This window comes from Watersipora subatra, chromosome 5 (genome assembly GCF_963576615.1).
Source record: "Watersipora subatra chromosome 5, tzWatSuba1.1, whole genome shotgun sequence".
NCBI lineage: Eukaryota > Metazoa > Bryozoa > Gymnolaemata > Cheilostomatida > Watersiporidae > Watersipora > Watersipora subatra.
Window position 1 is genome coordinate 14,275,172 of NC_088712.1, and position 288,358 is coordinate 14,563,529.

The 288,358-nt window shown below is 34.4% G+C and overlaps 5 protein-coding genes and 2 long non-coding RNA genes across 9 annotated transcripts; 4 read left to right on the forward strand and 3 right to left on the reverse strand.

The window, feature by feature from the left end:
- Nucleotides 1-5,235: 5,235 nt before the first annotated feature.
- On the forward strand, nt 5,236-121,361 carry LOC137396509 (alpha-(1,6)-fucosyltransferase-like). 2 transcript variants are annotated; one of them, XM_068082813.1, is made up of 14 exons: nt 5,236-5,449; nt 6,729-6,843; nt 10,320-10,419; nt 11,179-11,326; nt 14,028-14,142; nt 17,696-17,836; nt 111,001-111,100; nt 112,432-112,546; nt 112,750-112,881; nt 114,364-114,543; nt 116,804-116,954; nt 118,907-119,051; nt 120,211-120,408; nt 120,890-121,361. In XM_068082813.1, the coding sequence occupies exons 1-13, from the start codon at nt 5,259-5,261 to the stop codon at nt 120,390-120,392; spliced, it is 1,815 nt and encodes a 604-aa protein (XP_067938914.1). In that variant the 5' UTR covers nt 5,236-5,258; the 3' UTR covers nt 120,393-120,408; nt 120,890-121,361. The 2 variants fall into 2 exon arrangements, with proteins under 2 accessions (XP_067938914.1, XP_067938915.1); XM_068082814.1 differs by lacking the exons at nt 111,001-111,100; nt 112,432-112,546; nt 112,750-112,881; ... (3 more) ...; nt 120,211-120,408; nt 120,890-121,361 and adding exons at nt 21,827-21,926; nt 23,421-23,535; nt 23,723-23,854; ... (3 more) ...; nt 31,161-31,358; nt 32,418-32,893.
- On the reverse strand, nt 82,244-87,289 carry LOC137396132 (uncharacterized). The gene is made up of 3 exons (XR_010978479.1): nt 87,206-87,289; nt 86,152-86,317; nt 82,244-82,385 (listed from the first exon to the last, which is right to left on the reverse strand). It is a non-coding gene; the product is annotated as an uncharacterized lncRNA (long non-coding RNA).
- Nucleotides 95,204-97,532, forward strand: LOC137396974 (uncharacterized). Its single transcript, XM_068083255.1, has 5 exons — nt 95,204-95,319; nt 95,468-95,590; nt 95,899-95,979; nt 96,833-96,970; nt 97,160-97,532. Exons 2-5 carry the CDS (start codon nt 95,473-95,475, stop codon nt 97,258-97,260), a joined length of 438 nt encoding a protein of 145 aa, XP_067939356.1. The 5' UTR covers nt 95,204-95,319; nt 95,468-95,472; the 3' UTR covers nt 97,261-97,532.
- Nucleotides 97,874-104,775, forward strand: LOC137396759 (uncharacterized). The gene is made up of 9 exons (XM_068083069.1): nt 97,874-97,955; nt 98,465-98,640; nt 98,745-98,850; nt 99,485-99,658; nt 99,873-100,019; nt 100,392-100,509; nt 101,175-101,274; nt 101,574-101,688; nt 104,764-104,775. The coding sequence occupies exons 1-8, from the start codon at nt 97,878-97,880 to the stop codon at nt 101,575-101,577; spliced, it is 903 nt and encodes a 300-aa protein (XP_067939170.1). The 5' UTR covers nt 97,874-97,877; the 3' UTR covers nt 101,578-101,688; nt 104,764-104,775.
- A 3,318-nt stretch (nt 121,362-124,679) lies between the features above and the next one.
- LOC137397134 (uncharacterized) lies at nt 124,680-125,234 on the forward strand. Its single transcript, XM_068083421.1, has one exon. It carries the CDS (start codon nt 124,680-124,682, stop codon nt 125,232-125,234), a length of 555 nt encoding a protein of 184 aa, XP_067939522.1.
- A 19,785-nt stretch (nt 125,235-145,019) lies between these two features.
- LOC137396510 (uncharacterized) lies at nt 145,020-184,155 on the reverse strand. 2 transcript variants are annotated; one of them, XM_068082815.1, is made up of 14 exons: nt 184,036-184,155; nt 179,497-179,617; nt 176,811-176,993; nt 170,829-170,907; nt 169,998-170,108; nt 163,514-163,838; nt 162,993-163,123; nt 158,838-158,951; nt 153,216-153,329; nt 149,736-149,903; nt 147,382-147,501; nt 146,886-147,208; nt 145,604-145,867; nt 145,020-145,478 (listed from the first exon to the last, which is right to left on the reverse strand). In XM_068082815.1, exons 4-14 carry the CDS (start codon nt 170,850-170,852, stop codon nt 145,451-145,453), a joined length of 1,722 nt encoding a protein of 573 aa, XP_067938916.1. In that variant the 5' UTR covers nt 170,853-170,907; nt 176,811-176,993; nt 179,497-179,617; nt 184,036-184,155; the 3' UTR covers nt 145,020-145,450. The 2 variants fall into 2 exon arrangements, with proteins under 2 accessions (XP_067938916.1, XP_067938917.1); XM_068082816.1 differs by lacking the exon at nt 184,036-184,155 and having other exon boundaries at nt 179,497-179,703.
- Nucleotides 184,156-191,683: 7,528 nt separating this feature from the next.
- LOC137396513 (uncharacterized) lies at nt 191,684-193,627 on the reverse strand. Its single transcript, XR_010978565.1, has 4 exons — nt 193,547-193,627; nt 192,246-192,410; nt 192,004-192,120; nt 191,684-191,880 (listed from the first exon to the last, which is right to left on the reverse strand). It is a non-coding gene; the product is annotated as an uncharacterized lncRNA (long non-coding RNA).
- Between the last annotated feature and the right edge of the window lie 94,731 nt (nt 193,628-288,358).

The following is a 288,358-nucleotide window of genomic DNA, read 5'->3' on the forward strand; positions in this document are numbered from 1 at the left end:
AAGTTTGTCATTTTAAAAGTTATGTTAAAAGTGTGCTTGACATTAATTAATATAAGACCTACATATTGCCAAACCCATTAACAGACACTGAAATGTTGTACAAAGAGCCCAGTTCCTTGGAAGCATCTGAAAAACACATCGGTGTCCATTATTTTCCCCAAAAATAAATTAAGGAACTCAAGCTAGAAAATGAACTTGACAATTTTTATTTTAAAGCTCTAATAGCTAGTAGGATGATGAAAGATAGCTCTCACTACAGCCAACTAACTGGTTTTCATTATTCTTCTCATAAATTTTAGAAATGTGCATATCTGTTTCTGGCAATGTTCTTTGACATTCAAAAATTTTGATACCAATGTTACATAGATCACTTTTTGTCATACAAAGGGCCAATTTAATGTAACATATGGTGCCACAGTTCACTGATTTTTTGTTCACTCTAAAAGCAGATATTTATTGCTGGATTTTTGTTAGTACCCATTATAGCTTTGGGCAGCTACAACCTTGGTCTGAAGTATATAGATGCGCGGAAACCTGGATATGGAAAGCTTACCTAAAGTTGAGCAACAAATTTTATAACTACTAGAACAAGTTTGACCAGTTGAAACGCTTGACATATTTAGAGTTCGGTTTGCGTTAAGACATCCACAGTCTACCTGATTGTAATGCTCCAATTTCGGTGAATGTCACAACTGCATGTATGATGTTTGAAATGAAATGCGTGCATTTCATCTTTGAGTTGAGTACAAACATAACATTTGTGTCTTATCAAATTCTCTAGATGTGTTACTACAAGTTGTTTGTTTTTGGTCACAAATCGGAGAAAAGTGTATGAACTTTAGTTTCCTTGCATAAACTGTGACTGAAAGAAGAAGTAACCTTCTTCAAGGTCACTGATAAGTAAGAGTAAGGAGGCACCAGTTTCTGCTTCATGTTATGATTACTTAATACAGTCGAAGGGTTATCACAATAATAATTCAGTTATTCAATTCATGTCTGATTTTGACTAATGGTGAAATATAGAACACTGCATAAAAGAGTTCTATTGACCGTTGCCCTTTTGGCAAGACCAGGATGAGCTCCAGCTCATACTGCTTTTACACTATCAGTTATTTCATATTGACCGAGTTTGTTGCTAAGGAGTCCTAATTTAAGGCAGTTCAGGCAAGTTTTGATTTGATTAGGCACATCATTTGGGGGTTTAGAGGAGTGAAATTAGAAAACTGTTTGCATTACATTACATCTTGAAGAAAACTTGCATTTCGCTTTTTCATACTGATGCGGGTCTCGTCGTGCTAGCTAAACATTATTTTAACCTGAAAAAGTTGTAGATTTTGCAGTTTGATTTAGCTTTACATAATGGCATAAAACAACTTGTTCAAGTAACTTCCAACCAGCATATACTGTGATGGCATTTTCACTAGGCAGTAGGATAACCTATCATTTTTTAAGCAGCGTAGGTCACATAATTGTTTATGCTTACAAACTGATCAAAGATTCAAAGTAGACTTTTGAGAAATAATAGTGGTAAACAGATTTAATTATTGCTAAATGTTTGCTGTACCAGCTTTGTGATTTTTAATTGGTATTTTTTTGATTTTAATGCCAAATAACTCTGAATATCCTTTAATTTTATACAATTCCTGATAATGAATATTATCAGGAAAGTATAACAAAGAAATGCGTTTTTTTAGTTACATGGCTTGTCTTGCCATGATTTGTCTGGGTTTTGAATAAGTAAAGTCCATGTGATATGCAGAAGTTAAGTAAGCAACTATATTGGGCAAGTATTTGAACTTATTATTGTAAACGCATTATACAGTACGTATAATGCGTATCAGTGAACCGATACTGAAGTTGTTGCAATTAATGTCAAATTTTGTAGTTGAAAAAGATAAATTATAATGTTCTCTGAAAGATAATCAAAGTACAGAAGCTGGGACAATACATCATGGGGTAATAGAAACATGGAAAACATGTTGAGATACTAAAATGTGTGCTAGCGATAATTACTGGAATGAGCAGTTATTAGCTTGCGGTGTTTCATTCACGGTTTTGGTGATTTTGGTTATTACAAGTACAGTATATTCATTGATTTTTGTAATCTATGTAGAGGCTATCAAAAAGGAAAAAAATTGCGGGTTGATTAACTATTGTCGCTGAAAGACGACTATGGATTTTAACCACTATTGTTTATATAACATTTATAAGCTACAGTACGCGCTCGTACAACGTAAATACTCCATTCAAGTAACGTTTACGTTATAAGGGATTTTACATTATAAGAACAGTAAAATACATGTAAATTGTCTAATCCGTTCCAAAATCTTTCGAAGCTCACCTCTTTGGGCATACAAAAAGGAAAAACTTGACTTAACTTTTTTAATTTGTAGGCTGTACTGTAACTGCACAGAATAGCAAATGTTTGTCATATATGTAAAAGGATAAATACATATATTCAAGGAATAGTTTGCACAGGTTTATGAAACCTGCAACAAAGAGCAGAACTAAGCTTAGGATAAGACCATATGTTCAAAGATTTTGTGATGTGAAGGGTGGAAATGTGATAAGCTGGATTACGCGATCGGTAGTACACAAGTCTTAGTATAGATTTCTGTAAGAGGAATATCCTTTTTATGCTGTTGGTATGGAGAGACAGGGTAATATATATCAACACCACTGATTAGATGAAAATGCATAAATTGGAAGTAAAACGACAGCGACATCGTTTTGTTTATGAAACAACTGCATAGCCTCAAAATTTGCCTCCAACAAAAATTGAATCTTTGTCAGCATGCCTGTGTTGGCAGTTGGCCAAAGCTCTGATACAAGTTGATCACCTTGTCGTCACTGTTACGTGATGTGAAGGCATGGCATCCGAAACTAAAGGCATTGTGTGTTTAACCACTGTTGAAACTTAACGCTACCTAGTTAATAGGGAAGTCTTCAACATCGTGACTTGCCAATCAAATTATTCACATACTTTGAATAGGTTTGGAATTCTAGGCATTTTTTCAGTTCAGTTTCGAAGGGTTTGGACCTAATCACTACATTTCACAATTTTTGCTTCGCAACCAATTTAGAGGTTTTGGTACTTGAATATTGTATTGGAGGATTGTCATTCTTTCATAACTTCAAGTAAAAGGTATACACCTTGTATCTGATGAATTTTCAGTCGGTGTCTATCAGCTGAACTTTGTAGTACCAGGTTTCGAAGAGAGCCAATGAAACAGTTTGAGTTTATTGTACACTTCTAGACCATTTTAATTATTAATGTTTTACTCTTTCCTGTTAACCAATTCCGCCATTAATGATTGATAAATACTGATGTCATTTGTTTTGCTGGATTAACAACGTTGGTAGTTTATAGTAGCAATCTGCTACAATATATTTTTTCAATTTGTTGTGCCATTCCAGTCACAAAGTTGCAATTTTCCCAGGAAAATTTCGGTATTTTTTGGATGGCCGGGAAAATTAGGTATTTACCGAAAAAATTGGGATTTACTATGAAAATTAGCAAAAACTATTTAATAAAAATTCTTTTTTTATCAAGTAAAATAAAATTAATCTTTCACAGTGTGTTGAACTTATTTTATTTATATTATATATATAAATTGTGTATGTATTATATAAATAAATTATATATTAAGCAGCCATGATTGAAGTTAAATTTTTGAGCTGGTTAAAATCACTTTTTGGTTTTTGGCCAAAAACTAAATATTTGCTGTGTTGACAACCACTCAGTCTGAAAACAGGCTAACGCTTTGCAGACTAAAATTCACAACCTGGAATAGATACGTTTACAAAGTTGGTATTGTGTGCCACACACCTACTTTAGGAGCATCTTTTTATAAATTACCAATTTATAAAAAGATGCTCGAATATAATTTGCTACAATATAATTAGAATATTATGCTAACATATAATTTGACTGAAGAATCTAACAACAGGAGAAATATTGTTAACTTCTGTTGCCAATTTCATACTTTTGCTGTTTGCCACAATATCATGTACATGTATTGCTCTTTTTGAAGATAGTTTAGCTGTGTAATGTTTACACAGCTATAAGCTGTTGGATGTCATTAAATGTCACACAAATGAATCGTAATATTCTACGTTGTATGACTCATTTGTAATATCACAACTTTGCCAATGAAGGTTACAAACTACATTTTATATCAGTTAAAATATCAATTTCTTTATTTTATTGTAGTTCAAGACTGAAGTAAACAGGTTCCAGTGCATGAAAATTAAATTTAGAAATGTTTTGAAATTTTTTTAAAAAAGGTTAAGCTGCAACAAAATTCACATTACAGTTATTTCATATCAAAAGATTCACCATGTCTTGATGTAGGTGCAAAATATGTGGGAATGTGATTACAAGCTCTTAAAAGCTAAACAACGAACAGTTAAACGCAGCCACACGAGACCGCCGTAGTTTGGATTCTCTTTCCAAAACGGCTGAAATATTTTCACAATTATACTTCACGTATTCAATAAAACCATGTCTATTGTTCTTACGCGTCTATTTTATCTTCATTGTAATGCTGTCACTTTTAACACTGATATCTTATAACTTACCATAAAAATTCGTTTAATTTTTTAACCTTAGCTCGAAGGGGTACATATTATTGTCTGATAAACATGACGAGCCTGTTGATCACCTGTGATAATCGAAAAAGCTGCAAAACATTAATCACAAAGTATGGGTCACATGATCAGATTACAACTAGACGATTAGACCAAGCCGAAACAACACTGTAAAGTAGCGAGTATCTATATTTGATACGGGGTCTTCGGTAAAACCCGAAGTGTTTTTCATTAACTAGTGCTACGAGAAGTTTTATATTGAGCCTTTTATCGGCCTTTCCATTCACGTGAGAACATCCCGTGACAAGACAATAATTAAACTGTCATGACTACGTCAGATAAATAAACTGGTTCCAATCTACGGCGGCTTTTTCTTTTTTGAGCTTTTAAGAGCTTGTAATCACATTTCCACATATTTTGCACCTACAACACAACAGAGTGAGACATGGTGAATCTTTTGATACCAACTAACTGTAATGTGAATTTTGTTGCAAGTCAACCTTTAATTTTTTTCCACTACATTTTTCTCTACTCTGTTTTTACAGGGATTTTCCCAGTAGTATTTACTGGTGTGGGAATCAACTGATTAATAACTAGTTGGTAAATATTTCCCAATCCTGTTTATTGCTCACCATTTCAGGAGCTAACATCTGCCTGGCTGCTGCAGCATGCTCAAGAGGTCAAGACTTTGTGCTGGATTTTTTTTCTTGTGGGCCATACTTGTCATCTGCTATTACCAGTTCAACAGCCCATCTGATGGCTCAAATGACATGGATGATGATCTCAGGGTGATGAGGGCTAAACTGAAAGCTCTTGCTCGAGAAAATGCCAAATTAAAAAAGGAAGCCCAGGAAATCAGGTAAGGAAAATGGTGAGGACAACTCCAGCAAGGCTAGCTCACTAGCATTGTGCAATTGAGCTGGCCCTGCTGTTAGTAATTTTTTATATGGGTGTAATACATTTTGCAGATGATTCTAATTCTATTGGCTGCAATGATTGGTGTTGTCTAACTTAGAATGTTTGTTTGTCATTTTCGTTAAAGCTTCGATATTTGTTTAAAGTTAAAAAACAATTTAAGATACTGTTTAATTTGGATTTTTTGGCAAAAATGGACTAGGAGTCAATTTTTCAGTTCTACCGAATGTCACAAAAGTTGACTTAAGTTTCTACATTTTCCCTGACTCTTTTTAAGCAATGCAAAATTTTTGCAGAATCTACATGTAGTATTAGCTTGAGTTTTGCATCATTCATTTGTTCCATCGATTAAAATGGTGACACCTAAGGCGCTTGGGGCAATCCTATTGGTTATTTCTAGAACGCTTGCTCATTAGGCATACTGTTACGATCATTAAGCTGGTTTCACGCACGGCTCTTATTATAGTAAAGATTTTGACTAGTTAAGAATTACTAGCTAAAAAAACTTGCTTACCAGGTAAGTTACTCAAATCCATTCGGTAATTATTTTATTACCCGCGCAACAGCGGACATTCATCTAGTTATTTTTAAACAATTTTACTGTTTGGTTTACGTATTTGAGATCAGAACAAAATGATTAAATATATAATTTATGGCTTTTGACTGAATTCCCAATTAGCAACAATGTTGAAAATGAAAATAAGTAAAGGCTTAATATTATATGTTTGATATTTAAATTATAAACATGTTGGCTGTCAGATCCCCTCAAACATAAAAATATTCATAATTGATAGAAACAAACTGATAGTTTCTAATAAAATTTGGTGAGTCATCTTAAAGAAACACTTCATTCTTTGACAGTAATTAAAGTATATAACAGAACGTAGCGTAATATTTATATGAATGAATGTTTTAGTTAGATTAGTAATCATGGAGTAATTCTATTAATCATGGAGTAATTCTATTAATCATGGAGTAGTTCTATTAATCATAGAGTAATTCTATTAAATGTGGAGAAATTCTATTAATCATAGTCATTCTATTAATCATAGAATAATTCTAATAACCATAGAATGCTTCTATTAATCATAGAGTAATTCAGTAGATTTCAGCCAGTCTAATATCTTTCTTTTCCATGGCATTATATATTGATTAGAGACTAGGAGCAGATAATTCCATAATCATTTTGTGTCGCTTGTTTAAGCTTGTTATACTGTCACCAGGCAAAAAATGCAAGACCAGGTTAACTCTCAACTTGATGAGTTGAACAAAGAGCTTGAGCAGGCGAAAGAGGCAATGAATGCCGCCGAGATGAGTGAAGGAGAGTGTCAGAAAAAGGTCAGTGCAATTTGAAATGTTGCATGTTATGCAAGATTGCTCAACTTATTCTAGGGAAGGTCTTTTGCTCTTTGAAAAAAGAGAATAATAAAATTCGAATTTTTGGTGCATATGATTAAAGTAGTGTCAGTTGAGAATTTAAAAAATTAATATTTGCTTCTGAATACCTACAATAAAACACAACTATACGAAGAGTTGTCTGCTTTTCTTACTGTTGATTTGAATGTAAGAACAAATGTTCCTAATTAGGTAGGCCTGTAGAGGTGACTAAAGGCCAACTTTAGTTACCTCTATTATAGTCCTACTAAAGAGGTGAAACTACTATTTATAAAAAATTCAGTCATATCTCGACGTACGAGTGCCCCAACATACGATAAAATGGATATATACGCGAAATTTCGACTAAGTTTCTGCCTTGAGAGATGAGAACTCTTTGAGCGTATGAGCCAGGTCTGGATGGCCATTAAATAGCCAAAAACATCATCAGGCGGTATTTGTCATCGAACCAGTTTGAAATAATTTTTAGGAATGTTAGTATGGAAACGGATCAATTTGTATTTAGTTATTTTATATAGGAAATATTGCATTGAGACATGAGTACATTGACATACAAGATTGATTGCAGAACGCATTAAGCTCGTATGTTGAGGTATGACTATCAAAATAACTTGTTCATCAATTAGCGTTTTCATTTCTAGTTCTGCAGATGCATCATTCATTTTTAGTTCTATCCCACGACTAAACACGAGCTAAGCGAGTGTTTGGGAGCTTTATGATAAATGCATATGTGCACACAACTCTTGAAAAGTATCTACCAATGGCCATACCCAAACCCTTGTACCGAAATCCCATCAAAAAAGTTAATTATTCTTTTGTGGAGTCGTGTATGTACATGTATAATCATGATACAAAACACATATATACCTATTAAAATATGTTACCAAGTCTTTGACAATTGTTGACAATATCCTAAAACTTACCGGATGATACATAACTTCATCATCTGATCGGATGATACATAACTAGAAAAATTAATTTGGCCTAAAATCGCCATTAAAACCTGACAAGCCTTTTTAATCAAAATTAAGACCGGCCAACAAAACGCCTACAAAGCCTTGTGACAGATAGTAGAACTATAAAGTCGTGCGCATTTCACAAGAAAAACATGCTCATTTCACCAGTCTATGGTATTGTCCAATTGCCGAAGGTTTCTGTAATAAACGTAGACCGTTTGAGGCGTAGACCGATTTACAGGTACGAAAATGTGGTACGCAGTTTATTAGCTTGTGTTTTTTTTGTCCAATTACCGAAGGTTTCATTAAATTATCTAGAACATTAGCCAAATTTCTTTACATCTTATGTACAAGCTAGGGCCGAACTACAATGCCCCTTTTATGACAATAACATTTGTTTATTTTGCTCCAGTTTGCAGAAAACTTCCAGACACACGTGAATGCTAATGCTTGCTTTCTGTTACAGATCGCTCTCAAAACCATTCTACATTCAACACAACCAACTTTCAAACTGTGTATATTACACAACAGCTTGCCATTTTACTTCTAATATTGCATTTCTCCTATTGCAGGGGAGAGATATAAACATATAATCTTTTCCTTTCATTATTGCTGTTTATTGTACATAATAACACCCAGTACATTACAGCTACTATTGCAGCTACCATTGCCGTTCTCTTATTGCACTGCAGTGCCATTTGACTGCTAATATTAGAGATGCCCCGATTCTAAATTCACCAGCCGATTCAGATACCGATCTGATATACCGATCCTAATTGAAAAATAATCCGATTCAGATACCGATTCAGATCTTTTGTGTTGCATAGATAGTAGCTCATTTTATTATGCAAATACAAACATAATGCAAAGAAAACATGAATATTATTGTATTTATTTGTTTGCATTTATGGAAAAAAATATATACATATTCACATACTGACATACCGTGCATGTAGTAACAAAACAGTCCATGTTTCTTGTAATTTGTAAATAAAGGTAATTACTGTTAGTGGTACAGTTCTATCTGTGATAACGAAGTCCTTCTTCTATTGTTAGATGAACTGCTGTGCCTGTACAAGTTTAGAGCAAATCAATGTTTCTTTTAAAAACCGTTAGTGATTCAATTATCTCAGTAAGACGTCTTTTTTCTTCCATCATTATCAATGTAGCCAAGCGTCCTGAAGGGGGATTCCCTTGCAACAGATGTTGGAGGACAGGCTACATACCGATACGCCACTGGGGTTACCGTTTTTTGTACAATACAAACGATCCATTGTATCGTCAGGATCAAGAGAGTGATAGATAACTTTATGCATCGACTGTTTAAATTACTTTCGTAATGCTAGTAAATAGAAATATTACACTGTGTTCTTGTTTCCCATTTTTGTTATCTTGTTCGTGATTGCTTGCAATAAAACCTATCGCTGTAATTGGGAAATACCACACTTTTTGTTTACGTTCTGGCTAAAAAGTTTCCTTCGCTGTGTTGATCAGGCTATAGACATGAAATAAATTGTGTGGCAGGCCTGAAATTCATTAAGTAAAAGTAAGAAGCTTACAGCTGATGATTTTTTATTAGTATAGCAGGCTGAAATACAGTTTTCTGCTAAATGGTTGATCTGTAAAAAGTATCGGAAGGTTCAGATTTTTTAAGAAAAGATCGGCCGATACCGATTCAGATACTTGACACTCATATCGGCACCGATACCGATTCCGATACCAAAATCGGGGCAACTCTAGCTAATATTGCATTTCTCAATCAGCAGTACCCTTTCTTTTTTCCAATATCACTTTGGTCATGGGCTGTATGACAGGAATTTTTAGTTCTATTTATATTTAATTACACTATGGTAGTATGGATTTAAATACATTGATGCTACATTAAATTCATGATGCTCCATATGAAGTAAAAAGTTTCCAACACATTCTGTTTCATGCTGATTCATGACGAATAATTGTTTACAGATCTGCTACATATACACATCAAAATGTGATTGTTTGTCAAGAAACACAGGTTTTTGCAAAATTATGACAAAATTCGTGATTTTTTTTCCAAAAAAATCATTATTCAACTCTTTCATCACCAAATCAGATTGTTCATCTGGCCATAATTACATTTGGTAAAATCTAATATTTGACAAGGGCATGCATAAATTGTCTAGCTTTTAAACAACACAGTCTGTAAAAATGTTTTGATACCAAATTATTCAGCATAAAATTTCACATCAACTGCTATTAAAATGCCACTAATATGTTACGGAATGAATAAGCCTCGACACTTTTTCAGCCATTTGCGCTGTGACTGCGAGCAAGTTATCAATAGCCATTAACGACAATAGGATAGCAGTATGATATTATATTGCCTTATTAAATTGTTGCTTTTATTAAATTTTTTGTTACAATAAATGTTGCCTAGTTCACTAGATAATTAAACTTTTGGTATATCTATTCCTTTATTTCTAGATGTCAACTCTACAAACTCATATAGAGAATCTGAGAGATCTACAAGCCCAGGGACATGATTATGTGCAGGGAGGCAAGCATGGCCTCATTGACACACCAGGTATGTACTACCTGTGTGTGCGCGAGATTGTGTGTTTCATTTTATCAAATAGTAGAAATATAACATTAAGCAAAATGAAGAAATGGTTATAACATTGATCAAGTTAAACAAAATAGTTTGTTCCTACTCGTTGAATCATGATGAGGCTCACATGCACAGTAGCACTGCAGCTAGTTGAGGCGCTGGGCCGGCCCACAGGAATTGGCACACTCAAACAACAGGTCTGGATTAATCTAGGTTTAAGAAATGGCTTTTAACGTTAACTGTAAAACCAGTAAATGTAGAGGTGTTGCGCAAGTCTCTTGGAAGACTGTTTCATTGTGATGGTACGCTGTATTTGATCGTTTTTTTACCTGAAGCAGTATAAAATAATGGTAAAGGTAGATCTGGTATGTGTAACACAATTGATCTCAGTAGTAACAAGGCAGACAGAATTTGCAAGCTGTTCATCAATTTTTTGAACCAATTAACTTTCAGCTTATGCCTTTGGACAAGTGATCACACTAGTTGAATAACTGTTATAAAGTGACTGTGATAGCAAAGGAGTTGTCTGCTTTTTCTTAATGTTAACAAGAATGTAAGAGAAGGCAATTTTCCATATTATGTTCCTTGGTTGGCAATGACAAACGCTTCATAATGCATTTGCCTGCCATTTCCTTACTTGTTACTTGTACTTGCTGAAAAATTATTCATTATGTTGAAGTTTGGATTGAAAAGGTATATCTAATGCTCCGGTCATTTGATGTTATTTTGCTGTAGGAGAAGGTCCTAGTCTGGAGCATGAGACAGCTCGTTTTAAACTTTCTAACAATATTCAAGAACTCTGGTACTATGTGAAGTCAAGTCTTGGCAGTGTAAAGTCTGACGAGACCAAGCGAGTGCTTGAAAATGTGGCACAGCGTTACAGGTGAGTCCAAATATTGGATACAGAGTGCCTTCAGTTATTGTACTTACGAAGGGCTTGTAGTTTATGTATTGCTCAAAATGTTCTGTTTATTTGGTTAACCAACGGTTTGTATGTCTGATGACTTTGAATAAAGATGGCAGCTGAAGCTGTTTTAGACTTCAGCGGCAGCATTAAGCCCTGCGATTAAGCCCTGAGATTTCTGTCATTCTGAATCAGATAGCCCTGCAAGTGGGTGCTTAAAAGGATAGTTTACAGGAACCAAACATACCGTAAAACCTCTAATTGAACCCCATGGCGCTCTATTTTCAACCATTCCTCTATAGTGGCGGTCAATTGGAGGCGGCGGTCAAATAGAGGTTTAATGGTAGTTTTAAAATCAAATATTGTTAGCGACTTGGCATAAGGCATGGAGTATGTATGTAGGAAGTTTCGATAAACTTGGCTGAAATGTGGACAGGTATAGCGTTTGCAGTAGTGCTGGGTACGAGTACTTTTTGGTCAATGGGTTTTTCGAGTATCGGGTAGATGGTAGTGCTGGGCACGAGTACTTCTTGGCCAATGGATTGTTCAGGTATCGGATTTGTTGATACGGGTTTTATGTCTGAAATTTCTAAACATCAGACATATCTTAAAATTTACAATGCAATTATAATTCTATTCAATTTATTTATTGTTTTTTTACTATTTTCCATCGACTGATATTCGTGCTCACAGCGTTAACAGGCGGGTTGTTAAACAATGCTTAGAGCGCAGGGAGCAATAGACCGAGTTTTTGTCTATTCTACTCGATGGATCCGTGTACCAAAACTTGAACTTGCAAGTCAAAACCCGAGCCCGCAAGATCGAAATGCTCAAAATTTCTATTACCCGAGACTCGAGAGAAGATAAACCTGCGATTTCAAAGAGTTTTATTACCCGTGGCCAGCACTAGTTTACACACTAACGGACACTCAAACAATGAAAAAGTGAGATTTATTAAAAATTAATTAATTAAAAATAAAGGAAGACAAAGGTGGCTAAAAGCTAAGTTGAAAGCGAACATCACATGTCATAGGTTATATTCATGTTTTAGCAGTGCTATAGACATGTAAGTTCACAAGCTACATCTACTGTTAGCTTACTCAAGACAAGTGAGTGTTGAAGTTGAACTCACACAAAACCTTTGTAGATTTTATCAGAAAGTATCGGTATGTTTCCCTATCATTTGCGATTGTTTTTGATGTTTGAGGTGATCTAACTGCCAGGATGTTTCAAGATTAAAATCGACAAGTCTTGATCAGGGTTAAAATCCTCGAAAGAAAAATACTTGGTCTCTTTTGCAAAGTGCAACTATAGACGTCATGACCGTGCTTTCAGCATGAATACGGGGTTTTGAACCATGAATTACTCGAGGCATTACCCAATTTAGGACGCAGGGCTCATAGCTACCGCACTTGAAATGAATGCTACTTAGCCAGCTGATACTTAAGGCTAAGGTGGAGTGTCGCCGATACTAAAGGCAGTGCATATTCTGCAGAAAGTCCCTGTCACTTGTCACCCATCGCCTGTCACCCATCGCCTGTCACCTATCGCCTGTCACCCATCGCCTGTCACCCATCGCCTGTTACCCATCGCTTATCACCCATCGCTTATCACCCATCGCCTATCACCCATCACCTGTCTCCCATCGCCTGTCTCCCATCGCCTGTCACCCATCGCCTGTCACCCATCGCCTGTCACCCATCGCCTGTCACCCATCGCCTGTCACTCATCGCCTGTCACCCATCGCCTGTCACCCATCGCCTCTCACCCATCGCCTGTCACTCATCGCCTGTCACTCATCGCCCGTCACTCATCGCCCGTCGTCCATCATCTGTCGTCGTCCATCACCTGTCCACATTTTGGCCGAGTTCATTCAAACTTCCAATGTATATACTACACTGTGCGTGCCTTCTCCCAAATGCCTAACAATATTTGATTTCAAAACTCCTCGCTTTATATTCTTATCTTCGATTGGATTAGCATCTCTTTTGTTCTCCGATGGTCGATATTCTGGCCTTCTGACTGGTTGTAAACTGTAAGTGGCTGCACTACTCACGTTTTTCTGTTGCACAAAAATAATGATATAGAAACTACCGCAGAAATATATGAGTGTTTCTGATCAAGATAAATAAATGTTCATATTGTCCTTGTCATCTTTTAACATCTGTCGTTGGGGTTTGTCACTGGTATTTATTCCTTCAGTATTGTTGGGTGTACAGAAACTACAGAAACTGCCTCTTACTCGAGATTTCTAAGTTACAATACAGATTTGCCTCTTACAAAAGTTTTTCTTTAACCAGATTTTGATTCAGGATGGCCACTGCGGGGAGATCAAACTAAAGTATCCTACAAACTTTGGTCATCATTCCTTCCAATCGCAGTGCAGAGAGGCCGTCTAGGGTTCTCTTTGTCTTGACTTGCTATTCTGAAAGAAAGCCTTTTAAACTCCTGTGAATAAAAGCTTGTTTCTCCAAAATTTGAAAAAATATTCCATGTGAACTAAAATTACGTATAGTCAATAACCCTTACAAATGCCAGGATAGATTTTTGTGTTTAGCAAAGAGATGAGCAGGAAGAATGGATGATTTCACATCGAATTTGAAAATTATGCGAAATATGTGTTTGTTACAAAAAGCCAGCAACTTCTAGCGGTTTGCTCTATGGAAGCATGATTTTGTAGATCTATGAAAGTAGACCTAGTAAATCTGGCCCATGTAGATAACAATCAAGCATGGAGGGAACAGGAGCATGCAGAGCTGCAGAGTCTTATGCAAAGGCGTCTCCATTATCTTCAGGTTGGTATTTTTGAGCTGTATAGGAAAGATTGTTTAGAGGTAAGATTGGTCGAGGTTAAGGTATTCATGAGAGAGAACTGGCAGTAAAGGTGGGTGTAGTTAAGCTGTACATGAGGGGAGGATCAGCAGTAAGGGTGAGTATAGTTAAGCTGTATTTGAGGGCAGGAATAGCAGTAATGGTGGGTGTGGTTAAACTGTAAATGAGGACACAATCAACAATAAGGGTGGTTGTGGTTAAGCTGTACACAAGGGCAGGTTCAGCAATAAGGGTGGATGTGGTTAAACTGCACATGAGGGCATAACCACTAATAAGGGTGGGTGTGGTCCAACATTTTAAGCAAATACTTTGAGATAAGAACGCACACTTGAGCAGTAAGTGCTGGTATGGTAAAACATTTTAAAGCCTGGTTTCCCTATCGATTGCGAGACTCTGGCGGTAATATTGTGCAGCAAAACGCTTGCAATGCTAGGCTCGGCGGCTATGCTCACATAAAGCTGTATCGTTGATAACGGCATAAAAACTTTTGCTCGCTGTGCCGTTTCTATAATGCTGACCTTCACCTGTACAGTGCATTTCGGGAAGGGTTTGCCTGCGGCTCTTCGCGAAATTTAAACAGCGCTAAACTCTTGTGTTGCCGCCGGCAACTACCGGCGGTACCCGGCGCGTAGGTTCCCAGTTTACCGCTAATAGCCTGCGGTGCTGTCGCAGGTGCTTTGCGACGTTTATAAAAACCAGGCTTAAGCAAATACTTTTTGTTTTTGCTGTTCTAAGTTCTACTAAAGTTTACCGCAGAGACTGGTCTCTAGTTAAACGTTTGCATCTTATTTTTTTCTACGTAAATTTTTGCACTAAATTTGTTATGATTACCATTGGAGTGACCGACATAACACCGCAGCCAAGTTGCGTAGACGGAAGAGAACAACTCCCTTTCAGTGCCGCTGATGCATCAGGTGCAGTGCGTATTGTGACAAACTGTTGTTTTGCTCACCCCGCTCGACAGGGGACAACTCCGCAAAAACAATGGTTTGTCAAGACAGGCTAACACTAGCCATACATAATGTATTGTTCTCTGATACCAAGTGCAGGTTTCTTCGCACAACTCTATGGTAGTAGCTAGGAGTGTGTCCAGGGTTGGCTAGTAATGAAATGGTACTAGCATTAGAGCAGACAAATTGATAGCCAAGCCATGGTGCCTCCTAGGTAGCAGTTGTGGTGTTGTGGTTATCGCTCCGGAGTATCAAGCAGAAGGTCGGTGGTTCAACGCCTGTGAGTGAAAGGGCATTTGCTCTTTTTCCTTATGTACTCATGCGTGAAAGGGTTATTTGGTGACTGCTGCACTTGAAATTATCTTCAGAAAAAGTACTGAGGAGAATTCCTTTGTCTTTCCTTCTGACATTTAAGGTGAACGAAACCTTTTGTCAATACTAGGACCACCCATAGCAGCTTAAAGATGGACTTTCATAAAAGCTTAGTAGATTTTATCAGAAGGTATGTTGTTCTATCATGTTTGATTGTTTTTGATGTTTGATGTGATCTGACTGCCAGGGTGTTTTAAGATTAAAATCAACAAAACTTGACCACGGTTAAAACGCTCAGAAGAAATGACTCACTAGTTGTTATCACTGCTATACTTCATATCGGCTTTTGCGTTTAAGTTACAGCGATACCTGTCTCTAGTCTATCAGTGCGGTCTCTTTGCAACTATTCTTCGTTTTTTCGTGATGTCATTTTATAGTTGTCAGCCATCTTGATAGACAATTTTATCATTAGAAACACGAAGCTTTTGCAATGATAATTTGAAAATGATGTTTTTGTTTGCAATTTTTTTATTAAAGTATCAAAACAACACTTAAAAGTACTAATAAATCAAAGAAAAACGAACTTTTTCTACAAATATGGCGGCTTTTTCGTGAACGAACGCATGTGCAAACGACTTGATGACGTAAAAAAAAACGATGGATTGATGTCATGATCACTTTCGATTTTAAACTTGAAACTTCCTGGCAGTCAGATCACCTCAAACGTAAAAAAGCTGCAGAGTCTTATGCAAAGGCATCTCCATTATCTTCAGGTTGGTATTTTTGAGCTGTATAGGAGAGATTGTTTAGAGGTAAGATTGGTCGAGGTTAAGGTATTCATGATAGAGAACTGGCAGTAGGTGGGTGTAGTTAAGCTGTACATGAGGGGAGGTTCGGCAGTGAGGGTGGGTGTGGTTAAGCTGTACATGAGGGCAGGCTCAGCTATAACGATGGGTGTGGTTAAGCTGTACATGAGGGCAGAATCAGCAGTAAGGGTGGGTGTGGTTAAACTGTAAATGAGGACACGATCAGCAATAAGGGTGGGTGCGGTTAAGCTGTACAGGAGGGCAGTATCAGCAGTGAGGGTGGATGTGGTTAAACTGCGCATGAGGGCATAACCAGCAATAAGGGTGGGTGTGGTCCAACATTTTAAGCAAATACTCTGAGATAAGAACGCACACTTGAAGCTGGACTTAGAAAATCTTTTGGCCGGTCTTGTTTTTGCTACAAGCCTACTTGGACAAGCGTGGACAAGTTTTCAAGCAGTTGGCGGCTAACCCTAGTTCATTAGGGTGGTTATTGATGCTTAATACACACACTAGCCAATCGTAATGTTTTGTTTTCTTATGCCAAGGTCAGTTTGTTAGCACAGTTCTGTGATAGTAGCTTTTAGAGTGTGGTAAGAGTTGGCTAGTAATCAGGTGGTACTAACCATTAGAGCAGACAAATTGTCAACTAAGCCATGATTTCTGGAAGGTAGCAGTTGTGGTGTTGTGTTTATCACTCTGGACTGTCAACCAGAAGGCCAGTGGTTCAACGCCTGTGAGTGAAAGGGTACTTGCTCTTTTTCCTTATGTACTCATGCGTGAAAGGGTTATTTGGTGACTGCTGCACTTGAAATTATCTTCAGAAAAAGTACTGAGGAGAATTCCTTTGTCTTTCCTTCTGACATTTAAGGTGAAAGAAGCCTTTTGTCAATACTAGGACCACCCATGGCAGCTTAAAGATGAACTTTCACAAAAGTTTAATAGATTGTGTATGTTTTTCGATCATGTTTGATTGTTTTTTGTTTGATGTGATCTGACTGCCAGAGAGTTTTAAGATAAAAATCAACAAAACTTGATCACGGTTAAAATGCTCAGAAGAGAAATACATGCCGAAATGACGTCACTAGTTGTTATCACTGCTATACTTCATATCGGCTTTTTCGTTCAAGTAGCAGCGATACGTGTCTCTAGTCTGTCAGTGCGGTCTCTTTGCAACTATAGATGTCATAATCACACTTTTTCGATTTTAAACTGGAAACTTTCTGGCAGTCAGATCACCTCAAACATAAAAAGAACAATCATAAATGATAAAAAATATCGATACTTTCTGATAAAAATAAACTTACACAAAATTTTAATAGGTTTTAAGTAGTTCTGGCAGTTTATTTCAAGGATGTGAAACTATCCAAGCACTGTCAGTTATGACAGGAGCATGGCACACCTGCATGTGTTACTCTCTATCCAAGTCAGAATATTGCTCATTTTAGAACCCAAAGGACTGCTCCACTGCCAAGAAGTTAGTCTGTGATCTGAACAAAAGTTGTGGATTTGGATGTCAACTCCACCACGCGATCTATTGTTTTATGATAGCCTATGGTACAGAGAGGACTATGATTCTCAAGTCACACGTAGGCACCCAGTCTATATTCCTTGCCTTTGTTATGGTACAAGCTTTCTTTCATAGTTTCATTTTTGTGGATGACAAGCTAATTCAGGTGGAAAGTGGGATATTCTTTGAAGTTTGTTAGCTTTTTACTCTGCTATGTTTTTGCTACAAAGAGATTGTTTGAGTTTAGTTTTATTCAAAATTTCAGTTTAGACTATAAACACCAAATGCTTCTTGGGTTCACCTTGACAAATTAATTAAGTTTCAAAATAAAATCTTGCGTAATATACCGTCCTTTTCGGACTATAAACCGCACCCTTATATAAGCCACATCTGCTTTATTTAAAAAAAAACGATAATAAAACAATACATAGGCCGCACCTTTGTATAGGCCGCAGAACTCAGGACGGTGCTTTTTAAAACGGCAGCAATTTTCCGGTTTAAAACAGAACAGTGCCTAACAGCACTGTTTCGTATTAACCGACGCTTTTTAACCTAGTGCCTAATGGAACAGTACTGTTAGGCATTGTTTCGCATTTTCTTTCACCGCGAGAGGCGCACTAACCGGAGATTCTGGTTAATGCCCCTAGCGATGAAAAAAAAAGCCACGGAATAGCTGCACCCCTATATAAGCCGCATGGCTCAAATCATCAGAAAAAAGTAGCGGCTAATAGTCCGAAAAGTACGGTATATAAAAAGCCTTTTGGTTACCCAACTTTTGATTTATTTCACGACTCTAAGATTTTAACTGCTGATAGAATGTATAATTACAAATCACTTAGTAGAGCACTCAAACTGTATCATCCACAAACATTTCAAAAACCTTCACATTATAACACCCGATTTCAATCACCCTCACTTCCTACTCCTTTTTATTCTTCATCTGCTGGTCAACGAACACCTAACTTTGTGGTGTCTGCACTGTGGAATAAATTGCCAGCGTCGTTGAAATTAATGAAACCTATTGGTGAGTTTAAAACGGAGATAGAGCTCCACCTTAGCTCTGCTTGGTGAGCGTTGGTGTCTACGCCTTATGCTGTCGACTTGGGTCTGCGACCGGTTTAGCTCTGCTATTTCGCACTGGCCCCATCATCTCTACTTTTGTTTGATCGTTGATACACAATTGTTTGAAACTTTTCCTTGTTTTCTTGTTCGTATGTATGCAATTGTATGTACTATGTATTTGATGAAATAAATCACACGCACGCACAAACACCTAATACAGTAGACGCTCCTACAACGGTAATAATTCGTTGCCAGAATGTTCACCTTATTGGGATTTTATGCTGTACAAACAGTAAATTAGCTTAATGCATTCCAAGATCTTTCCAAATTCAACTCTTTTGGCCTTTCAAAGGTAAAAAACTAAACCTAACTTTTTAATTAAATGACTGTACAGTAAATGCAGTATTATTGGTTTGTGGTAACAAGTTTTCCTTTTTCTCAATACTTCCACTCGGTTTACTGTTCATGATTACGGGAATTTTACAATATGTTGAGGGGAGCGCACACCTTCAATGTCAATTTAAATTGATTTTTCTCACTATATATTTAGCAAGGTCTAGGCTGCGAATCAAAAAAATTGTATATGTCTAAAATTAAGCGCTGTGTACCATCAGGTTCTGATGTCCCTGTTTTACTGTTTTTTGCCTTACGATGTGGATCACGACGTTTTTTTGCATACAACGTGAACAAAAATGTCTCTCGCAATTCAAATTTCGGCGGTCGGTGTGCTGAATACGTCGGAATAACAAAGATGCCGTTATGCTATTTGCCGAAATCCGAAAAGATGTTAATTTGCTATTTGCCAAAATCCCTCCCATAACGCCTGAAAGAGATACGATGCTCGTTCTCTCAGCTAGTTCAGCATTCTTCGTGTTTCGTAAATGCTTGATATTGCGTGAGTGAATTGAAAATTAGTGAAACGTAAGCAAAAGGGAAAATATATCATACATTTTAGCTTTAAATATAATATTTACTGTAAACCTTAATTCATTATACATATGTAACTATAGACCTAAATATACAACTTTAATTTGTTAGCCGTGGGCCGTAAGATTGAGAACGACGTTAAAGGAGGAAGTAAGAATCGTCGTAAGCCGTAAGCAGATCATAAACAACAAATATTTCAAACAGATAATAAACAACAAATATAGAAAAACATTTCTATTTGTGAAATGAAATTATTGCCAATAAAGTACTATATATATATAAATACACTAAATACATTAGAGTTACTGTAGTTAGCTATAATTACTAAAGCTGATATACTATTTTTTACTAATTTTTAATATGTACTGTACGTATATAAAATTTTCATGTTTTTTTCCGTGGCTGTTTGCATTCTATAATTACTATAGGTTTCTATACCCTCTATACGACATTTTCGCCTTACAATTCCAGTACCAGAATGAATCAATGTCTCATGGCGGGGTCCACAAAAATATATCTTTACTGTAATAGAATCGGTGTCTGTCTGTCCGAAGCCAGGCTGAAAGCTATAATAAACCATCTGCTTCTAACAAGACTCTATTCAGCTTGGTTGAGAGACACGCCAACACCTTCAACGATTGACTGTCTTTCTGTATTTTTGAATACTTTTGCAGCATTTACTCCGTGATGATAGCAAGAGTAATAACTACCAGTAGGTAGTGAACAATAATATGTTAATATATAATAATATGTTAATATATAATAATATATTAATATATAATAATAATATGTTAATATATACTGATAATATGTTAATATATAATAATAATATGTTAATATATAATAATAATATGTTAATATATACTAATAATATGTTAATATATAATAACAATATGTTAATATATAATAATATGTTAATATATAATAATAATAATATGTTAATATATACTGATAATATGTTAATATATAATAATAATATGTTAATATATAATAATAATATGTTAATGTATAATAATAATATGTTAATATATACTAATAATATGTTAATATATAATAACAATATGTTAATATATAATAATATGTTAATATATAATAATAATATGTTAATATATACTGATAATATGTTAATATATAATAATAATATGTTAATATATAATAATAATATGTTAATATATAATAATAATATGTTAATATATACTAATAATATGTTAATATATAATAACAATATGTTAATATATAATAATATGTTAATATATAATAATAATATGTTAATATATACTGATAATATGTTAATATATAATAATAATATGTTAATATATAATAATAATATGTTAATATATAATAATAATATGTTAATATATACTAATAATATGTTAATATATAATAACAATATGTTAATATATAATAATATGTTAATATATAATAATAATATGTTAATATATACTGATAATATGTTAATATATAATAATAATATGTTAATATATAATAATAATATGTTAATATATACTAATAATATGTTAATATATAATAATAATATGTTAATATATACTGATAATATGTTAATATATAATAATATGTTAATATATACTGATAATATGTTAATATATAATAATATGTTAATATATAATAATAATATGTTAATATATACTGATAATATGTTAATATATAATAATAATATGTTAATATATAATAATAATATGTTAATATATAATAATAATATGTTAATATATACTAATAATATGTTAATATATAATAATAATATGTTAATATATAATAATATGTTAATATATAATAATAATATGTTAATATATAATAATAATATGTTAATATATAATAATAATATGTTAATATATAATAATAATATGTTAATATATAATAATACGTTTATAATAGTATAATAATGGTCGTGAATAGTTTTTATTATTTTAATTGACGGAATATGGAATGAAAAACTAAAGTTTTCAGCTACTGATCAGAACATTTTTGTTGGAACTGGTGAAAATTACTTATAACACAAATATCTGGACCTGTGGCTATTACTAGTCCTTTTTAGCTGTAGATGTTTGTATTTATTTTGTAGGGGTGGAGATATGATGCTAGGGGTTGGGAGCAAGTTTTTTTACCTATGAGCGAAACTTGCACAGATGTAGCTCCTGGGCAACTAGCTGCTCCATGGAGTGGTAAGTTTAAAAATAAGTAAAAGTTCTAAAAATTAAAAGTAAAGTATCTAAAAATTTCTATAGTGATTACATGCGAATGAGTCAGAACACGCTCTTTTGTGAATTTGTTTGCTCTTTACATTGGGCTGACAACTCCAATATCGAGTCATATATTCCGTCACATTACTATTTAATTACACTTTTCATATATAGAGACTCCTTAGAAACTGCTTTTTAATGATTGGCAATCGGTTCAAACCTCTTTTCAATAATAATTCAATGAAAACCTTTTCAGTATTTATATAGTGAATTGTTGGAGTGATTTTAAGTACAGCTTTTTTTATGTATATAAATCTCAATTTTTGTCCGTAGTCTGTCTGCCCGGTTATTGTGATAAAGTTTCAGCAACGAAAATTTACCTTTGTACTGGATTTCAACTCATTCAAATCAAATTGCAAGTCTACTAACAAGCACTTGTAACCACACAGCTGAACCGTTCTTATGATTTCCATTGCTCTCATCATATCCAGTCATACTTCGACTTACGAGCTTAATGCGTTCCGAGACTGAACTCGTATGTTAATTTACTCGCATCTCGGTGCAATTTATTTATATATAGAACAATTAAATATATATTTATTGGTTTCCCTACTCTAAAAAAAGCAAATAAAACACTCAAAACAAGATATTGTAACAGAAAGAACATGTTGGTTATTGTCCTAACTTACCACTTGCTTTCAAAGAGCAACAAATAAAAAATAATGCAAGGAAATGTGTTGAAGTATTACTGTACTGCATAATCCTTTTTGGGTTGCCACGCTAAATGTGCACTTTTTGCTCATGGGTTATGGTGACCGTCGTAACATAATTTTTTATGGCCTTGCAATATGGAACACGATGTTTTTCTCGCCATGCAATAAAATTTAGGCAATGTATAAGTACGTGTTTACTAAGCTAAATTCAATAAAGTTAACTTAAACGTTTATGTTATGCGTCTGTCTCAAAGGTAATAACTCTCTACGGTACATACTGCACAAAGTGTATTGTATTGTTGTAGTTTGTTTCAGATCATAACGACAAAATACACTAAATTCATTAAACCTATTGTAAGTAACTATGATTACTAAAACAAACATATTATTTTGTTACTAATTTTTAATATGTACACTGCACATATAAATTTTTTGATGATTTTACCAGGGGTGTTTGCATTAAATAATTGCTATTGGTTTGTACACCACATTGTATGACTTTTTTTGTTGCAACTTTGTCGATTTTAATCGTGAAACGTCTTGACAGCCAGAGCACCCCAAACATCAAAAACAATTGTAAATGATAGAAAAATACTGATATTTTCTGATAGAATTATCTAGAATTTTGTGTAAGATCATCTTCAACCGTTTACAATACCGGCTTTTCCCACATCGCTCCAAGAGATAGTCAACATTAGTCAGGTTCTCTGCTGTGTACACACTATCGTAGGTATAGTTATTATATAGACTGGGTTGTTTGTAGGGGAGAAGGCAGCTCAAGGAATGAAAGTTGTTTCTATGCCTATTGTGGATGCCCTGCATGCTCGCCCTCCATACATGCCTCTATCTTTTCCAGAAGATTTATCTCAGAGGCTAATGTAAGCACTCTAGTTGCTTGTATCAATTATTTAGGAGTTGTGCTATCTTGTTATAAATGTTTTAAAGATGAATGCATGTTTTGTGCTATAACTATATGCTTAATATGACCTAGTAAAGCGTTGGTACATTGATATCATTCCTTATAGCTTTTGCATCTGTTGTCAGTTATGTTTGACCTTTGAATAGGACGCTCCATGGAGACCCTTCAGTCTGGTTCATCTCGCAGTTTGTCAAATATATGATGAGAATGCAGCCCCATACGGAACAGGACTTCAATGAAGTCAAGTCTAAGATGGGTTTTAAGACACCTATAGTTGGGTAAGGTCTTCAAGCTCTCTTCCCTCTTTGACACAAGAGGCTGAATTACTTACATTCTAGAATCAGTGATGCTATCTGAGCGACATTAAGTAACCAACCAGCTTTACTAGGAAGCTAATAAGGACAACTTCATTTTATCTTCATGATACAGTCTACCTTCGTAGAATAAAACTTGCTCGTATAAAAATAATATCAGTTTGATGGAAAAATGTATTAGTTACAAATTCAAAAATTAATTCGTTTGTCGAAGTTAGCTGGACATAAATGTCTTATTAGATGGCATACAAAATAATTTATTGTGGACGTGTTGCTAGTGTTTATCAGTAATTCTAGTGATGTCTGTAAATTTTCACATGTCTGTAAAACAACTTATAACTAGCCTGGGTATAGCTCTTTTGGGGGGACTGGGAGAGAGAGCCTGGGACACAGCAACACCCGGGGAAGACAACTCTCAAAGTCGACTTCTGCAGTTGCTAATATCACAATCGTTGTTTCCGAAGGAGTTTCATGTGACGGTCTATCTCGAAGGGGCATTCTGGGAAATGGTAGGAAGTGGCAATAGAACAACATGGAACGCACACTGCTAGTAAAGAAAAGTTTATCTAATAATCTAAGTTTTGTTTTATTTATTTATGATCTACACGAGTACTATGTATTATTTTTAATCTGAATTGGCAGCTAACAAACGCTGGTTGGTAAGTATGGAATATTGGTCGCATAATGAATCATGCCATCTGATAGCAAATACTCTTTCCAAAGCCAGTAGGAAGAACTATAAATTGGTCAAAACCTGCGATAATATGTTGTAAAGCTTAAAACTGTTCTGGTCTCAGTGTGACTATGCCTAGCTTTGATAGATGATTTTGAATCGCTCCATTTTTTTATCAGAGAATTGAAATAAAACTGCAAACGTATAAACGCGAGAGAATAGGAACCTCTGGTTCTTATCGTTTTGTAATCAAACGGGGTATTACGTAACCACCAGCCTATTAAAAACATAGGAACTTTTTACTAGATAAAGTCACGTGACCGTGACGATAGGCTTTAAAAGGCTCCACATCTAATACATCATGAGATCTGAATCTAACGACACGTTTTATTAGTATCAGTCTGAGCGTCATATGTAACATATGTTGCTCGTTTTGCAGAAGTTATCTTACCTTTTTTTTGCTATGTGTCCCAGGTTCTCTCTCCCCCTCCCCCCACTACCCCTTCTCACCCCCACCCCGCAAGATAGCCATGCCCAGGCTAACTTATAGCATGCATCATCCGATTCAGTGTAGCTAATAGCAATAATGTTGTTATTAAATATTTTATCATTTTTCTTTATCATAAATAGACAAGCACACTATCCCCACAAGTTACTAAAACTTAATGACCAGTCAGGTGAGTCTTGGTATCCAATGAGCTGCCGTAAAGTAAATCAACAGTGGATGAGTGGCTGAATGAATGTTAATCATCCGATGAAATGGTAAGCATCTATAGCTACTTTGACACAGGATACACGTGCGGCGGACAGACAAGGTGGGTACAGAGGCAGCTTACCACGGTATAGACGAGTACATGGAACACGTGGCTGAGTGGTTCCTCATACAGGAAAGAATTCCTGGTCGTATCGACAAGCGGAGAGTTTACATTGCATCAGATGACCCATCTGTCCTTCCCAATGCCAGAGAAAAGTAGGTCACTATGTTTCTTCTTCGCCATGCTAGGACTTTGGTTTTGGAATCTCGCGAACACTTCTTTTTGGGAATGAAAAAAAAAGCGATTTTCATTACTTTTTTAAATGTTTTAATATTTTAATTGACTCTCCCAGTTATTTTACTTACTAGTAACATGTGGCTGCATCAACAAAATGTATGTGTAAAAATTCTTAGATCTTCCGTTGCTGAGGCTTCCATCCGGCCTCCTTTGTTGAGTCATTTTATCAAACTTTTCATACAAAAAAACGCAATTATTTATATTTATAGACAGTGTATTGGTGGCAGTCGCTACATTAATGTCGAACACGACTAACGCATACTGGTTCTGATTCCATTATGAATTGATTCAAGTTGAAGCAGCTAAAAACTGTCTCTGCTGACTTCATGGACTGCAGTAAAATTTCCTTGTATTGTTACTATTAAGCAGTTTTATTGTATCATATTATTTATTGTCATAATGTTTTAAGGCTGATATATATATATTCAGAGGCTGTTAGTTATGTTTACATGATTTTATCGCTCACTCTGAAAACAGTCGGGCGATTTTCGAATCTTTCACCTTTACAATTGCCACCAAACAATTAAATTGCCAAGTCACGAAGCTCTAATATATTCAGGCATCCATAAGTCCTCCTTTTCTGAGTCATCTATAATATGGTTTGCAGAATCATTCTATCATAAATTTCACAATAAACCGTAATTATTTATAATTAAACATAATATCTTGGCGGCAGCCGGTACATTAATATCGAACACTAATCAAACATATCGAACCATATTCTTTCCATTATAGATTAATTCAAATGAAGGCAGCTTTACGGACTTGATTGACTGCGTTAATGTTTCCTTGTAGTTGTATCAGACAATTTCGTTATCATATTATTTATTGACGCTGCCAATAATATGTTGAAGTATAACAATATAATGATTTGATGCAGTAAACAGACAGGCTGTTAGTTAGGTTTACATGATTTTATCCTGCAGGTACCCTGACTATGAGTTCATTGGAGACGTATCAATCGCTCAGTCAGCTGGTATGGGCAGTCGCTATAGCGACAACTCTCTGCGGGGCGTCATCATAGACATACATATGCTCTCACTTACCAACTACCTCGTCTGCACCTTCTCTTCTCAGGTTTGCTCCGTTTAATATACAACAAGAGGGATTTTTCTTAGTTTCATTTTAGTGTTGACCTGGTATTAAAGAGGTACTTACATAAAATTTTAATAAGCTTTTCCGATAAAATCCACCCAGTAGATTTTATCGGAAAGTATGGGCATTTTTCTATCATTTGCGGTTGTTTTTGATGTTTGAGGTGATCTGACTGCCAGGATTTTTTAAGGTTACAATCGATAAAATTTGTTAAGTGCGATTGTGACGTCTATAGTTGCAACGAGACTGGCAGAATATAATGCGTAATGCTACAACTTGAATGCATTAGCCGATAGCAACTGATGATGTCATTTTAAGACATGTTTCTTCTCAGCGTTGAAATTTTGATGAAGTGTCGTCGATTTTAATCTTGAAACATCCTAGCAATCAGATCTTCGCAAACATAAAACAAGTCGCAAATTATAGAAAAATACTGATACTTTCTGAAAAATCTACTAAAATTTTGTTAAGTTTATTTTTTACTAATGACACAAAAGCTTTTATTTTTATACTTGAATTGTCATTCTCAAAGCCAGTGCTTTTAGCTAGAGGAGCGCTGGTCTTAATTGATATATTATCACTCGTAGAGGCTTCTCGTATTCTTTGCAGTTCACCTGTCACTAATCATTGATATATTATCACTCGTAGAGGCTTCTCATATTCTTTGCAGTTCACCTGTCACTAATCATTGATTGATTATCACTCGTAGAGGCTTCTCATATTCTTTGCAGTTCACCTGTCACTAATCATTGATATATGATCACTCGTAGAGGCTTCTCGTATTCTTTGCAGTTCACCTGTCACTAATCATTGATATATTATCACTCGTAGAGGCTTCTCATATTCTTTGCAGTTCACCTGTCACTAATCATTGATAGATTATCACTCGTAGAGGCTTCTCATATTCTTTGCAGTTCACCTGTCACTAACCATTGATAGATTATCACTCGTAGAGGCTTCTCATATTCTTTGCAGTTCACCTGTCACTAATCATTGATATATTATCACTCGTAGAGGCTTCTCATATTCTTTGCAGTTCGCCTGTCACTAATCATTGATATATTATCACTCGTAGAGGCTTCTCATATTCTTTGCAGTTCACCTGTCACTAATCATTGATAGATTATCACTCGTAGAGGCTTCTCATATTCTTTGCAGTTCACCTGTCACTAATCATTGATATATTATCACTCGTAGAGGCTTCTCATATTCTTTGCAGTTCACCTGTCACTAATCATTGATTGGTTATCACTCGTAGAGGCTTCTCATATTCTTTGCAGTTCACCTGTCACTAATCATTGATTGATTATCACTCGTAGAGGCTTCTCATATTCTTCGCAGTTCACCTGTCACTAATCAGTGGTAGATTATTAACCTAGCATCATGTATAACTCGTGTTTCCCTCTCATTTTCGCTCACAAGTAAATTTTTGATGACATCATAGGATTGTTTTATCCCTCAAATGCGAAGAGTTGGGTCTGCTACAAACATCGATGGTCGAGTACAAGTACAAGAGTATGACAAAAGGCATTTTACTATTCTATATGATTGAGTTTATTCAGAGTGTATTTTGATAGCAGATATCTTCAATGTAGCCAATTTTTTTTTGGTGCTTGAGACCTTCTTATTTTATTAAGAAAATTGCTTCCGCTATTATAGCTTGAACCAGTGAATACTGCGCACATTATATTTTGCAAACTAGATTACCAAAACAGAAATGTCATTTGCCAGCTGAAAATCGGTTATGGTCTAGGAAATAACGACTTTGTTTTACCTTATGCTCATATGAGCCAAAGAGTTAAAATTATTGCTGTTTGCTGATGAAATATACTTTATTTTTACTTTTTTAGGGTATAATAACTTTCAAAAGCTAAGAATCTTTTTGCTTTTCAATATTTACACTTTTTACAGTTATTAGCTTATTATTTCATCACCTAAAAACTTCACATACGGTGTAATTACTTACTGTAGCACTTCAAGTTTGACCTAATACTGCTTGAAATATTTTTTCATTCTAGCACTACCGGGATTTCACCCTCATGATATACTGAAACTTTGGTTGTGATACTGTCACTACTAATATAGTACTGAAATTAAACACTACAGTAACATCCCAACTAGGCATAAACACGGCAATACTCCAATTATGTGTAGCTACTGTAATACTCCAACTAAGCATACCTATTATAATACATGTATATCATCTATGTGTGCACAGCTACTACATTATTGCATTCCTTGCCAGTTACTGTAACACTAAAACTATACGCAGCTCCTGTAATACGACATTTATAGGAAACTACTGCCGTACTCTGACCAGGTACAACTACCACAATTCTTTGAGTATGCACAGCTACAATAATGTGGTAGCTATGTGCAACTACTGCAATAATTTATCCATGTATAATTACTGTAATACCCCAACTAGGCGCTGTTACTATAATGCTCCGATCACACTTTGCTACTGTGTTACTACAGTTGTGCCGTTATATCAAAGATGATGCATAGCTACTGCAACACCCAACTAAGCCAAACTAATGTAATATTTCAACTATGCTCTGCTTCTGTGGTACTTATGTTATGCACAGATACTGTAATGCTGCAACTATGCACAGCTTATACTGTAACTAAGTTATAGTACTAATTTAACACCATGATATTGTTCTGCTGTCAACTTATCACTTCCTGTCACTATGGTAGTCATTGTAAGCTATGTGTTATTCAGGTATGCAGAGTGGCCTATGAAATCATGCAGACCCTACATCCAGATGCCTCTCAATGGTTTCACTCATTAGATGATATTTACTACTTTGGAGGTCAAGGTGGACATGAAGAAACCGCACTTTACTCCCATGATCCTGAAAATAGGGGTATGACTGCTTTGATAGTGTTTCACTAAGCATGAATATATGTTAAGCTGTGTGCATGCAAATATGAATACTTTTTGTGAGCACATCAAAATGTTTCATCAGCTCATAAATTTAAAAACTCATATTTTTGGTGGGCTAAAATGTCGTAAAGATCAGGTGAAATGCAGTATGAACCAATCAGATGCAGTTGAATGCAGATCTACTTTTTGATACCAAACAATAACCAACAAGAAAGATGAACACATTTCGGGGTGTAAAATCAATCGGCAAAAAAGATTAGTCATATCGATGTGCTCATTTGTTAAGTGGAATGATTAGTCATAAAATTTGCCAAAAGCTAGCAACAAAATTATCTGCTAATGTACATGTAAATTGTACATGTAGGTGTCTATATTAACCATCAGTTCATTTTAGGAGTTGCAACCCCTGTACACTCTGCTGAGACTCCTAGAACTCAACTCTTTGTTTCATATTTTCTAGTGTTTTTATATAAATGAAATGATACTGGCACTCTGTCGATCCAGAGTTGATGCTGGCAAACTTCAGATTAACCTAGCGTGCATAGTGTTGCTCTGCAAAAAAGCGAGGCTGGTATTGGCTCTTTACAAAAAAGCAGTGTTGATACTGACACTCTGCAGAGAAACCAGGGTTGATACTGACACTCTGCAGACAAACCAGGGTTGATACTGACACTCTGCAGAGAAACCAGGGTTGATACTGACACTCTGTAGAGAAACCAAGGTTGATGCTGGGACTCTGCAGAGAAGCCAGGGCTGATACTGACACTCTGCAGAGAAACCAAGGTTGATAGTGGCACGCTGCAGAGAGACCAGGGTTGATACTGACACTCTGCAGAAAAACCAGGGTTCATACTGGTGCTCTGCAAAGACACCAATGTTCATACTGACATTCTGCAGAGAAACCAGGGCTGATACTGACACTCTGCAGAGAAACCAAGGTTGATACTGGCACGCTGCAGAGAAACCAGGGTTGATACTGACACTCTGCAGAGAAACCAGGGTCAATACAGACACTTTGCAAAGAAACCAGGGTTGATACTGGTGCTCCGCAGAAAAGTCAGGGTGGATACTGTCAGAACCGTATAGCTTCACAGAGTCCCGCCGCCAAAACCGAAAACAAAAACGCTTGTTTTCAAACAAACCCGGTCGACATACAGATCTCTAATGGAATATTCTTACTTCGCTCTCAATACCTCTCTCTTTTGCATTTACTGCACACCTTTACAAAAGATTATTGGTAGTTTCTTGTAAGAAATTTTGTTTTATAAAAGGTGTATAATACAACAATCAATTTCAGAACAACTGCCAATGGGGGTAATTTTTGTTGGTTAATGTTGCAGCCTCTCTGTTATAACCTAAATAAACAAATAGTAGGCGGGGCTTGTTTGTTTGGAACTGAGTGAGCTCCACTATTATATGCTTCCGTTAGTTGCGAGACTCTGTGAAGCTATACAGCTCTGGATACTGTTGCTCTGCAGAGAAACCAGGGTTGTGTTTAATTTGCTTGTAGTGTGTAGCTTCTTTAGATACAAAGCAGAAAGTATACTTTTTTATTTGCAGAGGAAATAGCCTTGGAACCTGGGGACATAATAGGAATAGCTGGAAACCATTGGGATGGTTATAGCAAAGGTCAAAACAGAAGGACGGGTGGGATCGGTCTCTACCCTTCTTATAAAACAGAAGACAAAAAAGTGATAGTCAAATATCCTATATATCCAGAAGTTTCATTGACAGAAACATAATAGTGGATGCTTATTGGTGAGCTACTTCAATGATCTCATTTGGCTGGTTATGTTCTTTCAGCATAGCTATATCTGATATATATATATATATATATATATATATATATATATATATATATATATATATATATATATATATATATATATAAGTATAGTTGTGATTGCTTTTCTGTCCATCATATCCAGGACTGCATTTTCAGCTACCGTACTTTTCGGACTATTAGCCGCTACTTTTTTCTGATGATTTGAGCCATGCGGCTTATATAAGGGTGTGGCTAATCTGTGGCTTTTTCTTTCATCGCTAGGGCGCATTAACGGGAATCTCCAATTAGTGTGCTTCTAACAGTGAAAGAAAATACGAAACAATGCCTCACGGCACTGTTCCGTTAGGCACTAAGTTAAAGAGCGTCGGATAATACGAAACTGTACCGTTCGGCACTGTTCCGTTCGGCACTGTTCCGTTCGGCACTGTTCCGTTCGGCACTGTTCCGTTCGGCACTGTTCCGTTCGGCACTGTTCCGTTCGGCACTGTTCCGTTCGACACTGTTCCGTTCGACACTGTTCCGTTTTAAACAGGAAAGTTGCTGCCGCGTTAAAAAGCACAGTCCTGAGTTCTGCGGCCTATACAAAGGTGCGGCTTATGTATTGTTCTATTATCGTTTTTTGGAAAATACAGCAGATGCGGCTTATATAGGGGTGCGGTTTATAGTCCGAAAAGTACGGTAATTGTTAATCTTTTGAAGAATGCTTAATGTGATTTAAGAATTCGACTTTTCAAAAAGCTGCAACAAAGTTCGTATGACAACCTATCAAGCTGTTTTTGTGATCAATCATATTTGTTTCCTTAACTTTTTCACTATGGGATTTTTTGCTTGTTTTGGCAGAACTAATTTCTGCCGAAAGATTTTGTATTATGACTCAGAATCTCTTGCTTTACTTCAAAATACTATCATAGAGCTTCTATTAAGTTGTTTGTAATCAGCAGTGCATTTGGTCACCAGATGACGTGTGGACTAGGTAGGAATTGCTTTCTCTTTCTTTGTATTTATAACCTTGGTTTTACCTAATCTGTTAGGTGTCTGGGAAGACTTGGTACCGCCCGCCTTCTATTCTAAGAGGATCTCTAGAGCTAGTCTGCTGGTGCCATCAGCTGTTATCTCCATGGTCGTTTTCAAGGCATTTATATTAATTTCTGCATGGAACTAACTAGTGTATGGCACATCCTCAACTTCTATACTAATAGAATACTTAATAACTTTTTGAACTGTTTTTCAAATCAGCTAGTAAGCAATTACGGCTTGTTCACAAGTTGTTAATGCAATTATTTATTATGGTTAAATAAAGTTACATTGTTTGCCTGTTTCATTTTATTGGTATAGGTATACTTAAGGGCTGTTGGAATGATGCAATAGTTATATTACATCAGCATTTCAAATTGTGGACATTGACCCATGTGCATTTTAATCAACTAATATTGTTTTATTATATTTTGGAAAGTACTCCTTTTTGCTTTTGTTGGTCAGACATTTAAACAAATACAGCTTGCCATGACAAGAATATAATTTTATTAATTTTGAAGCTTTCTATATTTTCACCAAAAAAAGCATGTACGTTCGCAATAGCAACATTACTAACTCGGGAGTAATCTTTTGTAAATGCTAAGTAGCAAAGTAGAGACCTCCCAGAAATTCGAATCATGAGACCACCCAGTAGTTCGAATCATGAGACCACCCAGTAGTTCGAATCATGAGACCAAGTAGTTCGAATCATGAGACCAAGTAGTTCGATTCATGAGACCACCCAGTAGTTCGATTCATGAGACCACCCAGTAGTTCGAATCATGAGACCACCCAGTATTTGGAATATGAGACCCAAGTAATTTGAATCATGAGACCTCCCAGAAATTCGAATCATGAGACCACCCAGTAGTTCGAATCATGAGACCAAGTAGTTCGAATCATGAGACCAAGTAGTTCGATTCATGAGACCACCCAGTAGTTCGATTCATGAGACCACCCAGTAGTTCGAATCATGAGACCACCCAGTATTTGGAATATGAGACCCAAGTAATTTGAATCATGAGACCTCCCAGAAATTCGAATCATGAGACCACCCAGTAGTTCGAATCATGAGACCACCCAGTAGTTCGAATCATGAGACCAAGTAGTTCGAATCATGAGACCAAGTAGTTCGATTCATGAGACCACCCAGTAGTTCGATTCATGAGACCACCCAGTAGTTCGAATCATGAGACCACCCAGTATTTGGAATATGAGACCCAAGTAATTTGAATCATGAGACCTCCCAGAAATTCGAATCATGAGACCACCCAGTAGTTCGAATCATGAGACCACCCAGTAGTTCGAATCATGAGACCAAGTAGTTCGAATCATGAGACCAAGTAGTTCGATTCATGAGACCACCCAGTAGTTCGATTCATGAGACCACCCAGTAGTTCGAATCATGAGACCACCCAGTATTTGGAATATGAGACCCAAGTAATTTGAATCATGAGACCACCCAGTAATTCGAATCATGAGACCACCCAGTAGTTCGAATCATGAGACCACCCAGTAATTCGTGTCTTTGTTAATCTTGACGCCCTTGCCTATGCCATGGTAATCCCTTTAATTGCCGCTTACTGCACATCATTAGATGCAGAAATTTCTACCTCTCGGGAAACAAAGTAAAATAACTTTAGTGTCAATTTATAGCAGAGTTGAGGAAATTAGTGTCGTGTCTACTAAGTATTATTGATAATCCAGCCACGTAACAGACCCAAATGTCCCTTTTCAGGGCCACCAATTATTATAAAAGTTGTTTAAATTACGTTTCAATAGTATTACAAAATCAATTAGTTGAGAATAAAGCAAGCAAATATCTAGGATACCTTTTGATTAAGGCCAAGGCCAGTTGTTTACGGATTTTCATTAAAAAAATTTGTTTGCCATTTGCTGTTCCATTTGCTGTTCATATTACTGACCGGACTACATCACAGCACGTATAGCTGCATCTGAAACCGGATTGTAAAGGATGAAGCTGGTTGGAGTCTGGCAGATAATTCTGTAGCTTTCATTTAAATGTTTCTCAAATATTTTGATTAAATTGGCAACATTGATATAGGATGATAGCTGCAAAGATTTTCATGATTTCCTGATTTGAATATAGGCAGAACCCTTGTTAGTTTTCAGCAGTTTGGAAGTATCCATCTATTACGATCCTGTTGAATATATCTGTAATAATATTACTAATATAAGGGAAAGTATCTTTCAGCATTGTTCTAGACATGCCATCTAGGCGCGTAGCTTTTCTCTCGGACACGGAGTAAAGATAGTAGAGGTATGTCTCACACGCGAATGCAGGAAACATTTTTTGAGTAAAGTCTGTATTAAATGCAAGCATCTCATAACACCTGTCATAAGGCACTGAGCATAGTTTTGATGTAACTGGTATAAAGTGACAGTTCAAATTTTCTGCTGCTATACTTTTAATGTTGCTACAATCCTTTCCCAGCTTCACACCTAAAAATTCTGTACCTGTCTTTTATCACCTGGTTTGGGTTGTCGAATGCCATCATCTATGTTGTTCTTTTTCCTAGAACTTATCAAACTTGTGGCAGGATTTTTTAACGCATAATATACCCAATCGCCATCGCACTTTAAGGGATTTTGCTCCTTAATATATACCATTGTACTTCCTTTTTCATACATGGAGGTACTATTTCACTTTTTACATATCGTGTTTGTTTGCAAACTATCTTTGAGATCAGGTCTTTGTATTTCAAATTAAAGTGTTCAAACATGGCATTGACATCTCTTCATATAGCAGAGGTAGTCCAAGACACATTTATAAACACATTGCTAATGTTTCTGCAGCAAATGATAAATAATCCAGATACGACTTCTGCCCTTCTGCTTTAGTATGCGACTCCCCAAATTTCTTGTTGCAGAGATTAAATAGTCACTCATAGATATATTAAATATTGGATATAGGAAATATTAAATTGTCACTCATGGATATAATGTGAATCTTCTGATCATGGTAATGTTGAGGCCTGCTAGTGTACACATGACCTATAAGGGTGAAGGAGGTATCGTTAACACGAGTAGCACCAGAAATCATAATAGTTAACCCGAGTGAGTATATGAGATCTTTTTCCCACCCTTTTAAATTGCTAGAGCGGTTAAGGTCAATGCTGAAGTCTCCAACAACTAGTATTTCTTTGCATATAAAATTGCAGGTCTAGACATAATATTTGAACTTATTATTCCAAAAAGAAACAGAGTTTGGGGGTGTTAGCCTATACACATGAGATAATGAAACTACTTGCATGACTGTGTTTGATCTTAACAGCAGGATCACCTAGATGAGGATTGTCTATATGTTCATAATTGATAAAATTGTCAATGTAGCAGACCACGCTTCAACCTTTTCTCCTATTTTATTCTTATTTATTAAGTTACATCGGAAAAAAGAAGAAAGCTGCTGATGGATTCAGACCCAAAAAATGTTTCAAACTGATAGAGTATTTTAAATTTGTGTCTAAATAGTGAACCTCGCACTTGATCAATCTAACCAGTTAATCCACAGACATTGAAATGCATGATTTTAAATAAGTTGGTATTGTGTGACAAGTTATCCACTTTGGTTTATTTCTTCACGCTGGTGGATGGTCAATAGGAAAACAGCTTCATCATTTAGGACAAAATTGAATCATTTTTTTTCAAACTCTATCCTAAACGTGCGAAAATTGTGTCCATCTTCAATATACCTAGCTGTTTTTGCACCTAGATATGATTTCAGAATATTCAGATATACCAATGATATACAACCCCCTAAAGAAAGGCAACGGCAATCATATGGGCGGGGTTTAATGATCGAGGTCTGTTGGGATTGTGCTAGCCTGGGTTTCGGAGCTAACACAATTCTCGCGGGGCGATTGCGTTGCCTTGTTAGGTTTTGGAAAACACGACTCGCTGTTATCGTGTCATTAGCTCATTCAGTCAGTAGACCCCGCGGTTCACAATAGCAACCTTGAATTTTTACAGTGTAGTGGTAATACCTAACCAAAATAATGGATCCATGCAAAATAAGACATTTCAAATTGTTTACTTTTACTAATTTTGAAATTGGTAAAAGTCGTAGTATGTGCTTAAAGTTGAATATAATTTACCCAAAAATACCTGAACAACGGCCTTTTTTCCCTAGATTTTGATTAATATTTTGCCACCCCTAATATAAAATGACAGTCTTTCATCATTGTCACATTGTTTACCTGGCCAATAGGATGGGACAGCAGGCAAAGCTGTGCAGTGTAGTTTTCATACTCAAAATCTAAATATAAATCCGAATTTGGGTTGGTTTACGATTGTGACTATTAATATCACGAATGCTTGTGAATGGCAACTGACTGATCATAATGGTGACAATATTTGGATACTTTATTTATTTGACAACAAAATGAATTCAACAAATCAGTAAAATAACCACTATAGTTCATAATATTTGTAAATTTACAATGGGCTTTATTCAGCATATTTGTTTGTTTGGGTGCCGTGTTTGGGTTCATCCTAGCCTGGGCATGGCTGTCGTGGGGGATTGGGCGAGATCCCAATCCCCCACGAGAGCCATGTCCAGGCTAGGTTCATCCCAACAGAGCTTGATCATTAAGCCCCTCCCACATGATAGCCGTCAGCTATCCTTGGGGGGCTGTATATCATTGGATATACTTGTAAATCATCACAGTTGAGCGGTGTGCCTGCCATCATGACAGTTTTTCTATTTACAGCTTCGGTATCTATAGCGAGTCTTGCTGATGAACCGCCATATAGAGTACCAGACCAGTTTTGCACCACATTATCTGTGCTGGGCTTGTTGCCTTTAGCTGGATATTAATACATGAGTTTAATGATTTTGATTGGTAAAGTGTTATTTTTTCCATTATTGTTGTTTCAAAATGACTGTTGATAGCTTTTTTACTGCTTGGGTATGCATTATTCATAAAAAAATGAATGAAATGTTTTAAACAATTACACTTATAACATTTCAATCAATTTCAATTTCAATCAATTTCAAAATTGATTAATTTTCTAATGTAGCACACCAGACTTCGACAATTCTTTTATTTTACCTTTATTTACACGTTATATCTGAGAAGGTAAAGAAACTGTTGTTGGATTTAGTCCGAGAAAACGTTTCAAAATGATACACTATTTTCAATTTGTGTCTAGATAGTGAACCTCACACTTGATCAACCTTATCAGTAAATCCACTGACATTGAAATGCATGATCTTAAATGAGCTGGTGACCAGTTATAGCTCCATCATTTAAGACTTTGATCCGATCATTTTTTTTCAAACTTTATCATAAATGTGCAATTTTTTTACCATCTTCTATGAACCTAGCTGTTCTTTCACCTAGATATGATTTCAGAATATTCAGATATGTCTGTAAATCATTAGACATTAGTTCAGTGGTGTGCTTTTCATCATGACAAGGTTTCTATCGACAGTTTCAGGATCTATAGCGAGTTTTCCTGATGAACCGCCAAATAGAGCACCAGACCAGTTTTTAGCTGAATGCTAAGGCATAAATTTAATGGTTTTAATTAGTAGTGTTAATTTTTTGTTATTGTTGATTCAAAATGACCATTGATAGGTTTTCTGATTGCATCTGGATTGAAGTCATTAGCGAGTGTTTCGTATCAGTTAGTAGGACTGATGAGGATGATGATGCACTGTTCTGGTTTAAAAGTTCTTTCTTGCTTATTTATTATGTTAATTCCTTCTGGGTTTGGTAGAATAGTTTTTATCTGAGGGCCTGATAATGTGGTATCATAGTATGTGTCACCTTATCTGAGTATGCACTGCTTAGTGTTTGAGCTGTGGGATGCTGAACCTTATGAAATTTCATTGTTGAGTTCTTTGCCATTAGTTTAATCAGGTTGTTCTTAGACTGCAATAAATTTGTGACAACATTCTAAAGGCTGGATACAGTCTTTGATTGATTTTATATTAAATCTTCCACTGATAAATCTTTTTAGACTGTAGCGGCAGCCCTAGCCATGATCAGCACACTTGTATTTTGAAGGGTTACATGGTGCTGCCATGATTCATTTATTTGGGTTGGCTGTCTATTTTCCTGTTTGCTCTTTATTTGACCTGGTGGATGATTAATTAGTAGGCTGCCTGAACTGGTCATCATTGCGCAATGCACTAACTTTCAATGATGAAAGTGTAATGACAACGCTGTCATCTTTAATAAAAGCAACAAATGAATCGGCGAAACCCTATTGCTTACCAATTGCAAAAGTTATTTCAGTGATTTATAAGTTCTAATTTTATACTTAGCAGTAGTTGTTTACTTACATATTGACAAGATTGCCACTGTATAAAAGCCAGATATCGTTTCAAGACAGCAGTACAGCACGAACAGTAAATAGGTGCGCTCAAAGGTACAAGTGACACTTTCAACTGTATCTCTCAAGCAGATTGTAGTATTAGCTAGTTTCGTGACAGAAAGTACAATGTATGTAATTTCTCATTTTATATAGCCACTATATATTCCTCAACTGCGATTTTATAGTTTTAGCAGAATGGCTATAGCTTAACATTTTAATGATTTACATCTGTTTGTTGCTGTGACAATACTGAATTTATATCTCAGTATACGCTATTTTTACCAATGCTATCTTTTAACAACTGCTTAAAGAGTGATGTAAAACTTTTATATATCATGAAACTGGTATAAATTTTGACTGAATGCAAAATCTTGTCTATCGATGCTTTTTATAATATGCATAATTCTATTGTAGTTTTAATATTGTAAACTGGCCAATAAAGTTTGCATCGGTCACAAACCCCTCTCATATCTATACGGAACATAGCTACAAGACCGCTGTCACTAAACGGTTCAGCGGTTTCTACTGGTAAATACTGTCACATACTAAAGTTGTTGCCAATTGGATGCCTATGGTCAAAGAATTCATCAAAAGGCCATCTAACTCTTCAAAGGTTTCTGTTCCTAAAAACTCCTCTGGTTTATGACGGTTAGATACTAAGCTACTTACCCAATTAACAATCAATTTTGCTAGTTAAACCATTTTCTTTTGAGAAAGTTTGGCGGCTAGTGGAAAAGAGGGCAGAGAAGAAGAGCTGAGTTAGTAGAAGAAAAGTAGGTTTTGATCTACACCAACTTTTCGATTTGTGGGTCTAAATCATGTGCAGTCAGATATGACTTAGGAAAAGCGTTTTCATGGGTTGCCTTTCATCCACTTCCATTGATGAGAGTGAAGTTAATTAAGGCAGAGAGACAATAGCTGAGGTTGAGAAAACATTATTGACTCAATCAATAGGCTCCATGCTAGTCAATTATAGTGACAATGTTGGTAGCGACGATGTTTATTGCAGCGATATTGGCACTGACAGTTGTTACAGTTGTCATAGTGATAATGATGGGAGATGATAGATGGGAGATGATAGATGGGAGAGCACTTGTTACAGTGGTACAGGGTTAGACAAACCAGAGGCACGGAATATGAAAATTGATTTAATTGAGTCAGGTCACGCCATCACAAGTAAGGGGAGTTATTATATATGTTCATTGAAACTTCTGGTGTAGCCCCAAGAAAGAGCATGTTGTAGGATATAATTTATGGGACTTTGTTTTGACAAAAAATCTCGAGATATACGAGAAGCATGAAAATATTTGGCTGAAATCTATAAAATTGTGAAAGGCTTGTAATTGGCTGAGACAAATTATCAACGAATGTGACTAGCCTATATTGTGATTGGTATCGACCGAGACTCATATAACAACACACAAGTGAAAAACCAATGCAATTTGTCATAGTAAATACAATGCCACTGATTAGATTGCGCTAAAGAATGTACCCCTTTCCAATCAATTGCATTATATTTACCATGTTGAAATGCAATGGTATTTTTCTTGTAAGTTGTTATATGCGTATCGTGCTATATTGATCACAAAATAGACTAAATCGCACTTACTAACCATTTGTTTCCGCTAATTACAAACGCTTCCTAGACGAATTTGGTGTGCACTCCGTGATATAAGAATAATATAATGAAACTATGGGATAACAGAGCTCATTGTTCTAGTGAGTATATGAATCTACCTATTGTGTTTACCTGCATCTATAAATTTCAAAGTTTTTTGTCGTCTGGATGTCTGCCTTTCCAGCTATAGATATTCAATTCTTGAAAATAAAAGCTCACTGCGCACTGGATTTGAACTCTTGTTTATTGCAACCACAAGTTATAAAACCACGAATGTGATAACTGACCTATACAGTCCCTAGAAATTGAATACTCTTATCATATAGGGTGTATGTTATGCACACACATATGCTGCAAACGTGCACGCCAAATGTGCACTTTTGATTATTAACTAATATTATCTTTTGTGTTTTTTAATTTTCAAAATCATTATCATTATTAGTCGTTAAATAATCGTTATTATTATCTTGAGTAGAAATAGTTTCTGCATTCTCTCTCTCCACTCATTCAGATATCTCATTTATACAGTTGTACCAGTACCGTCAGGTATCAGTATTGTTGTATTTAAAATTTTGATGGATAGCTTCTGCTGGAACAGATACTCTTACACGCACACCCGCACACACACACGCACGCACTCACGCACACACACGCACACACACACTCACACCCGCACACACACACACACACGCACTCACACACGCACTCACTCACTCACACGCACACACACACACTTCTATGCGCGAACCATTACTATTAATTCAACATATTCAGGACGATTACATTGTTTTCTCAATTTACATTGATTGTATCATTACCAAATCATCTTTTATTGTTATTGTAGAAAAACAAACTTGATGTAGCTATTACTTGCTCATTATTTCACATTTACAATTAAACAGTATTCTAGTTGTTTATTTTGTTTCTTAATTTATATGCCTGCCCAAAGCATTTTCCTCGTAATATAAAGTTTGAAAGTTACAGATGCTTGACAAAATTTAAAAATGTTTACAGATGTTTTATTTGTTCTCTTAATTTATTTAAACTGCACAAAGCACTTTTCTCATGATACAAAGTTTAAAAGTTAGAATGTTAACTGTTATTATAAGTTAAATAAAATTAAATTTTTTCGTGCAATAGCTTTTATTACCCAGGCAAAGCAGGGCCTTTTCAGAAAGTTTTTATATTGTCACATTTATAGTATGTTAACATGCACTCCACGGGTAGCCTGTCTTGACTGTTGAGGTAGCCATGAATCAATGGTAGGTCACTGACTGGTAGTAGAGTGTGGAATTGATGTTCAATGACTAATAGTTTCTATTTGGAAAGAACCCACCTGATAAATTCGTCATGGTTTCTTGACTATATTTTGAGAACATAAAACGTGAAACGCAATATATGAATACACGAGATCGTTAGGAGATAATACGAGAGAAAAGATAATTGACCAATCAGATCATAACATGAAATAAACATTAGTCGATTAGTGTTTACTGAGGCATCATGCATTGTTTCTCAACACGCCCCCGCAATGTTTATGCCGATGTTTTGTGTCAGGTGCTGGTGTTGTACCTTCCCCAATGGCTTTGTCAGGATGTCGGCTAGATTATCGCTACTTGGTATGTACTGATATTCAGCATCGTCACGCTCGCGGATGAAATGATATCGTACATCTATATGCTTTGTGCGGTTCATCTGACCTGGACGTTTTGTTGTGAGTGCTATAGCACCTTGATTGTCACAGTGAATGAGTGTTTTTGGTGGTTGAGCAATAGAATGTCCTAGTGATACGCAGAATTCACGTAAATAAATCATCTCCTTCACAGCTTCAGCGAGAGCAATGTACTCAGCCTCACACGATGACAGTGCGACAGTCGGTTGTTTCCTGGTTCTCCAACTAATTGCAGCACTGCCGAGTGTGAACATATATCCAATGGTTGATCTTCGGGACTCTTGGTCTCCGGCCCAGTCTGAGTCACAATAGCCAGTTAAATTACCATGACTTTGTGTAAACGTCAGTTTATAGTGTTTGGTTGCTTGGATATATCGAAACAAGCGTTTCAGTGCCTCGAATTGAGGCTTCCCAGGATTGTTCAGATATTGGGATAACTTGGAAACTGTCCAACAGATATCTGGTCGAGTGGATGTCATGAGGTATAAAAGACCACCTATGGCTTCTCTATAGGGAAAGTTCTTCGTGTCATCCGTTTCTGTGTTATTATTAGATAGTAGCTGGATTCCCTTTTCAGCGGGTGTTGCTGCCGGTTTGCAGTTTTCCATTTTAAACTTGCGCAAGATCTCGGTTGTGTACCTCTCTTGGCTCATGTGGTAATTTCCCTTCTCATCAAATGAAAAGTCAATGCCGAGGAACCATTTGAGTCTCCCTCGGTCATCCACGTGAAATCTCTTGTTCAGAAGCTTCTTTGTATAGTCAATCATTGTTGGTTTGTTGCTCGCAATGATGATGTCGTCGACCCAGAACAGGATCAGAATTTGGTTTCTGAGATCAGCTTTTGTGTAGATGCACGGGTCACTTAAGTTTGGAGTGAATCCATTTGATGTCAAGAATTCTGTCAGAGTCTGATACCAGTTACGCCCACTTTGTTTCAGGCCGTAGATAGATTTTTTTAAATGACAACTGAGGTTTGTGCCATCTTGTGTTTTTTCTTTATAGCCTTGTGGTTGCTCAAGATAAATCTCTTTGTTTATGGGTGCATTAAGATATGCTCCCTTGACATCCATTTGATGGAGTTCCAGACTTTCATTAGTAGCTTTTTGCAGTAAGGTTCGGATTGATGTGAGTCTTGTGGTAGGTGAGAAAGTTTCTTCATAGTCTATCCCCTGAGTCTGGGAATAGCCTTTGGCCACATATCTGGCCTTATATTTCACTTGGCCAGGGGCTTCACCTTGCTTCAGGGCATAAACCCAACGTCCTTTGGTTTCATTTCTGTTTGTAGGTAAGGTTTTGACTTCCCAGGTTTCGTTTAATTTCAGAGTGTTTACTTCAATGTCCATTGCTTCCTGCCATTTGTCTCTCTCATCAGATGTTATGGCTTCTTCATAAGTGTGGGGGACATTGTATATCGCCCTGTATGCATAGTCAACATTGACTGTTTTGTGAACATAGTCGGATAAATATTTTGGTTCGTTTCTTTGTCTGTTGGGACGTGTTTTGGTATTTGTAAGGTTTTCAGCAGGTTCTTGTGGTATGGCATCCTCCCATGGTGTGTCATTTCTGCTCTTGTTAGTTTGTTTTGTAACAGGTTCTTGTGGTATAACATCACTTCTTGGTGTGTCATTTCTGCTTTTTGTTTTTCTGTCAGCAGGTCCTTGTGGCAAGACATCACCTGTCGGTGTGCCATTTATACTGGAATTTGTTTGTTCTTCAGGTTCTTGTGATATGAAATCACTTAGTGTGTCTTTTCCGCTGATATTTGTTGGTTCTTCTATTAAATCGTCATCCATATCCGAGGCTCCAGTTTTATGGATCTGAAGATTTCTTGAGGTTATGATTGTGGTTCTCTCTGTCAACACTATGTAACTCTGACTTCTTGTGTGTATACCTAAGTAGGTACCAGGTTGGCCTCGGTCCTGTAACTTCGTTTTGTGACCCTCTGAATAATAGGTGCATGATGAGCCAAATAGATGAAGCTTCCTCATGTCTGGTTTCATACCAGTCATCAGTTGAAAAGCAGTTGACCCGGTTCGTCTCTGATAACTTCTGTTGCGGATGTATTGGGCATGACGAAGGGCATAGGGCCACAAGTTCTTAGAAAGGTTTGCATCTTTAATCATCGCTCTTGTGGTTTCCATGAGTGGTCGCCAGGATCTTTCTACTTTACCATTCTGGTAAGATGAGTACGGGGCTGTGGTAGTGTGTTTGATTCCATGTTCCCTTAATACGGCTGTGAAAGATGCACCAATGTATTCTCCTCCTCCATCTGAATGGAGCTCTTGGATTTTTCCAACTGCTGCAACATCTGTGATGAACTGCTTCGGGGCTGTTGTGGCATCATCTTTGTGACGAAGTGGGTATGTGTGTATCGTGCTTGAGAATTCATCCATGAAGTTGATAGCAAATCTGTGGCCTTCCTTAGATGTCGGAGATATCGGTCCACAGAGATCTGAATGTACTCTTTGGAGAGGCTTTGTAGCAAGGATCTGTTGTTCATCTTGTTTGTGTGGTTGTTATGTTATTTTTGTTTCTAGGCAGGTGATGCAGGTCTTACGACCTTTTGTGAGATCAGCAATTCTCATGCCATCGGTCACCTCCTGTAGTTTGATTATGTCTTCACGATTGGCATGTCCCAAAGTTTTATGCCATTCATCAAGTGACTTGGTTACATAGGCAGAACTCTGTTTCTCGCTGTTGTTTGTTTGTAGGATGAACAGTCTACCTTTGCTTATGATAGGGTACTCCGTGTTTCTTGCAACTAGGATGTTTCTTTCTGGTGAGAATGAGATTTTGGCTCCGCATGCAGTGGCTGCACGTACTGAGAATAAGCTTTGAGGAAAGCTTGGAGCGTAGAGTGCATCTTCGAGGAACATGGTTCTCCCCTGATTCTGTTTGTCTATGATTGTGTATTTGGCGGTTCCACGAGCCTTGATGATCTCATTTGATGAGTGGCCATCGGCCATCTCAATAAAATGCTTTGTTGGCTGGAAAGTGTGGTCAAAGTCAATGAAAGCTTCTTTGGTGTTTATTACATGGCTTGTTGCGCCACAGTCTACCATGAGTTGGAATGACTCGGAATCCTGGGATGAAGGGTTTGTGGGGTTGAATGCATCTATTTTGAATGCAAATGAATCGTCGTCATCATGTGTTGCGTAGGCAGTATTTGACATAAACTGTTGTTCTCTTTTCTTTCTGCGGCAAACTATCTCCACATGTCCTTTTAGGTGGCAGTGCCCACATTTCAGTTTATCTCTGGAGTAGCATTGAGATGCGTTATGATTTTTTCGTCCACATGCTTGACAAACTTGGCATGGAATATTGTGAAATTTTGTTGGTTTCTGATTAGAGAATGTTCTGGAAAGATTTTGGTTCCTTGTCGGCCTTTGTGTGCTAACAGTCATAGCAGTTGCGGGTTGACTTCTTTGCTGTCGATCAAAATTTGTGAGTTTGGCTTTGAATTCAGCGAAAGTTTCAGTTTTATCAAGTTGTGTATGTACAACAATGAATGATTGATAAGAAGATGGGAGGCCTTTCAAAATCATGGCTTTTATCAGATTGTCACTGATTGTTTCATTAGCTGCTTTCAAACCAGTTGCATAATTTTCAGCGCGAATTAGATATCCTGTGATGTCTTCAGCTTCATTCATCTCGATGGTAGTGAGTTGTTCATACAGTGTTAATACTCTTGGTTTTTCAGTGGATATGTAGTGATTACGTAGGATTTGTAATGTTTTACGTCCGTCATTACTAGCATCTCGCATGATAAGTTGTAAAGAACGTTCGTCTATGTATTGAACTAACTCAGCGTAGGCTCGTTTATTGTGCTTTTTAAAATCTGTATGATTATCTACATCTTCTTCTTTTGGCAAAATTGACTGATGAACAAGTTCATTTTGAGTGTACAAGTGAGCAAGGAATCTAGTTTCCCAAATGTCGTAGCAATTCATGTCACCATTGAAATACAATCTCTGCAGTAGTTCATTTTTACTGGCCCTGGGCCCATAACCTGTTGAGGTAGCCATGAATCAATGGTAGGTCACTGACTGGTAGTAGAGTGTGGAATTGATGTTCGATGACTAATAGTTTCTATTTGGAAAGAACCCACCTGATAAATTCGTCATGATTTCTTGACTATATTTTGAGAACATAAAACGTGAAACGCAATATATGAATACACGAGATCGTTAGGAGATAATACGAGAGAAAAGATAATTGACCAATCAGATCATAACATGAAATAAACATTAGTCGATTAGTGTTTACTGAGGCATCATGCATTGTTTCTCAACATTGACAAGCTGTTGTTTTTGCGTAGTTGTCCCCCCCCCCCCCGTCGAGCAACAACAGCTTGTCACAAGACGTACTGCACCTGATGCATCAGCTGCACTTATAGGGAGTTGTTCTCTTCCATTTACGCGGCTTGGCCGCGATGTTATGTTGGTCGCTCTATTAGGAATCATAACAGATTTCACGCAAAAATTTATGTAGAAAAATTAAGACGGGGGGGGGGGGGGGGGGGGGGGACAACTACGCAAAACAACAGCTTGTCAAAACAGGCTAACTCCACGGGATATGATTACTACAAAACTAGGAAACAACAAAGTCAATCGTCCGAGTTAACAAATGAGATAATTATTGCATTTAATCGCATTAATGTCAAAAAGCAAAAAAAGCCATCAATTAATCTTGTGCAGTGTCCACAACCGTGTTCCCATCATCATACGACATCTGGCTAAAATAGAAATACACATGAGTTGTTACTGGTTCTAATAACAAGCATGGCTCCAATAAAATCATGATAACATCTTGATAGAAGGGAGTGTTGTAGCTGATGTAAATATGATTATAACTCACATTTCGCTCCCATTTCCTACAAGGTGATCATCGGTATCTTCTTCTATGCTAATAGAAATCTTCGGAATAAGTTGTACTGGAGGTTTATTTTGAGGCTGACATTGCCCACGGCTTGTATTGACATGAGTACGGCGATAGCGTTGGCTTTTTGGCCGCTGCTGTTTTCTTTGGCGTTCCCGCTTTCGTTTTATCCGTAGCTTTTCCCTCTTTTGTTTTTCGCCATCATGAAGAACCTGTCAAAAATGAATTATGGTTAAGTTGTCAATGGTTCTAATAGCAAGCATGATAACATCTTGAAGAGTGGTACTGTTGAATCTAATGTAAAAATGATTATATTTAACTAAGAATCTGTTTCTAATTGGTCGATTTTCATAAGTTGTCCAATATTGTCAAATATCTTGTGAAATTAAAATATTGCAAAGCATTATATTTTAGCAGTTTAATACATCTTATCTTTGAAGCTCCGTTCTAAAACTCACTGGGAAACATAGCAACAAAATGTTTGCTAAAACTAAATCAACTTTTACGGAGTAATTTACCACCTTTAGCCATGATTTATTATCTATTATTTATTGTTAACTTATCATTCTAATCATTGAGTAGACAACCGTAACAAAACAAAAATAAATAATTCATAAAGCTTTTAGCTAAAATTGCATTTAATTATATTTTGCATTTATTTTATGTGCTCTGTTGAATATACCAATTGACTAAAGATTCTCAAAAAACGAAATCTTTCTTATTCCATTGTTTTAATGCCAAAAAACTAACTTTTATAAAGGTTTTAAGATGTAAAAGTAATAGCTCTTTCTGAAAAAAATTACAGTTTGCTGATGAAAGCTTGTGAGTGTGAAAGGGAATTTTGGCTAAATCAATAAATTTATAGCTGAAAATGACGGTTAACTATTTTATTCATTGCAATTTTCTTTTAAGTAAATTTTACATAAAATTTTACATAACACTAAATAGTTCAAACATCGGAAAGAAAAGTATACATTTTGGAGTTAGAAACTCCAAACAAAGAATAAATATTGCTTTGCAAACTTAGGCTAATTTTATAGAGAAATCTTCGGATAACACCGCAATACTAAAAAGTACTAAAGATTGTCGGTAATGTTTTCAAGAACAATAAAATTAAATTATACACAGTTGTAGTCCCTATAGATTTTGCATAAATGCGCAGATGACAATGAAAGGGTTAATCAGTTGGCTATACCACCAAACATCGAGGATTTCATGCAAAAGATTATTTTTTTAAACTGTCACAGTGTGAGTCTGTAAAACAATGACACCTGCTTACTGCTATATATGATGAAATACATGTACTTATATTAGTATTTTTATAATTTGACATTGTTGGTATTACACAGTGATTCATGACTGTTGAAACGATAAGTCTATCAGTGAGTTTTATCATGCTATTTTTAAACTTGGTTTTTGCTGGTTTTTATTCCGCACGTTCGTTGCTTTTTTATCACGTAACTGTAAATCTCCTGACTGACACATTGCATGTACCCAAACAGTTATGGTGTCCCTGCCACCTATTCTGTGTCTAGCAGTGTCAAAAACAACCTTTGAGAAAATTTGATTGATGTGGCTGGCTCACATTCTACCAGCTGGTTCAAAACGTTGTGTCAGTGTTAATCACACAATAATTTGTAGATTGTCTGTGATAACAGTGTTCATTCTATCATCAATCCACCTGAGTTTAAATTAATAAAATGTCATGGAATAGCGGTCACATTATACAATGCAGTCCTGAAGTCTATTAAGTATTAGCCCTGTAACTACTGTCACTAAAGAAAATATAGATTGAGCGATCCGCAATAGCCCCTTGCCCTCACCAATTGGTATACAATTCCTAAGCTATCGTAGATGCTTGGCTAACTTTTGGAAAACTTTGACAGCAGCAATCTTTTTCAAAGTTCATGAGTGCTTTGACGATACTTTTAGTTTATGGTGCACATAATCACTAAATGATCCTCAAAGTACAACGCTGACACATAATGTGAACCAGTTTCTAGATGCCAAAATAGAAATAGGTGCGGTAACAGGAACACTTGTTGAAAATCTGTACAAACCTAAACTCTAATCAGTCCTAAAATCATTGATGATACAAAAACTGCACCCATTTGTGACACAGCACATGCCACTGCGACACGGATATATGAGATTTGCTTCTGGACTACCACAACAATTGGAAAGGCTGCTCACTAAGAAATGATAAATTGGTAATAGGTTTTGATAAACCTGTTACAAACAAGAAACTATAATTTTGTAGAAGCTATAGAAAATGAAAGAGTGCCTAGTAAACCATTTCAGAAGGTAAATTAAAGCACTAACCTCGTCCTCTTTTTTTGTGCTACTAGTGGTACCACCTTGCCCTATGGCATCTTTAACCTTAAATCTTTTAGCTTCAACCTTTTCCTCATGTCTCCCAACATCCCTCCGGTGGTTTTCCTAAGGCACAATTGATAAATAGTCATGTTTGTAAACATAAGTACATGTAAAGTGAAACGCTAATCGAAAGTAACCAACATGGTAGGTAGCTAACATACTATTACATTTATGTCTTTTTGGTCATTTCTATCATGAACCCAGTGGCACTAAAGACAACCTTGCAGAAACTTTAGTAGATTTTATTAAAAGGTATCAGTAAGTTTTATTATTCTCTATTATTTTTGATGTTTGGGGTATTCTGGCTGTCAGGATATTTTAAGATTGAAATATCCTGACAGTCATATACCTGATTAAAATATTTTGATACTTCTTGATAAAATCTTCCAAATCTTTGTGCACTTTCATCTTTGATAATTCTGTAAAAACACACTAACGAGATAATAGAACTTAACATTGTTGATTATTAAAAGTATCATTATCGTAGTTGGTGAATTTTTTTACTAATCCCAAAAAATTTGGTATTCGAGATATCTGTGTTTAGTAGCAATATTAGGATATTAGAAAAAAGCTAGCTCATAAAAACACTGGCACACATCAACATAATAAGGTTTTACGCAACAGTATAAAATGTGCTCACAATTGTGCCAAAGAATAATAGGTCATCTCTGTTATTTGTTAGATTTAAAGTTAGCAAACATTAGATTGAAAGCATTTAGGGAATTTTTTTACTTGACATGGAGTTTTTCATTTCTCTATATTGATAAAAAGCAAGATAGACTGATGTAGAAAATAGCATATCTTTATTGCATCATGCAATTTCACAATATTTATACCATAGAATGAGTAGTAGACATTTTGCATACTAGCTGCCAACTGGCAACAGGCGCTTTCAAAAAACGTGATAAGCTCACTTGCATATTTTATGGCACTAGATATTATGAAAACAAGTTTGTTTAAACAAGTTACAGCTGAAATTAACTTAATGTTTCAAATCTTTTAAACAGATGAAAGTTTTTAAAATTTAATCAAGTGTACAACTGGTCAAAAGCAATTTTCAATGATACTTTACAAATTGATGAAGACACCACAAATGTGCAGTCGGGAACCAATGATGTTGAGTCTAGTTTCAGTTTGTAAACACAAGTGTGATGCAGGCCTATTCACACTCCAACATATTGTAAATGATTTTGCACAGATAAGCTGTCATCAGCAATAAAATTTTTCTGACAGACATACTATCCGAGAGAGAAGTGCTATAGATGATCGAACGGGTAGAATTGAAGCTCAAAATCAACTCAATAGGAAAAGAAGTAGCAAATCAAAGGCATTGGATTTACATGTAGTACTCTACTAGCTTCTTAGATAATGGCCTCTAGGAACCTAGTAGCTTCTACATACTAAAGCGGGTGATCAACGTAATTTCCAAGCGGACACACCAGTGATTGTAGATGATAAAACTAACTTAGCTGTAACTAACTATAACTTAGCTGCCAACCTTTACGTGCATATGATAAATTTACCTGTTATGATGTGACTTGCTATAAAGAACCAATTAAACATAAAATTTATACCTAGATAGAAAAAACATTGATCAATAATGAGATTAGACTAATTCCATCAGATTTTTTTTGATGAATGAATCTAAAGATTGCATACCTCAATTGCTGCCATTCTTTGGGTAGTTGATGTCTAAAAGTAACACAAAATTCAACTCAGATTAACTGTGCTAAGACCCATTATTGCAAGGTAGGAAAATGCTAGTTACAAACAAAATTTTAGTATTTAGAAATTCTTCTGAGCAACTCAAATCTTATCTAAATCTTAAATTTATTCTTATAAAATAAATTAATCAAGTAATTGTTAAACGATTGCAGAAACTTTTCTTTTTTTATTAAACAGTCATGCAAGAAATGCAATATTTTCTTTGGCTTACCAACGCTTCGACAGGAGCATTTTTGTTAGTAAGCCTTGCGATGCCAGATTTTTTTGAGTTTCATTGAAATAGTCAGCAAGGTTGGTGTTTAACAGATTGATTCTCAAAAATGAGATAATTATTTGAAACCAAAAATAAATTTTTTCTTTGGCGCAGGTAATGAATTAATAAATCAGAATATAAGCTGAAAAAAATAAATACCAGGCCAGTATGTTAAGAACAGTTTTAATGTTTTGTAAATTAGTATTTAGGTCAAATAGAATGTTAAGAACATAAAAGAAAAAATACCAATGAAAATGCAAGAATGGTGTTAGGCTAGAGTTTGCGACAATTTTGAAAATAATGATCATGAGACAAAAAATTGTCCTATTGTTAAATGTCCTTTTTATCGAAAGTAAGATCATTTATCTCATAGTTGCAAGAGTATAGATCATGATGTGAGTTGCAATAAAGAACATGGAAATAAGGTAGTAGCAGACACAACAAAAATTATTAACAGGAAGGTGGAAAGAAATGATACAATTGGCTACAAGATCAAGCATATTATGCATAAATATAAGAGCCACAGTATTACTAGCAAGATCATTGCCAGATGGAGGAGATTGGCACCCTTGACTGAGCAACCTAATAAAGCCTAATGTTTCACAGCACCACCTCGCTAGCGTGTCTTTTCCTATTATTATTTTTCATATGAACTGGCATTCTGGATGCTTGAGACCCTACCAGGTTTCCAGCACGGTACAGCTAACCATTACTTAGTAGTCCATCAGTTCAGGGAGACCACTACCTCTGCCTCAAGAGCAGCATTTGTATCTTGGATGCTACCCTCGATTTGTTGCTCTATGGGTACACGGTACAACAGTCAACACCCATTGGCTCCTTTACTTACACACCTTATTTCAACCAGACATGAACTTGTGCCTAGCGCAATTAGAGAGCTTGGTACTCGACAACACTTGTCATAACTAAAAAAGCAATTTTCATGTATCCAAAACCGCAACCCACAAAATCCAGAAGCAATACGAATAGCTCAACCTCTCTGCCGCTCCTTCATGGTCATACAGCTGTGAAAAGGCTTCTTTTCAGACTAATGTAATCGGACCAAATTATGTTATACAGAGCCTGGAAGAAGAAATGCTGTAACTACTGCGTATCTTATGCTACCGAAAATTTAGTAAATTGGAGCTATCAGGCTGCCACCAGCAATTAAAAGCCTTGTTTGAAAAACTGTGTTGAAAAGTCGGATAAAATTAGGTTTTCAACAACTGATATGACCTATCATTGAGCTCATTTGACAACAGACCATACTAAACACATGTGTCATATTTAATTGTTACAGCCAAAATTTCATTTAAATCTAAATATGTAATAAGTAATTGGATTGCCAGAATTGGAGGAAAATAGATGATATGCCATTGAAGCTGACAAAAATCCCTGATAGAGTATACTTGTCAGAAAGCATAATTTGATGCCAGCAAAGTTCTACGTGTAGTTCTAGCAAAAATGGCTATAGCCAGAGTATACAAACCAATTTATGCAACCCGTATGAACGTGCCAGACATGGCAGCATTTCGAGAAAATAAGAAGCATGCTATGATGGTAGGAAAAAAACTGTCTGCCTCCAAATATATTACATCCTGTGGAGGTACCTAGTCACACTAATAGTCAATACATTTAGGATCTAGTGGCTATACTTTGACCAAAATGCATGGTGTACAATTATTTTATCTATATTTCTGAAGATGAATTGATGCCACTGGAAACAATGACTATGGTTGACATATTTCCCCAATCGTATACAGATGACCTGGCTCTCGGACTCATCACTGGCATTCCCGATGACTTGGATGAACTTTTTCACCGACCTTCCCACAAGTAGAGAAATGACTCGAGTATGTCCAACAATCTTATCGCAATGTTAGTGAATTTGACAGAGAACCTAAGCCAGTGGCTCAGACTCTACTAAAAAGATCCGAACAAACCCAGCAACACCTCGAGCAATAAGGTGATCATATGACCCTTTCTACCAGCCATCTGCATCAACTCTGAAGACTCGCTGTATGTGGAAGAAGAGTAATGAAATAAAACGCGACAATTCTAAATGGTTGTCTCTCACAAAGACTGTGAGATAATAGTAGTATGTAGAGAGCAGATCTACACACGTTTGCACTTAAAGTGAGATTTTGGGTACATTTTAGCCCGAGAACCTCGGAGAATGGTGTTGTCTGATGGAAAGTTTGGGGGGGTAGGTGTGTGAGTGTTGGGAGCTAAGGTTATGAAGTTTGAGAGGAATTGTGGGAAGGATGCGGTGCTGGTCGAGAGGAATTGTGGGAAGGATGAGGTGAAGAGGGCGATGGTTTCGGGTTTCGATGCGATGGTTTGGGGTTCGGGTGTCGACGAGTTGAGCGATCGATCGTCGAATGGTTGGGGTTGGGTTGGCGACCGGTGGGGTGAACGGTGTTATGTCGTTTCGGTTGAATGAACGCTGATGTTGGACGAGTTCGGGCGTGTCTATTCGTGGAATCGGTTAAGTCTCCCTTCGTTATAAAACTCTTTAAAGATGAGTAATAAGAAAGGGGAAAGTCGAATGATTTATTCATTATGAAAAAATTCTTTTGAGAAGACATGAAGAGTCTTTATAGAAAACTAGATGATATAATTCAAATTTCTCCAATACTATTTATTAGTTTTGGATTTTTTTCGGTTAACGGTGAATTTTTACGAAATATAATTCAATTAGAACATAACCCCTCGGATTGTACTTATGGTATAGCTAGTTATGAAATTATTCAAAGGTTGGGAATTACTGAACGACTTGTTCAATGGGCTAATCCATCTTCACGGTTAGCGAGATATTGTGTAGGCAACTCAGCTCGTTCAAGGTTTTGTGGAAGGAGAGCATTGCCTATTAAGTTTGTTTGTCATCATCCACTTTTCGAAGAAAATAATGGTAGATTTACAGCACCAATTAATACTTCCACTACTCGATCCACCATCAGAACTACACACACATCCAGAATTCCTACCACCACCACAACTACACTCGCTAGTACAATTCCTACTACCACCACAACTACACTCGATACCATCATTCTAGCAAGTGGAATCACAACTCTTCCATCATCTGAAAATCTTAAGGAAAATATAACTAATATCCCATTTGTACCAACAACCTCAAGATTATATAATCCGAATAATGAAGAAAGAGAATATGGAAATGAAAGTTTTTCTGTAGAAAGATCCACCATCAGAACTACACACATTTCCACAATTCCTACCAACATTGCAACTACGGACGTTACCACTATTCCAGTGAGCAGAATGACAACTCAGACATCATCTGAAAATCTTAAGGAAAATATAACTGATATCTTATTCATACCAAGAGCCTTAAGATTATATAATCCAAGTAATAAAGAAAGAGAGTATGGAAATGAAAGTTTTTCTGTAGACAAATTACAGGATGTCGAAATTTTTTATCATAATCACATGCTGCTGCTAAAGTTGTAATCTAATTTTCATGCTTTTTCTAAATTTTTATTCCACAATGAAAATGATATGTGAATATTGTATTGATTTTATTTTAATAATAGTATCTTAAAATATACAATAAAATATAAATTCTCCATCTTTGGAGATGAAGATTTTATTTCTAAAGGTTCTATTGATTTGCATATATATATTCATTCAAAAAAAAAAAAATTCTTTCTTATAAATACTAATTGCCAGTTTTCTGTGGAGTTGAAGAGCTTGTCACTTCAGAATATTGTAATTCTTTCTTATCGAGATAGAAGTATGTGATGCTTGACTCGCTTTTCTCATCAACTTCTTTTTGTTTTGCATCATCACTGTTTAAATATATAAAACATTGAGGATTGAGAAAGGATGAAATAAATGGATAACTATATATCTTTGGATTTAAAATTCTCAAAATCTACTTACCAAAATATACATTGAGCTAAGCCATCGTATACGTCTTGTCCACATTTACAGGAAGGTAATCCATCTACAGGATAATCCAATGGTAAATCCAATTGCAACTCCGTTTCACTATTTTGAGAGTTTGTTTCTTTCGAGTCGTTTTTTTCATCAGTTTCCTTACCATCTTCTTGATACCTGTTTAATATTTTTTGAAAATCCATTGAAAATTGAGAAAAGATGATGTATATAAAATGAATAATTATATATTCATATAAAACTTTAGAATTTAAAATTTCAAAAATGTACTTACCAATGTACACATTGTGCTAATCCATCATATACATATCCACATGTACAGGAAAGTAGTCCGTGTGTACAATATTCCCATGGTGTAGCCCAAATTTGAAGACAACTATCTGTACATTTCCATTCTGACATTTTACCCTTCTCAGAATTCTGTTAGCTTATGAAGAGTGTTATGATAATAATGTTTTGTTCTTGATTGCTTTATATAGTTGAACGTCTGTAAAACGCTTGAGTGAGTTTAATGAAAATTTATAAATAGATTACAAAACATTCCTCTATGCTTACATTTTCGCGAAATTGGATTTCGCGAAATTTCACATTATATATATTATATAGTCAACTTTCGCGAAATTGAATTTCGCGAAAGTGAATTTCGCGAAATTGGATTTCGCGAAATTTCACATCATATATATTATATAGTCAACTTTCGCGAAATTGAATTTCGCGAAAGTGAATTTCGCAAATTTGGATTTCGCGAAATTTCACATCATATATATTATATAGTCAACTTTCGCGAAATTGAATTTCGCGAAAGTGAATTTCGCGAAATTGGATTTCGCGAAATTTCACATCATATATATTATATAGTCAACTTTCGCGAAATTGAATTTCGCGAAAAGTGAATTTCGCGAAATTGGATTTCGCGAAATTTCACATCATATATTATATAGTCAACTTTCGCGAAATTGAATTTCGCGAAAGTGACTTTCGCGAAATTGGATTTCGCGAAATTTCACATCATATATATTATATAGTCAACTTTCGCGAAATTCAATTTCGCGAAAATCTGTTTGCTATTTTCGCCTCATTAATTCCTTTGGACACACCCATCATTCTTCAATTCACTATATAAGCATTGCATGATCTGATGGAATATTCTGCCTCATTAACCATCTCTTGATGCCTACTTATATTTGAGAATTTGGGTCGATCGAGCGTTGATACCATAAGGCTTGTATGCTTCAGCTAGAATTCTGTTAGTCGGCTACTCGCGATTAAGTTCGTTGAGTGTCGCTGTTTTCAGGGGCTGTTGTGTGGACAAGCGCCTTGGCATTCGACCTGATTGTTTTCCTAGGTTTACCTATGGAATTCTCCTGTTTGGTTTGGCTTAACCATTCCATAACAGCCTCTCGACCAGTAAATAGATGAAGATGATGAACTAGTAAAGAGGCATACATGGATTAATATGTGGATTATTTTGAGGATAACTCCAACTCAGCGTGAGTATATCAATATATAAAACTTATATCAAAAAAGTAAATAACATTCGGTTGTATTTTTTACCAAGTTTATTTCGATATAAAGTATATATGTATATTCAATTGTAAAATATAGAAAAAATTTTTTATGTCAGTTCTTCTAGTAATTTAACAATTTGGGAAGTTCCTTGAATATGTACATTGTCAATACCTTCATTTTCTTCGTTATTAAGACTTTTACTAATTTTTCCATTCCAATCATATCTATCTAGTATAGTTTTTCGAACTACATGATCTCGTGTATCTGTTTCAGAAATTTTTAGCATAACTGTTAGAAAATCTTCTATTGAAAATCCTCTGCTCCAAAATATTGCAAAGAGAAGACAGTAATCTCCACATGTTGTTGAAAGAAAACCTTGGAGTAGAACATCATTCCATTTAATTAACTTTATTCCAGAAAGTTTTAAGATTTGAGCGACATCTGGATATGTTGAAGGATCTCGTCCTGTTGAATCGAAATAATTAATTTCGGATTTTGTTCGAATAACTCCTATCCAGTGTTCTCCTGGTTGATAAGAATAGTGTGTGTTAAAAATATATATTCCTTCATTCGATAAAAATTGTTCTATAAGTTCATTTCTTGCACAGACAGCAAAAAAATGATTATTAGTCATGTGATCTTGGGAAAGAACATCGAAAATATTTGCTGTATTCATCCTTAGAATATGCTTCCACCACTGAGTCGAACGCTAAAGTCAGAAGCGATTTCCATCATTCCATCTTTTTGTATATATGTATTAAGATAGACATTTTCTGGTGTTGCAGTCCGAAAACCGATATCGATTGTTAGTGAAACATGTCTCATTAAATGAAATCCTTCGGATGAGAGATCTCCTGTCAAATCGAAAGCGTATATTGCAAGTCCAGTTTCATATTCAGTCAGTCCAATTCCACTTCCTTCAGAAGAAAGATCTTTTCCCATTGCATTTAGAAGTTGTACATATGGTCGAGTATACATTCTATTTTCAAAATTTGGAGTATATCGTTTTCCAAAAGGTAGTCCATCAATTTGTAGTTCTACATGACTCACATCGTAATGACCAAATTTGAAAGGATTACGATTGTATGATCCATTTTCTCCATCGTGTGATGAAAGTGAAACAAGTATTAAATTTGGTCTAAGTGTGTTATCAGCAATTTTAATTTGAGTATGGGTTAATCCAGTATTCACATTATAAGATCTGGTGTATACCCGAGAAAGAGGATACTTTGCATTAACACCATTAAGTAGTTTTTCGTTATGTAAAAGCTGAATTGTTTGGTTGATTTTTAATTTTCGAAGATGAAGTACACATTTCGTCAACTTTACTTTTCCCCCTCCTCCAGGAGCAGCTCCTGTTGCCATCAAACAATAACTTGGTTTACTTCGGTCTAGTTCTAATTTACAATTCAATCCTGGAATGAGATATCTTTCCTGTTGAAAAATGCTAAGATGGAGTCGTCCAAAAAACTCAAATGTGTTTGATCCTCTAATAAGATTCTTTCTTGCTGTAGACGCAGTATTATCGAAATCCGCACCATCTTTTGCAAGATTATCATCTTGAAACCATCCTTCTGCTTTTAATTGGTATTGTTTTGCTTCTCTGCTATTATTGAGAAGGGTTTCTATGAACGATCTCATAGGATAATCACTTGAATGTTCAACAACGGATCCATTAATTTTGAATGTTGCTGTTTGTGTTGTTGGGCTGATGAATTAGGATTAAGATGAGGCAGATGCTTTTTGTATAACTGGTTTTAATGGCTACCGGAAACGAACCCCCAGATAACCTCGAACTAATGATTAATTATATAAACTCAATTAAAGTATCTTTGAGATTATACCACATCCCCCGTTCCAGATGGATGTTTGCAAACAAAGCATACATAACCAAATAAGAAAACATATGTAACTCAAATATCTTTGGTAATAAACAAGGAGTGTTTAACAAGTGATTGTCCGATTGCAATGTTTATATGACTAGTATTGTCCGAGTCCATTTAGGGTGTTTAACATCTCTCTTGACTAGTAAAGCTCATAATCCTGGGTAAGATATCCTGGTACCCTCTTCGACCTCTGCGGTCTACTAAACCTGTGGTCTGAGTCAACGTGCCTGGCCTGTGGGCTCTCTCGTATCGCCCTGCCCTCTGCGACAGTCGACTCAGACCTCCGACATCCACCTGGACTGGCCTGTGGGCTCTTTCGTATCGCCCTGCCCTCTGCGCCTCTGGTGGAGCCAGGAGAATAGACATCCTGACTACGTTTGGGTGTAGTCTGTAGTTCCTCCTCTTTTGTATTATTTGCAGATTGTTCCATGTCTACCAATGCACTCCGGTTTCTTCTGACTATCCCAGTATCTGTTTGGATCTGGTAGGACCTTGGTGCTACTTTCTTCACTACCATACCATCTTTCTGACTGTCCCGAATATAAACCATTTTATCCGGTTTGAGTTCTGGTAGCTCCTTGGCCCTGAAGTGCTTATCATGATTCAGCTTTGTAGCCTGTCTCCTGGCCCCCTCGCTCTCAACAATGTGACTTCTATCAGTCTTGTGAGGCATCAAGTTAGCCTGGAGAACAGGAAGGTTTGTTTGTATCTGCCTTCCCATCAGCAACTCTGATGGGGTATAGCCATTATCTAGAGGTGTGGCTCTATAAGTAAGCAAGCTCAGATGTGGGTCTTTGGGGTTTGATCTCCAAAGTCCCTTCACAGTTCCAACTGCTCGTTCAGCCTCTCCATTAGCTTTTGGGTAGCGTGGTGAACTCGTGACGTGAGTAAATCCATATTCTTCTGTAAATTTAAGGAACTCCTCTGAGGCAAATTGAGGGCCATTGTCTGAAATGACCATCTCAAAAATTCCATGCACTGAGAAGATAGACTTCATTGCCTCAATGGTGTCTCTCGAAAGTAATGAGCAAAGTTTCCGGACTTCAATCCAACGGCTGTAGTAGTCTACTAAGAGTAAATAGTGACACTTTTGGAACTCCAACAAATCCGCCCCAAGACGTTGCCAAGCTCTCTCGGGGAGTGATGAAGGAAGAAGAGGTTCCGTAGGAGGTTTTGAATTGACTTTACAGACTCTACAGTTCTGTACCATCTCCTGAATTTCTGTTGAAATCCTGGGCCACCACACAGACTGTCTTGCTCTCAATCTGCATTTAACTATTCCTTGGTGGGCTTGGTGAATAATGTCAAGCATTCTCAACCTCTCACTCGAGGGAACCACAATACGATCATCATAGAGGAGTAGATCATCAATAACTGTAAGATGCTGCTGCACTTCCCAGTAAGGTTGAACACTTAAGTAAGCATCTGTCTTGTAGACTGGCCACCCCTCTCGACAACATCGGATAACTTCCAGACATTATTCGTCTTTGTGTTGAGCCTCTTTCAGTCTGTCAACAGCTACATTTGAAGGAATAACACTCTGTGCGTATTCTTCAACTGCCTCGATCAACATGTGATCCTTTGTGCTTGGAGATTCTACTGGCGCTCTGGATAAGGCATCTGCTAAGCAATGAAGTTTCCCTTGCACATATTGAAACCTAGGCGCATACCTCATTATTCTTAGCCTCATCCGTAAGATTCTTGATGGCACCCGGTCTAACTCCTTAGACATCATCAATGGCACTAGAGGCTTGTGGTCTGTCTCTATAGTGAAAGCCATCCCTCGGACAAACTGATCGAACCTCTCGCATGCCCAAACGGTCCCCAAAGCTTCTTTCTCAATAGCAGCATAGTTCTTCTCCGTCTCAGTGAGAGATCGTGAAGCATACATCACTGGCCGTCTGTTTCCATCTGGCTGAACTTGCATCAGAGTGGCTCCCAAACCAATATTGCTAGCATCTGTGCTGACAATAGTAACTAACTTCGGGTCATAATGTGCCATAGTCTCAGCAGATGTCAGAGTATCTCTAACTTTGGCAAAAGCATCCTCCTGTGCTGGTCCCCATATCTACTCTCTCTTCTCTTTCAGCAGCTCTCTCATAGGAGCGTTGAGAATAGCAAGATTTGGAATGAACTTTGCCATCTGATTCAACAGACCATTAATGCGTCTCAGATCTGTCTTACTGGTAGGAGTGGGGAAATCCTGAATAGCTGCCACCTTAGTGGGGTCAGGTCTCACTCCCTCCTGACTAATAATATGACCTAGAAAAGTTAAAGAGGATCTCCTGAACTCGCACTTCTGAGCATTGAGCGTAAGTCCAGAGTCCTGGAGAATTCTAAGCACCTCTCTGAGTCTCTCATCATGTGTTTGTAAATCTTTGCCATGGACCAGAATATCATCCATGTGGCAGACAACTCCTGGTACACCTTCTAATAGTCTGGACATAGCTCTTTGGAAGATCTCTGGAGCACTAGACACTCCAAAGGGAAGTCTGTTAAAACAATAACGTCCAAATGGTGATAGAAACGTAGTTAGTCTCCTAGATTCTTCTTCAAGATTGATCTGCCAAAACCCGCTGTTGGCATCGAGTTTACTGAACACAGAACTCTTCCCCAATTTAGACAAACTCTCCTCCATTGTCGCCATAGGGTGGATCTCCCTTTTGACTGCTGCGTTTAAGCCAGTCAGGTCCACACACAAGCGTACGGCTCCGGAAGCTTTGGGGATGGTGACTAGTCCACTGCACCAGTCAGTCGCTTCAGTCACTGGTGATATCACCCCAGAGGTGACCATCTCCTGTAACTGTAGCTTAGCCTTCTCTCTAAGTGGGTGAGGTATTTTCCGTGGTGTATATATACATGTGGGTGTTATATTGTCTCTTAAGGAAATCTTATAGGTATATCCCTTGAGCAATCCTAACCCCTTAAACAACTTGGGAAATTCTGAACAAATGTCATTGAGTTTCAGAGTTTCATTTACATGACAAGTTACCAGATTTAATGCGACACAAGCATTTCTACTCAAGAGCGAGGTATTTTGGTTTTTAATAACATAAGCTTTCTCGCTATGTTTTAGGCCTTTATAGGACATTTTAGCCTCAAATACTCCCAATACCTCTAACTCTTTTCCACCAGGACCATGTAGTATGGTATCAGGTGGAGATAACTTCATCTGGTTGACCCAAGGTTCTGCATGACTGACAACCGTTCCATCAGCTCCGGTATCCAGTTTGAAGATAGTTTGAAATCCATTGACATCTACTTTAGCTTGCCAACACTCAACTTCTCCAACAACTAGTTCGCCTGTAAACAGGAAGTTGTCATCATTTTCTTCCTTGACCTCATTGATGCGTTTAGAACGACATACTCTCGAGTAATGTCCTTTCTCTCCACAGTTTCTGCACTCTGCTTCCTTAGCTGGACACTGATCTTTAGCGTGACTTGGAGTTTTCCCACACCAACTACATTTTTGTGCTTGACTGTTTGGAAATTTATCACTTGGTTTATTCTGCTCTCCACTGCTAGCTCTCGAGTGCGATTTCCCTTTAGTAGCCGGTTTTGACTGCTCAGAGCGCTTTCTAGCTCTGACAGCATTGACTGCCAGCTGACTGGACCCTCCACTCATAGACCGCATTGTAGTAGATGTAACCTCATGTGACCTGCATAACCGTACAGCTGTTGCCAGTGTAAGATTGTTGCCCTGAGAAATCAACCTTTTTCGCAGTTCATCTTCTCTTAGGCCTAACACTATCCTATCACGTAACATTTCATCTATAGGACTTTCAGCTTCTGCTGGTGCCCCCTCCGCAGCACAATAGTTAAATAGACAACTACTTGCTAACGTTCTTAACTCAGTGTAGAAAGCATCAAAGGACTCTCCAGGGAGTTGTGTACGTGTGTTAAACTTATATCGTTCATGGATTGTATTCCTTTCACCTATACAATATTGTTCCAATATCTCTAAAACCAAGTCACAAGTCTTATCCACATCCCCTGTACCTGCATACCTAGCTGAGTTATCAATTATCTTGCTAGCTTCAGTACCAGCTGTATATAACAATAACTCCCGTTGGTATTCCAGTTCCTCCCCTCCCAACCTGGACAAGACATAATAAGAGCGCCACTTAGCTTTAAAAGTCCTGAAATTGGCCTCTTTGTTACTGTCTAATATTAATTCAGCTGGAGGGTCAATCCTTGGCATCGACCTTGGAATAACAACATTCGGAGCGGCTTCAGCCTCCTCATCACCCATATTTACTACTATTTCGCTGCCACCATGTGTTGTTGGGCTGATGAATTAGGATTAAGATGAGGCAGATGCTTTTTGTATAACTGGTTTTAATGGCTACCGGAAACGAACCCCCAGATAACCTCGAACTAATGATTAATTATATAAACTCAATTAAAGTATCTTTGAGATTATACCACACTGTTTTGATTAGCGAATGAAAAAACGCATCCCCTGGTACAACATTTACGTTACCAACAGTATTGTCTAAATTGGAACCATCGTCCTTGACTACTTTTCCTTCGATTTGCAAATATGAATTACTTAAATCGATATAGTGATCTACATCTCCAGGTATTTCAATTTCAATTGGTCCATATTCACTGAGTCGTGACGGACCTAATTCACTATAATATCCGTGCTCCACCGAACTATGTGTGCCCGGAACATCAAATATACCCAAACTTTCGTTTATCGTAAAAGGAGAACCCGTTATTTTTAAACCTGTTGAACCAATCTCTCCAGAACTCATCTTTCACTATTGATGTATGTCAATGAAATGAACTAAAAATATTGAGATAATAATATATAAAACATTTCAAATTTTAAAAAATATTTGGAGTGGCTTTTCTCCGTCGTTTTGCAGGTTTGCTACGGTTATTTAATTTTCTTTTCCCAGGTTTTCTAACTCTTGGAATTACTACTTCATCTGTTTCTTCTTCTTCTTCTTCTTTTGGTCTCTCTACCATGTTATTAAGATAATTGGATGCAGCATCTAACCCTTTTTTCCCTAATGAGATAGCCGTTTTTTTTGCTAGAGGCGCAACAGCTTTTGCTAATTTTTTAAATATTCCTGATAGTCGTCCATTTCCCATCACTCTTTTTCCTTTATATGGTGTCAATCCGCCATTTCCTGTTTGATTAAACGTGTAATATTGAATGTAAAAGTTTTTTGAGTTTTCTGGAGTATATGGAATTAATATGGAATTCATTGTTTCTTTCTGAAATGAACCGTTAGTATAACCTTCCCTCCATCAAATGGTACTTTTTCTCCATCATCACTTGTTATAAGGGTCTCTATCACATCAGTAGAAATTTTATCTACTTCAACGTAATGCGCTTGACTGAATTCTGTATAAACTCGAGAGAACTTCTTTCCACTTACTGGGACAACTCGTAACAATCGTACATTTGCATCTCCAATGAGTCTGTTACTTACAATTGATGAATATACGTATAATGATGTAAATCCATAGTTGATATCCGGAGATGTGATGTTTCCGTGTTTTCCCACATTATAAGTTATCTTCGGATCTAATCCTAAGATATTTCCGAAATCTTGTGAAAACGAAACCTGAACACTCGAATCTCTTACATACAACATAGATTTGTTGGATATTTTGTCGTATTCGAATTCTATAGTTGGATGGAAATTGAAGGATTTTAGAACATCATGAGCTCGTTGAATTACTTCATCTATATCTTCGTATCTTCCATTTCCAATTTTTATGTCGAAACGACGAAATCTCCCATTAAGTTCCGCTTTTGTGATGCTTATTATCCCTTCTACTACATTTGGCCAATTATTTAAAAACGATATATCTTTTAGAGCAACTTCCCATTGTCCTTCTGTAAAATCTACATATCTGGCTAGTCTAACTGTAAAGTTTGAATTAGTATTTTTAGGAAAGTCACTAAAACTAGCATCAGAAGGAAGAGTTACGAACTCCGACATTTTCAATTCTTTCAATGAAGTTCAATTCCTTATCATCCTCTTTTATTTAACAAAATCTCTTTCATTGACCCAGCTATTGAATGAATCAGGATATCCCATCCATTTAACGAGTATTTCCTTTGTTCTTCCTCGTTTCCGAGATTTGAGAATTTTCTCGATTCGAAAAAATGTGGGTTTTTTTACTTTCTGTAGTTCATCTTCATAAAAAGTTCCATCAACCGGTTCGTTTGCCAAATCACGTAATTTATAGATAATCGGTCTTTCAAAATCAAGTACTTCTGTAATTTGAAAAACTTCAACCGTCCAATTTATTGTGAAACCTCTTTCGAAAGCTGTTCTAGCTTTACTAATACGAACGTAATCATCAATATTGAATTTGGGAGTACTGTCAGAACTATATTCTCCATTTTCATAAATCCTATTCCAGATTCTTTCTTGATTTTCATAATTTACATCATTCGGTTTTATTCCTAATGTTGTGTGAATAGTATTGTTATATGCTTTTACCATTTGTGGTAAAACATCAATATATCTTCGTTCATCCGAATATGTCATGAATCTATACATCTTCATCCGTAATGTTTTGTTGAATCGTTCTATGATGGAAGCTTTAATTGTCTCATTCTCAGATGTAAACCATTTTACTTTATTTTCTTTCAAAACTTTTTTGACATCTCGATTATTAAACTCTTTTCCTTTGTCTGTTTGAAAAACTCTATAATTAGTTCCATCCAATACTTTTTTTAAGGCTTTTGCTACCAATATACCTGATTTGTTAACAAGAGGTTCTACCCATGCTTTTCTTGAAAAAACATCAATCAATGTAAGTAAAAATGTAATTCCATCATTTTCAGCTCGATGAGATTTAACATCCATTAAATCAGCCTGTAATTGTTCACCAACTCCTGCAACAATTGTAGGTCTTCTTCTAAATTTCGTTTTTATTTGTTTGTGTAACGTATAAGCATCTTCACCACTTAACCATTCTCTAACTTCTTGTTCGCTTTCTTTTCTCCGAAGTGCTTCAATCAGTTTTCGTGCTCCACCTAATGAAGATGTTAGATCCGGGGTATAATATAATTCATTTAGTAAGTCGTCCATTTTCCTCTTGTTCCTACATAAGGTTTTCGTGAAGACGATCTATTCGAATTGGATTTTGATTTATTTGATAAATTCGAGTTCGACTCCTTGATAATTTTTTCAAATAGGTTAAATTGTTTCTCAAATGAACTTGGAGAAAAGGGAGAAGATACAATTGATCTATCTTTATCACGAAACTTTCTTTCAAGAAGATTTCGTAAGTTCTCAGGTTTAATCTCTCCTGTAGATCCTGTTATTTTCCCGGTTAAAGAATCATAATTTCCAGACTTTTCCAATTTTTCCAGAAGTTTTTTCGCTTTAGTTTGATCTTGTTTCGAACCGAAGTCTTCAACTATTGAAGAAATGGAATAAGATCTAGAAGATTTTGACGATGGTTCTTCTTCGTTTAACTTCGGTGGTGATAATGTGTCTTCTTTTTTTGGCGATTCTTTTAAAACTGTAGAGTCTTGAGACGAATTATCTTCGGGTAATTCAGGTGTGTCTTTCTTTAGAGTTTCTTTTGAATTTTGAGGTGCTGAAGGTGTTTGTGACATCATTGAAATCGGTTTTCGAATAGTCGGAGACTGTTGAATTGGATAACTCCGAATTGATTTCATTTCATCTAAAAAATTTTGAAGTTCAGCTGCATACAAATTAACTTTGTTATAGTCTGAAATAGTGTTATCGTTATTAATTTGACGCATCCTATCTCTGGTCTCCTTAACCTTACTTACTCTTGGATTTTCTATTGGATTAAAACGAAGTGACGAACTATAGCCATCATTGATAATTTTTGAATCCTGTTGACTTTTAAATTGGTTTCTTTTGTAGTCGTCTTCAGAAACCAAAAAAAATTTTTTTGTGTACTTAGGAAAGCTCATCTTCCTGCTGAATGATTAATACAAGTTGAGGGATGGCTTTATAATCCGTTTCAATAATCCTCTTCCGTTTTGCAAAATCTTTCGTTTATATTTAAGAGGTTTGTTTTCATCGATAATATTCATCAACTCCTTTTTATGTTGACTCAGAGAATGGTATTGATTTTTCGTTAAAGGTACATTCCCATATATAATATTTTTAACAATTTCAAGTAATGTTCTAATTACTTCTTCTTTCATATGAGGTAAAGCAGAACTTGCAAGTTCATCTGTAAGACTGTTCAGTATTTGCAGAATTACTCTGTTTTTTTTTCATTCTCTTAGAAAGTGGAGAATTATCCATGATAACTTAATTATCTTCTTTTTCGTTGTTTAAACAATCCTCCGAGCAATGGTTCAACTAATCCTGGGAGTATAGCACCCGCGATCGGACCTAGTAAAGCCGATAAAAACCCTCCTTTTTGCAAAAGTTGTTTCTTTTCCAAATTCGATGTTTTAGGACTAATCAGTCGAGCGATGTTCGTACTTTGTCGATTCAAAGCTTTATACTGAGCAGCAGTTAGTCGTTCTTTTCTTTTAATGAGTAATTTCACACAATCAATAATTGCTAAAATTAAATCCGTTTTAGCATTTTTAATAATTGAATGTTGAGAAGAAATAGAATCACCAACTAGAGTTAATAAAGTTAGTAAATTTCGTTGAATTCTTTTTGTTTCAGCCATATCTATGTGATAATTTTAGTGATGTTATAGTAATCACTCAGAAGAAGATACAGAAGTAGTATGGTGAATATTTAAAGAGAACTTGGAATATATACTTGTTTTATTTAATTATGGAATTCCAATCAAAATCGATTGCTTAATTAGGCTTATAAATAATCATAGGTGTAGAGTCAACAGGAGGGAAATTTCCCATAATTCTCATTGTATCATCGGTTTCTTGTCGGAGGTCCAGTCGCATGAAGGAATATGGTGAAGATGTTGCATCTCGGTAGGATTCCTGAAAATATTTAACTTGTCCAGGAAAAACTTGTTTTCCTAAAAATGTGATTGATGTAGAATCCCTGGGGTTTTTTCCTATAAAAAAATAGTGACTATTCAACGAAATTGTTCTAAGTTTACCAAAGAATAAGTTTTGTGTAATAGTAAAAATACTAATATTTAGATGGTGACTTTCTCGAGTATACAAATTGTTAGCCATCTTGATATTTGATGATAATTCCTCCATTAGATCATCAATGATCATCCATCTATTTTCTCCATCTTTGGGAAAAGTACTCGGATCTTTCAATCCTTCATGAAATTCCACTCCTTTCATATCCTCAAAAGCTTCCTGCCATATTCCATAGCAATATATAATTTCGATTGGAGAAGGGGTAGATATTAATTGAGATTGTTCAATCAACCGTTTAACGAGTTGAGTTTTTCCTGATCCTGTTGGTCCTGTTATCATAGATGTGAAAGGAGAATGTAACCTCACATCAATTGATTGTAGTCCGTCTTTCTCCATGTTTTGATAATTACTAACATTGAAGTTTTCATTTCAACTAATTATAATGATGAGGAGATGTTTTCAAAAATCACACTTTCATTATTCATAAGATTTTGAAAAAATACTTCTACATAGTTCACAGTAGCATTCATCTTTTCTCCTGTAATCCGAATAAAAAAATATTCAATCAAAGATGAAGCTACAGTTATTGCAAGTAATATTAAAACCGGTCCAAAAAATTGAAGCAAACTTTGTCGAAGCGGTTTTGATGTAGATTTAGTGATGTTATCAAAATGTTTATGTAATAATACAGCATCTTCAACTAATCCATCTGTATTATCTTTTTCTTCTTCACAAGATTTGTAAACTTTAGAATTATCCTTATGAATAGTTTCCATAATTTTATATATTTTTATATTCCTTCTAGTTGAACAAAATTTTTCATAATGAATAAATCATTCGACTTTCCCCTTTCTTATTACTCATCTTTAAAGAGTTTTATAACGAAGGGAGACTTAACCGATTCCACGAATAGACACGCCCGAACTCGTCCAACATCAGCGTTCATTCAACCGAAACGACATAACACCGTTCACCCCACCGGTCGCCAACCCAACCCCAACCATTCGACGATCGATCGCTCAACTCGTCGACACCCGAACCCCAAACCCATCGCATCGAAACCCGAAACTATCGCCCTCTTCACCTCATCCTTCCCACAATTCCTCTCGACCAGCACCGCATCCTTCCCACAATTCCTCTCAAACTTCATAACCTTAGCTCCCAACACTCACACACCTACCCCCCCAAACTTTCCATCAGACAACACCATTCTCCGAGGTTCTCGGGCTAAAATGTACCCAAAATCTCACTTTAAGTGCAAACGTGTGTAGATCTGCTCTCTACATACTACTGATAATGCTGGATATTCTGCAGAGAAGCTATTTATACCGGAAAGCATAAGAAAAGCGATTGACATATTAACGGTGCACAACAGAAAAGAAACCGCAAACGCTCACAGATCGTTTATTATCTTTTAGGCTTAAATGCATTATGCTTAAGGTCTCTGAAATTTGTACAAGATTTTAGCTGTTATAAATCTTAGTAGCTAATTTATAAAACTTGATTAGAAAACTTGGTTATATTTCACATGCTTACAGTGTGCACCAATGAGATTGCCAAAAATTGAACTAGCTGAAGACGAACACACATGTAGCTGCCTTGCGCATGTCACTTCTGAATGTTTATGAACTATTAACTTCTTGGTTACATATCAGATAACAAATTGAAAAAGCTTTTAACGTTCTGGACCATGGCACATTCATTCCAAAGTCAATTACAGATATAATTGAATAAAACAAAACTAAACTATAAGGTATGTGAATAACGTATTAACAAGCTGTTTTTTAGCATAATTGGTTATTAAGCAGTTATGCTCCCTTGAAACATTCTTTAAAGCTGTAAAATGTCAGAGATGAAGTGTTTGAGTTTTAAGCGCTGAAATTGCTTTTTCTAATAAATTAAAACAAAGATCAATGCTGTTATATATGAGTGTGTCTGCTGGATGGTAAACTGTATTGCAGAAATTTAGAATAAAAATGAACTTGCAGAAAATCTTAGTTGATTTGATCAAATTAAGGTATTGGTAATTTTTATGATTAGACTTTATTGTGGTATTTTAAGTGGTCTGACTGCCAGGATGATTTAGAAGTAAAATAGACAAAACTTGATTGCGGTTAAACTGCCAATAACGCTATATGTATTAGACCTATATTTATAAAATAGAAAACAAGTTCGGTTAATGCAAATGCATTTAAATCTTTTAAAAAAAACTTGTTTAAACTTGTTTGATCTACACGATAAGTGCCAAAACCGAATTTGATCGCATACTCCTTTATTAGTTTGTTTGCATGAAAGCAGTTAGGGCATAAATAGTCGATAGTACTTTATCTGCAAACGACAGATTAGATTCTTAAATAATGCCAGCAGTAAAGTTGAAACTTATCGATTGGTGAAAACAATGCTTTTAAAGTATGTGTAGCCCTCGTTTGCGGTGTGCCAAGATGTCAGCCAACCTTTGTGACTATTTCCGCTTTCTAGATCTTTCTTCTCACCCAAAAACTAATCCACTCAAAAATACCTCTTGCAAAAAACTATGTAATAAAATGTTTGCCAACATTAATAAAATTATTACTAAACAATGACAATTTTTTTTGAGTTGATGCCCATGCCTTACTAATTGCGAATAACGTAAATATTATTTTGGTCTTTCGGAAGTGGTAAGAGAAATCGCCGCAAACATCGATCTAAGCAATTATCTAAACTCCTTTATGTGATGGTATAGTAAAAGTATAAACAACCCAATGTTTGAGCTGCTTTATCTTTGACATATTGATTAGAAGCTAGCCTGTCTACTTACAACTTGTACTTACAACTTGCAACTATGTTTACTTACAACTTGCTTGTAGTAGTAGAAAACAGTGGGGCAGGGTTTGTTATTCAAAGTTTCGCTACCAACATATACAATGGCAACATCAAGCACTTACCGACCTGTTGATTTATATTTAACAACAAAATAATGAAGTTTATTTGTACAAAGATGCAAGTAATTTATACAGAATAGAATTACATGTTTAAAGATAATTTAAGGTTTTTATAACTAGAAAAATGTTTTGAAAGTTTCAAAAAAATTTAACCCTCATTTGATTTGGTGCTTTTAGCTTGTATATCAGGTTGTATATCACAGAAAACTGAGAATTATAAAAGACTAGCTTTAATCTGATATGTAGGTTATTAATACTCAACAATAAGATCAAGTACTCGAGTGTTTTTAGCTTACCTAAGGCTTACTTATAGTGGTGAAAAGATACAGAAAAACTTATTTTTTTTTACCACAAAGAATTACCAGAAAGATGTACTCAAGCAATCTCAAAAACTTTCACATGCGTTTGTTTCTTTTCAAAAGCTGAATTATATAACCTACGCAAGTGAATACGCTGTTACAACATGGCGCTGAACGTCATGCTACACTCCTTACGGTTTCAGATTGTTTCTATGAGCTGTGAATTCATGAGAAGCTTTACATCAACAACTCCAGTTAAAAGAGTTTAAAACCAGAAGATGGTGGTTTTTTGTGTTGCGGTTTTAGCAATCTATAGTTTGTTTTCAATTTTCTGTAATTATCAGGTGTTAGTGAATCTCTGTTTATGTAAGAATTCTTGTGGTGGTAGAATACTATGAACATGGTTTGTTACTGAAATCTGCATAAAATATGCACCAGCAACATCAGACACTTAAGCATGCACTGATTTTAATTAAAGAGCAGAATTATGCAGTTTATGTTTGCAAAAACCATGTAATTTATACAGAATGGACGTAAACATTCAAATATCATTTAAGCTTTCCATAAGTAGCAAATATGTTTTGAATATTCTTGCTTCAAGAAAATTTCAAAACAATTTATTCGATTTGGAGCTTTTAGCTGGGAAACATGTCAATTACATTACATTCATTTGCATGTCTGCTATGATGTTACAAGAAAAAACCAAACTATCACTCCTAAAAGCTGTTTCCTTTGTAAAATGAGCTAGCCATGCTACCCGGCGTTACCGGGCAATAAAAAAGTATTTGGATAGAAAATTTATTTGTATACAACCTATAAAAGCATTTGCCTTTCTTAATTTCAAACTACATACCATGAGAGAAGTGTTTTGTGTAAACGAAATAAATTAAGAGAGAAAATAAGAAAAGCTGCAAAGGTTTTCAAACTTTTTCAAACAACCGTAACTTTTTAACTTCATATCGTAAGAAAATGGTTTTGTGCAAGACAAGTAAATTGAAAATAAATAAAACCACTGTAAAGGTTTTCAAACAACTGTACATGTAAGTTTAGAATTTCATAACTTGAAAGAAGTGTTTTTGCTGAAATAAGTTACACGGAAAAACATAAATATAAAGGTGTTTAAATGTAAATGTGAAATCATTAAAGAGTAATGGCTGAATATATTTTATTTCGCTACGATTACAATCTAAATTTATTTGGTATACAATTATATGATTTCAGCTCATTGCAGTGTTGGCATGTGAAAATATCGTAGGCTATTATAGGTGTACATAGACTGGTATAGAAACCCATAGTCATTGTCTAATGCAATCACTTCCTGGTAAAACCATCATCATTAAAAATAGTACCAAAATATTATGTTAACCTCAGTAACTATAGGTATACCTACAATGACTTTAGAGCTAGCTGTACTATCCAGCGTTACCCGGGTAATCAAAAATTCTTTGCACAGAAAAGTGATTTGTGCTTAACATATATAACAACATTTGCCATTCTAACTTTCAAACTACATATCATGATAAAAATGTTTTGTGTAATGGAAATAAATTAAAAGAGAAAGCAAAAACAACTGTCAAGGTTTTAAAACCTTGACAAACACATTTGAAAATTCATGAGAAAAATGATTTTGTGCAGGTCAAGTAATTTAAAAAAATAAGATGACCACATAAATGTCTAGATGTAAATGTGAGATAATTAGCAAGTAATAGCTCAATTAAGCTGGTTTTTCTACGATTACAATAAAAGATGATTTGGTAATGATACAAATAATTTGAACATACACACATACACATACAGACACACCAACTTTGAGAAATATAAATATATAGATTAACACTTGGTCTTTATTCTAACTAATCTAATATGAGCTAAAACATAAATTGCTGTGATATGGCTGATACCTCCAGCTGTTAATCATGTTCACTACAAGTACATGTCTTACTAGTAGGCACGTGGATTGCTATAAAAAACTGTTTGAATCCATTGTTGTACACATAATAAAATTTTTGTTATGATTTTTTCAAGGAAATATCAGTGCTCAATCTCTTAAAAACTAGAAAAGGTAACACATGGAGTTTATGTATGCAAAGAACCAAAATAAATGCAAAATATACGTAAAGGTTTGAATATTATATAGGTTTTCCATAAGTAGAAAAATGTTTTGAGCATTGTCGCTTTTTGAAAATTTGAAGCCATACCTTACTTGGTGCTTTTAGCTAGTATACATGCATAAGTTATAATATCATGTTCTACATGTTCTATATCATTGAAAGCAAGAAGCTGAATGTTTTTTAAAAGTCAAGGATGTTATATAAAGTATAATTTTTTTAAATAAACATTTCCAACTTTTTTCTTTGTTAGGAGACCTGATATTAGTTAGAGCGTTGTTAAGGATATCAGGATTGTGATAATATTAATAATAACCTGATATTAGTTAGAGCGTTGTTAAGGATATCAGGATTGTGATAATATTAATAATAGCCTGATACTAGTTAGAGCGTTGTTAAGGATATCAGGATTGTGATAATATTAATAATAACCTGATATTAGTTAGAGCGTTGTTAAGGATATCAGGATTGTGATAATATTAATAATAACCTGATATTAGTTAGAGCGTTGTTAAGGATATCAGGATTGTGATAATATTAATAATAACCTGATACTAGTTAGAGCGTTGTTAAGGATATCAGGATTGTGATAATATTAATAATAACCTGATATTAGTTAGAGCGTTGTGAAGGATATCAGGATTGTGATAATATTAATAATAACCTGATATTAGTTAGAGCGTTGTTAAGGATATCAGGATTGTGATAATATTAATAATAACCTGATATTAGTTAGAGCGTTGTTAAGGATATCAGGATTGTGATAATATTAATAATAACCTGATATTAGTTAGAGCGTTGTGAAGGATATCAGGATTGTGATAATATTAATAATAACCTGATATTAGTTAGAGCGTTGTTAAGGATATCAGGATTGTGATAATATTAATAATAACCTGATATTAGTTAGAGCGTTGTTAAGGATATCAGGATTGTGATAATATTAATAATAACCTGATATTAGTTAGAGCGTTGTTAAAGATATCAGGATTGTGATAATATTAATAATAACCTGATATTAGTTAGAGCGTTGTTAAGGATATCAGGATTGTGATAATATTAATAATAACCTGATATTAGTTAGAGCGTTGTTAAGGATATCAGGATTGTGATAATATTAATAATAACCTGATATTAGTTAGAGCGTTGTTAAGGATATCAGGATTGTGATAATATTAATAATAACCTGATATTAGTTAGAGCGTTGTTAAGGATATCAGGATTGTGATAATATTAATAATAACCTGATATTAGTTAGAGCGTTGTTAAGGATATCAGGATTGTGATAATATTAATAATAACCTGATATTAGTTAGAGCGTTGTGAAGGATATCAGGATTGTGATAATATTAATAATAACCTGATATTAGTTAGAGCGTTGTTAAGGATATCAGGATTGTGATAATATTAATAATAACCTGATATTAGTTAGAGCGTTGTTAAGGATATCAGGATTGTGATAATATTAATAATAACATGATATTAGTTAGAGCGTTGTTAAGGATATCAGGATTGTGATAATATTAATAATAACCTGATACTAGTTAGAGCGCTGTTAAGGATATCAGGATTGTGATAATATTAATAATAACCTGATATTAGTTAGAGCGTTGTTAAGTATATCAGGAGTGTGATAATATTAATAATGTTAATAATAATAATTAATAGTAATAGATAAAACAACAGGTTTTAAAATAGAAGAAAACTCCGCTCTGTTGGGATATGCAAGGATGTTACGGAAAGTACCAGATATCTTAGAGAAGAGGGAACTTATACAGAATACCAGTTAACTACCAGAGAGAGAACTGAGAATAATCAACAATAATTATTATAATGTTAATGATAATAACATATTGAGTTAATGATTAGATGGCACTACTTAAAGTTGATGTGAAAGAATACCCCTTAGTACAACAGACAGCCTTTTGAGAATTGGCTAAAATCATAACAACCGATTATACTTTTAAAATCATTGTCAAAATAATCCTCTAGTCTATGTTAGTAGACCATCATTGTAGAACCCCAACACTAAGATATTGTTTTATGAGATGTGAAGTCATGTGAAACTTTTCATGATATCAAAAACCTTTGCAAAGATAGTTAGAAATCAGAAAATGGTAGCTTGTCAATCCGGGGTTTGATTAATCTATACATAGTCCTTGAATAGTCTGTAAACCTATCTGTCAAACTTTTTGTATTCAAAACCTCTAATACAGAGTTACTGCCTTAGAGCTCTGGTTATAACCCGTTCTGAGCACCCTAACCTCAAGAAAAGCATTGGCTCAGCCTATAAAGTGCTGAAATGAGGATTCGTCAAGTTTACCAAGGTTCCGTACTATAACTAAAATGGGTTTGCTATATTGGTAGTAAAATTATGAAATAGAGAAAGTATCTGGAAGGCTTGGAGATCTGACTGATAAATTTGAACATAATCTAGAAAAAGAGTTTGTTGCGAGGTGATTGGTGATTAATAACTAGTTTTTTTATGAAATGCAAAAGATCTTCAACTTTCCCTCACAATTTCCACCAAAAATCTCTAACTTTTAAAAAAACGTCTCATGTCTTGTTTGATAATCATGACATTAACCCTTTGATCAGGTATAAGCCCTCAAAACATCCGAAATTTGTGTAATTTATTTTCGAAAATTCAATAAAATCAATATTTTATGAACATGCATAGCTCAAATCTTAAATTTATTTCTATGAACAAAAATTTTTGTACAGAAACATTAATTTATATATCGACTACTAAAAAAACAACCATGTACAATTGACCCTGTATGAAATGTTTGGAAGCATTTTTTTCAGTAGAGTCAAACGCTATAACATAGCCGTGCGAGATACCATAACAATCGTTTTCTCTGCATATTCCAAGTACAGTCAAACATGGATAACTCGAACTTCACGAGACGGAGCGAAAGTGTTCGAATTATCAGAGCGTTCAAGCTATCAGAGCACTGTCACAAGTCCATGTATTTACTTATTTATTAGTAGATACATGTACATATACAAACTATAATATAAATCAAAAGCAAAAATGGCTTGTTTCAAATTAAATGCTTCTAATGTAAAGTTTAAAACGTTTTCATCAAAAGGTATAGAGATTTTTCAATCACTTGAGATTGGTTTGTTGTTTGAGGTGATGTTATTGCCAGGACGTTTTTTAGATTGACATTGGCAAAACTTGATCGTTGTTGAAATGCTCAAAAGAAAAGACATATTTTTCTTCTGAGCGTTTTACCCACGATCAATTTTGCCGATTTTTCTTGAAGTTTATGCAAAGATTACCTCACTTTACCTCGCTTCCAAAGGGCAATCGCTAAGCGGATGTTTGGTATAAATTAAATTTCACCAAACCTTTAGAAAAGTCTTTGACAAAAACATTTTGCCGGTGATGGTAATAACGACGCTTATGAATTACGAAAAGTCGAGGTTTACCTCTATGGCTTGGAATAATCACTATGTTTCCATGGTGCGCAGTACTGCGAAGCAGCCTCCTTCAAAATCGAGGGGATTGTACGTTTCCATGCTGCGCAGTGGTTTTCTGCAAATTAGCCAAAAAGGAGAAATTGTATAAATTGAGTCGCTGGATGAATACATGGAATCGATCATGCGTATCGAACGTCAGAAAAGGTCTTTTTATGCTTTTGTCATCATTATAATTTTATTTACAATACACATTCACAATGTTTTACAAACCTCAACACAATTTTTACAAATAATATATTTTTAATAAATATTCATATAAGTAATAGTTTATTGAAATGTTACTTTAGGGCTTGCCACCTATTTTTCGAAAAGTGTTGGTATCGATAACAAAGTCCAGGAATGTAATCACTTCATCATCTTCGTAGGAGCAGACCATAATTAAATTTAAGTGAAAGAAGATCGAAAGAATAGAAAAACAAAGATAAGCAGGATAACTTTTGTACTAGTTTATGGCGCTCGAAGAATCTGTTTCCACGGCATGAGAGCTATGCGCAGACACTGCGCAATTGGTGTCTCCTTGCTGCAAATTTGCACTGGCTTCACACTGACCAGTGCGCAGTGATTTCAGTGCGAAGACGCCGTTTCCATGATTTGGAGAGGGCGCGACTCCGAAGCACTGCGCATCATGGAAACATAGTGAAAGTGATTTTCTAAAGCGATAACAACCGTTTCGGTAGCCGTTGGGCAAAAAACAGTTCGAGTTAACAGTGTTGAGTTCGTGTTATCAATAGCAATTTATCATTGCTATCATTTAGAATATTTCAAGATTAAAATGGACAAATCTTGATTGCAGTTAGAGCACTCAGATCAAGCAAAAGTGTGATTATGACATAAGGATTAATAGAATGATTACTAAAGATTTACTAGTAAATACTCATAATAATTTAGTTTGCAGAGAAAGGCATCTATCTGCGTTTTATCTTTAATGTTACAAAATGAAACCAAACAACGCCTCCTAAAAACTGCTTCCTTTGTAGAATGAATTAAAACCTAGTCTTTATCATAGTTGCCTTTATATAAGCACAAACGAGAAAGGCAATGATATGGCTGATATGTTCAGCTATCAATCACATTGACTACTAGTAGGCTGGTGGTACTCCTATAGTAGCCTACTACTATGGGTGGTAAGTTACCAAGGCTGATGAAAGCCATTGGTGCACACATAATAAAGCATTATTTTGTTATCAGCTTCAGACATATCAGTGCTAAATCACATGAAAACTAGACAAGGTAAGGCATTACGTAGTGTATCAGTTATTAAGCCGCCATTGCCTAGCGAAACTTTTTATTTTGCTGGTAAGTTTTTAATGTACTAATGTAATACGAGTGTGATTACCATAAATTCAATTTAACAATTTATTTATAACAATTTATTTTCTGCCGGCGCGATCAATTCTTCCTTAGGAAGCTCGATTGCGATACACCACTAGTACCGAAACCAATTTTAATCTTTTATCTGCCTTTTCGTCAATTTTTTGTTTGCTTATAGCATCTGTGGCATCCTCAACTATAGTGCTCAATCTACAAACAACCATTTGTGGTTCAATTATCAAAAAATCCTACCGGTAGTAATATGAACGGTATTAACCGGTAGCATCAATGCGATTGAAAAGACATGGCCTCCGCTTCCGGTCTTCTAATACGCTAAAACATCCCGATCTTTAACAGAACCTAGATAGGTCTTTAAGATAACCTATTTTCCTATTTGGTGTTACTCAAGGCCTTGATCTTATCCTTTATCAAAGTAACTATTTTACTAACTAGCATATAAATTACGTATTTAATTTACTTATCTGATAATAAAGTAAATAGTTTTATCTAATTCATTTAAAGTGTATAAATAAATATTGTAAGTAAATAAAGACTAAGAGTTTTTATCAAGGGAAATTAATAGACGAACCATAAAACTAACAGATTCTCCCAACCTTTTTAGGTGACTGCATAAGAAAAATATAAATGATTCAAAGGTTTAGCTGCTTTATACATATTTACCAGATACCAGTGCATCTTTGTTAAGGTTTGCTTGTAGTGATACACTGCGTTTCCATGACCCGCATAATTCGCAAATTAGAGCCGATCCGCAAGTTATCCGCGTCATGGAAACGGCATAAATCCGCAAGCTATTCGCATAAATTCGCAAGCTAAGCGAGTTTTGCGATCCGCGAAACTTTATCGAATCCATCGTGCTTGCGAATCATGGAAACAGTACTTGCGATTAATGCGCATTTGATTATCGTTAGCTATTACATTAAAAAACATTTTCACGCTTCAGTCGTTTTTATTTCGATTTCAGCAGTCTCAATGCGCCAACGTTCCGAACGATCGCTGCTAAGCTAAGCGTGACAAGACTGCTTAGCTACATATAGAGTCATTAATTAGGCTAATACTTGACCTATGGGGTCAAGTACTGGTGTTAAATCCGCATCGCCAGGTGTTCATTGAAACGCTCGATTGCTAAGTAATTCAACTTGCGGATTGTTCGAATTATCACTGCGTTTCCATGACCCGCATAATTCGCAAATTAGAGCCAATCCGCAAGTTATCCGCGTCATGGAAACGGCATAAATCCGCAAGCTATCCACATAAATGCGCAAGCTAAGCGAGTTTTGCGATCCGCAAAACTTTATCGAGTCCATCGTGCTTGCGACTCATGGAAACGGTACTTGCTATTAATGCGCATTTGATTATCGTTGGCTATTACATTCAAAACATTTTCACGCTTCAGTCGTTTTTATTTCGATTTCAGCAGTCTCAATGCGCCAACGTTCCGAACGATCGCTGCTAAGCTAAGCGTGACAAGACTGCTTAGCTATTTATAGAGTCATTAATTAGGCTAATACTTGACCTACGGGGTCAAGTACTAGTGTTAAATCCGCATCGCCAGGTGTTCATTGAAACGCTCGATTGCTAAGTAACTCAACTTGCGGATCGTTCGAATTATGGGAATCATGCGGATTAAGCGAGTCATGGAAACATAGTGATTGAAGAGAGTTTGCAGGGTTTGTTAATAAATGTTTTGTCATGAAAATATGCTCCTGCAACCCTAGGCGCTTATCCACATGTTGATTCCTATTCAATAGCTTAATTATGAAATTTATGTATGCAAAGAAGGAAGTGACCTGTACAAAATAAATGTAAAAGTTTTAATATAATTTCAGTTTTCTACAAATAGAAAAATGTTTTGAACATCTTAGCTTCAAGAAAATTTTAAGCCAAATTTGATTTGATGCTTTTTGCGAGTAAGTTATTATATCATGTTTTAGCGAGTAAGTTACTTGTTGACATGTTGTGATTAGGACGAACACAGTGTCGTCACAAATGGTTAGTGCCTGACCCCTAGCCAACTTGTCTAAATGTTTATAGTTTTGATAGATAGCACCGGCCTTTTCACATAGCATCGTTCAGTTACGCTGTCACAGGCCAATTGTTTATCTTTTATCCAATGCCTGGCCAGTCTCTCCTATCAGCGGTCGTGAAGATCGCTGCGTCGTTTAGAAACTATGGTTAGTCCTTTTGCGAACTAAATAAATGCCCTGAATATAATCCTTCCGTTTGATAATTGTGGATGTATTTCTGTCATATTGCTAAGCTAGCTCAATCACGCATACACATTTCGCATATTTTTCAATAATTTTCCGTTTAATATCAATTGTTATCATTTGCTTTTTCTTTGCATTTCATCTTTCATTTTACTGGCAAACTTTCAGTCTACGCACAGTACTTTTAATTCACATAATTCTGCACTGAAAATCGCGCACAAAAAACACGGTAGAAAAATATAACCTGAGCACTTGAAAAATACAGGTTGATGCTGTTCTCATAAAACACCTCCGGCATACTTGGCAACTGACTCACGTGCTCGTATCTCAAACATGGCTCGTATGTTAGTGCTAAATCTTGCTTAAAAGCTGGCTCGTATCTCAAGTTTCTCGTACGTTAGAGCACTTGTAAGTTGAAGTATTACTGTATGGCATATGAAAATCATAAAAAGAGCAGATTTTGATAAATTAAAAATAAATGGTGTGAATTATGTTTGAAACTCCTTTTCCTGTTAAGCGACCTGATATTAAGTAGGTCATTGTTAAATGATATCATGATTATATAAATAATATTATTAATAATGATAGTAATATTATCGATATTGTAATTATTCTTATTCACAGTAACAGATCAGACAGCAGATGTCAACAGAGCAGAATTTTCTATGACGTTAGGATCAGCGAAAACTCTAAAGAAATTAACAGATATTTACGAAAAAAGAACCTTTACAGGAAACCAGTATAGTACCAGACAAAAAACTGAGAAAAAATAACAATAACGATAAGAATGATAATCATAATAATATATCAAGTTAATTATTAGATGGCTCTACTGAAAGTTGGTGTAGATAAATATCCATTAGTATAACAGACAGCCTTTTCAGTCGTGGCTGACATTCATAACTACCAATAATATTTTTAGAATCATCGCCTTATTAATCCTGTAATCAACATCAGTAGACCATCATCATAAAACTTCAACAGTAACATATTGTTTATGAGAACTGAAACTATATAAACCCTTTTATTATATCAAAAACCTTTGTAAAAAAAGTTAAGAGTCAGAAAATGGTGGCTCCTTAATCCGAGGTTTGAGTAATCTATTAGCAGTCCTCAAATCTGCCATAATCCTATCTGCCAAACTTGTGTCTTTTTGTATTGACCACCTCAACTACAGAGTTACTGCCTTGGAGTTCTTGTTATAATTTATTTTGAGCCCCCCAGTCTCAAGAAAAGCATTAGCTCAGTCTATAATGTGTTAAGATGAGAATTCCTAAAACTTGCAAAGTTCCCATAATACCAAGAAAGTGAAATTGCTATCTGGGCAGTAAAACTATAAAATAGAAGACATTTCTGGAGAACTTAGGAATCTGACTGATTAATTTGAGCATACTCTGGGAATTTTTTTTATATGGGATTAGTATTTAAGATCTAGTTTTGTGAAATGCAAAAACCCTTCAGCTTTTTCTCCACGTTTTCAACCATAAAACTATAACATTTTTAAAAAATTCCCATTCCCTGTTTGAGTAAAGCTATAACTTTGACAAAAAGGTCTCACGCCCTATTTGATGTTTATGACATTGAGTACTTTCGGAAAACTGTGGGTGGTTCGGTGAATTTTGTAGCTTTAGTTTTTTGTCATTTTCTAATACGACACAGGTAATGCTGATGCTGCCTATTAGTTTCCAGTTTGCAGCATAAATCAGGCATGAGCATAAGGGACAATTAATGTATAATTAATCATACTTAGAAATAGAATTTAGCAATTTAATTGATATATTTCCTGAAGAGCGGTTGTGGTTATAGTAAAAATAGCTACATAATAAATATAAAAAATAAAATCAGTAGGGTGTTCATGACATACACTAACAAACGAAGAATAATATTTATTTTACGATGAGAATTTAGCTCTCATAGGAAATGCTAAAGTTAGACCATATCAAAATTGGCATAAACCTGTAGAAGCGTCTCATACAGTGTAGTGTTTGCAGAGTATTTGTAGCAATTGTGCAAATATTTAGTTTTTTTCAAAAGTGTTAATTTTAACATGCTGCCGATGAATATGATGGGGCAAGTTTGAAGTTTTGACTTATTTGTACTTTCGGGCAGTCTAAATAAGTCAATGACTCATTCTGCTACAGTGGTTTCACTTATAAAAATACTTTGGCGTTCTTAAGACGTCGGTATTTTTTATGATGTTAGCCAATTTTTTGTTTTAATAAACGGGCTCAGAACATAGAATGAAGTAATAGCAGGCTTGAGCTACTTACTGTTTAGTACATTGTCAACAATAGAAGTTTCCAGAACTTCAGAACATCATTTAACCATTATCTTTTGTCAAGCTTCTCCGCAGTGAGCTGTCCATCTTTTGATGTGGTTCAGCTTGCTTTTCATTATTTCTCTTGGTTGGTAAGAATGTTTCTACAGCCATGCAATTGATCTATAGGTTATTATGTTGGTCAATACAATATGTCTAAAAGTTATTGTAAAACTAAAAATTGGCATAAAGTGCGTCAGTATTGTAGCTATGACATCATTATTAGTTAGAAACAAAAAAGGAATCAGGTCGAAAACACCAAAGAAAGTTTGGGTATCTACCCTCCTTGATAACAGGAATTCTAGACAAGCTTTGGGTAGTATTATTCTGTTGTAGTATTAGATGCAGAATTTACACTTCTGCATCTAATGCCAGAATGAAAGGAACTTTTGCAAGTTATTTTAAGAATAATGAGCGTTGTTTTAAAGCGTTACTTTGAGTGTTTTCTTCTTTTAATATTCAGTATGAAACAGTGATGCCACAGGACATCCTCCACAGCACAGACGTACTGTAAAGAGTGATTTCATTAGCTGATCACAATGAAAGTCAGGCTAAAGTCAAGCACTGATTAGGTCCACTGACTCAGTCTCGGTCTCAGACTCAGACTAAATCGGTCTCAGACTCATTTGTTTTTTTTTCACACGAAGCAACCTTTGGCGAGTAAGCCAAATTGTCCAAGCAATATGCATAAACTTAGTTGGTATGCACGCAGCTTGAGAGTGCAGATCACCTCAACTAATATTCCAAGCAGCATTGTGTAACTGCAGCTTCAGAACTGAGCTCAAGCTGCTCACATCAGCAGCACTTTTTGATATCCATAAACCTGTTTTACTATCAATTTTTGTCAAACAGGCTAATAAAACTTCTCAAAAATCTCTAAAATTGTGGAAAAACCCCAGATTTTCCAAACAGGGAAACTATAGGCTATAAAACTTTTGCTATTTTGCAATGTTTAACTGCGTTTTTAGAGCTTGGTAAGTTTACAGTGTTAAAAGTGTGATATTTTGTAACATTTTCGATGATATGATTTCTATAGATAGAAAAGAGTTGGTCCAATGACACTTTCTTCTCTTTAATAACCAATATTTGGTGCATGACAAGATTTCACCTCTTTCACTAAAGTAATAGGGATTCAGCTAACCATTGATCAACTATTTTAGGTCAACTTAACAGTAATTTGCTGGCTGGTGAGTATTTTTAAACGACTATCAACACACTAGATAGTTAAACATGAAACTAACCGCGCCTAATGCCTTAAAAATAATCTCAGAGTAGTTAATAACCTTGTTCAATAGATTTCTTTCAACCTTAACTACGTGGTGTCTACCTGAACTCCAAATAAGGTTTAAAGCTAACCAATGCAAACATGTGGACTGAAGCTTTTTTATACCTCTCTTCTTCTATTAACACCACTTAAAGTAGTATGCATTGCAAGTTGGAAGTGATTTATTTTTTCACAGGCTGTTGAGATGCTACAGAACTGAGCTCAAATTGCATATTGTGGCAGAGCTCTTTGCTGCTCATAAAACTGCATTACCCTCAACTTGGTTTAATTAAGCCAGGATAGTAAAGTTAAGTAAGGTTAAGTAGATTTCAAAACCAAGAATACCCACAGTTATGGAGCATTTTACTATAAATGCTTTTACTTTTGTCTACTAAATTCAAATTGCCTAAAATAGAAGATTTGATTTATTTTTTTGTGGTTTCTAAAAATAAAAACAAGTTAGTGGTAAGACGTTTTACTCTCTTTATTAAGGTTTGTGGCATAAACAGTTTTCACCTATCTCTCTCTTGAGTAATGAATATACAATTAGATATTGATAAAGCAGTCTAGCTTATCTTCATGTAAGTTTAGTGGCTGGTGGGTGTTTTCCTAAAGTTCTCAGCACACGTAGCTCAAAACTAACTGTTCTTATCAACATGACAAAATTTCAAAGTGATTAACAACCTTGGCCAATTTAAATGAAAATGAGTTGTTTCATGTACAGAATTCATAATAGGCTACCTGAAGTTCTAATAAACTCCCAATACGCACATGTTAATTGGATGTTTCTGGTATTCTGTTTTATAGTAACATTATTTAAGGCAGTTTCTATTGCAAGTAGAAGGCATATATTTTTACGGGCATTCAATTGTCTGATAACAACGCAAGACAATGGCATTTGGTCGTTGTCTATCCAGTAGTTAAACACATGGATAAAGTAATACATTACCGAAAGCTTTTGATTGACACAATTGCGAGCAAACATTTGTGTGTAGCCTAAAATGCAGACTTTATTATAACATCAGTTTCAATGTTTGCAGTCTTTGTTTTTAAAAGATAGTGATCAGTGTGCTGGTATACTGATTGCATGCTAGCACACTAAAAATAGTACTGAACACCGGAATGCTATTATTTTAGCATGTATCTTTTTGCTGAGCGTTCTAACCGCAATCAAGTTTTATCGATTTTAGTCTTGAAACGTCTAAGACGTCAAATCACATTAAACATAAAAAACAATCACAAATGATTGAAAATTATTGATACTGTTTTGATGAAGTCCACCAAAGTTTAGGTCTGTTCACTGAGCCACAATAAGTCATAATTCAGTGGTTAGTACGCTAGCATGCAATCAGCATGTCAGTGGTTTAAAATAAAAAAGGACAATTGGGGATATTAGGAAGGACATTGAGTGGTGAGTGCTCCTATGGCAAATACCATGAGCAGAGGGTCATCTTACATGTTAAGGCTGCACCAGGCTACAAAATTTGCAGTGGCAACCCCTAAATACAAAATATAAAAACAATGTTTGTTATATGTGTGAAAGAGGAATTGAAATACCTAATAATATATGGGGCAATAGTGAAATAAATGCACAACAGCCCTTATAGCTCGTTACAAGAAAATACGAAATCGTACAGTGTCAAAAGCATGACTCAACAATGTTGATAACCAACCCTTTCAACTACTACTTCAGAGCCCTTCACTTTATTCACTGATAAAGAAAGAAAGAACCGGTAAAGTCTTTGTTCAGAATGCAGAGAAGTTTGAGTGGATCACAAGTTGATAAGCAAACCGCAAATAATGATTAGGTTGGGATGAGTGGCTACACAAACATTAAACTGAAATGAAGAATTTAAATGTCACTAGGTACTAAACTAGCAGTGTTTCTCCATTTATACTAGTTGAATGACCTGGCAATGCACTGCTAATAAAAAAATTTTTAACAGACAACTTATTTTTAACCAACATATTTAATTACTATTATAATTTTGAAACAAAGATGGTTGTTTATTTCTGTGTGTCTATCCAATTCATAATTAAAATACTTGAAAGACTAAAGCATAGCTAAAACATTCTTTTTTCCTTCTGACGTTACATACTCATCCACGATGTAAAACAGCTTATGGGCAGTGGTAGGTAATGTAGTAGCTTGCAGCTAAGTTTCTTTATCCAAACGATTGAGTGACTTAAACTAGCACTTTACTGTAATATGAGTAGTTTCCTTCCTTCCGTACAAATCAGCATTCAGCTTGCCACAACTTGAACTAATTGTTACATGTTATGTTCAATAGCATCATGATCTCTCACGCAATCATGATCTCTCACGCAATCATGATCTTCAAACGTAGTAAAGGTTTAGCATACTTAGTTATGCGTCATTATTCTATAGCAGATCAATCAGGCCTTGTGATAGCACGACTGTCTGCGAAACTGAAGTCTCGTAGTCCAGTGTGAAGCGGTTTTTAATTACATACTAATTTTTATCACTATAAATAGACAAAATAACAAAGGATGACAAAAATCTGATATTTATATATACATAAATCAATAATCAATTTTTTTCTAGGTAACAAATAATACTTGTAAATAAGTTATCATTTGCTTACACAGTGCAGAAACTCTCTTCGACGCTAACAAAGTGAGGAGTCCTCTAAAGTTAGCCCTCCTTGGCTTTTTGCTCACCATCATGTATGAAGAATTACAAGCATACGGAGGAAGATTTTAGCCTTGCTTCCCTTTGGTTAGCTGTTGTCAAATGTGTGATCAGTTGGCCTTTTAAAAATAAACGAAAACATAAATTTCAGGAGAGATCATCGAAAGGTTCAATATTTTTTATCTCTTGCCATTGTTTTCATTGTTTGACATAATTTGACAACTAAGGTGTTTTAATGTTAATATTGATAAAAGTTGATTGAGGTTACAATGCTCAAAAGAAATATACCCGCTAAAATTATGTCACCAGTTGCTCTTCTTAACAGCGTATAGGGATAACTAAATGAAGAAATGATGGCACAGCTTAGCATAGCATTTATTTCCAAAACTGGTTTTTGACCTTCTTTTTTTATATTCATTGCTGAAAGCAAAATATCATTACTATGCTGCTTTCAAAAGATGTAAGCTTACAATTGTTTTAGCACAACTTTGAAATCTATTATAAAGTGTTCTAAAACTGAAAGCTTGATTCTTTGAATCCAAGTTGAATAAGCTTCGTGTTTATTGCTTTTTTATCTAGGCATGTACTTGCTAAACACCGTGGTTTTTTGCAGAAAAAAAGAAATAACTTTAAGCACTTTTATTAAAATCCGATTGAACCCTGTAATAATAGCAGCAAGAACTGAAATGTTGAAATGCAGTTTCCCTTTTAAATTTCATGAGAGATTCTGTAAAGCTTGAGCAAGGGAGCAATAACAAACATAATGCTAATCATGCCAGTACAGGCTAGTTTGTGTATTTCAATGAATACTACATCATAATTTTGTAGCAATTTTTCAATTTTTAGTTAAATAGAGGTATCAATGCTTCCCTCAGTACTGTATATTATTACATAGCACACCTTGATAATATTATAATATTATGATAAGGAGGTATTCAGTGAGTTGACAATTTAATACAAAACATTGATGTACTCGCTACATTAGAAACATGATGACAGAGACTTACATTTTAAGGCAGAGTTTATATAGAAGCACTGTCCCACCATACTGCTTAAAGTTCCACAACTGCTTAATGCCCATCGTAAGTTATGAGAGGTAAGAAACACTTGTGTTTGCAGCAAGTATATTGAAAAAGGCGCATTTTGTTTTAAGCCAATGATAGCAGTAGTATGTAGAGAGCAGATCTACACAAAAAAGTGACGGATCCAGCGGGGGGATAGAAAAAGGGGGTTGCGAATTAAATTGGCTAGGGGTGTAGATTGAATTGGGTGGAGTTGAATGAGATGTTGGGGTTTGAGGGCAAATTGTGGTGTAGAGTAGGGGGTTGAATTCGAGGGGGTACGGATCCGCTCCCGGCGTAATCGGCGGATTATCTGTGGATGAGTCATCCGATTAGTGGGGGATGAGTCATCCGATTAAACGTGGATTATCGCGGGATTAGTCGGGGGAATCGTTGCGGATTAGTCGGCCGAATCGTCGCGGATTATCGGTGGATTAGTGGGGGGTGAATATCTGGGACATCGAGGGCTGGTTGGTTTTCCGGAGTGGATCTCGCGGATTATCGAGGAGAGCGAGAGATTACCGGATGAGTGAGGGGGTTAATATCTGGGACACCGAGGGGTTGATTTTCCGGAGATTGTTATATATTTGAAACATTGAATATATATGAGAAAGTGTTTATGTACAAAGTTATTTTTTGAAGAAGGGATGATTTTGTAATGTTGAAGCTCTTGAATGGTTAAGAATTTTAAGGAATTTTATTTTTCGAATTTTTTTGTATTTTTTTGTATGTAAGATTGAAATTTGTTGGAGAAATTAATATGTTGAATGAAAGATCAGTTTTATTACAAAATTATTCACTTTAAAAGATATATTTATACTACATCGTAGTATTCGCGAGTATTGTGAGATGTTACTAGCCCCTTGTATATAATGATACCCGGATAATTCTCTTTCAACGAAAGGGCATATCTCGAAGGCATCGTCTTCATAAATTCTGAAATTATCCATCACTGTTATGGATCCACTACTTTTTTAAAGATAATGTATAAATTGATGAAGTATTATTAGTTAGTGTTGATTGTTACTGAAGCTTCTGAGGAGTCAACTTCCAATAGTATGAATATCGACAATATTTCTGAAAGAACTCCCCAATTGAATATGAAACAAAGACAGTGTAGAAGACTAACCAAGTCTAGATTGAACAGAACTACGTCATTACGAAGATCATCAAGAAAAAGTTCGGTAGTAAAACGGTTATTCGAATCCAAGGAAAATTATATGGAAGGAGATGAGAAAATTACGTCACCTATTGCAACAGTTTTTAAATCCGAGGAAATGCAAGAACCATGGAAATGGATTGATCTAAAAGTTTTGGATATTCCAGCTTCGTTAGAAGTAATACAAGCAAATAAGTCTGAAGAAAATGACAATTGTGAGATTGCGTTGCAATTCTTCGTTGAACGTAAGGGAGAGCATGTGGCATTATGTTCGATCATCGAACCTCAAAAGTATAACATTCCCTCATCATTTCAATGGTTGACACCAGCTCTCATGATATTGGATCGAAGTGAGATTTACATGAACTCTAAGTCTTCATCAGGATTAAAACTTTTCACGATTGACGGAGCGTGCAATCTGAAGGAATTCAGAGAGAAATTAAACAAAGATTATAAACTCTGTATATCAAGACAGTAATTAGTTAAGGAAATGTTATTATGATTAAATTTTATATAGTTTATTTGATGATATATCATAGGAATTTAAACTTACTATCAATGGATATATTATTGAATAAAAGTTTTGTATATAAAAATGCTAAAACATAATATAAAAAAAGACTATTGAATATTGAATATCATTCAACCCCAATTTTCTTCTTCTTTCATTGACGAAAGAGAATGAACTGTCTACAATCAAAACATACATTATTTTTAGTGAGATATAGTAAAAGTAAGACATACAGACAGATTAGATCATTCATTCAAACTAAAAAACAAATATAATGTAATACTTACTGAAGAAGAAGATCCATCCTTTTTCTGAATGGAATCTTCCTGTTGAGATACGGGAGCCTGCAATTGCAATGATTACAGTCAGGATGGTTTACTATAACCTTGTTGAGATAGTAGACTCTACATTCACAATGGACTCCAACTTAAATTGTAAATTTCAATTGCATTACTCATCGAATCATAGAATGATATGCAAGATGTAATGCAGACAGAATAGGATATGCAATCAGCTAGAGTAGGACATACAGACAATAAGAAAAACAAATATGTTACATCACATAGTCAGACTAGGACACACAGACAGAGGAGGATATTCAGTTAAAACAAAGAAATAAATATAATGTGCTACTTACTGAAGATTCAAATTTATAAACCCTTCTCCGAAAAGGTCTATATTTAGTTCGCTGATACCCAGGATCCTACAATTGCAATGATTATAGTCAGAGTAGAATACGCAGACAAATTAAAACACAGTCAGGTCTTACTTTGAATTTCAATTCCAACACCTTTTGTTTTAAAGTGAAGTTATACAAATATTAATTACTGTTTTCACAGACTGTTACTCATTTTAAAATTCCTACATACCAATTGGAGTGAATTTTGTTGAATGTATTTGATCTTTAGTTACATGTTTTATCATTATACAACGATATTAGACGAAATAAATATAATGTAATACTTACTTTTAAAGTCAATGTAACATCGAAGTTACAAAATAATTCTTCTCTTTGTCGCTGCATGACCAATGATTTCTACAATAATTTCCAAATTACTTTGTATAATTTAATTGTTTCATTTAAGCAAACCCTATAATTCGAAATATATTTAATATGTAGTTTATATTCTCAAGTTTCCTTTAATCAAAAATATAATTTAGTAAAATATTATAATGTAATACTTACTTTCTTTTGAAGCTTGATCTTGTTTCGAAAAGCCTTCTGTTTTTCAGGATCTACCTCTCTACCCCAAGGGCAGTAGCCCCATATCTCCACACACGTGTCGATGCAATTTGTCTGAGTTAGGAGTCTATCCACGTTTTTGTCTCGAACACACATTGTAAACTATTATAAATAAAATGAGATGAAAAACTTATTCTTTCTCGTTGCTTATATAGTAAGTAGAAGCAATGTTATGGTTCATTAAATTTGTGTAATTTATGTTCACGAAATTGTAAAATCAGCTAAACAGTTTTCGCGAAATTCACTTTCGCGAAATTCAATTTCGCGAAAGTTGACTATATAATATATATGTGTAATTTCGCGAAATCCAATTTCGCGAAATCCAATTTCGCGAAATTCACTTTCGCGAAATTCAATTTCGCGAAAGTTGACTATATAATATATATGTGTAATTTCGCGAAATCCAATTTCGCGAAATCCAATTTCGCGAAATCCAATTTCGCGAAATTCACTTTCGCGAAATTCAATTTCGCGAAAGTTGACTATATAATATATATAATGTGTAATTTTGCGAAATTCACTTTCGCGAAATTCAATTTCGCGAAAGTTGACTATATAATATATATATAATGTGTAATTTCGCGAAATCCAATTTCGCGAAATTCACTTTCGCGAAATTCAGTTTCGCGAAAGTTGACTATATAATATATATAATGTGTAATTTCGCGAAATCCAATTTCGCGAATTTCACTTTCGCGAAATTCAATTTCGCGAAAGTTGACTATATAATATATATAATGTGTAATTTCGCGAAATTCACTTTCGCGAAATTCAATTTCGCGAAAGATGACTATATAATATATATATAATGTGTAATTTCGCGAAATTCACTTTCGGGAAATTCAATTTCGCGAAAATCTGTTTACTATTTTCGCTTCATTGATTCTGTTGGATACGCCACTATTCTTCAATACTCTGTATAAGAAGCTTGCTCAGTGTAATTTTCCTTTTCATCACTTAGTCCTGCTCCTGATGCCTACTTATATACAGATTGAGATTTTGGGGCAATCGAGCGTTGATACCATAAGGCTTGTATGCTTCAGCTAGAATTCTGTTAGCCGGCTACTCGCGATTAAGTTCGTTGAGTGTCGCTGTGTTCAGGCTGTCGTGTGGACAAGCGCCTTGGCAATCGACCTGAGTGTTTTCCTAGGCTTGCCTATGGAATTCTCCTGTTTGGTTTGGCTTAACCATTCCATAACAGTCTCTTGCCCAGTAAATAGAGGGATGAGCAAAAAAGAAGAAGGCCCAATGGACAGATGGAGGAATTGTACTAAGGTAGGTATAGGTAAGTATTCGTTTTGAAGAGAATATAAAGAAAATGAATATATGTATTGTTTTGAATAAATGTAGTATGTATCATTTATTCTCTCAAAGATTGATGAATGATAACAGGGTTCTCTTTACCAAAAGTATTTTGTCATGATTTTATCGAAAGATTGTGTATTATATATCACTTCACAGTCTTTTCCATATTTTGAAGATATCAGTTAGAATGTGATGCTAGCAAGTCTACTAGTTTAATTTAATTAAAGGATCCATGGGTGCTTTACCGCTTCATGGAATAATTCTCAATATACTGATTACTCATGATGATCTCTCACAGTGCAATCAGGAGTGTTAATAAAGTACTGAGAATAAGTATATGTACAATTATTATAAAGTGTAGTAAGAGATCATCAGGTGTGTTAATAAAGTACAGAGAATAAGTATGTGTACAATTATTATAAAGTGCTATAAGAGTTCATCAAGAGTGTTAATAAAGTACAGATATTAAGTATATGTACAATTATTATAAAGTGCTGTAAGAGATCATCAAGAGTGTTAATAAAGTACAGATATTAAGTATATGTACAATTATTATAAAGTGCTGTAAGAGATCATCAAGAGTGTTAATAAAGTACAGATATTAAGTATATGTACAATTATTATAAAGTGCTGTAAGAGATCACCAGGTGTGTTAACAAAGTACAGATAATAAGTATGTGTACAATTATTATAAAGGGTAGTAAGAGATCATCAAGAGTGTTAATAAAGTACAGAGAATAAGTATGTGTACAATTATTATAAAGTGCTGTAAGAGATCACCAGGTGTGTTAACAAAGTACAGATAATAAGTATGTGTACAATTATTATAAAGTGTAGTAAGAGATCATCAGGTGTGTTAATAAAGTACTGAGAATAAGTATATGTACAATTATTATAAAGTGCTGTAAGAGATCATCAGGTGTGTTAATAAAGTACAGATAATAAGTATATGTACAATTATTATAAAGTACTGATAAAGATTGTACATGAACATTTTCTTATGTATATATTCAATGTTTCATTTATACTATATTATCTTTATTGTGTCCTATCTACTTGAATATTTTCATATATTTCAAGTTAAACATAAACTATTTTATTTTTATTGAAACAAAATGATGATGGAAATAATGAATAATACATATAAATATATCTTTTAAAGTGAATAATTTTGTAATAAAACTGATCTTTCATTCAACATATTAATTTCTCCAACAAATTTCAATCTTACATACAAAAAAATACAAAAAAAAACCGAAAATAACTTCCTTAAAATTCTTAACCATTCAAGAGCTTCAACATTACAAAATCATCAAATCTTCAAAAAATAACTTTGTACATAAACACTTTCTCATATATATTCAATGTTTCAAATATATAACAATCTCCGGAAAATCAACCCCTCGGTGTCCCAGATATTAACCCCCTCACTCATCCGGTAATCTCTCGCTCTCCTCGATAATCCGCGAGATCCACTCCGGAAAACCAACCAGCCCTCGATGTCCCAGATATTCACCCCCCACTAATCCACCGATAATCCGCGACGATTCGGCCGACTAATCCGCAACGATTCCCCCGACTAATCCCGCGATAATCCACGTTTAATCGGATGACTCATCCCCCACTAATCGGATGACTCATCCACAGATAATCCGCCGATTACGCCGGGAGCGGATCCGTACCCCCTCGAATTCAACCCCCTACTCTACACCACAATTTCCCCCCAAACCCCAACATCTCATTCAACTCCACCCAATTCAATCTACACCCCTAGCCAATTTAATTCGCAACCCCCTTTTTCTATCCCCCCGCTGGATCCGTCACTTTTTTGTGTAGATCTGCTCTCTACATACTACTGATAGCAAACGAATGTTTGCGACAAGCCAATTACATTTGCTTCTATTGTTACAATACCAGAGAAAGACTTAGTGCATCGAGCCGGTTGTCTTAGAATTAGGAAAGCGTGAAGTTAGAATTTCCTACATGCAGCTCTTGACGCCATTTTTTTTATTCTAATCAAACTGTATATCAACCTCAATTGGTTAGCCATGTCCTCCACATGACTAAAATATTGGTTCTCTTGATATCATTTAGATTTGCCAAACACAAGCTGCGACAAACCTGTAAAAACCTGAAAAACCTGGAACTTATAAAACCTGTAACATATAAAACCTGTAACTTATAAAACCTGTAACTTATAAAACCTGTAACTTATAAAACATGTAACCTATAAAACCTGTAACTTATAAAACCTGTAACTTATAAACCTGTAACTTATAAAACCTGCAAAAAATGACCCGTCGTGAAACCATTAGTATCTTACTGCTATTATTGCCTTTGAAGGTTCTGCATATAATTCAGCCCATACAGCAGCTTTTACTACCTATGTGGCCTATGTCGTAGTTTTGAATACTACCAATGCGGTAATATTCAATCGCTGATACTACCGTGGCCGTAGTAATGAGAACTGAATACTACTTCATACGTAATATCGAATCATCGCTGAAACCAGTTAGTTGTTAATGAGAGTCATCTTCTCTTTCTCACATTTTTGCCAATTTTGTTTCTATGGTATTTTGCTGTTCATGCTGTTTTGTTTCTATTCTAGCGAGTTGCATTCAATCTTTTTATAGTAATTGAATTGACGCTGGACATGTGAGGTAGTGAATTGTAACAAAGGAATAATTATTTTTAACTTTTGCACATCACATTTGAGCTGGACATCGGAACTACAACATTCAAAGGTAGAGATTCAACCGTGAAGTTGTTCATAAAATAAATTCTACTGAAAGATTTAAATTTCTGTTCTAATTAATTAAAAATATTCATAAATGTAAATGTAACAAATCAATCAAGGGACAGCCTTGGGCAGGCAGGCTTGTGTTGAATGAAGTGATGTATCGTAACGGTTTTTTTTTCATTTTAGTAATTAATCAGTAATTAATTTTTCATACGAACTTGTACTGTATGTTAATAACAGAATTCGTTTTTATTAATTGATAAACAAACAAATTTGATGTAAAGTTTAGTAGTAGTTAGTTAGGGATATTAACATAACTAACTCATTTTACTTGTTCGGTGTCTGATAAAGAAAACAAAATGGTTAAACAAAGAAAGGTTATTTATGAGTAAAGTTAGTAATATACAGTAGAGTATCAGTAAGTATGAATAAATGAATTATAAATATAACTTTCCCAAGCTCAGGCCAGTGATTATATATAGATAATCCTCAAATGAAATATCAAATGAATACTGTAAATTAAAAATATAAAAAATAGTTAGAAAAATAATCCAATAATTGTAGATAATCAATATTCTAAAATAATAATGATAACTATTTCACTACATGTTACTCTATGCATTCACTTACGCAATCCCCTACTCTTAATGTGTTAGTTTCTAAAGGAGTGCTTACATGTTCTGCACTATATCTAGTTGATATCCTTCAACCAGAAAATGTATTTATTTGAAGCTCATACATGTATATTTGTGTAGTCTAAGCCTCAGACGTAAAACGTGTGGAGTTGATGGTGCCCACTATCCAACTCCAAAATGAGCCAAAGGGTCATCATACAGCTGGCCTGTGTTGGGTAGTCAATGGGGGTAAAGGCACGATTTGTGTATTTATTGTGTGTATTTTGATTGTTTTAGCATAGCTAACTATGACCGGTATCTTGATGCCTGTCTTAAAGAGCAGGCGACTAAACGTCCGGCTGCAGACTATCAGGGCTATTTGAAAACATGCATTGCTGAGCAAGAGTCATAGCGTAGCAAAGATAATACAGGATATTTCGATTATCTGGCGACAGTACAGCAAGAACTAGGCAAGGCAACTGAAAATGGTAAGTGCTGTTTTAGTTCATAAAGGTGTAAATCAGCCGGATAGAGTTCTAAGATGCTTTAGGAAAAGTGCAAGATTTTCAATGGCGATATTCGGCTTTTCACTTACCACAATGTTTTCTCTTTTTACCCACTTGTTTCATGTTTCAGCACATATGGATGGTGTCAATATAGAGAGTGCCACAAGCCAAAAGAACACGTGTATCGATATTGAGGCCACCCAGAAAGCTCCTAGCTCTTCGCACTCCTTGAAAAACAAGCAAGATCCTTGTGGTAAACTCAATAATTAAGTCATACTCAGTTATCATTGTTTTTATTCAAGCAATTCAGACATCGGAAAAGTTGGGGGATTGGAAACCTTTTTACTGCAACTCAGTAACAATAAAAAATGCAGCATGGTTGCATTCACAATTTATAATGGCTCATTGCTATGCTCTGATATTCATAACCAAATGTGACTGTTGACTCAGGGTATTGAATGAGTTGCTCCGCTTTCCTTATCAATGGTGCAGTATATGAGGCAATTCTATGTAACTAATCATGCACTGGTGCAATCATACCACTCTGTGACCATATTTTAGAATACCTTCACAGACCAGCAGGCAGACAAGTATCCACGGAAGTATGTGTAGACTACTCACAATATGTCAGCTTAGTGTCTGGTTAGTATTAGTAGCATGGTTAAAGGCATGCATGTTGTTAACTCTATTAGATGTAAATAGTGTGATTGGTAGGCATAGGTATATCCTGACATTCACTTTATAACACCGCAACCCCACAAGAAAAATATAACTGCACACAACAGTAACTATTGTGCCATGCACATACTGAGTAGGGTACTTACAACTTTCATGTTCATTACAATTAAACGACTTCCATGGATCATGGCTTGAACAGCAATGTCTTCACTCAACCCATTGGAAGTCATCAGTATGGCATAAATAGTCACCAATGCCCAAAGCAAAGGCCTTTTGTTAATTTCAATACGATCATTAAGTTTACTGAATGACTTAAGGTGGATAGGCTTATTTTCCTAGCCACCCTCTCTGGCTAAGAATCCAAAACCTACTTGTAAAATTCATTATATGGCAACTTCCTCAAAGGCCTAGATGTGCATTATTATAATATAGGTGGTGATTAACTAGCTGAGCTCTATATAAACAGAGTTATTAAACTGCAAGACCAGTTAACAACAAGGTATGAGATATGTTTGCTTACCAGGATAGTAAAGAACTGTAGTTGACTGATGGCAATAATATACCCTCACTCACATTGAAGCTACACAGCAATCAGCAAGTGAATCTCTTTATGATTGAAATCCTGTTTCTAATATCAAGCAGCCAATGTTGTATTTTCCTGAATTCATCAGCAGCATGATTATTGCCTGAGCCTTGCCTGGCTACTATAGCACCTTAGCTACCACCGTAGCCAAATGAGTTTGCGTGATAATATGATGTGTGCCTCAATGGTATTTTGACTCCTTTGAGTTCAATGTGAAATTGTTTTCCTTTTCAGAGAATATAGAATCTGAGCCAAGAATAACAAGAAGGACATTTATAGAAACTAGTGAGGAGGAATGGGGCTTGGTCAGAGATAGATTGTTCAGTTTGTTTCAAGAAGGAATGGCTATAATAACTGCAGTACATGATTTAGGTAGCATTTTTGTTATTTGTCAGAACTTGCCAGAACATTGATTTGGATGCTTAAAATTGTCTCTCCTAGGACTTCTTAACACAACATTTGGCGGCTTAAGATCAAGAGCTCAAGCCATTATGATAGTTCGCCAACAACTGACAGTTGTATTTATTGTGCTTTAATTTACTTAATAATTGCTTTTCCTAGGTCAAAGATCGGCGCATTATTCAAGCACCGAGTGCCGGGATTGTCTAGGGACAGAGAGTGAATCATATGAACAAGAAATATACATAATTAATCAGGGTTAGTTGAGTGTATACTGGTGATGCAGGACAATGGCTTGTTGCAGTTGGCTGCGGCGTGACAAAACCCAAACTGCATAATCGAATGTGTTAACAAACATCTTTGTAAAGTGTGTGGTTTGAAGTATGGACCATCAGGGCTTTATTATCTTGCTGGCCGACAGGCATAAACAATAATGATAGTGAGGGTTAGACTCCCCTCTATGCCACAGCCTCTTGTGGATACATAGTATAAAGCCAGGTGTCTCATGATTGTGGTTAACGACCTAGTCAATCCACATACCAGAGTTTTTGATGCTCCTAGAGTCACAAGGCTTAAAGTATGATGTTTGTTTAGTCGTGTCATGTTTTACCACACAGTTTTTGTTCCTTTCATTGCTTTTTTTCATCAATTGAATGACGGTTCCTGTGTATAATTGTGACCATTCAAATAATATCAAAGTCTTCCTTCTAAAAATAGGCAATACATTCTGATTTTAGGTTTCAGGCATCTATCCTGTTATGTTTGTCTGACATGCGGAATCAGGGAAGACCCAATACAGTTAATGCGCCTCGGATTGTTTCCTTTATCTCCTGATAAATTTGTTTTCTTCTCATGTGAAGTTTTGAATATGTTGTCTGCTATGACTAACTTCAATGCTTTAGTGAGTTATGCAACTATAGCCAGCACAGTTAACTTCAACACGAAGAAGAGTTTTCAGGTATGTGAGTAATGTGCTGGTTCATGGATCTTTTTTGTGTGTAGGTGTGTAGTAAACTTCGCATGCTAATTAAACTCATGACATGATCTCAAACAACCTCCCCCCTCATTTTCCAAGTGTGTATAGTTTTGAAAATGAATGTCTGTTTACTTATCAGTTAAAAATCTCTAACCAAGTGCATGATGCCAGTATTCGCAAGGGTTGTACCTCAAAACGCTTTCAATTGGGAAGGGGAGCATTTTCACATTTGGCACACAAGCTAATATGAACCCTCAATAACTTGTACAGCTTTTTTTCAAAATATCAGATGAGGAGTTTATCTCACAGCTTCTGATTCTTAGTAAATGATGCAAAGCAAATGATGTATAACTCATCTAAATACTACCTAAACTATGCTATTATTACACTTCTGGCAATTTCTGAGCTAATTGGGGTAGTCTTCAAGCTTCAAACTAATATTAACATCGGGAATGATCACAATGTATTTTGCACTTCATATTTATTTACAGATGTACAACGTAAGGCCTGAAGTTATCAATTGTGTCATAAGGGAGTGGAAGAGGTTGGAGGAACTAGCAATGAGTGAGGAACATAATCTTCTACAGTGTCCAGCCTGTAGCACAAAGCCACACACAATTAACGTTGATGGTAACTCTAAGCTATACCGCTATAAGAAAGCAGGAGGGTAAGTACTCCTATACTGCCCGAATTTCCAAAGAGTATTGATGTATGGCGCTTGTGATTGTCTTTCAAATAGCACCTATAAGCAGTGTTATCTATAATTTTTAGGGTGACTGAGGTTGATTATAAGTCTGAGCTCATATTAGACTCTACTGATGCTGACAAAGAGGTTGATGAACTCAGAGGCAGTAAATCAAGCACAGCTATTCAAGAGGTGAATTAAAATTTGATAGCTCCATTTGGTTCACACTTAGCACTAACTTTCCGTCTCATGAGTACCATAAAATATAGTTCATCCCAATTGCAACAGTCAAATCACATCCTCGATGTGTTAGACTATTTGGTTGCACAAATATTTAGCTGTTAGTTGGATTAAATAGCAAAAGACTTGTGGTGTAGCATTGGTATAGATGTTATGCATAAACTGCTAGCAGCTTACCCAATATTTACAGCAATAATTTGTTGAGTTTTGAATCTCCCTCCCAAAATAAGTTAAAGCTCTACTGGTATGTTGTGTTTCAATTGAACTTTAACAATGTATTATATTACTGGTCACCATTGCCGGATGTTTCAGCAAGGCTATAGATGAATGAGCTCGCCTACAAATTCTTAGCACCACTGAAGATGCAAATTGCATATTGAAATTTGAGTTGATTGTATCTTTCATATGAAGGTACAACACAAGACATTAGGATTTGTTCTAAAATTGGTAATAGATTGTGAAAGAGCACACAGTTCTTCCTAATTTTGATACAATCATTGTCAGATACCAAAGATTTTAATAATCGGTGTGTTCCTTCCAGGCCTCCTACTGTATATAAGCACATCAATCACGTTTTTCTTCAAAGGTTGTTGACGATTCATGTGAGAACACAAAGTTGAAAAATGCTAAAGTCGGTGGAAAGGCCCATTATTCTAAAGATGAGACCGGTCTCATGCTAGCAACATGTCGACACGTGTTTATCCTGAAAGGACGGGACATGAAGAGAGGAGAGATATTCCAGTATCCATATATACTTCAGGTATCAGTTTTTATTTCATCTATTTGTAAACAGAACTCTCTCCTAACGCTGCAAATCATAAATTTGACATACCATGATCATAAAAAAAACATTTTTGTTGTGAAATCTAAGCCAGGCGTACTTGAAGGAACTGTCATTTTCCTAACCTTTTGCTTTAAACATTCAATATCATATGGTTCATGGTGCAATTCATTGTCTTTACTTTGTTCTCTAGAAACCGTTTCCAACAGCACAGTTCTTTGCCTATGATGTTGCGTGTAGGTATTACCCTTGGCTCCAGAAGTCTGATGGGGAAACAGCCAAAAAGCAAACTCCAATGTTATCCGTAATGCATGCTAAATCACACAAGTCGTCTTGTCAGGTGATTATTGTTGTTATACGGTATAATATAGCAATAATTTATCAAGTTTTGCCAAAGCCCTTGTTGGCATAATTTTAAGTTTACCCTCAAGTAGGAAATCCTGATTTCTAAATTTAGTAGATAATTTAGAAAAAAATATTCAGACAGTTGTACAGTGCTTCCAAAAACCTGCATGAAAAAAGTTCTTTTTTGCTTAGTCATAAATAAACTACCGATGTAAGATTTTGGCACAGGCAAAGCGGAAAACCACTTTCACTTCAACAAATGTTGCAATGCCACCAGACTCTCTTCCACCCCCCCCCCACAGTGGTTGGCTCCGGCCTTAGCGATGTCAGTTAGTGAATTACATTTTTATAACAATTGTTTTTTCAGATGAAATGGAGTGGTAAGGTGGTAAAGGGAGCTGGTCACTCAACTGGAGAAACCTGTGAACAAGCTAATAGTTACCTTTCACGTTTAGGTCCTGTCACTCGAAACTCTCATTCTGCAGGTGCGTTTTGTAGCATTCCATGACTGACCATTTCATGAATTCCGCATAAGTTATTTAAACAGTTGGCATTGCTAGCACTGACCATTGTCCAACATGAGTTTCACCAACCATTCACTCACTCAACATTCCCAGACAAGCTATATTATCAGGCAAGGGACTTCATATTGTCTAACCCGACCCATAATATAAGTGACAAATTCAGGCAACTCAAATGTCAAACTAACAATTACTGCCCTAAGCACCAGATGTGTTCACCTTTTCTCTGTCACACATTTGAGAAATGCCATTTTGGTTGACTCAAAGTGAGGAGGGTGTTGTTTTGGCATAAGATTATGGTTAATTCTGGATGATGGTTGACCTGAAGCTTACCAATGTGAGAGTAAGCATCATGTCATTTTGATAGCAGATTCTCATGTGTCTATGAATTGTATCTGGTCAGGTGTCTGGGACTTTTGTGATTACCAATTTTGACCTACACTGATGTATAACATTGACTGCAGGTGTGACTTGAATAGGGGGAAGGAGGCCAGCAACTTCTCTCAATAGACCGAGTAATTAGACAATGAACTGCTTGACCTCTCAATACATGCAAACTGAGACCCATTTCTGTTGTTATGATGTTGTGGTGTATGTTTGGATACCTATCTTTTCATTGTCTGCAATAGTGCGTATGGAGAGGATAACACAGAGTGATAAGTTCTGGAATAGCCGCAAGCTTTTAGAACTTCCAGTGTGGATTGCAACACAGTTCAGCAAGATAACAAGGTGTATTTCATTTGAGACTTAGTAATTTGGTAAACAGAATTTGTGGTATGAGCTTTGCTTCCAAGGAAGAGTATCGGTTACTAACACTTCTATTTCATGTCTAGAAAAGGATAAATTGAAGAAGTTCCGTATCTGGCTTTGTTACTGATTGAAATAATTGCTGTGAACCATATCTTCATCCGGGGTAAACAGAACTAATTAACTTGATGCCAGGCATGATGGGCAGAAGCTTGCATCAGGACTCATACCTCAATCAGGCTAACCAATGGGAAGGTTCAACAAATTCTTGTATTTTGTAGATGAAGAGAGAAATTAAGGAAATAGAGGAGCAGTTTGTGGTGATGTGTGGAGACTTGAAGAAGAGTGAGGCTCAGATTGAACAGCTAGGAGAGGAATATTCAAAGATTGGAGAAGGTAATAACTATGTTGGCGTTTGCAATACGATTCAATTGGTTGCATTCGTTCAGGGTTTACAGTACAGAAAACCAACAAATCCAGTGTCCAGTCCCAGTACAGCAAAAAAGTTATTTTGCTTTTTTGTAGTTTTCCCACCGGTGGAAATGTAAATTAGTTTATTTTTAGTATTCTTTTCTAGGCGATATAACACCACAGGAGCGGAAGATGGAGGAGCTTGCCTGTCGCTACAAAAGATTAGCATCAAGTATATTGAGTGACCCAGTTAATAATGTACTTTTTGACAGAAGTTTTAATCCATCGAAATTAGTGGTACACATGCAAACTTATATCCAACATTTTTCATAAGTTACCGTAAAACCTCTAATTGAACGCTGCCTCTATTTGAACGCCACCTCCAATTGACCGTCACCCTGAGAGAAAGATTGAAAAATAGACCGCCACTCTCCAATTGAACGCCACCTCCATTTGACCACCACTTTGACCTTTTTGATCATAACGAGCCAATAATATCAACTGATCAGTAGAAAAGTGTCCACAAAAATGTATTAATAACGAATCATTTATATCAATAACAAATACAGTGAAACTCGGATAACTCAAACTTCAAGGGACCGAGTAAAAGTGTTCGAGTTATCAGAGCGTTCAAGTTATCAGAGCACTGTCACAAGTCCATATATTTACTTATTTATTAGTAGATACATGTACATATACAAACTATAATATAAATCAAAAGCACAAATGGCTTGTTTCAAATTAAATGCTTCTAATGTAAAGCTTAAAACGTTTTCATCCAAAAGTATAGAGATTTTTCTATCACTTGAGATTGGTTTGTTGTTTGAGGTGATGTTATTGCCAGGACGTTTTTTAGATTGACATTGGCAAAACTTGATCGTTGCTGAAATGCTCAAAAGAAAAGACATCTTTTTCTTTTGAGCGTTTTACCCACGATCGATTTTGCTGATTTTTCTTGAAGTTTATGCAAAGATTACCTTACTTTACCTGGGATTCGTTAAGAGCAACACTCCGAGGCAGTTCAATTAAAAGTTTTACGAGGTTGTACGGTACATTGTATATCACTCACGCTTTTTGAATGGATACTTATTGAATGTACACACGTATTCTGTGTTTAGGTCAAACGATGAATAGTTTTTTTAGCTAAGACAACGTATGCGTTTAATTACAACAATTTTTAAGACGTTTTAAACATTCAACATTTCGACGTTGATTCAACACAGAATCAACGTCGTAAAACTATTCATCACGGGCTAGCCGGGTCACACACTCAAGGATTTTCGCCACGCAAATACAAAACAAAAACAACATGCTGTTTTTGTTTTGTATGTGCGGGGCGAAAGTCCTTGCGCCTGTGACCCGGCAAGCCCGTGCTATTCATCGTATAGCAGGATAAATCAAATTTCACCAAACCTATAGAAAAGTCGTTGACAAAAATATTTTGCCGATGGAGGTAATAACGACGCTTATGAATTACGAAAAGTTGAGGTTTACCTCTATGGCTTGGAATAAAGTGATTTTCTACAGCGATAGCAACCGTTTCGGTAGCGGTTGGGCAAAAACTGTTCGTTATAACAGTGTTGAATTCGAGTTATATAGAGCCATTTATCATTGCGTGGGAACGGACCAAGCAAATCCATTCGAATTAACCATGTGTTCGCTATATCCGAGGGTGAGTTATCCATGTTTCACTGTAATTCTCTTGTTATTCAATTTCAAAGCTTTTCGTTATGTTTTTCGTTAAAACTTTGAAAGCGGCACCATAGAAATAATCAATAACGATCTCAGGCTAGAAGTAGTTATCTATTTAATGTGTTCTTTCTATTTCGAAGAAGCCTACATGTAAAAATGGCTTAAATTTACGATAGTAGATGAACTTTCAAAGCAACGCTATAGAAATAATTACTGTCACAAGCTAATAGTGGTTCCTTGTGTGTTGCGGTCGAGCTACTTCGATCTAAGGTTACGTTTACTAAGCAAATTTCACGCGTTGTGTTCGTGCTAAATGCAGCGTGTTAAAAGTATGATAAGAAATTTGTTTGGATGTTAGTATCGGCTAGTTCAGCAGTGCAAAAGAAGAGTTGAGGTCAGAAGATATTGTGGAAGGTATTGGACAACTAAAAGACGTTCGTTCCATCGAAAGCAACAATCAGAACGCAGCTATCCGTGCAAACGATGGAAATATTTTTGTGTTAAAAACGTTAATTTTTGTTTCTGCATGTAATATAAGTATAATTCGTTTATGTCACTTGTTCATAGATATTTGTATCATTTGATAGATTGTTATTGAATAATTTATAAATATGCAGATCTATAGCATGTTATTTAATTAATTGCGTCCATGCAGCTATTTTAACACCGCTTACGATAGATCGATGCTCGTAACTCCACTTCTATTGCACATAAAAAGTTGGTTTTGTATGTTCTCGAAGTACATTTATTAAGCGATCTTGGACAAGTTAGAGGCAAGTTAGCAGATTTATTGCATCCAAAAGGTTTAATATCGCTACACTGAAAAAAGAGAGCAAAATATAGGCGACATTTGTTTCGCCCGTAATAGTGCTAAATTTGCCTTCCGAAAATTTTGACGAGCCATTTGAAAAATACACCGCTAGCCTCTATTTGAACGCCGCCTCTAATTGACCGCCACCTTAAAAAGGTTTTGGGGTTATTAGAGGTTTTGAGTATGTTGAGCTGCCTACCCTTGACTGTGAGGGTAGGTCCCAAGCCATGTTTTGTTCAAAAAGTTAGCCAATAATTCCACTTTCTCAAAAGACTAGACCTCAGTCAAGTGCAGCAATGAATCTACAAAAAAGAATTTTTGTCCTAAACATTTACTTTAAAGCCTGGAACAACGGCAGAAACAAATTCCTTGGCCAAAGAACACCTGACCCAAGCAACTTCTCAATGTTTTACTAAAGATTATTATTATGAGGAGCTGAAATATAACCTTGGCTTCCCCGGTCAAAGCTTCTGCTGGATCTTCAGACAACTCTAATGGCTGCATTGAAAAACTGTTTTTACTCTCAACTTAAGCTATGGATATTGTTATTGTTTCAGATTCGTCCAAGACCAGAAACAAACACCGCGACATGTTGACCAAAGTCAAAGGGCAGTTTGAAAGTGAGGTGGACAAGTATCTGTCAGGTAATCATTGTGGTAAATTTTATATCAAAATGTTTGAGTTTTAAGAAAAATTAGCTAGTTAGTACAACAGACTTATATTTATATATGATGGGCCAGAATGATTATGATCGTAGTTGTTGAAATATCATCATTTTGAACAGGTAGAAAAAAAGGGAAGAAAGTAAGCAAGAAGGAACTTATCCAAGTCAAGGACACCCTATATTTTCCTTGGAGGGTTTCAATACCCGAAATCAGTCCAGGCTTGCTAGCAGCAGTGGATCTTCACCATCGGTGAGTTTGAAAAGTGCATAATTTTGGAAGGAACAGAGGGTGGCCAGCAGTTCACATAGAAAATAAACTTCATACAACTTGAAAGTCATTCCCTTCCCTAAAAAGTTGTACATTTTACAACAGGAGAGATGAGGTGTTCTATTGCAGTTTCCTCCATTGTTTTTTCTCCATATTGCTTTGGCAACCGGCTTATTCTTCTCTATTAGTTTGTATTTATTATTGTAGGATCAATAGATGTTATGAAGAAGTAGAAGTACTACTTACAGAGAGAGACAACCTCATTGAATACATCAATGATAAGTTAGAAACAAGGCAAGATAAGTCTTGGTTGACTAAGGAGCTTGTTTCCAAAATCAGAGATTGCTTGCTAATTCAGATTGGCCAGCCAGATGTAGATGATAATGTAGAGTTTGAGGAGCCAGAATTAGAGAGTGATGTCGATGACGATTGATCACAAATAACGAAGGCATGATAGGATAGAACAAAGTACAATATGTTGCTAGTGCACAATTGCCAACATTGATACAGCAAGCTTTCACATACCATTGTCAGCTTTTGTAATGTACATGTATAGATAGTCGCAGTCACCTCTTGTCTGCTTTGCAATAAACCTTCAAATTTTTAATTTCAACATTTGGTATGATTGTAGTGTAAATCGGCAGACTGTTATCATAAAAATATTGTTATTGTAAAATACATGTATCAATATTGTATAAAAGAAAAGTTGATCTCGAACATTGACCATCTCGAGTTGACCATTGATCTCGATATAGTTGATAGCACGATAAAATACTTTTATCTCACAAATAATTTCAGTGCTCAAAAGTATACGATTTTGTCCAAGGCTATTGTTTTAGTTCTTTTTAACTTGTGAATTCTCTGACTTTGCAGAAGCAGCCCGGTGCCCAACCAAATATGATTTTGTTTAAATACCACCATTAATCAGAGCCAGAAAAAGATCACCAATGTCTTCTGTTGTGCTTCTATCAATCATCTTGACAGAATACCGAAACCAATGATAAAACTATCCTCACATTTGCGGTTGGCTAGTTACATGTCAATTTGTCTGGGATCAAATTAGGCAGTGTGGAGACGATCATTGGGGAGACGATTACGATATTCGACAGTTACTTAAGCTAAACTATTACACGCACACAAACTATGAGAGCATATTTGAAATCAGCATGTCTGATATGTGTATGACTGATAGTTTTGAGTTCACGGCTCTATGATTGGGTTTGTTGAATTCTCTGACTTTGCAGAAGAAGCCTGGTGCCCAACCAAATATGATTTTGTTTAAATACCACCATTAATCAGAGCCAGAAAAAGATCACCAATGTCTTCTGTTGTGCTTCCATCAATCATCTTGACAGAATACCAAAACCAATGATCAAACTATCCTCATAGTTGCGGCTGGCTAGTTACGTGTCAATTTGTCCGGGATCAAATTAAGCAGTGGGGAGACGATCATTGGGGAGACGATGACGATATTCGACAGTTACTCAGGCTAAACTATTACACGCACACAAACTATGAGAGCATATTTGAAATCAGCATGTCTGATATGTGTATGACTGATAGTTTCGAGTTCACGGCTCTATGATTGGGTTTGTTGAATTCTCTGACTTTGCAGAAGCAGCCCGGTGCCCAAACAAATATGATTTTGTTTAAATATCATCAATAATCAGAGGCAATGCAAGTATATATTTATCAGTAAATATATAATGATACAGTTAAATATGCGACAAACGTAGAACTGCATGGGGTTAAACTTCCAGGTGCTATTGTTGGTTTTGCTCATTTCTTCCTTTATATATGCTTTAAGCTCGGCCTCCTTTAACCTCGGCTGGTCATGCGTATGTAACTCAGATTCTGTATATAAGCAATAACTCGTCTGGTTTCAGCGGAGCCGAGTATAGCCTTAATAATCGAGCATACTTTGTCATTAATAGCCAAAACAGTGTCAACTGTGCCAAATTTGATCATGTTAGCCGAGCTGGCTATAGCCGTGCCAATTGTACTCAGTCAGTTGGCTAATTCCGATCGCTCCGTTGATAGCGAACACAACTAGTCTAGTTGTTAAACCTGCAAACATAATGTATGATGTATAATATGTGAATGTCAGGCCAATGTATTACACAGGTAGGTAGATGTAGCATTGTCTTCAAGTTTTTTCGTTCAACTCAGTCTACTTACAGATATAACAAAATCAGCAGACAAATAGTAGCATAGATGATGTAATAGATCAAAACTTCATAACATACTCTGTGAGGTTGTCGTCAGGGAAGTGGCGGACTCTGACTGAGTAGCGTGTAAGTTGTTCTACTACAAAATTGTTATGTGGAGTATGAAACAGAGATGAACATCCTTCCAAGCAACTTTATCCAAACAAGCATAAGATAAAAATAGATAGAATTTTGTTATCCCACCAAAATCTGTTACATTATCCAACATGATCCAAAACGAAATAGTCATCTTAGCTTATTTTAGAGGTACTCATTACAATACAGAGCTGGGGCCACTTGTAATGCAAGTGGATTTCGCACTGCATTTTAACTTCCACTAGTGGAATGCTAAGTGAAATGCATCAATACATACAATGGCATTCAGCAAATCCTTAGAATGATTCATATTTTACATAAAGTACACCTTCCCCATTCCCTACTAGGGCTTCAAAGTTCTAAACTCACTTCCTTGTTCATTGTCAGCAGACATTTTGGTCCTCTTGCTTTCTCTGCTGCTCCATTTCTTTCTCTGCTCCTTTCCACTGCTTTGCTTTGGTTTATCAACTATAACAAGAACTTTAAATTTGAGGTACAGGCCTTCTGTTTTTAAACGATCAGGTGATAAGAGAAAACCAAGCAACAATTTTACCAAGGGGTGGGTAGATAAAATAATATTAACAAAACTTCAAGCTGTCCCTGCCGTATAACATGCTTGTCACTTCTTGGTAAAAAACAATTCCTCATGTTTTGGGACTTTCTCACCCTTCTAAATTTTGACTGTTCCACAATCACCTTGTTTTTCATGGTTTTCTGCGTTTGTTCGCTTACGCTTCTCTCTCGTGCCTTCATCTCCTTGGTCAAGCTTTTGTTCTTCACCTAAGAATATAATTTAAACCACAGTTAACAGTAAAATCACATGACTTTTTTTCCCAGGAGACCTGCTTTGGTAGACAAGTTTTTGCAAACCATTGTTCCTAGGATAGCTTTGGTAAAATTAGGAATTATTCTCACCCCTGTCAAAAGTTTCTCCTGTTGGCTCTTCTGTCATATCTGTGTCTTCTTCTGCCATCTGCCTGTAATCTGCAACTTACAAAATAAAAAGTATAGACAAATTATAACAAATTGATCTAATATATACATAAATGTAATACTGATCATAAGAAAGTTGCGTAGTGACACGCAGATCTTATCAGTTGACTCTTGGGCTGAATGTATTTTGAAAGTATAATCATACTACAAATGGAACTGCTTTGAAAACATTAGGTCTCATCATTTCCTCTAACAGCAACATGGTAGTAAACTAATAATTGGAGGTAAATGGACTAATACATGCCATGAAACATCAAAGTTGACCTACAGACTAAGTTGGTGTCTACGCCTTATGCTGTCGACTTGGGTCTGCGACCGGTTTAGCTCTGCTATTTCGCACTGGCCCCATCATCTCTACTTTTGTTTGATCGTTGATACACAATTGTTTGAAACTTTTCCTTGTTTTCTTGTTCGTATGTATGCAATTGTATGTACTATGTATTTGATGAAATAAATCACACGCACGCACAAACACCTAATACAGTAGACGCTCCTACAACGGTAATAATTCGTTGCCAGAATGTTCACCTTATTGGGATTGTATGCTGTACAAACAGTAAATTAGCTTAATGCATTCCAAGATCTTTCCAAATTCAACCCTTTTGGCCTTTCAAAGGTAAAAAACTAAACCTAACTTTTTAATTTAATGACTGTACTGTAACTGTGTTATTGTTGGTTTGTGGTGACAAGCTTTCCTTTTTCTCATCACTTCCACTCGGTTTACTGTTCATGATTACAGGAATTTTACAATATGTTAAGGGGAGCGCACACCTTCAATGTCAATTTAAATTGATTTTTCTCACTATATATACAGCAAGGTCTACGCTGCGAACCAAAAAAATTGTATATGTCTAAAATTAAGCGCTGTGTACCATCAGGTTCTGATGTCCCTGTTTTACGGTTTTTTGCCTTACGATGTGGAACACGACGTTTTTTTGCATACAGCATGAACAAAAATGTCTCTCGCAATTCAAATTTCGGCGGTCGGTGTGCTGAATACGTCGGAATAACAAAGATGCCGTTATGCTATTCGCCGAAATCCGAAAAGATGTTAATTTGCTATTTGCCAAAATCCCTCCCATAACGCCTGAAAGAGATACGATGCTCGTTCTCTCAGCTAGTTTAGCATTCTTCGTGTTTCGTAAATGCTTGATATTGCGTGATTGAATTGAAAATTAGTGAAACGTAAGCAAAAGGGAAAATATATCATACATTTTAGCTTTGAATATAATATTTACTGTAAACCTTAATTCATTATACATATGTAACCATAGACCTAAATATACAACTTTAATTTGTTAGCCGTGGGCCGTAAGATTGAGAACGACGTTAAAGGAGGAAGTAAGAATCGTCGTAAGCCGTAAGCAGATCATAAACAACAAATATTTCAAACAGATAATAAACAACAAATATAGAAAAACATTTCTATTTGTGAAATGAAATTATTGCCAATAAAGTACTATATATATATATAAATACACTAAATACACCAGAGTTACTGTAGTTAGCTATAATTACATGTACTAAAGCTAATATACTATTTTTTACTAATTTTTAATATGTACTGTACGTATATAAAATTTTCATGTTTTTTTCCGTGGCTGTTTGCATTCTATAATTACTATAGGTTTCTATACCCTCTATACGACATTTTCGCCTTACAATTCCAGTACCAGAATGAATCAATGTCTCATGGAGGGGTCCACAAAAATATATCTTTACTGTAATAGAATCGGTGTCTGTCTGTCCGAAGCCAGGCTGAAAGCTATAATAAACCATCTGCTTCCAACAAGACTCCACTTTGTGGGCGGCTTGGTTGAGAGACACGCCAACACCTTCAACGATTGACTGTCTTTCAGTATTTTTGAATTATTTTGCAGCCTTTACTCCGTGATGATAGCATTTACTCCGTGATGATAGCAAGAGTAATAACTACCAGTAGGTAGTGAATAATAATATGCTAATATATAACAATATGTTAATATGTAATAATATGTTAATATATAATAATATTATGTTAATTAATAATAATAATATGTTAATATATAATAATAATATGTTAATTAATAATAATATGTTAATATATAATAATAATATGGTAATATATAATAATAAAATGTTAATATATAGTAATAATATGTTAATATATAATAATAATATGTTAATATATACTAATAATATGTTAATATATAATAATAATATGTTAATATATACTAATAACATGTTAATATATAATAATGATATGTTAATATATAATAATAATATGTTAATATATAATAATAATATGTTAATTAATAATAATAATATGTTAATATATAATAATAATATGTTAATATATAATAATAATATGTTTATAATAGTATAATATTATAGTAATAATATAATTATGGTCGTGAATAGTTTTTATTATTTTAATTGACGGAATATGGAATGAAAAACTAAAGTTTTCAGCTACTGATCAGAACATTTTGGTTGGAACTGGTGAAAATTACTTATAACACAAATATCTGTACCTGTGGCTATTACCAGTCCTTTTTAGCTGTAGATGTTTGTATTTATTTGGCAGGGGTGGAGATACGATGCTAGGGGTTGGGAGCAAGTATTTTTACCTATGAGCGAAACTTGCCCAGATGTAGCTCCTGGGCAAGTGGCTACTCCATGGAGTGGTAAGTTTAAGAATAAGTAAAAGTTCAATCTAAAAATTTCTATAATGATCACATGCAAATGAGTCAGAATACGCTCTTTTGTTAATTTGTTAGCTCTTTACATTGGGCTGACAACTCCAATATCAAGTCATATATTCCGTCACATTACTATTTAATCACTCTTTTCATATATAGAGACTCCTTAGAAACTGCTTTTTAATGATTGGCAATCGGTTCAAACCTCTTTTCAATAATAATTCAATGAAAACCTTTAAAATAAAAGTAATGAAAATTGGAGCCGACAGCTTAGAAATTCTTGACCTTTTTGTTATTTATATAATGAATTGTTGGAGTGATTTTCAGTAACGCTTTTTATCTATCTATATAAATCTCAATGTTTGTCCGTTGTCTGTCTGTCCGGTTATTTTGATAAAGTTTCAGCAACGAAAATTTACCTTTGTACTGGATTTCAACTCATTCAAATCACAAGTCTACTAACAAGCACTTGTAACCACACGGCTGTACCGTTCTTATGATTTCCATTGCTCTTACCATAAACTGCATATCATTTTTGGGTTGCCACGCTAAATGTGCACTTTTTGCTCATGGGTTATGGTGACCGTTGTAACATGATTTTTTTGGCCTTGCGATGTGGAACACGATGTTTTTCTCTCTCGCCATACGACTTTTTTTTTGCCATGCGATAAAATTTAGGTATAAGTACGTGTTTAGTTAGCTAAACTCAATAAATTTAACTTCAATGTTTATGTTATGCCTCTGTCTCGAAGGTAATAACTCTCTACGGTACATACAGTACATTGTATTATTGCATTTTGTTGCAGATCATAACCGCAAAATACGCTAAATTCATTAAACTTACCGTAGGTAACTATGATTACTAAAACCAACATAATATTTTGTTACTAATCTTTAATATGTACATAGTGCATATAAATTTTTTGATGATTTTACCAGGGGTGTTTGCATTAGATAATTACTACGGGTTTGTACACCACATTGAATGACATTTTTTGCCTTAGGATGCTAACACTGAAACGAATTAAAATCGTATGGTGAGAAACCATGGTATTAAGCAGTGTCGTAACCGCGATGGTGTTTTGTCAATTTTAATTGTGAGACATCCTGGCAGTCAGACCACATCAAAAACAACTGTAAATGATAGAAAGATCTGATACTTTTAAATAAAGTCTACTGAAATTTTGTGTAAGTGCATATTTTATCGTTAAAAAACCGGCTTTTTCCACATCTTTCTTACAATAGTGCCAGTCAGGTTCTCTGCTGTGTGTGTACCAATGTATGTATAGTTATTATATAGACTGGGTTGTTTGTAGGGGAGAAGGCAGCTCAAGGAGTGAAAGTTGTTTCTATGCCTATTGTGGATGCCCTGCATGCTCGCCCTCCATACATGCCTCTATCTTTTCCGGAGGATTTATCTCAAAGGCTAATGTAAGCACTCTAGTTGCTTGTAATGACTTATCAGTTATTTAGGAGTTGTGCTATCTTGTTATAAATGTTTTAGAAATGAATGCATGTTTTGTGCTATAACTATATGCTTAATATGACCTAGCAAAGCGTTGGTACATTGATATCATGCTTTATAGCTTTTACATCTGTTGTCAGTTATGTTTGACCTTTGAACCTTTGAATAGGACGCTCCATGGAGACCCTTCAGTCTGGTTCATCTCGCAGTTTGTCAAATACATGATGAGAATGCAGCCTCATACGGAACAGGACTTCAATGAAGTCAAGTCTAAGATGGGTTTTAAGACACCTATAGTTGGGTAAGGTCTTCAAGCTCTTCCCTCTTTGACACAAAAGGCTGAATTACTTACATTCTAGAATCAGTGATGCTGTCTGAGAGACATTAAGTGACAAGCCAGCTCTACTAGGATGCTAATATGGACTACTTCATTTTATCTTCATGACACACAGTCTACCTTCGTAGAATAAAACAGGCTTGTATAAATTTGACATCAGTTTCATGGAAAAATTTATTAGTTAAAAATTCAAAAATTAATTTGTTTGTCGAAGTTAGCTGGACATAAATGTCTTATCAGATGGCATACAAAAGAATTTATTGTGGACGTGTTGCTAGTGTTTGTCAGCAATTTTACTCTAACTTTTCACATGTCTGTGAAACAACTTATAGTTAGCCTGGGTGTGGCTCTTGGGGGTGGGGGAGACGGGGAGAGAGAGCCTGGGACACATAGCAACACTCGGGGAAGACAACTCTAAAAATCGACTTCTGCAGTTGCTAATATCACAATTGTTATTTCCAAAGGAGTATCATGTGATGGTCTATCTCGAAGAGGCATTCTGGGAAATGGTGGGAAGTGGCAATAGAACAACATGGAACACACACTGCTAGTAAAGAAAAGTTTATCTAATAATCTAAGTTTTGTTTTATTTATGATCTACGCGAGTATTATGTATTATTTTTAATCTGGATTGGCAGCAAAAAAATGCTGATTGTTAAGTATGAAATGTTGGTTGCATAATAAATCATGCCATCTGATAGTAAATACTCTTTCCAAAGCCAGTAGGAAAAACTATAAATTGGTCAAAACCTGCGATAATATGTTGTAGCGCTTGAGACTGCTCTGGTCTCAGTGTGACTATGCCTAGCTTTGATAGATGATTTTTGAATCGCTCCATTTTCTTATCAGAGAAATGAAATAAAACTGCAAATGTATAACCGCAAGAGAATAGGAACCTCTGGTTCTTATTGTTTTGTAATCAAACGGGGTATTACGTAACCACCCAGCCTATTAAAAACAGGACTTTTTTACTAGATCAAGTCACGTGACCGTGACGATAGGCTTTAAAACGCTCCACATCTAATACATTGTGAGATCTGAAGCTAACGACACGTTTTTATTAGTGTCAGTCTGAGCGTCATATGTAGCATATGTCACTCGTTTTGCAGAAGTTATCTTACCTTTTTTCGCTATGTGTCCCAGGCTCTCTCTCCCCCTCCCCCCACCCCCCAGCCCCCAAGAAAGCTATGCCCAGGCTAACTTATAGCATGCATCATCCGATTCAGTATAGCTAATAGCAATAATGTTGTTATTAAATATTTTATCATTTCTCTTTATCATAAATAGACACGCACACTATCCCCACTAGTTACTAAAACTTGATGACCAGTCAGGTGAGTCTTGATATCCAATGAGCTGCCGTAAAGTACATCACAATCGATGAGTGGCTGAATGAATGTTAATCACCCGATGAAATGGTAAGCATCTATAGTCACTTTGATACAGGATACACGTGCGGCGGACAGACAAGGTGGGTACAGAGGCAGCTTACCACGGTATAGACGAGTACATGGAACACGTGGCTGAGTGGTTCCTCATACAGGAAAGAATTCCTGGCCGTATCGACAAGCGGAGAGTTTACATTGCATCAGATGACCCATCTGTCCTTCCCAATGCCAGAGAAAAGTAGGTCACTATGTTTCTTCTTCGCCATGCTAGGACTTTGGTTTTGGAATCTCGCGAACACTTCTTTTTGGGAATGAAAAAAAAAGCGATTTTCATTACTTTTTTAAATGTTTTAATATTTTAATTGACTCTCCCAGTTATTTTACTTACCAGTAATGTGTGGCTGCATCAAAAAAATGTATGTGTGAAAATTCTTAGATCTTCCATTGCTGAGTCTTCCATCTGGCCTCCTTTGCGGAGTCATTTTATCAAACTTCACAAAAAAACGAAATTATTTATATTTATAAACAGTGTATTGGTGGCAGTCGCTACATTAATGTCGAACACGAATAAAACGTAGTGGCACTGATTCCATTATGAATTGATTCAAGTTGAAGCAGCTAAAAGCCGTCTCTGCTGACTTCATTGACTGCAGTAAAATTTTCTTGTATTGTTGCTATTAAAGAATAGAGAAAGCATAATATTTTTATGCTTTATTATTTATCTTGAGGTGTTGACTGATGTTCTAATAAAAGAATCAAGAAGATTGACCAACCAGAAGCTGAGATATAGCCAGCCAAACACAGGTCTACCAAAAAACATAAGTTTTTTTTGTAGTCATCAATATATGACGTATGAAATCGACTCGTGTGCCATTGGTCAATTAAGCCAACTAATGCGCTCTCCTATAACAATCACGGCGTTTTAATTGGTCTAATCCCTGGAAGTATAGAACAATCAAATTGGGCCTAACAATCGTTGCTCTGAGAATTCCGAACCAGTCCCTCTGACGTGTAGATTAGTTTTAGAATAAAATAATTACACGCATCTATTATTTCGCAACATTCTGCTATCAATTTCTACAAATTATATTAGTTACATCATTTATTCTATACGCAGTTATATTATTATTTTGTATAATATGCATTGTGATTATAATATTAATCATAAAAAATAATCATAGATAAGATAATAGATCAATAGAAAAATCAAATCAAAAGTTATCGTTTTCTTTTTTTACAGCAAGAGCAGCACGGTCAAGTTATTCTTTTTAAGATTATGGCTGTAGTGAACTTACAGTCTGTTAATAGTGACGATAATCATGAAAATCAACTAAATGCTGCGGTAGATACACAATAGAAAAATGATGAATGAACAAAAATTCACATTCTCATTTCTTATTCTAAACGACTTGCAATCGCGGATGTCGCATATAGACTATACACGCGCCGTTCGTTGAACAAAGGATCTTCGGAGCATATCCGTGGAGATCGAGTTAAAATTTGAAGCACAATAGTCAAAATATGCTCTTCTGTTTTGACAAATCACGTCGAGGGGTTATGGGCAAATGCCTTTACCACATAATGTTTGCTTGATTTTCCTGAGAAACCAGAGCTAGTCTGTAAATTATTTACTATCGCGAGTAGCTTTTCACATCTCGTAGCCAAAACAATCATTATACGTAACGGCGGTAAGGGTGCACAACTCCGGCACATGAACATTAAGTCGATTTTATACGTCACAGTTTTCGGGATTTTCGAAGGGTTTTCCTTTGATTCTTTATTAGGTAGACCTGTGTTTGGCTGGCTATATCTCGGCTTCTAGTGGGTCAATCTCCTTGAATCTTTTTTTAGAACATCAGTCAACACCTCAAGATAACTAATAAAGCATAATAATATTATGCTTTCTCTATTCTTTAAGCAGTTTTATTGTATCATATTATTTATGGATGTGGCAGTAAAATACACTGGAGTATAATTTTTTAATGCTGAATTATATATTCAGAGGCTGTTAGTTATGTTAACGTGATTTTATCGCTCACTCTGAAAATAGTCGGGCGTTTTTTAATCTTTCACCTTTACAATTGCCACCAAATAATTAAATTGCCAAGTCGTAAAGCTCTAATATATTGAGGCATCCATAAGTCCTCATTTTCTGAGTCATCTATAATATGGTTTGCAGAATCATTCTATCATAAATTTCACAATAAACCGTAATTATTTATAGTTAAACATAATATCTTGGCGGCAGCCAGTACATTAATATCGAACACTAATCAAACATATCGAACCATATTCTATCCATTATGGATTAATTCAAATAAAGGCAGCTTTATGGACTTGATTGACTGTGTTAATGTTTCCTTGTAGTTGTATCAGACAATTTCGTTATCATATTATTTATTGATGCTGCCAATAATATGTTGAAATATAACAGTATAATGAATTGATGCAGTAAACAGACAGGTTGTTAGTTAGGTTTACATGATTTTATCCTGCAGGTACCCTGACTATGAGTTCATTGGAGACGTGTCAATCGCTCAGTCAGCTGGTATGGGCAGTCGCTATAGCGACAACTCTCTGCGGGGCGTCATCATAGACATACATATGCTCTCACTTACCAACTATCTCGTCTGCACCTTCTCTTCTCAGGTTTGCTCTATTTAGCATACAAGAAGAGGAATTTTTCTTAGTTTCATTTTAGTGTTGACCTGGTATTAAAGAGGTAATTACGTAAAATTTGATTAGATTTTGTAGGTAAGTAAGGGCATTTTTCTATCATTTGCGGTGGTTTGTGATGTTTGATGTGATCTGACTGCCAGGATGTTTCAAAATAAAAATCAATACAATATTTTAAGTCCAATTATGTCGTCTGTAGTTGCAAAGAGACTGGCAGCATAGAGATGCGTAACACTGCAACTTGAATGCAATAGCCAATAGCAGCTGATGACATCATTTTAAGACATGTTTCTTTTCATTTCGATGAAGTGTCGTTGATTTTAATCTCAAAACATCCTGGCAGTCAGATCTTCGCAAACATAAAAAAAGTCGCAAATTATAGAAAAATACTGATACTTTCTGAAAAAATCTACTAAAATATTGTTAAGTTTATTTTTTACTAATGACACAAGAGCTTTTATTTCTATTCTTGAATTGTCGTTCTCAAATCCGATGCTTTTAGCTCGAGGAGCGCTGGTCTTAATTGATATATTATCACTCGTAGAGGCTTCTCATATTCTCTGCAGCTCACCTGTCACTAATCAGTGATAGATTATTAACCTAGCATCATGTATAACTCGTGTTTCCCTCACATTTTCGCTCACAAGTACATTTTTGATGACATCATAGGATTTTTTTATCCTTCAAATGCGAAGAGTTGGGTCTGCTACAAAAATCGATGGTCGAGTACAAGTACAAGAGTATGACAAAAGGCATTTTACTATTCTATATGATTGAGTTTATTCAGAGTGTATTTTGATAGCAGATATCTTCAATGTAGCCAATTTTCTTTTGGTGCTTGAGACCTTAATTTATCAAGAAAATGGCTGCCGCTATTACAGCTTGAACCAGTGAATACTGCGCACATTATAGTTTGCAAATTAGATTACCAAAACATAAATGTCGTTTGCTAACTGAAAATTGGATATGCTCTAAGAAATCACGACTTTATTTTACCTTATGCTTATGTGAGCCAAAGAGTTATAGCTATTGATGTTTGCTGACGAAATAGACTTTATTTTTACCTTTTTATTTTTATTTCATAACCTAAAAACTTTTTAGGTTGTGAAATTATAAACCAATAACAGTAATAAATGTAAATATTGAACCGCAAAAAAGGCTTTAGTTTTTCAATATTCTTATACCCTAAAAAAGTAAAAATAAATTATATTTCGCAAAAAAACAATTAATTATTGTGGTACTTCAAATTTGACCAAATACTGATGGGATATACTGAACTTTAGTTGTGATACTGTTACTACTAGTATTATAGTACAGAAACTAAGCACTACAGTAACATCCCAACTAGGCACAGCCACCCTTATACTCCAACTATGTGCAGATACCGTAATACTGCAACTAAGCACGCCTATCATAATATTTCATCTATGCACAGCTACTGTATTATTGCATTCATTGACAGTTACTGTAACACTAAAACTATGTGCAGCTCCTGTATTACAACATTTATAGGAAACTACTTTCATACTCTGACCAGACACAACTACCATAATTCTCTGAGTATACATGGCTACAATAAGGTAGTAGCTATATGCTGCTAGTGCAATAATTTATATATGTACAACTACTGTAATACCCCAGCTAGGCACTGTTAGTATAATACTCCGATTATGCTTTGCTGCTGTATCACTACAGTTATACCGTTATATCAAAGATGAAGCATAGCTACTGCAACACCTCAACTAAACCAAACTAATGTAATAATTCAACTATGCTCTGTTTCTGTGGTACTTCGGTTATGTACAGATACTGTAAAGCTGCATCTATGCACAGCTTATACTGTAACTCAAGTTATAGTACAAATTTAATACCTTAATATTGTTCTGCTGTCAACTTATCACTTCCTGTCATTATGTGTTATTCAGGTATGCAGAGTGGCCTATGAAATCATGCAGACCCTACACCCAGATGCCTCTCAATGGTTTCACTCATTAGACGATATCTACTACTTCGGAGGTCAAGGTGGACATGAAGAAACTGCACTTTACTCCCATGATCCTGAAAATAGGGGTATGATTGGTTTGATTGTTTTACTGAGCACAAATATATGTTAAGTTGTGGGCATGCGAGGCAAAAATCAAGCAGATTGTTCTTAAATTTGGATCAGCTCATAAATTTAAAAACTCATATGTTTAGTTGACTAAAATGTTGTAAAAATCAACTGAAATGCGGCATGAACCAATTAGGGCAGATTGATTGCAGATCTACTGTTTGATACCGAACAATAACCAATAGGAGAGATGATCACATTTTTGGGCGTAATATCAATCAGCAACAAAGATTGGTCGATGGGCTCACCTGGGAAACAAATTGAGTCATAAAATTTGGCAAAAGTTTGCAACAAATTATCTGCTCATGTGCATGTAGACTTTAGGTGTTCCTATTAACCGCCAGTTAATTTTAGGAGTTGCAATCTCTGCTGAGACTCCTAGAACTCAACTCCTTGCTTCGTACTCTCTAGTGTTTTTTCTATTTATGAAATGATACTGGTGTTCTGCAGAAAAACCAAGGTTGATATCGGTGCTCTACAGAGAAATCAGGGTTGGTATTGGTATTCTGCAGAGAAATCAAGGTTGATACTGGTGCTCTGCAGTGAAACCAGGTTTGATACTGGTGCTCTGCAGAAAAACCAGAGTTGGTATTGGTACTCTGCAGAGAAACCAGGGTCGGCATTGGTACTCTGCAGAGAAACCAGGGTCGGTATTGGTACTCTGCAGAAAAACCAGGGTTGATACTGACACTCTGCAGAGAAACCAGGGTTGATACTGACACTCTGCAGAAAACCAGGGTTGATACTGGTACTCTGTAGAGAAACCAGGGTTGATACTGGTGCGTTGCAGAAAAACCAGGTTCGGTATTGGTACTCTGCAGAGAAATCAGGGTGAGCACTGGTGCTCTGCAGAAAAACCAGGGTTGATATTGACACACTGCAGAGAAACCAGGTTTGATACTGACACTCTGCAGGGAAACCAGGGTTGATACTGACACTCTGCAGAGAAACCAGGGTTTATACTGACACTCTGCAGAAAAGCCAGGGTGGATACTGGCACTCTGCAGAGAAACCAGGGTTGATATTGACACTCTGCAGTGAAACCAGGGTTGTGTTTAACTTCACTGTAGTGTTTAGCTTCTTTAGTTACAATTCAGAAATGTGATTTTTTATTTGCAGAGGAAATAGCTTTGGAACCTGGGGACATAATAGGAATAGCTGGAAACCATTGGGATGGTTATAGCAAAGGTCAGAACAGAAGGACGGGTGGGATCGGTCTCTACCCTTCTTATAAAACAGAAGACAAAAAAGTGATAGTCAAATATCCTATATATCCAGAAGTTTCATTGACAGAAACATAATAGTGGATGCTTAATGGTGAGCTACTTGAATGATCTCATTTGGCTGGTTATGTTCTTTCAGCATAGCTCTATCTGATATATAGGTACAGTTGTGATCGCTTTTCTGTGTCTATCATATCCATGACTGCATTTTCAGCTAATTGTTAATCTTTTGAAGAAAGCTTAATGTGATTTAAGAATTCGACTTTTCAAAAAGCTACAACAAGGTTTTTATGACAGCCTATCAAGCTGTTTTTGCGATGAATCGTATTTTTTTTCTTAACTTTTTCACTATAGGACTTTTTTGCTTGTTCTAGCAGAACTAATTTTTACATAAAGATTTTAGCTACTGTACACTCAGTACTTTTTACGAAAAGCAAGAGTTTCCATGATAGAGCTCCTACTAAAAGCTTTTTTGTAATCAGCTGTGCATTTGGTCACCAGATAATGCATGGACTAGGTAGGAAATGCTTTCTCTTTTTTCGTATTCATAACCTTGGTTTTACCTAATCTGTTAGGTGTCTGGGAAGACTTGGTATCGCCCGCCTTCTATTCTAAGAGGATCTCTAGAGCTAGTCTGCTGGTGCCATCAGCTGTTATCTCCATGGTCATTTTCAAGGCATTTATATTAATTTTTGCATGGAACTAACTAGTGTATGACACACCCTCAACTTCTATACTAATAGAATACTTAATAACTTTTTGAACTGTTTTTCAAATCAGCTAGTAAGCAATATTAGTGCTAGTCCAGAAGTTGTTAATGCAGTTATTTATTATGGCTAAATAAAGTTAAATTGTTTGCCCGTTTCATTTTATTGGTATACTTAAGGGCTGTTGGAATGATGCATTAGTTATATTACATCAGCATTTCAAATTGTGGACATTGACCCATGTGCATTTTAATCCACTAATATTGTTTTATTATATTTTGGGAAGTACTCCTTTTTGCTCTTGTTAGTCAGACATTTAAACAAATACAGCTTGCCATGACAAAAATATAATTTTATTAATTTTGAAGCTTTCTATATTTTCATCAAAGAAAAGCATGTACATTTGCAATAGCAGCATTACTAACTCGGGAGTAATCTCTTGTAAATGCGAAGTAGCAAAGTAAAGTAGAGACCACCCAGTAATTCGAATCATGAGACCACCCAGTAATTCAAATCATGAGACCACCCAGTAATTCGAATCATGAGACCAAGTAGTTTGAATCATGAGACCACCCAGTAATTCGAATCATGAGACCACCCAGTAATTCGAATCATGAGACCACCCAGTAGTTTGAATCATGAGACCACCCAGTAATTCATGTCTTTGTTAATCTTGACGCCCTTGCTGAAACCATGGTAATCCCTTTAATTGCCGCATACTGCACATCATTAGATGCAGAAATTTCTACCTCTCGCAAAACAAAGTAAAATAATTTCAGCGTCAATTAATAGCAGAGTTGATGAAATTAGTGTCATGTCTACTGAGTATTATTGGTAATCCAGCCACATAACAGACCCAAATGTCCCTTTTCAGGGCCACCAATTATTATAAAAAGTGTTGAAATTACATTTTAATAGTATTAAAAAACCAATTAGTTGAGAATGCAACAAGCAAATATCTAGGATACTTTTTGATTAAGGTCAAGGCCAGTTATTTACCGATTTTCATTAAAAAACATTATTTGCCATTTGCTGTTCATTGGAGCTCACTCTATATATATATAGTTGAAATTTTTACATATAATGGTATATGGTTTGTTGATATGTATAAATGTTTATAATATTATCAAAATTAATATATAATATAATTTAGAAAATATTTTAAAATTTAATATATAATATAAAGTTTATTGGCATTGGTAATCATCTACAAAATGTTGTATTTTGTTACAGGCCAGAAGAGAGAAGAAATAGATAACAGAATTTGGTAATTTTTGAGTGAGTTGAACAAATGTGTTTTAAAATTTGGTAATCTAATAGTATTGCAGAAGAGTCGGGATAGTAAATTGAAGGTTATATTAATAGAAAGCTCTTAAACTGAAACAGATAGTGAATGCAGTGTGTTGTCATATGTTTTTCATATGTGTGGAAGAATAAATAAAAGTCTGGGCATAGTTTACACGAAATATTGAAACTTGTTATACAAATACAGAAACCAACAGATTTGGAATAAGGCAATATGCTCATAGATTTTGTGATGTGATTGGTAGTAGTGTGGTAAGTTGGATTACGTGATTGGTAGTACGCAAGTCTTAGTATAGGTTTCTGTAAGAGAATTATTCTTTTCTGCTCTCTGTATGGTGAGACAGGGAAATATATTAATCAATGCTATTGTTCAGATGTACTAATTGAAAGTAAAAAACCGAGCTTTCTTTCTGTTGATGAGATATCTGAAGACCACAATGGAAAAACCAGTGATGTCACACTTTTGCAGTTTCGAGAAAATCAATTTTTAAGATTTGAGACTGGATCACGCAATCCAAATACAGCTTATGACCAATATATGTAGGTTTATTGACAGATACATAGTTTGGTGCTGATAAAATAACATTTTTAGCTCAGAATATTGGTTCTTTGTAATTCAGTGGTCAAAAATGAACATGCATGTTGGCAACAGACATCACCTATTTCTTTTTTCATTTAAATGCATTTAAAAGGTTTTGCTCAATTAAACATTATATTTTTTCCATTTCAAACTATATTTAACTATAATATAAGTACTGCAACACAACCAGCAATTAATAGCAGTTTAAAGTTTCACTACAATGTCTAATTTTTATCATTATTTGCTGTCACAACATCACTGGTTGTAAAATTGTCAAAATATGGTTGATTCTCTAGTTTGCAAAATTATTTAAGGACCTGCCAATCTTGGTATTTTGCTTTGCTGACTGGCAATCGGCTGATGGTAATGATAGTTGATTGAGTTCAATGAGGAAGCTTAGACGGTTTTTTAATAGCACTCTCAATGTAACTGCCATTTCACGATTCTCTATAAAACGCCATGAGCTTGCTTTCCGTGTTCGCAGCTTTCGCTTGACGTATATGTAATATCCTAGACATTGGAATCGTCTTCCCTATTGCTGGGTTTTGTAAACAAGTTAATTGTCATAGATATGACAGGATTCAAGCCTCGTTTTGAATTGAAAGTCAGCACATTAGGCTGTCTTGTTATGTAAGCTTTTTTTTGAATTGCCGCTGCTGAGCTTTACAGTCGTGTATTTATAATCTGATTATTGTGTGAATACATCTGAGACTTATATAATTACAACGATGTTATAGTATAAGCCTAGTTTTTATTGGGCAAGTTGTCTGGTACATCTGTTTAAGATATTCTGTGTTATTAAAAAACTTTGAGCTGTTAAGATAAATTGTATTAAAGGGTTCAGGATGTTTGCGAGCATTTTAAAACAACTTTACCCAATTAGACGGTAGATCTACATCTTGTAAGGTAATACCGCACAGGAGTTACGATCTGTATTTACGGCATCACGGGCGGAGGAGATCAAGGACAAAGGAAGGAAAGGGATGTTTCCGGTGGAGGGAGATCGGCTGGAGAAAAGGGAGGACCGGAGGCTTCGACGAGAGGGGGACTATTCTGGGCGCGGTTCACGGAGGAGAAGCAACTGACGTACGCATAATCAAGTAAGATCATATAGCTTCATATGGTGTCAGAATATATCGAACCTACAGGCGTAATCGTGTAAAACGTTGCTGTTTGTGTGACGGTATTTTACAACAGTGAGCTCAAAAAGGCACAGATTCTCTAGAAGCTGTTGCGTTGAGGCAAAGGATCGGATATTTGCTGAGATATCGCAGGAGAAGGCTTACTTTGTGTGGAACAAAATTTTGCTACCCTGACTCTTAAAGACAATATAGTGAATTATACTGTCACTCTCATATATTTTGGTGTTATCTAACTTGTTTCCTGTTAATCACGATCCATAGTATCTTCTTGATTGTGGTGAGCTGCCAATAAAACAGTATAGAGTATGTCTGCTAGTGGTGAAACCAAGCCTGAAAAGTTTGTAAAGCCCTTGGATTTTTCCTCGGGCAACCTGGCTACCGCCTGGAAAGTTTTTAAAGAGCAGTTTAATATATATGTGATTGTGAAGAAACTACGAGAACTTACTGTAAACGAACAGATCGGTCACATGCTTATGGCCATGGGTAGTGCCTCGGTACCAGTTTACAATCAGTTCACCTTCGTGCCATCTGACGAAAACAAAAAGAAAACACTGGCCAACTGCATCAAATTTTTGATGCGTATTTTGAGCCTGTTAAAAATGTTATTTTTGAGCGCTCAGTGTTTAATAAGATGACTCAGCAACCTGGCCAATCTCTTCACCAGTTTATAGTTAAACTCCAAGTTCAGAGTGAGAATTGTGACTACGGCGATTTGCGAGATGACTTGGTAAGGGATAGAATAGTGGTGGGGGTGCGTGACATCGAGCTTCGCAAGTACCTGATTGATGTGCCTGATCTCACACTCAGGTTATGCATTCAAAAGGCGAAGCAATATGTATTAAATCAGGAGCATGTAGCTGCGATGGCGTTTACGTCTGGGGCTCTGGGTCCCAGTAAAGAAAAGTATGCTGGGAATGTAGACTTGGTACAGCGATATAAACCTAAATCGTCTAAACAAATGACTGACACTGAGGAAAACAGGAGCAGTAACGCAAAGGACCAGCCATGCTCAAAATGTGGAAAGTGGAAGCATTTTGGTGGTCGTTGCCCGGCAGAAAGGTCAAGCTGCAACAAATGCAAGAGAAAAGGTCACTGGGCAAAAATGTGCAAAGGAGCCCAGCAAGTATCTGCACTGGAGGAAAATGACGATGGAGTAGATAGCTTGTTTTTAGGAAATTACCAATGACTAAGCCGCATAAACTACATTGACACCATTGACACCATCTCGGAAACAGAAAATGCCTGGTACGTAGAGTTACAGATGAACTCAAAAAATGTGAGATTTAAAGTAGCCTCGGGTGCTGCAGTTTCGGCTATTCCAGTTAGTGTCTGCGATGCTCTTGGGTTGAAACTGACACCTACTACTCGAGAATTGTTCGGCGCGGGAAACATCCCCTTCCTTCCTTTGTCCTTGATCTCCTCCGCCCGTGCTGTCGTAAATACAGATCGTAACTCCTGTGCGGTATTACCTTACACATCTGACTTGCAACTCACTGCAGTCATGTCTCAATCACATTTTATGCAAGAATTTTCACGCATTGAATAGCTTATTGTGATCTTGTTAAAAAAGGCTTTCTCATGCACAAGCTAATGAAAATAGTGAAATTTTTAGTGAGTGTGTAGTTTTTGTTCTGTCTAGCGTATCCATCTCAGAAGGAATCTAACTGAACTACTTTGGGACATATGTAACTTTCAATGAAGCCTTCTTCTCTCTACTTTACACACAGTTACTAGCAAAGATAAATAATCGTTTTGTATTCTTTGTAGTGTAAAATTGATTAAAATCGGTAAACAACTTCTGCCTGTCATCTTCACGCAATTACATGGCATGTTTACCATTTGCATTGGCAATTTTCTCCTGTTGTGTAGCTAGAAACCTTTTGCTTTATAACTTGCTTTTGTGCACTACCATCTTTTTGTTTTCTAGGTTTCTCAGTTTACTTTGAAGACTCGATCTATATCCAGATGCCATCATTATTAATAATAATTTAACGAACAAGCAAGCGTTACGCATCGATCGCTTCCGCTAGCTAAGCAACGCTAAACAATGCAAGACCGCGTTAACGAGCAAAACGCTCTTTGATTGGTTGGCTATTGGACTTAGCCGATTTTTTTCGGAACATCTGTTTATTCATTTGAAAATAGAATTTAAACATTTTTTCATAAGATAACACTGGTTTTTCCAAATTTTTAATTCACCATACAATTCTACAGTGCCAAGACTACAGCAATACCTCCAAAAAACCAAAAGGTGACATAACTGGTTTCTCCATTGTGGTCTTCATCTGCATAGCCTCAAATTTGATGAAAGCTTGCTGCAAACATGATCACTATGTGCAGACCATGTGAGATCACCACGTATAATGAAGCCAAGTAGTTTTGTTGATCTCCTCGGTGACAGAATGTTATTTACCGCACATTAATTGAAAGAGTATCCATATTTAAATGACTAATCAACAAAAAATGTCACTCAGGCGTATTGACCTTCATTCAAATGTTGGGACATCGCTGAAAATTTTTTTTGATACCAGAATCACACTCTTTTTTTAGCAAGGCAATGTTGTTGCTCCTTTGCACTAAAACAGTTTCATCAGCAGTATGGGCATCGTATGCTAGTCATTTATGTATATTAGAAATAATTTAAGAGCAAGAATAGATCCTTGTGTTGTTCTAACTGAGATTGGTCAACTTCAGGGTTTGAATAATTTTAATACTTAAAATTGTTCATAGTCTGATAGAAAAAAAGCAAGTAATTTGACTAGAGTTTCTGTGATTCCAATCACATTTAGCTTTAACATGAAAATTAGTCGCGCCGTCGGCGACTAATTCAGCTCCCCATCTGCGCTCCAGTGGGGAGATAAAGACCCGTACACACTATCGCTCAAATCGACGATTAGCTGTGGGATGGATCGCAACGATGAACTGCTATGACGTCATTTTGTGATGAGCCGCCAACATAGTCAATGTTAGCAACAATGCGATGGACTTTTAACACATTGAACCTTGACACCTATGATCACCACCGTTAGCATTATGATTGGCTGTTTGTTGACAGCATCGGATCCAATTGGACATTTGTCAAGAAAGATGGCAATTCATATTTACAAGCATCGGAAGGAACTACACTGGTGATGAACTATGTAACCAGATAATTAAAAATCAACAAAATGACCTGCGATATCATGAATGCAATTTCATAATTTTTATTGGTTGTTGGTTAGAAGTCTCCTACAGCTAATCGCTCATAATTTGTACACCCTATCGTTGGTGATGATGTGAAAACAGCTAATCATTGCAGTTCATCACACAGCTAAACTTTGATTTGAGCGATAGTGTGCATGGGCTTTTAGGGTGCTACTCTCAACTTTCTCGTTGCAAAGGTTAAGTACCATAATTTTCGAATTATTAGCCGCTACTTTTTTTAGACGTTTTGAGCCATGCGGCTTATTTAGAGGCGTGGTTATTCTATGGTTTTTCTTTCATTGCTAGGGCCGCGCTAACTAAAATCTTTGGTTAGCGTGCCCTTAGCGGTAAAGAAAAAATGAAACAGTGCCTGACCAGTACTGTTCTATTAGGCACTTAGTTAAACAGCGGCGAATAATACGGAACAGTGCCTAACGGCACTGTTCCATTTTAACCAGCAAATATGTTGCCGTGTTAAAAAGCACTGTTATGAGTTCTGGGATCTATCCAAAAGGTGCGGCCTATGTATTGTTTTAGTATCGGTTGTTCAAAAATAGAGCTGATGCGGCTCATATAGGGGTGCGGTAATAGTCCGGAAAATACAATAGTGGTAGCTCATGGATATAACGTGAATCTTCTGATCATTGTAATTTAGTGCCTGGTATTATGAGCATGATCTACAAGGGTAAAGTAAGTATCGTTAAGATGCATAGCACCAGAAACCATCTGAGTTAACAGGAGCGGATATATGAGATCTTTTTTCATCCTTTTGAATTGCTAGACTGGTTAAGGTCAATGTTGAAGCCGTCTACAACTAATATTTCTCTGCATATGGAATAGCAGGTATCGAAATAACGTTTGACCTTATCATTCCAAAAGGAAACAGAGTTTGCAGGTGGTAGTCTATAAACATTAGATAATGGAGCTACTTGCATGACTGCGTTTGATCTTAACAGCAGGATCACCTAGAGGAGGATTGTCTATATGTTCATATTTGATAAATTTGCTGATGTAGCAGACCACACTTCAGCCTTTTATTCTATCCTATCCTTATTTTTACGGTAAAAAGTTAAAAAACTGAGATAGAAAAAATATGATTTTTTCTGAGAAAGTAAAAATCTGCTGATGGATTTAGTCCGTTAAAACATTTCAAAATGATAGAGTATTCTAAATTTGTATCTAAATAGTGAACTTCGCACTTGATCAATCTTACCAGTAAATCCAGAGACATTGAAATGCACGATCTTAAATGAGTTGGTACCATTGGTGTATATATATGTATGTATATATATATATATATATATATATATATATATATATATATATATATATATATATATATACATACATATATATAGATATATATATATATAGATATATATATATATATATATCTATATATCTATATATATATATCTATATATATATACTCCCAAACATGGATAACTCGCCCACGGATAGCTCGAACACATGGTTAACTCGAACGGTTTCTTTGGTCTGTTCCCACATAATGATAAATTGCGATAGATAACTCGAACTCAACACTGTCAACTCGAACTGATTTTTGCCCAGCGGCTATCGAAACGGTTGTTATCGATTTGGAAAATCACTTTATTCCAAGCCATAGAGGTAAACCTCATCTTTTCATAATTCATAAGCGTCGTTATTACCACCATCGGCAAAATATTTTTGTCAACGACTTTTCTAAAGGTTTGGTGAAATTTGATTATTACCAAACATCCGCTTAGTGATCGCCCCTCGGAGCAAGGTAAAGTGAGGTAATCTTTGCATAAACTTCAAGAAAAATCAGCAAAATTGATCGTGGGTAAAACGCACAAAATAAAAAAAGATGTCTTTTCTTTTGAGCATTTCAACAACGATCAAGTTTTGCCAATGTCAATCTAAAAAACGTCCTGGCAATAACATCACCTCAAACAACAAACCAATCTCAAGTGATAGAAAAATCTCAATACTTTTTGATAAAAACGTTTTTAACTTTTAAACTACATTAGAAGTATTTAATTTGAAACAAGCCATTTGTGCTTTTGATTTATATTATAGTTTGTATATGTACATGTATCTACTAATAAATAAGTAAATACATGGACTTGTGACAGTGCTCTGATAACTTGAACGCTCTGATAACTCGAACACTTTCACTCGGTCCCGTGAAGTTCGAGTTATCCATGTTTGACTGTATATATATATATATATATATATATATATTTTGCATGTGTGAGATAGGTAGACTATATTGACTAAGCTCCTTTAGATACTCTCACTATTGCGAGGGACAGTGGAGTTTACTGCATTTTTGATTTTGCCAAAACCAACCTCTAATTCTTGTTCATGCAGCGAATGATGTCTGTTGGTGTGAAAATGTGACACCGCTACATAAGACAGCTTCTGATTCCGATTCCAAAGCTTATCATTTTTTTGGTTAAAACAACAACAAAAAGTTTTGTTTGGAAAGCAACACCATAGAAGTAATCAATAACGGTCTCAAATTACTGGTAGCTCTCTGTCTATAGCGGTCTTTCTACTTCGAAGTAGCCTACATATATAAAAAACGGCTTAAATTTACGATGGTAGACAAACTTTCAGAGCAAAGCTATAGAAATAATTGTTGTGTAATCCCATGACTACACAAGAAGCGAAGCGATTGTTTGGAAGCTTTATGATAAATGCATATGCGCACACAAACCCTGAAAAATTATCCATCAACGGCCGTTACCAAACCCTTGTATCAATATCCAATCAAGAAATTTAACCATTTTTGTACAGAGTCATTAAGTATAATAATGATACAAAACACATATAAACATATTTAAGTATGTTACAGAGTCTTTGAAAGGTTGACCCAATATCCTAAAACTAAACCATCTGATCGGATTATACATAAGTGGACAGATTAATTTGACCTAAAATCGCCGTAAAAACTTGACAAGCCTTGTTAAATCAAAATTAGGATCGGCCAACAAAACGCCGATAAGGCCATGCAACAAAGAGTAGAACCATTAAGTCGTGCGCATTTCATGAGAAAAACGTGCAAATTTCACCAGTCTATCACATTGTCCAATTGCCGAAGGTTTCTGCAATTAACGTAGAAGTACTGAAAAGTAATCGTTTCTTTTTTGCCGATTTTACCGGATTCTTACAATTTAGACACTTATAATGAGTACTTTGGTATTCCAACTGATGCCCAAAGCAGTGAAGGTAAAGGAAATGATGATGGTATTTTTCTAACAATTCTTATAAGATTATTACAATATTTATTTGTAAGAAAAACTATTCGGTTTTATATGATTATTATAAAATTTAGTTATATATATATAAGTATATAGTGACCGACGGTGTTCCCACATGTTACTGTTATTATTTTTCTAAAGATTTTGTTGATGATACTGCGGCTGTACCCAATATCGCGGTACTGTCAAGCCCTTTTTAATATCTGCAAAATTAAGTAGTAGGCATACATTTTTTTATAGATATACATGTACATCTATTTCTATGACAACCAGCTAAAATCTGTTTAGATTTCTAAATTCAGCATAATCTTTTAAATATAAATACAGAAATCTAGATAAATTTCACAACTTCTTAATATTGGTTGCTATGACCAATGATATACAGCCTCCCAGCCTGTGTATATTACACAGCAGCTTGCCATTTTACTTCTAATATTGCATTTCTCCTATTGCAGGGAAGAGATATAAACATATAATCTTTTTCCATTCATTATTGCTGTTTGTTGTACATAATGACACCCAGTACATTACAGCTACCATTGCAGCTACCATTGCAGTTCTCCTATTGCACTGCAGTGCCATTTGACTGCTAATATTGCATTTCTCAACCGGCAGTACCCTTTCTTTTTCCATTATCACTTTGTTCATGGGCTGTATGACAGGGGAATTTCTAGTCATAATGCTCTTGTGGAGGTCAATACTTATGTAGTATTGTTTCCTAATTCTTGGAATCCTATTATATAGACGTATTATTATGTCAGTCAGTTTTTTGGTTAAATAATTGCTTCCTAGGACAATAGTTAAAAGTCACCAAAGTATTCCCGAGTTACATCATTTGCATCAGTGTGCTAAAACACAACATAGTGGCCAGTACATGCTAAATCTAGATGCATAAACATTTATTGCATATACTTAGATATGTTCTCAAACATACAACGACAAAATTCAATTCTCCAAAGGAGTTTGACTTTGACCCAGCAAACTGAACGAAATGGTTTGCTCGTTGGGACCCCTACTATACAGTAGCAAAGCTCAATGAAGATTACGACTAGTCAAAAATAGACAGTTTCTTATACTGCCTAGGAAGTAAGAGTGAAAGCATATTTAATGGCCTAGTTCTGTCAGCGGGTGATGCAAAAAGCTACAAACATAGGTACTGAAGCTTTTCAGAAACACTCCATGCAACAGACGTGGATATTTGATGCGTACAAGAGGAACAAAGTGTTAGCCAAAGTTGTTAGCTGTAAATCTTGTAAAAAGTTCAGTCACTACGCTAACATTTGCAGATCTAAATCAGAACTCAATATCAGCCAAGTAAAAGAAGAACGCATATTCCTCGGTGATATAACCGACATCAGTGTGGGTGTATGGACAAAAACCATCTCTGTCAACAAGCTCGATGCGCCCGTTCAGTTCAAGTTGGATACTGGTACAGGCGTCTCTATACTACCTAGTACACTCTGCACACTTGTAGTCATCGAAGAAACTAAGAAACAGTTCGTAGGCCGGGTAATATTAGGATACCAGTACTAGGATCATTTAGGGCCATACATTTTGTCAATAACATTAATCATAGTGAAACAATGTATGTTGTAAATCGAACTAAAGCAATTCTTAGTCGCAGTGCATGTGTTAAACTAGATTTGATAATTTGCGAATATGATGTAGATTCTGTTTATGATACCACTGAATCTTATGCATTTTGTCGTGAACTTCCTAAACTTTTTCAAGGCTTAGGTAAGATGAAACAGGAAGTAGGCATAGAATTACGCCCTTACTGCAAACCATTTGCTATCAACGACCCACAGTCTGCGCCCTATCCGCTGTTGCCTAATGGCAAGCAAAGGTTGGCTGATATGGTTGCTAAAGGTGTCTTGTCCCCTGTCAGTGAACCTACCGATTGGCGCGCCCTTATGGTTGTTGTTGCCAAAGTCAAGAAAAAAGTCCAAACTTTTGTCTACTACACAGAATTAAACAAAGTTGTCCGTCGAGAGGTTCACCCAATGGCTCACACTGAGACAAGTCTTGCCAAACCCAAAAATGGTAGTTTTTACTGTCCTTGATGCCATTTCAGGTTTCTACCAAATTCCCCTTTCCCCTAAAGCAAAATTGTTACCCACGTCCGTCTCTTCATTTGGTAGTTTTGCCTTTAATCGGCTGCCTTTTGGTCTGTCAACTAGCCCAGAGTCAGGTTCAAAGATTTTGTCTCAAGTTCTTGATGACCTCGAAAGCATAATAGTCTATATGGAAGATGTGTGCATATGGGAAGAATCAACTGCTGAGCATAATGCCAGAGTTTGTGCTGTGTTGAGTAGGATGATTGAGGCTGCTATGACTCTAAATGTTGGTAAGAGCAAGTTCTCTCGCAGCAGCATAAAAAGTTCTCGGTCATGTCATATCTGCTTTCGGTATTTGCGCTAACCCTGAGGCTATTCAAGGCATAGAAAGTTTTGCCACACCAACCTGTGTTAAGGATGTCCCTAGTTTTCTAGGTATGGTATAAAAATTGGTGAAATTGCTTGATGAAATCAGTGCTCCGTCGCGAGAGTTAATTCACAAAAAAATATGTGTGGATTTGTAATAGAGCTCAGGAGCAAGCGTTCAATCATGTCAATGGAGAGTAAAGCATTCATTGAAACTTGCACCATATAGCTCCCAAAGTGTAACAGTTATACACACAGACACCTGTTAAGGTGGCATGGGTGCTGCCTTGTTTCAAGTGCGAGATGATGGGGAGTTGTGATTAGTCAGTGCAGCTTCTCGAGCACTGAGTGAAACTGGGAAACCGTATGCCACTTTTGAACAGAAAACTGTAGGTGTTGTTTGGTCATGCGAAAAGTTTCGAGATTATATTATAGCTCTGAAAGTCATGATAAAAACTGATCACAAGCCCTTGGTCCCACTACTAAACGACACAGAGCTAGACAAAAACCCAGCCCGTATCCAGAGGTTTCGAATGCGTCTCATGAGGTTTCACTATAGTTTTGAACACATCTAAGGAAAGAATAATGTTATTGCTAAAGCATTGTCACATTCTCTTGGTTCTATCAGTAAAGATGATGTTATGTTAATGAAGGAAGTTGAATTGTTTGCTGTGTCAGCAATTTATCGAACTGCCTCATCACCTCGTTTACAGGAGTTGAAAGTTCAACATGAGCATGATGAGGTCGTCTCCTGCGTTCTCAGTTATGTGAGGTCTAGCTGACCTACATACCGCCCTTCTCATGAGATTTTGCTACATCCCTATTTGAGCGCCAATCTAGGCTTTCTATAGTTGATTGTGTCCTGGTTTTTGATGACGGTATAGTAATCCCCCAAGTTGAGCGTCTCTCAGTCCTGTAAAAAATTCACAGTGGCCATTTTGGTATTGTAAAGTGAAGAGCTGCTCACTCAGTGTGGTGGCCTAGTATGTTCCAACAGATAGCTGAAACGGTGTGTAGGTTTGAATTGTGCAAGAAGGAGGCTAATGTTCATCAAGCTCCTCTTCTCCATTTGGAATTCCCGAGCTGCTCTTGGAAAAAAACTAGGCAGTGATTTGCTTTTTTGACAGCAAATGGTATTTGCTGGTAGTGGATTATCATTCTTGACTCATCGAAGTTGAAATGTTAGGAAAGACCATAGAGTTATCTCCCCCTAGAGTGATAACAGCACGAGCTTTTCCGGTGCCAACAAGGAGCGTTTAGGCCACACCCTTTTTTGTGCTAGTCAATCATAGTGATTGACTAGATCACTAACATCAGCTATGAGAATGGCTAAACAATGATCATGAATTTCCACAGTTACGATAGAAATTATTGCTCATATTAAAGAAATGATGATTATAGTTTATTACTCTAATATATACCTATTTTTTAAAGCAATTCAATACCTTCATGACTTGCAAAGGCACTGAATACATAGTGTTAAGTATGTGAGTTAATTAAATCCGTTACTCATAGATAAGATAGATAGTCATACTGGGTTGTATTACATTGGTGTGATGGGAAGCTAATCGACTGCCATCAACTGAAAGTATTGACATTGCATGGTCATAGAGTGATTTATTGACATCACAGTCCACAAATAGCCCTTGCATGTAATATTAAATTTCAATGCGTATCAATCAAATACATAGACTAGCTTGAAGCAAAGATGTCCACTAGTTAGTGGACATCCTTGCTTGATGTAAGCAAGCAAAAAGTTTGAAAGTTAAAGTGGCAAATATTGTTATATGTTAAATAAAAATAAAGTATACTTAATTATACTAAATTATAATTATATAAAAATAAAATAGACTTTTTTATTACTTTATTTATTAAATAATTTTTTATTTTAATCATAGCTAAACAGATATATTTAGCCATTATTTGCTAATTATTTCACTTTTACATTTAACATAACTGCATAATAATGCAGTTCTAGAGACAAGCGGGCTAACCCATTAAGCCACGCCGCTTATTTGCGATATATTGTAATAAGTGTACACATATAAATGTACTTATTACACCCATAAACATGCATAAATGCATTGTGGGACATGTAATGTTACATGAGCTATCTTCATGGCTTTGCTGCCTCACAGCTCTTATTAGATTAAGTTCAGCAATAAAAGCAGGCTTAAATTACTAACTTAAGTTACTCAAATTAACCAGCTTGCTAATTTTGTCATTTGCTAATTAATCAACTTAGCCAGTGATAACTACATTATTAGCAACTGTTTATATGCTGTTTTTCATTACCCGTGCAATGCCGAACAGTCAGTTAGTATTATTATATTACACATTTTAATAGTTTAGTAAAAAGGTATTCAGTAACTTTACAATTTGATATGAAATATTACTTGTTACATTAAAACATGATGAAGTAGACCTACATTTTAATTTAGAATCTATATGGAAGCAGTTTCCTGCGCCACTGATTTCAGCTCATTATCGTCATTTTCAAACTCCTGCTTCAGCAGCAAGCCAGTCAATAAAGGCACATTATGTTTATAAGCTGTTATTATCTACATGGGTTCTAAAGGGGAATTTATAAACACATTATTTTTAGCTAAAGCATACCTTGAATCATCTTTCTTTTGTCTCACTGACTAAACATTCTGTCAAACTTTTAAATGCCCAAATAAGTCTATTTCGGTCATAATTACCTATGAAAATTTGTTGCAAATGCAATGCATTTTACATCTGGGCATCAGTGAGTGCTTATTAACTGTTTGTTCTATAATGTGTACTGCACAGTAGTAAAAGTATGTAATACAATTATTATTATTGCATAATACAAGGATATGGCATGTTTGCTCCTGTGATTGCATTGCTAATGCAACTACAAATATACCTAGACACAAATTTTTGCAATCAAATACAGTTTTATATATGAGCATCAGTGAGTCCCTTTTAATGTGCAGTTATGACCTTTTTCTAAAGGTCACGACCCTGTACTGTTCAATGATCGGTTTTCGTCAATATACTTACTTATGATATGTTCACCTCTTAAGCTGGCTTCTGGCTGTTACTAGTTGTTATGCAAATGACGTTATACATTGTTCTACCCGTCCTTAACATTAAAATAATTGTCTTTCTAAACCATATCCACTGGGCTAAAGCACATAACTAGGGAGGTCATGTACAATGAGGTTGAATTCTTAAAAATACTTTGGATGGTAACATGAAGGTCATATAGTGGTAAACCATTTTTTCCAGTCAAATCAATGTTGGGTTCTGAGTCTTTGGTAACTTTCATATACTTAAATGCGTAGAAAAAGAGTTAGTCCACAATCAATCTCAAAAACTGCCTAATGGCAGACAGCAAAAGGGTCAGTGACAAAAGAGGAAAAACTCCCATTATATTAGTATGGATTCAGCTCCTAAAATAACTTCAATCTTTTTTATGCTTCAGGAGTGAAAAATGCTGTACATACATGTAAGTGTAAAAATATATCTGAGCTTCAAAGATAAATGGTAGCTAATGATCATCAATATCGCGCATCTACGTACATGTATATACTGTAAAACTTCTATTTGAACGCCGAAGTGTTGTTCCTTTTAAAAAAATTTCTATAGGGAAATTTTATTAGAGATGACATTCAGATAAAGGATGGCGCTGTATTTTTCGGCTAGTTAGTCAGAATTTTTTGAAGATAGATTTAACCCTTTTACAGTTTAAGTGATGCTGATGCCACCTATAATTTGAAATTTTCTTTCAATAGAGCAACAGAAATGCTGCTAGCTTCAGCTCTTTTGCTAAACCTGTTTTCATCCAAAGTATCAAACTGACTTAAACAACAAACTATTTTGATTAAAACATATTAGCCAGATACAGTTAGTAACGATTTCGATAGTATTGCTTTCAAAGTGTTAAAGAGGAAACCGTAAGGCTTTGGAGTTAGAAAGCAATGTGAACAACCAAGTATGAAAATATTGAACTGTTCATCAATCCCAACTTTCAAGTAAAATAAATATGATACCAAATGATCATCAACAAAGCTGCTGTCATTTGTCACCATAGATCTGTATGAGTCAAAGTTCTCCAGTTTTTTACTCTTCACTATAATAAGAGTCCTGTCTGTCTGTTTATCTGTCTGTTTATCTGACTATCTAAAGGCCAACTAAAAGCTTTAGGAAAAATATCACCACACATAGAATTTGAACCAGATCCCGGCCGAGTTCTCTACCAACTGCACCACTCCATCAGCATATTCAAGAATAATTATGCACATAGTTATTACAAATGATGATCTTTGACAGCAACAGGACTGTTTGCATACTTTTATAAAGGTACGGCCACACATGCCAAAATTTTCGAAAGTTTAGGCCTAAGTCAAATGAATTATATGAAAAGCTTGAAAACATTCAGCTAAAACTCCCAGAAGTGTCACAGTTGTACAGGCGCACTTATTTTATGAATAAAGGTTTTTATTTGGCTGAAAGAAGTTATTAGCAAGTAGAGATTATACCATACCAATGAACATACTACCACAATTCAACATAGTATATACAGTGCAACTGAGTAGATTGCGCTGAAGACGGTACCCCTTTCTAATCAGTTATATCGTTTTTATTACGTTGAACGGTTTTGGTTTTTTAAATGTTATTAAATGTGTATCGGAATATAACAATAACAACGAGCTACTATAATTGTGCTCCCTGATAATTTGCTTGAGCCAATTGAAAGTGCATCTTCAACAATTTTGCTAAACATCTTTGACAATTTAGAGAGATTCAGCCAAACGACCTTGTACTTTTAATATATTTCTGAGTTCTGATAAAACCAGTCAATATTTTGGTATCTTTAGCTGGTCCTTTAAAGTTTGTGATGTACTAATGGTGTAAAATGATCCAAAAAAAGCCAAACTAAACAGTAACCAATGTCCTTATTGTTGTATTTGTTAGATGCGACCAGCTTTACAAGCTTTAGACTTTCACAAGCTTTCCTACTTAGTAATGGTGTCGCTTGCTTATCTACTACATAAATTTCTTCAGAAATAGTTTCTTTTCCAGCACTCATTTTGCATGACATTACTCCTAAGCACTGTAGGGGTGTATGCCCAGGTTTATACAACTTCTTAGTAGTTTTGTTGAGACTACCAACACAGTGCCTAGGTCTACAAACACTGAGTGAGGCTCCAGTGTCTAATTTAAATCTGATTAACTGACTCCTTTTTGTATCAGAATGGACTTTGATATTAGCTAACCAAGAACCTGTTTGCACATTATCAACCTGAAAAATCTCTTCAAAGTAATTCTCAGCTGTATCATTAGAACTACCCTCTGAATGTGTGTCCTGCAACTTGTGAACAGTTTACTTACTTTTAGAGCGACTCGCACTAGCCCAATGATTCCTAAGGTTACGTTTATTGCATTTTGTTCCAAATGCTGGAAATTTACTTTTTCCATGCACTTTTCCACACTTGGAACATTTGACACTATCTCCAAAGGATGATATATGACTATAACTGTCATAAGTGGGCCTGGCACGGACAGCGTTTATTTCAGATATGTCTGATTTCATTGCGGTAGTTCCAGCTTTGGAGACATCGTTTACTCTTGCAGCCTTGATAACATAATCTAAGGTTAAGGTTCTATCGGATTCTCGCATAAGCCTTTCTCTCACCTTGGTATCCCCCAGACCAAAAAGAAGTTTATCTCTGATAAGTGAATCTCGTTGAATACCAAATTCGCATCCCTCTGAAAGGCGTCAAAGTTTTATCAAGTAAGCATCTATAGTTGTACCATCTTGCTCACATTTATGAAACTCAAATCTGCTGACCACAATACTAGACCTAGGGTTACAGTATTCCTGAAACTTGGCCAGAACATCATTTAATTCCCGACTTGTTTTACCCTCATCTATTTCAGTAGGTTGATATTCCCCATCAATCAAAGCCATGAACTCCATCAGACCATAAAGTTCACGAACATCTTCACCCCCATGCCTAAACAATGCTAATTTACGTCTTTCGGCACCCTCTGCAGCATCAACCAAGTTTATTGCTAGCAGATAGTGAACGCCCTCTTCTAGCGACGCCATTCCGAAGACAAGTCACTAGATCAAAGATTAACTAGTGATGGTGGTAAGATTCCCTCCATAATAACTAAGGCATGAGTAACAACGTTGCCACCATGTTGTATTCGTTAGATGCGACCCTAATCACAAGCTATCATCGGATTGTCATTAGGACTGAATATATTACCGTTTTAGAGAAGCAAGTAGAACCCAGAAGAGTGCTTTATTACCCATAATATTCACGTTATCTCCAGCAAAGAAAGCGACAACACACATAAACAATATTGATGTCTATGCATATTTGATCCGAATTAAGGCCAACTCAAACTAAGTAAATTAAGCAACACTTATGACAATCACGGAGTAAAATGCGGTCGAAAAATCACATCATATTGTTATGTTTGGATATGCACAATAAAATCTGAGTTATAATTTGTATTAGCAGTCTTTCAGTCATATTGTTTTAAAGTACATAAAACGAATTTAAACTTCTGAAAAGACGTGAAGGGAAGACTAAGTGGCAGATGTTGAAAAGCCTTATAGGCTAGGATTATAGGTTAGGTTGACAAGCTCATGAGCAAACTGCATGATGCATACAATGATGAATGTAGCTATCAGTACTATCCGAATGAGAATGCAACTCTCTATGTTTGCAACACAACTGTTAGATCACTCTATCTGAACGGTTGTCTAAAGGTCAAGATTACAGTTGTAGCATTGTAGATTACTATTGTAGCAGCCTCTATAGATACAGAAGGTTGTGAAATTGAGATTAAAGATGCTATGGGAACTGATAATGGTAGTAAAAAGCTCTTTAGTCATACTAATAATGATTGGGAAACTCTTTTGCAATTGCTCAGTGATGAGAAGTCAAAGTTTTATACAGGTAAATATAGGTTGACCTTTTGCAATGGGTTAATAATGTATGACTCGCGTATTTTTATCCTGGAATGCTTGCGGAAGTTGTATCTAGCAAAGTGCCCTGAAGGTCACCAGGGTATCTCGAAATGTAGACACCGTGCGCAGGCATACATTTGGTGGCCTGGTGTCGGTAATGACATTGAGAATTTTGTGACAAGCTGCGATACTTGCACCTGTCACAGTGGTATTAGACACCAACCGATGGTAGAAAGTGAATTGCCTTCCTGCCCTTGGGAGGTAATAGGCTCTGACATATTTTGTCTTTGAAAGCAAATTGTATGTAGTGATCATTGATTACTACTCTAAGTGGATTGAGGCGTTACCTGTACACGCCCAGACATCTGGTGCAGTAATATCTGTTATGAAAAGCGCATTTTCCCGTTTTGGTGTACCTAAAACTGTACGCTCGGACAATGGCAGGTGCTATGATAGGGATGAATTTAGAATCTTTGCCGCTAACTTTGGTTTTCAGTTGGTTACGTGTAGCCCTTGCTATCCTCAATCTAATGGATTAGCCGAAGGTACTGTCAAAATAGTCAAAATGTTGTGGTTGAAAAATGAGGATAAGATCGAAGCCTTGTCAGTCTATAGAACTACTCCGCTGTCAACTGGGTAATTGCTGAGCGAACTCATGTTTGGCAAGGCAGTAAGGTTTATGTTGCGACTGCCCAGGTCTCATCAGGTAGATTACGAGAAATTTGCACAAAAAGACGAAAACAGGAAAACAGAGATAAAGCGTAACTTTGATAAAAAGTATAGAGTTTCAGAATTGCCTAAATTGAATATCAATGATAAAGTTTAGGTCAAATCATCATGTGATGCCGGGGCTGAGGATATTGTAGTCCACAAGGATCTTTTACTAGAAAGTTATTGGGTGAAAATAGGAGACAGAGAGCTCCGTAGAAACAGAAAACAATTGCTTTTGCTACACGAAAACGAGTTTGATAGCTTGTTTGAAAATGATCTGGGTAGCTGTCTAGTAGACACTAAGGGTCCAATAGTATATGGCCTTTTGCTTAACGACAGCGGTGAAGAGGCCCCAGCAACTGTGCTGGAGGCTGCATCTGCGGCTGAGCCAAATGAGACGCTTGTTACCACTACCAGAAGTGGCAGGCTTGTTCGGCCTGACAGATATTCTGATATGGTTTACTCGTTACTGCTTCTGTTATAGATTATAGAAGATACAAACTCTCATGACCGAGCCTAATGGATCAGCGAAAGGTGATGACCCAAATAGAGGGAAGAGCTCCGGTGACAGGAGAAGTGATGACACCAACGCCACTAAAGTTTTCGGTAAAAATGGTAAACTGTACTCTATGATCTGCAGGTGCAACCGCGATCACATATCTAGCGAATGTCCAGGGTTTACTTGTAATAGGTGCCAAGTTTTGGCCATTTTGTCAGAAACTGTAAGGTGCCAAAATTTGGATTTTGTCACAAATCGGGCCATGAGGTCGCTGAATGTGATAAAGGGGGGGGGGGGGCACATGGTCTAGTGGTAAAAGAAAGATTAAAGTTCCCAGTAAAAATGAGCCTGATGTTAAGGTTAAAGGTTATGCAGCAGCAACAGCTGGTACTAGTAGGCCTACACAGCCTAATGCGCCTCTAATGGGTGCAGTTAATGATTTTATGTCAAATGTTATTAGTAGGGGACCACCTGGTGAGAAGGTCCATCAGGGAAAAATGTTAGAGTTTGAGAGACGAAAAGAACAAACTAAGCTTCGGTATAAGAGAAAAAAGCAGGCTATTAATGAGGAAGAGCAGAATTTTGAATATGAATTTCATTTGTCACAAGCTATTCAGAAATCTGTTAACGAGTTGCTTAACGTGAAGGCCCAATTTCGGGGATCACGTACGCCTGCAGATTTATCTGCGGAAAGTTCCAGCGGTCCCTGGGAAGGTGCGCACAGCGCAACCTCTGTTTCTCCTTAGAACAGCTCATTGTCAACTGTTATATCAAAGGTTACTGTACCTGAGGTTTTTCCCAATGCTGTTTCTGGTGCTGAGGCTTCGGCTAAGGCAAGTGATGCCGAGGCTCCGGCTGAAGCAATTGATGCCGATGCTCCGGGTGAGGCAAGTGATGCCGAGGCTTCAGCCAAGGCAAGCGGTGGTGAGGCTTCGGCTGAAGCAAATGATCGCGAGGCTTTGGCTGGGTTAAAGAGAGAAGGTGAGGGAGAGAGTGAGCCACACGAGGCTACTGCCTCCAACAATGATGAAGAGTTACATGATAGGCTCCTTGGGAATGATGTTGAATTGAAGGGCGAGACTGACTGCTAAACTGTTACCAATAGTTAACTGCAACAGTATGAGAGTTCTGAAGTCAGCTACATGTATATATACATAAATGCAACCGCAACATCTTCGTGACTATTGTAGCTGGTTAATAGGTATGTATGCCTATTATGCTATTATCTATGCTATTATTAATATCAGTTTTGATTGCTCCTTGATGCCAAGCTTGTCGTAATTTCATCTAATGCTAGCTTCGCTGATTTCTCTCAAAACACTCTTGACTTGGTAAAATTGTTTTGGTTTCCCACCTTGTTGTGCTCTGTCTAGCTTGTGTGTTAATGCTACACTGGTAATAACTGCTTCTGCAATAATCGCTTTCTGTAACCCACCACTTGCAAACTGTTTCCTATTTCCTCTAAGGGAAGGGGCATGTTGGAAAACTCTCTTTGAATGATTGTCTAAAGGTCAAGATTACAGTTTAAGTTATGTCAAGGTCAAGACCGGTTTTATGCTAACCGTAAATGCTAACGACATTCTACAAGAATCCCAAAGAATAACTAACAGACCATATACAGTTAGACAGTGCCGGCACTTCTTGTTCTGAATCTGACGCGCTAAATCACATTTCAACAACAACATTATCTTATTGTGAAGATTAGAGTTATGGCAATATGTCATCAAATGCATAAATGTTGCTCAACAGTTTTGCAATCAGTTTTTTGTATGAACTCTGTATAAAAGTATATTTAGGGGGTAATGTGCAAAAGCTAAGTGTAGTCAGTGTGTGTAGAAGATACACATATGTGTCATGCATTACTTGTCAATTGTGAACAGAACTGCATTAGGCTGCATACAAATAGCTATTTACTAAAGATGTAAAAAATAATATCGAAGGATATTGTTTTAGACCAGACATGCTCAAAGTCTGGCCCGCGGGCTGCGAAACTTATTTTCCTAAACAGGTTTACACATGGCAGTAAAATTTTGGCTCACGACTGGCTTTAGTAATTGAGTTTCAGCAAACAAAACCTACATCATTACATTAAAAGTCAATAGTTATAGTTAGAGAGGAACACAAAATTCCAAAATTTTCTTCAAAATGGCTTAAATTAATGAGTTTTAAGTAAGCGCCTTTTACTTTTTAACAGCACTTTTTGAAAGATAACATCAGTTTTACTACGTTATTTAGAATCTTGTTTTCCTTTCTAATTATAGCTATTGATTTCTAATGTAATGATGTAGGTTTTGGTTACTAAAACTCGATTACTAAAACCAATCAGGAGTCAAGATTTTACTGCCGTATGTAAACCTGTTAGGGAAAAAATATTTGCCCGCGGGCCAAATGCGGCCCAGGGTAAATTTTCATACGGCCTGCAGCCTCTGTCATAAAATCAATAATGTCTGATCCATCTGTAGAATTAACCCTTTGAACCCTAAGAGCTGATTTTCCAGCATTAAGTATGGCGTGTCTAAATCATTAACGGCTGGAATTATGGGATTCAAACGGCTTTATTGACAAAAGCAGTTTCTAAGTAACAGCATAAACCAATCTGATTGATTCTTGCGCAGGATGTTTGACCAGAAATGTCTCATCCATTTGTGACAGTTTTTAAATATCTTCCCTTCCTTCGATTTAGTAGCAGATTTTATTAGAGGGGTATCATACAAAAATTGAAACCACTCGTTTGTTGGTAGGTCATAAACTATTGTGATACAAATAAAAAATTGTATGATACTAACTATAATTTACCACTATATTTTGAGTCATAAAAGGATGATGAGCATGTGCTCAATGGATATTTTACTAGTGAGAATATTTTTACGAGTTTTTTAAAATCAAACAAACTTTTATAGTTTGGCCTAAATAATAGTGACACCCCTTTTTTCTGTTTGATGATATTTGCTGTGGGTTGCTCGACCTTTTTACTTATGTTTTACCAAATACAATTGTATTATGAGCATGTTTAATTATATTTAATAGAAGTTTAAATGCTTAGGATTGTTGGACAGATTGCTTAGGGTTACTGGCACCAATGACTAAAATAGCAAGGGTTCAAAGGGTTAATAAATTAGGTAGAAGCGCTGTTACCTGCAGGTCAAACATTTAAAAATCCAATCAAAATTCATAGTTACTGTCAAATTTTAAATGAGCCCTGCATTGTTTATATGCCTATTACTTGTTAGGTTTTCTGTAATTGTGTGTAAAAATACTATAAATATTAAACTACCACAGTGAGATATTGTTTCTTGTTTCAAATGAAACTTGTACCCAAGTGTACAATTACTTCTGTTCAACTGTGACAAATAAGTTAGGGTTAAAAAGTGAAGTGAAGTGATTATTAAACTTCAATTATAATGCCAATGTAATTTTGATATGTGTTTCAAATATTGTTTACCAAAACAAAACAATGCTTATGATAGCTGAAATTTAAATAAAAGAGCAAATATGAAAAACAGGTTGGCTTGGTAAAACTTGTTTATATTAACTGCTGCTATATGTAAAAAATGTCTACCAAGGTTGGCTCCCTAAATTTTTAATACGCCAATCTGGTTCTTTCGCAAAAAGTTTGAACACCCCTGTTTTGGACTATTACATTTGTAACATTCTAATTTGAACTCCGTGATACAAAAACAATATTATGTCATCCAGAAGATTTATTGTCAAGATTAACAAAGTTTGTTTTCCAGGTTAACAAATTAAGCTAATTATTGCACCTGTGTACGTTGGTCAATATGCGGGGGATGTCAAAGAGCCAAAGAGGAATCGATCAAGTTTAAGCAGTGTCAATCATCGTCATGATGTTTAAAAATATGTTTTGGAACCTAAAAAACACAAGGGGCCTGCCAGTGCATTCACATGCCAAAGTTTTATGGAACAGTTCATCAAATTGCTATGTGACAGTGTGTCAAGCAAATGACTATTTATGAAGTTTTGTAGAGAAATTGGTTCTTGAATATATACGTAAAACTGAAAAAGAAATTTTTTACCAAGCTTCTACATTCATAATAGTTCAATATGCATTTCATATTATAGCAGTTATATTTTGAAACTGAAGGATAACAAAGTCTGCCTTCTAAGTAAACAAATGTTGCTAATTAAAAGACACAGTAATTTTAATTAATTGATTTACCACACCCAGTGCTCATAGATGAATATGTGAGAAATCTACTGTGTAATTTAATCTGCACTCCATGATGAAGGGCAGATATCATGAAACTGAAATACCATAGTCCGCCATCGTGGTGACCATATGAAGCGAAGAATTGTGTTGATGTGTAGATGTGCGTAAAGGGTGCGAAGGGATATCAAAGAGGAATCGATCAAGTTTAAGCAGCGTCAATCATCATCGTCATGAGGATTCTGCCTAAAATAGAAGTACTTTCGAGTCATCACTGGTTCTCATAACTATCATAGTTATAATAAAATCATAAAAACATCTTGAAAAAAGGAATTTTAAAACTGGTGTAAATATGATCATATCTAACTCACACTCTGCTTCTAATTGGTCGATCTTCGCGGACTTCAGTGTGAACAAAATGATGATCATCTGTGTCTGAGCCTTGTTCTTGGACACCAAATTCATTCACTTGAACAGGTTCAAACGCACCATTATTTACAATATTTATTGCTTGGTTAGGTTGTTCTCCAGCCTTGCCATTCTGTTCCTCTACATCAACATTGCCCTCATGTTCTACTGCAGCAGCAGCACCTTCTTCTTCACCATGTGGTAATGACCATTGGTCATGCCTTGCTCTTTGTAATTGAAATATTGTAAAGCGTTACACTTCAGTAGTTTAGCAGATTTCATGTAGGATTTGCTAGGAGACATAGCAATAACAAATTTGCAAAACTTAAATATTTTTTTATCAAGTTATTTATCACTTTGAGCCTTGATTTTGTATTTATTGGTTACTTTCTCGCTCTAACTATTGAGCAGAAAACTATAGATAAACAACAATGAGCAATGGTCACTACCACTGAATAAAATAATCTATTTTCTTTAAATATCTTGAATTTTAAATGAAAAATTTTGCTTTATAAAGTACTGAAGCATGACAACTGAACCAAGAAGTAGTGAAGAATTGCTGTACCACAAAACAGACATATGTCAATATTATATTTTAATTGACTTGAGTAAATGAGTTGGAACATATTTTTTTGTAACTGCTGGATATCGTTTGTTAATACATTTTTTCTAGTCTTTTTATCACTATAAAATATGTACCTAGTTATTTCTTGTTTTTGTTTTAATAATGTAGTTATATTTTTTTTTAATGCAACTGATATTTAAATTAACATGGCGGTGACAACAAAGTGCCTTTTAAATGACAAAGCAGGACAAGAAATCACTTTTCACATGACCCATTTAGTACACAGGATAGCTGAATCACTTTATAAGAATTATACCAACAATGTCTTTTTACTTGGCAGACCAAATGATAGGTGCGGCTCTAGCTCATTCTTGTATTAACAAAACATATTGACAGATCTCTAAGAGCATTTCAATTTATGACTCATACTAAATACAATAATTGACTAATAATTCCTAAAATACTAAAAAACATATTTTATTCCACATTTCGCATGTTAAAGAATTAACTTTTACTAAGATTTTAAGATGCAAAAGTAGTAGTTTTGTTTGATAAGAAATACAATTTTCTAACTCAAGCACGTAAGTGTAAAAGTGAATTTTTGTTCATTCGATTAGTTTATAGCTAGAAAAAGACTGTTTAACATTATATTAATAGCAATTTTCTTTTATGTAACAAACCTGTTAGGACTACGAAAATTTTCTAGAGCTTCCAGATTGTGATTTGTCTGATTGGTTCGCTCATTAGTTCTGTTGCCTTTAAACCGGCCATCATCTCTACCTCTTCTGGAGCCACCACCATCATCCCCATCTCCATCATCACCACCTCCATCATTGCCGGTAGCTCCAGCACCACTATTAGATGGTGAAGGAGTATCGCCACTTTCTCCGTAGGTATCCTGTTCTTGCTCCGCAGCAGGCTCGTTTGGATTATCCACACTCTGATTGCTATCCGTGTTATCAGAGCCATTTTTGCGGCTAGAAGGTCGCTCTTTTGGAATTTCCTACAACGGTTCAACCGCTGATTAAAAGCAAATTATTTTTACACATGATTACTTTCACATATATTGGTAAAACATATCTGAAGTTCAAAATTGCAATTTTTGTAAAATCTTTTGTTGACTCTTTCAACTCGAGCAAATAACTAGCTAAATCAATGATAAATATTGCTACTTACATGTGTTCTTGGTTTGCCACCACCTAGAAACTCCAACATAGGTTTGATCTCTTGGCCGAACCACGAAACATCAAGGCGTTCATCCAGAAGATTGGTTCTTTGAACTGTCACAGCGAGAGTCTGCAATCAATAGCATCTGCTTATTGCTATATATTATAGAGCATTTATATTAGTATTTTTGTAATTCCACATTTCTGGTATTACAAATTGTTTTACGACTAGTGCAACGATCAGATCGCTAAGTCGTTTATCGTATGCTATTCGTAAGCTTGTTTTGCTGTTTTTCTACTCATACTATTTGATAACCGCTGACTCTAAAAACTCTATGCTGACTGTTTTGTTGTATGTACCCAAACTATCTTGATACCTGTTCTCTGCCTAATGTGCTCTGAAGAAAACCATTATAGCTCAATTCGGTTGCACCAGCTGTAGATGGAAAAAAGATTGCTAACACTATATCATCGTAAGCCGGTGTTAATCTCACAATACCTTAATGATTGTTTATAGTGACGATGTTCTCTATGTCCATCACCTATCCACGCTTACATCTGCTAACTTTCGCGGCGTAGCATTCTCATTATTCAATGCAGTGGCGAAAACGACCTAATACTAGTCGTTTTATCCAGCAACTGTTATGAAGAAAACATGTATCATGCATGACGGCCAATCATCGTCATCTACAGCTGCAAGCCTTCCCAAAGTATTTGTGTCGCCTGTACGGTGAGTTCAGTTTATGGTGCGCATAATCGCCGAATCATTGCTGAGAGGACAATGTCGATATATGGTGACAGTGATACCCAGCTTAAAATGTCAAAATAAACAACTGTGTAGTATAGGATCTCTCTTGACAAACTGTATAAGTTTAATGGTAGGCCACAACCTAAACTCACTAGTGAAGCAAACAATGCACCTGTTTGTGACACTGAACATGTCACTGTGACATAGGTATATGGACATTTTCCTCTATAATATCTCAATGACTATCAATGATGCTCACTGATAAATGATAAATAAGTAATATTTTGTGATAAATCGTTGACAAACAAACCACATCACTCTATAAAAATGAAAAAAAACCTGTAAGCCATTCTCAAAGTCAAATGAAAGTTCAACTAATCATAAGTTACAATTAATATGTAGTGATGTTTGCGAACCTACGCATAATCAATCGCGATGTGGAAGTAGATATTTGTAGCATTTATTAACGCTTACTGAAGCAAAACTATGAAGTATAACAGAAAGTCAAAGAATTTTAAGCAACCACCAGAAATAGCTCAGGTGAAAGCATGGCGGAGCTACATAGCTCAACAGTTTGAAAGGGTACGTTTTTGATATTTTTCTATTCATGCTGTTCATTGCAACTTTTTATCAGTCGTGTAAATAATGGTTCTGTAGCTGTTAATACATAAAAAACCAACGACTCATGTTACTTGGATAAGTAACACTGACATACATGTATAACTAAATGATAAGCATTTTTGGCTATTCTAATCATGGACACAGCAGTGGCGTTAATAATAAATTGACACAGTTCTTTTGTAGATTTTATCAGACAGTATCAGCACTTTGTATCATTTGTAATTTTGTTTTGGTTTGCTGTGATCTGATTGCCAGAAAGCTTCTAAATAAAAATCAACAAAATTTTAGTGTAATTAAGCACTAAAAGCACGCATACTAACATTAAAAACATACCTGCACCTTTTTTATAGTACAAGCCGCTAGGAAGAAACAATTAGACATGGATTAATGTATCAACAATTTTTAAGCTACTTCCTTTCACATAGAAGGTTTGATGCTACAACTGTCTTGTACAACCTGGAAAAATGTTAGTTCAGTACTTACGGATAAATTTAGCAAAAACATGTTTACAAGTTTAAAGTTTACAAATGATTAATATGTTTAGACCAAATCACAGAAAAGTCTGTTTTATTTGGTTAAAATATATCTGAGAACTGGTGAAATTCAGTTTAAAGCGGATTTTTGTCTGTGCTTTAAACTGTGTTTAGCTGCCTTATATTGTCAACATGCCTATTATGTTTACCTGCAGCGTATAATTGTCACCACATTGTGTTTACCTGTAGTATACTGCCAACACTATATTTAGCAGCAGGGTATTGTTAACCAATCGTGTTTTCGCAGATAACATTGTCAACACAAATTGCATTTACCTGCAGTACGTTGTCAACACATTGTGTTTCTCTGCATTATATTTTCCACACATTGCATTTACCGGCAGCATGTTGTCAACACATTGCATTTACCTGCAATATATTGTCAACTCCTTGGGTCTACCTGCGTTATTTTGTCAAGACTTTATATTCAAATGCGGAACATTATCAACACGTTATATTTACCTGCAGCATAATGTCGCTAATCGCATGCTCTTTTCTTACAACGAAATCTGGTAGAGAAGCTGGACATTGTGTTTCAGTAATCTCAGGAAAAATATTACAAACTGGTTTCCAGGAGTTGAAAGTTGATGGCTGCTCAGAATCAAGACAAACAGGCTTAATTTGAGAGACCTACAACAAAATTAGTTGCCTAAAATTGAGAAAATCCTGGTAAAATTAGAGCAAAGGACCATTTACAGGGAATGATGGCTCTAAAAACCAGAGCTTAACTATAAAGTCAGACTCAGGTCAGACTCAGAATAAGGCTAAACTAATGAATATGCTAGTTTAATAATATTTGAGTCAATTCAAAATTATTAGCTTAACATTTAAGACCAATAATAATACTAGAAATTCCACTGTCATACAGCCCACGACCAAAGTGAGAATGGAAAAAAAATGGTACTGTTGGTTGTTGAAAAAGTAGTTCTCAGCAAAAATTGACAGAGTATAGTGTAAATGAGACTTGTTTGAAAAAGAATTGTTCTAGACAGAGATTGAAAAGCTTGGTTTAACACAATAATAAATTACACCTAATCACACAAACAATCACACCTGATCTACTACTACCTCAAACTTGTTTTACAGCGATAAAAAAATATCAATTCAAGCTGTAGGCCTAACCTACTGTAATGTATGTATTTTACTAACAACGATAAGGAAATATGTTTACTATAATTATTATAATTCTGAAATGCAAAAGTAGAAGTCAAATGGCAAGCTACGGTGTACTATACACAGTTTGAAAGTTGGTTGTGTTAAATGCAGAATAGTATTGATAGCGATCTTTAACAGAACGCAAGTATGAGCGTTCACGCGTCTGGAAGATTTCTGCAAACTGCAGCAAAATAAAAGCTGTTATAAAGTTTTATAAAGCTGTAGGCCTAATCTACTGTAATGTATGTAATTCAACAACAATAAGGAAATATGTTTATTATAACTCTGAAATGCAAAATTAGAAGTAAAATGGCAAGCTACTGTGTACTATACGCAGTTTGAAAGTTGGTTGCGTTGAATGTAGAATGGTTTTGATAGCAATCCTTAACAGAAAGCAAGTATGAGCGTTCACGCGTCTGAAATTTTTTTGCAAACTGCAGCAACTAAAATAAAAATTGTTCCTGGCATGAAGGGGCGGTGTAGTTCAGCCCTAGCTTGTACATAAGTTGTAAATATTTTCGGCTAACGTTTTAAATAATGAAACCTTCAGTGATTGGAAAAAACATAGGCTGATAAACTGTGTACCACGATTTTGTACCTGTAATTCGGCCTATGTCTCAAACGTTCTACGTTTATGACAGAAACCTTCGAATAACTTCGATTACAAGTAAACAATGCTCTAGACTGGTAAAATAAGCACGGGTTTCTCGTGAAATGCGCACTGCTAAATAGATCTACTATCTGTCGCACCGCTTTATTGGTGTATCGTAGGCCAGTCTTAACTTTTATGAAACCAAGCTTTTCAAGCGTTTTGTAGCAATTTTCGTCTAAATTAATCTGTCTATTTGTGTATAATCCGATCAGATGGGTAAGTTTTAAGATAATGCCGATGGTTTATGAAGACTTGGTAACATATTTAAATAGGTTTAAATGTTGTTATTATATTTTAACAACTTTACAAAACGATGGTTAAATTTGTTGATGAGATTTCAAAACAAGGGTTTGTCTTATTGTTGATGAATAATTTTCGTAAGTTGTGTGCACATGCATTTATCATAAAAACTCCCACACTTCGCTTCCGCTCGTTTGGTCGTGGGACTAAGGCTATTGGCAAGTTCTAAGGCGCAGTGCATTATCAACATAGGCTATATATGCATACATAATTTATTGTGGCATATGATCTAGTAAACCACATTTTCCCAAATCATTTCTGTCGATTTATTCAACTGGTCAATCAATATTTACCTGTTACGCAAATTATTGCATTTAATCATATTATTTCCTACAGTTGTTATTATTATGATAATATATAGCCATAAATAAAATATAATTAAATTATTTTGTTCACATTAATCTATATACATTTCTCAAAGTCGTTGGCTATTGTAAATGTCTACCTGTAGCTATTAAAATCTCGGAAAGAATAGTCCGTATTTCCGAAGATTTGATCTCGGAACCTCCCGTTTACCAGACTGACACCTGACCAATATAGCCACATGATTGATATGTTTGCTAGGCGATGTATGTTGTTATATGGGAGCAAATACCCTTCGCTTTCAGTCACGACCCAAAGTCATGACGTAACATCGTGACATATCGTCATGAAAAGCCGTAGCTCTTATTAGCAAGCTTACTCAAATTGTCCATTGACAATCTGCTAGGCTAATAACAAGTGGCTGGCAACTATAATTACCTCTCAATGTTTATAAGCTAGTTTAAACACCTAGGCTACGCTCGGTAGTATTTTATAAAACTAAAAACGAACGAGATGCGATTAACATTGCTACTCTTTCCACAGTATTTATTGTTTATCTTACAAAATTTTCAATTGAAGTGTTCAGCTTCAGCAGTTATTTTAGTATGAAATGCACACTATGCAAGATGATAACATTAAAAGGCAGCCATTCACAACTGAGCTAACTAAATACAATTTATAATAAGGTTATTTTAGTACAAGTTACAAACTCAATAGACGTTTTCAAAACCTCACACTCAAATCTGCTGTTCGCAACTTTTACTAGTTTTAGGTCGTAAGCAACAACTTTATCATTAAACTCTATTTTTTATGTAACCACAATTATTTTAAATTAGCTACAACTAAGAGTCATATATATTCACATAACCAGTTTCACATATTCAAATTAGTTTATAATTATATCTTCAAGCAGGAAACGTAACGTTAATGCAGAAAGTTTGTTTCCGTTGTGCTCTTGGAAGTACAAAGCATTTGCAGCATCAATTTTATGTCCTTTTAGTAGCATTACTAGTACTGTTACCAACTTTTACAATGTTTGCTATTATTAACAGCATTATTAATATTGTTGCCAAGGTAATTTAATTACCACCATAACGTCACAGGCTTTACATCTGTTAGTATTATAATTTTAATTAACAACATTATCGTTATCATTGTGGATATTATTATTAAGAATATTATTATTGTTTTCCATATTTTTACCCTTACCATCAGTAATATCATTTTAATGAACTTTGTTAAAAATATTCTTATAGAAGAACTGCTCAAGGAAGTTTAAAATAGCGCAAAATTTCGTAGTAAGTGATAACTTCTTCCACCAATTGACTGGCTTTTAAAAACGAACAGAAAATTAGAGTTGTCTGTTCATTTTATTTAGCATACTTTGCTAAGTTTTTTTTTCAGTACTAAGGAAATTTTGAAGCAATATGATAAGTTTTGTACATAAATCTTAGGCATAAAAAATTATCTATAAAGAAATTGAGCCGATTTCAATACAATTTTTGTTGATAGAGATTTTAGGAATTACATACCTCTAGCGCTACCAATTTTTCTGGGCTATTTATCGAGGCAGCTTGAAGAGTGCACAAAAGTTTTATCTGTAATCCTGTCCAAGCCAAGGCAATGTTTGAACCCGGAAGAGCTGTCTAAAATTATTATAAAAATCAACTCAGATTACAAGGACATGGCTACTTATTAGGTAAAACCTAATAAACTTTTACAGCTTAGATCATCGCTAAAAGAAATCGACATAAAAAACAAAGTTTTTTCAAAAAAGAAACTACACTCATGGTGAGCTGCAAACATGGTTTCTATTAGGATGACACATGGAGCAAAATTTTCTTTCATTCAAGTACACATATGGTAGGCTAATGAATTACCTACTCACTAATCAGAAAGGATTTGTTTGAAACCTTCTAAAGCTACACAACAGGGCTCTTGGTCATATGCCAATGCTGTGGCAAGTCAGACTCTTTGTGCACCAGCAGCAGTAGCGGTAGGCCAGAGTTAGAAATAATTTAATAATTAGTCATTTACCAAAAAATTACACAAGTCCTTAGAAGTTTAGATTTTTTTCTAATGCATTTTGTACTTTCTTTCCTATTGACAGATCCAGTAAGTAAAATTATGTATGGATCTGAGGGTGACATGCATATCGTTTTTGTATAAAAAAAAATTGAAACGGTTTTACTGGTACCCCGTAGCAATAGGCTTTTTGGAGAGTTATGAATAAAATGCATTATCCCTTTTGGCAGACCAAAATTTCGATTCAAGCATTTTATTAGTACAAATGACATATTAGAACATGTTAATTACGACCGTCAAAAGCTGTGAAACAGCAATTAGTTTATATAGTGTTTTATGTAAAATATTGAAATACTGCTAAAATTTTAGGCATGATGATCGCCAGCCAAAAACTCAACTTGCTAGTTGTTAGTTTTGTTAAAGATAAAGTCATTTATCTCAAAATTGCAAGGATAACCATTAAGATGTAAGTTACAATAAAAACATGGAAATTGGTACAAACATGGTAACCAAAACATGAGTTCACAAGAAGGGAGTGAGAAATTATAGTACAATAGATTGCAAGAAAATATTATGTCTAATGTTAGATTAGTGGCAAGTCTATGAGAAGAATTTCATGAAAAAATGTAAATGAGATAAAATGAGATAAAAGATGCAAGGAATACAAAAAGTGTTAGGAATGCAATTTCCTAACTTTAGTTACAAAAATATTGTAATCACACAGTCTTAGTAGCAGATTTTTAGTTCCAGAAATAAATATGCTAAAATTTTGTGATGAGACAAAAAATAAAACTCTTTAATCGTTTTATCTTAAATAAAAGTTTTACATCGTTGCTTAAAAATTATTGGAGGACATATGCAATGTATGTGTGATGCTAGAGCAAAAGTTCTGAGAGTAAAATTCAAGCACACCAAGCAGGTTACACTTGTGGATGAAAGAGTCATGGATTAGTTTAACATGTATTAGTAAGAGATAAAGGTCGATGGCAAAGCATACTTCAATTGAAGTCAAATTTATAAAAAAATAAAACAAAACATTTACACAGTGAAAAGAACAAAAAATTGGTTGGATTTGAGTTGAGAGGATTGAAGTTTTTAAAGGATTATTTGCAACAAAATTTAATTACAGTTATTTTGTATCAAAAACTTCACCATGTCTTACTCTGCTGTGTTGTAGGTGCAAAATGCGTGGAAATGTGATTACAAGCTTTTAAAAGCTCAAAAACGAACAGTTGATCGCAGCCATCACAAAACCACCGTGGATCGGAATCAGTTTATTTCTCTGACGTGGTCATTACATTTGGTTATTGTTTTGTCACGTGGTGTTCTCACGTAAATTGAAAGGCCAATAAAAAGCTCAATATAAAGCTTCTCGTAGCACTAGTTTATGACAAACACTTCGCGTTTTACCGAAGACCCTGCATCAAATATACATGCTCGCTACTTTACAGTTTTGTTTCAGCTTGGTCTAATCACCTAGTTATAATCTGATCATGTGACCCATACATTGGATTAATTTCTGCAGCATTTTTTGATTATCACAAGTGACCAACAGACTTGGCATGTTTATCAGACAATGATATGTACTCTTTCGAGCTAAGGTTGAAAAATTAAACAAATTTCATGGTAGGTTATAAGATATCTGTGCTGAAAGTAACAGCATTACAATGACCACTAGAAATTCCCCTGTCATACAGTCCATGACCAAAGTGATTTTGAAAAAATGAAAGATTACTGATGGTTGAGAAATGCAATATTAGCAGTCAAATGGCACTGCAGTGCAATAGGATAACTGCAATCATTGGTAGCTGTAATGTAGTGGGTGCGGGTGTTATTATGTACAACAAACAGCAATAATGAAAGGAAAATATTATATCTTTAGATCTCTGCTCCTGCAAGAGGAGAAATGCAATATTACAAGTAAAATGCACTGATATTCTTAGAATAACAAATATTATTAATATAGTAATACAGTAATAATAGAAAACCAATGCACAGTTTTGTTTACATTTCAAAACGTCATAGCTAACAACATCAAGAAGTTTAATAATTATACAGATTTTTAGAAAATATATTTAACAAAACTATTTAGAAAAAAAAATAACAGTAACATATTGCTCATCATCGATGTTGTTAGTGTGTCTATAACATTTCAGTAGTCATCCAAACTTATAATTAAATATGGTAATAATCTCATAAGAATCGTTAGAAAAAAATATCATTGTAATTTCCTTTACTTTCACTGCTTTGGACATCAGTTAGAATACCAAAGTACTCAAAAGTGTCCAAAATGTCAGTTACTTTGAAATTGACACAAAAGAAACGATTATATTTCAGTACTTCTACGTTAATTACAAAAACCTTCGGCAATTCGACAATGCTCTGCTTTTTGTGCAATGCGCACGACTTAATGGTTCTGTTCTCTGTCACCCAGTGTTTTGTTTGCCGGTCTTAATTTTGATAAAACTAAGGCTTGGCAAGTTTTAATAACGATTTTCGGCCAAATTAATCTGTTTATTTGTGTATAATCCGATCAGATAGGTGAGTTTTAAGTTATTGTCGACAATTTACAAAGACTTGGTAACATATTTAAATAGATTTTTATGTGTTTAGTATTGCTATTATACTTAAACGACTCTATTGAAAAATGGTTAAATTTGTTGATGAGATTTCGGTACAAGGGTTTGCGATGTTGTTGATGAATAATTTTCGTGAGTTGTGTGCACATGCATTTATCATAAAACTCTCAAACATTCTCTCTGCTCGTGTTGGGTCAAGGGATAAAATAGACGCGTAAGAACTATAGACATGGTTTTATCGAATGCCTGAAGTATATCTGTAAAAATATTTCCACAAATAGGGTTGCATGAAAATGTAAAGGAAAACCATCTTCTACAACTACGTCCTAATTGAGCCGTTTTGGAAAGATATTCTAATCTATGGTGGCGTTGTTAAGGCTGCAATTAACTGTTCTTTTTTGAGCTTTTAAGAGCTTGTAATCACATTTTCGCATATTTCGCACCTACAACACAACAGAGTAACACATGGTGAATCTTTTGGTATCAAATAATTGTTATGCGAATTTTGTTGCAAGTCAATCTGTAACTCTTTAAAAATTGCCTTGAAACCAACTTGAGTATGTCAAAAGCTCAAGGGGGAATTATGATAGTTATTTGGGTTTCAGAGAAAATAAGTAGAGCCAGCTACATTTTTTATTGATGATTCACTGCTGTTGAGTTATTTTCTATGCTAATATGCTTTTAAAAAACGTTCATGGTGTTTAACAGAAAATTAGTTTCAGTGCACGTTTTATAAAGTTAGGTGTAACCATGAGTCAGTGACATGTAATTGTTCTTTGAATGCATATAAATAGATTTATAAAATAGCAGCAAGGTACCTTTCTGTGATGGTTATGTTCAAGCAATAAGCAGTCATGGTTTTAGGAATACAAAAACATAGCAATTAAACATAAACCAAATAAAAGAGTTAAAACCAAAAGCAAAGCAAATAAATGAAAAATAGTTTTGTTCATTTATTGTTGTTTTTTTCCTTACAGTAGGAAAGGATTCTAACAAGGAAATCTTAAACGAAAACATAGTGAAATCAAAATACTATAATTATATTTGAAAAAAATGAAAGGAAATGATTTTCAAGAAAGTTTAATCTCAACATCCAACAATGATTTCATTGTCACAAGTAATGCCACAATTCACTGCAATGCCACAAATATGAAATTTTTTTTGAACACGATATAAGAAAGACGCAAAAAATATTTGCCTAGTTAAATAAAATGAGCTCAATGAAATAGAAACTAGAAAAGTCTGTTGCGAAAACTCGGCATTCATGGTAACCAAATTGATTTGCATACACAATGTGTTTGATTACTTTTTGGAGTTTTTTTAAGTTACAATTGCTGTCGTTTGATCTGTGTTTAGTGTTCAAGCATATTAGCACTATATTTAGAATTTAGGTAAAATCTCACATTATGCAACAGAATGTTTTTTGTTTCGCAAGCACATGAGATGCCTTTGGCTCTAGACCTTGATATTATCAACACACAATTACATAGAACTATGAAACTATTGTCCTTAGAAACTCTTAGACATCTTTATAATTTATTATAACTGATGTCTCATATTCGGTCATAAAACTTTCATGTCAGAAGTAAAAACACTGCAAGGAAAACATTTGATGAGCCCATTTAGAGAGCTTTTGAAAGTTATCAATTCTAAGAGTTTTTTGGAAATATGTAATGGTTTTCTTACAGCATGATCAGCTTAATATGAAATGAACCAACAGGGTTGAATCTGACAGACTACCAACAGTGTTATTTTTTTGAAAACACATAAAAACTTGTCAGTTATGCACAACTGAGCTGATTCAATCCAATTTGAAAAATGAGGAAGCAATTTCAAGACCAATTTTAAATTCAACTGAATAAAAAATTTTGACAAGTGTTTGGTCGTAAGCCATGATTTTATAATTACACTCCACTTTTCATGTAGCGAAAACTAATACAAATAATTTTTCAACCTTTCAGAATTTTAGGCATTTACATACCCCTCTTTTACTCATTTAGTTAGTTTAAAATTTTATTTTCGAGAAAACATTTGAATTACAGTTAGCTTCTGTAGCTTAGTTGCAGTTAGAAAGTGTTTGCAGTACAGACTTTAAGGCCTTTTAGTAGCATTATTATTGTTATTGCTGTTTTGTTTTACATTTTATTTAAGGTTTTTGTTATTACCAATATTATTAATAATTTAACTCTTATAATTAGCAGCAAAATTTTAGATGACTTGTAACCGTTACTATTATCATTACCAATATTCTCGACATTATCATTGATATTATTATAAATATTACTGTGATTTTTTATCTTTACACTTGCTACCACTATCATCATTTCTGCTACTTTTTTGCTCAAAATATTTTAGGGAAGAATTGTTTAAAGAGATTTAGGATAGTATAAAAGTATGCTAGCAAGTGATGACACGCGACCAGCCGATTGATTTGACCATCTGTACCATGCTAAATTATATACATTAAATATAAGCAAAGAAAATTTATTAAAAAAAGATTGAATGTTTTTCATCCTACATTCACGATAAAGGAATTCAGAAATAGCATACCTCAGATGGCGCCATTCTTTCCGGGCTTTCTAGTAGGACAACTTGAGGAGTGCGCCAAAGTTCCATCTGTAGTCCTGTGAAACCTAAGATGATGTTTGAAGCAGGAAAAGCTCTCTGAAATTAACCCCAATTTCAATCAAAATTAGTTGCACTATACCCCACCTATGCACAAACAATGTTAGATGCAAACAAAACTTCAAACAACTCAAATTTTTGTGAGAGTTGTTTCACTTTGATTCTATAGCGTAATCTAGTTAAAACATTATACACAATCAAACTCTATAGGTTTTAAGCAATTACACGAATATTCCTATTTTTATTAAAGAGTTATGAAAAAAATGCATTATTTTTTTCGTTTACCTACATTTTGGTTAGAAAATTGTGAGTAGTAAGCCTGGCGATGCCAAAAGTTCTTTAATTTTTAGATGGTCAGCAGGTGGATTTTTAAAATGCTTATAATCAAGAACCAGATAAAGTCTTGAAACCGGAAAAATAATTTTTTTACTTGCTGCAGGTAATGACTTCAGTAGTAACAAAATAAGTTGAAAAAGATAAATAAAAGTTTAGCACTTTAACAACAAAATTAAAGTTTGGTGAAATTAAAATATTAGCTACTATAACGTTCTAAATGCAACAAATATTGAAACACTAAAGAAAAAGTAAAGAATGTTGTAGGGCTTGAGTCTGCTTCAATTGTAAGTGTAATGGTCATCAGACAAAAACTGGTCCTATTATTGAATGTCCTCTTTGTAAAAAGTAAGGTCAATTATGTCACAATTGCAATACTATGAATAATACTAATAATATTATACATGTATAATAATACTATGAATCATGATGTGAGTTACAATAAAAAAACATAGAAATAAGTAGAAGTAGAAAAAGTGGTAGCTACTGCAGAAGTTATAAACAGGAAGGCGGGGAGAAATGATACAGTTGGGTACAAGATAATATTAAGCGTAAATATAAAAGTCACAGAATTACTAGCAAGAAAATTGTTTTCAGCAGAAAATATAGGTAGATATAATAGGAGATGAAAGGACTATAAAAATTAAATGTCCTTTTTGTCAAAGGTAAGGTCATTTATCTTATAATTGCAAGAGTGTAAGATAATGATATCAGTTACAATAAAGAGCAAGGAATTAAGTAGAAGAAGACCAAGTGGTAGCTACAGCAGAAGTTATAAACAGGAAAGCAGAGAGAAGTGATACAGCTGGCTACAACAGTTGATACAGAAATGATACAGTTGGCTACCACATATCAAAGTCAATTTCTCAACCTCAAAGGTTATCAGCTTTTTGTTACGGCATTGAAAGCAACACTATAGAAATAATTAACAACTGTATCTGACTAATAGTAGCTCCTCATTTAACGTGGTTTTAATACTTTGACACATGTGACAAATGGCTTTCATTTATGATGGAATCTGTACTGATAGTTTTAGGTTAAAAGTTGGGATTTAGTGTGCGAATGAAGATTTTACATTATTTTTTGCAAAAGCGAAACGTAAAAGTTTTGCTCGGCTAAAAACTGTAAGGACACTAATAATGACTAGCTTAACAGTGCAGAAAAATAGCTTAAGTTAAAAACATTGTGAAAGGCATTGAACAGCCAGAAGAAGATGACAGGGTGTTAAAAGATCCGGCATTCAGAATGGAAATCGCCCAGCAGGTGATGTAAATATTTTCTTTCAAAGTGTTAATTTCTGTTTCTGCATCTATTATAAGTATGGTTTGCTTACGTCACTTTTTTTGAATATGAACTGATAGAATTTAATAGATTTTTTTAGAGATTAAATATCTTTTATAAATTAAAATTATGCAGATTCATAGCTTGTAATTTCATAACGTCATTTTGATTATTAATCGGCTTACAATGAATCAAAGCTCACAAGTCCTTTTTTATTGCACATAAAAAGCCAGTAAAACTGCAAACTGTACTGAACATATCAATGAGTGCAATGAGCTTTCATACAACGTTGTTGAATATAGCAATAAAATAAAAATATGCTTTCAAGTTTAGAATAAAGTAAATGGTTGAAAGTTTCAACAAGTTGCAACACATGGCGCAAGCTATTTAATCTTCACAGGTTGAATGCAAACAATAAATAGCATCTGCTAAATATATTTTTCCAGCTTCCCAATGTATATTTATTAATAGATCTCTGGCGAATGAAAGTAAGTTGGCATATTTATTGCATCCAAAAGGGTTAATACTCTTTTGCCCAAAGCTGAGGGCAACGTATAGGCAGAATTTTCTTTAACTGTACAATTGTTAAATTTATTGTTCCTCAAATTCTGACAAACCAACCAAATTCTTTAAAAAATAAAACACCACCATCTAATTGAATGCCGCATCTAATAAAACACCACCCTCTATTTGAATGTCACATCTAATAAAGCATCACTCTGAAAAATGGTTGTAAAAAAGAGTGCCATCACGTTCAAATAGAGGTTTTACACTAGCTAGATGTGATGAGAGATTCAAGGACTATAAAATGCATTTCTTCGCAGATAAATAATAATAAATAAATAAACTATAGTAATAGTCAATATGGTACTTACAATCAAAGTGATAGTTTACGGTTCTAGAAAAACAAACGTTGAAGATTAAACAGCAAATGGTTAAATGTTTTAAAATTGTTTTCAAGCATATTTAATGTACAATTGATAAATATAAACTTTTTCACCGATAAATGCTGCCTAGAGCAAATAAAACCTTGAGAAAAAAAGTCAAGTGAAGTAAATTATGTGCATTTGAAAAAAAGCTCTTTTTGCATAACACTGTTCTGCAATATAAATATAAATAAGCAAAATGGAGATATCTGGTCCTGATGACTGATATCTATGGTTTTGTAACTTTTTTTGAGGAAGTAGCAATGCAGTTGATGGTTAAGCAGATTGAAGATACGATTAGAGTATTTTAAACTGCAAATATCTAAAAATATTGTTTGATGTGAGCTCAAAACTGAAGAGATTAAAAATAAGGACAATGTATGAGCCAAGTATTATTAAAATATGAAAGATAAAAAACATTGGCAAAGCCGTGTTTATTTAAAAATTGAACACACATTTATAGAAACCAAAAATAACATGTATGCAGTGAAGAGATTAAAGTAAAGCTTGTTGAATAGAAGTGACCTAAAGAGGTTCAAATTTATGGCTGTTGCAACCTCATGTTTTAATAAATTTGAGCTTGTCAAGGAATGCAATGAGATTAGGATAGTTGCTTAATGTTATGTTAAAACAGATGAGCCAGCTGAAGCTTCTTCTTCAAGATTCATTGGTGATGAGTTGTTGTCACATTCGGTATGCTGTCATAAAAAGGCTATGCTGAACGGCAAAAACTAAAATTTAGCAATTGAGGAGTTCAATAAAAAAGGAAAATAATAGAGCTAGAGCCACATGAAATTAACCCTACAAAACCTAGTTACTGAAATTATCCTGATTTTACCTTTAGTGTATAAAAACAAATTCAAGACATCGCGCATTGTGGACAAGTTTGGTTCATTTAATGATTCATGTAACGATTTCTAATAAGATCTTTAAGAATGATGATATTGAAGTTTAAATTTCTTGAAGATAAAATGCAAAAGAACATGTCGAGGGAAAATTTACACATAACTTAGCAACACTGCAATCATCTAGTTCAAAACTGCTGAAGAATTTAGGGCTGTGATTCATTTGGCTCCAACAATGAATCAAATGTGTGAACATGCACCAATGTTTAAAGAGGCTGATATACATAGGCTGGGCTTTTATAGAAATTTGGACAACAATCCAGACAATGTGACAACAACCCATCTAAGCATTAGTTAGCAAATGCCTCTTCATGACATGCCTCCTATATCAGTATCTCCAAATAAAACATAAAAGCAGGAAAGCTCCATCGGGGCTGAAAAGCTCTCCCTGGAACCAACCTTTCAGTTTTGAGCCTCACAGCCATAGTAGGAACACCAATGACAGGAGGGGGGAGCACAATATGTTTACCAAAATGGAGGTTTACACAACCAAATCATATTATGACTAGTTAGTTTATCAGAGAAATATTATTATGTCAGATTATCATGATCAACCAGATCATGAGGCAAGGTATTTACCATCTACTGTGAATTTAGCAAAAAACTAAAATATAAAATAAATCGAAGAGATCTACCTTCAATGCTGCCTCTGGCACTTTGCAGAGTTTGGTTGAGAACAATGGCTGCTCAGAGATGCTTTCTTTATATGCAATTAATGCATGCAGCACATAGAAAAGAGCATAACTTTTGTACCACCAGTTGGTTCCTACAATATGACCTACTGAGCATGATAAAAGACAAATGCAAGAAACAATACAAAGAAGCATGGCACCTTCTACCGATAGTGAAAAAAAAACTAGGTGTAAACTAGTTTATTCAAATAGAGTCATAGCTGAAGCTTTAGTATACAATGTGAACTAGGCCACTGTTTATTTTATCACTACAATGTATTAGATTTGTTTGTAACAACGGTCTTTATAAAAACAACTGCTGTCAAAAATGATAACGCTTTCTCAGTCTCATCATTTCATTGCTTGTAGTTGATGACCTTGCTTAACAATTCATCAATAAAACTAAGCAATCTAAAGTTAAACAAAAAGTAAACAAGTTGTTGACAATTCTGTTTAAATTTAAAAAGTAAGCAATACCGATTTACCGATTTGTTGGTTCTTGGCTTTAATGAGACTTTCCTCTTCCAGTGGTAGTGTTGAACCAGTTGTCTTCTCAAAAGATCTTTCAACTAAATCGGGTGAATCCAATTTCTTCAAGTACTCCTTTTTATCATCAGGCAGTTGGAAATGGAGACATGGATCAGACTTGGCACTTGGGTGTGATCTCTTTGAAGTCAAAAGTTCTTGAAAGACACTGACTTCTTCCAGTCTGTCCCCCTCATCATTTCCATCAGAAACCACATCTGTATTCGTAGATTCTTCTTCTTCATCGGCATCAGATGGTTGAAATGTGATACAATCCGGTTTGAGCTGATAAAGTAGAAAAACTGAGTTGTATTATATTATACATAATAGTTCTTGCAAAACCTCACATTGCATTTGAATTGCACCAAAAAATATACCGGCTATTAGTAAGAATACTAACTTTAGAGACAACAGTTCTGTTGCAAAACAATTCTTTAGGTTTTTTGCAAGCTAGTTTCTAGCTTGCAGAAAACCTAAAGATTAGTTTTGGAGCAGAACATACAAAAATAGTAATAATTCAAATCATTTTTGATTAAAATGTGTTTTAACTAATTAGAGAAAGCTGTTATATAATGCTAGTTTCAATATGGCTATTAAATCTTATGGCCATTCTTTTGTGAGGCTTTGTTTGCTCTTTTTTACTACAACGAAAAACTGGGTGGATGCGTTTATATTTGCAGAACCCACCTCACGGATCCGGCAACAGGCTGTACAATTAAAGGCCATGAAAAAGAAAATTTACTACAAGCCCACATTTATTACCATAAACTAAAAATGCCACTTATGATGTAGAAAAAAAGAGCAATTTTCTCAGAAAAAATGACGTAAATTTTCAAAAGTAATTTCTCACAAAAAAAACATTGCACAGAATTTCTTGTGAAAAAAGATAAGAAAAGCAAAAAGTATCAAGATGACACAAAAAAAACTATAAAGAAGCAAAATGCTAATAACATTGAATTCCAAATAAGTATTGCAAAGATCTGTGCTTCAAGAACAGTTCAATGAACTAGGCTGGATAAGTTTGGAACTAGGTATTTACCCAGAAGCAGATCAGCATATAGAGTTTCTTACTAATTTCATTTATAAAAAAGTATTAATTAAATACGTGTCTCATTTTATTGGTTCAAGCTTTACAAAAACTTAGCTCACGGAATGTGAAGCAAATGATCAAAAAACACAAAAGCAACCCAACCAATCATGGACAAGAATTATGAAAGATATTTTAGCATTTTAAGTGTTTGTCGGATTATTTGTCGTACAAGGCCAACTGTATGAGGCATTTGGCCAAAGCAGTTAAGTAATGAATTAAGCTGGTAGGCCTCCAATAATAAAGCTACGCTTTCATGGGGTTTTTACCTACAATTGATCTTACTGTCCATTAAAACAAACAAGTTGCAAAAACTGTTCTGCTGTAGCTCTTGATCAAATATCATTTGATACAGTTTACTGACTCACCATAATCAGGCATCGTGTTTCTACTTGTACATTGTTTATTAATCTGTTGTGACTCTCAATAAAAAACGATTACAATAACAAACAATTTATTCTTTTTTATCTTGACCACAAATGGTCAATTGGTGAATTGAAATACATAACAGAATACTAAACCAAGTCTTGCTAAAGTACCACATGAGCTTACGCGCGAGCCTCCTTTATCATGGGCATAATTTATCAATAAATGAAATTGATTGCTAATAGTTTTACTCGGTAAATGCACAGATGTTCAATATTTTGAATTTATCACAAAATGAAAAAATCGCATTTTACCTTGCATGATTTAAATATATGTCACGGATGTATATTTAAATAACAAAATAAAGCTATAAATAAAAGGCCATAAAGTAATATAAGAATATTATATATTTTAGACAGGGAGTAAAATGAATTTTTTTTATATGTCATAGATTGAGGAAAAGTCCAAAAGAACATCATTAAATGCAGACATCAAATAATATGGTATTAGAAGTATGTAGCCAATGGTTGTATCTTAGCGCCACATCCAATTGACCGCCACCCTGAGAGAAGGGTCGAAAACTAGACCGCCACTCTTCAATTGAACGCCACCTCCATTAATACTGACTACCAATGTTACATTATTTGATCTTTATGAGCCCATAATATCAACTGATCTCTGGAAAAGCGTCCACAAAATTGCACTAATAATGAATCGTTTATATCAATAACAATTAATTCTCTCGTTATCCAGTTCCAAAGTTTTTTGTTAAAACTCTAAAAGTGACACCATAGAAATAATCAATAACAGTCTCAGGCTAGTAGTATAGTTCTCTGTTTAACGCAGTAATTCTACTTCACGGAAGTCTAGACCCCCATATAAAAAACTGCGAAAATTACTATGGAACTTTCAAAGCAAGGCTATGGAAATAATTAATGTCTCAAGCTAATAGTGGTTCCTTGTTTAACGCGGTCGCGCTACTTCGAAGTACAAATACAAAAAAACCGTCCAAATTTACGGCAGAAGATGAAACTTTGAAAGCAATGCCATAGAAATAACTACTAACTGACTCAAGCTAATGTCAGATTCTGGTTTAATGCAGTCCTAATACTTCGAAGGACATGCGTATAAAAACCGGTTTGGAAGTTTTGGAGCAAAGGTTACGTTTACTAAGCAAACTTTTACGCATTGCATTCGTGCTAAATGCAGCGCGTGAAAGCTATGCTAAAAACTGCTTGAAGACTAATGCTGACTAGTTCAGCACAGCAGTGCAAAAGAAGAGTTGAGGTCAGAAGATATTTTGGAAGGTATTAGACAACTGAAAGATGTTTGTTTCATTGAAAGCAACAGTCAGAATGTAGCTATCCGAGCAAATGATGGAAATATTTTTCTGTTAAAAACGTTAATTTTTGTTTGTGCATGTAATATAAATATGATTCGTTCATGTCATTTGTTCGTAAATATAAAGGTTTGTATCATTTGATAAATTATTATTGTATAATTTATAAATATGCAAATTTATAGCATGTAATTTAATTAATAGTGTCTTTGCAACTATCTTAACACAGCTTACCATGGATCGATGCTAATAACTCCATTTATATTGCACATAAAATGCTAGTTTTGGCTGCAAATTGTAGCAACATATCAAAAAGTGCCATGAGCCTTTATTCAACAATGTCAAATGCAGACATAAAATAAACATATGTCTTCAAATTTAGAAGGAAATAAAAATTGAAAACTCAAGCAAACTGCAAAGAAGAACACACGCTATAATATCATCGCAGGTCAATTGCAAGCAATAGATATCAACTAATAGAGATATTCTCGGTTTCTCGATGCGCATTCATTAAGAGATCTTTGACAAGTTGAAGGTAAGTTAGCAGATTTATTGAATCCACAACGTTTACTATCACTCCACTAAAAAAAGAAAGCCAAATATAAGTGAAATTCGTTTCGCCCGTAATAGTGCTAAATTTGCCTTCCGAAAATTCTGATGAGCCATTTGAAAAATACAATGCCAGTCTCTAATTGTCATTCCAGCTATATGCATATATATAACTGGAATGACATATATAGCTGTATGTATATATATATATATATATATATATATATATATATATATATATATATATATATATATATATATATATATATATATATATACTAGCTGCATTACCCGCCTACAGTAACAGATTCACGTGCAGCATAAGGTTTATTGAGAGTTGGCTTTCATACTGTAAAACAACTCCAAATATGCAGTCTACTGAAATTGTTGCCCTGAATATGCATACACATATTATGATGTCAATAATGATTGGGGAAAACAATAAAAATCTACAATGTGTTTTACAGCTAGATGCTTGTAAAATCTAGCAAATATTCTAGATTCATGTGTCTAGATTCATGCATCCGTTCATACCGGTCTATGGCCTGGCCCGTCATACCCGTCCATGGCCCGTCTACCCGCCTTGGCTGACCAGTCTATACCCGCCTCGCAGTTGACTATCGCGTTTTTGCACTCGCCTCGCCATCAACCGCCTCGCAATCATCCGGCCCGCATCCCCCTCGCAATCAATAGCCTCGCACTCAATCGCTTTGCAGTCAATCGCTTCGCACTCAATCGCTTCGCAATTAATCGCCTCGCACTCGCAACCAATCGCCTCGCAATAATCGCCTCGCACTCGCAATCAATCGCCTCACACTCGCAATCAATTGCCTCGCACTCGCAATCAATCGCCTTGCAATCAATCACCTCGCAATCAATCGCCTAGCACTCAATCGCTTCGCAATCAATCGCCTCGCACTCGCCAACTCATCCGGAAAGCCGCACCTGGATACACTCGCTGCACTCGGGGCGAAAAAGGTCTCCCACGCGTTCCCGAGTGACGCCACGGCTCCAAACCGCTAGCTGCATAACCCGTCCACAGGAACAGATTCATGCACAGCAAGAGGTTTATTGAGAGTTGTCTTTTATACTGTAAAACAACTCCAAATATGCAGTTTACTGAATTTTTTTGCCCTGATCACACTATGCATACACATATGCAGTCATATAGGTCAATAATGTAGGGGAGAACAATGTAAATCTGCCATACATTTTACAGCTAGTCTACAATGCATCAGTCTCAAACCACTCAAATCGGAGTTGCCCTATTTGTGTACAGAGAACTGATAATGAAATTGACATTGCTAGGCAAACTGAAGTTCTTCAAACTGGCAGTATTGAAAAGTTTTGCATCTTTTAAAAAATTATGCAAAATATTTTGCTATCGCCAGCATTTATTGAATGGAGATTTCTACATTCTTAAAACACTAATCATAGCTCACCAGTTTTTCGTCTATAGCCTGTGTTTTGACATGGTATATACAAACAGTAATGAGGTTGTGTCAATAAAATTTATAAGTATAACAGCACAGACACTATGATGTCAAGGCAGATACAGCATTAGCATTTTATTACAATAGTAGAACAAAGCGCCGACATGATAGCCTTTGTATGAGATACAATAAGGAAAAGAAATGCATGAAAAGATATATATACTGAAAAATATGTTAGAAAATGCTGCATGTGGTATAGCAGAAAATGAAAGACATAAAACAATAACACAATGTTAGTTCAATGCAACACTTGCGGATAGACAACATTTTTGGTTTTTCTGTCAGGCGTATGAAGAAACAGTTTTCGGCGTGTGCCTACTTTTGAGCAGGCGACGTATAGCTGGTCGTGGCTGATGCAGGGTGACAGTAAGTCGATAGCAGCTGCTCTCTTTCTTTTCACAATAGCGTATCGCAACCCTCGGAGTACTCGTGAAAGTTCTGTAATAGTAAGTTACAGTAGGCCTACTCGTAGCTGGAAAAAAATTAGTAACTCGGCTGCTGAAGGAAATGAACATGACCCACTATCACGAACAGCGGCAAATCTAACGTTATTAAGTAGTGGAGATGTGGCAATTCATAGACAATACAACATTGTATAAGAAACACTTACCTTTTTGATGTGGAAAGTTAGTAGGTGAGAAATGCATTTTTCCAGTGGCTCCAAGAAACAATCGTTTACGTGACCTTCTCGGTACATGTTGGCAGTAAATATTAATTGCATGTAAATAACTACTTGTTAATTTATTTTATTTAATTAATAGTACATTTGTATAGCTGTATAGACACTTTTGTATAGGTCGCAGAACTCAGGAAGGTGCTTTTTAACACGGCAGAAAATTTGCTGTTTAAAAAGCGTGCTAACCGGGGATTTCGGTTAATGCGCCCGAGCAGTGAAAGAAAATCAAAAGAATCGCCACACCTTTATATAAGCCGCTTGGCTCAAATCGTCAGAGAAATGTAGCGGCTATTAGTCCATATTACGAAATTACGATATTTAGTATTCATATTAGTTCGGTTGGCTTTGTTCGACAGAATGGAAAAAGAAAGACCGCTCTATAATTTATTTACTGTTACTACACATATTAATTCAGTTTGCTTCGTACGACCGAAATTCATACGACGATGAAAGGAAAGACTGCTCTATACCGCGGACACTCAATCACACACACACACGCACACACACACAACGATTGCCGTTTATATAGTTGATATATGTATATATATATATATATATATATATATATATATAGCTGGAATGACAAACCAGTATACATGTCGGTATATGAGTTTGGCAACGACTTTCCGTTACTGACCGTAACGTTACGCCATCACCCTTTCTGTTACAGGGAGGTGGCGTAACATCACGAGAAATTGGCAGCTCTTATTAGTAAACTTACTCAAATTATATATTGACAATTTGCCAGGCTAATAGCTAGTGGCAGGCAACTCCCATTACCTCTTTTTGTTTATGCTGATTTTTAAATTTTTAATACCCATGCAACACCGGGTAGCACAGCTAGTATACATATATACATAGATAGGAACCCACATTTGCAAGAAAAATTAAGTTAGTTAAGTCATACCTTAATTAAGTTATTCTTAAGTCATACCTCACTCAAAGATGGTTTGTTTCTTTTTTCAGACAGCCATGCACTCTGCAGAAGGTACCCAGACAGACTAGAAAGCAGTGTCAGTGCTGACCTGAACCACCAATATTGACCCTGAGTGAATACAAACATATTTTTTTTATTAAATGCTGAATACAGAATCAGTCTCACAACTAACAAATGCCTAACAAATTGTTTTCATACTGAATCGAATAATATAAAGTTTTCTGGTTGACAATACATATACATGTTCACTAAAGTTTACAGATTTCGTTCAGCTCAAGTTGAAATGTCATATACTGTTGAAAAACAATCAGGTGTGGTTTTGCATCTTTTACTGAGAAGATGCAAAACACTTTGTGAAATACTTAGTCTTTTGTTGAAAGTTTTAGGAATGGAGTGTGCCAGCAGTGATTTAAACCTCTTATTGGCCTTTGTTTCAGTATAAATGGGTGTACTCTTTACTTTATGTTTACTTCCACCAAAGACCACCATAATGCAGTGCACCCTAATGATACAATTACTCTGATATACCCTTTTTCAGTTGGCGCAGTGAAACGTGACTTTTTCACTTCACCATACAAATGCCATGTCACCATAGAAGGTCAACAAAATTTTCCCCTGAGTTCACATTTGGTCGTTGATGTGCTTATTATGTATGTCAAAATGGCAAAGACGCTGAAATGCTGTTTTGTTACAAACTATCCTTTGTAACATTAAATACATGTAGAAGATAAATTCAATAATATCTGTCAATTGTAATAACATGTAATGTAATAAAATAGCATTGTTATGATATTTAACTCTCAGGTAGCAATAATGGGCTATGCATACCTGAGATCCTTGCATGCTTCCCATTATGACTTCGGTTACAAACAACTTGGAATAGAACTCTTAAAGTCTTCTTGGAGATCTAAGAATAGATTGCGTGATGTTACTAATATTGAAGAATATTTTATTTGCAAATTGATGCATTCATTCCAGTTTAATTCTTTTCTTTTACAGATCTTTTTGTATCCACAACTAAAATATTTATCAAGCGAAATAGCGTTTTCAGGAATTAGTTGCTGTTTTTCAACAATGCTGAAAAGCTTTATTCAATACTTTCTTTTACATTTAGTGGAAAATGTGCTAAGTGATTATACAACACTGTGCACTTGGCAAAAGTGTTTCTGCATGCTAGTTCACTTGTCCAACTTATGCTACTGTAATTTGGGTCCATCAATAACTATTTGTGCTGTTTATTCGATGCTGTAAAACGAGTTCTGACAATTTTTGGACTCTTCCCCCTACTACCACGAGAAACAAGTCAATTATATTCTGAGTTATCTATGGTGCCTTACAGTGCCTTCCGTCCCGTGTTCTCAAGCTGAGTTTTTGAACTCGGGTTACACAACTCGAGTTGTGTAACTCGAGCTGTGTAACTCGAGGTACACTTATTTACAAACTCGATTTGGTAAAAATAGGTGCAATATACTGGTATTACGGTAGCATAACCATAGATCTGGTTATATTAACAATGGTACCTCAATAGGCACCCATTAGCTAATACAAATTAAACTATGTATGTATGTACTGTAAAACTAAACCTCATTGCTTTACCCCGAACTCGAGTTTACAACGCATAAGTTATAAACCAATTTTGAAGAGCTCGACTTCTGCAAACCGGGAGAATCTGCTCGAATATGGCAGATTACTGTAAGGCTCCATACCTGAGGCACTGCAAGGCTCTATAAAAAAGGATATCCGAGGGGAAGTCATTGGCTGCACTGAATAAGTATATATGCTTGTGAACTTTGTATTTTTGTTATAGAATAATAGGTAAACAAATATACAAGAATACCGTAAAATAATAGGTAAATATACATATGCATGTATATTTATTTACCTATTATTCTATAACAAAAATTCTGAATCCACAAGCGTATACATTTATTCAGCGCGACCTACGACCTCCCCTTGGATATCCCTTATTACGGAGCCTTGCAGTGCCTTGGGTATGGAGCCTTTCACAGAGTATTAGATGACTGGTATTTGCAAAACAGAAGTTGCCATGAAAACATAGTTTTTTTGCTGAAAAACAAGCTTAAAAGTTGACTTGCAACAAAATCACATTACAGTTATTTGGTATCAAAAGATTCACCTCGTCTTACTCTGTTGTGTTGTAGGTGCCAAATATGAGGAAATGTGATTACAAGCTCTTAAAAGCTCAAAAACAAAAAGCCGCCGTAGATTGGAATCTCTTTATTTCTCTGACGTATTCATTACAGTTTGGTTATTGTCTTGTCACATGATGTTCTCACGTGAATTGAAAGGCCAATAAAATGCTCAATATAAAACTTATTGTAGCATTAGTTTATGACAAACACTTCGGGTTTTACCGAAGACCCCGTATCAAATATAGATGCTCGCTACTTTACAGTCTTGCTCCGGCTTGGTCTAATCGGCAAGTCGTAATCTGATCATGTGACCTAATACTCCGCAAATAATTTCAGCAGCACTTTTTGATTATCACAGGTGACCAACAGGCTCGTCATAATTATTAGACAATTACAGGTACTCCTTCAAGCTAAGGTTAAAAAATTAAACAAATTTTTACGGTAAGTTATAAGAGATCAGTGCTAAAAATGACAGCATTACAACGACGATAAAACAGGCGCGTAAGAACAGTAGACATAGTTTTATTGAATGCGTGAAGTATAGTTGCGAAAATGTTTCGACGAATAAGGTTGCCTGAAAGTGTTAGAAGAAACCATCTACCACAGCTGCGTCACAATTGAGCCGTCTTGGAAAGAGAATCCATAATATGGCTGTCTCGTGTGTCTGCCTCGTGTGGCTGCGGTTAACTGTTTGTTTGTTAGCTTTTAAGAGCTTGTATTCACTTTTCCACATATTTTGCACCTACAACACAACAGAGTAAGACACGTTAATCTTTTGATAACTAATAACTGCAATGGTAGTTTTGTTGCAAGTCAACTTTTAACTATTTGTGGTTTAGCGGTTTTTACAGATCCAAACCATATAAATGATTTTTTATTCAAGTGCATCTCCTTTATTTAATTGCAGACACGGATAGGCTAATTAATTAACTGTTCACTAGACCAACTAGACCATTACGAAAGCTGCACCATTACCCTGTTGGCAATGCCCAAACGCTGTGCTGAACAACATTATGCAGCTTGTACACACAAGTAATCTGGTTTGTAGCACAAAATGAATAAAAATACTACAAAAAAACAAACTATGAGCTTCGCCTAAAACCATTAAAATTGCTTTTTTTTTGCTTTTTAAACATTCCTAAGCAAAACTGTGCAAAACCATGTGGATTCAAAAACACATATATGTTTATTGTAACCAATCTGCTTCAAATTGACAGCATTTTTAACAGCAGCATTAACATGCTGAATGCTTGATTTTGTCTTGTTAACATTTTTTTCTCTTTAATGTTCCACCAATACTGTTTTAATTCAAGTTCTTCCTTAAGCCAATAGCTTTTTAATTGGCTGCATTTTGCGTAGACAGTTAGGTAGGCAGTAACTAAACATGTTTTAGACAAAACGTTATATTGCATAGATTAAGTTGATAAAGCTTCAATATAAAGGAAAGTTTATACGCGCATAAATGCCTTTCCTCAAATTGATACAAAAGGCAAACTGTGAGACTCATTATCCACAACATTATGGCTATTCAAAATAGTGAAAAGTATTTTGTATCAATTTGCATAAACACAATCATGAAAGGCTGTAATACGACTGGCATATCTAGCTGCTAATCAGTCAAACAAATCAAGATGGCACTGATGGCATCCGTAGGTTGCAAAATACGCAATAGCCTTTAGTTGAACAAGTAGTAGAGCTTCTGTTATAGCATTCATTTAAGCAATGAGTCAAAAAGGAAGCACATTCCATAGCTTAATAGTTGGCTAAAAGCCCGTACTTGCTGAACTAAATTCTTTATTTAACGTTTCCCCGTCAGCGCGGCAAAACACGAGGATAAAAAAGAACTGGCATTGGTTGCTATTAATAATAGTTACAGTTCAGAGATTGACATAAACTCATTGATGCGACAATCTAGCGAAACTAGCATTATGCGTATTGAATAGATTTATGGCTTTGCACACAATCGCAAAAAATTTTTGGTAAGGTCAAGGCTATGCAAATACAAGGAACTATAAAGGTTAACGTACAGTCTGATAAGTAGCGCCACTACATATACTACAGTAAGCATATATAAGTCAATCAGCCAGCGGAAAGATAGAGATTTTGTCAGTTGCCAAGGGAAAGCAGATAAACGCAAGACTTGTAGGCTGTCTAAACTATTTTATGTTATTGTATACTAAAAGTATAAACAGCCTAAAGTTCCAGTTAGTTGATTTATTTTCAACACTATTTGCTGCTGGATTTAAGTTCTTTTGGCTTGCCTGTCACGATAGAAGATAGTTAGAAAAAAATTTCTATTCATAGCTTTGCCACAAAAATCTGACCAACAACCTCAAGCATTTTCACATGCGGGTTGTTTCTCTTTAATTATTAGCTGAATCATGTGGAAGTGAATAAGCAGTCAGTATATCACCATAGTAAAATCCTCACAGTAACAGATTGTTTTTATTAGATATGAATTCACGAAATATTTTTATGATATGAACAACTTTGTAAAAATTGCTAAAAAACAAAAGAGAGTTGCTTTTTAAAAGATAGTGGTTTGAGTAATCTGTGTGTGTTTTTGAAGCTTTTGTAATTATCTGAAACTGTTGGGTCTTTTGTTTACTGATGGCCTATTACAGTGATAGAAGAGTGTGGGCAGCTTTTGCTATTAAAGGTTTTGCCACAAAAATATGCAAAGACAACCTCAGACACTTGTAATGATTGATATTCAAGAGCAGGTTTACCACTGCAAAAAAGCAGATAATTTATACAAAAATTGACATAAAAGTCTAAATACAATTTACTCTTTATGAAGATAAGTAGACAAATGTTTCGAACAATATCTTTTGCAACAAACCTCAAGTCGTATATGACTTGATGCGTTTAGCGACGCATACATCTGTAGATGACCATGTCATGTTATATGTCATTAGAAGCTGTATGCTGAAGGCTTTTTTAAATTAGAAACATGTCGATTTTACTACTATGCAATAAGGAAAGTTTAAAGGTTGATGTTCAACAAAATTCACATTACAGTTATTTGATATCAAAAGACTCACTATGTCTTACTCTGTTGTGTTGTAGGTACAAAATATGTGGAAATGTGATTACAAGCTCTTAAAAGCTAAAAAATGAACAATTAATCGCCGCCATCACAAAAAAGCCGTCGGTTGGAATCGCTCTCCAAAACGGCTCAATGGGACGCAGTTGAAGACGATGTGCTTCTGTTTACACTTTTAAGCAACTTCATTCATCAAAATATTTTCACAAATATACTTCATGCATTCAATAAAAGCATGTCTATTGTTCTTACGCACCTATTTCATCAGCATTGTAATGCTGTCATTTTGAGAGCTGATATCTCAAAACCTAGCCTAAAAATTAGTTGAATTTTTTAACCTTAGTTCGAAGGAGTGCATGGCATTCTCAAATAAACATGAGGAGTCTGTTGGTCACCAGTGATAGTCGAAAAATGATGAGGAAATTGTTCAAGCCATTTGGCAGGAAGTTTGGGTTACATAATCAGATTACGACTAGATGATTAGACCAAGCTGAAACAAAACTGTGAAGTAGCGAGCATCTATATTTGATAAAGTATTCTCAGTAGATCGTCGCTTTAAGGTCCGGCCACACGTAACGAATTATTCGTTCAATCTGACCGAATTCGCGAATTTCACAGAATTCACAGATTTATTTGACCGAATATCACATAATCGTTGAAGTTGTGCATGCACACCGAATTCGTCAACGAAACGCTTTTAATTGGCTTACCAATTTTTTTAGTGAGCACGATTCTAGTAGCTTTGACAAGTGGTATAGTCCAAGACATGTACGACGACACACAATAAAAGCATCGCCGCGATATGACTTGATACATACGATGCAATTGCCTATATGCGCTATTGTTGATTTTCTCTCGGTGGTTAATCATGGTAGAAACTTCTCATCGTGAATCCAGTATTTTCTTTTAGATGTTTTAAAAGTTATAAATTGTTTCTTTTTCAATAATAATAATTTCTTTTTATGCAGCAAAAGCTCCGTCACAAAAACAGTCGCTATCTCTAGCGTATATAGGCAGTTGCATCGTATGTATAAAGTCATATCGCGGCGATACTTTTATTGTGTGTCGTCGTACCTGTCTTGGACTATACCACTTGTCAAAGCTACAAGAATCGTGCTTGCTAAAAAAATTGGTAAGCCAATTAAAAGCGTTTCGTTGATGAATTTGTTGTGCATGCACAGCTCCGACGATTCTGTGATATTCGGCTGAATAAATCTGTGAATTCTGTGAAATTCGTGACTTCGGTCAGATTGAACGAATAATTTGTTACAAGTGGCCAGACCTTTAACTTGTAAAATCTGCAGAGTATTTGCAAAACAAATGTAGCAAATGTGCGAATATTTGGTGTCTCTTTAAAGATGATAATGTTAACGGGCTGCTGGTAGCCAGGCTCTTGCAAGCCTGAGGTAGTATCTAACTTTCACAGCCTATAGGTTAATGGTACTCATTCTGCTATAGAAATTTAACTTCTTAAAGGATTTTGGTGTTCAGAAAATGGCTGTAGTGTTGGAATGTAACAATTCATATATTTCTTATGCTGTGAGCATGTTTCTATTTCATGGGAACACTCTCAGAATGTAAAAAGTGTATTAGCAGATTTTAACTACTTACCGTTCAGTTATAATATCGTTCAGTATATCGGCAGCAGTAGAAGTTTCCAGAACACCGGAACATCATTTAACCATTATCTTTGGTCAGGCTTCTTAGCAGTGAGTGGTCCATCATCTTTATGGGGTTCAGGTCATTTTCATGGGGTTCAGGTTGCTTCTCATCATTCCTCTTGTAGATTGTTTCCTATGAAGTTTATACTGAATGTTTTGGCAAATTTAATAATTATTTCGCACAGTTCAATACTCATAATAAATATTTATAGGAAGTACAACCTTTTGCTAACATCTGTGTGAATTATTATAGCAACGACGTCCTTACTAATCACTAACAGGCTAACAGGGACTCTAGAAGAGCTTGGTGTAGCAGTATTCCTAAATTACAGTCTCTATCTGGTGTCGAGTAAAATGAATTTTTGCAAACTACTTCAGGATGAATAAATGTAGTTTTGAAGTGCGACTTCATAGGTTTCTTTTTCTATTATTTTAAGTAATACAGTGATTCCATAAGTGGTCTTTCACAGCTGCCATCTGCTGTGAAAAATTAATTCACATTGCTCAAAAATGGTCTAGAATCATCTACTGGTCGGGCAAAGCCCACTAAAATTTATGGACAAAATTGATCTCAGACTCAGTTGCTCTTTTCACGATTCTCGGGCCAGCGACTTGAAATATTTTGCCAGTCGGCATGAAGTTGGCTGGTGTGAATGCAGCTTGAAGTTGAATATAGGTCAAGCAAGAATTTCAAGCATTAATTACCAAGAAACATCATATAACTGTAGCTTCAGAACTGAGCTCAAACTGCCCATTGCAACCGCTCAGTTAGCTGCTTGTAAAACTGTGTTAGTGCCAGCTTGCTTTCAACCATTCACTATGTTTCTATGACTTGCATGATACACATTTTGAGTGAACGTGCTCGCCTACTACAAGCAAATTAAGCGAAGCTGTATCGGCTGTGGCATCAAACAAATGTCGCCTCAAAGCATACTGGATGCGATAAAATTCGCGTCCATCAGAGCGAATTTATCATAATGTACAACTGTGTTCTGAATTTGCAATACAAGTGTTATAAATACATGTATTTATATTATTATTATTATAAAAACAAATACAGTACACAGTTTTGATTAATAAAGTGATGTTATTAGTGATGTAGTGGTTGTGATATAGCGATGTTACTCGTATCAATTTAAATTTGAATTAAAATATTATAATTATTATGATTTATTTACTTACCAGTTAGCTTTAACTTTTTTAACTCTAGCTTTAACTAACTCTTTTGCAATTTCTCGCCAGTTATTCCTCTTGATACCTTCTATTTTATAACTTTGGTGTCTTTGATTATAGAGGCATGGCCTCTTTTATACTAGGGCAATGAGTTGCTCTTTCATATCTGGTCACATTACTATTATTAATTAATTAATCAATTTATCATTATTAAAAACAGTGTTTGGTATGAACACGCTTGCAGTTTTTGCGGTCTATGACCTTGGTACAGTCAATAGCGTGCAATAGGTCACACCCAAAGTCAAACTTGTTTGAATGCACTGAAAACGCCACAATTTTGCCGCTGCGGCTTTGTTGCATTGACCCCATAGGTCAAGTACTAACCTAGTTAATGACGCTATAAAGAGCTACCCAGTCTTTTCACGCTAAGCTTAGCTGCAATCGTTTGAAACATTGGCGCGTTGAGACTGCTGAAATCAAAGTAAAAACAACTGAAGCGTGAAGATGTTTAGAATGAAATAGCCAGTGATGCCAGCCAGATGCTGTTTCCATCATTTACAAGCATGATGGATCTGATAGTTTTGCAAAACTCGCTAAGCTTGCGGATTTATGCCGTTTTCATAATGGGATTAACTAGCTGGTTGGCTCAAATTTGGGCATCACACGCACCATAGAAACATAGTGATTGTAATAAAGTTATGTAACATAAACCAAGATTGTAGAAAATGAACCAAATTTTCTAGCTAGTATTACATACAGCTATAGAGTGTACTACAGCTATAGGAATACTCACAGCTATAGAGTGTACTACAGCTATAAGAATACTCACAGCTATAGAGTGTACTACAGCTATAAGAATACTCACAGCTATAGAGTGTACTACAGCTATAGGAATACTCACAGCTATAGAGTGTACTACAGCTATACGAATACGCACAGCTATAGAGTGTACTACAGCTATAGGAATACTCACAGCTATAGAGTGTACTACAGCTATATGAACACTCACAGCTAAAGGGTATTTTTACTCTACGAGCTTTCACTTTTGTTTCTTAAATTTACAATATCTAAAAACTAAGATTTTTCCAATTTTGACTATTAAGAATCTTAAAAGCAAAACCATGCTTTTGCTATGAGGCTAATTTTAGTAGGTAAGGTTTCGATATAAACATACTTTACCTCTTTTCCTCTGAAGTGCTGAGTATACAGTTAAACATTGATCAGCCAGCTTCGCAAAACAAAATGCAAATTTAGTTGATGAAGTTTTTTGCAGGTTTATGCAAATTTAGTGACTGGTGAGTAATTTTAAACAAGTCTCAACACACCAGTTTGGTTAGTGTGAAACTAACAAGACAAACAAACATGACAGAATTTAAAAATGATTAATTACCTTTATCAATTATACTTCTGTAACTAAAACTACAAGGTGTCTACCTGAATTCTTAATAAGCATCAAAGCTTACCAAAGCAGACATGTTGGCCTGAGCTTTTTCTTGTACTTCTGTTTTATAGTAACACTAGTTAAAGCAGTAGGCCTATGTCTTGCACACAGGAGGCATCTCTTTTCATGAGCAGTCGAGTTACCTGATAACAAAGTAGGATAAAGATTCTTTGGGTGGCATGCCGCTCAATCTTGTTTTTTTCAAAACAAGATTGTTTTGAGAAAAACTCTTTCTATGACAGAAACATGATAGTCTCTTTTGAAATTGAATACGAAAAATCTGGCCGTATTTAAGCATCGGTTTTGCTACTCAAAGTATTGCGAGGGTGTAGAACTTGAACCTTAACCTAGCTTCATGTGCTTGAGCACTTTATGTACCAATATGATGTCTCTTATTATCATGATATGGACAGCTACACAATTAGGCAGAGTTCTTTTGTATTTCGTTTTAACTAATCATAACTACTTCATGTGGCACAACTTTTTACACCGTCTGGTCGTATACCTTTAGCTACAATTTTAACAATTCATAATTATTAATGATATATTTTAATTTTAACAAATAAGAAAACGATCTTGTTCTTATTAAAGTACTCATGAAATAAAAATTTGAATATTTTAAGTTATGTTGCTTGGTAAAGGTTTTTAAACTTTTGCTCCTTACTAAAAAATTCGTAGAGCTTCTTTTTTTTGTTTTGGGATTTTTCAACCCAAAAATCAAATATGCAGAAAAGAGGGCTATTTTGTCAATATGCTGTAAGCTAAAATGTTCTTCTGGATAAAACATGCTTGATTCATGCAGACATTTAACAATTCAAAGAAAAGTTTCACAGAATAAATTTTTCAAGTGTACAAACAGGCGATGTGAGGAAGTACACCTAGTATAGTAGTGATCTTGAATATGAACTTACATAAGATTTTGGTAGATTTCCTTGAAAAGCGTCAGTATTTCCCTATTGTTTGTGATTGTTTTTAATGTTTGAGGTAATCTAACAGCCAAGATGGTTCACAATAAAAATCGACAAAATTTGAACACGATTAAAACACTCAGAAGGAAAATAGGTACAAAATTATGTCACTCGTTGCTATTGTTGCCATAGTTGATATCAGCTATTGTGGTCAAGTTGCAGCTTCCTGCTTCTTTATTCTTTCAGGTTTTTGCAACTATAGACGCCATAATCACACTTTCACTTGATCTGAGCTTTTTATTCGAGTGAATTGAAGGTTGTAGTAACAAAAAGTTCATGAACCTAAACATTAGATGGTGAATGTAGTATGTTGTTGTCACAAAATAGAAAAACTATGTTGGTCATATGTGCGAAGTTTAATATAAATACTGGAGAAATTATAGAACAATTTTGGAATGACCACACTTGTCAGCATGAGCCAATAGTTGGCTAGACAATAAAAAACTTACAGCGTCAAAGGGATGAGCTCAATGGCTGTCATACACAGCCCTTACACCTCTTACTTTAAAGCATTTTTTTCTTTCACTGATTGAGCTTTTGTGAAGTCTTTGTGTAGATTTCTAATAAGTTTGAATAGACCACAAGTTAATAAGCAGACAACAAAGCATGATTTGGCAAAGACTAGAGCGATATTGACTAAAAGTATGGCCGCAGGTAACAAGTTCTTTGTTCAATCTGACCGAAGTCACAAATTAAACGAAACACAAAATAATTTGCCAAACAACAGAATTATCCGAGCTGTGCATGCACAGCAAATTTGTCAATGAAATGCTTTTAATTGGCTAACTAAGTAGTTAGCGAGCACGATTCTAACAGATTTTGCAATTAGTTTCCGCTATTGTTGGTATTTATCCTTTGGATTCTATGGCTGCAAATCGTTTCTTTTAATAATAACAATTTTCTATTTAGCAGCAAAGGTTTTGTGATAGAAAAAGTTGCCATCTTTGGCGCAGTCAAGTCAGTTACATCGTATTTACTATGGTGAATTGCCGTAATATCTTTCTTGCTTTGTTTTGCGTTATGGGCTTAGGACTACATAAATTTCTAAAGTTGCTAGAGTCATGCTTGTAGTGCTTATGTGTTAATGTCATTGCAAAATGTTTAGACATCAACCACATTATGACATTATTCACCTATTAAATGCCTATTATATTGCTGTCATATTATGCTGTCATGAGAATACAAATCAGTTCACGCAAAATCACCAAGCTATGTGTTAGGGCATGCAGTAATTTACAGTGTTCGGTAACCATCAATATATCAACCTAAGCAGCTACATCGTGTGTAATATGTTGAATTGCACTCAAACTTTAATTGTGTGTCTTAATACGTGTCTTGGAAGATATTACGGCAATTCACCATAGTAAATACGATGTAACTGACTTGACTGCGCCAAAGATGGCAACTTTTTCTACCACAAAACTTTTGCTGCTAAAAAGAAAATTGTTATTATTAAAAGAAACGATTTGCAGCCATAGAATCCAAAGGATAAATACCAACTGATTGCAAAAAAAGCTGCTAGAATTGTGCTAGCTAATTACTTATTTACCACGTAAAAGCAGTTTGGCGGTTTTAAGCGTTTTCATCGACGAAATCAGTGTGCATGCACAGCTCAGATAATTCTGTGATATTTGGCCGAATAATTCTGTGTTTTTCATTCAAATCGTAACTTCAGTCAGATTAAAGGAAAAAAATTGTTACGTGGGGCCGTACCTTAAAGCTACAAGTCTGAACACTGGCTAAGTATTGCAAGTTGCCACTTCATTGCCAATTCTCATCTAGTCAGCAGTTAATACTTGTAGTCAAGTTGCCATTTGCTTAAAATGTCCATACTGTGCTCTTGGCTCCGAAAACACAATAAAGCAACAGAGTAAAGCTGCACCATTTTAAGAGGGTGGCACACATAGATTGGCACTTTAATAAACAATAAGATTTGTAAAAAAACTAAATGCCTCAGGCATGACTCAAAAAATCATATGTCTACCACATCAGTAATTCTTGGTACAATATAAATACAAGAGTAGCAATTAACCTTGAAAAGTTCTCACTGAACAAACATTCTAGTTTAGAGCTAGACATCCATTGTGGAGCACCTGTGAAAGTGGTCACATTACTCAATAGGAATGCTAAAGTGGATATTGATTAGTTGGTTGGTGAATCACATTTAGTCACATAATAAACCTGTGGTAAGACGTTTAATGAACAATTAAAAAGTTTAGATCCTAAAATAGAGTCCTTCAAAGATGAAGCTCTTTGCTGCTTTGCTCAACATTTTGAATAAAGAATGAAAAGAAACAAAAAAAGGACTTTAGTTTTTCTGCCTTTTGCTTTCTAGCCTTTTGCTGTTATCAAAGGTGTAGCCAGCCGGCTTTGAAATGTCTTTACTTAAGTCTGATCATAGTAACAACAGTTTTAGTTGTAAATCTCTTGTTCAATATCTCTAAATGTATAATAACTCTTATTACATAACACTCTGTTATATGTTATAAAATAGTATTATAGTAATATTTATATAGTATTATAATAGGTTTTATTCAATTAGGAGAAAATATCACAATAGTTTGCTAAGAGAAAATGACTACCAAACCTATGCTGGAAATGCTACCATCAATGACTGTGATATCATGTGACCAGCCATGCCGATGTTATCATGTGACCAGTTATGACCATGATACCATGTGACCAGTTATGACCATGATACCAAGTGGCCAGTTATGACTGTGATACCATGGGACCAGCTATGACTGTGATACCATATGACCCGCATTGACAGTGATAGCATGTGACCAGCTATGACTGTGATACCATCTGACCGGCATTGTCAGTGATAGCACGTGAGCAGCTAAGACTGTGATATCATCTGACCAGCTATGACCATGTTATCATGTGACCAGTTATGACTTTTCTACCATGGGACCAGTTATGACTTTGCTACCATAGGACCAGCTATGACTGTGATACCATATGACCCGTGTTGACAGTGATAGCATGTGACCAGTTATGACTGTGATAGCATGTGACCAGTTATGACTGTGATATCCTGGGACCAGCTATGACTGTGATATCATATGACCCGCATTGACAGTGTTAGCATGTGACCATCCATGACTGTGATATCTTGTGACCAGCTATGACCATGTTATCATGTGACCAGCTATGACGACGATACCATGTGCCCAGTTATGACCATGATACCATGTGACTAGTTATGACTGTGATACCATGTGAGCAGCTGTGGGGGTGATAGCACGTGCCCAGCTGTGATTATGATACCTTGCTAGCAGCTATAACAGCAATGTGATCAACTGCCATCATATCAAAGAGTCTCACTCAAAGTGATCTCTTAGGGTCACCTCTGAGTTCTAATACATCTTTAGTTTGCGAATTTTTTTGGGATCTGAGGCAGCAGACTGTGTTTATAGACACTGCGGTATGAACAACTCTAATTTGTTTAGACTAATACAGACCGGGCCGTGTTCAAATATTAAAAGTAGAGTACTGCACAGTAAAATTACAGTCAATAGTGGCACAAACTCTTCCAGAATTACTCGTAAACTCTGGCAAAACCTGTAGAAAACTGGATGGAAACTCACTAGCAGGTATCATTCTGGTCGTCTGTCCTGACAACCATCTATCGGTCAGAGTCATTATTCCTCGGACAGGTCCTCCATATCGAATCATTGACCAGACAGCTGAACAGCGGAACATTGTAAGTGAAGGTCTACAAAGTGGATCTGTTTGTAATTTTACAAACAAAGTCGAATTTCAAAGATGTAACCTTATCCAATGCAATCAGTATCTACTCAAGTATAATGAGTGACATACAGTACATACCTCCCAAACAGCTATAAAGTACATCATAATAGTTATGGGAACATGGAGAAATCTGTGATATCAAACACTACCTTCACCTCTTCTGATCTACAATGTAAATACAAATAAAATGCTAGTATTTATACCCAGGTGCTTATAATGATACAAAGGCTTGAAATACATGTAGGTACAACTAACTAGACATCTAAACAATAGTATTAATAAAGCTAAACATACAAGAGATGATGCGAGTCTATGTCAGCATAGAGCCCCCTTATTCCCATAAACTATTATAAAAGTATTTTCATAATAAGATTAGTGAAAATAACTTGAGTAAGATGTACACACATTTTATAACATCGAGGCATGACTTCGCGTCATCTTTGTTAGCACGCTGTATAAGGACTGCTGACTTTTCATAGTAGAGTTTAGGTGAATCTTGATATGGCTAGCTTAACCTGCTTTCACCATGACTATGGTATTTAAAGTGTGTTATGTATTACTACTATGTATTACTAACTGTTACAGCTATGTGTCACTTCATATACATGTTGTAAGCACATATTAGCAGAAGTGTTTAAACCATGTACTACATACATAAATCTAACATGGGACATTTAAAGGCTTTAAAATATATCAGATCAATTCATTACCGAACTGTAACAGAGACTTCACTTAATTTAGTAAAGATAGTAATAGATTGTTTGTTGGAATATAAAGAGGAATTTAGAGGCATATGAAATTGCTTCATTAGCACACAATAAATACTTTAAAAACAATAGAGAGTTTTACACAAGTGTAATATAGATACAAATACATAGACATGTTGAATGTAGATAGAAACAGATCATAAACAGGAAACGTATACTATAGATAAACAAGTCAAGCATTCTCATTGTAAAAAAAGACTAGAAAGACTTACATTTTATGGTAGAGCTTATAATAAAGCACATACCCTGCATTACTAATAGCCTATTCTAAGTTATGAGAAGCTAGGAACACCTATATTTGCAGCAACCCAACTGAATTAATGCATTTTACATGTGCTTATAAGCCAATGAAATCAAACGCTTGTTTATGACAAGCAAGTCATATTCGCTTCATCAATTTCAATACCAAAGAATGATCTATTGTTTAGAGCGAGTTGTCATAGAGTTGCCCACATGCGGCTCTTGCGACTACCTCTATACTAATCATAAGCTGTGTATCAACCTCAATTGGTTCACCTTACACCTATCATGGACAATGCATTGATTATCTTTATTATTGATATCTGCTGATCAAAAGCTGTGATAATCCTGTAAAAAACCTATATCCATCAAAAGCTGTAGAAAACCTCACTGGTCACTAAGTCTTTCATACCTTCCTGTTATTATTACCCCTGCAGGTATTACATGTGATTTTATATCTGTTCCTTTTTCAACTAGCTTTTACTTCCAACCATCTTTCTTTTGTCTTGCTGACTAAGAACCATATCAAAGTTTTTAAACTAATAAAGAGGTTTACTTATCATAATTGTTTAGCAAAAAGGGTTCTCAAGCACTATTAGCTGTCTTCTGTATATGAAGATGACTTCCAGTAAATCACACTTTTTGGTTGACTTCAATTTCTGCTAAGAGAGTGCCAGATTACGATGAATATCTTTTATGCAACATGAATTTTTGAACCTCAGTTGAAGCCTGATAAATAATATGAACCCCTTTTTAGCTTGTGAATAAATGGTCTGTTTGGGTAGTCTGGTGTCCTCCATTCTGAAACCATAGATTCTTTCAGATCAGAGTTTGATACATTTGAGGTAGGTTAACTTGACTAGAATATTCTCATTTGTGATGAAATCTTACCACTTCACATTTAGAATTTGACAAAAATGTTTCAGTGTATAGGTGTTGAATTTGTGAGCAGCTAACTTTGTATACTCACTCAAAAACAACTATGAAAATTTATTGCAATTGTAATGCATTTTGCATCTAGACATCAATGAGTAGGCCTACTTAATGTGTTATATAATGTGAGCTGCAATGCAGGAATGCAATGCAATTATACTGAATAGCTGTTACTTGCCTACTATTGCTACCACACTGCTAATAAAACTAGCCATCCAGGCAACAGCTGGCTGCAACCACAGTTAGTTTTACATCCAGGCATCAGTGAGTTTTCATCACTGCGCAGATAGAATTTTTCCCTAAAAGGTCATGACCCTGTGCTATACACTGATCAGTTTTAGCCTGTTCACTTATGCTATGTTCAATGTTAAAGTAGTTCTCTAGCTGCTGCCAACTGCTATGCAAATGAAATTGGCAACACTCAACTTGACCTTTGTGTCCTCACAATAGACTTTTTAAAATAGTAATCGGTTGTTTGGAGTGTGCTCCCCTAAAGAAATGTAGGATGAGGCTAAGTTGTTGGAAAAAGCTACCGGTGGTGACAAAAAAGACATATGATGTTAAATGAATCTTTAGTCTGTTCACTTATGATATGTCCACTGTTATATATGACTGTGACATATGATGTTTAATGTCTCTTTTTAGTCAAATCAATAATAGGTTCTCAGTTTTTAATAACTATAATTTATCCGAAAGTGTCGCAAAAAGATTTAATTGCAAACAATGTCAACAATTGCCCAATTTAAAGGCTCAGCAATAAGAGGCAAAAATGTACACAACCATAGAAAAGTTTGTAGAGTTTGGCAAAACATGGACACTCCTGACTGTAGAGACATCACAACTATATAACTTTTTATGCGCATTTCTGTCAAGTGCACCGCCTATAGTACCTAGTAGCGCAGATTTAAGCTGCAATAAAATGCATTTTTTATTTAGTAACAAACTATTTACCAGTTCTGTTGTTGCCTATTTTACACTCATGTTACACTCCCACACTATGGATGACATTTGTTGTTTGGAAAGGTTTTATCGACTATCATTGGAGTTGTCCCACCGATAGCAATAGCTATCAAATTATCAAGGAGCAGACAGAGTTCACCGATAGTTATCGCCAGGCATGGCAGCTGGTAAAACTATCGTATTATCGAGAAGGTAGCTCCAAATTCCCAAGACTGTTAACGCCATATTTTTGTACAGATGGCTACACGTGCCTGAAAAGATCGAAAATTGTGGGAAGGGATGGAAAAAGGAAAAGATACAGAAGAAAAGCTGCAAAAAAAACAACAAACACTGTCTGTAAAACTATTGGGTTAAGTTATTTTTTATTAATCGATAACGATATAACTCGGAGTTTCAATGTTCTGATAGTCAGTAGTTGTCTTCTCGATTTATATCGAGAAGACAACTGCCAATTATCGCAATTGACTATCGAGCTATCATGCAACCCTATCCCGCACCCTGAAACTTACTGTGTAAATCGTTAGCTCATTGATTGCTTTGAGAAGACGCTGAAGCATTCATGCATTACATTTCTTGAGGCTTATTTACACAGCATAATTTTTAGTACTAGTTGCATAGACAAGCATCAAACGGCTTTGAAGCGCATGTGAACACAACTTCTAAAAAACTATTTATTTTTAGCTTACTTTTACTCGTTTGAAACAGTTCTTGGAGCTATCTGACCTGTTAAATAAAGTCTGCTGATCTTTTGCTAATTATTAAATAGCATTATGATAACTGTCTTGTGTTAATTGTCTGCTCATGTTTTTGATCAGTTTGCTTACCCTACAGGATGAATTTATTCGCGGAGTTATATTTCGCGAAAATTGTCTTTTCATGCATATTCGCGGATGAATTTATTCGCGGCTGAAAACTGCCGCTCTCTAGGAAAAGTTAACTCTATTGCGGCTAGAAATTGTTATTACTACGCATGCGCATACCGCGTGTTCCGGTTTATATTTAGCTTACGACTGCGAGGCGATCATGCTATCTACGGAAAACAATTTTTGCTGCGTCCAGAGGTTTTCACGAATATTCATCGCTTTGGAGGCCTTTGATAAGCCAACAACTTGCGGTAAGTAATGAGTTTTTACATTTACTAAATTAGTTGAATTTTACTTTGGTTCTTCGGTAAAACGCAATACTACCGTATTTTTTCCATCCCTACTGCTTCATTATTTGTTTTAGTGTGAGAGAGAGATTTTTTATTATACACCGAAGAACAATGATTGCAAGGGTGGTAGATGTCATTCTTAGAAGAGCACCAATCATTCAGGGAGGTCTGGAAATTGAGGTTGAAGTGACCGCAGCTACTTACGAGAAGAATATATGTTTTTAAAAAGGAATAAAAACGCTTTTACGAGCACAAATCTTTGGCCAACCGGCAGAACTTTGCAATAGTAAGCCACGAGGAGAGTTCTGATGATAACTTCTTTACCAGCCATGTAGTAGCGAGAGAATCGCATTCAACACCTACCCAAGACAGTGACAGATCTGCTATTAGTAAAATAACTAGTCAGAAAGCACCATTACACACTATTATTCACATATCAAGAGTACCAGTTTAATTTTATTGCTAGACAAGCGCCATATGGACTAAACTGTTTATATTTACTCCATTCATCGTTTGTAAACTTTTATTTGTATTTGAAATATTTTATTTGTACACTCAAGTTTGTAATAAATTATAATATATCTATACATGAAATAAAATATATAATTTAATCATGTTTGCTACAGCGATATCAAGGAGTTGTTGTCGATGAAGAGGTCTAGGTTGACTGGTTGCCTCTCTGCCAATATTCCTGTCTTGATGAATATTACTACTTGTCTCTAGTTTTCGTAATCGGAGTAGGTTGTTTCATTCTCAATCTGCAGTAAACACAAAAAAGAAAAAATATTAGCGAGTGTTGAGGAAGTACAAAAACAATAGCCTAAGTATTTGATGAAAGCGATCAGTTTTTAAACAAAATTATTAACTAATGCAGTTGATTATGGAAAAACGTATCTGCACTGCAAATCAAATACATACCATAATGTCCAGATCAGAATCATGATCGTCCTTGACTTCGGTATTAGAGATTGATGAAGTTGATTCTAATGTAGAAAGACTAGGAAGGCTTTTTTGCTATGCTGAAGCCATGCCGAATAACTTGTAAAAACTTTGAATAATTTTGTAAAGTTTGACGCAATGACAATAAAGCTCGAAGCCTGGCGATGATTTTAAAGAAGTTTTGGAACTCGGCTACGTTTAGTACTTCTGCCTCGCGGCTATTTTTGCGATGACGCCATTTTGCATATCTTGTGACAACCTCGAATAATTTTGTAAATAAATGTGATACATTGCCAATGGTGTTAGCTCAAAGCTCAGACAATGATTTTAAAAAGGTTTTGGAACTCAATTACGTTTAGTATTTACATTAAAGACTAGGCTAGCGACTAGTTTTCAATTTGACGCAGTAGTTATTCTCTCTTGTGATTAAAAATGGAACTAATTATTCACTGAATTTAATAATTCGCGGGATTGACTGTTCGCGAAATCGCGAATTTTTATGACCAACGAATATTTTCATCCTGTAGGGTATATGATTGATAGTTAGGCAATGGTTAACATAGTCTAAATTTTTTTATTCATCCTGTTTAGTTAATGCAGAAACAATTTACAGCTTGTGGATAGTTTCTGCAACTAAGTGCATAACCAGTTGTCTATCTGCTTGATTGAGTTGCACGAGGACCATTTGAACTCTAACTCTCAAACTTTAACCACTTGCTCTTTCAGTGAGTTTTCTCAAAATCTCCATTGTAAAAATTTCAAATCGTTTCTTTCAAATTGCCCAATGCGATTGTACGCAATAAAAAGTAGCGCTTATTGGCAGTATGCAGGGCATGCAAGTCATTGACCTTGATCAGGATCTTTTGTATTAGCTATAAGCTAGCTAATGGTTGAAGTGCTGTTGACAGGTGATCTTTGTGGTCAACAAATAAAAAAAAATGAAGCAGCATTTTACACTGCTGTGCTCTCTTATACATACAGAAATACCTTGCGATAGCATCTTAATTCTATCCGGCACCAAGCTCATATGTCATTCAACTCACATCCCAAATCAATTTTCCCTATATAAAAGTTAGTCATTTTATTCAGTGTTTTTAATTCATTTTAGATCTGAAAAAAACCAGAGTGTTGCTGTTTTGGTAAGCAGCTTTTCACCTAACAGCCACATTAGGAATCGTATCAGAGGCCCATGTTTGAAACCTCTCACCTATCTCGAGGCAACATGCTGCTCGGAAAGTTGTTTGTATCTTAACTTATTTGTACGTTGAGACACTCGCATCTCAACATATTACTGTCTTACAAAACATTTGTAGAAATAACGGTTGCTCATGCTGCACATATAAATTCAATTCATAAATTGAGACATGAACATTTAGTGCTCGTGATTTGCAGTTGCGCTCTCTTGCTAGGTAATTTGTTTCTATTCATGATAGTTCCATTGAGCTTGGTGCAAGTTTAGTGAATAAAAGACTAAAATGCTATTAAAATTGGTTCTACTCTATTTTGATGAGAAAACCAAACAACATCCACAAGCAAATTTATAACTTAATGGCTTGACTGAAATTTGAAACAAAAGAGTAGTTTTTTCTATTTTTAGCTGTGCAATCGGAACTGCTTAAACAAAAATGAAAACGACTTAAGCATGGACAGTATTTCAAATGGAACAGGTTTTGTTGCACTTTCTTGCAAATCATTCGCAAATGCCATTTCCAAATTTTGCAAACATAAAACATTCAGAAAAAATCTGACTTGTCTTGTGGATTTTTGCTGTATGTAAAAAAAGATAATGGCATTAAAACAATAGAAGGAAAGAAACTAAAAATCAAATAAAGTGAAAAATGCAGCTAAAGACAATAATCCTTAATGTGACCTTTTTATGGCCATTTTTTTGGTTTTCTTAGAAGTTGTAAAAGAGAGAGAGAGAGGAAGGGAGAAAGAGTGAAAGAAAGAGCACCTTTTTAATTTGGTGAAGAACTGCTAACATCTTTATTCTCTGTCCTCACTCGGTACAATTGTTGATTTATTACTGCAATTCTATCTAGACATGTACAGCCTAGTCTTGCACTGATACTAAACTAATACTATAACTACAGCTCAACTCATGCACAAAGACAAAGCATGAAGGAGACTAACACAGATTAAAATGTTTCACTTGAGTGAAGTTGTATTAGAAAAAATAAAAATGTGGGTGATGTTTTTTGTAGCTACAGTTGTAGAGGAAGAGGTTATGACAAGTTCAGTGCATAGTTTTAAGCATGGCAACATTTGAACTGTAACCAAGTTTTACCAATTTTAATCTTAAAACAGTCTGGCAGTCAGATCACCTTAAACATCGACAAAATTTGCAAATGATAGAAAAATACTGATTTTTTTCTGATAAACTCTATAAAATATTTTTCAGTTTTTCTTTAATTACGTAAACAGCAGTGCACTGCAGACAAGACTGCTCAAAGACTGAGCAAAGATCTGAATGCACTATGGTTGTAATGTGTTAATGTGCACTCCAAGATATAGAAATAATACTACAAAACTATGAAACAACAAAGTTCATCAACCAAGTTAACGAATGGAGCTAATGATTGTGCTTGTGTGCGTAGATGAAAGTAGGATTGACGGCAAGGAGCCAAAGTAAAGTTGATTAGACTTGTGCATCATTCTCTGTAGCATCGCCACCATCACGAGGGTTTTGCCTAAAAAATAATTGTTGGTGAGTTTTCACTGGTTCTAAAAGCAAGCATATTTTTAATAAAATTATGATAGCATTTCGAAAGCAGAAAAGGTTTAAAACTGGTATAAACATGATCATCACTCACTGTCTGTTTCTAATTTATAACTCGTCATCTTCCTCCTCCTCGTCATCGGCCTCGTAGCCGTCGTCACTGTTGTCATCTTCCTCCTCCTCATCAGTCTCATCGTCTTTAGATATTTAGCTAAAATATAAGTACTGGTGAGTTGTCTGTAGTTCTAAACACCAACTTGGTTTCAATAAAATCATGAGAACGTACTGATAGAAGAGAATGTTGAAACTGGTGCAAGTATGATTATATCTACTTACTCTCCGTTTCTATTTGGTCGATTTTCACGAACTTCATTGTCAATGTAATGGTGATCATCTATGTCTAGGCCTTCTTCTTGTATACCAAAACCAATGTTTTCTGCTTGGTTAGGTTGTGCTCCAGCATTGGCATTATACTCTTCTGCCCCAATACTGCCAACGCTCCTGTTAAATTAAAATATTGCAAACCTTTATCTTCCAGCAGTTTAACACAGTTTATCTTCTAAGCCCAGCTCTAGGATACAAACAAACAAACATGTTTTCATATTCTGGGCTAAGCACTCTACCAACTGCCCCGCTCCATTAGCTCATTCAGGAAAAATATACATATGACTATTGCATAGGATGAGTTCTTACAGCGTATGGAACCATCACCATACTTTTACAAAAATGTGGCCACAAGTACTGAAATTTTTAGAAGTTTTGGCCGAAAACCTCAAAACATATGAAAAACACGATAATATTTAGCCGAAGTTCAAAAAATTTCAAAAGCAAAGAAGCTGCAAAGAAAAACATTTTAATTGGCTAAAACAAATTATTATCGAGCTCAAGTTTAATAAGATTTGAGATTGGTTTAGTCCGATACACATTTACCGACACACAAACAATACCAACCCAATTCAACATAGTAAATACAATGCAACTGACTAGATTGCACTGAAGAAGGTACTCCTTTCCAATCAATTGCGTTATATTTACCATGTTGAAATGCAAGGGTTTTTTTCTTGTAAGTTTTTATATGCGTAACGGGCTATACAATTACACAAATAGGCTGAATCGCACTTACTAACCATTTGTTTCTGCTAATTACAAACGCTTCCTGGACGAATTTGGTGTTCACTCCGTGATATAAGAATAACATAATGAAACTATGGAATAACAAAGCTCATCATTCTAGTGAGTATATGAATCTAACTATTGTGCTTACGTGCATGAAAGAATAAAGAAGGATTTTTTTTTCAACCATCATATTTGTAGTATATGTTAATGTGCACTTCAAGATATAGAAAATATACTACAAAACTATGAAACAACAAAGTTCATCAACCAAGTTAACGAATGGAGCTAATGATTGCATTTGTGTGCGTAGAGGAAAGTACGATTGATGGCAGAGAGCCAAATAAAAGTCAGCTAGACTTGTGCAGCATCCTCAATAACATCGCCACCATGAGGGTTTTGCCTAAAAATATTGTTGGTGAGTTGTCACTGGTTCGAATAGCTAGCATATTGTTAATAAAATCATGATAGCATTCCGAAAGCAAAAAAGGTTTAAAACTGGTATAGACATGATCATCACTCACTTTCCGTTTCTAATTTCTAACTCGTCATCTTCCTCCTCTTCATCATCGGCCTCATAGCCGTCGTCACTGTTGTCATCTTCCTTTTCATGGTCGGCATTGTAGCCATTGTCACTGTCATCATCTTCCTCCTCATTGTCGGCCTAATAGCCATCGTCCTCCTCATCATAATAAACAATCTGCCTAAAACAGAAGAACTTGTGAGTCGTCTCTCGTTCTAATAACTAGCATGGCTTTATTAAAATCATAATAACATATTGATAAAAAGGAATGTTATAACTGGTGTAATAATGATTACATCTAATTCACACTCTGATTCTAATTGGTCGATTTCCATGAACACCAAAACCATTTACTAGAATAGCTTCACGCGCACCATCATTCACAATGTTAACTGCTTGGTTAGTTTGTGCTCCAGCAATGGCGTTAAACGCTTCTGCACCAACATTTTCAACTATCTTGCATAATTAAAATATTGCAAACATTTTTCCTTCAGCAGTTTAACACATTTTATTTTCTAAGCTCAGCTTCAAGACTCGCTAGAAGACATAGCAATAGAAAGCTTGCAAATAGAAAGCAATAGAAATGTTAAATTAATTTTCACAGAGTAATTTACCACTTTTAACCGTGAACTTTTTAATGTTTACCTTTTCATATTAATCATCAAGCAAACATCCATAGCTGAACAAAAAAGATTAAGTCATTTAGGTTTTAGCTAATTGCTAAAACAAACAGACTATACCACAACTGGTGTTTTGCATCAAAAAGACACTTTGATTCCTATACCAAAAGTTTTTTAGTAGTTTGTTAAGAATTATTTATTTAATGATTAGATTATTGATTTTGTTGTTAGTATTGATGTGTTGTTAATTTTTTCAAACCACTAGTGTTCAATGAAAAATTCAAATGACAAGCGGCTGTTGAAGCCTGTAAAAAATATTCATGGCTATAGGAAGTGAGGGAAAACCATGATTGCTTATGTCCTCATAGGACAATGTACTTAGAGAGAGTGTAAAATTCCTAATGTAAGGTTTCTCTTTTCTACTCTAATATATTAATATAACAAACTAGTTCTACCTCCTTTATTGGATCATATACAAGTTTCCAGATAAGATTTGGACGGATAAAATAATCTGATCAGACAAAAATAATTACAAAGATCCGTGTTGTCACTAACAAAAATAATTAAGCCAACTCGCTGCTACAATCACTCACTTTGAGACCTCTGTTACTCACCACCTTTTTACAAACTTTATAAATTTCAATTTTCAAAAGAAGTGGTCAGTACAATGGTTAATAAGCATTATTGGTTTGTAAAGTATTGCATCAATTTTGCTTGTTAATTGGGTCCCCAGAAAAAAAGAAAAGCCTTAAAATAAAGATTAATAAATTGATTGCTCATAACTTCCTTTTCATTACTTGTAACCATTTGCTTTTTTTCTGATGTCCATTAGACGATTTTGAGGAACCAGGGTTTTTTAGAAACATTCTTGTCAAAACATTGAGAAATCTCTTTCCACCAAAGTGTGTGTGTTTTAATTCATCAATTATAGAAATATAACATTTGGTAAAAAATAAAGATATGGTTATAATATTGATTTGGTTAAAACAAAATAACGAAGCTTAGTTCCTACTTGTTAAGGTATGATGAGGGCCACATGCGCAGTAGCACTGCAGCTAGTCGAGGCGCCGAGCCCACAGGAATTGGCACACTTAAACAGCAGGTTTTGTCTCTATAGGAATCTAAGTTTAACAGATGGCTTTTTATTTAAATCTAAAACTAATAAGTGCAGAAGTTTTGCATAAGTCTATTGGTACTCGGTATTCGATTGTTTTTTACCCTGAAACAGTATAAAATAATGGTAAAGGGAGATTGTTTTCTAAAAGTCTGGTGTTATAGTGTGAATCATTTTTGGTTTCCTCATTTGAATAAAAATGTGAATGAGCTAGCAAAAATATTTTATACTGAAGAAATTGATTAGCAGGCAACACAGACAGCTGAACAAACAGGGAACAAGATGAAAGTATTGGTGTTTTATTTAATACTATGCGCATTAGACGCTTTTGTGAGATTAGCATTTATTTAAATTACAAAATGGAGCATTTCCCCAGCACTCAAGACAGTAACTAATTATTGAGTTAATAAACTCATAAACTCTCTCATAATAAAAGTATGAGCGATTTATGAATTTTACATATTTTATTCATTTTGTTTAATTATTAATACATATTTTGTACTTCACAAAGTACTGAAGCATTAAAACCGAACCAAGAAATAGTGAGGACTTACTGTAGCACAAAATAGACACATGCCATCATTATATATTAAATGATCAAGTGAAATACTGATGAGTTGTCACAAATGAGTTGTTCTAATAACCAGCATGGTTCCAATAAAATCATGATAGCATTCCGAAAGCAGAAAAGGTTTAAAACGGGTATAAACATGATCATAACTCACTGTCCGTCTCTAATTTTTAACTCGTCATCTTTCTCCTCCTCATCAGTCTCATAGCCATTGTCACTGTCGTCATCTTCCTCGTCACTGTCATCATCTTCCTCCTCATCGTCGGCATCATAGCCGTTGTAATAATAATTATTCTGCCTAAAATAGAAGTACTTGTGAATTGTCTCTAGTTCTAATAACTAGCATGGCTTCATTAAAATTATGATAACATATTGAGAAAAAGGAATGTTATAACTGGTGTAAATATGATTATATCTAATTCACACTCTGATTCTAATTGGTCGATTTCCATGAACACCCAAATCGTTTACTAGAATAGCTTCACACACACTATCATTCACAATGTTAACTGCTTGGTTAGTTTGTGCTCCAGCAGTGGAGTTAAACGCTTCTGCACCAACATTGTCAACTATCTTGCATAATTAAAATATTGCAAACATTTTTCCTTCAGCAGTTTAACACATTTTATTTTCTAAGCTCAGCTTCAAGACTCGCTAGAAAACATAGCAATGGAAAGCTTGAAAATATTAAGCAATAGAAATGTTAAATTAACTTTTACAGAATAATTTACCACTGTTTACCGTGACTTTTTTATTGTTTACCTTTTCATATTAATTATCGAGCAAACATCCATAACTGAACAACAAAGAGTAAGTCATTTAGATTTTAACTAATTGCCAAAACAAACCATGACAGATTTTACCACAACTGGTTTTTTGCATCAAAAAGAAAAGTTGATTCCTATACCAAAAGTTTTTTAGTAGTTGGTTAAAAATTATTTATTTAATGATTGGATTATTGATTTTGTTGTTATTATTGATGTGTTGTTAATTTTTTCAAATCACTAGTATTCAATGAAAATTCAAATGACAAGCCGCTGTTGAAGCCTGTCAAAAATATTCATGGCTATAGGAGGCGAGGGAAACCATGATTGCTTATGTCCTCATACGACATTGTACTTAGAGTGTAAACTTCCTAATGTAAGGTTTCTCTCTTCTACTCTAATACATTAATATAACAAACTAGTCGTACCTCCTTTATTGGATCATATACCGGATTCCAGATAAAATTTGGACGAATAGAATGATCTGATCAGACAAAAAGAATTACAAAGATCCGTGATGTCACTAACAAAAATAATTAAGCTAACTCGCTGCTACAATCAATCACTTTGAGACCTCTGTTACTCACCACCCTTTTAAAAACTTTATAAACTTCAATTTTTAAAAGAACTGGTCGGTACAATGGTTAATAAGCAATACTGGTTTGTAAAGTATTGCATCAATTTTGCTTGTTAATTGGGTCCCCAGAAAAAAAGAAAAGCCTTAAAATAAAGATTAATAAATTGATTGCTCATAACTTCTTTTTCATTAATTGTAACCATTTGCTTTTTTTCTGATGTCCATTAGACGATTTTGAGGAACCAGGGCTTTTTAGAAACATTCTTGTCAAAACAACACTACCGCAACAACACTCGCTGAGAAATCTCTTTCCACCAAAGTGTGTGTGTTTTAATTCATCAATTAGCAGAAATATAACATTTGGTAAAAAATAAAGATATGGTTATAATATTGATTTGGTTAAACAAAATAACGAAGCTTAGTTCCTACTTGTTAAGGTATGATGAGGGCCACATGCGCAGTAGCACTGCAGCTAGTCAAAGCGCCGAGCCCACAGGAATTGGCAAACTTAAACAGCAGGTCTTGTCTTTAGGATTCTAGGTTTAACAAATGGCTTTTTATCTTAAATCTAAAACTAGTAAATGCAGAAGTTTTGCATAAGTCTATTGGTACTCTGTATTTGATTGTTTTTTAACCTGAAACAGTATAAAATAATGGTAAAGGGAGATTGTTTTCTAAAAGTCTGGTGTTATAGTGTGAATCATTTTTGGTTTCCTCATTTGAATAAAAAAATGAATGAGCTAACAAGAGAATTTTATACTGATGAAATTGATTAGCAGGCAACACAGACAGCTGAACAAACAGGGAACAAGATGAAGTTAGTGGTGTTTTATTTAATACTATGCGCATTGACGCTTTTGTGATATTAGCATTTTATTAAATTACAAAGTGGAACATTTCCCCGGACTCAAGACAGTAACTAATTGTTGAGTTAATAAACTCATAAACTCTCTCATAACAAAAGTATGAGCGATTTATGAATTTTACATATTTTATTTATTTTGTTTAATTATTAATACATATTTTGTACTTCACAAAGTACTGAAGCATTAAAACCAAACCAAGAAATAGTGAGGACTTACTGTAGCACAAAATAGACACATGCCATATTATATATTAAATGAACAAGTGAAATACTGATGAGTTGTCACGAATGAATTGTTCTAATAACCAGCATGGTTCCAATAAAATCATGATAGCATTCCGAAAGCAGAAAAGGTTTAAAACTAGTATAAACATGATCATAACTCACTGTCCGTCTCTAATTTTTAACTCGTCATCTTCCTCTTCCTCATCGGTCTCATAGACGTCGTCACTGTCGTCATCTTCCTCGTCACTGTCATCATCTTCCTCCTCATCGTCGGCATCATAGCCGTTGTAATAATAATTAATCTGCCTAAAATAGAAGTACTTGTGAATTGTCTCTAGTTCTATTAACTAGCATGGCTTTATTAAAATCATGATAACATATTGAAAGAAAGGAATGTTATAACTGGTGTAAATATGATTATATCTAATTCACACTCTGATTCTAATTGGTCGATTTCCATGAACACCCAAACCATTTACTAGAATAGCTTCACACGCACTATCATTCACAATGTTAACCGCTTGGTTAGTTTGTGCTCCAGCAGTGGAGTTAAACGCTTCTGCACCAACATTGTCAACTATCTTGAATAATTAAAATGTTGCAAACATTTTTCCTTCAGCAGTTTAACACATTTTATTTTCTAAGCTCAGCTTCAAGACTCGCTAGAAAACATAGCAATGGAAAGCTTGGAAATAGTAAGCAATAGAAATGTTAAATTAACTTTCACATAATAATTTACCACTGTTAACCGTGAATTTTTTATTGTTTACCTTTTCATATTAATTATCGAACAAACATCCATAGCTGAAAGAAAAAAGCAAGTCATTTAGTTTTTAGCTAATTGCCAAAACAAACCGTTACAGATTTTACCACAACTGGTTTTTTGCATCAAAAAGAAAAGTTGATTCCTATACCAAAAGTTTTTTAGTAGTTCGTTAAAAATTATTTCTTTAATGATTGGATTATTGATTTTGTTGTTATTATTGATGTGTTGTTAATTTTTTCAAATCACTAGTATTCAATGAAAATTCAAATGACAAGCCGCTGTTGAAGCCTGTCAAAAATATTCATGGCAATAAGAAGTGAGGGAAACCATGATTGCTTATGTCCTCATAGGACATTGTACTTAGAGAGAGTGTAAACTTCCTAATGTAAGGTTTCTCTCTTCTACTCTAATACATTAATATAACAAACTAGTCGTACCTCCTTTATTGGATCATATACAAGTTTCCAGATAAAATTTGGACGGATAGAATGATCTGATCAGACAAAAAGAATTACAAAGATCCGTGATGTCACTAACAAGAATAATTAAGCTAACTCGCTGCTACAATCGCTCACTTTGAGACCTCTGTTACTCACCACCTTTTTAAAAACTTTATAAATTTCAATTTTCAAAAGTAGTGGTCAGTACAATGGTTAATAAGCAATATTGGTTTGTAAAGTATTGCATCAAGTTCGCTTGTTAATTGGGTCCCCAGAAAAGAAGAAAAGCCTTAAAATAAAGATTAATAAATTGATTGCTCATAACTTCCTTTTCATTACCTGTAACCATTTGCTTTTTTTCTGATGTCCATTAGACGATTTTGAGGAACCAGGGCTTTTTAGAAACATTCTTGTCTAAACAACACTACCGCAACAACACTCGCTGAGAAATCTCTTTCCACCAAAGTGTGTGTGTTTTAATTCATCAATTAGTAGAAATATAACATTTGGTAAAAAATAAAGATATGGTTATAATATTGATTTGGTTAAACAAAATATTGAAGCTTAGTGCCTACTTGTTAAGGTATGATGAGGGCCACATGCGCAGTAGCACTGCAGCTAGTCGAGGCGCCGAGCCCACAGGAATTAGCAAACTTAAACAGCAGGTCTTGTCTCTATAGGAATCTAGGTTTAACAAATGGCTTTTTATATTAAATCTAAAACTAGTAAATGCAGAAGTTTTGCATAAGACTATTGGTACTCTGTATTCGATTGTTTTTTAACCTGAAACAGTATAAAATAATGGTAAAGGGAGATTGGTTTTTAAAAGTCTGGTGTTATAGTGTGAATCATTTTTGGTTTCCTCATTTGAATAAAAAATTGAATGAGCTAACAAGAGAATTTTATACTGATGAAAATGATTAGCAGGCAACACAGACAGCTGAACAAACAGGGAACAAGATGAAGTTAGTGGTGTTTTATTTAATACTATGCGCATTAGACGCTTTTGTGATATTAGCATTTTATTAAATTACAAAGTGGAACATTTCCCCCGGACTCAAGACAGTAACTAATTGTTGAGTTAATAAACTCATAAACTCTCTCATAACAAAAGTATGAGCGATTTATGAATTTTACATATTTTATTTATTTTGTTTAATTATTAATACATATTTTGTACTTCACAAAGTACTGAAGCATTAAAACCAAACCAAGAAATAGTGAGGACTTACTGTAGCACAAAATAGACACATGCCATCGTTATATATTAAATGATCAAGTGAAATACTGATGAGTTGTCACGAATGAGTTGTTCTAATAACCAGCATGGTTCCAATAAAATCATGATAGCATTCCGAAAGCAGAAAAGGTATAAAACGGGTATAAACATGATCATAACTCACTGTCCGTCTCTAATTTTTAACTCGTCATCTTCCTCCTCCTCATCGGTCTCATAGCCATCGTCACTGTCGTCATCTTCCTCGTCACTGTCATCATCTTCCTCCTCATCGTCGGCATCATAGCCGTTGTAATAATAATTAATCTGCCTAAAATAGAAGTACTTGTGAATTGTCTCTAGTTCTATTAACTAGCATGGCTTTATTAAAATCATGATAACATATTGAGAAAAAGGAATGTTATAACTGGTGTAAATATGATTATATCTAATTCACACTCTGATTCTAATTGATCGATTTCCATGAACACCCAAACCGTTTACTAGAATAGCTTCACACGCACTATCATTCACAACGTTATTTGCTTGGTTAGTTTGTGCTTCAGCAGTGGAGTTAAACGCTTCTGCACCAACATTGTCAACTATCTTGCATAAATAAAATATTCCAAACATTTTTCCTTCAGCAGTTTAACACATTTTATTTTCTAAGCTCAGCTTCAAGACTCGCTAGAAAACATAGCAATGGAAAGCTTGAAAATAGTAAGCAATAGAAATGTTAAATTAACTTTCACAGAGTAATTTACCACTTTTAACCGTGAATTTTTTATTGTTTACTTTTTCATATTAATTATCGAGCAAACATCCATAGCTGAAAAAAAAGAGCAAGTCATTTAGTTTTTAGCTAATTGCCAAAACAAACCGTGACGGATTTTACCACAACTGGTTTTTTGCATCAAAAAGAAAAGTTGATTCCTATACCAAAAGTTTTTTAGTAGTTCGTTAAAAATTATTTATTAAATAATTGGATTATTGATTTTGTTGTTATTATTGATGTGTTGTTAATTTTTTCAAATCACTAGTATTCAATGAAAATTCAAATGACAAGCCGCTGTTGAAGCCTGTCAAAAATATTCATGGCTATAGAAAGTGAGGGAAACCATGATTGCTTATGTCCTCATACGACATTGTACTTAGAGAGAGTGTAAACTTCCTAATGTAAGGTTTCTCTCTTCCATTCTAATACATTAATATAACAAACTAGTCGTACCTCCTTTATTGGATCATATACCGGATTCCAGATAAAATTTGGACGGATAGATTGATCTGATCAGACAAAAAGAATTACAAAGATCCGTGATGTCACTAACAAGAATAATTAAGCTAATTCGCTGCTACAATCACTCACTTTGAGACCTCAGTTACTCACCACCTTTTTAAAAACTTTATAAACTTCAATTTTCAAAAGAACTGGTCGGTACAATGGTTAATAAGCAATATTGGTTTGTAAAGTATTGCATCAATTTTGCTTGTTATCTGGGTCCCCAGAATGAAAGAAAAGCCTTAAAATAAAGATTAATAAATTGATTGCTCATAACTTCCTTTTCATTAATTGTAACCATTTGCTTTTTTTCTGATGTCCATTAGACGATTTTGAGGAACCAGGGCTTTTTAGAAACATTCTTGTCAAAACAACACTACCGCAACAACACTCGCTGAGAAATCTCTTTCCACCAAAGTGTGTGTGTTTTAATTCATCAATTAGTAGAAATATAACATTTGGTAAAAAATAAAGATATGGTTATAATATTGATTTGGTTAAACAAAATATTGAAAGTTAGTTCTTACTTGTTAAGGTATGATGAGGGCCACATGCGTAGTAGCACTGCAGCTAGTCGAGGCGCCTGGCCCACAGGAATTGGCACACTTAAACAGCGGGTCTTGTCTCTAGGATTCTAGGTTTAACAAATAGCTTTTTATATTAAATCTAAAACTAATAAGTGCAGAAGTTTTGCATAAGTCTATTGGTACTCTGTATTCAATTGTTTTTGACCTGAAACAGTATAAAATAATGGTAAAGGGAGATTGGTTTATAAAAGTCTGGTGTTATAGTGTGAATCATTTTTGGTTTCCTCATTTGAATAAAAAATTGAATGAGCTAACAAGAGAATTTTATACTGATGAAATTGATTAGCAGGCAACACAGACAGTTGAACAAACAGGGAACACGATGAAGTTAGTGGTGTTTTATTTAATACTATGCGCATTAGACGCTTTTGTGATATTAGCATTTTATTAAATTACAAAGTGGAACATTTCCCCAGCACTCAAGACAGTAACTAATTGTTGAGTTAATAAACTCATAAACTCTCTCATAACAAAAGTATGAGCGATTTATGAATTTTACATATTTTATTTATTTTGTTTAATTATTAATACATATTTTGTACTTCACAAAGTACTGAAGCATTAAAACCGAACCAAGAATTAGTGAGGACTTACTGTAGCACAAAATAGACACATGCCATCGTTATATAATAAATGATCAAGTGAAATACTGATGAGTTGTCACGAATGAGTTGTTCTAATAACCAGCATGGTTCCAATAAAATCATGATAGCATTCCGAAAGCAGAAAAGGTTTAAAACTGGTATAAACATGATCATAACTCACTGTCCGTCTCTAATTTTTAACTCGTCATCTTCCTCCTCCTCATCGGTCTCATAGCCATTGTCACTATCGTCATCTTCCTCGTCACTGTCATCATCTTCCTCCTCACCGTCGGCATCATAGCCGTTGTAATAATAATTATTCTGCCTAAAATAGAAGTACTTGTGAATTGTCTCTAGTTCTATTAACTAGCATGGCTTTATTAAAATCATGATAACATATTGAGAAAAAAGAATGTTATAACTGGTGTAAATATGATTATATCTAATTCACACTCTGATTCTAATTGGTCGATTTCCATGAACACCCAAACCATTTACTAGAATAGCTTCACACGCACTATCATTCACAATGTTAACTGCTTGGTTAGTTTGTGCTCCAGCAGTGGAGTTAAACGCTTCTGCACCAACATTGTCAACTATCTTGCATAATTAAAATATTGCAAACCTTTTTCCTTCAGCAGTTTAACACATTTTATTTTCTAAGCTCAGCTTCAAGACTCGCTAGAAAACATAGCAATGGAAAGCTTGAAAATAGTAAGCAATAGAAATGTTAAATTAACTTTCACAGAATAATTTACCACTGTTAACCGTGAATTTTTTATTGTTTACCTTTTCATATTAATTATCGAGCAAACATCCATAGCTGAAAAAAAGAGCAAGTCATTTAGTTTTTAGCTAATTGCCAAAACAAACCGTGACGGATTTTACCACAACTGGTTTTTTGCATCAAAAAGAAAAATTGATTCCTATACCAAAAGTTTTTTAGTAGTTCGTTAAAAATTATTTATTAAATAATTGGACTATTGATTTTGTTGTTATTATTGATGTGTTGTTAATTTTTTCAAATCACTAGTATTCAATGAAAATTCAAATGACAAGCCGCTGTTGAAGCCTGTCAAAAATATTCATGGCTATAGAAAGTGAGGGAAACCATGATTGCTTATGTCCTCATACGACATTGTACTTAGAGAGAGTGTAAACTTCCTAATGTAAGGTTTCTCTCTTCCATTCTAATACATTAATATAACAAACTAGTCGTACCTCCTTTATTGGATCATATACCGGATTCCAGATAAAATTTGGACGGATAGATTGATCTGATCAGACAAAAAGAATTACAAAGATCCGTGATGTCACTAACAAGAATAATGAAGCTAATTCGCTGCTACAATCACTCATTTTGAGACCTCTGTTACTCACCACCCTTTTAAAATTTTTATAAACTTCAATGTTCAAAAGAAGTGGTCAGTACAATAGTTAATAAGCAATATTGGTTTGTAAAGTATTGCATCAATTTTGCTTGTTAATTGGGTCCCCAGAAAAAAAGAAAAGCCTTAAAATAAAGATTATTAAATTGATTGCTCATAACTACCTTTTCATTAATTGTAACCATTTGCTTTTTTTCTGATGTCCATTAAATGATTTTGAGGAACCAGGGCTTTTTAGAAACATTCTTGTCAAAACAACACTACCGCAACAACACTCGCTGAGAAATCTCTTTCCACCAAAGTGTGTGTGTTTTAATTCATCAATTAGTAGAAATACAACATTTGGTAAAAAATAAAGATATGGTTATAATATTGATTTGGTTAAAACAAAATAACGAAGCTTAGTTCCTACTTGTTAAGGTATGATGAGGGCCACATGCGCAGTAGCACTGCAGCTAGTCGAGGCGCTGAGCCCACAGGAATTGGCACACTTAAACAGCAGGTCTTGTCTTTATAGGAATCTAGGTTTAACAAATGGCTTTTTATATTAAATCTAAAACTAATAAGTGCAGAAGTTTTGCATAAGTCTATTGGTACTCGGTATTCGATTGTTTTTTAACCTGAAACAGTATAAAATAATGGTAAAGGGAGATTGTTTTCTAAAAGTCTGGTGTTATAGTGTGAATCATTTTTGGTTTCCTCATTTGAATGAAAATGTGAATGAGCTAGCAAAAATAATTCATACTGAAGAAATTGATTAGCAGGCAACACAGACAGCTGAACAAACAGGGAACAAGATGAAAGTATTGGTGTTTTATTTAATATTATGCGCATTAGACGCTTTTGTGAGATTAGCATTTATTTAAATTACAAAATGGAGCATTTCCCCAGCACTCAAGACAGTAACTAATTATTGAGTTAATAAACTCATAAACTCTCTCATAATAAAAGTATGAGCGATTTATGAATTTTGCATATTTTATTCATTTTGTTTAATTATTAATACATATTTTGTACTTCACAAAGTACTGAAGCATTAAAACCGAACCAAGAAATAGTGAGGACTTACTGTAGCACAAAATAGACACATGCCATCATTATATATTAAATGATCAAGTGAAATACTGATGAGTTGTCACGAATGAGTTGTTCTAATAACCAGCATGGTTCCAATAAAATCATGATAGCATTCCGAAAGCAGAAAAGGTTTAAAACTGGTATAGACATGATCATAACTCACTGTCCGTCTCTAATTTTTAACTCGTCATCTTCCTCTTCCTCATCAGTCTCATAGCCATTGTCACTGTCGTCATCTTCCTCGTCACTGTCATCATCTTCCTCCTCATCGTCGGCATCATAGCCGTTGTAATAATAATTATTCTGCCTAAAATAGAAGTACTTGTGAATTGTCTCTAGTTCTAATAACTAGCATGGCTTCATTAAAATCATGATAACATATTGGGAAAAAGGAATGTTATAACTGGTGTAAATATGATTATATCTAATTCACACTCTGATTCCAATTGATCGATTTCCATGAACACCCAAACCGTTTACTAGAATAGCTTCACACGCACTATCATTCACAATGTTAACTGCTTGGTTAGTTTGTGCTCCAGCAGTGGAGTTAAACGCTTTGCACCAACATTGTCAACTATCTTGCATAATTAAAATATTGCAAACATTTTTCCTTCAGCAGTTTAACACATTTTATTTTCTAAGCTCAGCTTCAAGACTCGCTAGAAAACATAGCAATGGAAAGCTTGAAAATATTAAGCAATAGAAGTGTTAAATTAACTTTTACAGAATAATTTACCACTGTTTACCGTGACTTTTTTATTGTTTACCTTTTCATATTAATTATCGAGCAAACATCCATAACTGAACAACAAAGAGTAAGTCATTTAGTTTTTAACTAATTGCCAAAACAAACCATGACAGATTTTACCGCAACTGGTTTTTTGCATCAAAAAGAAAAGTTGATTCCTATACCAAAAGTTTTTTAGTAGTTGGTTAAAAATTATTTATTTAATGATTAGATAATTGATTTTGTTGTTATTATTGATGTGTTGTTAATTTTTTCAAACCACTAGTATTCAATGAAAATTTCAAATGACAAGCCGCTGTTTAAGCCTGTCAAAAATACTCATGGCTATAGGAAGCGAGGGAAACCATGATTGCTTATGTCCTCATAGGACATTGTACTTAGAGAGAGTGTAAACTTCCCAATGTAAGGTTTCTCTCTTCTACTCTAATACATTAATGTAAAAAAACTAGTTCTACCTCATTTATTTGATCATATACCGGATTCCAGATAAAATTTGGACGGATAGAATAATCTGATAAGACAAAAAGAATTACAAAGATCCGTGATGTCACTAACAAGAATAATTAAGCTAATTCGCTGCTACAATCATTCACTTTGAGACCTCTGTTACTCACCACCTTTTTAAAAACTTTATAAACTTCAATTTTCAAAAGAACTGGTCGGTACAATGGTTAATAAGCAATATTGGTTTGTAAAGTATTGCATCAATTTTGCTTGTTATCTGGGTCCCCAGAATGAAAGAAAAGCCTTAAAATAAAGATTAATAAATTGATTGCTCATAACTTCCTTTTCATTAATTGTAACCATTTGCTTTTTTTCTGATGTCCATTAAACGATTTTGAGGAACCAGGGCTTTTTAGAAACATTCTTGTCAAAACAACACTACCGCAACAACACTCGCTGAGAAATCTCTTTCCACCAAAGTGTGTGTGTTTTAATTCATCAATTAGTAGAAATATAACATTTGGTAAAAAATAAAGATATGGTTATAATATTGATTTGGTTAAACAAAATAACGAAGCTTAGTTCCTACTTATTAAGGTATGATGAAGGCCACATGCGCAGTAGCACTGCAGCTAGTCGAGGCGCCGAGCCCACAGGAATTGGCACACTTAAACAGCAGGTCTTGTCTCTATAGGAATCTAGGTTTAACAAATGGCTTTTTATCTTAAATCTAAAACTAATAAGTGCAGAAGTTTTGCATGAGTCTATTGGTACTCGGTATTCGATTGTTTTTTAAACTGAAACGGTATAAAATAATGGTAAAGGGAGATTGTTTTCTAAAAGTCTGGTGTTATAGTGTGAATCATTTTTGGTTTCCTCATTTGAATAAAAATGTGAATGAGCTAGAAAAAATATTTTATACTGAAGAAATTGATTAGCAGGCAACACAGACAGCTGAACAAACAGGGAACAAGATGAAAGTATTGGTGTTTTATTTAATATTATGCGCATTAGACGCTTTTGTGATATTAGCATTTATTTAAATTACAAAATGGAGCATTTCCCCAGCACTCAAGACAGTAACTAATTATTGAGTTAATAAACTCATAAACTCTCTCATAATAAAAGTATGAGCGATTTATGAATTTTGCCTATTTTATTCATTTTGTTTAATTATTAATACATATTTTGTACTTCACAAAGTACTGAAGCATTAAAACCGAACCAAGAAATAGTGAGGACTTACTGTAGCACAAAATAGACACATGCCATCATTATATATTAAATGATCAAGTGAAATACTGATGAGTTGTCACGAATGAGTTGTTCTAATAACCAGCATGGTTCCAATAAAATCATGATAGCATTCCGAAAGCAGAAAAGGTTTAAAACTGGTATAAACATGATCATAACTCACTGTCCGTCTCTAATTTTTAACTCGCCATCTTCCTCCTCCTCATCAGTCTCATAGCCATTGTCACTGTCGTCATCTTCCTCGTCACTGTCATCATCTTCCTCCTCATCGTCGGCATCATAGTCGTTGTAATAATAATTGTTCTGCCTAAAATAGAAGTAATTGTGAATTGTCTCTAGTTCTAATAACTAGCATGGCTTCATTAAAATCATGATAACATATTGAGAAAAAAGGAATGTTATAACTGGTGTAAATATGATTATATCTAATTCAAACTCTGATTCTAATTGATCGATTTCCATGAACAACTAAACCATTTACTAGAATAGCTTCACACGCACTATCATTCACAATGTTAACTGCTTGGTTAGTTTGTGCTCCAGCAGTGGAGTTAAACGCTTCTGCACCAACATTGTCAACTATCTTGCATAATTAAAATATTCCAAACATTTTTCCTTCAGCAGTTTAACACATTTTATTTTCTAAGCTCAGCTTAAAGACTCGCTAGAAAACATAGCAATGGAAAGCTTGAAAATATTAAGCAATAGAAATGTTAAATTAATTTTTACAGAATAATTTACTACTGTTAACCGTGACTTTTTTATTGTTTACCTTTTCATATTAATTATCGAGCAAACATCCATAACTGAACAACAAAGAGTAAGTCATTTAGTTTTTAACTAATTGCCAAAACAAACCATGACAGATTTTACCGCAACTGGTTTTTTGCATCAAAAAGAAAAGTTGATTCCTATACCAAAAGTTTTTTAGTAGTTGGTTAAAAATTATTTATTTAATGATTAGATTATTGATTTTGTTGTTATTATTGATGTGTTGTTAATTTTTTCAAACCACTAGTAAGTATTCAATGAAAATTTCAAATGACAAGCCGCTGTTTAAGCCTGTCAAAAATACTCATGGCTATAGGAAGCGAGGGAAACCATGATTGCTTATGTCCTCATAGGACATTGTACTTAGAGAGAGTGTAAACTTCCCAATGTAAGGTTTCTCTCTTCTACTCTAATACATTAATGTAAAAAAACTAGTTCTACCTCATTTATTTGATCATATACCGGATTCCAGGAAAAATTTGGACGGATAGAATAATCTGATAAGACAAAAAGAATTACAAAGATCCGTGATGTCACTAACAAGAATAATTAAGCTAATTCGCTGCTACAATCATTCACTTTGAGACCTCTGTTACTCACCACCTTTTTAAAAACTTTATAAACTTCAATTTTCAAAAGAACTGGTCGGTACAATGGTTAATAAGCAATATTGGTTTGTAAAGTATTGCATCAATTTTGCTTGTTATCTGGGTCCCCAGAATGAAAGAAAAGCCTTAAAATAAAGATTAATAAATTGATTGCTCATAACTTCCTTTTCATTAATTGTAACCATTTGCTTTTTTTCTGATGTCCATTAGACGATTTTGAGGAACCAGGGCTTTTTAGAAACATTCTTGTCAAAACAACACTACCGCAACAACACTCGCTGAGAAATTTCTTTCCACCAAAGTGTGTGTGTTTTAATTCATCAATTAGTAGAAATATAACATTTGGTAAAAAATAAAGATATGGTTATAATATTGATTTGGTTAAACAAAATAACGAAGCTTAGTTCCTACTTATTAAGGTATGATGAGGGCCACATGCGCAGTAGCACTGCAGCTAGTCGAGGCGCCGAGCCCACAGGAATTGGCAAACTTAAACAGCAGGTATTGTCTCTATAGGAATCTAGGTTTAACAAATGGCATATTATCTTAAATCTAAAACTAAAAAGTGCAGAAGTTTTGCATAAGTCTATTGGTACTCGGTATTCGATTGCTTTTTAAACTGAAACAGTATAAAATAATGGTAAAGGGAGATTGTTTTCTAAAAGTCTGGTGTTATAGTGTGAATCATTTTTGGTTTCCTCATTTGAATAAAAATTTGAATGAGCTAGCAAAAATATTTTACACTGAAGAAATTGATTAGCAGGCAACACAGACAGCTGAATAAACAGGGAACAAGATGAAAGTATTGGTGTTTTATTTAATATTATGCGCATTAGACGCTTTTGTGAGATTAGCATTTATTTAAATTACAAAATGGAGCATTTCCCCAGCACTCAAGAGAGTAACTAATTGTTGAGTTAATAAACTCATAAACTCTCTCATAATAAAAGTATGAGCGATTTATGAATTTTGCCTATTTTATTCATTTTGTTTAATTATTAATACATATTTTGTACTTCACAAAGTACTGAAGCATTAAAACCGAACCAAGAAATAGTGAGGACTTACTGTAGCACAAAATAGACACATGCCATCGTTATATATTAAATGATCAAGTGAAATACTGATGAGTTGTCACGAATGAGTTGTTCTAATAACCAGCATGGTTCCAATAAAATCATGATAGCATTCCGAAAGCAGAAAAGGTTTAAAACTGGTATAAACATGATCATAACTCACTGTCCGTCTCTAATTTTTAACTCGTCATCTTCTTCCTCCTCATCAGTCTCATAGCCATTGTCACTGTCGTCATCTTCCTCGTCACTGTCATCATCTTCCTCCTCATCATCGGCATCATAGCCGTTGTAATAATAATTATTCTGCCTAAAATAGAAGTACTTGTGAATTGTCTCTAGTTCTAATAACTAGCATGGCTTCATTAAAATCATGATAACATATTGAGAAAAAGGAATGTTATAACTGGTGTAAATATGATTATATCTAATTCACACTCTGATTCTAATTGATCGATTTCCATGAACAACTAACCCATTTACTAGAATAGCTTCACACGCACTATCATTCACAATGTTAACTGCTTGGTTAGTTTGTGCTCCAGCAGTGGAGTTAAACGCTTCTGCACCAACATTGTCAACTATCTTGCATAATTAAAATATTGCAAACATTTTTCCTTCAGCAGTTTAACACATTTTATTTTCTAAGCTCAGCTTCAAGACTCGCTAGAAAACATAGCAATGGAAAGCTTGAAAATATTAAGCAATAGAAATGTTAAATTAACTTTTACAGAATAATTTACTACTGTTCACCGTGACTTTTTTATTGTTTACCTTTTCATATTAATTATCGAGCAAACATCCATAACTGAACAACATAGAGTAAGTCATTTAGTTTTTAACTAATTGCCAAAACAAACCATGACAGATTTTACCACAACTGGTTTTTTGCATCAAAAAGAAAAGTTGATTCCTATACCAAAAGTTTTTTAGTAGTTGGTTAAAAATTATTTATTTAATGATTAGATTATTGATTTTGTTGTTATTATTGATGTGTTGTTAATTTTTTCAAACCACTAGTATTCAATGAAAATTTCAAATGACAAGCCGCTGTTTAAGCCTGTGAAAAATACTCATGGCTATAGGAGGCGAGGGAAACCATGATAGCTTATGTCCTCATAGGACATTGTACTTAGAGAGAGTGTAAACTTCCCAATGTAAGGTTTCTTCTCTCTTCTACTCTAATACATTAATATAAAAAACTAGTTCTACCTCATTTATTTGATCATATACCGGATTCCAGATAAAATTTGGATGGATAGAATAATCTGATAAGACAAAAAGAATTACAAAGATCTGTGATGTCACTAACAAGAATAATTAAGCTAATTCGCTGCTACAATCACTCACTTTGAGACCTCTGTTACTCACCACCTTTTTAAAAACTTTATAAACTTCAATTTTCAAAAGAACTGGTCGGTACAATGGTTAATAAGCAATACTGGTTTGTAAAGTATTGCATCAATTTTGCTTGTTAATTGGGTCCCCAGAATAAAAGAAAAGCCTTAAAATAAAGATTAATAAATTGATTGCTCATAACTTCCTTTTCATTAATTGTAACCATTTGCTTTTTTTCTGATGTCCATTAAACGATTTTGAGGAACCAGGGCTTTTTAGAAACATTCTTGTCAAAACAACACTACCGCAACAACACTCGCTGAGAAATCTCTTTCCACCAAAGTGTGTGTGTTTTAATTCATCAATTAGTAGAAATATAACATTTGGTAAAAATTAAAGATATGGTTATAATATTGATTTGGTTAAACAAAATAACGAAGCTTAGTTCCTACTTGTTAAGGTATGATGAAGGCCACATGCGCAGTAGCACTGCAGCTAGTCGAGGCGCCGAGCCCACAGGAATTGGCACACTTAAACAGCAGGTCTTGTCTCTATAGGAATCTAGGTTTAACAAATGGCTTTTTATCTTAAATCTAAAACTAATAAGTGCAGAAGTTTTGCATAAGTCTATTGGTACTCGGTATTCGATTGCTTTTTAAACTGAAACAGTATAAAATAATGGTAAAGGGAGATTGTTTTCTAAAAGTCTGGTGTTATAGTGTGAATCATTTTTGGTTTCCTCATTTGAATAAAAATGTGAACGAGCTAGCAAAAAATATTTTATACTGATGAAATTGATTAGCAAGCAACACAGACAGCCGAACAAACGGGGAACAAGATGAAAGTATTGGTGTTTTATTTAATATTATGCGCATTAGACACTTTTGTGAGATTAGCATTTATTTAAATTACAAAATGGAGCATTTCCCCAGCACTCAAGACAGTAACTAATTATTGAGTTAATAAACTCATAAACTCTCTCATAATAAAAGTATGAGCGATTTATGAATTTTGCCTATTTTATTCATTTTGTTTAATTATTAATACATATTTTGTACTTCACAAAGTACTGAAGCATTAAAACCGAACCAAGAAATAGTGAGGACTTACTGTAGCACAAAATAGACACATGCCATCATTATATATTAAATGATCAAGTGAAATACTGATGAGTTGTCACGAATGAGTTGTTCTAATAACCAGCATGGTTCCAATAAAATCATGATAGCATTCCGAAAGCAGAAAAGGTTTAAAACTGGTATAAACATGATCATAACTCACTGTCCGTCTCTAATTTTTAACTCGCCATCTTCCTCCTCCTCATCAGTCTCATAGCCATTGTCACTGTCGTCATCTTCCTCGTCACTGTCATCATCTTCCTCCTCATCGTCGGCATCATAGTCGTTGTAATAATAATTATTCTGCCTAAAATAGAAGTACTTGTGAATTGTCTCTAGTTCTAATAACTAGCATGGCTTCATTAAAATCATGATAACATATTGAGAAAAAAGGAATGTTATAACTGGTGTAAATATGATTATATCTAATTCAAACTCTGATTCTAATTGATCGATTTCCATGAACAACTAAACCATTTACTAGAATAGCTTCACACGCACTATCATTCACAATGTTAACTGCTTGGTTAGTTTGTGCTCCAGCAGTGGAGTTAAACGCTTCTGCACCAAAATTGTCAACTATCTTGCATAATTAAAATATTGCAAACATTTTTCCTTCAGCAGTTTAACACATTTTATTTTCTAAGCTCAGCTTAAAGACTCGCTAGAAAACATAGCAATGGAAAGCTTGAAAATATTAAGCAATAGAAATGTTAAATTAATTTTTACAGAATAATTTACTACTGTTAACCGTGACTTTTTTATTGTTTACCTTTTCATATTAATTATCGAGCAAACATCCATAACTGAACAACATAGAGTAAGTCATTTAGTTTTTAACTAATTGCCAAAACAAACCATGACAGATTTTACCACAACTGGTTTTTTGCATCAAAAAGAAAAGTTCATTCCTATACCAAAAGTTTTTAGTAGTTCGTTAAAAATTATTTATTTAATGATTAGATTATTGATTTTGTTGTTATTATTGATGTGTTGTTAATTTATTCAAACCACTAGTATTCAATGAAAGTTTCAAATGACAAACCGCTGTATAAGCCTGTGAAAAATACTCATGGCTATAGGAGGCGAGGGAAACCATGATAGCTTATGTCCTCATAGGACATTGTACTTAGAGAGAGTGTAAACTTCCCAATGTAAGGTTTCTTCTCTCTTCTACTCTAATACATTAATATAAAAAACTAGTTCTACCTCCTTTATTTGATCATATACCGGATTCCAGATAAAATTTGGATGGATAGAATAATCTGATAAGACAAAAAGAATTACAAAGATCTGTGATGTCACTAACAAAAATAATTAAGCTAATTCGCTGCTACAATCATTCACTTTGAGACCTCTGTTACTCACCACCTTTTTAAAAACTTTATAAACTCCAATTTTCAAAATAAGTGGTCAGTACAATGGTTAATAAGCAATACTGGTTTGTAAAGTATTGCATCAATTTTGCTTGTTAATTGGGTCCCCAGAATAAAAGAAAAGCCTTAAAATAAAGATTAATAAATTGATTGCTCATAACTTCCTTTTCATTAATTGTAACCATTTGCTTTTTTTCTGATGTCCATTAGACGATTTTGAGGAACCAGGGCTTTTTAGAAACATTCTTGTCAAAACAACACTACCGCAACAACACTCGCTGAGAAATTTCTTTCCACCAAAGTGTGTGTGTTTTAATTCATCAATTAGTAGAAATATAACATTTGGTAAAAAATAAAGATATGGTTATAATATTGATTTGGTTAAACAAAATAACGAAGCTTAGTTCCTACTTGTTAAGGTATGATGAGGGCCACATGCGCAGTAGCACTGCAGCTAGTCGAGGCGCCGAGCCCACAGGAATTGGCACACTTAAACAGCAGGTCTTGTCTCTATAGGAATCTAGGTTTAACAAATGGCTTTTTATCTTAAATCTAAAACTAATAAGTGCAGAAGTTTTGCATAAGTCTATTGGTACTCGGTATTCGATTGTTTTTTAACCTGAAACAGTATAAAATAATGGTAAAGGGAGATTGTTTTCTAAAAGTCTGGTGTTATAGTGTGAATCATTTTTGGTTTCCTCATTTGAATAAAAATTTGAATGAGCTAGCAAAAATATTTTACACTGAAGAAATTGATTAGCAGGCAACACAGACAGCTGAATAAACAGGGAACAAGATGAAAGTATTGGTGTTTTATTTAATATTATGCGCATTAGACGCTTTTGTGAGATTAGCATTTATTTAAATTACAAAATGGAGCATTTCTCCAGCACTCAAGAGAGTAACTAATTGTTGAGTTAATAAACTCATAAACTCTCTCATGATAAAAGTATGAGCGATTTATGAATTTTGCCTATTTTATTCATTTTGTTTAATTATTAATACATATTTTGTACTTCACAAAGTACTGAAGCATTAAAACCGAACCAAGAAATAGTGAGGACTTACTGTAGCACAAAATAGACACATGCCATCGTTATATATTAAATGATCAAGTGAAATACTGATGAGTTGTCACGAATGAGTTGTTCTAATAACCAGCATGGTTCCAATAAAATCATGATAGCATTCCGAAAGCAGAAAAGGTTTAAAACTGGTATAAACATGATCATAACTCACTGTCCGTCTCTAATTTTTAACTCGTCATCTTCTTCCTCCTCATCAGTCTCATAGCCATTGTCACTGTCGTCATCTTCCTCGTCACTGTCATCATCTTCCTCCTCATCATCGGCATCATAGCCGTTGTAATAATAATTATTCTGCCTAAAATAGAAGTACTTGTGAATTGTCTCTAGTTCTAATAACTAGCATGGCTTCATTAAAATCATGATAACATATTGAGAAAAAGGAATGTTATAACTGGTGTAAATATGATTATATCTAATTCACACTCTGATTCTAATTGATCGATTTGCATGAACAACTAAACCATTTACTAGAATAGCTTCACACGCACTATCATTCACAATGTTAACTGCTTGGTTAGTTTGTGCTCCAGCAGTGGAGTTAAACGCTTCTGCACCAACATTGTCAACTATCTTGCATAATTAAAATATTGCAAACATTTTTCCTTCAGCAGTTTAACACATTTTATTTTCTAAGCTCAGCTTCAAGACTCGCTAGAAAACATAGCAATGGAAAGCTTGAAAATATTAAGCAATAGAAATGTTAAATTAACTTTTACAGAATAATTTACTACTGTTCACCGTGACTTTTTTATTGTTTACCTTTTCATATTAATTATCGAGCAAACATCCATAACTGTACAACATAGAGTAAGTCATTTAGTTTTTAACTAATTGCCAAAACAAACCATGACAGATTTTACCACAACTGGTTTTTTGCATCAAAAAGAAAAGTTGATTCCTATACCAAAAGTTATTTAGTAGTTGGTTAAAAATTATTTATTTAATGATTAGATTATTGATTTTGTTGTTATTATTGATGTGTTGTTAATTTTTTCAAACCACTAGTATTCAATGAAAATTTCAAATGACAAGCCGCTGTTTAAGCCTGTGAAAAATACTCATGGCTATAGGAGGCGAGGGAAACCATGATAGCTTATGTCCTCATAGGACATTGTACTTAGAGAGAGTGTAAACTTCCCAATGTAAGGTTTCTTCTCTCTTCTACTCTAATACATTAATATAAAAAACTAGTTCTACCTCATTTATTTGATCATATACCGGATTCCAGATAAAATTTGGATGGATAGAATAATCTGATAAGACAAAAAGAATTACAAAGATCTGTGATGTCACTAACAAGAATAATTAAGCTAATTCGCTGCTACAATCACTCACTTTGAGACCTCTGTTACTCACCACCTTTTTAAAAACTTTATAAACTTCAATTTTCAAAAGAACTGGTCGGTACAATGGTTAATAAGCAATACTGGTTTGTAAAGTATTGCATCAATTTTGCTTGTTAATTGGGTCCACAGAAAAAAAAAGCCTTAAAATAAAGATTAATAAATTGATTGCTCATAACTTCCTTTTCATTAATTGTAACCATTTGCTTTTTTTTCTGATGTCCATTAAACGATTTTGAGGAACCAGGGCTTTTTAGAAACATTCTTGTCAAAACAACACTACCGCAACAACACTCGCTGAGAAATCTCTTTCCACCAAAGTGTGTGTGTTTTAATTCATGAATTAGTAGAAATATAACATTTGGTAAAAAATAAAGATATGGTTATAATATTGATTTGGTTAAACAAAATAACGAAGCTTAGTTCCTACTTGTTAAGGTATGATGAGGGCCACATGCGCAGTAGCACTGCAGCTAGTCGAGGCGCCGAGCCCACAGGAATTGGCACACTTAAACAACAGGTCTTGTCTCTATAGGAATCTAGGTTTAACAAATGGCTTTTTATCTTGAATCTAAAATTAATAAGTGCAGAAGTTTTGCATAAGTCTATTGGTACTCGGTATTCGATTGTTTTTTAAACTGAAACAGTATAAAATAATGGTAAAGGGAGATTGGTTTTTAAAAGTCTGGTGTTATAGTGTGAATCATTTTTGGTTTCCTCAGTTGAATAAAAAATTGAATGAGCTAACAAGAGAATTTTATACTGATGAAATTGATTAGCAGGCAACACAGACAGCTGAACAAACAGGGAACAAGATGAAGTTAGTGGTGTTTTATTTAATATTATGCGCATTAGACGCTTTTGTGATATTAGCATTTTATTAAATTACAAAGTGGAACATTTCCCCCGGACTCAAGACAGTAACTAATTGTTGAGTTAATAAACTCATAAACTCTCTCATAACAAAAGTATGAGCGATTTATGAATTTTACATATTTTATTTATTTCGTTTAATTATTAATACATATTTTGTACTTCACAAAGTACTGAAGCATTAAAACCGAACCAAGAAATAGTGAGGATTTACTGTAGCACAAAATAGACACATGCCATCGTTATATATTAAATGATCAAGTGAATTACTGATGAGTTGTCACGAATGAGTTGTTCTAATAACCAGCATGGTTCCAATAAAATCATGATAGCACTCCGAAAGCGGAAAAGGTTTAAAACTGGTATAAACATGATCATAACTTACTGTCCGTCTCTAAATTCTAACTCGTCATCTTCTTCCTCCTCATCGGTCTCATAGCCGTCGTCACTGTCGTCATCTTCCTTGTCACTGTCGTCATCTTCCTCCTCATTGTTGGCATCATAGCCGTCGTAATAATAATTAATCTGCCTAAAATAGAAGTACTTGTGAATTGTCTCTAGTTCTAAGAACTAACATGGCTTCATTAAAATCATGATAACATATCGATAAAAAGGAATGTTATAACTGGTGTAAATATGATTATATCTAATTCACACTCTGATTCTAATTGGTCGATTTCCATGAACACCAAAACCATTTACTAGAATAGCTTCACACGCACTATCATTCACAATGTTAACTGCTTGGTTAGTTTGTGCTCCAGCAGTGGAGTTAAACGCTTCTGCACCAACATTGTCAACTATCTTGCATAATTAAAATATTGCAAACATTTATCCTTCAGCAGTTTAACACATTTTATTTTCTAAGCTCAGCTTCAAGACTCGCTAGAAAACATAGCAATGGAAAGCTTGAAAATATTAAGCAATAGAAATGTTAAATTAACTTTTACAGAATAATTTACCACTGTTTACCGTGACTTTTTTATTGTTTACCTTTTCATATTAATCATCGAGCAAACATCCATAACTGAACAACAAAGAGTAAGTCATTTAGTTTTTAATTAATTGCCAAAACAAACCATGACAGATTTTACCACAACTGGTTTTTTGCATCAAAAAGAAAAGTTGATTCCTATACCAAAAGTTTTTTAGTAGTTCGTTAAAAATTATTTATTTAATGGTTAGATTATTGATTTTGTTGTTATTATTGATGTGTTGTTAATTTTTACAAACCACTAGTATTCAATGAAAATTCAAATGACAAGGCGCTGTTGAAGCCTGTCAAAAATACTCATGGCTATAGGAAGCGAGGGAAAACCATGATAGCTTATGTCCTCATAGGACATTGTACTTAGAGAGAGTGTAAACTTCCCAATGTAAGGTTTCTCTCTTCTACTCTAAAACATTAATATAAAAACTAGTTATACCTCCTTTATTTGATCATATACCGGATTCCAGATAAAATTTGGATGGATAGAATAATCTGATCAGTCAAAAAGAATTACAAAGATCCGTGATGTCACTAACAAGAATAATTAAGCTAATTCGCTGCTACAATCATTCACTTTAAGACCTCTGTTACTCACCACCTTTTTAAAAATTTTATAAACTTCAATTTTCAAAAGAAGTGGTCAGTACAATGGTTAATAAGCAATATTAGTTTGTAAAGTATTGCATCAATTTTGCTTGTTAATTGGGTCCCCAGAATAAAAGAAAAGCCTTAAAATAAAGATTAATAAATTGATTGCTCATAACTTCCTTTTCATTAATTGTAACCATTTGCTTTTTTTTCTGATGTCCATTAGACGATTTTGAGGAACCAGGGCTTTTTAGAAACATTCTTGTCAAAACAACACTACCGCAACAACACTCGCTGAGAAATCTCTTTCCACCAAAGTGTGTGTTTTAATTCATCAATTAGTAGAAATATAACATTTGGTAAAAAATAAAGATATGGTTATAATATTGATTTGGATAAACAAAATAACGAAGCTTAATTCCTACTTGTTAAGGTATGATGAGGGCCACATGCGCAGTAGCACTGCAGCTAGTTGAGGCGCCGAGCCCACAGGAATTGGCACACTTAAACAGCAGGTCTTGTCTCTAGGAATCTAGGTTTAACAAATGGCTTTTTATATTAAATCTAAAACTAGTAAATGCAGAAGTTTTGCATAAGTCTATTGGTACTCTGTATTCGATTGTTTTTTAATCTGAAACAGTATAAAATAATGGTAAAGGGAGATTGGTTTTTAAAAGTCTGGTGTTATAGTGTGAATCATTTTTGGTTTCCTCAGTTGAATAAAAAATTGAATGAGCTAACAAGAGAATTTTATACTGATGAAATTGATTAGCAGGCAACACAGACAGCTGAACAAACAGGGAACAAGATGAAGTTAGTGGTGTTTTATTTAATATTATGCGCATTAGACGCTTTTGTGATATTAGCATTTTATTAAATTACAAAGTGGAACATTTCCCCCGGACTCAAGACAGTAACTAATTGTTGAGTTAATAAACTCATAAACTCTCTCATAACAAAAGTATGAGCGATTTATGAATTTTACATATTTTATTTATTTCGTTTAATTATTAATACATATTTTGTACTTCACAAAGTACTGAAGCATTAAAACCGAACCAAGAAATAGTGAGGATTTACTGTAGCACAAAATAGACACATGCCATCGTTATATATTAAATGATCAAGTGAATTACTGATGAGTTGTCACGAATGAGTTGTTCTAATAACCAGCATGGTTCCAATAAAATCATGATAGCACTCCGAAAGCGGAAAAGGTTTAAAACTGGTATAAACATGATCATAACTTACTGTCCGTCTCTAAATTCTAACTCGTCATCTTCTTCCTCCTCATCGGTCTCATAGCCGTCGTCACTGTCGTCATCTTCCTTGTCACTGTCGTCATCTTCCTCCTCATTGTTGGCATCATAGCCGTCGTAATAATAATTAATCTGCCTAAAATGGAAGTACTTGTGAATTGTCTCTAGTTCTAAGAACTAACATGGCTTCATTAAAATCATGATAACATATCGATAAAAAGGAATGTTATAACTGGTGTAAATATGATTATATCTAGATCACACTCTGATTCTAATTGGTCGATTTCCATGAACACCAAAACCATTTACTAGAATAGCTTCACACGCACTATCATTCACAATGTTAACTGCTTGGTTAGTTTGTGCTCCAGCAGTGGAGTTAAACGCTTCTGCACCAACATTGTCAACTATCTTGCATAATTAAAATATTGCAAACATTTATCCTTCAGCAGTTTAACACATTTTATTTTCTAAGCTCAGCTTCAAGACTCGCTAGAAAACATAGCAATGGAAAGCTTGAAAATATTAAGCAATAGAAATGTTAAATTAACTTTTACAGAATAATTTACCACTGTTTACCGTGACTTTTTTATTGTTTACCTTTTCATATTAATCATCGAGCAAACATCCATAACTGAACAACAAAGAGTAAGTCATTTAGTTTTTAATTAATTGCCAAAACAAACCATGACAGATTTTACCACAACTGGTTTTTTGCATCAAAAAGAAAAGTTGATTCCTATACCAAAAGTTTTTTAGTAGTTCGTTAAAAATTATTTATTTAATGGTTAGATTATTGATTTTGTTGTTATTATTGATGTGTTGTTAATTTTTACAAACCACTAGTATTCAATGAAAATTCAAATGACAAGCCGCTGTTGAAGCCTGTCAAAAATACTCATGGCTATAGGAAGCGAGGGAAAACCATGATAGCTTATGTCCTCATAGGACATTGTACTTAGAGAGAGTGTAAACTTCCCAATGTAAGGTTTCTCTCTTCTACTCTAAAACATTAATATAACAAACTAGTTCTACCTCCTTTATTTGATCATATACCGGATTCCAGATAAAATTTAGACGGATAGAATAATCTGATCAGTCAAAAAGAATTACAAAGATCCGTGATGTCACTAACAAGAATAATTAAGCAAATTCGCTGCTACAATCATTCACTTTAAGACCTCTGTTACTCACCACCTTTTTAAAAATTTTATAAACTTCAATTTTCAAAAGAAGTGGTCAGTACAATGGTTAATAAGCAATATTAGTTTGTAAAGTATTGCATCAATTTTGCTTGTTAATTGGGTCCACAGAAAAAAAGAAAAGCCTTAAAATAAAGATTAATAAATTGATTGCTCATAACTTCCTTTTCATTAATTGTAACCATTTGCTTTTTTTTCTGATGTCCATTAAACGATTTTGAGGAACCAGGGCTTTTTAGAAACATTCTTGTCAAAACAACACTACCGCAACAACACTCGCTGAGAAATCTCTTTCCACCAAAGTGTGTGTGTTTTAATTCATGAATTAGTAGAAATATAACATTTGGTAAAAAATAAAGATATGGTTATAATATTGATTTGGTTAAACAAAATAACGAAGCTTAGTTCCTACTTGTTAAGGTATGATGAGGGCCACATGCGCAGTAGCACTGCAGCTAGTCGAGGCGCCGAGCCCACAGGAATTGGCACACTTAAACAACAGGTCTTGTCTCTATAGGAATCTAGGTTTAACAAATGGCTTTTTATCTTGAATCTAAAATTAATAAGTGCAGAAGTTTTGCATAAGTCTATTGGTACTCGGTATTCGATTGTTTTTTAAACTGAAACAGTATAAAATAATGGTAAAGGGAGATTGTTTCCTAAAAGTCTGGTGTTATAGTGTGAATCATTTTTGGTTTCCTCATTTGAATAAAAACGTAAATGAGCTAACAAGAGAATTTTATACTGATGAAATTGATTAGCAGGCAACACAGACAGCTGAACAAACAGGGAACAAGATGAAGTTAGTGGTGTTTTATTTAATATTATGCGCATTAGACGCTTTTGTGATATTAGCATTTTATTAAATTACAAAGTGGAACATTTCCCCCGGACTCAAGACAGTAACTAATTGTTGAGTTAATAAACTCATAAACTCTCTCATAACAAAAGTATGAGCGATTTATGAATTTTACATATTTTATTTATTTCGTTTAATTATTAATACATATTTTGTACTTCACAAAGTACTGAAGCATTAAAACCGAACCAAGAAATAGTGAGGATTTACTGTAGCACAAAATAGACACATGCCATCGTTATATATTAAATGATCAAGTGAATTACTGATGAGTTGTCACGAATGAGTTGTTCTAATAACCAGCATGGTTCCAATAAAATCATGATAGCACTCCGAAAGCGGAAAAGGTTTAAAACTGGTATAAACATGATCATAACTTACTGTCCGTCTCTAAATTCTAACTCGTCATCTTCTTCCTCCTCATCGGTCTCATAGCCGTCGTCACTGTCGTCATCTTCCTTGTCACTGTCGTCATCTTCCTCCTCATTGTTGGCATCATAGCCGTCGTAATAATAATTAATCTGCCTAAAATGGAAGTACTTGTGAATTGTCTCTAGTTCTAAGAACTAACATGGCTTCATTAAAATCATGATAACATATCGATAAAAAGGAATGTTATAACTGGTGTAAATATGATTATATCTAATTCACACTCTGATTCTAATTGGTCGATTTCCATGAACACCAAAACCATTTACTAGAATAGCTTCGCACGCACTATCATTCACAATGTTAACTGCTTGGTTAGTTTGTGCTCCAGCAGTGGAGTTAAACGCTTCTGCACCAACATTGTCAACTATCTTGCATAATTAAAATATTGCAAACATTTATCCTTCAGCAGTTTAACACATTTTATTTTCTAAGCTCAGCTTCAAGACTCGCTAGAAAACATAGCAATGGAAAGCTTGAAAATATTAAGCAATAGAAATGTTAAATTAACTTTTACAGAATAATTTACCACTGTTTACCGTGACTTTTTTATTGTTTACCTTTTCATATTAATCATCGAGCAAACATCCATAACTGAACAACAAAGAGTAAGTCATTTAGTTTTTAATTAATTGCCAAAACAAACCATGACAGATTTTACCACAACTGGTTTTTTGCATCAAAAAGAAAAGTTGATTCCTATACCAAAAGTTTTTTAGTAGTTCGTTAAAAATTATTTATTTAATGGTTAGATTATTGATTTTGTTGTTATTATTGATGTGTTGTTAATTTTTACAAACCACTAGTATTCAATGAAAATTCAAATGACAAGCCGCTGTTGAAGCCTGTCAAAAATACTCATGGCTATAGGAAGCGAGGGAAAACCATGATAGCTTATGTCCTCATAGGACATTGTACTTAGAGAGAGTGTAAACTTCCCAATGTAAGGTTTCTCTCTTCTACTCTAAAACATTAATATAACAAACTAGTTATACCTCCTTTATTTGATCATATACCGGATTCCAGATAAAATTTAGACGGATAGAATAATCTGATCAGTCAAAAAGAATTACAAAGATCCGTGATGTCACTAACAAGAATAATTAAGCTAATTCGCTGCTACAATCATTCACTTTAAGACCTCTGTTACTCACCACCTTTTTAAAAATTTTATAAACTTCAATTTTCAAAAGAAGTGGTCAGTACAATGGTTAATAAGCAATATTAGTTTGTAAAGTATTGCATCAATTTTGCTTGTTAATTGGGTCCACAGAAAAAAAGAAAAGCCTTAAAATAAAGATTAATAAATTGATTGCTCATAACTTCCTTTTCATTAATTGTAACCATTTGCTTTTTTTTCTGATGTCCATTAAACGATTTTGAGGAACCAGGGCTTTTTAGAAACATTCTTGTCAAAACAACACTACCGCAACAACACTCGCTGAGAAATCTCTTTCCACCAAAGTGTGTGTGTTTTAATTCATGAATTAGTAGAAATATAACATTTGGTAAAAAATAAAGATATGGTTATAATATTGATTTGGTTAAACAAAATAACGAAGCTTAGTTCCTACTTGTTAAGGTATGATGAGGGCCACATGCGCAGTAGCACTGCAGCTAGTCGAGGCGCCGAGCCCACAGGAATTGGCACACTTAAACAACAGGTCTTGTCTCTATAGGAATCTAGGTTTAACAAATGGCTTTTTATCTTGAATCTAAAATTAATAAGTGCAGAAGTTTTGCATAAGTCTATTGGTACTCGGTATTCGATTGTTTTTTAAACTGAAACAGTATAAAATAATGGTAAAGGGAGATTGTTTCCTAAAAGTCTGGTGTTATAGTGTGAATCATTTTTGGTTTCCTCATTTGAATAAAAACGTAAATGAGCTAGCAAAAATATTTTTTACTGAAGAAATTGATTAGCAGGCAACACAGACAGCTGAACAAACAGGGAACAAGATGAAAGTATTGGTGTTTTATTTAATATTATGCGCATTAGACGCTTTTGTGAGATTAGCATTTATTTAAATTACAAAATGGAGCATTTCCCCAGCACTCAAGACAGTAACTAATTATTACGTTAATAAACTCATAAACTCTCTCATAATAAAAGTATGAGCGATTTATGAATTTTGCATATTTTATTCATTTTGTTTAATTATTAATACATATTTTGTACTTCACAAAGTACTGAAGCATTAAAACCGAACCAAGAAATAGTGAGGACTTACTGTAGCACAAAATAGACACATGCCATCATTATATATTAAATGATCAAGTGAAATACTGATGAGTTGTCACGAATGAGTTGTTCTAATAACCAGCATGGTTCCAATAAAATCATGATAGCATTCCGAAAGCGGAAAAGGTTTAAAACTGGTATAAACATGATCATAACTCACCGTCCGTCTCTAATTTTTAACTCGTCATCTTCCTCCTTCTCATCAGTCTCATAGCCATTGTCACTGTCGTCATCTTCCTCATCACTGTCATCATCTTCCTCCTCATCGTCGGCATCATAGCCATTGTAATAATAATTAATCTGCCTAAAATAGAAGTACTTGTGAATTGTCTGTAGTTCTATTAACTAGCATGGCTTTATTAAAATCATGATAACATATTGAGAAAAAGGAATGTTATAACTGGTGTAAATATGATTATATCTAATTCACACTCTGATTCTAATTGGTCGATTTCCATGAACACCCAAACCATTTACTAGAATAGCTTCACACGCACTATCATTCGCAATGTTAACTGCTTGGTTAGTTTGTGCTCCAGCAGTGGAGTTAACTGCTTCTGCACCAACATTGTCAACTATCTTGCGTAATTAAAATATTGCGAACATTTTTCCTTCAGCAGTTTAACACATTTTATTTTCTAAGCTCAGCTTCAAGACTCGCTAGAAAACATAGCAATGGAAAGCTTGAAAATAGTAAGCAATAGAAATGTTAAATTAACTTTCACAGAATAATTTACCACTGTTAACCGTGACTTTTCTATTGTTTACCTTTTCATATTAATCATCGAGCAAACATCCATAACTGAACAACAAAGAGTAAGTCATTTAGTTTTTAACTAATTGCCAAAACAAACCATGACAGATTTTACCACAACTGGTTTTTTGCATCAAAAAGAAAAGTTGATTCCTATACCAAAAGTTTTTTAGTAGTTCGTTAAAAATTATTTATTTAATGGTTAGATTATTGATTTTGTTGTTATTATTGATGTGTTGTTAATTTTTACAAACCACTAGTATTCAATGAAAATTCAAATGACAAGCCGCTGTTGAAGCCTGTCAAAAATACTCATGGCTATAGGAAGCGAGGGAAAACCATGATAGCTTATGTCCTCATAGGACATTGTACTTAGAGAGAGTGTAAACTTCCCAATGTAAGGTTTCTCTCTTCTACTCTAAAACATTAATATAACAAACTAGTTATACCTCCTTTATTTGATCATATACCGGATTCCAGATAAAATTTAGACGGATAGAATAATCTGATCAGTCAAAAAGAATTACAAAGATCCGTGATGTCACTAACAAGAATAATTAAGCTAATTCGCTGCTACAATCATTCACTTTAAGACCTCTGTTACTCACCACCTTTTTAAAAATTTTATAAACTTCAATTTTCAAAAGAAGTGGTCAGTACAATGGTTAATAAGCAATATTAGTTTGTAAAGTATTGCATCAATTTTGCTTGTTAATTGGGTCCACAGAAAAAAAGAAAAGCCTTAAAATAAAGATTAATAAATTGATTGCTCATAACTTCCTTTTCATTAATTGTAACCATTTGCTTTTTTTTCTGATGTCCATTAAACGATTTTGAGGAACCAGGGCTTTTTAGAAACATTCTTGTCAAAACAACACTACCGCAACAACACTCGCTGAGAAATCTCTTTCCACCAAAGTGTGTGTGTTTTAATTCATGAATTAGTAGAAATATAACATTTGGTAAAAAATAAAGATATGGTTATAATATTGATTTGGTTAAACAAAATAACGAAGCTTAGTTCCTACTTGTTAAGGTATGATGAGGGCCACATGCGCAGTAGCACTGCAGCTAGTCGAGGCGCCGAGCCCACAGGAATTGGCACACTTAAACAACAGGTCTTGTCTCTATAGGAATCTAGGTTTAACAAATGGCTTTTTATCTTGAATCTAAAATTAATAAGTGCAGAAGTTTTGCATAAGTCTATTGGTACTCGGTATTCGATTGTTTTTTAATCTGAAACAGTATAAAATAATGGTAAAGGGAGATTGGTTTTTAAAAGTCTGGTGTTATAGTGTGAATCATTTTTGGTTTCCTCAAATGAATAAAAAATTGAATGAGCTAACAAGAGAATTTTATACTGATGAAATTGATTAGCAGGCAACACAGACAGCTGAACAAACAGGGAACAAGATGAAGTTAGTGGTGTTTTATTTAATATTATGCGCATTAGACGCTTTTGTGAGATTAGCATTTATTTAAATTACAAAATGGAGCATTTCCCCAGCACTCAAGACAGTAACTAATTATTACGTTAACAAACTCATAAACTCTCTCATAATAAAAGTATGAGCGATTTATGAATTTTGCATATTTTATTCATTTTGTTTAATTATTAATACATATTTTGTACTTCACAAAGTACTGAAGCATTAAAACCGAACCAAGAAATAGTGAGGACTTACTGTAGCACAAAATAGACACATGCCATCATTATATATTAAATGATCAAGTGAAATACTGATGAGTTGTCACGAATGAGTTGTTCTAATAACCAGCATGGTTCCAATAAAATCATGATAGCATTCCGAAAGCGGAAAAGGTTTAAAACTGGTATAAACATGATCATAACTTACTGTCCGTCTCTAAATTCTAACTCGTCATCTTCTTCCTCCTCATCGGTCTCATAGCCGTCGTCACTGTCGTCATCTTCCTTGTCACTGTCGTCATCTTCCTCCTCATTGTTGGCATCATAGCCGTCGTAATAATAATTAATCTGCCTAAAATAGAAGTACTTGTGAATTGTCTCTAGTTCTAAGAACTAACATGGCTTCATTAAAATCTTGATAACATATCGATAAAAAGGAATGTTATAACTGGTGTAAATATGATTATATCTAATTCACACTCTGATTCTAATTGGTCGATTTCCGTGAACACCAAAACCATTTACTAGAATAGCTTCACACGCACTATCATTCACAATGTTAACTGCTTGGTTAGTTTGTGCTCCAGCAGTGGAGTTAAACGCTTCTGCACCAACATTGTCAACTATCTTGCATAATTAAAATATTGCAAACATTTATCCTTCAGCAGTTTAACACATTTTATTTTCTAAGCTCAGCTTCAAGACTCGCTAGAAAACATAGCAATGGAAAGCTTGAAAATATTAAGCAATAGAAATGTTAAATTAACTTTTACAGAATAATTTACCACTGTTTACCGTGACTTTTTTATTGTTTACCTTTTCATATTAATCATCGAGCAAACATCCATAACTGAACAACAAAGAGTAAGTCATTTAGTTTTTAATTAATTGCCAAAACAAACCATGACAGATTTTACCACAACTGGTTTTTTGCATCAAAAAGAAAAGTTGATTCCTATACCAAAAGTTTTTTAGTAGTTCGTTAAAATTTATTTATTTAATGATTAGATTATTGATTTTGTTGTTATTATTGATGTGTTGTTACTTTTTTCAAACCACTAGTATTCAATGAAAATTTCAAATGACAAGCCGCTGTTTAAGCCTGTCAAAAATACTCATGGCTATAGGAAGCGAGGGAAAACCATGATAGCTTATGTCCTCATAGAACATTGTACTTAGAGAGAGTGTAAACTTCCCAATGTAAGGTTTCTCTCTTCTACTCTAAAACATTAATATAACAAACTAGTTATACCTCCTTTATTTGATCATATACCGGATTCCAGATAAAATTTAGACGGATAGAATAATCTGATCAGTCAAAAAGAATTACAAAGATCCGTGATGTCACTAACAAGAATAATTAAGCTAATTCGCTGCTAAAATCATTCACTTTAAGACCTCTGTTACTCACCACCTTTTTAAAAACTTTATAAACTTCAATTTTCAAAAGAAGTGGTCAGTACAATGGTTAATAAGCAATATTAGTTTGTAAAGTATTGCATCAATTTTGCTTGTTAATTGGGTCCACAGAAAAAAAAAGCCTTAAAATAAAGATTAATAAATTGATTGCTCATAACTTCCTTTTCATTAATTGTAACCATTTGCTTTTTTTTCTGATGTCCATTAGACGATTTTGAGGAACCAGGGCTTTTTAGAAACATTCTTGTCAAAACAACACTACCGCAACAACACTCGCTGAGAAACCTCTTTCCACCAAAGTGTGTGTTTTAATTCATCAATTAGTAGAAATATAACATTTGGTAAAAAATAAAGATATGGTTATAATATTGATTTGGTTAAACAAAATAACGAAGCTTAGTTCCTACTTGTTAAGGTATGATGAGGGCCACATGCGCAGTAGCACTGCAGCTAGTCGAGGCGCCGAGCCCACAGGAATTGGCACACTTAAACAACAGGTCTTGTCTCTATAGGAATCAAGGTTTAACAAATGGCTTTTTATCTTGAATCTAAAATTAATAAGTGCAGAAGTTTTGCATAAGTCTATTGGTACTCGGTATTCGATTGTTTTTTAAACTGAAACAGTATAAAATAATGGTAAAGGGAGATTGTTTCCTAAAAGTCTGATGTTATAGTGTGAATCATTTTTGGTTTCCTCATTTGAATAAAAACGTAAATGAGCTAGCAAAAATATTTTTTACTGAAGAAATTGATTAGCAGGCAACACAGACAGCTGAACAAACAGGGAACAAGATGAAAGTATTGGTGTTTTATTTAATATTATGCGCATTAGACGCTTTTGTGAGATTAGCATTTATTTAAATTACAAAATGGAGCATTTCCCCAGAACTCAAGACAGTAACTAATTATTACGTTAATAAACTCATAAACTCTCTCATAATAAAAGTATGAGCGATTTATGAATTTTGCATATTTTATTCATTTTGTTTAATTATTAATACATATTTTGTACTTCACAAAGTACTGAAGCATTAAAACCGAACCAAGAAATAGTGAGGACTTACTGTAGCACAAAATAGACACATGCCATCATTATATATTAAATGATCAAGTGAAATACTGATGAGTTGTCACGAATGAGTTGTTCTAATAACCAGCATGGTTCCAATAAAATCATGATAGCATTCCGAAAGCGGAAAAGGTTTAAAACTGGTATAAACATGATCATAACTCACCGTCCGTCTCTAAATTTTAACTCGTCATCTTCCTCCTTCTCATCAGTCTCATAGCCATTGTCACTGTCGTCATCTTCCTCATCACTGTCATCATCTTCCTCCTCATCGTCGGCATCATAGCCGTTGTAATAATAATTAATCTGCCTAAAATAGAAGTACTTGTGAATTGTCTGTAGTTCTATTAACTAGCATGGCTTTATTAAAATCATGATAACATATTGAGAAAAAGGAATGTTATAACTGGTGTAAATATGATTATATCTAATTCACACTCTGATTCTAATTGGTCGATTTCCATGAACACCCAAACCATTTACTAGAATAGCTTCACACGCACTATCATTCGCAATGTTAACTGCTTGGTTAGTTTGTGCTCCAGCAGTGGAGTTAACTGCTTCTGCACCAACATTGTCAACTATCTTGCGTAATTAAAATATTGCGAACATTTTTCCTTCAGCAGTTTAACACATTTTATTTTCTAAGCTCAGCTTCAAGACTCGCTAGAAAACATAGCAATGGAAAGCTTGAAAATAGTAAGCAATAGAAATGTTAAATTAACTTTCACAGAATAATTTACCACTGTTAACCGTGACTTTTCTATTGTTTACCTTTTCATATTAATCATCGAGCAAACATCCATAACTGAACAACAAAGAGTAAGTCATTTAGTTTTTAACTAATTGCCAAAACAAACCATGACAGATTTTACCACAACTGGTTTTTTGCATCAAAAAGAAAAGTTGATTCCTATACCAAAAGTTTATTAGTAGTTCGTTAAAAATTATTTATTTAATGGTTAGATTATTGATTTTGTTGTTATTATTGATGTGTTGTTAATTTTTACAAACCACTAGTATTCAATGAAAATTCAAATGACAAGCCGCTGTTGAAGCCTGTCAAAAATACTCATGGCTATAGGAAGCGAGGGAAAACCATGATAGCTTATGTCCTCATAGGACATTGTACTTAGAGAGAGTGTAAACTTCCCAATGTAAGGTTTCTCTCTTCTACTCTAAAACATTAATATAACAAACTAGTTATACCTCCTTTATTTGATCATATACCGGATTCCAGATAAAATTTAGACGGATAGAATAATCTGATCAGTCAAGAAGAATTACAAAGATCTGTGATGTCACTAACAAGAATAATTAAGCTAATTCGCTGCTACAATCATTCACTTTAAGACCTCTGTTACTCACCACCTTTTTAAAAATTTTATAAAATTCAATTTTCAAAAGAAGTGGTCAGTACAATGGTTAATAAGCAATATTGGTTTGTAAAGTATTGCATCAATTTTGCTTGTTAATTGGGTCCACAGAAAAAAAAAGCCTTAAAATAAAGATTAATAAATTGATTGCTCATAACTTCCTTTTCATTAATTGTAACCATTTGCTTTTTTTTCTGATGTCCATTAGACGATTTTGAGGAACCAGGGCTTTTTAGAAACATTCTTGTCAAAACAACACTACCGCAACAACACTCGCTGAGAAACCTCTTTCCACCAAAGTGTGTGTTTTAATTCATCAATTAGTAGAAATATAACATTTGGTAAAAAATAAAGATATGGTTATAATATTGATTTGGATAAACAAAATAACGAAGCTTAATTCCTACTTGTTAAGGTATGATGAGGGCCACATGCGCAGTAGCACTGCAGCTAGTTGAGGCGCCGAGCCCACAGGAATTGGCACACTTAAACAGCAGGTCTTGTCTCTAGGAATCTAGGTTTAACAAATGGCTTTTTATATTAAATCTAAAACTAGTAAATGCGTAAGTTTTGCATAAGTCTATTGGTACTCTGTATTCGATTGTTTTTTAATCTGAAACAGTATAAAATAATGGTAAAGGGAGATTGGTTTTTAAAAGTCTGGTGTTATAGTGTGAATCATTTTTGGTTTCCTCAGTTGAATAAAAAATTGAATGAGCTAACAAGAGAATTTTATACTGATGAAATTGATTAGCAGGCAACACAGACAGCTGAACAAACAGGGAACAAGATGAAGTTAGTGGTGTTTTATTTAATATTATGCGCATTAGACGCTTTTGTGATATTAGCATTTTATTAAATTACAAAGTGGAACATTTCCCCCGGACTCAAGACAGTAACTAATTGTTGAGTTAATAAACTCATAAACTCTCTCATAACAAAAGTATGAGCGATTTATGAATTTTACATATTTTATTTATTTCGTTTAATTATTAATACATATTTTGTACTTCACAAAGTACTGAAGCATTAAAACCGAACCAAGAAATAGTGAGGATTTACTGTAGCACAAAATAGACACATGCCATCGCTATATATTAAATGATCAAGTGAATTACTGATGAGTTGTCACGAATGAGTTGTTCTAATAACCAGCATGGTTCCAATAAAATCATGATAGCACTCCGAAAGCGGAAAAGGTTTAAAACTGGTATAAACATGATCATAACTTACTGTCCGTCTCTAAATTCTAACTCATCATCTTCTTCCTCCTCATCGGTCTCATAGCCGTCGTCACTGTCGTCATCTTCCTTGTCACTGTCGTCATCTTCCTCCTCATTGTTGGCATCATAGCCGTCGTAATAATAATTAATCTGCCTAAAATAGAAGTACTTGTGAATTGTCTCTAGTTCTAAGAACTAACATGGCTTCATTAAAATCATGATAACATATCGATAAAAAGGAATGTTATAACTGGTGTAAATATGATTATATCTAATTCACACTCTGATTCTAATTGGTCGATTTCCATGAACACCAAAACCATTTACTAGAATAGCTTCACACGCACTATCATTCACAATGTTAACTGCTTGGTTAGTTTGTGCTCCAGCAGTGGAGTTAAACGCTTCTGCACCAACATTGTCAACTATCTTGCATAATTAAAATATTGCAAACATTTATCCTTCAGCAGTTTAACACATTTTATTTTCTAAGCTCAGCTTCAAGACTCGCTAGAAAACATAGCAATGGAAAGCTTGAAAATATTAAGCAATAGAAATGTTAAATTAACTTTTACAGAATAATTTACCACTGTTTACCGTGACTTTTTTATTGTTTACCTTTTCATATTACTCATCGAGCAAACATCCATAACTGAACAACAAAGAGTAAGTCATTTAGTTTTTAATTAATTGCCAAAACAAACCATGACAGATTTTACCACAACTGGTTTTTTGCATCAAAAAGAAAAGTTGATTCCTATACCAAAAGTTTTTTAGTAGTTCGTTAAAATTTATTTATTTAATGATTAGATTATTGATTTTGTTGTTATTATTGATGTGTTGTTACTTTTTTCAAACCACTAGTATTCAATGAAAATTTCAAATGACAAGCCGCTGTTTAAGCCTGTCAAAAATACTCATGGCTATAGGAAGCGAGGGAAACCATGATTGCTTATGTCCTCATAGGACATTGTACTTAGAGAGAGTGTAAACTTCCCAATGTAAGGTTTCTCTCTTCTACTCTAATACATTAATATAAAAAACTAGTTCTACCTCCTTTATTTGATCATATACCGGATTCCAGATAAAATTTGGACGGATAAAATAATCTGATAAGACAAATAGAATTACAAAGATCCGTGATGTCACTAACAAGAATAATTAAGCTAATTCGCTGCTACAATCACTCACTTTGAGACCTCTGTTACTCACCACCTTTTTAAAAACTTTATAAACTCCAATTTTCAAAAGAACTGGTCGGTACAATGGTTAATAAGCAATATTGGTTTGTAAAGTATTGCATCAATTTTGCTTGTTATCTGGGTCCCCAGAATAAAAGAAAAGCCTTAAAATAAAGATTAATAAATTGATTGCTCATAACTTCCTTTTCATTAATTGTAACCATTTGTTTTTTTTCTGATGTCCATTAAACGATTTTGAGGAACCAGGGCTTTTTAGAAACATTCTTGTCAAAACAACACTACCGCAACAACACTCGCTGAGAAATCTCTTTCCACCAAAGTGTGTGTGTTTTAATTCATCAATTAGGAGAAATATAACATTTGGTAAAAAATAAAGATATGGTTATAATATTGATTTGGTTAAACAAAATAACGAAGCTTAGTTCCTACTTGTTAAGGTATGATGAAGGCCACATGCGCAGTAGCACTGCAGCTAGTCGAGGCGCCGAGCCCACAGGAATTGGCACACTCAAACAACAGGTTTTGTCTCTATAGGAATCTAGGTTTAACAAATGGCTTTTTATCTTAAATCTAAAACTAATAAGTGCAGAAGTTTTGCATAAGTCTATTGGTACTCGGTATTCGATTGTTTTTTAACCTGAAACAGTATAAAATAATGGTAAAGGGAGATTGTTTTCTAAAAGTCTGGTGTTATAGTGTGAATCATTTTTGGTTTCCTCATTTGAATGAAAATTTGAATGAGCTAGCAAAAATGTTTTATACTGAAGAAATTGATTAGCAGGCAACACAGACAGCTGTACAAACAGGGAACAAGATGAAAGTATTGGTGTTTTATTTAATATTATGCGCATTAGACGCTTTTGTGAGATTAACATTTATTTAAATTACAAAATGGAGCATTTCCCCAGCACTCAAGACAGTAACTAATTATTGAGTTAATAAACTCATAAACTCTCTCATAATAAAAGTATGAGCGATTTATGAGTTTTGCATATTTTATTCATTTTGTTTAATTATTAATACATATTTTGTACTTCACAAAGTACTGAAGCATTAAAACCAAACCAAGAAATAGTGAGGACTTACTGTAGCACAAAATAGACACATGCCATCATTATATAATAAATGATCAAGTGAAATACTGATGAGTTGTCACGAATGAGTTGTTCTAATAACCAGCATGGTTCCAATAAAATCATGATAGCATTCCGAAAGCGGAAAAGGTTTAAAACTGGTATAAACATGATCATAACTTACTGTCCGTCTCTAAATTCTAACTCGTCATCTTCCTCCTCCTCATCGGTCTCATAGCCATCGTCACTGTCGTCATCTTCCTCGTCACTGTCATCATCTTCCTCCTCATCGTCGGCATCATAGCCGTTGTAATAATAATTATTCTGCCTAAAATAGAAGTACTTGTGAATTGTCTCTAGTTCTAATAACTAGCATGGCTTCATTAAAATCATGATAACATATTGAGAAAAAGGAATGTTATAACTGGTGTAAATATGATTATATCTAATTCACACTCTGATTCTAATTGATCGATTTCCATGAACACCCAAACCGTTTACTAGAATAGCTTCACACGCACTATCATTCACAATGTTAACTGCTTGGTTAGTTTGTGCTCCAGCAGTGGAGTTAAACGCTTCTGCACCAACATTGTCAACTATCTTGCATAATTAAAATATTGCAAACATTTTTCCTTCAGCAGTTTAACACATTTTATTTTCTAAGCTCAGCTTCAAGACTCGCTAGAAAACATAGCAATGGAAAGCTTGAAAATATTAAGCAATAGAAATGTTAAATTAACTTTTACAGAATAATTTACCACTGTTTACCGTGACTTTTTTATTGTTTACCTTTTCATTTTAATTATCGAGCAAACATCCATAACTGAACAACAAAGAGTAAGTCATTTAGTTTTTAACTAATTGCCAAAACAAACCATGACAGATTTTACCACAACTGGTTTTTTGCATCAAAAAGAAAAGTTGATTCCTATACCAAAAGTTTTTTAGTAGTTCGTTAAAAATTGTTTATTTAATGATTAGATTATTGATTTTGTTGTTATTATTGATGTGTTGTTAATTTTTTCAGACCACTAGTATTCAATGAAAATTTCAAATGACAAGCCGCTGTTTAAGCCTGTCAAAAATACTCATGGCTATAGGAAGCGAGGGAAACCATGATTGCTTATGTCCTCATAGGACATTGTACTTAGAGAGAGTGTAAACTTCCCAATGTAAGGTTTCTTCTCTCTTCTACTCTAATACATTAATATAAAAAACTAGTTCTACCTCCTTTATTTGATCATATACCGGATTCAAGATAAAATTTGGATGGATAGAATAATCTGATAAGACAAAAAGAATTACAAAGATCCGTGATGTCACTAACAAGAATAATTAAGCTAATTCGCTGCTACAATCACTCACTTTGAGACCTCTGTTACTCACCACCTTTTTAAAAACTTTATAAACTCCAATTTTCAAATAAACTGGTCGGTACAATGGTTAATAAGCAATACTGGTTTGTAAAGTATTGCATCAATTTTGCTTGTTAATTGGGTCCCCAGAATAAAAGAAAAGCCTTAAAATAAAGATTAATAAATTGATTGCTCATAACTTCCTTTTCATTAATTGTAACCATTTGCTTTTTTTTGATGTCCATTAGACGATTTTGAGGAACCAGGGCTTTTTAGAGACATTCTTGTCAAAACAACACTACCGCAACAACACTCGCTGAGAAATCTCTTTCCACCAAAGTGTGTGTGTTTTAATTCATCAATTAGTAGAAATATAACATTTGGTAAAAAATAAAGATATGGTTATAATATTGATTTGGATAAACAAAATAGCGAAGCTTAATTCCTACTTGTTAAGGTATGATGAGGGCCACATGCGCAGTAGCACTGCAGCTAGTTGAGGCGCCGAGCCCACAGGAATTGGCACACTTAAACAGCAGGTCTTGTCTCTAGGAATCTAGGTTTAACAAATGGCTTTTTATATTAAATCTAAAACTAGTAAATGCAGAAAATTTGCATAAGTCTATTGGTACTCTGTATTCGATTGTTTTTTAATCTGAAACAGTATAAAATAATGGTAAAGGGAGATTGGTTTTTAAAAGTCTGGTGTTATAGTGTGAATCATTTTTGGTTTCCTCAAATGAATAAAAAATTGAATGAGCTAACAAGAGAATTTTATACTGATGAAATTGATTAGCAGGCAACACAGACAGCTGAACAAACAGAGAACAAGATGAAGTTAGTGGTGTTTTATTTAATATTATGCGCATTAGACGCTTTTGTGATATTAGCATTTTATTAAATTACAAAGTGGAACATTTCCCCCGGACTCAAGACAGTAACTAATTATTGAGTTAATAAACTCATAAACTCTCTCATAATAAAAGTATGAGCGATTTATGAGTTTTGCATATTTTATTCATTTTGTTTAATTATTAATACATATTTTGTACTTCACAAAGTACTGAAGCATTAAAACCAAACCAAGAAATAGTGAGGACTTACTGTAGCACAAAATAGACACATGCCATCATTATATATTAAATGATCAAGTGAAATACTGATGAGTTGTCACGAATGAGTTGTTCTAATAACCAGCATGGTTCCAATAAAATCATGATAGCATTCCGAAAGCGGAAAAGGTTTAAAACTGGTATAAACAAGATCATAACTCACTGTCCGTCTCTAATTTTTAACTCGTCATCTTCCTCCTCCTCATCAGTCTCATAGCCATTGTCACTGTCGTCATCTTCCTCGTCACTGTCATCATTTTCCTCCTCATCGTCGGCATCATAGCCGTTGTAATAATAATTATTCTGCCTAAAATAGAAGTACTTGTGAATTGTCTCTAGTTCTAATAACTAGCATGGCTTCATTAAAATCATGATAACATATTGAGAAAAAGGAATGTTATAACTGGTGTAAATATGATTATATCTAATTCACACTCTGATTCTAATTGATCGATTTCCATGAACACCCAAACCGTTTACTAGAATAGCTTCACACGCACTATCATTCACAATGTTAACTGCTTGGTTAGTTTGTGCTCCAGCAGTGGAGTTAAACGCTTCTGCACCAACATTGTCAACTATCTTGCATAATTAAAATATTGCAAACATTTTTCCTTCAGCAGTTTAACACATTTTATTTTCTAAGCTCAGCTTCAAGACTCGCTAGAAAACATAGCAATGGAAAGCTTGAAAATATTAAGCAATAGAAATGTTAAATTAACTTTTACAGAATAATTTACCACTGTTTACCGTGACTTTTTTATTGTTTACCTTTTCATATTAATTATCGAGCAAACATCCATAACTGAACAACAAAGAGTAAGTCATTTAGTTTTTTAACTAATTGCCAAAACAAACCATGACAGATTTTACCACAACTGGTTTTTTGCATCAAAAAGAAAAGTTGATTCCTATACCAAAAGTTTTTTAGTAGTTCGTTAAAAATTGTTTATTTAATGATTAGATTATTGATTTTGTTGTTATTATTGATGTGTTGTTAATTTTTTCAGACCACTAGTATTCAATGAAAATTTCAAATGACAAGCCGCTGTTTAAGCCTGTCAAAAATACTCATGGCTATAGGAAGCGAGGGAAACCATGATTGCTTATGTCCTCATAGGACATTGTACTTAGAGAGAGTGTAAACTTCCCAATGTAAGGTTTCTTCTCTCTTCTACTCTAATACATTAATATAAAAAACTAGTTCTACCTCCTTTATTTGATCATATACCGGATTCCAGATAAAATTTGGATGGATAAAATAATCTGATAAGACAAAAAGAATTACAAAGATCCGTGATGTCACTAACAAGAATAATTAAGCTAATTCGCTGCTACAATCACTCACTTTGAGACCTCTGTTACTCACCACCTTTTTAAAAACTTTATAAACTCCAATTTTCAAATAAACTGGTCGGTACAATGGTTAATAAGCAATACTGGTTTGTAAAGTATTGCATCAATTTTGCTTGTTAATTGGGTCCCCAGAATAAAAGAAAAGCCTTAAAATAAAGATTAATAAATTGATTGCTCATAACTTCCTTTTCATTAATTGTAACCATTTGCTTTTTTTTGATGTCCATTAGACGATTTTGAGGAACCAGGGCTTTTTAGAGACATTCTTGTCAAAACAACACTACCGCAACAACACTCGCTGAGAAATCTCTTTCCACCAAAGTGTGTGTGTTTTAATTCATCAATTAGTAGAAATATAACATTTGGTAAAAAATAAAGATATGGTTATAATATTGATTTGGATAAACAAAATAGCGAAGCTTAATTCCTACTTGTTAAGGTATGATGAGGGCCACATGCGCAGTAGCACTGCAGCTAGTTGAGGCGCCGAGCCCACAGGAATTGGCACACTTAAACAGCAGGTCTTGTCTCTAGGAATCTAGGTTTAACAAATGGCTTTTTATATTAAATCTAAAACTAGTAAATGCAGAAAATTTGCATAAGTCTATTGGTACTCTGTATTCGATTGTTTTTTAATCTGAAACAGTATAAAATAATGGTAAAGGGAGATTGGTTTTTAAAAGTCTGGTGTTATAGTGTGAATCATTTTTGGTTTCCTCAAATGAATAAAAAATTGAATGAGCTAACAAGAGAATTTTATACTGATGAAATTGATTAGCAGGCAACACAGACAGCTGAACAAACAGAGAACAAGATGAAGTTAGTGGTGTTTTATTTAATATTATGCGCATTAGACGCTTTTGTGATATTAGCATTTTATTAAATTACAAAGTGGAACATTTCCCCCAGACTCAAGACAGTAACTAATTATTGAGTTAATAAACTCATAAACTCTCTCATAATAAAAGTATGAGCGATTTATGAGTTTTGCATATTTTATTCATTTTGTTTAATTATTAATACATATTTTGTACTTCACAAAGTACTGAAGCATTAAAACCAAACCAAGAAATAGTGAGGACTTACTGTAGCACAAAATAGACACATGCCATCATTATATATTAAATGATCAAGTGAAATACTGATGAGTTGTCACGAATGAGTTGTTCTAATAACCAGCATGGTTCCAATAAAATCATGATAGCATTCCGAAAGCAGAAAAGGTTTAAAACTGGTATAAACATGATCATAACTCACTGTCCGTCTCTAATTTTTAACTCGTCATCTTCCTCCTTCTCATCAGTCTCATAGCCATTGTCACTGTCGTCATCTTCCTCGTCACTGTCATCATCTTCCTCCTCATCGTCGGCATCATAGCCGTTGTAATAATAATTATTCTGCCTAAAATAGAAGTACTTGTGAATTGTCTCTAGTTCTAATAACTAGCATGGCTTCATTAAAATCATGATAACATATTGAGAAAAAGGAATGTTATAACTGGTGTAAATATGATTATATCTAATTCACACTCTGATTCTAATTGATCGATTTCCATGAACAACTAAACCATTTACTAGAATAGCTTCACACGCACTATCATTCACAATGTTAACTGCTTGGTTAGTTTGTGCTCCAGCAGTGGAGTTAAACGCTTCTGCACCAACATTGTCAACTATCTTGCATAATTAAAATATTGCAAACATTTTTCCTTCAGCAGTTTAACACATTTTATTTTCTAAGCTCAGCTTCAAGACTCGCTAGAAAACATAGCAATGGAAAGCTTGAAAATATTAAGCAATAGAAATGTTAAATTAACTTTTACAGAATAATTTACTACTGTTTACCGTGACTTTTTTATTGTTTACCTTTTCATATTAATTATCGAGCAAACATCCATAACTGAACAACATAGAGTAAGTCATTTAGTTTTTAACTAATTGCCAAAACAAACCATGACAGGTTTTACCACAACTGGTTTTTTGCATCAAAAAGAAAAGTTGATTCCTATACCAAAAGTTTTTTAGTAGTTCGTTAAAAATTATTTATTTGATGATTAGATTATTGATTTTGTTGTTATTATTGATGTGTTGTTAATTTTTTCAAACCACTAGTATTCAATGAAAATTTCAAATGACAAGCCGCTGTTTAAGCCTGTGAAAAATACTCATGGCTATAGGAGGCGAGGGAAACCATGATAGCTTATGTCCTCATAGGACATTGTACTTAGAGAGAGTGTAAACTTCCCAATGTAAGGTTTCTTCTCTCTTCTACTCTAATACATTAATATAAAAAACTAGTTCTACCTCCTTGATTTGATCATATACCGGATTCCAGATAAAATTTGGATGGATAGAATAATCTGATAAGACAAAAAGAATTACAAAGATCTGTGATGTCACTAACAAGAATAATTAAGCTAATTCGCTGCTACAATCACTCACTTTGAGACCTCTGTTACTCACCACCTTTTTAAAAACTTTATAAAATCCAATTTTCAAAAGAACTGGTCGGTACAATGGTTAATAAGCAATACTGGTTTGTAAAGTATTGCATCAATTTTGCTTGTTAATTGGGTCCCCAGAATAAAAGAAAAGCCTTAAAATAAAGATTAATAAATTGATTGCTCATAACTTCCTTTTCATTAATTGTAACCATTTGCTTTTTTCTGATGTCCATTAAACGATTTTGAGGAACCAGGGCTTTTAGAAACATTCTTGTCAAAACAACACTACCGCAACAACACTCGCTGAGAAATCTCTTTCCACCAAAGTGTGTGTGTTTTAATTCATGAATTAGTAGAAATATAACATTTGGTAAAAAATAAAGATATGGTTATAATATTGATTTGGTTAAACGAAATAACGAAGCTTAGTTCCTACTTGTTAAGGTATGATGAGGGCCACATGCGCAGTAGCACTGCAGCTAGTCGAGGCGCCGAGCCCAGAGGAATTGGCACACTTAAACAACAGGTCTTGTCTCTATAGGAATCTAGGTTTAACAAATGGCTTTTTATCTTAAATCTAAAACTAATAAGTGCAGAAGTTTTGCATAAGTCTATTGGTACTCGGTATTCAATTGTTTTTTAACCTGAAACAGTATAAAATAATGGTAAAGGGAGATTGTTTTCTAAAAGTCTGGTGTTATAGTGTGAATCATTTTTGGTTTCCTCATTTGAATAAAAATTTGAATGAGCTAGCAAAAATGATTTATACTGAAGAAGTTGATTAGCAGGCAACACAGACAGCTGAACAAACAGGGAACAAGATGAAAGTATTGGTGTTTTATTTAATATTATGCGCATTAGACGCTTTTGTGAGATTAGCATTTATTTAAATTACAAAATGGAGCATTTCCCCAGCACTCAAGAGAGTAACTAATTGTTGAGTTAATAAACTCATAAACTCTCTCATAATAAAAGTATGAGCGATTTATGAATTTTGCATATTTTATTCATTTTGTTTAATTATTAATACATATTTTGTACTTCACAAAGTACTGAAGCATTAAAACCGAACCAAGAAATAGTAAGGACTTACTGTAGCACAAAATAGACACATGCCATCGTTATATATTAAATGATCAAGTGAAATACTGATGAGTTGTCACGAATGAGTTGTTCTAATAACCAGCATGGTTCCAATAAAATCATGATAGCATTCCGAAAGCAGAAAAAGGTTTAAAACTGGTATAAACATGATCATAACTCACTGTCCGTCTCTAATTTTTAACTCGTCATCTTCCTCCTTCTCATCAGTCTCATAGCCATTGTCACTGTCGTCATCTTCCTCGTCACTGTCATCATCTTCCTCCTCATCGTCGGCATCATAGCCGTTGTAATAATAATTATTCTGCCTAAAATAGAAGTACTTGTGAATTGTCTCTAGTTCTAATAACTAGCATGGCTTCATTAAAATCATGATAACATATTGAGAAAAAAGAATGTTATAACTGGTGTAAATATGATTATATCTAATTCACACTCTGATTCTAATTGATCGATTTCCATGAACAACTAAACCATTTACTAGAAAAGCTTCACACACACTATCATTCACAATGTTAACTGCTTGGTTAGTTTGTGCTCCAGCAGTGGAGTTAAACGCTTCTGCACCAACATTGTCAACTATCTTGCATAATTAAAATATTGCAAACATTTTTCCTTCAGCAGTTTAACACATTTTATTTTCTAAGCTCAGCTTCAAGACTCGCTAGAAAACATAGCAATGGAAAGCTTGAAAATATTAAGCAATAGAAATGTTAAATTAACTTTTACAGAATAATTTACTACTGTTTACCGTGACTTTTTTATTGTTTACCTTTTCATATTAATTATCGAGCAAACATCCATAACTGAACAACATAGAGTAAGTCATTTAGTTTTTAACTAATTGCCAAAACAAACCATGACAGATTTTACCACAACTGGTTTTTTGCATCAAAAAGAAAAGTTGATTCCTATACCAAAAGTTTTTTAGTAGTTCGTTAAAAATTATTTATTTAATGATTAGATTATTGATTTTGTTGTTATTATTGATGTGTTGTTAATTTTTTCAAACCACTAGTATTCAATGAAAATTTCAAATGACAAGCCGCTGTTTAAGCCTGTGAAAAATACTCATGGCTATAGGAGGCGAGGGAAACCATAATAGCTTATGTCCTCATAGGACATTGTACTTAGAGAGAGTGTAAACTTCCCAATGTAAGGTTTCTCTCTTCTACTCTAATACATTAATATAAAAAACTAGTTCTACCTCCTTTATTTGATCATATACTGGATTCCAGATAAAATTTGGATGGATAGAATAATCTGATAAGACAAAAAGAATTACAAAGATCTGTGATGTCACTAACAAGAATAATTAAGCTAATTCGCTGCTACAATCACTCACTTTGAGACCTCTGTTACTCACCACCTTTTTAAAAACTTTATAAACTCCAATTTTCAAAAGAAGTGGTCGGTACAATGGTTAATAAGCAATACTGGTTTGTAAAGTATTGCATCAATTTTGCTTGTTAATTGGGTCCCCAGAAAAAAAAGCCTTAAAATAAAGATTAATAAATTGATTGCTCATAACTTCCTTTTCATTAATTGTAACCATTTGCTTTTTTCTGATGTCCATTAAACGATTTTGAGGAACCAGGGCTTTTTAGAAACATTCTTGTCAAAACAACACTACCACAACAACACTCGCTGAGAAATCTCTTTCCACCAAAGTGTGTGTGTTTTAATTCATGAATTAGTAGAAATATAACATTTGGTAAAAAATAAAGATATGGTTATAATATTGATTTGGTTAAACGAAATAACGAAGCTTAGTTCCTACTTGTTAAGGTATGATGAGGGCCACATGCGCAGTAGCACTGCAGCTAGTCGAGGCGCCGAGCCCAGAGGAATTGGCACACTTAAACAACAGGTCTTGTCTCTATAGGAATCTAGGTTTAACAAATGGCTTTTTATCTTAAATCTAAAACTAATAAGTGCAGAAGTTTTGCATAAGTCTATTGGTACTCGGTATTCAATTGTTTTTTAACCTGAAACAGTATAAAATAATGGTAAAGGGAGATTGTTTTCTAAAAGTCTGGTGTTATAGTGTGAATCATTTTTGGTTTCCTCATTTGAATAAAAATTTGAATGAGCTAGCAAAAATGATTTATACTGAAGAAGTTGATTAGCAGGCAACACAGACAGCTGAACAAACAGGGAACAAGATGAAAGTATTGGTGTTTTATTTAATATTATGCGCATTAGACGCTTTTGTGAGATTAGCATTTATTTAAATTACAAAATGGAGCATTTCCCCAGCACTCAAGAGAGTAACTAATTGTTGAGTTAATAAACTCATAAACTCTCTCATAATAAAAGTATGAGCGATTTATGAATTTTGCATATTTTATTCATTTTGTTTAATTATTAATACATATTTTGTACTTCACAAAGTACTGAAGCATTAAAACCGAACCAAGAAATAGTAAGGACTTACTGTAGCACAAAATAGACACATGCCATCGTTATATATTAAATGATCAAGTGAAATACTGATGAGTTGTCACGAATGAGTTGTTCTAATAACCAGCATGGTTCCAATAAAATCATGATAGCATTCCGAAAGCAGAAAAGGTTTAAAACTGGTATAAACATGATCATAACTCACTGTCCGTCTCTAATTTTTAACTCGTCATCTTCCTCCTTCTCATCAGTCTCATAGCCATTGTCACTGTCGTCATCTTCCTCGTCACTGTCATCATCTTCCTCCTCATCGTCGGCATCATAGCCGTTGTAATAATAATTATTCTGCCTAAAATAGAAGTACTTGTGAATTGTCTCTAGTTCTAATAACTAGCATGGCTTCATTAAAATCATGATAACATATTGAGAAAAAAGAATGTTATAACTGGTGTAAATATGATTATATCTAATTCACACTCTGATTCTAATTGATCGATTTCCATGAACAACTAAACCATTTACTAGAAAAGCTTCACACACACTATCATTCACAATGTTAACTGCTTGGTTAGTTTGTGCTCCAGCAGTGGAGTTAAACGCTTCTGCACCAACATTGTCAACTATCTTGCATAATTAAAATATTGCAAACATTTTTCCTTCAGCAGTTTAACACATTTTATTTTCTAAGCTCAGCTTCAAGACTCGCTAGAAAACATAGCAATGGAAAGCTTGAAAATATTAAGCAATAGAAATGTTAAATTAACTTTTACAGAATAATTTACTACTGTTTACCGTGACTTTTTTATTGTTTACCTTTTCATATTAATTATCGAGCAAACATCCATAACTGAACAACATAGAGTAAGTCATTTAGTTTTTAACTAATTGCCAAAACAAACCATGACAGATTTTACCACAACTGGTTTTTTGCATCAAAAAGAAAAGTTGATTCCTATACCAAAAGTTTTTTAGTAGTTCGTTAAAAATTATTTATTTAATGATTAGATTATTGATTTTGTTGTTATTATTGATGTGTTGTTAATTTTTTCAAACCACTAGTATTCAATGAAAATTTCAAATGACAAGCCGCTGTTTAAGCCAGTCAAAAATACTCATGGCTATAGGAAGCGAGGGAAACCATGATTGCTTATGTCCTCATAGGACATTGTACTTAGAGAGAGTGTAAACTTCCCAATGTAAGGTTTCTTCTCTCTTCTACTCTAATACATTAATATAAAAACTAGTTCTACCTCCTTTATTTGATCATATACCGGATTCCAGATAAAATTTGGACGGATAGAATAATCTGATCAGAAAAAAAGAATTACAAAGATCCGTGATGTCACTAACAAGAATAATTAAGCTAATTCGCTGCTACAATCACTCACATTAAGACCTCTGTTACTCACCACCTTTTTAAAAACTTTATAAACTTCAATTTTCAAAAGAACTGGTCGGTACAATGGTTAATAAGCAATATTGGTTTGTAAAGTATTGCATCAATTTTGCTTGTTAATTGGGTCCCCACAAAAACAAAGTCTTAAAATAAAGATTAATAAATTGGTTGCTCATAACTTCCTTTTCATTGTAACCATTTGCTTTTTTTCTGATGTCCATTAGACGATTTTGAGGAACCAGGGCTTTTTAGAAACATTCTTGTCAAAACAACACTACCGCAACAACACTCGCTGAGAAATCTCTTTCCACCAAAGTGTGTGTTTTAATTCATCAATTAGTAGAAATATAACATTTGGTAAAAATAAAGATATGGTTATAATATTGATTTGGTTAAACAAAATAACGAAGCTTAGTTCCTACTTGTTAAGGTATGATGAGGGCCACATGCGCAGTAGCACTTCAACTAGTCGAGGCGCTGAGCCAACAGGAAATGGCAAACTTAAACAGCAGGTCTTGTCTCTAGGAATCTAGGCTTAACAAATGGCTTTTTATATTAAATCTAAAACTTGTAAATGCAGAGGTTTTGCATAAGTCTATTGATACTCTGTATTCGATTGTTTTTTAACCCGAAACAGTATAAAATAATGGTAAAGGGAGATTGGTTTCTAAAAGTCTGGTGTTATAGTGTGAATCATTTTTGGTTTCCTCATTTGAATAAAAAATTGAATGAGCTAACGAAAGATTTTTATACTGATGGAATTGATTAGCAGGCAACACAGACAGCTGAACAAACAGGGAACAAGATGAAGTTAGTGGTGTTTTATTTAATATTATGCGCATTAGACGCTTTTGCGATATTAGAATTTTATTAAATTACAAAGTGGAACATTTCTCGCGGACTCAAGACAGTAACTAATTGTTGAGTCAATAAACTCATAAACTCTCTCATAACAAAAGTATGAGCGATTTATGAATTTTACATATTTTATTTATTTTGTTTAATTATTAATACATATTTTGTACTTCACAAAGTACTGAAGCATTAAAACCGAACCAAGAAATAGTGAGGACTTTCCGTAGCAAGAAATAAACACGTGCCATCGTTATATATTAACTGATCAAGTGAAATACTGATGAGTTGTCACGAATGAGTTGTTCTAATAACCAGCATGGTTCCAATAAAGTCATGATAGCATTCCGAAAGCAGAAAAGGTTTAAAACTGGTATAAACATGATCATAACTCACTGTCCGTCTCTAATTTTTAACTCGTCATCTTCCTCCTCCTCATCGGTCTCATAGCCATCGTCACTGTCGTCATCTTCCTCGTCACTGTCATCATCTTCCTCCTCATCATCGGCATCATAGCCATCGTAATAATAATTAATCTGCCTAAAATAGAAGTACTTGTGAATTGTCTCTAGTTCTAATAACTAGCATGGCTTTATTAAAATCATAATAACATATTGATAAAAAGGATTGTTATAACTGGTGTAAATATGATTATATCTATTTCACACTCTGATTCTAATTCGTCGATTTTCATGAACACCCAAACCATTTACTAGAATAGCTTCACACGCACTATCATTCACAATTTTAACTGCTTGGTTAGTTTGTGCTCCAGCAATGGCGTTAAACGCTTCTGCACCAACATTGTCAACTATCTAACATAATTAAAATTGTGCAAACATTTTTCTTCAGCAGTTTAACACATTTTATTTTCTAAGCTCAGCTTCAAGACTCGCTAGAAGACAGCAATAGAAAGCTTGCAAATAGAAAGCAATAGAAATGTTCAAATAACTTTCACAGAGTAATTTACCACTTTTAACAGTGAATTTGTTATTGTTTACCTTTTCATATTAATCATCGAGCAAACATCCATAGCTGAACAAAAAAGAGCAAGTCATTTAGTTTTTAGCTAATTGCCAAAACAAACCGTGACGGATTTTACCACAACTGGTTTTTTGCATCAAAAAGAAAAGTTGATTCCTATACCAAAAGTTTTTTAGTAGTTCATTAAAAATTATTTATTTAATGATTGGATTATTGATTTTGTTGTTATTATTGATGTGTTGTTAATTTTTTCAAACCACGAGTATTCAATGAAAATTCAAATGACAAGCCGCTGTTGAAGCCTGTCAAAAATATTCATGGCTATAGGAATTGAGGGAAACCATGATTGCTTATGTCCTCATAGGACATTGTACTTAGAGAGAGTGTAAACTTCCTAATGTAAGGTTTCTCTCTTCTACTCTAATACATTAATATAACCAACTAGTCGTACCTCCTTTATTGGATCATATACAAGTTTCCAGATAAAATTTGGACGGATAGAATAATCTGATCAGACAAAAAGAATTACAAAGATCCGTGTTGTCACTAACAAGAATAATTAAGCTAACTCGCTGCTACAATCACTCACTTTGAGACCTCTGTTACTCACCACCTTTTTACAAACTTTATAAATTTCAATTTTCAAATGAAGTGGTCAGTACAATGGTTAATAAGCAATATTGGTTTGTAAAGTATTGCATCAATTTTGCTTGTTAATTGGGTCCCCAGAAAAAAAGAAAAGCCTTAAAATAAAGATTAATAAATTGATTGCTCATAACTTCCTTTTCATTGATTGTAACCATTTACTTTTGTTCTGATGTTCATTAGACGATTTTGAGGAACCGGGGCTTTTTAGAAACATTCTTGTCAAAACAACACTACCGCAACAACACTCGCTGAGAAATCTCTTTCCCCCAAAGTGTGTGTGTTTTAATTCATCAATTAGTAGAAATATAACACTTGGTAAAAAATAAAGATATGATAGATATAGACATTAATTTGGTTAAACAAAATAACGAAATTTAGTTCCTACTTGTTAAGGTATGATGAGGGCCACATGCGCAGTAGCACTTCAACTAGTCGAGGTGCTGGGCCCACAGGAATTGACAAACCTAAACAGCAGGTTTTTTCTCTAGGAATCTAGGTTTAACAAATGGCTTTTTATATTAAATCTAAAACTAGTAAATGCAGAAGTTTTGCATAAGTCTATTGGTACTCTGTATTCGATTGTTTTTTGACCTGAAACAGTATAAAATAATGGTAAAGAGGGATTGGTTTCTAAAAGTCTGGTGTTCTAGTGTGAATCATTTTGGGTTTCGCCATTTAAATAAAATTTTGAATGAACTATCGAAAGAATTTTATACTTAGAAAGTTTGTCAACATGCCACACATACAGCTGAAAAAAACAGGGAACAAGATGAAGTTAGTGGTGTTTTATTTAATATTATGCGCATTAGACACTTTGTGATATTAGCATTTTGTTAAATTAAAAAATGGAGCATTTCCCCAGTACTCAAGACAGTGACTAATTATTGAGTTAATAAACTCATAAACTCTCTCATAATAAAAGTATGAGCGATTTATGAATTTTACATATTTTATTCATTTTGTTTCATAATTAATACATATTTTGTACCTCACAAAGTACTGAAGCATTAAAACTGAACCAAGAAATAGTGAGGACTTACTGTAGTACAAAATAGACACATGCCATCGTTATATATTAAGTGATTAAGTGAAATACTGATGAGTTGTCACGAATGAGATGTTCTAATAACCGGCATGGTTCCAATAAAATCATGATAGCATTCCGAAAGCAGAAAAGGTTTACAACTGGTATAAACATGATTATATCTAACTCACGGTCTGAATTCAAAATAGACGTGACCTTCCAGGTCTAAACGTTGTTCTTGAACTGCAATGGCTATTTCTACAATCGGTTGTTGCTGTTGTTCGTCATCATCATCGTCATCATAAGGTATCTGTCTAAAATAGCAATACTGATGAGTTGTCACTGGTTCTCATAACAAACATGATTTCAATAAAATTATGATACCATATTAAAAGAAAGGAGTGCTGAACTGGCGTAAATATCATTATGTTTAACTCACATTCTGCTTCTAATAGGTCCATTTTCACGGGACTCATTGTCGATGTAATGGTGATCATCCATGTCTAAACCTTGTTCCTGGACTCTAAAGCCATTCACTAGAATAGATTCAAACACACCGCCATTCATAATGTTTATTTCTTGATTAGGTGGTTCTCCAGCATCATCATTCTGGTCTTCTACATCAGCATTGCCCACATAATCTTCTGCAGCAGCATTGTCCACATAATCTTTTGCAGCATCACCATCATGTTCTCCTGCATCAACATCTTCTTCTTGACCATGTGATAATGACCTTGAGTAATGAGCAATGAGGAATGAGTTGCTAAGAGATATAGCAATAAAGTTTATAAAATGTAAATTATTTTTTACCAAATTATTTATCACTGTTAGCCATGATTTATCATTTATTGTTTATCTTTTCATGGATATCATTGAGCAGAAACCTATAGATAAACAACAATGACATTGGTCACCACCACTGTATAAATTCTTCTAATTTTTTTCAATTTCTTTAATTTTTAATGAACAGTTTTTGCTTCATAAAGTACTGAAGTATGACATTTGAACCAGGAAGTAGTGAGGAGTTACTGTACCACAGAATAGACATGCCAATATTATAATATTAGATTGTAAGTGACTTGAGTAAACGAATTGAAATTATTTTTATTGTAACTGCTTGATATTGTTTGGTAACACACATTTACTAGCCCTTTTGGCACAATAAAATGGTATACACCTAATTATTTCCTATTTGTGTTTTAAATAATGCAATTATATTTCATTTTATTGCAACCGATAGTTAAATTAACATTGCACTGACAACAAACTACCTCTTAAACAACAAAGCAGCATGACACATCACTTTTTACCTGACCTATTCAGCACACAGGATAGCTGGAACAATATATAAGAGTCACAGCAACAATGTCTTCTTACTTGGCACACCACGTCATAGGTGCGGTTCCAGCTCCTTTTTGTAATAACAAAACTAGAATGACATATCTCTGAGTGCATTTCAATTTATGAGTTCAATTAAGTATACTAATTGAATAAATATTTCTAAAATAATAAAAAAGCTATTTTATTCCACTTTTCACATGTTAAAAATAAAATTTTATAAATGTTTCAAAATGCAAAAGTGATAGCTGATAGTAGTGTAAAGTGAATTTTTATTCATTCGCTAAGTTTATACATGTAGCTAGAAAAAGAAGGCTGTTTATCATTATATTAATTGCAGTTTTCTTTTATATAACAAACCTGTTAAGACTCCGAAAATCTTCTAGAGCTTCCAGATTGTGATTGGTCTGATTGGTTCGTTCATTAGTTCTGTTCATTTCAAACCGGCCATCATCTCTACCTTTTCTGGATCCATCACCATCATCACCATCCCCATCATCACCGCCTCCATCATCTCCAGTAGCTCCGGCAGCACCATTAGATGGTGAGCCCGGAGGAGTATCTCCACTTTCTCCATAGGTATCCGGTTCTTGATCATCAGCAGGCTCATTTGGATTATCCTCAGTCTGATTGCTATCCGTGTTATCAGAGCTATTTCTGATGCCAGAAGGTCGCTCTTTTGGAATTTCCTACAACAGTTCAACCGCTGATTAAAAGCAAATTATTTTTACACTTGATTACTTTCAAATATATTGGCAAAACATATCTGAAGTTCAAAATTGCAATTTGTGTTGAGTTTTGGTCGACTCTTTCAACTCGAGCAAATAACTAGCTAAATCAATGACAAATATTGTTACTTACATGTATTCTTGATTTGCCACCACTTAGAAATTCCGACATAGGTTTGATCTCTTGGCCGAACGACGAAACATCGAGGTGTTCATCTAGAAGAATGGTTCTTGGAACTGTTACAACGTGAGTCTGCAAAAAAATGGCATCTGCTTATTGCTATATATTATCAAATATTTATATTAGTATTTTGTAATTCCACATTTTTTTTTATTACAAATTGTTTTTTGACTAGTGCAACGATCAGACCACAAGGTTGTTAAGCGTATGCTATTTGTAAGCTTGTTTTGCCGTTTTTCTACTCAAACTATTTGATAGCCGCTGACTCTAAAAACTCTATGCTAATCTTAAGTTTTTTTTTAGATTTTTCTACTGATAATGTTCATTGCTACTTTTTATCAGTAAAATCTAAAAACTCTACGCTGACTGTTGTGTTGTATGTGCCCAAACTCTCTTAAAACCTATTCTCTGCGTAATGTGCTGTAAAGAAAACAAATATAGCTCAATTTGGTTGCACCAGCTGTAGCTGGATAAATGCTTGATAAAACTATATCATCGTAAGCCGGTGTTAATCTCGCAATACCTTAATGATTGTTTGTAATAACAATGTTCTCTATGTCCATCACCTATCCACTCTTAAATCTGCTAAATTTTGGGGCATAGCATTCTAATTATACAATGCAGCGGCCAAAATGATCTAATACTAGTCGTTTTATGCATTAACTGTTATGAAGAAAAGATGTATCATGCATGATGGCCAATCACCGTCATCGACAGCTGCAAGCCTTTCCATAGTATTCGTATCGCCTGTACGATGCGTTCAGTTTATAGTGTGCATAATCGCCGAATCATTGCTGAGAGGACAACGTCGATATATGGTGACAGTGATACCCAGCTTAAAACATCAAAATAAAAACCTATGTGGTATAGGATCTCTCGTTGACAAACTGTATAAGTTTAATGGTAGACCACAACCTAAATTCATTAGTGAAGCAAACACTGCACCTGTTTGTGACACTGCACATGTCACTGTGACTTAGGTATATGACATTTTCCTCTAGAATATCTCAATGACTATCAATGATGCCCACAGATAAATGATGAATAAGTAATATTTCCTGATAAATCTACGACAAACAAACAACATCACTCTATGAAAGATGCATAAAAATGACTGGTAAGCCGTTCCCAAAGTCAAAGGAAGGCCAAAATAATCATAAGTTACAATTAATACATAGTGATGTTTGCAAACCTACGCATAATCAATCGCGATATGGAGGTAGATATTTTGTAGCACTTATTAATGCTTACTGAAGCAAAAGTATGAAGTAAAACAGAAAGCCAAAGAATTTTAAGTGACAACAAAACATAACTCAGGTGAAAACATAGCAGAACTAAGTAGTGCAAAGGTATAAAAGCGTACGTTTGTGCTATTTTGCTATTCATACTGTTTATTGCAACTTTTTATCAGTTGTGTAAACAGCAGTTCTATCGCTGTTAATACATAAAAAATAACATACTGACATATAACTAAATGATAAGTCATTTTGACTGTTCTAATCATAGACACAGCAGTAGCGTTAATAATAAATTGGCACAAATGTTTTGTTATATTTTATCAGAAAGTATCAGCACTTTTTATCATTTCAGTTTTATTGTAGTTTCTTGTGATCTGATTGCCAAAATGTTTCTAGATAAAAGTCCACAAAACTTGAGTGCAATTAAACACTAAAAGCATCCATACTAACATTAAAAACTTACCTGCACCTTTTTTATAGAGCTGCTTGGAAGAAACAATTAGACATGGATTAATGTATCAACATTTTTTTAAGCACCTTCCTTTTACATAGAGGGTTTTATGCTAAAAGTGTCTAGTAGAACCTGGAAAAATCTTAATGTAGTACCAACGGGTAAATTCAGAAAAACATGTTTAAAAGTTTAAACTTTACCAAAGATTACTCCGTTTAGACCACATTACAGAAAAGCCTGTTTTAATTGGTTAAAATCTACCTGAGAACTGCTAAAATTCAGTATAAAGCGCATTTTGGTATGGGCTTTACACTGTTTTTAGCTGCCTCATATTGTCAACATACCTATTGTATTTACCTGCAGTGTTTTTCCAATACTATATGTACCTGCAGGATATTGTTAACCCATTGTGTTTCCCTGAATTATACATGTATTGCCCACACAGTGTATTTACCTCCAGTATGATGTCAACACATGGTGTTTACCTACAGTACATGGCCAACACACTGTGTTAACCTGCAGTATATTGTCAAAACTTTATATTTACTTGCAGAACATTGTCAAAACATATTTACCCGCATCTCACTGTCGCTAATCACAAGCTCTTTCGTTACAACAGAATTTGGTGAAAAGGCTGGACAATGTGTGTTAGTAATCTCTGGAAAAAGATTGCACACTGGTTCCATACTATCAAAAGTTGATGCCCGCTCAGACTCGAGACAAACAGGAGGCATCTGAAAGACCTGCAACAGAAATAGTTGCTAAAAATGTAGAAAATCGTTGTAAATTTAGATAAAAGTGTAATTTACAGAAAAGGACAGCTCTAAAAACTAAAGCTAAACTTAAGTCAGAATCAGGTCAGACCAAGGTCAGACTCAGGCCAGACTCGGAATAAGGCTAAACTAGTGAATACTTTAGTTTAATAGTTGGAGTTTATTAAAAATAATTAACATAACATTTTAGACAAATAACAATACTTAGGTTTTTGGTAAGTTCTGGAGAAAATGTAATATGAAAAAAAAAATATATATATACATATATATATATGCGAGGTTCCTTTAACAATAGCCTATCTCATCAATTAATAACAATGAACTTTGCTAGTTTTACTTTGTCACCCTTTTTAATGTCAAGAATTTGGAGTTTTCCGCACAATTAAAAAAGCATCTTTTAGCATGCGTTGTTTGAATATACACTGCAGATGCTAACCTAAATAAAAACAAATGAAAGAAAAAAAATGATAGGATTATTGTATATTTTAGGTAAGAAAAAAAGATTTGTTTATATATCAAATATTGAATGTACATGTATGTAAAAGCCAAATTAGTCAAGTTGATGTCAATTAAAATGGTATTGAAACTATTTAACCTATGGTTGTATCTTAAATGAAATACATGCAAACAGGTGGCAACAGAAAACATCAAAGAGACGAGTGAAAGTCAGCAATGAAGCCTAAACCATAAGACAGTCATTACTGAAACGCTTAGCTGTGAGAGAAAGAGAGAGAGAAAGAGAGAGAAAAACAGAAAGAGAAAGAGAGAAAGAGAGGGAGAAAGAGAAAAAGAGCGAGACAGAGAGAGAAAGAGAGAGAAAGAGAGAGAAAGAGAGAGAAAGAAAGAGAGAGAAAGAGAGAGAGAGAGAAAGAGAGAGAAAGAGAGAGAAAGAGAGAGAAAGAGAGAGAAAGAGAGAGAAAGAGAGAGAGAAAGATAAGAGAAACAGAAAGATAAAAAGAGAGAGAAAGAGAGAGAGAAAGATAAAGAGAAAGATAAAGAGAGAGAGAGAGAGAGAAAGAGAGAGAAAGAGAGAATAGAGAAAGAAGAAAGAGAGAAAGTTTTTGCGGTTTTCCTAAGGCAAAATTGATACATAGTCATGTTTGTGAACCTAAGTAAAATGAATCACTAATTGAAAGTAACTAACATGTTGGACGGCTAACATACAATTACATGTATACAGTGTCTTTTTTGTCATTTCAATCATGAATACAGTAGCGCTAAAGACAACCTTGCAGAGATTTTAGTAGGTTCTGTTTTAAAAAGTATTGCTATTTTTTATTATTCGCAATTGTTTTTGATGTCTGAGGTGATCTGGCTGTCAGGATATTTTAAGATTAAAATACCCTGACCTTCATATACCTGATTAAAATATGCTAATACCTCCTAATAAGATCTACCATATATTTGTGAATTTAATTTTTAATGATTCTGTATAAAACACACAGAAAGTAATATAATTTAAGGTAGTTGATTAACAGAAGGACAATGCTGACGTATACTGCCATATTGCCAACCAGCTTTTAGATGTCAAAATAGAAATATGTGAGGTACAGACGCTTGTTTGTCTAGATCACTGTCTAAAATCATTGATGATGCAATCACTGCACCTGTTTTTAACACAGATCATGCCACTGTGACATGGTTATATGACAGTTTTTTTAGAATACAGCAATAAACAGCAAAGCTGCTCAATAAGACATGATAAATAAGTAGAAGATTTTGATAAACCTGTAAAAAACAAGAAACTATAATTTTGTGGAAGCTATAGAAAATGAAGTGACTAGTAAACCATTTCAAAAGTTAAATTAAATGACTAACATCTTCCTCTTCATTTGTACCAACAACCCCACCATCTCCCTTTGAGGCGGCATAACCAGCAAACCTCTCAGCTTCAACCTTGTCATCATGTCCTCCAACGGAACTGTTATCACTCTGACGGTTTTCCTAAAGCAAAATTGATTTATAGTCATGTTTGTGAACCTAAGGAAAACGAATTGCTAATTGAAAGTAACGAACATTTTAGATGACTAACATACAATTACATGTATACAGTGTCTTTATGGTCATTTTAATCATGAATACAGTAGCGCTAAAGACAACCTTGCATAAGTCTTAGTAGATTCTATTAAAAAGAATCAATATATTTTATTATTCTCAATTGTTTTTGACGTTGGGAGTGATTTAACTGTCAGGATATTTTAAGAGTAAAATATCCTGACATTCATATACCTGATTAAAACATATGATACTTTTTTATAATCCTCCAAATTTTTGTGCACTTCCATTTTTAATGATTCTGTAAAAACAAACACACGAAATAATAGAGTTTAAGATGGTTGATTAACAAGCAGATCATTATATTAGTTAGTGCAATTTTTTAACTCATCACAGAAAATCTGGTATCAGAGGTATCTGTGTCTAGTAGCAGTATTAGTGTATTAGAACTAAAAACTAGCTCATGACAACACAGGCACACATCAACATAATAAAATTTGACATTAAAGCATGAAAGGTGCTCACAACTGCGTCATAGAATCATATGCCATTTCTGTTACTCGCTAGACTTAATGTTAGCAAATATTATATTGAAAGCATGTAAAGAGTTTTTTTACTTGACATGGAGTTTTTATTTTTTCATATTGATAAAAGGCATGATAGACTGATGTAGAAAATAGCATATGTTTATTGCCTCATGCAAGTTCACATTAGTTATACCATAGAATGAGTAGTAGACCTCTTGCATACTAGCTGCCAACTGGCTCTTTCAAAAACTGTTATAAGCTACGCAGCAATTATTATGACACTTTTTTATGACAAATTTAAGTTAAGTTTACAACTGGTCAAAAACCTCTTTCAATGGGACTTTACAAATTGATAAAGACACCACAAATGTGCAGTTGTAAATCAATAATATTGAATCTAGCTTCAGTTAGAGAACACAAATCTATGATGCAGGCGTATTTACACTACAACATAATGTATATGATTTGGCACTGTTAAGCTGTCATCAGCAATAAAACTCTGCTGATATATGTAATTATCATCCAAGAGAGTAGTGTTATGAAAGGTCAAAAGGTTAAAATTAAAACTCAAAATCAACTCAATCAGAAGATAAGTTGAGAATAAACAGTGTTTAGCCTAGTACCGAACCAGCTTTTTAGATATTGGCCTCTAAGAAGCTAGATGCCTCTACATACTAAAGCGGGTGATCAAGGTCAATTCAAAGTGAACACAACAGTGATGGTAAAAAGAAAGAATTAGAGAAAATAAATGTTACAACTCGGTTGTTAATCTTTACCTGCATATGATGAATTCACATGTTATGATGGGAGCTACTATAGAAAGCAATTAAACATAAAATTTGTATGTATATGCAAAAAGAATTGATCAACAATGAGATTGAACTATTTTCATCATTTTTTTGTTGATAGAAGAATGTGGAGATTGGATACCTAGAGTTTCATTTAATTAGACAGAAGGAGAGTGTTCAATAGACTGGTTTTCAGAACACCAATTATAATGTGAAATCAAAAATATGGTTTTTGCATGCATCAGATAATGAATTACTAAATAAGAAAGCAAAATAAAAAAAACAAGTTTAGCATGCTATGAAAAAAATTAAACATTTGTGAATTTGCATCTAAGTCAAATAGAATTTTGAGAGCAAAAAATAATAAAACAACTTAAAAATTGTTAAGTTGAGACTAATAGGAGATATATATATATATATATATATATATATATATATATATATATAGGAGAAAATCAATATAGGAGAAAATCAAAAATTATACAGCAAAAATGTATTGGCTAAAATGTAAATTTTTTTCAAATGGTGACATTTTTCAAAAGTAAAGTCATTTATCTCGTAATTGCAAAACTATGAATCATGGTGTGAGTTACAATAATAAACATTAAAATAAGTAGAAGTAGACAGAATGGTAGCCATAACAGAAGTTATTAACAGGAAAGCAGGGAGAAATGATACAGTTAACTACAAGACCATATTATGCGTAAATATTAGAGTCACACCATTACTTGCAAGAAAATCGCTATGAGCGGCAAATATAAGTAGATGTAATGAGGGATGTAACAACTATAAAACTATAAAAGAAATTGTTAAGTTGAGAAAATATAGCTATGGTGAATATATTACCCAAAGTCAGTGAAGAACTTTTTAATAAATATGTTGACAGGTAATGACACAAAAAATCTGTTCAATGTTTAAAATTTATTAAGGAGCAAGTATAACATACGTTTAACGCTGATACAAAATATTTGACGATAACTCAAAAACAGCAGAACATCGTAGATAGTCAGTCAGAGGTAGTTAAAGATAATTCACAAAAGAACGCTGAATCGAGCTGAAGTTTATAAAAATAAAGGTTTTCAAGCTAAGTTTCTATTGAGGAAGTCTTTAACAAGATAGTAAAGTACAAACTGCTAAAATAAAACATGAAAAAATTGGGTTAGAAAGGAATTAACAAAAGAAAAATATTTTTAACACTGAACAATAAATTCAACCTTGTAATACAACAGGTATAAAGCTTGATTTCAAAAGCTTTTGAAGGAAGAAGCTTTCAAGGAAAAAATTAAAATTTATACAGCAAAAATGTATTGGCTAAAATGTACTATTTTTTCAAATGCTCACTTTTTTCAATATGGTAGAATATCTGACGGTAACTGTATGCAACCAAAACATGTTTAAGTTAAAAAAGTAAGGTATTTACTAAGATTTTAATAGACGTATGAAACATATAGAAAAGCTGTACCTTAAATTCTTCAACTGCCGGGTCCAAGCTCTCGTTAAAAGTCAATGGCTTCTCGGAGATGCTTTCATCATCTGCAATCAATGCTAACAATATAATGAAAAGAGCAAAATTCCTGTACCACCAGTTGTTTTCTACAAAAGGGCCTGCTAAGCATGATCAAGCACAACTGCAAAAGACCGTACAAACATGCATAGTATTTTTTATCATAAAAGAGTAACTAGGTGCAAATAAGTTCATTCAAATTGAGTCAAAATTAGAGCCTTTTTTATAAAGTTTAAGTTTTGCTATTTTATATTTTGTTAATATAAATGTATTAGATCTGTTTGTAAGGACTGTATTTATAGGAAAACTGCTGCCACGATATAGTAATATTTGGTATATTTTTTACATTTCGTTTGCTGGTAGCCTGTGATCTTGTTTTACAATTAATTAACACAACTGAGTGATCTCAAAACTTTTACAGCTAATTTAATTTGTTGAAAGTTTGTCTAACAATGAGAATAGTAAACCACACTGATTTACCAGTGTATTGGTTTTTAGTTTTAAAAATGCTTTTTCTACCCTGTTGTAGCGTTGAGCCTATTTTAATTTTAAAAGCTCTATCAACTGAATCGAGTGATCCAGGTTTTTTAATACTCTTCTTAATTAGCAGGAAATGGGATATGGGAAAGAGACTTACTGTCAGCATTGGTGTGGGTTCTTTTCACAGCCAAAAACTCTTGAGCGGTGCTAACTTTTTCTGAACTGTCTTCTGCTGCTGCAGGAACTGCATCTACATGTATGCTCATTGACTTTTCTTCCTTGTGGGCATCAGATTGTTCCGATAAGATACAATCTGGTTTTGACTGGTAAAATAAAATATTGTTGAGTACTCTTTAAATACTACTTTTTGAGACTCATTACAACGCATTTATTGTGCGTCAAAAATAAATCGGCTATAGTAGTATGAGCATATTTACACTCACTTTTTCAAAAATAACTAGCATGCAGAAAACCCAAAGATTAGTTTTAGAACAGACTATACAAATATAATAGCATTTTAAATCAGATCTGATTACACTATGTTTTGACCAAGAAAGAAAGAGAGGGAGAGGGAAAGGGAAAGAGAAAGCGAGAGAAGAAGAGAGAGAGAGGGAGAGAGTGAGGGAGAGAGAAAATGACAGAGTAAGGGAGAGAAAGAGAGAGATATAGGGAGAGAGAGAGAAAGGGAGAGTGAAGAAGAGGAAGAGAGAAAGGAAGAGAGGGGGAGAGAGAGGAAAGGAGATTGAGCAGGATGGAAAGAATGGAGAAGGGAGAAGAGAGGGGAAATAAGAAAGAGAAGGGGATAGAGAGGGAAATGGTAGAGAGAAAAGGAAAGAGGGGGTAAGATTGGGAGAAAAAAAGAAGAAGGGGGGAGAAGGGTGACAAAAAGGGAAAAAGTGAGAAAAAAGAGGGGTAGAAAGAGAAAGGGAGAAGGAGAGGGAGAGAGACAGGAAGAGAGGGAGTACTTCAGATTGCTGAACTAGGAAGCAAAGGATGATATGCCTGAGAAACTGACAAAAATCTTTGATGGAGTTTAGTCGCCAGTAAGCATATTTTGATGCCAATGAAATTCTTGCTGTCAACCAGCAAAATGTTTTTAGCCAAGGCTAACAAGCCGAGTCAATCACTGGTATAAACATGCTAGCCCTCAGAGAGAACGAATAAGCGCGATGTGATGGCGGGATGAAAAACATGGCTGCCTCCAAATATACTACATCTCTTGGAGGCGCCTGAGTTTACTGATAGTCATTACTTCTTGGATCCTCTAAACAAATTACAAAAAATACTAGACAATTACTGCAAGATTGACAGACCAAAGCTCAAATTGGAGGCTAAAGCACAGAAGCTGATGAGAGGGTTATTCTCATATTCAAAATCAGTAATATGGTATGTTTGAAATTGTTCTATAAAATAGAAAGGGAAAGCGGATAAGCTTCAACTGAAATACACCGTGTTCATTAACTTTATTTATTTTTCTGAAACTAAAATGCCGATGCCGACACAAAGGACTACATCATTACCAGAAACGGTGACTACGGTTTACATATTTCCCCAATTGTATACAGATTACCTGACTTGGATGACCTTCTCCCTGATTTCCCGACAAGTAAATAACGGACTTCAATCTGTCCAACAATCTAATCACAACGGTAGTAACTCTGACAATAAGCCTGACCAAGTGGCTTAGACTCAGTAAAAAAATTTGAACAGACCCAGCAACATCAAGATCAATAAGAACACCATAAGCTAAGAGGTGATTATGTGACTCATACTATTTGCCACATGCATCAATTCTAAATACTGTATGTGGAGGAGGGAGTTACAAAATAGAATACAACTATTGTGAATAGTTGTCTCTTAAAAAAACCAAAGGATGATGCTTGAAATTGTAAAAGACGCTATTTGTACCGGAAGGCCTGAGAAAAGCAATCAACATGTTGGTGGTGCGTAACGGAAAAGAGACTGCAGACATTCAATGACTATTTGTCATATTTCATTTTAGGTGTATTTTTGTTATGTTTAAGGTATTTGAAGTTTTTAATATTTTTAACTGTTATGAATCTTTGTAGCTGTTTTTTAAAACTTTATTAAAAAACTTGGTTTTATTCCACATTCTTACAATGTGCAACAATAAGATCGCAAGAAATTGAACTAGCTGAAGACAAAGGCTTTTGTAACTGCCTTGACAAATGCTACTTCTGAATGTTGATGGACAAGACAAACTATTGATTTTTTAACTATGCGTTGGTTAAACGACGTTAAAAAGCTGTTAACGTCTCTGACCATAACGTGTTTTTTTCAAAATTGACAATTAAGTAGTAAAGCAGCTACATTTATACAAAACTAGCTATTATATTTTTAGTAAGATAAAATACTAATATCTTATTTAGCTTTAATTAGTCAAAGAGATCTATCAATAATCTTGTTAGAAGATATGCAGTAGTAAACTCATACCTGATTCAGGAAGTGGTGGTTGTTTGTTTCCCCGCCATCATTCAAAGCCTTGTCAAAGCCATCTTGACCAACCATCTTTGATCTGAATGGTTAGAGACACATTATTGTTAAATGCTAGAGATAAAATCAGTGTTAAAGCTAGCAAACAACTGGCAGATTGTTTTAAGAAAAGGTTGACCAGAATTAAGTTTTTTACTAATATACATGCTCATTAAAAGGCATAGAACTTGTTCCTCTTGTTTTGAAATTGCTTTAAATTGTTAGAAAACAATGTAATTTTTTTGTCTGCTTCGCAAGATATATTAGGACTTCGCATAATCCTTTTTTTAAATGTAGAGTGTGCCAGAAGTTTCATAATTTTTTAAGCAGGATTTAATTCAACATAAATAGATGCACTCTCCACTCTCTCATGAGACAATTCTTTTTCCTAATGCTCTTAGTTCTACTTTAGACAGACGAACAGACACACCTCTCATTATATTTTATATTTGTATAGAACCGCAAGCTTTGACCAAATAACAAGTTGTCACAAAATAATTATTTCTACCGTTTTTATGGGACAACCCAAAAACGCACTCTTTTGTACATTTTAGCACTGTTGCTAGAGCCATGGTAAATCATTTATTGTAAATAAAACATATTGAGCCATGGTAAATCATTTATTGTAAATAAAACATATTGCTGGTCATTAAACACGTGAATCTTTACTTCTAGCAAAATAAAGCAAAAGCCTGTCAGTGTCAATTCATATTAGACTTGATAGAATTTGAGTCTTCGTGTCTACCAAGTATTAATGGTGATCTGGCTTCATTACACATATCAATGTCTATGTTTAGGAACACCAATTATTTTAAGTTATTCAAACTATGTTACAGTAGTATGCCAACATTCAATGTTAAAGAATGCAATAAGTAAATAACTGGGGGATCTTTTGTTTTCGGTCAAAGTCAGTTATGTATAGGTTTTTGTAGAAATAAATTATTTGTCAATTGCTTCTTATTAGAAACATATTCCATACTAATTAAAAAAAATTCTTCATTCAACTTAACAGTATATGGTTTGTTATTTTTTGTGCAAAATTAATTAAGGCAGTAAATCAGCGCTGCCAGTGAATGTCTCATAAAATATGAAATGATCTCATAACTTCTTATGGAGGTCCTACCACACAAAGTTGTCGTCAGAATAGTCACTTTTAAAATTACTGTCGTCACTTTTAAATTTAAGCTCCAAGCTCCATGCTTCCAAAACAACCTCTTTCTTCACATTTTTTGTTTTAATACGTACAAATATCCATTCTGGTGGTACTGGGTTTGCGTTAAAATCCTGAAACTTGCCCAGCTTGAAATTCTGCTATTTGAAAGCATTGCTCAACCAGCGACCTTCACAAACTTATTCGTGATGTTTGGGAGCATTGCTGATTACTCCGCGAAAAGTGACAGCTGTCTTAGGTTTTTAGGGCTAAATTTATTGTACTGAAAATAGACCGAGATTGCCTTTGACAATCACTGTCAGTCACAGACTTGGAAACGAATTTTCTGTCAGGGTAGTGGCATTTCATTGCCGTTTACTTTAATTGCCTAGCAGTCTATAAATGCTGGGCCAGATGCTTCAAACTAAAACTAGTGAAGCAATTTGTCCATAAATGAACACAAACTATTTGATTGTGTTCATTTATGGACAAATAATAAGTTAGTAAAGGTACGGCAACACGTAACAAAGTTTTTGTTGGTTCTGACCGAAATCACAAAATGAACGAAACACATAGAATTATTGCTGCTAGAATCGTGCTAGCAAGCATGATTCTAGCAGCTTTTGCAATTAGTATAGTCCAAGACACATATAATGACACACAATAAACGTATGAGTGCAATTCAATATAGTACACACGATACAACTGCTCAGATTGCGCTATTGTATGTATTTATTGTTTGGACACTATGGCTACAAAGTTTTTTTTTTTTTTTGTAAATAAAAATTACTTTTTTAGCAACAAATGTTCTGTGGTAAAAATGTTGCCATCTTTACCGCAATCAAGTTGGTTGCATCGTATTTATCATGGTGAATTGCCGTAATATTTTTTTGCGTGTCGCAATATGTTCTCGGACTAAATAAAATTTGCTAAATTCGTGCTCGCTAACCGACAATGGCGCAACTTAAACAGTTACATCGTGTGTACTATGTTGAATTGCTTCGGTACTTTTATTGCGTGTTTCAATATGTGTCTTTGACTATACTAATTGTTAAAGCTGCTAAAATCGTTCTCGCTATTAATTTGTTTAGTCTGTTAAAAGCGTTTTCTCGACAAATTCGGTGGGCATGCACAGCTCAAATACATGTATACAACGACATGTATCTGTGAATTTCGACTGAATAAGTCTGTTTTTTTCTAGATTTTGGCCAGAACTCAGAATCAATGAAAAATTTGCTCTGTGTAGCCATAGTAATCCTACTTACACAATCATCGTCACCTACATTGATAAATGGTCGTCTCGCCTGTCACTTTTAAGTATTCCTGTCGTCGGGTCGTCAGAATTGTCACACAACATGGGAGGGCCCCTCTTTTGGTAACTTAGTAGGGGCAGTAACTAAAAGTTTACTACAGTTCAAATAGTGAATGTAAGTAATTTAAAAGCAGAAATAAGTAAATACAAGTTGTTATTGTTACCAGCTTAAATACACAAAAATAAAATGTTTCCTTTGGTAATCATCTGTAACCAATTATCACAATTTGTTGAAATTTATTTTCTGTTGCAAAAAATCTAACTGTCAATTGCAAAGAAAGGTTATCTGCATATGGTTAAATTTTATAACAGTAAATAGAAGATTAACCCATTAACCTGTGTAAATACAGTAATACAATAATAAAATTAAGAATAGGGTGTATTAGTGGTATAAGATATTAGTCAGTAAACTGTTTATTTTTAAATCTGACGTCATTCCATGATTCTCATTGTGCCTTTGGCTACCAAAACTTCAAATGATATCCTGAGATCTTTTTTAAGATTTCAGAATAGATTGGTTCCGCAAATATTTGTAAAAAAATATTTATAGAGCTAAGCATTCCTTCTGGTTTTATTTTTTACAAATACAGAAGTAATTGAATAAAATAAAGCTATCATTTTAGGGATATGAAAAACCTATTAAAAACTAATTATTACACTTTAGCATAATTTGTTACAAAGCAATGAGATGCTCTCTTGAAGCATTCCTGGAAGCTGTAGAATATCAGAAATGAAATATTAGTGTTTTCAGCGCTGAAATGGCTTCTTTTCATGACCAATGAAAAGAAACATCAATACTGTTATATATGAGTGTGTCTGTTGTGTGCTAAACTGTATTGCAGAAATTAAAAAAATAATTAACTTGCACAAAATTTAGTTGATTCAATCAAAAAGTTTCAAGAATTTTTTATCATTTGATATTATTTTTAGTATTTCAGTTGGTCTGACTGCTCGGATGTTTTAAGATTAAAATCGCAAAACGGTTAAAACGCCATTAGCGCTTTATCCATTAGCGCTATAATTAAAAAATTGAAGACAAGTTCATTTCATACAAAGGTGATAGATTCTTTTTAGAAAGCTTGTTTGCACTACACGATCACTTTCAAAAGAAAAAATAATCTTTTATTTACCCTTTTTTCAAGTTGTTTGCGTTAGACCAGCTGTGGCCTAAATGGTCTATAGTCTCTTAATCCGCAAACAATAGGTTAGATTACCAAAAATGCTACCAGTTAACTGGAAATGTACTGACTGGTGAAAACATTGCTCTTAAAACACTTGTAGCCTCTGCTTGCGGTGTGCTAAGATGTCGGCCAATCTTTGCGACTAATTCCGCCTTCTAGATTGTTCTTTCACCCAAAAACTACTCCGCTCAACAATACTTCTTGCAAAAAACTATGTAATATTGTGTTTGCCACACTCAATAAAATTATTATCAAACAATGCCAAATTTTTTTGAGGTTATGCCGATAACTTATTAATACATGTAGATAAGAAAATAACGTAAATATTTTTGGGTCTTTCGGAAGTGGTAAGAGAACTCGCCGCAAACATCAGACTAATCGATTATCCAAACTACTTCATGCGATGATATAACAAAGGTATAAAGAATCCAGGGTCTCAGTTGCTTGATGTTCGACATATTGATCATACCCTAGTTGTTTTTTGTTTACTTACAGCTTGCTTGTGGTAGTAGAAAAGAGTGGGGCAGGGTTTGTTGTTGGAGGTTTTATACAATGGCAACCTCAAGTGCTTACAGACCCGTTGATTTAACTTCAAAAACAGAATTATAAAGTTTATGTATGCAAATATGCAAATAATTATATATAGAATAGAGGTAAGCGTTGTTCACATAAACCTTTGAATACAATTTAAGCTTTTCATCACTAGCAAAATGTTTTAAAAATTGCTTCAGGACAATTTTAATTCACATTTGATTTGGTACTTTTAGCTTATGTCTCGAGTTCTAGATAAAATGGTTTTAATCAACAATGTAGTTGATAATAATCAGAACTATGATCAGACACTTGAGTGTCTTTGGTTTACTTATTGGTCAAAAGCATAGAAAACGATTTTAATTTTTTAATGTTTTACCACAAATATGTACACAATCAACCTCCACAACACTCACACGTCGTTTGTTTCTATTCAAAAGCTGGATCCTATAACCTATGCAAGTGAATAAGCTGTTACATCATGTCAGTGAGCATCTTGGTAAAACTTTTACAAACTCCTATTGTTTGTATGAGCTGTGAAGTCATGAAAATTGACATCAACAACTTCAGTAAAAAGAGTTTAAAGTCAGAATATGATAGTTTGTTGCACTGTGGCTTGAGTAATCTAAGTTTGGTTCTCCAAATTTCTGTAATTATCAGATGCTTGTTGTTTACTTAAGGATTCTTGTAGGAGTAGAAGATTATTGACATGGACTACTATTAAAATCTTTATAAGATATGCAGCAGCAGCCTCAGACACCCAAGCAAGCACTGACTTTAATTAAAGAGCAGAATTATGCAGTTTATGTTTGCAAAAAACATGTAATTTATACAGAATGAACGTAAACATTTAAATTTCCTTGAAGTTTTCCATAAGTAGAAAATATGTTCTGAACAATCTCGCTTCCAGAAAACTTGAACACAACTTTAATTTAGAGCCCTTATCTAGTATACATACGTAAATAATTATTATCATATCATGTGGTATGTCATTAAAAACTATGATAAGCTGAGATTATTTGCAATGTCAGCAAGAGGTCAATTTTATTTCTATTCCAATAAGGAGAGTTGAATCAAAGCTTCAGAGCTTTCTCTAAAGATGAACTTACTCAATTTCTTAGCAGATTTTGTCAAAAAGTATCAGTATTATTTATCCTTTATGGTTGTTTTAGATGCTTGAGGCGACCTGACAGCAAAGTCTGACATATAATTGAGATAGGTGCCATTTTCTGACTCAATATTTTATTTTTCAGGTATTTTTTACTTTTTTACGCAACATGAGCGAGATCATCACAAATTCATTACCGCTCTATGCAATTAGCAATACCTAAACTAGAGCAAACGAAAACAATTCATTGCCTGTGGGCGCTATCTAATCTTTTTTAGAAAGCTTGTTCAAATTACATAATTAGTGCCTAAACTGATCTTAATATTTGATTTGCTTTTCCTTAATTCATTGTTTGCGGGAGAGTGGCCTCGCGGCCTATACCACTTGATATGCAAATGACAGGTTCGACTCCCAAAAAAGCTAGCATAGGTAACAGTAATGGCATTAACTGGTGGTGAAGTTGCTCTTCAAAATATGCACAGACTTGGCTTGCAGTATGCAAAGCTGAACCAAGTGTTTGAGATTGTTTGATAATAGGGCCTACTTGTATTCCGATGTAACCAACAGAAAATGGCGCATTAATAATATAGCCTAATATTTAATACGCTCAATCGATTCAACTTTTACACACAATCACAAAAGACTAAGGCTAAGCAAAGAATGATGTGTTACTAGCAATGAGCAAAGTAAACACTTTTTCATCAGTTAATAAAGCGCCGGAGTTTTTCGCATGTAGTAGGGAAAGACAATAGACAAACTATAAAACTAATAAATTATCTAAACTTTTTAAGTGATTGTATAGTAAAAATATAAATGATCTAAAAGTTCAGCTGTTTTGTGTCCAGCATATCAATCAGGCGCTGGTGCGTATTTTTTAAGGTTTGATTTTAGCGATAGAACAGTATTTGCAGAGATTATTATTAAGAGTTTTGTCACAAAAAGTTGTACCGGCAACCCCAGGCACTTAACCGCTGATAGACTTTATTCAAGAGCTGAAGTATGAAGTTTATGTATGCAACAGGTATACGAAACAGATGTGTAGCAGTTTAACCAGAATAAACATGCGAGTTATCATATCATGCTCCATATCACATGTGTCAAAATCACGACCTGCGGGCCACATGTGGTTCACCTTGTAATCATATCTGACCCGCAAGATCATTTTACACTATCGTTATTCGAATATCTCTATTTTGATGACGTACTCAAACATTGTGGTTTTTGTCTTGACACGTGATGCCATCACGTGAAATTAAAGCTCTATATCATTATAAGCTACAAACTGAAAGGTTTTTGAAAGTCCACCACATATCAGTTTTATTTTTCAAAGCTTTATCATCTATTTTGAACTTAAACCTTATAAATCTAGTTACAGTAAACCGAATCTATGCTCTTTAAAATATGAATTCACATAAAATTGATGTAGATTTTATCATAAATAATTTGTAGTTTTCCGTTTAATTTTGGCTTGTTTTTGATGTATGAATGAGATAATCTGATTTTCAAAGTAATTCAAGATTATAATCGATAAAATTTGATTGTGCTTAGAGTTCTGAGGTCAAAAATGTGATGATTGCGTTTATAGTTGCTAAGAGACCAACAGAATAGATACGCTTAACACTGTGACTTCAATGTCGTGACTTTAATGCAATAGTCAATAATACCTATAACAACAATTGCAAGTAAGGACAACATTGATGGTGAATGACCAACCATTTTTAATAGGATATTGTTATAATTTCATTTCAAGCCCATGCATGAAATGCTTTAATGTTTTAGAAATATGCCACATAAACATTTTAAAAAGAGCAACTGTTGGTAAATTAAATAAAAGAAATGGTAGGAAATAAACTGTTTAACATACCTTTTCTGTGACATTATGGTAATCTGATACTATTTAGAACGTTGTTAAAAAAATGTGATAATAATTACATGAACAATTTTATTATTAATAGTAACAGATTTGACCGCATATCCCAACAGAGTAGAAAAATCTGCTCTGTTGGAATATGCAAGGATGTTATGGAAAGTATCAGATATCTGAGAGATAAAAAGCATTGTAGGATACCAGTATACTGCCAGATAAAAAAACTGAAAATAATCAATTGTAACAATAATAAAAATAATAATAACATATCAAGTTAATGATTGGATGGCTTTACTTGAAGTAAATGTAAAAGAATACCCATTAGTACAACAGACAGCCCTTTTAGAATTGGCTAACATTGCAACTACTGAAAACATTTTTAAAATTATTGTCAAAGTAATCCTCTAGTCTATGTCAGTAGGCCATCATTTTAAAACCACAACGGTAATATATCGTTTCATAAGAGAAGAGGTCATGTGAAGCTGTTTTATGATATCGAAAGAACTTTGTGAAGAGAGTTAAAAATCAGAAGATGGTGGCTAGTCAATTTGCGATCTGAGTAATCTTTATTCAGTCCTTAGATTTTCTGTAATCCTATCTGTTACACTTTTGTATTCGCAACACCTATTATAGAGTTACTGCCTAAGAGCTCTGGTTAGAACTCATTTTAAGCAGGCAAATCTTAAGAAAATAATTGACTGATTCTATAAGGTACTGTATAATGGTTTCGTATAGTTTACCAAGTTTTCATACTATCAGGAAAATGAGTTTGCTATACAAGCAGTAAAATTATGAAATAGACAACATTTCTGGAATGCTTGGAGATCTGACTGATAACTTTCATCATATTCTGGAAAAAAATATGTTGCTAGCGATTGCAAATTAAGAACTTTCATAAAAAGAAAAAATCATATAAAGAAAAATCTTTCAAATTTTTCTTTACAATTTAAATGCAAAGTTACAACTTAAAAAAAGTCTCATATCATGTTTAATATTAACGACATTAAGGACTGTTTAAGCAAATTTATTTTAGTAAATTTCTCACCTTTAACATTATGTTGCTTGCCACTATGGAGGAGCCAATGCTGAGGTGGCCTATAAATTTCCAGCTTGCGAAGTAAGTTAAAGGGCTGTCATGTCCAATTATTCATACCTGCAAATAAAATTTAGCTTTTTAATTGGTATTAATTCTAAAAAAAACTGTCCTACTAGTCAAAACTAGATACAAAAAAATTAAAATCAGCAAGCAAAACAGTGATGTGTTTATAACTCACAAGCTACAAAAAACATTATTTTATGATAGGTGTTTAGCTCTCATAGCAAATGTTAAAGTATTGTTAGACTATATCAATACTGGTGTAAAACTATAGAATTTCACATCATGTGTTCAGTGTTTGCTGAGTATTTGTAGCCAATGAGCAGAGCTTTGAAAGATGATTCCGCTGAATTGTTGATGATAGACAGGGTGACGCAACTCTGACAGTTTTGATAGCCCTTTCAGCCAGGTCAATTCCAAACAAGTCAATGAATAATTCTGCTACATTGACTTCACTCATCAAAAGACTTTAGTATTCATAATATGTCAGTTGTGTTAAAATGTATGGAGTTGTATTCCATAATTTGTTAGTTTTACTTCATGGGAGAACTTTCCGGTTATAGACAGAAGTAGTAGCAGGCTTTAACTACTACCTGTCTAGTAAATTTGCAGCAGTAGAAGCTTCCAGAACAATGGAACATTATTTACCTTTATCTTTGGTCAGTATTTTCAACAGTGAACTGTCCATATTTTTATGTGGTTTAATTTGCTTTTCATCATTTCTCTTGTTTGGTTGGAATGCTTCTATAGTCACAACATGGATACTAAGGTTTATATGTTGGTCAATATATCAAAAATGCTGAAAATTGAGATTTGCCATAAAATCATTCAAGCTTTCCTTGATGTAATAGGAAATACTTATAGTCATAGTTGATCAACTGTAAAGTAGGTAATAATTATAATGGAGCATTCTTGACTTTTTGATAAAAATATTTTCTGCTACATATAAGGTACAATTATATCAGATAAGTGTATGAACAGTACAAAGAAAATTCAATAAGTATACAAGAACCATAAACAAGGCTGCAGGTAGTCGATAAAATCAAAGCGTTTATTTCATTTGATTGACTAACTGTGGCCCTTTTTACAGTTCTTGCGCGACATAATTTAAAAAATATTTCAGTTTGAAACTAAATTGTTAAACTGGCTGAAAATGTTGTTTTAAAAATATATTTTATGAAAAATATACAATGATGCTTTGTTCATAGCTTTCACAACAACAAAAATTCAAGGAACAGCAAGGATCGCATCTAGTTACTGTAAATTATTATGGCAATGGTGTCATTAGTAATCAGAAAAAAGAACAGGCCTAAAGTGATAGGAAGGGTTTGGATATCTACTCTCTTTGCTAACAGGTACTATGAAGGAACTTGGGATAACACTTTTCCTGATTTACAGTCTCCATATTGTGGCAGAGTAAGAAGAACTTTTACAAACTAGTGTACTTTAGAATAAGTGAATGGTATTTCAAAGCGTCACTTTATGAGATTTTTCCTCTTATTATTCAATATGAGACAACTCCACCTAAAAGAGATTCACAGTAGGAAGGTATTTAATTTGCTACTCAAAATAAAAAATCAGTCTAGAATTTTCCACTGATTGCGGAAGCCTGATACAACTTATCTTTGGAAAAATCGGCTGCCGAACTCATTCACTATTTTAACCCAAAGTAATCCTTGGCCAGTGAACCAAATTGTCTAGACAATTAGCGTGAAGTTGGCTGGTAAAAACGCAGCTTGAGAGTGTAGACTGACTTAATTATTAATTTGAGCAATATCATGTAGCTGCTGGTCTAGAACTGATACCAAGCTGCTCACATCAGCTGCACTGTTTGGTGGTCATAAAACTGTGTTACCATTGAATTGGTTTCAAACTGGATAATAAAGCCACCAAGAAAAATTTTGAAATTGTAGGAAAAATGTTGGTTATAAAACCGCGGACGCTAATAGCTATAAAATGCTTTCATTTCACAAGTTGTAACTGTGTTTTTAAAGCTTTTTAAATTACCAATTTTCAAAATTGCAAAAGTTTAAAAATTTTATGTGATATGATTTCTAAATTAGGAAACAAGTTTGTACTAAGATATATCACTTCCTTTATTAAGCAAAGTTTTGGGTATAAACATATTTTACCACTCTTCCTCTTTTGAATTCAGTATTCAGTTAATTATTGATGAGCTAACTTAGCTCAGCTTAATGCTAATTTAGTGGCTGTCAAGTATTTTTCAACAATCCTCAGCTCACTAGTTGTGTTAGCGTAAAACTAACAGCACCTGTGACTATCACAAAGACCCCAGAATGATTAACAACCTTGGCGTATTGCATTTCTGTGTAAGTAGAAAAGCAAAATGTTTACATGAATTTTTAATGAGGCCACCAATGTGGACCTTGGATGATAGAGCTTTTGGGTACCTCTGTTTGATAGGAAGAATAGTTGAAGTAGTATGTCTCTTGCAAGTGGGAAGCTTTTCTTTTCATGGGCTGTTGAGTTACCTGATAACAAAATAAGAGAATGAAAATGACGCTTGTTTATTGTTCACTTAGTATTTACATACATTGTTAGAGCCATTCATTCACCTAAAGCTATTGATTGAAATGCTATTACAATCTACAAGCAGAGCAGTGAATTGTTTATGACTTAAACTAGCAAACTACAAATACTATTTCTTTTGAAATAATGTTTTAGCTCTCATAAAAATGTTGCAGCATTGCTAGACCATACCAATATTGGCTTGAAGTTATAAAATGTCCCATGGTCTGTTTGCTGTGTGCTGGGTATTTGTAAAAAATGTTTAAAGCTTCAAGTTTTTCACGACGATTATGCTAAAATTTTGCATATGGACAGGTTGATGCAACTCTGAAATCTTTGATAGCCCTTACAACTAGTCCGAACAAGTCAATAACTCACTTTGCTACAGTGATTTCACTCACAAAAAAACTTTGGTATGCATAAGATGTCAGTTGTGTTGAAATGTATAAAGCTATATTTCTTATAATGTTAGTTAGTTTCACTTTATGTGAAAACTCGGAAGTTACAGAAAAGAATAGTAGCCTGCTTTAGCTACTTACTGTTCAGTAAATTGGCAGCAATAGAAGCTTCCAGAACATCAATTAACCATTTTCTTTGGTCAGGCCTCTCAGCAGTAAACTCTCCATCAATTTATGGGGTCCAGTTCGCTTTTCATCATTTCTCTTGTTTGGTCGGAACACTTCTACAAATTGATTCACAGGTTTATATGTTTAGCGATATATAAAAAAGCTTTGAAAATAGAGATTTGTTGTATAAAGCATCCTACGATTTCTTTGATGCAATAGGAAAAATCTCTTGTCATAATTAAACAACTGTAAAGTAGCTAAGAATTATATCGCTGCATTTTTGCATTTTAATAGAAGTCTTCTCTGCTACATATAGAGTACAACTCTGTCAGATCAGTGTAGGAGCATTATAAACAAATTTTAATAAGTATGCAAAAGCCATAAAAATGACAACAGGTAGTCAAGAAAATCAAACCATTTATTTGATTGACAAACTGACCTTTTTTACAGTTCTTGAGTCACCTAATTTGGCGAATATCTTGTTGAAAAAAGAATTCTCTATATATTATTGTCATAGTATGTCGTACGTCTGTTGTCTATCTGCTTAGATGTAATAATCTTGCAATAAAGAGTTCGAACAGAAAAAGATTTATACCGAACCCTCCTGTTTGCAAGTCCGACATCATACCTATTAGGCCACAAAGATTGCTTTGTTAGCGAGATGATATATGTTCCTATATGGGAACAATTTCCCAATGGCTTTGCTTACTATGCAGGGTCATAGCATAACACCACGAGAAGCTGGTAGAACTCATAATTAGGCTCACTTAAATTTTCAATTGGCATTGTGCTAGGGTAATGGCAAGTGACAGGCAACTCTGATTACTTATCATTGTTCATAAACTGGTTTTCAATATCTAAGCAATGCCGGAAAGCACAACTAGTTACTGATAAATCATTTAAAAATTATTTTAGCACTGCGTCATCGGTAATCAGAAGCAGAAAAAGACAGGCTTAAATTACCAAGAAGAGTTTGTCAATCTACTATTTTTTCTAACATGTACTCTAGAAGAGATTAGGGCAGTATTGTTAGGAGTAAGAGAAACTTTCACAATCAATGTTATGATCAATAAATGGTGTTTCTAAGCATTACTTCAAATGGTTTCTCTTCTTATTATTCAATGTGAGACAACCCCCAACAGCAGAGATTCACTTTGAAGAAGGGTTTGCTGTGTTAGTTAAAATTAAAGTCGGTCTAGGAATGTCTGCAGATTAGTCATAACCTGATAAAATCTATCTTTAGACAAAAATGGTTGCTGGAATCGTTTGCTCTTTGAACCCAAGGTATTCCTTGGTCATCGACTAAACTGTGCAGGAAATTGGCTTGAAATTGGCTGGTGGGAATGCAGGCTTAGATAATATTTCAAGCAGCATAGTTTAATCGTAGCTTTAGAACTGAGCTCAAGCTGCTCACATCAGCAGCATTGTTGGGTGCTTATAAAACTATGTTATCATCAACTTGGTTTCAAGCTGGACAATAAAACAACACAAGATTTTCAAAATTTTTCCAAAAACATTAGATTTGCAAATCATGTATACTAACAGGTATGATGTGTTTTTACTATAAAATATTCAACTGTGTTTTTATAGCTCTCTTAATTCACAGTATCCAAAATGCAAAAAACTTTAAAAGTTTAATAATAAGATTTCTAAAGATGGAAACAAGTTTGTGCTGCAATGCTTTACTCCCCTTAATAAGCAAGGCTTAAGGTAAACTTCATTTCCTCGTAAGCACTCAGCATCCAGTTAATTATTGATAAGTCAGTCTAGCTTACCTCAATGCTAGTTTAGTGGTCGAAGAGTATTTTTAAACAATTCCCAGCATACTAGTTGGGTTGACTTAAAACCAACAGTGCCTGTCACTATGACAAAAACCTCAGAGTGATTAATAACCTTGGTCAATTAAAATTCTTTGTAATTGGAACAACCCGGCGTCTAGCTGAATTTTTAATAAGCTCACTTATGCGAATATTAGATGCTAAAGCTTTTTAGTACATCTGCTTTATAGTAGCACTTGTTAAAGTAGTATGTCTTGCGAGTAGTCGACCTTTTTGCATGGTCTGTTGGGATACCTGATAACAAAGTAAGACAACATATAAAATTAGTAGGTGGATGATTTGAATTACAGAAGGACTATTGATGGCTTTAGGCTTCCAGTCACAATTGTTCTTGTGCCAAATCTAATGAGCAGATGCTGATGATATATTTAGCACCAAGCAGTGCAATTTGCAGTGGTCACCCCTAAATGAGAAAGCAAAAAGAAGTTTCATAAAATAGTTCAATAGTTTTTCATTAAAGATCCTTTCTCTCCAGAGCTATTGAAAATTTAACTAAAGAATAATTCTTTGTGCAAAAATAAATATGACAACAGATGTAATAGCTAGATTTCTATTTCTAATCGTTAATATTAGATTTCTATCTAACAATTTCTATTAATCTCTTGCCTTTGGAAAATACACTCGTACGCTTCTGTTTTGCAATTTAATTATGCCAGACCATTTTTTCGCATGAGTTATTTGACTACCATCATAATTGCACTTTTTCATAATTAAAATCTGTAACTGCCCAACTAGGAAAAGCTTTTTTTGTATTTACTTTTATTCTGAGTTAATTCAACAGTCAGATATACCAAAAAATATACTGTACATTTGCTATACACTAAAATCATCCACTAATTAAGATGTCCCAAATTCAGGCAAAATCCTAGCAATTCAAAACTAGGTTGATGCCAGTTAAACCAGTTTTTCAGATTCTATGCCTTGTATTCAAGTATTTTAGGAGAGGTGAAGTTTCATCTTTCTTAAAATACTTGAAATAGGCCGTAAACTCAGCTTGAGAATTCCGATCGTTTTAACTAATATTTCAGGCAGCATTATGTAACTGTAGCTCCAGAACTGAGCTCAAGCTGCGCACATCAGCAGCATTGTTTGGTGTCCATCAAACTGTGTTACCATCAACTTGGTTTTAACCTGGATAAAAACAAAAAAATATTTTCCAAAATTGTAAGAAAACCGTAAATTTTCAAACTAGGTATACTAAAAGCTATGGTGTGTTTTTACTGTAGAGTAATCAACTGTTTTTTTGGAGCTTTGTAAACTCACAGTGTCAAAAATGCAAAATTAAAAAAACTTTTGATAATAAGATTTCTAAAGATGGAAACAAGTTTGCGCTATGATACTGTACTTCCCTTAGTAGCCAAGGTTTGAGGTAAACTTCTTTTCCTCTTGAGCACTTAGTATACAGGTAAATATTGATAAGCCAGTCTAGTTTAGCTTATGCAAATTTTATTGGCACTAATAGTCCTTTACAAAGTAATGCTTTTTGTTGCTTTCCAAAACAAAATAATTCATAATTATTAAATGATTTGAACAGACGTGTTTTTTAAAGGTGGCAAACTAATAGTATGACAGAGGAGTCGGGATGGTGAATTGTAATACCAGAAAGTTGACAAATTGAATAATATGATTGTATTGTATATGTTATGTTGTATGTCAGTGTTACAAAATAGAAAAAGATGTCGGTCATATGTGCGGAAGGTAAAGATTAACACTTGAAAAGACATGGGGCAATACTGAAATGAATGCATGTCAGCCCATGTAACTAGTTATAGAGACAAAAAACCATACAGTGTCAAAGCAGTGTTTCAACAGCTTTGATGACTAACCCACATTTGCCTACCACTTGAGAGATTTTCTCTTCTTTCACTGACAAAGACAAAATTAGTGGAGGCTATTCATGGTCCATTCTATTAAGTTCGAATCAACTACGAGGTGATAAGCAAACACTAAAGAATGCTTAGGTTGGAATGAGTCGCTATACAGACAAAAGAATGAAGCGGGAAATTTGATCAGTGGCTAGGTAATGGTGACTGTTTTTCTATTTCTACATGCACTAGGTGAATGCCCATTTGTATCCGCTACACACCCTTTTGTGATTTATAACAGCTGACAAACAGTAGCAAGTACTGTAGTTACCATGATTAAGTTTCTTTACCCAATGAATATGAGTAACATAGGCTAGTCTAAATCTTTACTTTCAAAAGAACAGTGTTCCTTTTATGTACAATTCAATATTAGGCTTGTCCCTAATTAGAATAATTGCCACCCGTTATAATGATTGAGTATCATGATCTCTCATTTAATGTTGATCTTCAAGCATGTTAGATTATTACTATTATCTACTATGCCATGTGACATAGTATATAGTATAACTTTAGGTTTTTATTCTTAGATTTTGCTCATTATAATTAGACACACAAACGACAGACAAAAAACAATCACTAAAATTCATTTATACAAATTTCTAGTCAATTCCGTTTTAGTGAAAAACTGATACTTGTAAAACAGTTATCATTTGCTTACACAATGCAGGAAGAGTTTGTGACAGTAACAAAGTGAAGAGTTTAATCTCCTTAGCTTTTGACTCACCATCAGGAATGAATAATGACAAACATACAAAAGAAGATTTTAGCTTTTCTGTTTTTGCTTCACCAAAAGTGTGACCAGCCTGTCTTTTATCAGCTCACCTAGTATTAAAAATAAATTTAAGCAAATATTTTATGGAACTTTATCAGAAAATCTTCTTCTTTTCTATAGTGTGAGATTTTTTTTATGCAATCCAACAGCAAATATGTTGAAAGGTTAGCTCAAATTAAAATGCTCAGAAGAAAAGTAAATTCAACATGATGTAACTAGTTGCGTGGTTGTTTCTCTCTTAATTCATATTGATTATTGAGTTTAATTTGCAATAGTTTGGTATCTTTCTTTTGTCAGCCTCTTTGCTATTATAAGCAACACAATCACATTTTTTCATTAGTATGGTTTTTTTAAAATCTTGGCAGTCAGATCACATTAAACATTACATACATTCGCAAAGGATTACGAATAACAATACTTTTTGATAAAATCTAGTAACATTTTGCTTAAGTCGACATTGTCTCTTTCTACATGTAAGTATGTATACAGTTACTTTCCGTTTTATTTGTAAGACATTTGTCTTGAATTTTTTATACTGTGAACTAGTTGGAAAATATTTCATTCAACTAGAAAGGAACATGCCAGTGGTTTGCTTAGAAAATTGAAAGTAACAAAAACACATTTCAATTTGATGATCTCTAAAGTTACTAAATGTTAACTGACAGCACAAATTTTATAGCATTAACAGCAACAGATGACTTTATAGGTTGAAGTTTGAATAATATTTTTGCGTAATTATGATCAACTACCAACCTTTATCAACCATTTCAAGATGTACAATTGCCCGAAAGAGTTGCGATCATTGCAAAATATTGCCTGAAAGCAGCTGCCATGCCATATAATTGCATATATAGAGTCACTAATTTTTGTTTACCTAAGTTATTTAAAACTGTCTAGTTAGAATCTTTATTCATAACAGCATAACAAGCTTTGATAGCCTTTTACAGTTTTTCAATACATTCTTACAACCAAACTTTCAACATTTTTATTTGAGCGGAAAGGAAGTTTTTTTGTATCGCACACCACAACATGTTTGCAAAAATTGATTGATGTGACTACAGTCTGTAATCACAACTCACAATTGTATACATTATAATGACGAGTGACCATAACAATATATAGAAGAAACCAAATGAAGAAAATGAATAAAAATTGAGATCAACAGAAGTTATTCTGTCTCCTTTTAACACAATGGTTAGTTGTCGATGTTGACATAATTCGTAAATGTGTATTTGGTTGAAAAAAGGTCTTATATCACAGCTTGTTGTTTGCGCAATAAATTTTCTTTTTACACTGGATTTTAACCTTTTAATCTCAATATCATTATTATTGCTGAAAACAAATTATCATTACAATGCTGCTTTGAAAAAATGTGATCTTAAAACTGTGTCAGCGCAGCTTTCAAACCTCTTATAGATGTTTTCAAAACTAAAAAGTCAATTATGTAAACCAAACTGAGGTAAACATATGATTGTGTTTTTTATTCAGTCATATATTTGCTAAATGGAATGATTTATGATAGAACCAATGAAATAATTTTAAGCACTCTTATTAAAATAGGTTTTAACAATGTAGTGAGAGCCGTTAGTACTGAGATGCCAAAATCTACTTTTGTTTTTAATTTGGTCAGCAACTTTATTGCTCTCTGAAAATTTCATTCAAGTTTGTACAAGAAATCATACGATATTAATCACTAAGTATGCACTAATCAGTTCATTTCAATCATAATCTTAATCATTCATCGTAATCTTCATAGGAACCTTTTAACCTTTTTTAAAAAAAGTTTTTGGTGATGGTATTACCGTCTATATATATAAATCCCATTTCATTTGTGTGTCTATTTATAGCAATAGATTTTTAGGAATGACAGATTTGCTTTACAGTGTATCTAAACTTGGCACCGCCAGTTCTTTAGAAAAACGAGCTAGCTGATTAAGCCACACAGCTTACTTGTGATACAATAGAATAATTGTATGCATACTTATTACATAAGTTAAATATGCATAAAGACATTGTGTTACGTGTAATATTACATAAGCTGGCTTTATGGCTCTGCTGCTTCACAGCTCTTATTAGATTGAGTTTAGCAATGTAAGTAGGCTTAAACTACTAATGTAAGTTACTCAAATTAACCAGCTTGCTAATTTTGTCATTTGCTAAATGGTCAACTTAACCAGTGATAACTACATTTATCATAAAACATATACATATATATATGTTTTCAAAAAAAATAAAAATCCGAAAGCCCTATATCGTGGATATATTTTCCAAAGTGGCCTCCTATTCAATCTAATTTGACTATATATATATATAGCTCATATATATATATATATATATATATATATATATATATATATATATATATGTATATATATATATATATATGTATATATATATATATATATATGTATATATATATATACATGTATATATATATACATGTATATATATACATATATAAATATATATATATATATAAAAACATCAACATCTATAAAAACAGCAACTGTTTATATGCTGTTTTTCATTACCTGTGCAATGCCGAACAGTCAGTTAGTATTATTATATCACACATTTTAATAGTTTTTTAAGGAGATAGTCAGTAACTTCTTAATTTGATATGAAATTTTACTTGCTACATTGAAAACATGATGAAAGAGACTTACATTTTAATGTAGAATTAATATGGACATCCAAGCACGTTCCTTGCATAACGACGTAACGGTCACTCTAAGCTCTGATTAGCAAGAAACCTTTGTGTCTGCAGCAAGCCAGTTAAAAAGAGCGAACTTTATTTATAAGCCAATGAAATCTAGCGTGTTCATGAAAAACCAATCATCTTCCCTTTATTTATTTAAACACCAAAATTGATTGATTGCATAGAGCGCTTCATAATAGAGTTAGTAAAGTGTATAGTGTGATGCTTATGTGCAGCTGATGATGCTGTGACTATCCCAATCTGAAGTTAAACCGGGTGTAGCAAACCGGAGTTTCTTGGTATAAATATTGACAGCTTCATTTTGCCCAATCTTTATAAACTGAAACCTTTAACTTTTACACCAAACCACTAAATAACTAACAAAGCTTACTACAGCCTAGACTATTAGCTCCTTACAATGCCAATTCACTAATATCCTCTCTAATTGTACTGTTACAAATCTTTATATTCGTTCGTTTTAAAGGTTGACTTGTAACAAAATTCACACCACAGTTATTTAGTATCTACAGATTCACCATGTTTTACTCTGCTGTGTTGTAGGTGCAAAATATGTGGAAATGTGATGACAAGCTCTTAAAAGCTCAAAAACAAACAGTTTATCCCAGCCATCATGAAAACGCCGTAGAATGGAATCCATCTAATACAGTACTTATGTACTTAGTACTTAGTACAGCTTTTACCTATTCAATTACTTTTGGTAATTTCACCCCGTAAGTAGCTCCCTGGCTGTTACTACATGTAGGTATTATGGAAATGAAATTATGGGTTGTACTATCTGCTTTTAAAGTTTACATAATAGCCTTTTCTAACCTAGTAATCAGTGGTTTAGAGTGCATAACTACAGAAATGTATGATGAAGTTGAATTCTCGGAAAGATTATTGGTGGTAACATGAAAGACATATTATGGCAAATCACTTCTTTCAGTCAAATCAATGTTAGGTTTTCAGTCTTTGGCAACTATAGTATACCTGAATGCGTATCAAAAGGTTAGTCGGCAAAAAATCTCAACCTTTGCCCAATGGCAGACAGCAAAAGGCCTAATGGCAAGGGTAGATAACTTCGATCACCTTGGTCTGAATCCAGGATTTGAACTCAAATCAGATTTTCAGGCTCCCAGCCAGGCACTCTACCAACTGCATAACTCTATCAGCTCATTCAGGAATAGTTATGCACATAGTTATTACACATGATAATCTCTTACATCACATGTGGCTACAAGCATACTTGTATAAAGGTAAGGCCACACATTCTGAAGTTTTTGAAAGCTTTGGCTGAAATCTGGGACATATACGAAAAAGTTGAAAATCTTCAGCTGAAACTCACAGAATCGTGAAAGATGTGTATGCACATTGAATGCATAAATGAAACGCTTTTAATTCTTGAATATATATGTAAAACTAAAAAGGAAATCTTTTATCAAGCTGCTACATTTATAGTATTCTAATATGCATTCCATATTATAAACAATGTTATTCCTGTATATTTGAAAGTTAAACAGCAACTGACTTACTACATAAGTAAGACAAGAGAGTAAAAGGATTATTACATAAGAATTACATAACAGATGAGTATGCCGATATGAACAAAGAGTCTGACAACATATATACAAATACAAGATAATGACTGGTCAATGTCAACAACTAGTACATATTCAACAAACAAAATATTATGAAACTATATGATTACAAAGTCGGCCATTTAAGTAAACAAACGTTGCTAATTAAAAGACACAGTAATTCTAATTAATTGATTTACCACACATAGTGCTCATAAAGGAATATGTCACTATGTTTCCATGACCCCCATCATTCGCTTCATGCAAATTCGAAGTTGTGCACAAATTGCGCATTAAGTGTTTCCAAGAACGTCTGATGGAATGGCATTTAACCCACTGCTTGATCCCATAGGTCAAGTATAAGCCTAGTTATTGATGGTTTATAGTGATTAAACATAGTGTAATTATTTATAGAATCATTAGTTAGGCAAAGCCTAATTAATGATTTTATAAATAGCTACGCAGTCTTCTCACGCTAAGCTTAGCAGCAGTCTTGCAGAACGCCAGCCCATTGAGACTGCTAAAACCGAAGTTAGAACGACTGAAGCATGAAAATGTTTATAATGGAATAGGCGCGATAATCTAATCCACATAATTCACCAGTGCCATTTCCATGATTCGCAAGCCTGATGGATTCGATAAAGTTTTGCGGATAGCAATACTCACTTAGCTTGCTGATTTATGCCGTTTACATGACGTGGAGAGCTTGGGGATTGGCTCAAATTTGCGAATTATGCGCATCATAGAAAAAAAAGTGCATGAGGAATCTACTCTGTAATTTAATCTGCACTCTATGATGAAGGAATGAAATCATGTAACTGTGAAATACCATAGTCCGTCATCGTGGTGAGCATATGAAACGAATTATTGTGTCGTTGTGCATAAATGTGCCTGGATGTGTGTAGATGTGTGTAGATGGTGCGTAGGGTTGTCAAGTAGCCAAAGAGGTATTGATTAAGCTGAAGCAGTGTCAATCATCGTCATGAGGCATCCCCCTAAAATAGAAATACTGATGAGTTGTCACTAATGAGTTGTTCTAATAACCAGCATGGTTCCAATAAAATCATGCTAACATTCTGGAAGAAGAGGTTTAAAACTGGTGTAAACATGGTTATATCTAACTCACGCTCTGAATTCAAAATCACCGCGATCATCCATGTCTAAACCTTGTTCTTGAACACCAGTGCCTACATCTACAACACGTTGTCGTTGTTGTTCGTCATCATCATCGTCATCATTAGGCATCTGTCTAAAATAGCAATACTGATGAGTTGTCACTGGTTCTCATAACAAACATGATTTCAATAAAACTATGATAACATATTAAAAGAAAGGAGTGTTGAACTGGCAGAAATATCATTATGTTTAACTCACATTCTGCTTCTAATTGTTCCATTCTCACTGAATTCATTGTCGATGTAATGGTGATCATCTAGGTCTAACCCTTGTTCTTGAACACCAATGCCTATTTCTACAATATGTTGTTGTTCATCATCATCATCATCATGAGGCATCTGTCTAAAATAGCAATAATGATGAGTTGTCACTGGTTCTCATAACAAACATGGTTTCAATAAAATTATGATAACATCTTAAAAGAAGAGAAGGTTTAAAACTGTTGTGAATATGATCATATCTAACTCACATTTCGTTTCCATTTCTGGCAACAAAATTGCGATCATCCATCTCTAAGCCTTCCTCTTGCACAGGAATAGGTTGTTCTCTGCCATCATTACTCTGTTCTTCCGCAGTGGCGTCGTCATGATCTGCAGTAACATCCTCTACTTCACCATGAGGTAAGGACCTTTGGCCATGCTCTCCTCTACTTAATTGAATTATTGTAAAATGTTATACTTCTTTAGTTTAACACGTTTCATCTTTAATGCTGAAATGCAAGAGTTGCTAGGAGACATGAGTAAAATACTTTGAAAAGTAAAATTACTTTTGCAAAATTGTTTATCACCGTTAGCCGTGATTTATTATTTCTTGTATACCTTTTCATACTAGTTAATAACTGATTAGACCTCCATAACTGAACAACAAGGAGTAAGTCATTTAGTTTCTAGCTAATTGCCGAAACAAACCACGGCAGGTTTTACCACAAGTTGTCCTTTTGTGTTATACCTATACCAAAAATTTTTAATACTATGTTAAAATAATAATTTATTTGTTGATTAATTAATTGCTTTTATTGTTATTATTGATGTGATGTTAATCTTTCTCAAACCAGTAATAAATTCAAATGGTAAACCACTGTTGAGCCTACGAAGAATACTAATCATTATAGGAAGTGGGGAAAACCATGATTGCCTATGTGCTCATAAGATATTGTACTTAAATAGTGTGAAATGTCTAACGCCAGTTTTCTGACTTTTATTCCGGGGGATTAGTCTACCAAACTAGTTGTGGCCTGTATTTTCTATTGGATCATATACCAGATTCCAGATAAAATCCGGTCAGATGGAATAATCTGGTCCGATAAAAAGAATTACAAATATTCATTTTATCACTAACAAAGATAACTCAAACTAATTCGTTGCTACATTCGCTCACCTAAAGACCTCTGTTACTCATCACTTTTTTAAAAACTTTACAAATTGCAATTTTCAAAAAAAGAGGTCAGAACAATGATCAATCATTTGTATTTGCTTGCATTAATTTTTGTTGTTAAATGGGTCTCTGCAAAAACTGAAAACCCTTGAAACAGACACTAATAAACTGATAGATAATAGTTTCACGTTTTGTTAATGGTAAACATTTTTTTTAATGTTTATTAGACAAATTTGAGGGACAAGGGCTATTAACAAGCATTACTATCAAGAAAAGACCATCACTGCGACCTTTGCCTAGCAAGCTCTTCGCACCTGGGTATGAGAGATATTTACATGTATGTATTATATGTTTTTTATTCATTTTGTTTAATTTTAAATAAAAGTTTTTACTTCGCAAAATACTGAAGAGGGAAAACTAAACCAGGAAATAGTGAGGAATTATTAGCATTTACCACAAATTAGGCAAATGCTAATATTATATTGTACGTTAATTGAGTAAATGAGTTGGAAATATTGTATTGTGACTGCCTGATATACTTTTTTTTGCTATACATTTGACTGTCTTTTTATCACAATGATATGGTAAAGGCCTATTTATACTTTTTGGTTGTGACTATGCAATTATATTTATTTTTATTTTTATTTAAAACAAGACTGCACAAAGCATCACTTTTTTGATGACTTATTTAGTACACAGGACAGTTAGATCACGCTATGAGAAATTTAGCAAAATCTTCTTCTTACTTGGCACGCCGAGTAATAATGTAGGTGCTGCTGTCGCTCATTCTTGTAACACCAGCATTTGATCGACTGATTTCTAAGTGTGTTTTATTTTATGTGCTCTGTAAATCTAGTAATCGAGTAAATATTCAAAAAAGGAAATATTTTATATTCTACTCTTTTCCATGGTAAAGATATTAACTTTTATAAAGTTTAAAAGATGCAAAAGTAGTAGCCTTTTTTGATGAGAAATAAAATTTTCTAATGCAAACATATGAATGTAAATGTAAATTTCGCTAATTCTGTAAGTTTATAACAGGGAAAAGCTGTTTACCACCATATTCATTGCAGTTTTTTATGTAACAAACCTGTTAAGACTCGAAGAATTTCTAAGAGCTTCCAGATTGTGATTTGTTTGATTGTTTTGCTCATTAGTTCTGTTGTTGGCAAACTGGCCATTATCTCTACCTCTGCTGGGGTCATTACCATCATTCCCATCATCACCACCCCCATCACCGCCTGGAGCTCCAGCACCACCAGTAAGTTGTGAACATGGAGGGTTGTCACCACTTTCTCTGGACGTATCTTGTTCCTGTTCAGCAGGCTCATTTGAATCACTTTGATTCCGATCTCTATCAGCATTATCAGAGTCATTGCCAGAGGGTTGCTCCGTTGGATTTTTCTGAAACCGTTTATCAATTGATTGCAAGTATCATGTTTTTATACCTCAATACTCATAAATGTGCTTTTATATTAGTCAACCCGGTTTGAAATATACAGACTTCACTTATGGTTAGTATTGGCCAAATATTTTAACCAAGGCAAAATACTAGTTAAGTCAACAACAAAAACAGTTACTGTTATTTTTCTTTAAGTTGCTATCACTTGAAAACTCCAGCATACAATTAATCAGTTAGTCGAACCAGAAATTATTGAAGAGCTCATCCAAAGGACTAGTTTCTTTAATTGTCACGTTGTAGGTCAGTGTAAACACACTCATTGCTATATATTAAGATCTATTTACCTGTATATTTCTTTTTTATAGTCTTTTTATTTTTTTATTAGTTTTTTTGTAATTTTAGCTTGTTGGGATTATACAATGATTTATGAATGCCAAAGCGAAAAATCTTTTAGGTGCTTTAATGGCATTTGTAAACTTGTTTGTGCTATCTTTTTTGTTCGTGCTGTTCATTGCTATTTTTGTTCCCTGATCCTACTAACGCTATGCTGAGTGATGTGTTGTACACCCCCAAAGTTTTTTGCAACCTATTCTCTCTCTAAGGTGCTGTGAAAAACGTAATTCGTGTAAAACTTTGTTGCACCAGTAGCTGCATAAATGCAGGTTCAGACTATATTACCGTATGCCGGTGTTAATCAAACAATACTTCTATGATCATTTGTAATAACAGTGTTCCCTTTATCCTAAACCCATCCGCATTCACATCAATAAATACTCTCCTATGTAGTGTTCTAATTACTTAATGCCAGTTGCGAAAACAATGAAAGACTAGTCGTTCAGCAACTATCATTTAAGAAAATATAGACCAAGCAATCTACACTAGTACAGATTGTACATGTTTTCATGAATGCTTGGTGGTTCATCGGGAAAAGTTGACAGCTGCAATCTTTCTTGTAGTATACGTGTTGCCTTGATAAGGTCTTTGGTCTATATCGTTCAGATATGACATAGTGTGAACCACAACTACAACGTCGACATAGTGTGAACCAGGTATTAGATATAAAAATAGAAAACTACATGTTATAATTTCTCTTGTTGACAACCTGTACAAACTTAATTGTCAAAAAATACCTGAAACCACTGAAGAGACAAAAACAGCGGCAACCATTCACATGAATAATGCGCTAAAAATTAATAGTCTAATCAATTGGAACTTTTGAGGTATGCAAAAATAATTTAACCTGTAAATGATCAAAGTTTCATAATTCTGAGTAAACCAGAATTACAAAAGTGAAAACAAAACTAGGGTTCCATCAGTGAGCAATTTTTATTTATTGTTTAGATGATTGTGTCATCGGCATTTTTATAAATAATAAACTAGTCGTTTAATCAACTTGAAACTTAAAAAGTACCCTAAAATCTTATTATATAAATAACAGTAAAAATGTTGTAAGTTCTTTGTAAACAGAACCTACATAAAAACCAATTGAAACTAAAACTCTGAGTTTACTCAGGCATAGCAGAATAAACAGTTTTTCTCAAGTTATTTTGGGCCTAGGTTTCAAAGTGTTAGACAGCTAGAAAAAAAAGAACAAATGGAATCACAAAAAAACCACAAAACTGCCAAACTTTTGATTGTAGACAGATGATGACATTGGTAGCTTTCACCTACACCGCAAGTTGATACCAGACTAAGGTAATAAAAAAGATGGACTAAAGGCAAAAGAGGTCAAACAAAGGTCAGAGTAACGAGAAACAAAGGTTAAGCAAAGGTCAGACTTAAATAATCCAAGCACTATTTTAGTTTATAATAATTATATGAACTTTTAACAAGATCTTGAGCACAGTGTAATATCAACGCATGTAATTTATTGTGGCATATGATCTACTACACCATGGTACTTCAAAGCATTTATATCGACTAACTTAACCGCACCATTACTATTAACTTGTTTTGCAAGGTATTGCATGAAAACTTATTATGTCATTGTAGTTTAGATTACTTTAAAAATATACATAATTTTATATATAATATACTAGCTGCAGACCCGATGTAGCTCGGGACTTTTTAATATTTTGTATGCAAGTTGCTGCACTACTTTCACAACAACAATCCATGATTAAGTTATTTGTTGACACGATTCTTGTCAACACA

Coding starts and splice junctions, on each gene's coding strand:
- LOC137396509 (XM_068082813.1), top strand. CDS start 5,259: ATGCTCAAGAGGTCAAGACTTTGTGCTGGATTTTTTTTCTTGTGGGCC. Junction 11,327..14,027: donor AATGTGGCACAGCGTTACAG/GTGAGTCCAAAT, acceptor ATGATTTTGTAG/ATCTATGAAAGTAGACCTAG. Junction 116,955..118,906: donor TCTGCACCTTCTCTTCTCAG/GTTTGCTCTATT, acceptor TGTGTTATTCAG/GTATGCAGAGTGGCCTATGA.
- LOC137396974 (XM_068083255.1), top strand. CDS start 95,473: ATGGATGGTGTCAATATAGAGAGTGCCACAAGCCAAAAGAACACGTGT. Junction 95,591..95,898: donor AAACAAGCAAGATCCTTGTG/GTAAACTCAATA, acceptor ACCATATTTTAG/AATACCTTCACAGACCAGCA. Junction 95,980..96,832: donor ATATGTCAGCTTAGTGTCTG/GTTAGTATTAGT, acceptor TTTCCTTTTCAG/AGAATATAGAATCTGAGCCA.
- LOC137396759 (XM_068083069.1), top strand. CDS start 97,878: ATGACTAACTTCAATGCTTTAGTGAGTTATGCAACTATAGCCAGCACA. Junction 98,851..99,484: donor CAAGCACAGCTATTCAAGAG/GTGAATTAAAAT, acceptor TTTTCTTCAAAG/GTTGTTGACGATTCATGTGA. Junction 99,659..99,872: donor AGTATCCATATATACTTCAG/GTATCAGTTTTT, acceptor TTTGTTCTCTAG/AAACCGTTTCCAACAGCACA.
- LOC137397134 (XM_068083421.1), top strand. CDS start 124,680: ATGACTCAGCAACCTGGCCAATCTCTTCACCAGTTTATAGTTAAACTC.
- LOC137396510 (XM_068082815.1), bottom strand. CDS start 170,852: ATGGGAAGCATGCAAGGATCTCAG. Junction 170,109..170,828: donor GAAGCATGCAAGGATCTCAG/GTATGCATAGCC, acceptor GTATTCACTCAG/GGTCAATATTGGTGGTTCAG. Junction 153,330..158,837: donor AAAGAATGGCGCCATCTGAG/GTATGCTATTTC, acceptor TAATAATTTTAG/ACAGCTCTTCCGGGTTCAAA.